The following is a 232,543-nucleotide window of genomic DNA, read 5'->3' on the forward strand; positions in this document are numbered from 1 at the left end:
ATTCCATCTTGAGACCCTGTGGTTGGGCTGGCTGTGACTGTCCCCTTAGCTTCTCCCTAGAGACGGCCACCTCAACACCAGTGATTCTCTAGAGAATCCAGTGAATGGGGAGGGCCTCCGCTCCCCGCCCCCAGGGCATGGGAATAGAGGTCGGGGCTAGGAGAAGGTAAGATTCCTCGGACCTCGGGCCACATGAGTATAGGTCTTGAGTGGGAGAATGAGAGCACCACAGGGCTGGGGCTAGGATTTTGCATAGATCTTTGGATTTTCCAGTTTGTTCCCCATAAATCAGGATGGGAAATGGAGGGGAGCCCAGGGCTAGCCCTAGAAGCCTGGGGAAGGGAAGGGTGCAGATGGATGGTCCTTGGGCCGGCGGGGGGCATTAGTTGAATCCCCAGTGCAGATTGAGTGAAGGGCTCTTAGCATTAGCCCAGCTCTTCCTAGATTGGGCAGGAACCCCTAGGCTGTAAAAGGCAGTCTCCTGTGGGATGCAGGGAACCGAGGCATCTTGGGGAGAGGAGGAGGGGGAGGGCAACTGCTGGGAAATCAGCCCCGGGCTCCCCAGGAGGGCTAATAGGGGGCAAAGACGATGGGTCCCGTGGCAGGGCGAACGGCTCCCGCTGGGGCGCGAAACAGAGCTGGGCCCAGGATCGGAGGCGGGAAGAGGGTGGCTGCCGTGGGCGCAGGCCGGAGGGCCAGGGGCCCTGGGAGGGCACAGATGGTTGCCGCAGCGGCGGGGATCGGGCTGGGCAGGAAGCGGGCTGCCAGCGTCTTGGTGAGTTGCTTCTGCAAGGCCAGTTTAGACTGCAGAGAAGAGAGGAGAGGACTCAAGTCTCTGACCCCAGGAAAATCCTGTCCCCTCCCTGGGCCCCCTCCTTGGGCTTTTTGCTGCGGGGGGGGGGGGGGGGGAAACGTGACTGTCAGGATTCCAAACCTAAATCCTCCTCCCTTCCCACCCCCAAACATTCATTCCAAAGGGCTTTCTCCACCACCTGCCTTCCTGCCTGGAGGGAGGAGAATCTTAGGATGGGCCAAGGGAGGAGGCTATGGGGAGCGGGGGTGGAGATGGTCTCCAGGAGATGCACGCCCACGCCTCGCTCTTGCCCCTGAGGTTACTACCTGGGCCCACCTCCCCGGAAATGTTTCTGAGCAGATCCCCAGACAGCCAAAAACCCAACCCCAGCTCTTTCCCTGCTCAGGCAGCCTCCAGGGGGGTGGCTTCCTTCCTGCCCCTCCTCCCAGCCCCCCGGCCGGCCCTCCCTTCCGGCCTACCCTCTCCCGGTACCCTCTCCCCTCTGGACCTGGGTCCCAGCTCTGTTGCCTGGAGACAGATACCTTGAGGATACTCACAGCCAGCGCTGCGTGCTTCTGCAGCTTGCTGTGCTGGCTGGAGGGCTTGGGGGGCTTCCCGGCCAGGCGGTCTTTGTGCCTCCTGCTGCTCAGGTGCTAATGGACAGACAGACAGACTGGGAACAAGATGAGGAACCCAAGGACCCCAAAACTACGGCTAGCTCACCCTTCCTCTACCCACAATTCACACACCTAATGCACATGGCCCTGGAGTGGCCCTGGGAAGGGGAGGTAAGAATTGGCCTTCACCTTCCAGGAGCCTCGCACCTCTTCCTCCACTGCTGCCTGCTCTGCTCTACCCACCTCCTCCCCGCAGGCTCCCGCCTCCAAGCCTGGCTCTGGGCCCACCCTCCTCACCCCTGCTCCACCCCCCCCCCCACCCCGATCCCAGCCGCACTTGCCCCACCTGCTTGAGTTGGGTCTCTGAATTGACCTGGAGCTGACAGAGAGCACAGTGGAAAGGGGGCCTGGGCCCCTGCCGGCCCCCGCGGACCCCTGTCACTCTTTTGGCCTTGTGTCCAGCTCCTCCCCGGGGCACTGCGTGGCCCCTGCCCCTGCGGGGAGCGCCCCGCTGACCTTCCACCATCCACCGGTGCTTGGCTCCTGGAGGGAGGAAAGAAGACAGCTTGCCAGCACCAAAGAGGGGCTTCAGGGGCCACGGAGACCCCCTCCAAACCAGCTCAGGTTGGCTGCCCCCTGAAGCCTCCAGGCTGCTCAGCACTGCCAGCCCCTCCAGCCATGTGAGATCTCTCTTTCCCTCCCAAAGGTCCTCCCAGCTGTTCTCATTTCATGCCAACATCCCCCAAGGAAGGCCTCGTTGCAGAGTAACAGGTCAGCTTCCCTTTGGCTCTCATCCCAACCCAGTTCCCCTGGGTCTGATCCAAGGAGAGATGGGAGGGGTGTCTCCTGTCTTCTGTGATGACCCTTCAGTTCTTGCTGCCTCAGACTTCTCTTCCCGATCCTCCCTCCTCAAGCATTACCGGGAGGACACGAAATGCCCGCCCAGCCACAGCTGAGCACAGCGCCTCTGTCACCTAGCCCTGGAGCAAAGTGCCCAGAAGCTCTAGCCTGCCCACATCTGGTGAGGGCCATCTCCTTCCCGGGACTCGAGCTGGTGGGGGGCGCACTGACCTGTGTTGTGAGCCTGAAGCTGGGAGGCGGAGTTCACGGTCACCTTACACGTGGGGCAGTAGAGGCGCCCCTTCTCGCTCCTGCCTTCCCCACTCACACCACTTTCCACAGCAGCTGCCGCCGGTTCAGACCCTGGCGCCTCTCTCCCAGGCTCTGGGGAGCAGGGTGGGCAAGAGGAAGAGGAGGAAGAGGAGGCAGCATCCAAGAGGTCTGAGTGGGCCGGCTCCCTGGGCGTGGGTTCCGGACTCAGGGGTGGCTGGAGTTTGGGACCAGGAGGAGGGGCTGCAGGAACTGCTGGGGAGATGGAAGGCATGCGGTAAGAGTGTGAGGCCCAAGATGATTCTCGAGACCACGATTTTAAGCACAGATATTCTGGGGGTGGCATGGCAGATTGGAAGGGTCCCTGGTGTAGGGATGACCAGCATTGAATTCCAGACTCCCCACCAAATCACTGGGCAGACTTGGGCCTCTTTGGGCCTCAGCTTTCCCACCTGAAATGATAAAGTTGGATCCAGTGGTCTCAGAGAACCCACCCAGCTCTGATGATCTATGGTCATTAGGGAACTGTTAAATATGTGGAAGTCACCAAAAAAATGTGCTAGAATATTCATGGAGCACTATTCATAGCAGCAGAAAACTGGAAACTATCCAAATATTTGTCAACAGGAGAATAGTGAAAAGAGTTGATGGGTCATGCATTGGAATACTACATGGCAATGAAAAAGGACAAAATACGGCTACATGCAACAACAACTTATGATGGGGTTATATCCTGATAAACCCATCGTAAGTTGAAAATATCATATAAGTTGAAAATGCAGGTACTTCCCTGGTGGTCCAGTGGTTAAGAATCCGCCTTCCAATGCAGGGGACGTGGGTTTGATCCCTGGTCAGTAAACTAAGATCCCACATGCCGCAGGGCAACTGAGCCCACGTGCCACAACTGCGCCCCGCAACAAAGAGCCCTCCCACCGCAACGAAAGATCCCGTGTGCCGCAACTAAGACACAACACAGCCAAAATCAATCGATCGATAAAAAGGAAGGAAATTTTTTTTAAAAAATGCATTTAATACACCTAACCTACTGAACATCATAGCTTGACCCAGCCTACCTTAAATGTGCTTAGAACACCTACATTAGCCTACAGTTGAGCAATATCATCTAACACAAAGCCTGTTTTATAATAAAGTGTTCAATATCTCATGTCATTTATTGACTACTGTGCTGAAAGTGAAAAACAGATTGCTTGCATGGGCACAGAATGGTTGTAAGTGTATCAGTTGTTTACCCTCCTGGGCACGTGGCTGCTGCTGACCAGCATCACAAAAGAGTATGCACCTACCGTATATCGGGGTCCCCAACCCCCAGGCCACGGATCGGATTGGTACCAGTCTGTGGCCTGTTAGGAACCGGGCTGCACAGCAGGAGGTGAAAGGCGGGTGAGCGAGTGAAGTTTCATCTGTATTTACAGCCACTCCCCATCGCTCACATCACCGCCTGAGCTCCTCCTGTCAGATCAGCGGCAGCATTAGATTCTCATAAGGAGCGCGAAGCCTACTGTGAACTGGGCATGCAGTTCTAGGAGGTTGCGTGCTCCTTAGGAGAATCTAATGCCTGATGATCTGAGGTGGAGCTGAGGCGGTGACGCTAGCACTGGGGAGTGGCTGCAAATACAGGTTATCATTAGCAGAGAGGTTTGACTGCACAGAGACCATAATAAATCAATTGCCTGCAGACTCATGTCAAAATCCTATCAGTGGGGGACTCCCCTGGTGGCGCAGTGGTTGAGAATCTGCCTGCCAATGCAGCAGACACGGGTTCGATCCCTGGCCCGGCAAGATCCCACATGCCACGGAGCAACTAAGCCCGTGGGCCACAGCTACTGAAGCCCAAGTGCCCTAGAGCCCATGCTCTGCAACAAGAGAAGCCACCGCAATGAGAAGCCTGCACACCACAACAAAGATTAGCCCCCACTAGCCGCAACTAGAGAAAGCCCATGCGTAGCAACAAAGATCCAATGCAGCCAAAAATAAATAAATAAATAAGTTTCTTAAAAAAAAAAAAAAAAGTCCTATCAGTGAGTGGCAAGTGACAATTAAGCTGCATCTTACGGAGTAGACTGGACATAAGCAACACACTTCAGGTGTCACCGTCTCCCATCACCCCCAGATGGGACCATCTAGTTGCAGGAACACAAGCTCAGGGCTCCCACTGATTCTGCATTATGGTGAGCTGTATAATTATTTAATTATGTATTACAATGTAATAATAATGGAAATAAAGTGCACAATAAACGTAACACACTTGAATCATCCTGAAACCATCCCTCCCTCCCGGGTCCGTGGGAAAATTGTCTTCCGTGAAACTGGTCCCTGGTGCCAAAAAGGTTGGGGACCACTGCCGAATATTGCTGGCCCAGAAAAGATCAAAATTCGAAATTGGAAGTCCAGTGTCTACCGAATGCATATGGCTTTCGCACCGTTGTGAAGTCAAAAAATCATAATCCGAACCACCATGAAGTCGGGGACCATCTGCATATCATTAACCAAAACCAGGTGAAATTGATCTCTGGTGAGAAAAGTCAGGCTAGTAGTTACTCTGGGGGAGGGGTGTAGGTGGTTGGATGGCATCACCCCCAAACTCATGTCCATCTGGAACCTCAGAATGTGATCTTATTTGGAAATAGGGTCTTTGCTGATGTAATTAGTTAAGACGAGATCGTACTGGACTAGGGTGGGCCCTAATCCAATGACTGGTGTCCTTATAAGAAGACCATGTGAAAGCACAGAGACACTGGGGAAAATGTGATGTGAAGTCGGAGGCAGAGATCGAAATGAGGCATCCACAAGCCAAGGAGCACCAAGGATTGCCGGCAACGACCAGAAGCTAGAAGAGCGGAATGAAACAGATTTCCCCCCACCCCCGTGGCCCCAGAAGGAACCAACCCTGCTGACACCTTGCTTCAAACTGCTGACCTCCAGAACTGTGAGAAAATACATCTCTGTTATTTTCAGCCACCCAGTTTGTGGTCATTTGTCATCACAGCCCTAGGAAGCTAACAACAAGGTAGTGACCGGGAGGGGACCCAAGGAGGGGCTTCTGGGGTGCTTGTGACACATTTCTTCATCTCAGCAGATCCAGACTGGAAAATCCGTGGTGCTCTACACATGTGACGTGTGCCTTTCCCTGCACGTATGGAATACTCCAACACAAGCAGGAATAATAATAAGCAGAAATCGCTCAACCCCTTGTCAGAAGCCAGATTTGGAGTGGGATGGGGGGAGAAAAGTTCAGGACTGACCTTTGCTCTGTGGCTCTTCAGGGGCTCCACTGGCTGGAGTCGGGGATGGGGACAGCAGCGTCCCATCCTGGGCCAGGGTTTGCGGCCTCTGCTTGCTCTTGGCGGCTTCGACAGCCTTGAGTTTTCTGGCGTGTTTGTGGCCTTTGTAGTGTGCTTCGGCCTGGTTCTGGGGAGGGGAGGGCATGGGGTCACCATTCATTGGCTGAGTCCACCTGCCCCATCCATGAGCTGGTGCTGGGCAGGGGGCAGGTCAGAGGGAGGCACGGCTCCGGCCACACAGGGGGCGCACCCTTGTCATCATCACAGCATGTGTGTGGCCCTGAGGTTTACAGAATGCATTCTCATACACGAGCTCCCAGGCAAGCAGCCACTGGCTTCAAATTCTGCCTCAGCTGCTTATTAACTGTGCATCTTTGGGCAGGTCCCGTCACCTCCCTGAGCCTCAGTTTCCTCATGCGTAAGCTCTGTGATGATAATACTGATTTCACAGAGTTGTGAGAATTAAAATGAGAACATGAATGACAAGGGCCTAGTACAAACAGTAGGTGCTCAGTGAATGTTAGTTACCAACAGGTTTATAAATGCACAAGTGGAACAGAGCAGTCCCCACACTTTCGGGAATGTGCACCTCAGATCATTCATCCCTTTGTACATTTTTTCAACAAATAGTTATTGAACATTTGCTATGTGCCAGGCACTGTGCTGGGCCCGGTATGAGGAAGATAACGGTTCCTCCCTCAGAGTGAACTCTCTCTGTCCATCACTGGCATGACTCACATAACCTGAAGGCCTGGAGGGACCCTCCAAATCTGGCCTGTCCACTAGGGGTCCCTTCTTGTTGCTCCCAAAAGTAGGAAAGACAGGCCCCCGTGGCCCCTCCCTGGACACTTTCACCAGAGCAGGGAAGGTCCGCTCTCTAGGGGCGGGTCATGGTAGAAAGCATGCGGACTATGGGGTCAGCCAGGCCCGGGTTCAAATCCCAGCTCTACTTACCAGCTGTGTGGCCTCATGCAAGTCACTTAACCTCTCTGAGGCTGAGTTTCCTCATCTGAAAAGTGGGGCTGATGATAGCACCTCTATCCATCTCACAGATGTATCATGAGAACTCATTAAGAGGACGGGCATGAACACATTCTGGAAACTCTCAGGTGCATTAAGAACTCAGCTCTGGACCGGGAGCCGATGGTGGCCCCTGGGACCCGGAGTAGGGAAGGGCAGCCTTCTCTCTGGCAGAAGGGTCCAGAACACAGGAGAGAGGCATAGGGGAGGGAAATGAAATCCCAGGGGGATGGGATGGGACGGGGCAGAGGAATCTGGAGAGAGGAGAGGATGGGATGGATAAAGGACCAGGAGCGGCTCTTCTGCAACGAAGGACAGAAAATACGGACCACAGTCCCTTTGCCACCGCTATTCCTCCAGGAAAGACCCCAGAAGCCCAGTCTCCAGCCCCCTCGCCAGCCTGTTTCCACTACTCCTTCTCACCGCTGAGTTGAACCTCAGGTGACAGATGTTACAGGAGATGAAGAGCTTCTTCTTCAGAGGGGAGGGAACCCCAAATGTGTGACTGATGACAGCTTTCTGGACCGGGTCCATCTGTGAAGCGGGTGGGAGTGCACAATAACTTTGGGGTCAGCTCAGTAAGGGCAGGGGGCGGGGGCCGGGCACTGCAAAATGCCAAAAACTAAGACTATTGAGGACGGCAGTGATCGGCCCAGAGGAGGAAATTTCCCATGTCTGTGGATATTAGACAGAGAAAAAGAAACAGCCTCTTCCCTGGCTGACTTTCTCTGTCAGCCTAGGCTTCTGCTTAGAGGCAGGGGGATGGCCAGGATGACCTCCATGACCTTGCGAAACAGAACCATGTGCTGGTGATCACACTGGCGTCTCTTGCCGCCCCTCTGGTCTCTTTTTTTCTCATTCGCAAGAATCACAACTATTGGGACAGAGAGTTGGGGGCAGGCAGAAGCAGAGAAAGGAATTTGGAATTTCCTCTCCCATAACCCAGGCTTGTGCTGGACCTGCGGGCTGGGGGAGATAAGGCTTATCAGTTCTGTCACTGTCACCGGGTCTGAGAGGGAGAGGGACAGCCATGGCCCAGGGGCGGTGGGGGGCTGGGCGGGGGCAGCAGGGGCAGCAAGTGGAAGCCAGAGGAGGGTTCCCTGAGTAGTAGGGTCGTTTCTCTGGCATATTAATTTGCATGTTTTTTTCTTTTCCTTATTTTAAATAAATTTTTTTTCTTCTATCAAACCAAGCTTTTATGTTCCCTTTTCTCAGGGGCTAGGTTGTTGGGCCCAAAGCAGAAGCTGTCTGGGCTTGCTTGTCAAGAGGAACTTTCCAAACCTTCCTGAGAGAGGAGAACAGAAGCTTTGAGAGAAAAGCATGGTTTCAGAAACTTCCCTGAGAAGAGAAAGAGGCTCTAACTCCCACAGCACCCAGGGCGGGGGCGTGCAGAGGACAGGACTTCAGAGGAGAGGGGCCTGCAGGGCCCCCAGTAGGAGGACGACAGCGGGTTGACCCCCTCTTAGGGATTATGTGCCTGAACAGTGAGCATGTCAGCAAGTGACAGCGGGGACCGAAGAACAGAGGACCCTCCCTAAATGTCTCAGGCTCCTTAGGACGTTTGTACAACCCTGGAGGGTGGGAAGGAAGGAGCTCCCAAGGGTGACTGAGACGGAATTTCCTACCATCTTGTCAGGATGGGGTGGGGCTCATCAATGATTATATTTGATTTTCCAAATTTTTTAAAAAAGGGGACGTACCTTATAGCTCATGTAGTGAAGTAAATTTCATATTTACACACATACACACATGGAAATACATGTTTCCGTGTATACAGACTAGTAGGCAGACACACAGCGCATAAGCTTACAGGCAGTTACAAATTACAGAGACAAGTAGAAAGGTACACACTGGCATGCACACCAACGGCACACATCCACAAACTTACAGTCACCCAAACCACGCAAAAACACACACTCAGAGGCCAGACACACACCAAACACATACACAGTCGACACAAAGACACAAAAAAACTCTCAGATACACAGGCACATACACTAATTACAGACAACTACCCAGGCACAAAGAGTTTATAAACACACATGCACAAACTCACACCCACGAATAACAAAGTCCTATAGAGACAAACTAAAACAGAAAGGCACACCCCAAGTGCACACAGACATACACAGATCATCCACAGACATCCCTACAGAGAAACTCAAGTAAAACCTGCAGTTCACAGGCCCCCTGGGGCCCAGCAGTAGTTGCTGGGGGAGGGGGTGATACCATCCTGGATCCCTGGCCTAAGTGGGAGCTGGGCCCCATTTCAGGAGCATCTGGTCACTCTGGTGGCCAGCTTCTGAGAGCTGGGCCCTTGCAGCCCCCCTTCCCCTCCACCCCCATGCTCGGCTGCATGCCCCCCACCCGCCAGCCCAGCCCGTACCGTGCTGAAGTTGGGGAAGAGACTGAGCGGGGTGGCGCCATTGAAGTGGAAGGCGAGCAAGTGCTTGAAGTCCAGCGGGGGCTGCAGAGGCCTGGCGGGCAGGGGCAGGGAGGCCAGCAGGGGGCTGGGGGTGCTGGAGGCCGGGCCTGCTGCAGGAGGAAGAAGGGCAGGGTCTGAAACGGGGAGCCACGGGGCTCACTCCTCCCTCCGCAGCCAGAACAAGAGGCTGATGGGCTTCTTGGGTGTAGAGAGAGAGCAGAAGCCCCTGTCTCCCTGTTCACAAAGTAGCACTGGCCGAGCCCAGGGCGATGACAGCCCATTTCTGTGCCTCTCCTCTCCACAACTGGGGAAGCAGAAGCAGGGAGTCCACAGTTCCAGGCTGCCAGCCCAGAAGGATGACTGCCAGCCCAGAAGGATGCCCACCACCCCACCCCACCCACAGGGGCAGCATAATGACCTAAATGAAGCCCAGAGGGGAGTCAGGCCAAGGGACTCAGGCCCCTGACACACACACCACCACGGAGACTGCACGATGCACTGGGTTTCCACTTTATTGCAAATTAAACCCAAACCCAGGAGGCCTGGGGAAAGGCCAGCCCCCTCCCCTCTCACTACCTACCCTGTCCAGATCCCCACGTGGTTCACAGCAAGGGCAGACAGAGGGGATAGGAAACCCACTGGAATCTGAAACGATGTGTTCCCCAGCTCTGGTGAGGCCCCAGCTGCTTCCTTCAGGAGGCAAAAAGCCCTCCGACATCCCTGCGTTGGGCCTGAGGCTGCTCCTCAGAGTCAGCCGGTCCAGCGCTGTGGTTTTACAGTCTTTGGTCTTAAAGGTCTGAGGCAGGGGCCCGGGTTCAATCCCTGGTCGGGCAACTGAGATCCCACAAGCCAAGCAGTGGGCAAGAAAAAAAAAAAATCTGTTGGGAATTCCCTGGCAGTCCGGTGGTTAGGACTCTGCGCCGAGGGCCCGGGTTCAATTCTTGGTCGAGGAACTAAAATCTAAAATCCCGGCGTGGCAAAAAATAAAAAGTCTGAGGCAAGGGCGGGGGAAGGCTAGGAACTTAGAGAGCAACCAGACTTTGAGGAAGAAAAAAACTAGAAATAAATTTAGTCCACCTGGGACTTTTTTGGACCCTGTCATTACAAAACCAAAAGAAGTCCTTTTAGATTTCGTGTATTAACACTGTGAAAGATAGGATAGATTTATTTTACATTTATAGAGGTGTATGTCGATATACACAGCCATATACAGAAAAGCCTCAGGCAGCCTACTGGTGAGGAGGGCACCACCACTTCCCTTGAACTGTTAGCTGGTGCACAGAGAGGGTGCTGTGCTGTGTGTCAAAAACAAGGGCGGTCATCTGCTCTGCAGTCACATCTGAAGAGATGTTGCTAGAAGTGAGGGCCAACAGTCAAGGACCCAGTCTCCTCTCCTTCAACCCCTGAATTGTGCAGACCCGGTCTTCCTCCCTCCAACCAATAGCCCCTCAACTTTTCTAGGACCAAAACTTAGGCTGAGTTCAGAGGGAAAGGGGTGAGCTACTCTCACCAAACTCTGGAAAGGTCAGGAGCGATATTTAGGGTGCCCCAGACCCTAGCACTTCTGCCCACTGGCCCGAGCCCCGCCCCCCCCCACCCCCCCGATCCAGCCCCTCCTCCACAGCCCATGGGGTCGGGTTAGTACTCAGCGTGGAGCACAGGAAGCACGGGGAAGGTGGGTGGGAGGCCACAGCTAGGAGGTCAGCTTGGGTGCAGCACAGTCAAGTCCGGCTTGGCCCTTAGAGAGCCTAGGGCCCCGGGCTGGCTGGACAGAGGAGAGGAGGCCGCCCTCACGTGAGCTGCGAGCCCAGGAGCCCCTCGCCCCACCCACTCTCTAGGAACTCCACCGCCAGCGCAAAGTCAAACTCGCGCAGCGGCGGCCCATCCACCGCGATCTTCACCGCGGGGCCGCCCCGGCCTTCCCCCGCCCCGCCCGGCCCCCACCACCGCAGCTCCCGGCTGCGGCCGACCTTGTCCAGGAGGCCGGCGCCCGCGGGCAGCGCCAAGGCCAGGGAGGCGAGGGCGGCGAAGTCGGGGAAGAGCTCGTGCAGTTCAGAGCGCGCGCACGCCAGCTTGGCGCACAGGGCCCGCGGGCCCAGCCGCCCCAGGCTGCACACCACGCGCTTGAAGAGCGCGAAGTCGCCCAGCGCCCGCTGGCGCACCACGGCGGGGGCGAAGGCGCGCAACAGGACGCGCAGCACCCCCTCGCCGTGCGCGCCCAGCTCCTCGGGTGCCTGCGGGTAGAGGCGGGGGTCGAAGATCGCCGCCAAGGCGGCCACGGCGTCCAGCGAGGGCCCGGGGTAGGAGTCTCGCAGCCCCCTCCGCATGGAGTCCAGGAAGGCCCCCCTCAGCCGCTCCAAGCCCTGGACCGCAGCCTCGGAGTAGCCCACCAGCTCCACACCGCGGTAGGTGCAGCGGCCACGGCCCAAGTCAGGGCTGGAGGTTGCCAGTTCCTGCAGGAAGCCCTGGAGACGCGCCCCACCTGAGCTGCGCTGCGCTTGGAGGGAGGCTGCAGCTGCCGTCACCAGCGGCTGCAGCAAGGCCAAGTCCGGCTCTTCTGGCTGCAGGACAAGGGCGAGCTTCTGCACGGAAGGCAGAGCATCCAGCAGGAGGTGGGTGAAGGCCACAAAGGTGAACTGGCGCAGGGCGAGGGCCAGTGCCCTGGTTGTAGGTGAGGCTGGGGCAGAGGCCTCCAGTGTGGGCACCAGGCAAGGCCAAGCCTCAGCCACTGCTTCCACCACAGGCAGCAGGGAGGCCCAGGGCACTGGCCGTGGTCCTGCCAAGTCAATAGCTGCAACGTCCAGTGCCGCCCGGAGCTCAGGGACCACGTGGGAACTGGGGCCACCGTGGAGGCGGAATAGGGCATCCAGCACACTTTCATATTCACCTAGGTAGGCAGGGGGCTTGGGATCTGTCCGGCCGGGGAGGCAGTGTAGCTCCATGAGCAGTGGGCAGGCGGCCTGGAGCTGCGGGCCCACGCTCCCCAGGCGGTCACTGGGGAGGCTTGAGCTGAGCCAGGCCAGCTTGGATGCAGACACGCCGAAAGCCTGCAGAATGTCCAGGAGTTGGCCAGCGGTGGCCTCGCCTTCCTGTAGCTCCACACTGCCCAGGAAGGTGGTGGCAGGCTGGCCATCGCAAGGGGACACCGAAGTGGCAAACAAGGCCAGGTTGTGGGACTCAGGCCAGTCCCGGGTCTCATCCAACACCAGGCCCACATACGGGGATGCCTTCAGGCGTTGGCAGGCCTCTGTGTGCAAGACACTGGCAATGGCCACCTGGGACAGCCAGGGAAAGAAAGGGAGGGAGGACAGAGTTAGGCTTGTCCTGAGAAGGGGAGGCAGGCAGGGTGGGGTGATAGAAAGAGCACAGGCCTGGGATCGGACTAATCCTAGCTTTGCCACTTACTGACTGTGTGACTTTGGGCAAATCATTTCACCTCGCTGTTCATCTCTGTCTCCTCAGCTCTAAAACCAGGCTAATACCTGCCCCCAAGCTCCTCAAAAGGTTGTTGTGACTCATATCTTAGTGCCCTGACTAGGGATTGAACCCGCGCCCTCAGCAGTGAAAGCGTGGAGTCCTAACCACTGCACCGCCAGGGAATTCCCATCGATGTAATTTTGTGTTGTTGTACTTATAAGCGTAAAAAATGCTTTAGGAACCATAAAGATTCTACAGCGTTTCGTGTGTGTGTGTTTTTCTACAGCATTGCCCCTGTCAGCCTTATTCCTGGGGGTCTCCCTCTGCTCTGCTGCTCAGGGATTAACTGCTAGACACGTTGACTCCCTACCGGTTACACAGGGCCCCAGCTGTGTGCTGTTTGTCATCTCTCTGAGGGATGAGATCCAACTCCCCCACTCCCTTACCAGCCCCCAGGACTCATACAGCCAGTGCCTAGGACAGAGCTGCACTATGCATGCCCCCAGGGGCCACATGGGTGATACTGACCTTGAAGTGGGCCAGGGATAAACCAAAGGGAATGGGGAAGCCCATGCCCTGCTCTCCAACTCCAGAACTTCATGCCCTGACTGCACAGGACCTAGCTTTTCAGTAGAAGTCACAAATCCACATTTTTATATGTAATCTCTTGTTTTTTTGTTGTTTTTGTTTTTGTTTATCTTGGAGACTAATTTTTCATAAAAACACTGTGAAAACCACCAAAACACATCTGTGGGCCAATCAAGCTCCCAGGCCACCAGTTTGCAACCTCTGACCTAGGTAGTGAGGGGAGCGGACCTGAGCCCCTGAGGACAGGGCCTGGTCCGGCCTCTTCACTGTTCGGCACCCAGGAGCTGGCCAGGGGCCTGGCACCTAGTACGCCCTCAGTGAAGGCTCTGATGGGCAAAGGTGTGAATGAAGTGCTTTGGCCGCTGCCCCGGGGGCCTGGCATGCTGGTGCCATGCCCAGATGGCTCGATGTTTTCCCTCCTCAATCCCTCCCCCACAGCCCTGGCTGCCACCCACCTGCATGTCCCTCACCCTCCTGGGACTGTAGTAATCGCCGTGCTCCATGCCCAGCAGCGCCTGGCACAGGTTGAACCTCTGCAGCTCGAGCAGGGCAGAGCAGCGGTCGTCAGGCACGTCCTCCTTGGCCATGCAGTACACCGTGGTCAGCACGGCCACCTTGGCCGGGTTCGCTTCCACCTTGACACCCCTGAAGCTGGGGGTGGTCGCCAGGCCCGGAAAGGTCCCTCCACCCTCAGCCTGGCCCTCAAAAGTGGGCCGGCCCCGGTTGACGGCCAGAGCCTGGCGGTGGGCCCCCGAGGTCACGTGGCGCAGCAGGGCGTGGCGCTGGAAGTTGTCGGTGCCCACAGTGAAGGCGTTCTCCGCTTTGCCGTGCTTGTTGCGCACCAGGGCCTGGCGGCACTCGAGGCAAAACATCAGCTTCCGCTCGTAGTCAAAGTCCAGCCAGGTGAACTCCTCTTTCCAGTGCTCGTTGAAGTAACGCTTGCACTTCTTATTGGAGTTGGAAGCCTCTCCGGCTGGTTTCTTCCCCGGGGGCACCATTCCTGCTCGAGGGGCAGGGCGCCCCCAACCCCCACCCAAATGCTCTTTCCCCCCCAGCCTGCCCCGCACACCGAAGCACCTCCTTTGACAAGGGGAGTCGGTGGGGAGGCAGGAGGGGGGCAGCCCGCCAGGCTAATGGGGACCATCCATCTAACTTAGCCCGGAAAGTTTATTTCCACTCCGCTGGTGGGAGACTGGAGGTGAAAGAGACAAGGGAGAGGTGTTAGGCGTCCACTGGGGGTTCACACTGCCCACAGAGGACTCCCCGGGCGAGGGGTGGACGGACCCAATGGGGAAGGGCTACTGGGAGTGGGCCATAAAGTGTTATCCAAAGTGGGTAGTGGTATGGGGGCTCCAGCCCCCTCTAAGGGTCTCCCTCTATCCAGGACAAGGCATCGATTGCTTTGACTGCTGAAGCATGTCAGAACTCAGAGCTGGAAAGACTAGCACCATCAATGCAACCACATTTTATAATCCCGAGACAGACAGTGGTTCTCAGGGCTCACGAATAACTCGTGGCTGAATCCTGGCTCCTCGCCCGAAGGATAACTGGTGCCATCAGGCCACAGTCATTTGTGTCATCAGAAGGAAGTTAGCACGAAGCTGAGCTCCCAGAGCCACAGGACTCAGGAATGGGATTTGTGTTCTCTGCAGCTCCCTTCCCTAAACACACGCATGGGCACACTCACACACACACCAGTTGTGTGGTTCTGGGAAGGGTAGCCCAGAAGCGGGGGCTGGATTCCAGACTAAAGGCAGCCAGCTGGTTGCCTCTACCTCCCTCACTCCACCACCACCCCAGGTGCGAGGCGAGGATGAGGAGTTCAGGACCCCACGGCCACGTCCAGCTGATGGCCAAGACCTGCCACCTCTGCTTCCTCATTATCTCTCACACCTGCCCCTCCTCTCCATGTTTACTGATAACAACAGCGGTAACTACCATTTACCAAGTGCAAACTGACTCAGGCCCTGTGCTAAGGATTGCGGTGACTCCATCAGGAGACCAAGATTACTCTTGCAAGTACTCTCTGAGGATGGTGTCATCCTCACTTTGGACAGGAGGAAACTGAAGCTCGGGAGCTTTAAGTGACTTGCCCAAGGTTTGCCAAGCAGTAAGTGGCTGAGGTGGAATTAGAACCCAAGTCCTCCTGACGCCACGGGCCACGCTGAGACCCTGGCCTGCACCGTCTCACCTGGATTACGCAGCGGCTTCCGCCTCTGCATTTGTTCCCCCACATTCATACCTCACGTTAACAGCCAGAGAGCAAGGCCACACACAGATCCCACTGTGTCACTGCCCTGCTTCCGCCTCTTTGGTGGTGTCCCATTGCCTAAGTCTACATACCTCACCATGAGCCGGCGAGACGCCCCCCAGCCTCTGGACACCTCCAGACCCTCCCCACTCCTGTCTGCTCAGCCAGCTCCAAAGGCTTACCATGCCCCACACACATTACTGTTATTTTTGCTCCTGCCTCCATCCCCTGTGCCTGGAACTCCCCATCCCGCCTCTTTCCCTGGCTATTTCCCATTCATTCCTGGAGAGCAGCTCAAGCATCCCCTCTGCCACCCTGATCCCCCCCCCCAACCTGGGCTGGTACCTGTCCTCTATTCTCCCATAATTCCCCGTGTATGAGTCTTTGTAACACAATATGGTGAACGCAGGGATGCTCTACGTATCTCTGTACTTGGTTCCTGGAAGGTCAAGATCACATTTGTTCATTTTTGTACCTCTAAGTCCCTGTACAGGACTGGGCACGCAGATGGCTCTCAGCAAAAGCTGGTTGTTTAAAAGAACGAAAGGATTATTTTGGCTATATGAAACAACCTCCTGTTTCTTTTTCTTTTTTAAAGATTTTTTTTGATGTGGACTATTTTCAAAGTCTTCACTGAACTTGTTACAATATTGCTTCTGTTTTGGTTTTTTGGCCGCGAGGCATGCAGGATCCCAGCTCCCCTGACCAGGGATCGAACCTGCGCCCCTTGCATTGGAAGGCGAAGTCCCAACCACTGGACCGCCAGGGAAGTCCCAACAACTTCCTGTTTCTGAGGCTGTTGGTTTAGCTGATTCTAAACTCTGAGAAAGCAGTGACTGTCTTGCCCACCTGATATTATCCCCAGCACCCCGTGTGGAACCTGGCACTTAGTAGGTAGGTAAAGTAAGGGCAGATGAGTAGAATTCCACGGGCAGCCCATTCAGTATAAGGAGAAGCACTCCATGTTGCCAGAAGTGGGTGAACCTTGCTGGTCCTCTTCCCCTGGACTCTGAGTGGCCATTGGTACAGCTCATCACACCCTCCTGAAACACACTTTTCTCTTGCCTTCCAGGACACCACATCCCCTGGTTTTCCTTGCTCCCGTCAGCCACTCCTCTGATGTCATCTCATCCTCTTCTTCCCTATCTCAAACTGTCCAAAGAGTTCAGAACCATCTCTACAGGACACTCCTCTGGGCACCACACCTTTCCATCCAACTGCCTTCCTGGCTTTTCTAAACAGATCTCTCCTGTATCTGTCCCTACAAAATATGCTCCTCTCCCAGGCTGCCCCGCTCAGGAAAATGGCCCTTTCTCCCACCCAGGTGCTCTGGCCAGAAAACTGGCCATCCAATCCCCACTCTCTTCCGCATCAGGACTTGGTCTGTCCACAGGTCCTGTTGATTCCACCTCTACGATCTACCTCTAACTCATCCCTTCTCTCCATGCCACTGCCACCATCCTTGTCCAGGCCACCATCATCTCTTGCTTGGGCTATGGCAGTTGCTTCCTGATGGCACTCTGGGTCTCCACTCTTACCCCTGTCTGGGGTCAGAGACTCTCAGTAGCCAGAGGGGGCTTTTCAAAACATACAGCTTAAAATCCCTCCACGACTGCCCATTGCTCTGAGGCCAGCGCCAGAATCCCTTTCAAGATCTACCAAATGCCCGGGCACTGCTGACCTCTCTGGGAGCCACTTGTGCCTCCCTCCCCTTCCAGCTACACTGGCCTTCCCTCAGTTCCTCCAGAGTGCCAGAGTCCCATCCCCAGAACCTCTGCACATGCTGCGCCTTCTTCTGGAATGTTCCCACCCTCCCTCCCAACACTTTGCCTAGTCCGCTTTCCCTCTGGTCTTAGCATAATGACCTCTTCAGGGGAGGCTTCTCTAATTATCCTTCCCCAGCAAGTCCCCTTATTTTCTGTCACTACCCCCTGTTTCCTCCAGCGCACTCCCCAAAGTTTACCGACCTGCTTATTTCTGTGTAGTTCTATTGCTTGCGCTCTTGCTGTCCGCCCCCCTCCCCCGGAAAATTTCCTGAGGGCAGGTAAGGTAATTTACTTGCTCCTCTCTGGACTCCAGAGAAGGGAACCACGGCTGGCCCCCAGCAGGTGCTCCACAAAATCTGAGGAGTAAATGACTCAGGAAGCACAAGCTCTCAGGCAGAGAGAGCAATGGAGTGGGCCCCTGGGCACCTTTTGGGTGGCTAAAACAGCTGCCTTTGACATCCTTTCCTCCTAAGGTCCCGTGATTCTGTGACTTTGTGCAGACCACCACCCAAAGGGTCTTAGAATGGAGAGGAGGTGCAAAGTCAAGGTGACACCCTTCTGGGTTTTTGAGAAAAGAACAGAAGAGTAGGGAGGGAGGAGGCCTGGGAAGATGGAGATTCTGAAACTGTACTGTCCAACAGGGTAGCCACCAGCCACATGTGGCTGTTTAAAATTAATCAGAATTTTATTTTATTATTATTATTTTTTAATGGCCGCACCACATGGCTTGCAGGGATCTTAGTTCCCCGACCAGGGATCGAACCCATGCCCTCGGCAGTGGAAGCGCAGAGTCCTAACCACTGGACCGCCTTGGAATTCCCCAGAATTTTAAATTTTTAAAAATTCAGTTCCTCAGCCGCACAAGCCACACTTCAAGTTCTCAATAACCATGTGTGGCTAGTGGCTATTGTACTAGATGGCCCAGATGGAGAACATATGCACCATCCCAGAAAGTTCTATTGAACAGCGCTGCTCTTAAAGACCAGGCAAAAGCCATTGACATTCTCCTACCTCAACCTGAGGGAACCGGGCTGGGTGGGGCGGGATGTAAGACGTGACTCTTGAGGGGCTCCTGGGGCGATGTGTGTTGGCCGGTGGTCCCCACTCCACCCCTGCACATAAGCCTCAAACAGTGTCTATATGGCCCCAGGATGGGGGTCCCCAGTCTCCTCCCCAGGCTTCTTTGGGTATCCTACTTTCGGGACCCCACTAAGAGGAGTCCACGCTCCTGGCAGAGTAGGGGCAGGCGCCCCCTCCCCTGGCAGCCCGGTGAGGTAGGGGCTCCCTGCACACCCCTGCCCATCCTCCCGGGGCCTGGATGCGGAGGGCTGGGGAACTTCCTCTGGGGGGCGCGTGGTGCAGGAGCTCTCCGATGGGTGCCGCCCGCGCCGTGCCGCCTCTCCCGCAGGACCCCCAGCCCCCGTGGCCGCCCCCTGCCTGGAGGTTCCTGGAGGGGGCGCCGCGCCCGGCCCCCTCCCCTCCCCGGCCCCCGCACGCACGCACTCACGGAGTCTCGGGAGCCACCATCTTGCGCGGTGGACGCTCTGGCCGCGGTCTCCTTGGGCTCCACTGAGCGACAGCAGCCACTAGCGGTAACCGGGGCGAAGAGGCGCCAACGGCGGCGCGGGCCGGGGTCGCGGGCAGGGCGGCGGCGCCCCCGGGGCTCGGCCGGCCGCGCCCACCTGCCGCCGCTCTGGCCCGGCGCACCCTTAGCCCGGCGTCGCTCTCACCCTCCCCACCGCGTGCGCTGCAGCAGGAGCAACTCAGGTTAGACCGCAGGAAGGATGCTCCCCGCCAGCGGGAGGGACAGTGGTCATTCATTCACCACAGGTATCCGTGGATTCCTAGAGGAGCTCACAGGTGAGAGCTGACTGGTGAGAGCCAAACAGGCGCAGCGCTAAGGAGGCTACACTCTGGCAAGTGCCCCGAGCGAGAGTGATGAACAAAATGCTTTGGGATCACAGAGGAGCATGCGGTCAGCTGAAGGTCATCAGCCTGGAGAGGCAATTAGGTTTCACAAAAGGGTCAGTGAGATTTTACCAGGCGAAGGGCATTTCAGCAGTGGGAACGGCAGAGCCATCGGGAACCACTGTGAAGTTCAAAGTCGAGTGCAGGTTCTCAAAGCTCAAGGTAGAACAGAGGTATGGAAGCTCTACAGTGAATGCTGGGGATTTTGATCCCGGCCTTGTGGGGAACCTCAGGAGGTGGGTGAGCTGGAAAATCATGTGGGATCTTAGTTCCCCGACCAGGGATTGAACCCAGGCCCTCGGCAGTGAAAGTGCAGCGTCTTAACTGCTGGACCACCAGGGAATTCCCAGGAAATGAGTGTTTTAATCTAATGAGTTATTTGTAACGCGGATGACAGAAATGGGGTGGGTGGGAGGAGTGACCTCTTCCTAGAACTCTCAGACGCCCAGGAGACCCTCACCCCTGTGTGGGTTTCCCTGCAGGAGGAATGTGGGTGGTACCCCAGCCTCCCAGACCTGGAGGCCTGCAGTGGAGCTCCAGTAATGACATCAAACTGAGGCCTTGTCAGCCCAGCACTTAGCCTCAGTTTCCTCACCTGTGAAGTGGGAATTACAGCCGGGTAAGGAGGAAGGGGCAGGACAGGAATGGGTCTGAGGACCAAATGAGGTGCTGGGTGTGGAGGCCGTTTGCACAGGGGGTGCAGGGCACTTGGTGACCCAGTCTCCCCTTCCGGTCAGCACAAAGTCACCCGGAAATGCCTTCCAGCCCCCACACAACTGGGTACACTCCTCTCCCACTCAAGGCTTAAGGCACACGTTGAGGTCAGGGCCTCCCCAGTGGTTGCTGGGAGCTCCCCGCAGCCCCCTTCACACAGCGCTGCTCTGAGCCGCCCACCATCTGCCTCTGACATCCACTGTGAGCCCTGGCCCCCAGGGCCGCTGGGATGACGCACGAGTCATGGCACATGCACACACACGTGTGGCCGCTTGGCTTGTGGGTACACTCAGATGAAGGGAGACACTGCAGCCCTCACCCCTGTCCCAGGATGGCACCACACAGCCTGACGGGTCTAGAATTCTGCACCCCCAAAACGGTCAGGTGTGTGTTGGGGGGTCTTCTCGGGTAGCATCTTGCAACAGAACAGCCACCCTGGCTAAGTGTCTCAGAGCAGTCCCTCCCCACCCCTGGCCAGGGGTCCACAGCCGGGACCCAGGGCTCACTGGGTGGCTGCCTCAAGAGGGTGGGTTGTTACTCTGATCAAACAGGAATAAACCAGACTAAGTGACAGAGAAAAGGCCACCCCCAGGGGTCCAACAGAGACTAGGGCAGGGGTGCAGAACAGGTGTCTCATGAAATAACATCACCCTGCCTACCATCCAAGGGAGAGAATCGGGGGAAACTACGTCCTGCTGTTTTGCCATCACTGGGAAAGATACACGCGAAAGAGCACAGGGACACACACCCTGAGGTCCACAGGCATCCACACAGATAGTGACAGGGACAGACACCAAGGCACACACTCACACACATCTCCCCATGGTGAGACCGTCTATGCACACTGGTGTGTGCACATACGGAGGTGGTACCCACGCAGAGACAGACAGATACCCCTGCTGGCCAAGGGGCGGGCACAGAGGCCACGCATGAGCATACATGAACACACAGGCAACAGCAACAAAGACACAGATCATATATACCCAGAGGGACAGACACACGAGGACACGCAGGCCCCTACAGATGCACATACAGACAATATAGAACAACAGGCATGCAGTGGCACACAACAGCACAAAGAGAGGTGCACGCACACAAAGATGCATATACGGAAACACACACACACCTTTACAAAATTAAATGCATCTCACATACACACAAGCTCATGTAGCCAAACCCAGAGTCCCCCTCCCACCCCCGCCTCGAGTCATAGGGGCAGATGGTAGGGTCCTCCCCAAGGCAGGCATGCACGCGCGCTCACACACACACACACACACACACACACACACCTCAAATAGTAAAACTGCCGTTTCTATCACAAATAAAACCAAAACTCTGTGAAGAAAGGGAGTCCAGGAGGGAGAGAGAGCCAAAGGCAGGGAATGAGAGGTTGAACCAAGACCCCCAGCTTGCTCACTCCCCGCTAGGATTAGGATTCCTCCCCACATTCTCCAGCGCCCCCAACCCACCCTGGGCTGGCCAGCACTGTGGAGGCGTTGACGCTCCAGACTCCCGCCCTCCCTGCACCTGAGGAAGACCCCCGAGCCCAGTCACAAGAGGAACTCTGCTCCCAGCCCCACGGCCTCCAGCCCTTGCCCTTGTGGAAGGGGATCCTCCAAATCCTTAAAGGGTAATGGTTGTTCCCCTCAAAAAGGACCAGGCAACCCCTGTGCGGGGAGGTGAGCCAGGAGACCACGAACAAAGCACGGGGGGCATTGATGTTGACCCCAGCGCCAGCGCGGTGGGTGGACCTCAGCGGGCGCCTGGCTCTCTCCTTCTCTGCTGCATTAACAACTGCCTCTAACCCCCCACCCCTGCTCCTCCAGGCAGCCCCTTAGAGGCAGTTGAAGGTATGATTTGATACAAGGAACCTTTGTAGCGGGCTCCTCGGATGACGCACACCTGCCCCAAAGTGCAGCAGCCTCATTCCTGCAGGCTGGACCTCCAGATTCCCGACCATTCCTGCCACCCCTGCCCCACCTTTGCTCCCGGCCAGAGTGGGGGCTCCCCCTGCCCATCCTTGAACTTGGGAGAAGGTACCAAGAGTCAGCTGGCTACTGGAGCCTCTAAACAGACAACTTTGCGGGGGGGGGGCCGACAACCGGAGGAAAAGGATAGGGCAGGGGAGAGGGGAGAGGCCCACCCTCGGCTCGAAGCCCCCTCCCCAACCCCCCAGCTCAGGTGTCCTCAGCACTCACCCAAGAGCATTCTCTGCCTTTGGAGGAACCGCTGAGCGCAGGAGTGAGTGAGGAGCAAATGAAACCCAGCCAGAGAGTGACAGAGGGAAGGGGTGGGGGAGTGGAGGGACAGGCGGGGAGGGTGCGAGGGAGGGGCTCCTGCTTCTGCTGGGAAGCCACGGTTACCGGGCCCTGTCTCCCCTCGCCAGGAAGGCGCTGCCTGTTCCCTGGTTTCCCCATCCCAACCACCGGTGGAAAGAACAGGGCACTTCTTCCCCGAAGGTATGGGGACAGGGGGAGGGTGTCAGGGGGCCTAGTGCCTCTTACACTGAAGCGAAAAGTTGACCCTGCCCACAGAGGCCTCCAGGGCAGGAGGTGCTTCCAGCCCCTTCTCTGCCTGCCAGAAAATTCTTCTTCTGAACTTTGAAGCCCTGCTTCATTCAGGGCTTGCTGCCGCAGGGGCCCCCGTTCTCCTATCTAGCCTTACTTATCCTCTGCCCCCATCCCCTTTTATTTACCTCCTTTTGCTGCAGGGGAAACCGAGGCTCAGAGAGGGGGAAGGGAGCGCAGGTGGCTTGCAGTTCAGTACCTGGACTGCCGGACCTGCTACCTGGGCAATGCCAGGAAGTGGGGAAGGGGTGTTCATCTGATCACCTAGAACTTCTGACACCCCTCATCTGCCTGCACCCTTCCCTCCCACCCATCTTTTCTCTTCTGATTTGGCTCCTTCCTCCCCCTCCTCTTCCTGAAACCCTGCGGGCTCCTAACTCACCTGAGCACCTCCTGCCGGGAGCGGGAGCGGGGTGGAGTGCGGGAGAGGAGACAGCCAAGCCACAGCTGGATCCAGTCTCGCATTCCAAGCCCGGGTCCCAGCGCTAGCCCCCCACCCCCTCAGCATCCTGTCTCCACCAGACTATAACCCATAATCTCTGGAGCAGCCAGTTCTCAAGCTGCAGAGAAGGTCTGGGGAGGGGGTGGCGGCAGCAGCCCCTGAAAACAGGTTTGTTAGGAAGAGGCTCTCGGGGGAGGGAAGGACTTGCTGGTGTGGGGAGAGGAAGGAAACTCAAGCCCAGAGCTAATTAACCCACCCAGAGACACAGACGGAACCTTTGTCTTCTGCGGGGGCAGGGATCTGAGCTAAGCCCCCTAATTTCCACCCAGACAGCCTTGCCTTTCCTGGTGGCCCCTGGGGGGAGGTGCTGATGGTCAGGTTCACATCTGTGAGGGGGTGCTGTCCAGGGAGAGTAAGGGCATCTCCATCACCTGCCACTTAAGGAGAACTGCAGGAGGCACTGGTTAGACCGCAAGAACTTCTTAGTGGCCTTGGGGGAGCCAAGGTGAAACATGCATCCAGAGGCCTCCGGATGGGTTGGGAAGGGCACTGAGGAGGAACTGGAAACCCAGGGAGATACCGAAGCCAGGGGGGGACAGGCTGGAGGGCTTCTGGGGCCTCCTGATGGGCCTGAAATTAATCCATCTGCGGGGAGTGGAGGGTGAGGAGCTCATCAAGCCAGTGACTCAGGTGTGACCCAAGCTCAAGGTCTTTGATCTCTGGAGCTCAGAATGCAGCCAGAGGCTTCTGCAGTCAAAGACTAGGAGAGGAGATGGAGGGACTGATTAGAACGAGATCTAGGAGAGGTCTGAGGGCGCAGGGCAGGGGACAGCCTCCATCTGCCACTCTGATGCCTTCCCATCCCCAAAGGCACAGGGGTGTCCGGTACAGCTGCAGCCGTCTTTGCCCTGAAATCCAATGTAGTCTGACTCCATCTCCGCTTTCTTGTCCCCCTTAGTGTCTACGCTGTGCTCCCCACCCAAGTCCCCTCTGGCCATTTCGGTAAGCCAGAGCTTAAGTCATTTTTGAAATCTCCTTCTCTCCCCTCTGGTGTCATGTTGCAATGGTGGGGGACAGGGGATGCGCCCTGAATTGGGCAGCTGGGTCAGTCCTGCCAAGAGACACGGGGAGGAACCAGTTGGATTTAGAAGGCTCCCCTCCCTGTCCCTAGCCAGCCTAAGCAGAGTGAGAGATGGCTGGCATCTCCCCATTTTTCAGTTGAGGACACCAAGGCATGGGTTCTGAGCACTTGAATTCCCTGTCCTGGGAGCTGGTCTGCCTGCGCTGGGCCATCCCTCCTCCCCATTCCTGAAACATTAAGGCTCTATCTCTCTTAATGTATGCTGCTCTCCTCAGCAGCAAGGTGGGGAGGGCATGTGAGAGACAGGATTTAGAGTCAGAGATGCTGGGATCTGAACCTGGCTGTGGCCTTAGGCCTGTTGCTTACACTCTCTGAGTTCTAGTATCTCAGTTTCTAAAGTGAGGGCTGAATGCCAATCATCTACGCCCCGGGGATGGCTGGGTGAGGAGGGAATGCTGTGCTGCTTGTGGAAGTGCTTTGCAAACAGTTCATCTCCTAAGCACATGCTCATTGGCCCTGGGGGTAGGTCACAGCTCTTTCCCCAAGGTCCAGGTCCAGGTGTCCGTCCCCCAAGCCCGGTGCTGGCCCAACATCCACACTAGAGGTTGGAGGTAGGAGGGTTGAGCCAGGAAACCTTTCTCTCTGCAGATGTTCAAGAACTACCTAAAATTGTTTAGGGGTACGTGCACGCGCGCGCCTGTGTGTGTGTGTGTGTGTGATGGTCAATAGGGTCATTGAGTTCAGCCACATTGAGGCGGAGGTTCCTGGGGCCCACACCTCCCATGGGGGGCAGGTTGGGTGAAAGATGGCTCATTCCTGAAGGATGAAAGGGTCTGCTGTGTGGGAGACAGATCAGGAGGAGGGCAGGTGGGGGAATGATCTGGAGGAGGGGCTGGGGAAGGGTGGGGTTCCTGCTGTTTCCCCATCCTGTGCTGTTTCCCCTTCCTAGGTGTTCCGGGCTGACTCACGGGGGGCAGCTGGGTGAGGCTGAGTAAGGAGGCCTCTGACGCAGGCATTGGTGAGGAAGCGCAGAGAGGGGAGAGCCGCCCCCCATGTCTCCCTCCCGCAGACGGCCTCAGGGACAGGATCCTCCAGACAGGATCCCGCCTCACTGCCTGTGACGGCCTGTCACTGTGCAAGGCGCCAGCCCCCCAGACCCCTAATCAGAGTGACAGCTCCAGGAGGCCCCCCAGAAAGGGAGCCTCAAAGGGGCATGACGGGCCGTCTCACCCCCAGCACCTCAGCGCCCTCCCAGGGAACGGGCGGCCCTCCTGGCTGCCACAGGACGGCGATCTCAGGTGTCCAGGAACAAAGCCGTGTGTTAAGGGCTCCTCACACTTTGCCTCAAGCCTCCTGAAAGTAGATGTGACTCTCTCCATTTCCGAGGGTGCCCCAGTCAGCCGTGCCCTCAGGGCTCTCTGCTCTGGTCCAGTCTCCTCGAGAGGACGTGCGCACGACTGAGGTCCCCACCTCCTCACCCCTGGGGGAAGTTGCTAGCATTGGGCTGCCTCTCCCACCCTCAGCTCCCAGAGGGCCAAGGAGACAGGCGAGTCCATGGAGGGGGGTGGTTTGCTGGGGGGTCATGACCTGAAGTAGATTCAAAGATAACCAGGCCAAGGGACTTCCCTGGCGGTCCAGTGGTTAAGACGCCGTGCTTCCAATGCAGGGGGCACGGGTTTGACCCCTGGTCAGGGAACTATGATCCCACATGCCGCTTGGTGTGGCCCAAAAAAAAAAAAAAAAAAAAAAAACCAGGCCAATGGAACACAGGTTCTCCGCTGGAGCCCCGGGCTTCCAGGGTTCCCAGAAATCTGAGGATGCAACATCCTCGCTCTAGTCACAGCCATCACCCCCCGGCCCACCATGCTCCCACAGTGCCGCTCACTCCTCTTAGCATGGCGGTGGGGAAGGTCTGGCCCCGTGGCTGTCTTTCCCTCCAGACCGTGAATGCCCGGCACTGCTCAGTACAGAATCCCGGCATCCTGCACGGGGCCAGCGCAGGGCTGGAAGGCTGGTGATGCAGGACAGGTGACTGGAGGGCCAGTGACTTAGGAGGTGTTGTTTAACAATCTCGGGGAGGGGCAGTACCAGGCATCGTGTCTCCTGGTGACCCCCCAAAACTACCCTGTACTCGGGGGATAAGGACTGTGAGAAAAGGGAAGCCAAGTGAAGGGGGACCCCGTCCCTCTGGGCAGCCTGTCTGTGGCCACCAGTGTCTGGTGCTGTGGTCCTTTTTCTCACACCCCACCTGCTCTCTCCACACTGGGATGGTGGGTGGGGGAGAGAAGGAAGGACCACTGCCCGGAAGGAAGGCCTGAAAAGCCAGAGTTAGAGGACAGCAGGGGTGGGACCAAGTCCTCTGGTCACAGGAATGGCCTTCCCCACCCCCCCCTGCCTCCCTCCCAGCACCCCCTTTCTGATAACGCAACTGTCCATCACAGCATCCCCTAAGCCAGAGTCATCCTTGGCACCTCCCTTCCCCTCGGCCCCACATCCCATCAGTCACCAAGTCCTGCAGAAAAGACCCCGGAATCTGGTTCCACCATCCTACCCCCTTCCTTCTCATGTACCCCCAAGACTTACCCTTCCCCCTCACCAGAGACCTCTAAAAACACTAACTACTCCTGCTCAAAACACTTCCGTGATGTCTGTCACCTTCAGGACAAAGGCCAGACGCCCAGCCTGGCTTTGAGGACTTTACAGGCAGCCCCTGCTCACCTCCTGCCACGCCAGCCACTTGCCCAGCCCAGCACCGTCTGCTGTTCCTGCAAAGCCATGGCCTCAGGCCTGGGTGCATTTGCTCTAGCTCAGGGGTCCCCAACCCCCGGGTTACTGACTGGTATTGGTCCGTGGCCTGTTAGGAACCAGGCCACATAGCAGGAGATGGGCGGCGGGCTAGCAAGCGAAGCTTCATCTGTATTTACAGCCGCTCCCCATTGCTCGCATTACCACCTGAGCTCCGCCTCCTGTCAGATCAGCGGCAGCGGCATTAGATTCTCATAGGAGCACGAAGCCTACTGTGAAGTGCGTGTGCGAGGGATCTAGGCTGTGGGCTCCTTATGAGAATCTAATGCATGATGATCTGAGGTGGAGCTGAGGCGGTGATGCTAGCGCAGGTGAGTGGCTGCAAATACAGATTATCATTAGCAGAGAGGTTTGACTGCACAGAGACCATAATAAATCAACTGCTTGCAGAATCATATCAAAACCCTATCAGTGAGTGGCAAGTGAAAACAAGCTCAGGGCTCCCACTGATTCTGCATTGTGGTGAGTTGTATAATTATTTCATTATATATTGCAATGTAATAATAATAGAAATAAAGTGCACAATAAGTGTAATGCACTTGAATCATTCCAAAACCATTCCCCCAGCCCCCCAGTCCGTGGAAAAATTCTCTTCCACGAAACCGGTCCCTGGTGCCAAAAAGGTTGGGGACCACTGCTCTAGCTGCTCTAGCTGTCTCCCTGCCTGGGAGACAAGATCCACCAAGATCCACCTTCAGTGTCACTTCTCTGAAGCGTTCCCTGACTTCTGTCAATTCACCTCTCCCTCCCACTTCTCAAAGGAGCCCATCCCCACATCTATGAAGCCTGCTGTTATCTTGGACAAACTTGTCTGCATGTAGTTATCTAGACAGGTCTCTCCTGACAGGCAGCTCTGTTGCCTTTTAAAAACACAAATTCCCAGACAAATGCTGTATGTTCTCACTTACATGCAGAATCTAAAAAAGCTGAACTCATAGACATAGAGAGTAGAATGGTGGTTGCCAGGGGCTGGTGGTAGGGGAAATGGGGAGATGTCGGTCAAAGGGTACAAAGTCCCAGCGGTAAGATAAATATGATCTAGGGATCTAATGCACAGCACGGTGGCTATAATTAGCAGTACTGCCTTATACGCTTGAAAGTTGTTAAGAAAGTAAATCTTAACTCTTATCTGTACACATACACTCAGAATTATGTGAGGGGATGGAGGTGTTAACTAGCCTTACCGTGGTAATCATTTCGCAATATATACATGTATCAAATCATCACACTATGCCCCTTAAATTTACATTTGTTATATGTCAGTAATATCTCAATAAAGAAAAAATACAAAAAAAAGAAAAAATACAACAAGGTCCTACTGTATAGCACAGGGAAATATACTCAGTATTCAATATTTTGTAATAACCTAAAAGGGAAAATAATCTGAAAAAGAACATATGTATATGTATATATATATCTGAATCACTGTGCTGTACCCCTGAAACTAACACAACATTGTAAATCAACTCTACTTCGATAGAAAAAAAATTAAAATAAAAATATGAATACCCCCAATCAGCAGCTTGCACATAGTAAGCTGTCTGTAAGTATTTGATGAATTAATGAATGACTTTTGAACACACTCACACACACACACTCCAGAAACATCCATACAGTTGAATATGCTCTTATTCAGAGTCACATCCTGGGGTCCAGCCCCGAGTGCTCAGGTGGGGAAGATGGTACCAGCCATTAGAGCATTCCCTACTTTGCTTATGCAGTGACCTCTGCCTGCGAGGTCCCTTCTCCTCTCACCCCTGTTCCGAAGCTCACTGCAGCCCCCCTCCTTCGGGAGGCCTTTCGTGGCACCCCCGGGTAGAATCGCCCTTTCTCCTTTGTACCCCTGGGGGCATGTCCCACGTAGCACCCACAGCACTCATCTGCTTATTTCGTGTCTGTCTCAGCCTAAAAGACAGTTTCAGTCTTGGGGGTCGGTGGGGAGGAGTAAGACTGGAACGTCTCCAGGCCCCAGCACAGCGCGGGGAACACAGAGGGCATCCCATAAACACTCACCCAAACGACAGGCAGCCCTCAAGAGGTCAGAGTGTAGCCCTCTGGCAAAGCTACCAACCTGGGCTGCAGGGTTTGTGTGCAGGGCATGCTTCTGGTGGCCGCCCCCGGGAACCAGGCAAAAGTTCCGGCCCTTCCTGCCTCTCACGCTGGGCCTGGCCTGGTTCTGAACCTGTTTCCCCTGCCGGCCAGCAGCCTGCTGTTCCTGGTCTCTCCCATGACTCCCATGTGCCTGTCAGCTGGAATCATCCTCACGAATCCATTCACCCACTTCGCCCAGAAATCTGCCTTGCAGCCAGCGGCCCTCTTGCAGCCCAACCTCTGCAGAGTCATGCCAGCCAGGGAGAGGCCGAAATCCTGGCCAGGAGTCCAGTGGCCAAAGGGAGAGGGCCTTCTCCCGCCTCTTCCCCTGACCACCTCTCAGCCCTTAGCCGGAGCGTCGTGCACTTCGCTGATCCTGGCCTTCAGAGACCAGAGCAGGAGCCCGGGACGCCCCGTAGGTGAGGCCCTTATCTGGAAAACTATCTGCCAGGGGGCTCCTGGCTGGAGAAATGCTGCTGAGGGGGCCTGGTCCTAAAAGATCCCACAGGGAGAGCCCCAGATCCAGAGGAGGCCTCAGACCTCAGGCCCTGAGAGACCCCATAGAGGGCTGTCCAGATGCAAAAAAACTTGACGGCATCTGGGGAACTTCAGACTCTAAGACCCCATTGAGGGTACCCCAGACCAAAAGACCCCACAGAGAGAGGCCACAGACCCAGAGCCCCTCACAGGGGCCCAGAACCAAATCTGTGGGAGCAGCGCCCCTCCACACTGACCTGGCCCCAGGGGCGTCTTTCCCAAGCTGAGCTGCCGCAGGCGCCTCTGGTGGGCCCGCCCCCCACAGTGCACCTGGGCCTGGGCTGCCGAGTTCAGCTGGATGTTGCAGACGTCGCAGAGGGTGTACGACGGCCGTTTTCTTTCCCGCTTGGGCTTAGGTGGTTCTGGAGGCCGAGGGGGGCACTCAGCAGCTCCAGATCCGGGGGGCTCCTTCTCACCCGGGGGAGATGGGCTCAGTGGCCGCTTCATACCTGGGCAGATCGGGAGACAAGTAAACAAAGGCGAGTGCAAGGAATACACAGAAGGAGCAAGAGGGCTTCGGGACCCAGAGATGCCTGTGCCCTGTATCCCAGCTAAAATTCCCTGGCCTTCTGAAAGCCCCAACCCAAGGATGGCAAAAGGGAGCAGAAGGGGGGCTGTTTTAAACAAAGCAGCAGTAAAATGCGGGGATATCTGGAAGAGTGTCAGAAATGGCCACACACTGGGTGGCCGACACCTGAGGGCTCAGAGCAAAGCGCTCAGAGGGACAGCGGGGGTCTCAGAAAGCAGGCGACGTGGAGGGAGAGCCAGCAGAGAGGCTAGTGGAGACACTAGCCTGGCCCAAGGCAGGCCAGGAGCTGACAGTGCTGGGACAGGCAGGCCTGTGGTGCCTGCTGGAGATGCAGGAGCTGCCCGCCAGAGGATGACTGCAGAAACCCAACCACCTCGTGCCCAGCGCCGGTGACATTCACAAACGGTGACAGTGTGTGGAGCCATCCCCACCCCTGCCCCACGTGGCTCCCGATGCCCCCTGCTGTTAGGGCAACAGTTGGTGTTTACACACACACGCACGCACGCACGCACGCACGCACGCACGTGCCGTGCTGGGCCCTGCAGAGCATGCGCATCACCACTCCAGGCCCCTCCCCTTCTCCTTTCCGACTCACTTCTCTGAACCTTTACCCCCGGACTTTTCTGCCTCCAACTGGCTCTATTCTGTCCCATGACCTTCCTCAGACTGAACTGGGTTGATTTTCACTTCCTTCCTGAATCTGTGTGCATGCTTCCTGCCTCTGCTTCAGATTGGGTATTTCCCGAGGGCAGGCCTGGTGTCCCCCTCGCCAGGACAGAGAATTCCTGAGGTCAGGGACTGTGTCTCTCGCTCAGAGTGGGGGAGCCCCAAGGCTAGGGCCTGAGTGAGGAGTGACTGAGCCCATTTCCCTTGTATGGGCTGAATTATGTCCGGTGACCCCCACCCCGCCCCCCTCCCCACAAATTCATATGTTGACGTCCTAACTCCTAGTATCTCACAATGTGATTGTATTTGGAGAGAGGGTCTTTAAAGAGGTAATTAAGTTAAGATGAGGTCATTAGGGTGGTCCCTAATGCAATATGGCTGTTGTCCTTATAAGAAGAGGAAATTTTGGGAATTCCCTGGCAGTCCAGTGGTTAGGGCTCCATGCTTTCACTGCCGAGGGCCTGGGTTCGATTCCTGGTTGGGGAATTAAGATCCCACAAGCCGTGTGGCACGGCCAAAAAAAAAAAAAAAAGAAAAGGAAATTTGGACACAGACATTTACAGAGAGAAGACCATGGGAAGACACAGGGAGAAGGCCATCTGCAAGCAAAAGAACAAGGCCTTAGAAGAAACCAACTCTGCCTACACCTTGAGCCCAAACTTCTATCCTCCAGAATTGGGAGAAAACAAATTTTTGGTATTTAAGCCACTCAGTCTGTGGTTCTTTGTTACGGCAGCCTAAGCGAACCAATACATCCTCCTAAAAGGCATTTCCTGTGTCTTTAGACTTGTGTTCATTTTGCAAATTAGACCCAGTGAAGTCAAGTGATGCCATAACGTTCCCATAAGGCCACACATCTAGTAGTGGAGCCCACATCTGAACAAAGAAAATTAATTTCTCAAGTTCACAGCCAAGAACCTTGCCTGCAGTCCCTGGACCCCACCCCCTGCTCTTAGTAAGCTGCTTGTCACTTTTGCAGGCAATGTTCCCACAAAATGGGCTGTCATGACGTGTGTGGGGACTGTGAGCGAATGGAACAGAGGGGCACAGTAATTAAGAGCACAAGCTCTGGGACTTCCCTGGTGGCGCAGTGGTTAAGAATCCACCTACCAATGCAGGGGACACAGGTTCGAGCCCTGGTCCGGGAATATCCCACATGCCACAGGGCAACTAAGCCCATACGCCACAACTACTGAGCCCGCGAGCCACAACTACTGAGCCCACGCACCACAGCTACTGAAGCCCACGCGCCTAGAGCCCGTGCTCCGCGACGAGAAGCCACTGCAATGAGAAGCCCGCGCACCGCAACAAAGAGTAGCCCCCGCTCACCACAACTAGAGAAAGCCTGCACGTAGCAACGAAGACCCAATGCAGCCAAAAATTAAAAAAAATAAAATTAAAAAAAAGAGCACGAGCTCTATATTGACCCCCACCTGGTTTCAAATCTCAGCTCTGTCACTTACTGGTTGTGTGACCTGAGCCTCAGTCCTCTCATCTGCATATCTGTAAAATGGGGATGATGAGGAACAGTTCCCAAGTCATAAGGGCACTGTGAGGATTAGACAAGCTCATCTATATAAAACGCCTCTCAGGGTCCTATAAACGTCAGCACATGGGAGTCATGGGAGAGACCAGGGGCAGCAGGCTGCTGGCCGGCAGGGGAAACAGGTTATGAACCAGGCCCAGCGTGAGAGGCAGGAAGAGCCGGAACTTCTGCCTGGTTCCTGGGGGCGGCCACCAGAAGCATGCCCTGCAGACGCCCACCTGGACAACGGGACCTGTCCCAAATAAGGAAAGGCATATGCCCTGTCCCACTCCCACCCTATACAAGGAAGGTATATGTGCCTTGACCAATCAGTAAAGGAAATTTTCACCTTGGACCATTCTTTTGTTTTCTGGCTATAAAAACTGATCAATAGCACATGTTTGGGCTCGACTCTCCCAAACTACTAGGAAGTCGGCCCGCTGTTCTGGCAGTGACCCTTCCCTCTAATAAATTCTATCTTCTTTACGTTCTGCCTTGTGTCTGCAAATTCTTTTCCAACCCTCGTTCGGACCACGACAGCATGGAACAGACTTCCTTACAGCCCTCAGAAGGAACTAACCCTGATGACACTGATTTTAGACTTCCAGCCTCCAGAACTGTGAGACAAGACATTTCTGTTGTTTAGGCCACCTGGTTTGTAGTGCTTTGTTATGGCAGCCCTAGAAAACGAATACACCATGGATCTGACCCTTGTGCAGTCCTAGGTGCCTGGTGACTTGAGGGACCCTGACACTGTGCCTGGTGGTTTGGCTGGGCTGCAGTACGAGAGGTAGCCTCCAGGTGGCGCAGGGAGCATCTAGCGGGAAGATAAGAGGTGGAACTCGGAACCCAACCCGGCAGGGCGGACCCCACACCTCCACACTCCTGAGACAACTAGGTTGCCCCTCCGAGCCATGCCAAAGTCCTGGGCACCATGGCTGGGGTCCAGGGGACAGCTCTGCCCACGGAGGGCACACTGGAAAGTCACTCCATCACCTTGTGAGATTCTACATCCTCTCACCTCTAGATGGAGGTTATCACAGCTATTCTCCTGCCTTTACAAGTCTTCCCCCACTCTCCCAGCAGGAAAGAGGAGCAGGAAGAAAGTACCAGGTACGAGTATTGGGAGGTGGGTCCAACCAGCCAGGGGGAAGAGGCTTCAGGGGAATGAGATTTTCCTGGCCATGCCCAGGAGAGCTGCCTGCTCCACCAGCAAGGGGACAGGGGTATTTTGAAATCTCAGTGCAACTTATGACAGGCAGGCCCAGGACATGGCCCAAGAGAGCAGACAAATATCTGCCATGGGGCTGATTAAACCCCTGTGATATACAGCCTCTGAGCTCACAGGGCCCTCCTGGATTCCGGGGCTAGTTGTGCCCCCGCAGCCAGGCTGCTGGGCCTGCTGCAGCCTGCCCTGCCTAACCCCGGCTTCACAGCTGTCCTCTCGGGAGCTCCACCACTCCAGCTCAGCTAAGCCTCCCAGCAAGAAAATGTAGAGGGGTGGGCAATTTTTAGGGCACACACAGGTCGGTCTAACCCCTGCTGTGGGCATCAAGAGGCCAGTACACCCCCTGCTGGCCCCTATTCAGAACCAGCATGACTCACCCTCGCTGGACCCACATTTGGATAGGACACACTGTCTTTAACAGAAGAGGAAATCGAGTCCCAGAGCAGGGGAGGGGACTTGCTTCAAAGTACATGGACAGGCAGTACAAGAACTGCTTCTGGAAGCTTCCCTGCTTCCCTCTCTACCACTCAGCTGCCCAGACCACCTCTTCTTTATCATTACACCCCTGTTTACTGAGCGCTTCCTGTGTGCCAGGCGCTTTACACACAGGATCTCTTTTAAACTTCACAACCCCATGAGGTGGGCACCATTATTGACCTATTATCCCACTTCATAGATCAGAGAACAAGCATGGAGAGGTTTCCTGGCCCTGTCCCACCTCTCCTTAAAGCCTGCCAAGTCCTGATCTGAACTGCTGGGTGGGAAGGGGGGCTACGGATACAGAGAAGGGCTTCTGGGGAGGCTCAGGGCTGCCCAGCCCCTACCTGGCAGGCAGGGAGGTGCCACACCCTGGGCAGGGAGAGTGGGGGCCAGAGCCAGAGAGGCTGGGAGGAAGGGGTGTGAAGACAGGGGGAGAATTGAACTTAACTTGGGAAAAGACCAGGTGAAAGCAGAGAAAAAGGGCATGCGTGTACCCAGGTGTCTGTCTGTCTGTGATTTACACAGGAAGCGGGTAAAGCTCCCTCTGTTCTCACCTTCCCTGAGAGATGGGTTGAGGCTGCAGCAGGGAGGGTGGGGTTGGGCCAGGGAGGGAGCCACCCATTGAAGACAGGCTCAAAGCAGCGCTGGAGAGTTGACGGAGGCCAGGGTTGCTGTCTGCCTGTCTGTCTGTGTGTCCATCCATATGGAGCTAGAGGGGGTTGGAAAGGAGCACTCAGGCAGGCCCCAGGGCCCATTTCCATCCCTTCTTCCTGGGTGACAGTGGACTTCAGGGCCCCAGGTTTCTTTTTTTCTTTTTCTTGTTTTTGGCTGCATTGGGTCTTTGTTGCTGCGCTCGGGCTTTCTCTAGTTGCGAGCGGGGGCTACTCTTCGTTGTGGTATGCGGGCTTCTCACCGCGGTGGCCTCTCTTGTTGCCGAGCACGGGCTCTAGGCGTGCGGGCTTCAGTAGTTGTGGCTCGCGGACCCCAGAGCACAGGCTCAGTAGTTGTGGCGCCCGGGCTCCGTTGCTCCGCGGCATGTGGGATCCTCCCGGACCAGGGCTCCAACCGGTGTCCCCCTGCATTGGCAGGCGGATTCTCAACCACTGCGCCACCAGAGAAGCCCCTCTTTTTTTCTTTTTAATTTATTTGGTTGTGCCGGGTCTTCGTTGCAGCACGTGGGCTCCTTAGTTGTGGCATTTGAACTCTTAGTTGTGGCATGCACGTGGGATCTAGTTCCCTGACCAGGGATTGAACCTGGGCCCCTTGCACCAGGAGCGCGGAGTCTTAACCACTGCACCACCAGGGAAGTCCCAGGGCCCCAGGTTTCAGTGGAGTCCTCGGGCGCTGCAGTGGGGTGGGATTCTCTGACTGCACTATCCAAAGAGGGGTGGATAGAAAGAACTCTGGAGGCCGTAAGTGCAGAGCGGGGAGTTGTTTCAGCCGCAGCCTGGGGAAGGGTGTCCTCGGGAAAGCGCTGCTTTTGCCAGAGGGTTAACGGGAGAGGAAGGTTCTAGGCCTGTCTCCAGCCTTTGGCAGGGCATGAAGGGCTCCCTCACCAAACCCTTAATGAGCCCAACTACACTCCGGTATTTTCCCCCAGGTCTGTCAATATCTACCCTCCAGCCTCCCTGAGCCAGGTCCTAGGCCCTGCCTCTGAGAAGGGAGCCTGGCTGACCGGCCAACCTTGGGCCAGTCCCTGCCCCTCTGGGCTTCAGTTCCCCTTCTTTAAAGAGAGAGGGTGGGGCTGGGCTAATCTCTTAGGTCCTTTGCAGGCGGGCAGTGGCAACACAGAGCAGCTGCCTCTAAGGTTGGGGTGGGAGGGGGGAAGCCAAGTTGTCTTTGTCTGTTTCAGCCGCCAGAGAAAGGTGGGGTGGGGATAGAGAAAGAACTGCCCCATGGCGAGTGTCCATTGCCTTCTGGGCACCGTATAGACAGCACCTCCGTTAACCCTCCTAACAGCCCTGTGAGGCTTTACAAATGAGGAAACTGAGGCTCACAGTCGAAAAGAGAGGCAGGTGAAAAGGGTCAGTTCTGTACCATCGTATGATGCAGGGGCAGGGGGTGCACACCGTGGTGGCCCCCATCCCCGTCACTCACAGGGTCACGAGCAGGAGTGTGGGATCGTGCCTGGAAGAAGAGAGGCCACATCCGTTCTCGTCCTGATGGAGTGTGAGCCCTCCTGGGCCTGGCTGCCCCCTCAGTGTCCCCAAGGAGCCACGACTGAGCGTTTTGGTCTCCCTTTCCTGCCACTTCTACTCTCCCAAGGCTGACACTTTGCAGGGTGAGGAAGTGCAATAACCCACCTCAGTTGTGTGGCCACCATAGAGCGGCACCCACCATGGGATGGCCCAGAGAGCTGGGGTCTCTCAAGACTCACACCCAAGACTCCCCAAAGGAGTCAGAGACCCCCACCTAGAGGAGTGGGATGGCCCGAGTGAAGGCAGCCCCGGCAACCCCCAACCCACACGTCCCTGCTTTGCCAGAACAGGAGGCCCTGGGGCTGGGCAACAGCTGGTCCAGGTGTCAGGTGCGGTGAGGTGGGGATCCATTGGGCAAACCAAGACAGCCATGTCTGTCTTCCCACCCGAAGTGATGACAGAGGAAGCCGGTCACCTCTCCCTGGGGAGACTACTGGGTGCTGGGGATTTCAAGGGGGAGCTGGCTAAGAGGTGCTGAAAGTCAACACTCCAGCTGCAAGGATGGGAGAGAGGGGGCATGGGAGGTGACGGAGAGCGATGGTCCAGAGATGAGGTCACCATCCCCCCCGACCCTCTCCTCCCCCAATCTGTCCTCACCCCCTATTGGCTGGGAGTCCCAGAGGGCCTCCTTCCCTCCTGACACCCCCAGAGATAAGGGCTGCCTCTCCTGGACACTGAGACTCCCCTGAAAGACCCTCAGGCCACCCTCAGGAAGGAAGTCCTTCTTGCGATCTAAGCTGCATCCCTCCTTGCAGGGTCCACAGTGGCAACACAGAACAGCTGCCTCTAAGGTGGGGGTGGGGGAGGGGGTATGAGCCTCAGTATCCCCTGTTCTAGCCTCTGCTGCCAGGCAAGGCCTAGGAACCTTACTTGTTGTGCAGGAGACCCTCCGCACCGCCTGCCCAGGACGCTGGCACAGCTCAGCCTCATCCACCGCCTGCTCACCCAGCACAACTCCCCATAGACTGAACAGTGGCTCCCCCAATCCGTGCTCCCCATCGTGACTGTCCCACGATGGGGAGCACTTCCCTATCAGCACTTCCAAGTTGGGGCTGAGTGAATGCGTCCTGAGAGCCAGAGGAAGGAGGGTTGAGACGTCCTAGGACTGTCTGAGAGTTGTGGGTGGGAGATAGAATCCCGCCTCCCCCTTGGACCACGAGGGCCAACCTCTGCCCCTGACCCTGACAGAGAGGAAGCATTCTGCTTGAAGGGGGAGGGGCGGGCAGGAAGGCCTCCAAAGACGTTGAATGACAGGGATGGGACCCCGGGGTGGAGAGCATACTCTTTGCACCCCTGCCCCAAAAGACAACAGATCTCCCATCCCCCACCCCTTCCATTCTATTCTATCCCAGGGGCTGATAAGGGGGTGTTGATATTTGGAGTCTCTAAACAACTTAGACGAAGAAGGTAGGTTATTTGGTCGAGCCCCCTGTCTGCAGAGAATGGTCCCCTCCTTACGATGAGAGTCTCACCGTCTCTGCCCCGTGGTCCCCAGCCTCCCTCCCCCTACCTCCTGGGAGCTGGAAGTCCTTCTGGCCATCACCCTTGTCCCCGCTCCCAACCTCTGTTTCCGGTTAAGTCGTGATTCTTGTCTCCCACCTTCCCCCAACACAAGGCGGGGCAGGGTCCTCGCCGCTGCCACCAGCCCTACAGAGACACCAAAATCGCCACCCCGCGCGCGGGCCCCCTCGGGCGCTCAGCCCCAGCGGCGCGTCGCTCCCGGATGGGGAGCCAGGAGTGCGGTCCCACGGCCCGCGCCCGCGCCTACCTGAAGGGCGCTCCCGACCGGAGCGGGGCCGCATCCAGCCGCCCGCGGCCACCCGGGGCGATCTGGATTCTCGGCTCCCAGAGGTGCGCGGCGGGTGAGTCCCGGGCCCCCGCGTCCCGGGGCAGCCGCCGAGTCTCCGGAGCCCGCCCCTGGGCGGCCCGCGGGAAGCAGGTGCCAGGAGCCGCGCCGCCCCGAACGGAGGGCAGGCGAGCAGGCTGGGAGAGGGGCTGCTCCCCTCGATGGGGCTCCCCAGGAAGGAGAGGAGGGGAGACGCAGGGGGTCTCCTGGTGGCGGGGCTGGGCCCATGGGGGAGTATCCTCCCTACCCCGGGCTGGCCAGTCCTGAGTGCTCCTCGCCTTCCGAGGAGTCCCAGAGCTTAGGGGAGGGGACCCCAAAGTGGCCACCTCCCAGTGGCCTGCTGTGACCTTCCCTACCCCTTTGTAAACCAGCCCCTCTTCTCGGGGGAAGTTCAGGGAGAAGGAGGAAGCTGACATTCATGGAGCACCTCCTGGGTGCCAGGAAGGATGGCATTCAATCCTCATAACAACTCAGCCCAGATTGGTTTGATTCCCATTTTACAGACCAGGAGATGAAAGATTGGAGATGTTAAGTAACTGGCCCAAAGTCACTCAGGAAGTGAGCACTGAAAGGGAGACTCCAGGTTGCCCCGAGGTCAGAGCATCAAACCAGGCCAGTGCGCCCGCTGGGGAAATGTCACCGGTGTGTGCGGCTGGGAGACATTTCTGATTCTTCCCAGGGAATCAGTGCACTGGGTCTGGACTGCATCAGGGCACAAGGCAGAAGTATGAAGCCAAGCAGAGGAGGGCAGGAGGCAGGGGCCAGTGGCATAACCTCCTAACAGCACCTGCCATCATTCCACTATTGGGGAGTCCCCCCAAAAGGGGATAGGAATGGCTCATGTATCTAAAGAAGATGTACCACTGCTGCTCACCCCACCTCATGCTCCGGGCAGGCTTCACGTGAAAGAGACCTTCCAGAGAGGAGGTCCCCCTGTGGGGAGCCCTGGAGATGCCGTGCCCGCTCCCTCCCAGCACTTCTTCTGCTTCTCACACCCACCAACTCACTCCTGTCTTGAGGCCTCTGCTGCTCCCTCAGCCTGGAACTGATCTTCACAGGGCTGTTTCCTTGTCCCTCAGGCCTCAACTCCAATATCACCTCCCCAGGACCCCATTTCCCCAGCCCCATTATTCTTTATCCCAGCCCCTGGTTAATTTCCCTCTTAGCACATCTCCCAGGATGTAATGCTTTTGCCTGTCTCCCTCATGGGGGCAGGGCCTTTATTTCCCAGATATTGGAAGCACCAGTGCAAAGCTTGATGCGTACCTAATAAATGCTCCACGTAAAGAGTTGTTGAATGAATGCATGAATTCATTTCCACTCGAAGAGTCAATCCACATTAAAGTGTACACTTTAAATGGGCGAATTGGGCTTCCCTGGTGGCACGGTGGTTAAGAATCCGCCTGCCAATGCAGGGGACACGGGTTCGAGCCCTGGTCCAGGAAGATCCACATGCCGCAGGGCAACTAAGCCCGTGCGCCACAACTACTGAAGCCCCCACGCCTAGAGCCCATGCTCCGCAACAAGAGAAGCCACTGCAATGAGAAGCCCGCGCACCGCAATGAAGAGTAGCCCCCGCTCACCGCAACTAGAGAAAGCCTGCGCCCAGCAACGAAGACCCAACACAGCCAAAAATAAATAAAAAAATTTTTTAAATGGGCGAATTGTAAGCTATGTGACATATCTCAATAAAGTGGTTACTCAAAAATCAATCAGTGCAGGGTGGGGCTGACAGCCATGGTCCACCACGGGTACCTCGCCATCCCCCAGCACATCCACCCTCTAACTTGATCCAGTCACATCTCTCTCCGACACAGTCCACATCCTGTGTCTGTCCATGGGGAACTGCAGTTGCTCAGACTTGGAAGGGATCTTAGCGGTCATCCTGTCCCTTTTGTAACTTGTCCCTGACAGGTTACCCTCTGGCCTCTGCTTGACTATACTGATGACCCACTCTCTCACAACACAGCCTGTTCCATTGATGGATGGTTCTCAAGGATAGAAAGCTCATCAATATGGGGTCTGAAAGTTGCTTTCCTGTAATGCTTATGCAAGGGTTCTAGAGCTGCTCTCTGGTAATGTAGAAAAAGCCCACCCCAACTTCCACAGCCTGCCGAAGACGGCTGGCAGCCTCTTCCTCAGGGGTCTCTTCTCCCAGCAAAATAGACCAATTTCCCTCAACTATTCTTTCCCTTACATGGCCACCTCCTCCAGGAAGCCCCTCCTACATGCTCCTAGGGCATCTTGTATGGGCCCTAACACTGCACTTATCATACTGTATTGAACTGTGTCCCCCAAACCCTGCCCCAGCCATCCCGCTGTGCTGAATAGGCTAGTTCTGGGCCTTTCCTCATTCCCTTCTGCTCAGTCCCTTGCATGGTGATCCAGTGACCTGAACTGCACAACTCAATAAAAATTTGTCTCCAGAGGTTTTATGACCCCACTCATATCCCTCTTAAACTTATTTAGGCTTCCAATGTCCTGCTTAGAACAGAGCAAAGGAGATAATCACCTCCCCCATCCTCCATCCTGTCCTCTATTAATGCTGCCCAGCCCTTACCTTTTCTGCCCTCCTGAGTCAGCTCTATATAGAGCTGAGGGAACCTCCCATGTCTATTTTCACGTGATATGTTGGCAAGCTCAGCCTCCCCATCTCGTTGCCCAGAGCGTGATTTCTTGAACTATGAGCACCAGACCTTTTGTTTGGGCTTGCTGGCTCTCCCGTTCTGCCCAGCCTGATGAAATCATTCAGCAGGACCACAACTGCCAGCTTAGTGCCACCACAAAGACGTGGCTTCACCTAGATACACAGGGATAACACGCCCTTGAACTCCAACCCTGCACACAAACAAAACACTGCTCTTAGCTGTGAGCCTTCTGCCTTCCAGACCCTTCCCACAGCTTTATCGATCCATTGTATCCTCCCAAATGGCCTTGAAAAGTCAGTATTCCTCTCCTCACTTTAAAGATAAGGAAAGGGAAGCTCTGAGAGGTTAGTTTACCTGCCCAAGGTCATACAGCTAGAAAGGGTTGAAGTTGAACCCCATCTGGTGGACTCTAAACTCTAGGGCCTCTTTCCTCTATGTAATGGTGCCTCTAAAGTCCTTATCCCAATACACCCGGACTTTTTTCCTATAAAGGTGGGTGAGGAGGAAGAAAACCCAGAAAACCTCTTCTTAGTCATGAGAGCTGGAGGTGCCAGGTGGTGCTGGTGCCCCCTTTCCCACCTATCACTCATCCAAGGAGGGACTCAGGCCCCTAGTTATTGCCCTCCCCCTCCAATACCACCAGAAAAATGACCCTTAGTCTAAATAAAGCTACTGAGTCTCTAGTTGGGCCACTCAGTTCTCCCTGCTGCTCAGTCTCATCCCATTATCTCTTCTTCCTCTGTTTTGTCTGTGATGAACCCCCAGCCCTAGAACAGTGCCTGGCACACCAAATGCAACCAACACACATTGCTGGCTTTGAGGAATGAACCAACTCTCACTGTGGGCACAAAAAATGGATCGGGTTCCTTGCTCTGGCTGTGTGGGCTGAGGCAAGTTACTTTCCCTCTCTGAGCTTCAGTTTCCTTATCTGTAAAACAGGACAATTAACACGTAATAGGACTTCCCTGGTGGCGCAGTGGTTAAGAATCCGCCTGCCAATGCAGGGGACACGGGTTCGAGCCCTGGTCCGGGAAGATCCCACATGCCGCGGAACAACTCAGCCCACGCGCCACAACTACTGAGCCTGCGCTCTAGAGCCCGCGCGCCACAACTACTGAAGCCCATGCGCCTAGAGCCCGTGCTCCACAACAAGAGAAGCCACCGCAATGAGAAGCCTGCACACGGCAACGAAGAGTAGCCCCCGCTCACCGCAACTAGAGAAATCCCGCACGCAGCAACAAGACCCAACGCAGCCAAAAATAAATAAATAAATTTATTAAAAAGAAATTTTTTTTTAAAAGAAAGGAAAAAAGAACACATAATAACATGGCAGAGGGTGATGTGAGATCACCCCTGCAGAGTGCCTGACATAATATGTGCCCAATTAATAAAACGGGTATCATTAATGAGGTGTTATGGTCCCTGCTTTAGAGACGGGGCACCGGGGCTCAGAGAGGTGAAGGGACTTAAGTAACACACACAAGCTGTTATCCCCAGCTTGGAAGTGGCCCATACAGAATGGGAGCCCGGTATGTCTGGCCTTAAGGCTGTGCCCTTTTCCCTGCACCACAGGGCCTTCCCTGAGTGCTCAATAAATATAATCCCTATCACAAAGATAGGAGATGGTTATACTAATCATTCTTACTAATAACACCAAGGGCCCCAGCTGAGGCAAAGCCTGTAGCAAAGGGGCTCAGGAGAGGAGCCAAAGACCCCTGCCCAGCCAGCAGCTCTTGTTCTGCTCATGGCCCCACCTGGGGTTGGGGGTGCAGAGTAATTCTAGGCCCCTGTGTTCCAGGAAGGCGGGGGAAGCCCCAACCTCAGGTGGGCCTGCCCCGTCCATCATGGGTCCTTTCCGTTCCCACTGAAAGGGCAGAATCACTAATGGCTGAGAGCCCTCCCCCCACGGGGCCAGGCTTTTGCCTCCTAAAATAGCCCAGAGCCACCATGTGCCCAGGGCGTCGCCCACTTCTTGCAAATCCCTCTGAAATTAAATCCCCATCCTGCCCCAAGCAGGATGGCACCACCTCCTGCCACTGCCGGGCTCTATGGCTGGCCGGGCTCCCCCCAGTGGAAGCCGGGACAGTTGTCCTTCACGGTGACCGAGACATAAATCCCCAACTAATGAGACAGGCGCTGGGAACACAGAACCAGACACCGTGCTAATTGGTTTACTTCTGGGCAGGCGTGATGTGGTGACAACAGCCACAGGCCTCGGTTTCCCAGCCGGGAAGATGGGGTGGGGAGATGTGATGACCTTCTGGGTCCCTGAGTTTCTGTGTCCTCTGACTGGCTTCACACCCAGACTCGCCAGCAGTTTCTTCCTAGAACATCAACTTCTTAGACGTAAAAGGGAAGGATTGGGATCCCCTGGTCCAGGTCTTGAAGTAGGGAGGCCCAAATCATGCCTACCATGATCTAAAAATACCTCTTTCCACTAAAAACAAAAACAAAACAAAACACAAAACCAAAAGTCTCAGCCACCTCAACATGCATGAGGCTGGGGGTGGAGAGGCGGGGAGGGCCCAGCACAGTCTCCCTGCTCCTCATGCATGGTCGGTAGTGGATTCTTGGACGGGCAAGAGGTCCTCAGTTTTCAGTAATCAGGATGAGATTATCACATTAAACTTTAAAAGTCTTTGCTCAAAAAGAAGCAGCAGCGTGAAGTAAGTCAGAAAGAGAAAAACAAATATCATATATTAACGCATGTATGTTGAATCTAGAAAAGTGGTACAGATGAACCGGTTTGCAAGGCAGAAATAGAGACACAGATGTAGAGAACAAATGTATAGACACCAAGGGGGGAACGTGGCGGGCGGTGGTGGTGGTAGTGTGATGAACTGGGAGGTTGGGATTGACATATATACACTAATACATATAAAATAGATAACTAATAAGAACCTGCTGTATAAAAAATAAATAAATAAAATAAAACAAACAAACGATAAAAAGAAGCAGCAGCAGCTGACACCTTCAACTCCCCCGACTTTGGCACCATCACCCTCTCCTGGAAACATGGCCAGATGAGCTCCAAATACAGATGGGCCACATGGAGGCTCCATCGCACTGGCTTACAGGCAGTGGGATGGACAGGATGACCTTTCCAGGCCTGGGCTGCTTCTGAGTTGTGGTGAGATGGAAGGGGGAGGAGCCAGGGGAGGGGATAAGTGTGTGTCTGTGAAAGTAATCTGGGGGAGTCTCATGAGAACTGGAGTAAGTTGGAATCAGGGAAACATGCATTTAAGTACAACTCTGCCACTTACTGACCTGTGACTGGGAACACGGCCCTTTTCCCCACACCTCAGTTTCCTGATCTGTGAAATGGGGATAACAATAACAATAACTAATAATAACTCCCCTAACCCAAGGCTGGCAGCTAAGAAGATTAAATAAGATAACAAATAGAAAATACCCTGCAGGCTATAAAGAGCCATTGTGATGTGAGGGGATGACATTGTTAGTTAAAGCAGGAGGGACAGTGGTAAGACTGCAGAAAGAACTTCCTCACAGCTGTGCAATGGAAACTAATGGGGCAAAAGAGAGGGAAGACACACGGGCCTGGGCAGAGCCCCCAAAACCTCACCAACGACCCCCTTTCCCAACACAGGGTGCCCTTCCCCATATCCAGACTAGACCCCTCCCCTCCTGCCTATCATCTTGCCTCACAAGGCTATCAGCCCGTCCCCAGGCTTTCCCAGCCCAGAGCTATATCCAACTTGTGTTTGTTACCAATGCAATGGAAATTATTTCAACCTCCTCACTCAGCTTGGCAAAGCTGCCTGTGTTGTGTAGGAGAGGCCAAAGCTGGAGGAGAGGAGGCTGGGAACTGGCGTGTCCACAGCAGGGGTAGCCCCCTCCCCAGAATATTCATTGCAAAAGCAGCAGTCTAGAAGGCAGTCAGCTTACTGGGGGGACTTCCCCGTACTGCCCCATGGAAGAGAAGGAAAGGCTGAGGGCCCAGGGGTCCTCACTGGGACCTTGGCTACCTTCCCTCTTACTTAAAGAGCTGCATTCAGAAGAGGCTGGGAGAGGCCCTGACTACCAGCCAGGATCAACCCTGAGGAAATTAGGATCTTTGAGTTTCCCCAACCCAGCCTTCATTTCCTGATGCTTTTATTTAGTTAGTTTGTCCAGCAGAATGCTCCCACCCCACCGGACTTTGAGGTCCTCTCCTCTTCCTCAGTATAAGTAACCGAACCTAACGCATCCTAACCTCAGAAGGATGGAGGCAGGGGGAGGCTGAGGATGACCCTGAGAATCTGGGGTCACCTGGGGCAGGAGGGAGGGAAGAGACTCCAAGCCCAGTGGCTGAGGGAGATGGTGGGGTGGCCGCGGTCCACCTTGCTGGCCAGGGAGCAGCTGCCGACCACATCAAGGAGTCTTCCTCTCAAATCAGTCGGGTGGGTGGAAGCACATGGCCGTTGCAGGCCATGAAGGAAGCCTTTCAAAACCAGCAGAGAGGTTCCAAGAAACGCCCTGGGGATGGGCTGTGTCAACATGCCCTATGCCCCCCAGGCCCTCCGCTCAGCCTCCAGGCTGCCAGGCTGCCTCCCACAGTAGAGGCTGCCAGAAGGCCTTGGCTGGGAGGCAGCTCGGGGCCCAGGACAGAGCCTGGGCTCTGGAGCCATCAGACCTTGGGCAAGTCGCTTCACCCCTCTGATCTGTAAAATGGGCACAATAGTATCTACCTTGCAGGGTTGTTGGGAAAATTAAGAGATACATATGGAGAGTGTCTCCCTTTGGGCCTGGCACAGAGTAGGGGCTCGATAAACTCAATAGACAGTCGTTGAATACCTACTATATGCCAGGCCCTCCATTCTATGCCCCGGGGATCCAGCAGTGAACAAAAGTCCTAAGGGTCCCTCATGGAGCTTGCAATCTAGGGAGATGGTCAGGTCAACAAGCAGATAAACACACAAGGTCAGGGAGAACAAGAGGCCAGGAAAAGGCCTCTCTGAGGACGGGACAGTTCAGCCCAGAGCTGGCTGATATGAGGGACAGGCCTGCTTGAGGGTCCTCAACTGTGGGTGCTCACTGGAATCACCTGGGCAGCTTTGAAAATGTTGCTGGGGCCCTTCCCCAGGAATTCTGATGAGCTTGGTCCAGGGTGCAGCCTGGGCACCAGGACTTTTCAATTCTGCCCAGGTGATTCTCATGTGCAGCCAAGGGTGAGAACCCCTCACCCTGCAGTTTTCCCAAATGGCTGGCCACTTGAACATCACCTGGGAGCTTGTTGGGCATCCTGGGCTGGGCCCCAATCCCAGGGGTTTGGATTCAGGGGCTGGAGTGAGGCTCAGCGTCTGCCTTTTTAACAAGCACCCACGTGATTCTGAAGAGCAGACAGGCCTAGAGATGTGTCTGGAAGACCAAGTTCCAGCACTGTCCTGTCCAGAGCCGCGCTGCTGCTTAGGATCAAAAGGACCCACCTCTTTGACCTCAGCCTGGGATGCCCCGCCTCCTTTCTCGGGCAGTCAAGTTCTGCGCATGCCCCTAGGCTTAACCATGAAGACTGAAGGTCCCCACCGCTGTGGGCTTGGACTCTGTTTCCCCAGCATCCTCAGCCTCTTGGCCAAATCCCTCACGCCATTCTGTTCCATGTCCATGCTTCATGTCCAACCATGTGGCTCCAAGTCTCGCACCCCACAGGTATGACTCGTCCTAGTTGAAGGAGGACCAAACCTACCCCAGCCTCTGCTGGACACAGCTGCTCCCACAACTGGGCCAAAGGTGGCAGGGTTGTGACCTGCTCCTGGAAATCCCTGCTCCACCCCCTTCTCCTGTCCTGGGTCTCTGATCCCAGGACTCCTCCCATGGAGTCTGACTTCTCTCCCTCCCACTACGCTCTTAGCCCTGCCCTAAGGGCCAGGCCCTGGGATAGGAGAGAATCCCCTTACATCCCTGCTGAAGAATCAGGTCCCCCCCACCCACCACCCCGCTCATGCTTTAGCTGCCTGGCCTAAGGGAGGCTCACCCTTTAGGGAAGCAGCATAGTACAGCCATATCCCCACACTGGGTTCAAATCCTGCCCCTGCCACTTCCCAGCTGTGGCACCTTGGCCACCTCTGTGCCACAGTTTCCCCATCTGTAAGATAAGGATAAATAGTATCTTTCTTAGAGAGTTGTTATGGGGATTAAATGAGTCAATATTTGTACAGTGTTTAGCAAACAGGTACATCGTACACTGTGTGTTTGTTAAATAATATTTAAAAATATATGATTCCACGGGCTTCCCTGATGGTGCAGTGGTTAAGAATCCGCCTGCCAATGCAGGGGACATGAGTTCGAGCCCTGGTCCGGGAAGATCCCACATGCCGCGGAGCAACTAAGCCCGTGCGCCACAACTGCTGAGCCCACGCGCCCCAACTACTGAAGCCCGTGCGCCTAGAGCCCGTGCTCCGCAACAAGAGAAGCCACCGCAACGGGAAGCCCGCGCACCACAACGAAGAGTAGCCCCCACTCGCCGCAACTAGAGAAAGCCCGCGCGCAGCAACGAAGACCCAACACGGTCAAAAAATAAATAAATTAATTAATTAATTAATTTTAAAAAAATACACGATTCCAGGAAGGTGATGCTTTAGTCAGTCAACAAAGTGGGTCCTGACGATGCGCTAGTTCTGGGAGGCTGGGATTAAGATTCCATTTTACAGGCGAGGAGACTGAGGATCAGGTCAGTTACTTCAAGCCTTCTCCCTTCAAGCACCCCAAGGCCCACCTCCCTTACTCCTCAGGCGCCTGGCCTGGCCCAGGTGGGCTCTGTGTCCCGCACCGACAGAGGCCCCTTTGTACCCCTGCCCAGGGTCACACCCAGAGCTCGGAGCCACAGACCAGACAAGCGCCTTGTGTCTGGGTCTGTTTCACGGCCAGATCTGTGGTCGCCCTGGCTGCTCCAGCCATGTGCTCTGGGCAGGTGGACCTGAGGGCCATCCCCACCCCTCCCAGCCCCCCACCCCAAGCTCAGCAGGGCATCCTTGACCCTCCCTCGCCACATTCAGCCAGGAGACAGACTGGGAGGGAGCCCCAGGGAAAACACCCTAGTTCTCCGTCTCTACCCTGTGCAAAATTCAAGTGGTCAGACCCTGGGGTGTCTGGGGCCTCAGAGGAAGGGAGGGGCAGGAGCTGAGGGTGTGAGGAATGACATGGAGGTCACTCTGGGGGAGTGGGGAGGGCCATGCTGGGATCCAGGGAGTGGGATGGGATTACCTGGCCCTTTCTACCTCCCTAATCTGCCTTCAATCTGTTCACTTCTCTTTACCACCTGGATTAGCACAATAGCCTCCTCACCAGCCTCCCTGCCTCCACTCCTCCACCTCCCACACTCCCAGTCTATTCTCCACATGGCCAGAAGAGCCTTTTTAAAAGGCAGATCTGAACTTGTCACTCTCCTGCCTAAAACCTCCAAAGGTTTCTCCTTCACTTTATTTTATTATTATTTTTTAAATATCAAATCTGATTTTTATTTTTTTAATTTATTTTTTATTTTTAAAAATTTATTTATTTATTTATTTATTTGGCTGCATTGGGTCTTCTTTGCTGCGCGTGGGCTTCTCTAGTCGTGGCGAGCGGGGGTTACTCTTCGTTGCGGAGCACAGGCTCTAGGCATGAGGGCCCCGTAGTTGTGGCTTATGGGCTCTAGAGCGCAGGCTCAGTAGTTGTGGCGCGTGGGCTGAGTTGCTCCGCGGCATGTGGGATCTTCCCGGACCAGGGCTTGAACCCGTGTCCCCTGCACTGGCAGGCGGATTCTAAACCACTGCGCCACCAGGGAACTCCCTGATTTTTATCTTATTATATTATTATTATTTTTTATTTTGGCCGCACTGTGCGGCTTGCGGGATCTCAGTTCCCCCACCAGGGATTGAACCTGGGCCATGGCAGTGAAAGCGCCGAGTCCCAACTGCTGGACCACCAGGGAAGTCCCTCCTTCACTTTAAGAGAATCCTTACGGCCTGGAAGATCTGGCCCCTACCCGTCTCCCCAAAACCCTTCTCCTCTGCAACCCACCATCCCGCCCACAGATTAACTGAGATATAAATGCAACTCTCCACCTAAGGCTATGGCTGGTAGAAGTAACACTGGTAACAGCTAGAACCAGATACAAGAAGACTCGTTATTGACTAAAGTGGACACAGGAATCCAATCTTGATCACAAATCTCTTTTTACATTTGAATCTTCCAAAATTGGAGTTTACCCAGTCACTCACGCAATGGAAGAGACTAGGGTTGGGGTCTTTGATCGTTGTGAAATTGATCAGTGAATCAAGTCTCGGCGGCAAAATCTATACAGTATTGATGCCAGTGAAAATAATTTCAGTAAAATTAAAATAGAATGGAAAAAAAAAGGAAATTTGTTTAATTGTAGAGGAAAAATGGAAAAATCTGATCAAGAGTTAAGCTGGATGAATAGAGTTCAAACTGGAAAACACTTTCTAAAAAAGTCTTCAGTGTTGGTATGTTTTGATTTAAAATGTTTGCATTCAAAACATCCTTTGGGTCAAAATGTCCAGGTCAAAATATCCTGTGCCCCTCGGATCTGTTTTCGTACCTCTCCCTGCCTTTCTTATGATACTCCAGCCACACCGGGCTCTTTCTCTCCCCGGAGCACAGCAAGCTCTCCCTCACCTCGGAGGGTCTCAGAACCTGTTCTCACTGCCTGCAGCGCTCTTTTCCTCCTGGCTCCTACCTCTCTTTCTCATGGCTGATGCTGAAATACCGTGAGAGGCCTTCCTTCCTTGCCCTCTTTAAGGTAGACGTCCTCCCTGCCTCCTCCTGTGCTCTCTTATTCCCCCTGTCTTATTCCTCCTTGAATTCCCAGGGCAGGGCCTAGCAAATTGTAACACATAGTAGGTGCTCAATAAATATTTGTTTGTTTGTTTGGTTGTGCCGCACGGCTTACAGGATCTCAGTTCCCCAACCAGGGATCGAACCCGTGCCCCCTGCAATGGAAGCGTGGATTCTTAACCACTGGACCGCCAGGGAAGTCCCAATAAATATTTGTTGAATGAATGAATGAATAAATCAGTATCACCAGGGTGAGGGGCGGGGGGATGGGTTAGGGCTTACAAAAGCCCCAGGAGAGTAAAGAGACAGGGCAAGGAAACAGTCTTCCACCTCTAACCCCCTCTTACTCATGACACCAGGTTCTAGAGAAGCCCATTTCAGCAGAAAGGAGGGGACAGTACCAGTTCTGCTTCATTTCTGCTCCTTGCCCAGCCTCCCAAGGTCCAAGCCCATGTGCCAACTGGCCAGCTGCCCCACCCCCACCCCAGCTGGGCTAGGCACCCTGCCCCACCCCCCAGGCCTGGCTCCCACATTTGGCTGATGGCCAGGCTATTTGGGGAAACTTCCTGATCCCCCCTCTGGCCTCTCTGCTCCCACACCTCATCCCACAGCCCCGGAATAGCTGTCCCCGGCCTCAACCTAGGGACAGTCTCATTCTCAATTAGCACCCAGATGGTTGCAACCATCTCTAAAAGCTTCTCGTGTCCCTCTCCCCTCAGGAAGCCGCTAACTAGGACAGCAGATCTCAGAACAAGGTCACAAGACTCGTGCCCCTACACTCCCTTCCCAGCTGGAGACACGGGTGGGGACCAGGAGTCTCCAATGCAGCCCGTGAAGATGGAGGAGGCGTGGGTGAGGGTGAGATGCAGGGAGAGCCAAGGCAGCCTGGGCTCCTTTTTGCCCACAGAGCAGTTCTGGCTCAGCCCGGGGAGGAGGCCTAGCTGTGGGGAATGAGGAAACCTGGCGTCGAGCCCAGACTCTGCCTGGATGGGGACTTCATGACCTCTCCAGGTTTCACAGGGTGGGATGTGGCAGTACAGTACACAGTACAGTACCATACAAAATCCAGGGACAGAATGGCCCTTGGAGTCTGAGGGAGATCATTCTGGGATGAATCCTGGGAAGGGCCTCAAACCCATTACAGAAATATTCCTCCGCTGAAGTCTTGTTCTACCACTGGCTCCAAGCTCAGCCAGTGAGGGTGGGTAGGCAGGTGGGAAGACTTCTCCCACATTCTGAAGACTACACCCCATGTGTTCTCTTTGGGAACCCCCAGAGAACCCAAGGGATCCAGTTCCCAACACCTTCTCAGGGTATTTCCGCCAACCCCAGGTGAGGGATGGGGGTTACAGGGTTGTGTCATAGCTCCCTCTCCTGCCCGGCCAGTGGGAGGGGGTCGCTGGCATCAGATGTAGGAACCAACAGACCTGAGATCAGGAGGGTAGAGATGTCTGGGGCCTGGGGAGGTAGGAGAGGCTGATGGGGGTGCTGTGGGAGGGCAGTGAGGGCAGCTGGAGCGTGGCAGGGCCCGGCCTGGCCTCTGGCCTGGGCATCTGAAGTGGGGAAAAAAGCACCTATGGAGTCGGTCCTCACCCCACCCAAGGAAACCTTAGTCAAATAAACAAACAGCCAACACAGCCGCTCCTGTAAGAGAAGCCAAGAAGCTGTGGCAGTGAGGAGAGGCCCCCTGAAGTGGGGAGGCTGGGGGAGAGGGCAGGGAGGCTGTTTGAACAGGCCCCGCGGCCCTGGGGCAGTTGGCAGAAATGTTTGGAACAGGGCGGGGAGCACAGTGGTGGTTTGGATCTGGAAGCTGGGGCCTGGGGTGGGTGCGTTGAGCTTGGCTGCTTCGAGGAAAAAGAAAAGCGTCAGTGGTCAGTGACGCTTATGGTCAGCGCCTCTTCTGGTCAGCGCCTCTTCTGAGGAAGACTCCTAGTCCCCAACACCTTTCCCTCGGCTCAAGGCCACAGACAAGGGGCTCCCTCCCTTGTCACTCTGAACCCCCAGCCCTGCTCCCAGGCCTATGACCCGGGGCCTTGTTGCAGAAGAAGATGCTGAATATTTCCGTCTGGAGCCAAAGCCCCCAAATTCTCAAGTTCTCAACAGAGGAGCTGGGGCAGGTGGGCCGACATCAGTCCTCCCCACAACCTGAGAGTCCTCCTCCCTCCTGGCAGCTGGAGGGGCCAGAGGTGATGGCAGTGCCTGAGGATGCTTTATCACCTTTTTCTGCACTCAGAGACACCTGGCTGTCCTGTTCCCTGGGACGCCTCATGAGAGGAAAAGAGATTGGAGAGACAGAGACCTAGACTTAGAGGCAAAGATGGGGAGAGGCAAAGACAAACAGACACAGAAAGACGAACTAGTGAGACGCCACACGATCAGAGACACAGAGCCAAGGGACAAGGAAAGATGAGGAGACATGTGTCCATGCCAGAGAGACAGACGGAAGGGCAGAGACACACACAGAAAGAGACTAAGAGAGACAGAGACAGATATACAGAGAAAAGGGGAGAGGAATAAAGAAAGACACACAGAAAAAGAGAGACTCAGAGAAGGACAGAAAATGACAGGCATAGGAGCAGGGGGAGGGCCGCCCAGAGAGCACACGGGACACAGGAACAGACAGGCATACAGGCTGAGAGGCTTCCAGAACTACACAGGGACCTGGAGACACTCGCTGCGAGCCGCGGGGTAACAGAGGGGCCGATTGTTGAGCCTGGCGGGGTTTGCGGGGAGTCCCAGGAGGGCGGCATGGCTGCCTCCTGCCCCTAACGCTGAACCCCTGCAGGCAGCTGGCCCCCAGTCACCCTCAAGTAAGCCAAGCCCTTGCCACTGGAGCTGGTGGGTCACCCAAGGTGAATGAAAAGTCACCAATAGGGGAGAGGGAATGTGAACTGTAGTGAAGGCAAAGGAGTTGGTGTAGTGCACGCGTGTCAGGACGGGTCCGCGGGGGATCTGTATCTCGGATTGCACTTGGAGTGGTGATTAGGGGTGCGCCACCGTTCAGTGACGTCTGTGGGTTAGTGTAGGCGGGCATGCTTGCCTGGGTGTGTGTCTGAATGCGAGTGTGTGTGTGTCCGGTTCAACCGAGCACTTCACAGCGCTAATGAGGCCAAGGCAGCAGGTTTGATCCTAAAGCAGCCCAATCAGGATCCGTGAGTGAGTCAGAGACGACCACAAGAAGGCCGCGCGTCTCTTGTTCTGAACAGACGGTGCGTTCAGGTGCCACAGGGCACCCAGCTACAGTCGAGACCAACGTGCCATTCCTTCCCGCTGAGGATGACCCCCACTGCCTGGCCAGCTGGCCCCCACACTCTTCCTCATCCAAAGCCCAAGATCCAAACTTAGAGGAGGACCCACATTCCAGACACATGGCCCCCTTCTTAGCTGCAGGTCCAGCGCCCTCTGAGAAGGGCAGCTGGAGAAATGGTCCAGCCCTGATCTTCCCCCAGTCTGACTTCCATCCCTCCTGCTGCTGCAGCCCCACTGAACTCCCTCCTTGCTCCTTGGGTCCAGTGAGTGCCCACACCCGCCCCACAGTCAGGAGATAAGCAACCTCTCTCCCCCTCATCCCTTCCCTCTTAAGCATCACAGGACAGTTTTTAAATGTCCCAGTTTTGGCATGGAGAATGAGGTCAGCAGGCCCAAGGGGGGACTGCTTGTCGGTGGCAGCTGACAGTCTCCATTTCACCTTGAAACTCCTTCCTGGTCCAGGTGGGCGTGTCCTAAGCCCAGTTTTACAGGGGTGCTATTGGGGGACAGAGAGAGCAGGAAGGGAATTCACCAAATAGCGGTTTCGGTCACAGATGCTGCCAGGCCCACCTCTAACATTTGCAGGGCTTGGAGCAGGAGGACAAATGCGGGCCCACCTGCCCATGTCTAAATATTTAAAAGTTATAAATCGAGCTAGTAAACTGCTAATGAAAATATGTTCTGGGAATTCCCTGGCGGTCCAGTGGCTAGGACTCAGCGCTCTCACTGCCAGGGCCCGGGTTTGATCCCTGGTTGGGGAAATAAGATCCTGCAAGCTGCGTGGTGCAGCCCAAAATCAAACCAAATAAAATAAAAAAATAAAATAAGTTCTAACCTCCCACCTTGACAAATACACTTTCATAAGGTCCTGGAAGACCAGCTTCCAATTTAGATGTCTCTGACTCCTGGGAGTTTTGCAGAACAACTCTGTATAGGGAGCGACAGCTCCACTCCCACCCTGCGCCCCGCCAGCAGCCCCCCTTCCTACTGCCAGCTCCTTTCTACACTGCAAGGGACTCATAGGCATGGAGGTCGACACCCAGCCTCAACTCACATCCTGGTTCCATCTTCATGCCCTGCAAACAGCTGTCCCTTAGCCATCTTCAGGTGTCCTTCAGGTCTAGGGGTACACACACGAGTGGCATGACCTGCCCTGAGGAGAACAGGCCCAGGGAAGAGGCTTGCATGTGCTGGGAGCAAGCCGGCGACCTTCTGGGCAGGGACCTCCGGAGTCACAGGTATGGCGCATGTGGTCGTGAAGGGGATACCCAGGCTCATCCCCTTGGCCCTGCTGACTACTCCTCACCCCACAGGGAGAGGGATGGCAAGAGGAGGGCCAGAGCAGAGACCTTGAAAGCACCCAGCCAGGGTACGGGCACCCCCTCCCTTGCCCAGGTTTAAGGGCGCTTATTAGACCCAGACTTCCCTGGCAGCCTCCAGAACTCGGACCAGGAACTGGAGCTGTCTTTCCATTGGAGGGCAGCTTGGACAATCCCCAAACAGGACTTTCAGTCATTTGTATTATTTATCTTCCTGGAAAAATTTAGTGCAGCTTGATCCCAACCTGTGGATTTCTGGATGTGGGGAGGGCAGAGAGGTGATGACAACGGGCCTTTTTTTTTTTGGTTGGGTCTCTAAGCCAGTTTGTTCCCCTGAGGCATAGCCCTCCCCAAGTGGGCTGCTGCTGGTCCCTGCCCTGTCTTCTCACCCTGGAGACAAAAAACAGGGTGACTAAGGGAGAAGGTGGTGAGGGGCCCTGGGCAGCCCAGACAGATCCAGTCAAGATCCAGGGACCAGCAGGGGCTGGGTGGGGGTGGGGGTGAAGGGCACGGCTCTCTCTGGCCAAGTTTAAAAAAGAACTTCCAACCCCACCCCTACCCCTGGCAGATCGGCTTTGCTGTCCTACACAGGAGGGGACACTTGCACTTGTTGAGCCCTCACCAGGCGCCAGGCACTGTGCTAAGCACTCTATGTGCGCATTCTCATTTAATCCTTGCAGCCACCCTATGAGGTGGGTTCTATTATTATCCCCATTTTACAGGTGGGGAAGCGAACTCATAGGTGAACTGACTCGCCCAAGGTCACACAGTAGGTAGAGGTGACAGAACCCAAGTCTAAGTGACCCCAGAGTCCCCACTCTTTCCACCATAGCACATTGCCTCCCAGAAGCAAGAAGCTGGCACAGAAGCAGAAGGGATGAAGGTCAGATATGAGAGAGAACTTCCTGACAGTGACAGTGTATGTGGTGAGAGGAGACAATGGAATGGGGAAACTAGACAGACACAGAAAGCCCCGCCACCTGAGTTGGATCTTGGTCTGTCTGTTGGCTTGTGATGATCTCTAGAAGGTCCATGGGGTCCTGGCTGGATCCAGACGGCAGCATCCCGACCTCCCTCCTTTCTGCTATCTGGGGTCCTCTGCTCTACGCTAACACAGCAGCTGGGCCCACAGTCGGACTCTCCCTTGTGGCTCAGAGCTCTAAGCAGCCCATCTGCGCTGTCAACCCAGGACCTCCTTTTCCAGGAAGCCCTCCTTGAGGTCCTAGGAGGCAGGACACCTCTCCTACAGCCCAAATCCCAACACAGAAGGTGCAAATGCACCCACGTCTACAATAACGCCCACTTCTGTGATCACCTCCCCCATCCGGCTCTGGGACATGGACGCAGAGAAGACCTATTCAGTCCCCAGGCTCTCTGGGTTCCCCAGGCCATCTGGACCAGCCCCTGCTCCCTCATCCCCTTCACCCCCACACATCTGTTTCCAGGGTGTAAAGAAATGATGCAGGTGCCCTGGGGCACACCAGAAAACCCAGGCTCCAACTCAGGGATGCAGTGTCTCTTACCGCATTTTCCCTCAGAGGCCGTTTGGGTCACCCCAGCACCCCCTAAGTGGGGGGAGGGAGTAGGGCGCTGCACTGAATGAGGCACGGGGCACTCTGAGTCAATGAGGTTCCTCACCCGGAGCCCCGCAGTCACCACCCGTAACCTGTTCTCCTCCAGAAAGCTGCGTGCCTTAGGCCCGGCTCTGTCCTTTCCCGTCCCTCACAGCCTGCCTCGGCATCGAGGAAAGCCAGCCGTGACCCTCTAAACTTCTCCAGAGTTTAGTCTCACCCGCTACCCGGATGCCCAGCATCAGTGCTTAGAGCCAATAGGGATATGCTCCCTGCCCCTTGGGGTCCCCCAGTTTTGAGGCGAGGGCACAGGACAGGTGGAAGGGGCTGCCTTGTTCTCCCGCACTGCCCTCGAGGTCCTCAGCGCGGACCAGCCTGCGTCGCTGACTTACCTGCGGGGCACAGACGAGCCCGCCGCGGCCACCTGCTCTCACCGCGCTCCGTAGCGCAGCGGCTACGCGCTTGCCGAGGCGGGGGCGGGGGCGGGGCGGAGGCGGGGCCTGGGGGAGGGGCGGCCGAGCCCCTCCCCGAGTCTCCGCCGGGAGGAGCGGGCCGGTTTATTCAGGTGGGCATAAAGGGGGGGGGGGGAGCATCCGGGCCACTAGGGAGGCTCTGGAGCTCTCGCTATTCTGAGGGCTGGGAGTTAGGATTCCTGGGTCCTGAGGACCTCATGAAATGCCCTCCTTCAGGCAGCCTTACCCAAGTGCCCTGGAGGCAGTGACTCCACATGAAGACCCCCTCACACGAAGAAGCAAGCCCGGGAACCCCTCCTCGTCTGCGTTCCCCCTTCCATCTGAGCTCAGGAAAGCTCTCCCAGCCAGGCAAGGTGGGTGCGCGATAGGACACGTCCTCTAAAGTCAGGGCCCCCCCCATCCAGGGGTCAGCTGTGTAGGGGCTCAGGCCACCGAGGGGACCTTTAGGTGCCCAGGTCATCTTTATCCTCAGTCCATCTCTCTCCCAGCAACACAGCCACACACACACACACACACACACACACACACCCCACGCCACCCCCACCCCTGCCCTCAACGCCAACTCAGGTCCCTCAGCTGTCACTGTTTAGCCCTGGAATGACAGGCATCCGGACTCCGTGCATCCAGCCACACTCAAGGCCATTGAGCTTAGCACCCCTGGGCCCCTGCCCCCCTCCCTCTGCCCCCAGTCGCTAATTTTATTGACCTGTAAAAGGCACGCTGCTGGCAGGAGATATCACAAGTGAAGGTGAAGTGGAGAGCAGAGGGGCAGAAGAAGGGGCCCCGGGAGGCAGAGATGGGACAGGAGGGAGGAGAAGGGTGACTCCTGGAGCCATGGCCAAGGAACACTGGAGAATAGCAGGAAGAGAGGCCCTAGGAAAGAGGGGTACACTCTCTGGGGGAGTGGAGGCCAAAAAGACTGGTACTGAAATGTCACCCTTCAGTCAGACAAGAGGCAGACTGAAGAAAGATGCTGGGAGAAGGGAGTGCGCATTATTTCCCATCTACCCTTAGGCAGGACCAGGGATGTAGCCAGAGGGAAGGAGGTTAGATGGCAGGAAGGACTGCCATCCTGCTCTCAAATCTCTGCCCTAGCCCCCTCCCTTCCTCTTGAAGGTGACTCCTGCCTGCTGGGCTGCTTACTACAGAAATAGCCCTTTCCCTGAAGAATCAACCTAGATCTTGCCTTTCTTTTTCTTTCTTTCTTGTTAAAACGAGAACAGAAAATTTAGGCCTTTACAACTTCTCCCACCCCCCATGCCTACCTGAGCCCTACCCCTCAAATCCTGGATCTCAGCCTCTCCTCAGCCCAGGGGAGATGACCTGGGGGTTAGGAGAGGATGGAGAGGGGGGCACTGGGGTTTGAGCCTATTATGGGGTGGAGGAGGCAGAAAGGCCTCACATTCTCAGTGGCTCTCAAATTTAGACTTTTGATGCTCTCTCCAAATCAAGGTTACATGATAGCCATAAAGAGGGGTGTTAAAAAATTTTTTTTAAAAAAGCTTTGAACATTAGCAATACAACACAGGGACTTCCCTGGTGGTCCAGTGGTTAAGAATCCGCCTTCCAATGCAGGGGACGCAGGTTTGATCTCTGGTTGGGGAACTAAGATCCCACGCGTCACGGGGCAGTTAAGCCACAACTAGAGAGAAGCCCACGTGCCACAACTAGAAAGAAACCCGCATGCTGTAACCAAGACCTGACACAGCCAAAAAATAAATAAATAAAATAAAATAAATTAATTAAAACAAAACTAACTAAAAAAAAAGAGAGAAATACAGCACAAAGCAGATTGGTGGATGGGGAAGGGGAAGAGGATTACATTGGGAACAAGGAAGTTTTGAGGGTGATGGTGATGTTCATTATCTTGACTGTGGAAGAGCATACATACGCTAAACTTATCAAACTGCACACTATAAATATGTACAGTTATGTCAATTATACCTCAACACATCTGTTTTAAAAATACCACCCATTGGGGCTTCCCTGGTGGCACAGTGGTTGAGAATCTGCCTGCAAATGCAGGGGACACGGGTTCGAGCCCTGGTCTGGGAAGATCCCACATGCCGCGGAGCAACTGGGCCCGTGAGCCACAACTACTGAGCCTGCGCGTCTGGAGCCTGTGCTCTGCAACAAGAGAGGCCACGATAGTGAGAGGCCCGCGCACCGCGATGAAGAGTGGCCCCCGCTTGCCACAACTAGAGAAAGCCCTCGCACAGAAACGAAGACCCAACCCAACACAGCCAAAAATAAATAAATAAATAAGTAAATTAATTAAAAAAAAAAAATACCACCCATTTTCTACATGAGTTCTACTTCTTTATTTTTAATTTACGGAGAATCTCAAAGAATACAAGTGGCCTTGGCAGGGAAGGAATGTTGAAGCCAAGGGAAACTGGCGATGCCTAGTACAGTGGGGCCATTTTCTGCCTCAGTTTCCCCCCACCAGCTCCATCCATTGCACACGAAGGTGTCTGTGTACGTGTAAGGGGGGTCTGGGATGAGCTGCGGCTCTCCAGCTGCTTCCTCAGTGTGGGAGTCCAGGCCAGCCTGGGTGCCCAGGGTTCCTCTGTGGCTGGTCAGCCGGGAGCCTGGAGCTGGTGACTCTGGAGGGAGGGGCTGGACCCAGGCTTTGCCCAGGAGATGGTGGCTGCTGTGGATTCTCCCGCCCCCTGAAGGCTACAGCAGGCACTGCAGGGACAAGATGGTCAGTCCAGGGAGAAGTCTGCCAGGCTCTGGGCACAGTGCTGCACGTAGTCAAAGTCAGGCACGGTGAAGGGCACGCGGGACCACTTCTTGGACTGGACCCGCCCTTGCGGTGTCTCCAGCAGCAAGCTGCGGACTTTGAGTACTGGCAGCTTCACTGACTTGTAGATCATCTGCAGACCCCAGCCCTGTGGGTGGGACAGAGATGGCCAGGTCTGCATCTCTGTCCTCAGACTGGGCTTCTCTCCTCAGGTTGGAGTTCATGAATGCTGGGCCTATGTCTCCCACCTCAGCCTGAGAGCTATCTCCCCCATCACACTGTGGGCTCCCTAAGACAGGGGTGGAACTCCTCTCCTCAGATTGGGAGCTCCTGGGGCAGGGCTGCCTCCCCCATCCCAGTGAGGGCACCTTGATGGCAGAGGCTGGGCTTCCTCCCTCAGACTGAGGACTTCTCAAGACTAGTGCTAAGGGCCACGGCCCCAGCACTTACCTCCCCACAGTTCCTGCAGCTAATGACGCCCCCAGGCCTCCAGTCCTTGAAGACTCTGTTGATGACCACAGGCTCATGGGAGATGGTGTAGTAGATCCTGGAGAAGAATGGGAGTGGCCATAGCCCTCATGGACCCCACCCCCCAACCCCAGCCCCAGATCTCATGCCCTCCTGCCTGCTGAGCCTGCGCCTGGGCCTTGGGCCTTGGGCCTTCCTGCCTGTCGAGAGGTTACACTCTGCCTGTGCTGCCTCCACGGCACCCTCTTCTGCCCAAGCTCAGGCCTCAGCACTACCCACCCGGATGACTTCAACAGCCCCCCAACAGCTCTCCCTGCCCCATCCCTCCATCCCATTCCATCCTTACTCTCAACCCCACGTCATCCTTCCACCAACTGCCAGAGTGACCCTCTACAAATGTACATCTGACCCTGACATTCCCCTGCTCAAAATCTCTCCAAGACTCCCCATTGCCTACAGGACAAAGGCTAAACTTTCAGGCCCAACCTTCAAGGTCCTCCACAGGCCAGTCTGTGTTCCTTCAGAATCTCATCCTTCACCATCTCTTCCACTCAGGTCAACCAGAATTACTCCCGTTGCATCATCCCTGCGTCTCCTCATCTCACTTTCCAACCCAGTGCATCCTTCAAGACAAGTCCTAGTTGAAATGCTACCTCCTCAAATGAGAGAACCTGTGTGAAGATCCTTGGCATAACAGGTACCTAATAAATAATGAATGGATGGAGGATGGGGAAAGGTTACCCTCTAGAGGGTGGAAGATGAGGGGATGGCTCAGGGACAACCAGCCCCTCTTGATGTCTTCAAAGTAGGTAGGACCACCTGGTTGGGGAACCAAGATCCCACATGCTGCGGGGCAATTTGGCCCAGGCGCCGTAACTACTGAGCCCATGCGCCTCAACTACAGAGCCCATGTGCCTCGACTACAGAGCCCATGTGCTGCAGCTAATGAGCCTGCGTGCCACAACTAGAGAGAAGCCCGCGCGTCACAACGAATAGCCCACACGCTGCAACAAAAGATCCCGAGTGCCGCAACTGAGACCCAATGCAGCCAAAAATAAATAAATAAATATTAAAAAACAAAAACAAAGTAGGTAGGACCAGGGGGCCAGTCTGTGGCCCCTCAGCATTTGGCATCCTGAATTCCAGCTCTTGCTCAACCACATAGTGGCTGTGGGAGCTTGGGCAAGTCACTTAGCCTCTCTGAGCCTCTGTTTCCTCACCTGTAAAGTGGGGTGATGATAAGACCTGTCTACTCAGACTACTGTGAAAATGCATACTTGGTAGTTGTTAAAATGCTCTTTAACCTTCCAAACCCTCAAAGCACTGTCTGGCTGGGAGGGATTCTCCATCTCCCATCATACCCTTCTTCTCTCCCCGCTTCCCATCCCGACAGCCCCTTGTACAGTTCTCACGAGAAGTTGGGGTTCACGTTGACGTGGTGGGTACCCTCCACCCTCCGTAGGTCACTCCCATAGCCCACGGGCACTGTGCAGTTGACACAGAGGAGCCGCACGTGCTCTGCCAGGAACTTGTGCTGGTGACTCTCCCGCTGGGCCGCCTGGGCTGCCCGCTTGACCAAGGCTGCCCGCTGCAGATCCTGGATCTGGGGTGGGAGGGGACACGGGGCATGGCTGGGGCCTGAGAGACCTGACCCCGGGAATGCTCCCAGGGGGACAAAGGGCTCCCAAAGACCTCAGATTATTAGCACCCAGAAGGGACTTCCTCAACCATCCCTGGAGTTTTTAGCAAGCAGCTCTGTGGAAAAAAATATGGGGGTGGAAAACAATGAGAGGAAGGCAAGTCTTTTTGCTGAATCTTTACTCCCTCTTTGGAGGATTTCGTGCAAAGTGGCTTCTTTTAATCTAACATGGGGCACCGTTAATAATTATGCTGGGACAACAGGAGTAAACAGGGACCGTCCTGAACAAGGCTGGACGATGGTGACCCTGCCTCAGGGGAACTGATTTAAGCTCTGGTTCTGGGCTTATTTTGTGGATGTGTCTGTTTGTTTCCCTGCTGCCTGGTTCCAGAAGGGCTGTAAGGCGGCTCTCACAGATACACAAAATATTTGGTGATGAGGATAAATTCAAAGCCCTGGATAAGGCCTGTTTCCAAGGCATTTTGGAGAACAGCCATTGCTTTCCCTGGAAGCGCCACCCCAGCCTCTACCTTTCCCTTCATTCAAATCTTCCCCAGGTGGGCCAGGCTAGCCCCCAGAGGAAGGGGGACCAGGGGAGTGCATGTGTGTGCAGTCAGAGACCTTCCAGGCAGAGTCCTCAGTCCCCTTCCCCGCAGGGTACTCAGGCTGCCCACAAACCCTGTCCTGGTACTTGGCCTGGTCCATCTCCTGCACAGCAGCCACTGCCCGTTCCATCAGAGTCTCCAGCGCCTCATTGGTCAGCTCCCGCTTCAGCGCCCGACTACCTTGGGCCGCCACAAATGAGTATACACTTTGGCTGGCCCGGGCACGGCCCCTTGCCTGGGGAAAGAGAAAACAGAGGGGCCTGAGTGGGGCTGGGGTCCCACACAGCATCCTTTGAGGGCTGTTTTGGGGAGGGATGCTTTGGGCACCTGGACCATGGAGATCTCATTGGTCAGGAGCCCATAGCGCACCACCACGTTGCACTGGGGGATGTCCAGCCCCTCCTCTGCCACACTCGTAGCCACCAGGAGGTTCAGGGTACCAGTCCGGAACTTCTGGATCACTTCTTGCTGGTCCCTCTGGGAGGAAGTGGGGGAGGAGAAAGAGGATGGTAAATGAGGTGGGTTCAGGCCTATCTTCCTGCCAGCCCAGCCTCTCCTGGTTTAGCCCTTTTACTCACAATCTTGTCCCCTTTCCCTAGGAACCCTGCGTCCCCACCTCTATCTTCAAGTAGCCCCAGGACCTTGCTCATCTTCCCAGGTACCCATCTAACCCCTGTCTCCCTTAGGAGTCCCTAAAGGTTCCTGCCCCTCTACTCTAGGAGCTCTCAGGACCTATTCTTCTCATGCAAGGGACCCCAGACCCCTGATTCCCTGTCCTGAGGACATCACTCGCCTCTCCCTGCAGATCCCCAAGCCTCTGCCTCTCTTCCCCCAGAGATCTCCAGATTGGGGGAACCTTCAACACTGGGGACCTCAGTGTCTACCTCTCCACCCCACCCCCCAGCTCTCTGCCCTCTGCCTGGAGCTAATCAGTCCCCCATTGCTCTGTGCTGAAGATTCCGTCCCCTCCCTTTCTCCACTAGGGAAGCCCCACCCTCAGCTCCTTTCCCCAGAACCCACACCTGAGTCATCTGGATCATCTGAGTGCTCTGGCTGCTGTTCCCAGCCCCAATCAACAGCTGGGGCCTGATGTCCACTGTCTGCAGGCCTGGCTGCTGCTGGAGCCAGAGCAGGAGGGAGTGAGCACTCTGGCGGGTCCGGGTGAAGATGATGCCCTGGGGGCTGTCAGGGCTCCTGAACTGCTTCTGCAGGATCTCTTCCAGCACCGCCAGTTTCGGGTTCTCTGGGCCACGAGTTGCCAGGTGGGCCAGCTCATTCCTGTGATCTGCCAGAAAAGCCCAAAACAGAGGCGCAGGACTCAGGTCTGGAGGTGGGCAAGGCATGGGTTGGGCGTGGGGGACTCGTGGGGATAAGATTACAGGAGTTGGGGGTCGGGGGGTGCCTGACGACACCTGCTCCTGCCTAATTCCCCTGAACAGCACCAAAAGCACACTTAAGGATACCCTCTGCCTGCCCAGCCTTAAGGCCGGCCAGCCTTAGGTCGGGGGCCTACAGTGTAGAATCCTTTGCTCACATACCTCATCCAGTACCCCTCTTCAAGCCAGCTACCAGGATGACCCTGAACATTTTCATGCTAATCTTTGCTCCCCAGGTCTGACTCAACTCAGGTCTCTTCAGAAAGATCCTTGCCCTCCAGCCTGTGCTGAGGCCTCGTCTAGCCTTACATTTCATCCTCTGACCACCTCACTTTCCCAGTTTAAAGGTACCACACATCCCAAACCTTCAAGGACCGTCCCAATTAAACGGTTTTTAAAAAATCTCTGTCAAAAACATGAATTAGTTTTTATATCTATGCAAACCTTCACAAATGAGGGCATATTATCTTTTGTCATATCCACGGTCTTGACTTTTGGTTAGAAAATTAGGGCCCCAGTACCCTCGTTGGCACCTTCCCCACCCACGTTGGCACCTGCGTCCTGGCTGGCCTCTGACCTTTAGTTCAGTTGCGAGCCTCACCATCAAACAGCGCCAGCAGCCAGCGCTCGGCACGCAGGATCTGGGTCTTAGTGGTGCGCTCCCTGTCGTAGAAATCCTGCAGAGTGGCCAGGGCATCCACCGCACGGACCGTGTCGTGGATGAGCAGTGCGTCGTTGTAGCGACGCAGGTGAAGCGCGTACACCCGCCGCTCCTGGAGCCCCGCCTCAGCCGCTGAGGGAGGGCAGGGTTCGCAGGGCCTGAGTGGCCACGCCCCTCCAGGGCCCACTTCCGCCTAGACTACGCGGGTGGGGGTGGGGGGGGGGGAAGGCTCCGCCCAGGATGGCCCCGCCCCGGACCGCCCCGGCCGCCTAGCCCTTCCCTAGAACGGCCCCTCTCACCATCCCGGCTCAGCTCCACCACTTGTTGCTCGTAGGTCTGCGTCCCGAAGTCCCGTCTCAACTCGGGCATCTCCAGATGGTCGTGGATTTGGTCCATGAGCAGCTTCAGCATGTCGCCAAACGGCTCCTGGACGAGAAGAGTGAGGGTGTGAGGGGCTTCCCACACACATCGGGGGAATGGGCACCCAGTGGGGACGCTGATCTCCGGGTGAAGCTGTGCCGCTACTGCCAGCACATCGGAGCTGGACAGGAGGGAGCCCCAGAGGGAGGCCGGCCGGGGTGTGAAAGGAGTCCTGGCTGGAGGCAGAGGTCGGGGTCCTGCACTCCGCTCCTGCTACGTCGGAATCCTTGACTTCTGGCCTGAGCACAGTGATGTCTAGTCCTTGTCCAGCCCTGTCATAGCAGACACCAGACAGTGTCTGCACCGCAGGAGAGAGCTTGGAACAGCCTCAGCACAAAGTGCCCCAGCTTTACGGTTTGCAAAGCGTGCCCAGGGTTTTGAGAGATGCCCACGGTGGCATCTGAGTCAAACAAAACAGCAGGCTGAGGGCATGGGCTGTATCTGCCCCATTTCACAAAAAGGGGAGATGGAGGCTGAGACAAAAGCAAACAACCTGAAACCACAGAGCTAGTGAGGGTGGAGTCAGAGCTCAACCCCAGGTGCCCTAACTTCACACCAGACCCCACCCCCTGCCACGGCCCTCCCCCCACGCACCTGGGTGCGTCTGTGGCAGAGGTCGTACTGTTTGCAGGGCTGGCGGCTGTGCTCCTGCAGCTGGGAGCGGTAGTCCTGGGGTGACATGATGCGCCACGTGTCCAGGTTGGCACAGAGCTGGGGCAACAGAGAGGGGTTCACTGGAATGGGGGGTTCTGTGGGGACAATGAGCAGAGCTTTGGGGCAGGATGGGCTGAGGCAGGGCCACTGGGAGTGGGGACGCATGTATTCAAGAAATAGCTATTGCCTTCCTTCTCTATGCCCAGTGCTGTTCTAGTTACCAGGGATACAGAGCATCTTACATTGGAGTTGGGGAGACAGATGATAAACAGGTAAAGAGTAACAGAATGAGGGACTTCCCTGGTGGTCCAGTGGTTAAGAATCCACCTTCCAATGCAGGGGACACGGGTTCGATCCCTGGCCCGGGAACTAAGATCCCACATGCCGCAGGGCAGTTAAGCCCGCACGCCACAACTACTGAGCCCGCGCGCTCTGGAGCCCATGCCCCATAACTACAGAGAAGCCTGCCCACTGCAATGAAAGATCCCGCATGCCGCAGCGAAGATCCCGTGTGCCGCAGCTAAGACCCAACGCAGCCAAATAGATAAATTTAAATTTAAATTTAAAAAAAAGAGTAACAGAGGCCACAGCAACAGTCAGCTCTACCCACCACCAGAGCCTCCCATCAAGCCTCTTAGATAGCCTCAACCACCAGAGGGCAGACAGCAGAAGCAAGAAAAACTACAATCCTGCAGCCTGTGGAACAAAAACCACATTCACAGAAAGATAGACAAGATGAAAAGGCAGAGGGCTATATACCAGATGAAGGAACAAGAAAAACCCCCAGAAAAACAACTAAATGAAGTGCAGATAGGCAACCTTCCAGGAAAAGAATTCAGAATAATGATAGTGAAGATGATCCAGGACCTCGGACAAAGAATGGAGGCAAAGATCGAGAAGATGCAAGAAATGTTTAACAAAGACCTAGAAGAATTAAAGAACACACAAACAGAGATGACCAATACAATAACTGAAATGAAAACTACACTAGAAGGAATCAATAGCAGAATAACTGAGGCAGAAGAACGGATAAGTGACCTGGAAGACAGAATGGTGGAATTCACTGCTGCGGAACAGACTAAAGAAAAAAGAATGAAAAGAAATGAAGACAGCCTAAGAGACCTCTGGGACAACATTAAACGCAACAACATTCGCATTATAGGGGCCCCAGAAGGAGAAGAGAGAGAGAAAGGACCAGAGAAAATATCTGAAGAGATTATAGTTGAAAACTTCCCTAACGTGGGAAGGGAAACAGCCACCAAGTCCAGGAAGCGCAGAGAGTCCCATACAGGATAAACCCAAGGAGAAACACGCTGAGACACATAGTAATCAAATTGGCAGAAATTAAAGACAAAGAAAAATTATTGAAAGCAGCAAGGGAAAAATGACAAATAACATACAAGGGAACTCCCATAAGGTTAACAGCTGATTTCTCAGCAGAAACTCTACAAGCCAGAAGGGAGTGGCATGATATACTTAAAAGTGATGAAAGGGAAGAACCTACAACCAAGATTACTCTACCCAGCAAGGATCTCATTTAGATTTGATGGAGAAATCAAAAGCTTTACAGACAAGCAAAAGCTAAGAGAATTCAGCACCACCAAACCAGCTCTACAACAAATGCTAAAGGAACTTCTCTAAGTGGGAAACACAAGAGAAGGAAAGGACCTACAAAAACAAACCCAAAACAATTAAGAAAATGGTCATAGGAACATACATATCGATAATTACCTTAAACGTGAATGGATTAAATGCTCCAGCCGAAAGACACAGGCTTGCTGAATGGATACAAAGACAAGACCCATATATATGCTGTCTACAACAGACCCACTTCAGACCTAGGGACACATACAGACTGAAAGTGAGGGGATGGAAAAAGATATTCCATGCAAATGGAAATCAAAAGAAAGCTGGAGTAGCTATACTCATATCAGATAAAATAGACTTTAAAATAAAGAATGTGACAAGAGACAGGGAAAGACAATACATAATGATCAAGGGATCAATCCAAGAAGAAGATATAACAACTATAAATATATATGCACCCAACATAGGAGCACCTCGATACATAAGGCAACTGCTAACAGCTATAAAAGAGGAAATCGACAGTAACACAATAATAGTGGGGAACTTTAACACCTCATTTACACCAATGGACAGATCATCCAAAATGAAAATAAATAAGGAAACAGAAGCTTTAAGTGACGCAATAGACCAGATAGATTTAATTGATATTTATAGGACATTCCTTCCAAAAACAGCAGATTACACTTTCTTCTCAAGTGCGCACGGAACATTCTCCAGGATAGATCACATCTTGGGTCACAAATCAAGCCTCAGTAAATTTAAGAAAATTGAAATCATATCAAACATCTTTTCTGACCACAATGCTATGAGATTAGAAATCAATTACAGGGAAAAAAACGTAAAAAACACAAACACATGGAGGCTAAACAATACATTACTAAATAACCAAGAGATCACTGAAGAAATCAAAGAGGAAATCAAAAAATACCTAGAGACAAATGACAATGAAAACACAATGATCCAAAACCTATGGGATGCGCAAAAGCAGTTCTAAGATGGAAGTTTATAGCTATACAAGCCTACCTAAAGAAACAAGACAAATCTCAAGTAAACAATCTAACCTTACACCTAAAGCAACTAGAGAAAGAAGAACAAACAAAACCCAAAGTTAGCAGAAGGAAAGAAATCATAAAGGTCAGAGCAGAAATAAATGAAATAGAAACAAAGAAAACAGTAGCAAAGATCAACAAACTAAAAGCTGGTTCTTTGAGAAGATAAACAAAATTGATAAGCCATTAGCCAGACGCATCAAGAAAAAGAGGGAGAGGACTCAAATCAATAAAATCAGAAATGAAAAAGGAGAAGTTACAACAGACACCGCAGAAATACAAAGCATCCTAAGAGACTACTACAAGCAACTCTAGGCCAATAAAATGGACAACCTGGAAGAAATGGACAAATTCTTAGAAAGGTATAACCTTCCAAGACTGAACCAGGAAGAAACAGAAAACATGAACAGACCAATCACAAGTAATGAAATTGAAACTGTGATTAAAAATCTTCCAACAGGGCTTCCCTGGTGGCGCAGTGGTTGAGAATCCGCCTGCCAATGCAGGGGACACGGGTTCGAGCCCTGGTCTGGGAAGATCCCACATGCCGCAGAACAACTGGGCCCGTGAACCACAATTACTGAGCCTGCGCGTCTGGAGCCTATGCTCCGCAACAAGAGAGGCTGCGATAGTGAGAGGCCCGCGCACCGCGATGAAGAGTGGCCCCCGCTCGCCGCAACTAGAGAAAGCCCTGGCACAGAAACGAAGACCCAACACAGCCCAAAATAAATAAATAAATTAATTAATTAAAAAAAAAAAAAAAAAGATAACTTCTTTAAAAAAAAAAAAAAAAAATCTTCCAACAAACAAAAGTCCAGGAACAGATGGCTTCACAGGTGAATTCTATCAAACATTTAGAGAAGAGCTAACACCCATCCTTCTCAAACTCTTCCAAAAAATTGCAGAGGAAGGAACACTCCCAATCTCATTCTATGAGGCCACCATCACCCTGATACCAAAACCAGACAAAGATACTACAAAAAAGAAAATTACAGACCAATATCACTGATGAATATAGATGCAAAAATCCTCAACAAAATACTAGCAAACAGAATCCAACAACACATTAAAAGGATCATACACCACGATCAAGTGGGATTTATCCCAGGGACGCAAGGATTCTTCAATATACGCAAATCAATCAATGTGATACACCATATTAACAAACTGAAGAATAAAAACCATATGATCATCTCCATAGATGCAGAAAAAGCTTTTGACAAAATTCATCACCAATTTATGATAAAAATTCTCCAGAAAGTGGGCATAGAGGGAACCTACCTCAACATAATAAAGGCCATATACAACAAACCCACAGCAAACATCATTCTCAACAGTGAAAAACTGAAAGCATTTCCTCTAAGATCAGGAACGAGACAAGGATGTCCACTCTCACCACTATTATTCAACATAGTTTTGGAAGTCCTAGCCATGGCAATCAGAGAAGAAAAAGAAATAAAAGGAATACAAATTGGAAAAGAAGAAGTAAAACTGTCATGACATGATCCTCATGTTTGAGGATGACATGATACTATACATAGAGATTCCTAAAGATGCCACCAGAAAACTACTAGAGCTAATTAATGAATTTGGTAAAGTTGCAGGATACAAAATTAATGCACAGAAATCTCTTGCATTCCTATACACTAATGATGAAAAATCTGAAAGAGAAATTACGGAAACACGCCCATTTACCATTGCAACAGAAAGAATAAAATACCTAGCAATAAACCTACCTAGGGAGACAAAAGACCTGTATGCAGAAAACTATAAGACACTGATGAAAGAAATTAAAGATGATACCAACAGATGGAGAGATATACCATGTTCTTGGATTGGAAGAATCAATATTGTGAAAATGACTATACTAACCAAAGCAATCTACAGATTCAATGCAATCCCTATCAAATTACCAATGGCATTTTTTACGGAACTAGAACAAATCATCTTCAAATTTGTATGGAGACACAAAAGACCCCGAATAGCCAAAGCAGTCTTGAGGGAAAAAAACGGAGCTGGAGGAATCAGACTCCCTGACTTCAGACTATACTACAAAGCTACAGTAATCAAGCCAATATGGTACTGGCACAAAAACAGAAACAGAGATCAATGGAACAAGATAGAAAGCCCAGAGATAAACCCACACACCTATGGTCAACTAATCTATGACAAAGGAGGCAAAGATATACAATGGAGAAAAGACAGTCTCTTCAATAAGTGGTGCTGAGAAAACTGGACAGCTACACGTAAAAGAATGAAAATAGAATACTCCCTAACACCATACACAAAAATAAACTCAAAATGGATTAGAGATCTAAATGTAAGACTGGACACTATAAAACTCTTAGAGGAAAACATAGGAAGAACACTCTTTGACATAAATCACAGCAAGATCTTTTTTGATCCACCTCCTAGAGTAATGAAAATAAAAACAAAAATAAACAGATGGGACCTAATGAAACTTCAAAGCTTTTGCACAGCAATGGAAACCATAAACAAGACGAAAAGACAACCCTCAGAATGAGGAAATTATTTGCAAACGAATCAACGGACAAAGGATTAATCTCCAAAATATATAAACAGCTCATTCAGCTCAATATTAAAGAAACAAACACCCCAATCCAAAAATGGGCAGAAGACCTAAATAGACATTTCTCCAAAGAAGACATACAGACGGCCACGAAGCACATGAAAAGATGCTCAACATCACTAATTATTAGAGAAATGCAAATCAAAACTACAATGAGGTATCACCTCACACCAGTTAGAATGGGCTTCATCAGAAAATCTACAAACAACAAATACTGGAGAGGGTGTGGAGAAAAGGGAACCCTCTTGCACTGTTGGTGGGAATGTAAATGGATACAGCCACTATGGAGAACAATATGGAGGTTCCTTAAAAAACTAAAAATAGAATTACCATATGACCCAGCAATCCCACTACTGGGCATATACCCAGAGAAAACCATAATTCAAAAAGACACATGTACCCGAATGTTCATTGCAGCACTATTTACAATAGCCAGGTCATGGAAGCAACCTAAATGCCCATCGACAGACGAATGGATAAAGAAGAAGTGGTACATATATACAATGGAATATTACTCAGCCATAAAAAGGAACGAAATTGAGTCATTTTTTGAGACGTGGATGGATCTAGAGACTGTCATACAGAGTGAAGTAAGTCAGAAAGAGAAAAACAAATATCGTATATTAACACATGTATGTGGAACCTTGAAAAATGGTACAGATGAACCGGGTTGCAGGGCAGAAGTTGAGACACAGATGTAGAGAACAAACGTATGGGCACCAAGGGGGGAAAACTGTGGTGGGGTGGGGATGGTGGTGTGCTGAATTGGGCGATTGGGATTGACATGTATACTGTGATTTGTATAAAAGTGATGACTGATTAAAAAAAAAATAGTAATGGTAAAAAAAAAAAAAAAGAAAAGAAAAAAAGAGTAACAGAATGAGAGAGTTTCACATAGTGTTAACTAGCTCTGAAAAAAAAAACTGGATGGTATGAAAGAGCGCAGCGGGACTTCCCCGGTGGCGCTGTGGTTAAGAATCCGCCTGCCAATGCAGGGGACACGGGATCGATCCCTGGTCCAGGAAGATCCCACGTGCCACAGAGCAACTAAGCCCATGCGCCACAACTACTGAGCCTGTGCTCTAGAGCCCACGAGCCACAACTACTGAGCCTGCGTGCCACAACTACTGAAGCCCGCGCGCCTAGAGCCCGTGCTCTGCAACAAGAGGAGCCACTGCAAAGAGAAGCCCGCGCACCGCAACGAAGAGTAGCCCTTGCTCACAGCAACTAGAGAAAGCCCATGTGCAGCAATGAAGACCCAACGCAGCCAAAAATAAATGATTAAATAAATAAATTTATTTTAAAAAAAAAAGAGCGCAGTGATGATCAGGGAAGACTCTGAAGCCGTGACATTTAAGCTGCTCCCTGAATGACAAGAAAGAGCCTGACAAGTAAAGTGCAGGGTAAAGGCATTCAGGGCAGAAGAAATGGCAAGTGCAAAGGTCCTGAGACAGGACAAGCCTGACATGCTTAAGATACAGAGAGAAGGCCAGAATAGTGGGAGTGAGGAGAAGGGTGCAGGAAATGAGGGTGGGAGGTAGGCAAGGCCTAGATCACATGGGACTTTGTAAGCCAGAGTGGACTTGGGAGATTATTCTAAGTGCGACAAGAAGTCATTCGAGGCTGGAGCTTAGGTGGCGAAGGGGCTTGAACCCTGCCTGGGGGAGTCTGGAGAGGGCTGATGGGCATGGGGTAAGGCAGGACAGGTTAGGGAGGTTTCTGGTAGGAGGGTCACAGGGGCCAAGCTGACCTGCAGGACATGGTCAATGGCCCCATCGAGCGTGGAGGCCCCGCCAGTGCCTGGCGAGGCTGTGAGACCCAGCACCTGCGGCAGCGGCTGGGTCCTCTGGAATTTAAGCTCCAGGTACCGGCTCAGGATGACGTTGTAGACGGTGTCTTTGTGCGTGTGGTGACACTCATCCACCACCAGCAGGGAGAAGGCTGGAGGCACACAAGAGAAGGTTATTACCTAAGTTTGCAAAGCCCTTCCTCCCATAAGCTGTTTCACATAGTCCCCACAACTCATCTGAGAATTCCTTCCTCCCTTCACAGCTTGCAGCTGGGCCGCAGAGAATGGGCCAGGCAGGGACGATTTACCTCCATTTTACAGATTAGTAAACTAAGGCTCAGCTGGGGGAAGGTACTTGCCCAAGATCCTGCACTCTAGCCAGGTCTGTTTCTACTGGGGTGTATGCTGGGGTTTGGTGAATGGGGAACCCCTCATCCCATGAAACGTCCCAACACCTTTACTAGAACAGGAGCCCTGGGGTTGGCAGGCAGGGGGCCTCAGGGGTGCGCCCTTTCCCCCTGCCCCCAGCCCTCACCGTTGAGCTCCACATGCTCCTCCTCCTCCAGACTGGTCAGTGCCTTCTGCAGCAGCTCAGCCGTGCAGATGAGCAGGTCATGCCTCCGGGCCACGTGGCCAAAGCCAGCTCGTGGCCCCATGTCCCCACTCAGGGTTGTAATGGTCCAGCGTCTGCCCAGCATGCTGCTGAACTCCTCACAATGCTGGGTCACCAGGTGCACCTAGGGGTGGAGAATGAGATGGGGAGAGGAAGCTAGATCAGGGCCTGGGGAATGGGGGGGGGAGCAAGGTGACCCCCAGGACATGGCTGAGTTCTGAAGTGGGTAAAAAGACAGGTGAGCTTAGAGATGGTCACAGCCGCTTTGGAGTTCTGGAGGGTCCTGAGAGGCACCCGAGGAGTTGAGACGCTGCTGGGGGGAGGGCAGGACACTCACCCTGTTGACCAATACAACCACCTTGGCTCCGTCTACAGTCTCTAGATGCCTCTTGGCCAAATAAGCAGCTGCCCTGGTCTTCCCGGAGCCCGTGGGCAGCCAAATGATGATATTCTTGCCCTCCAGGGCAGGCATGATCACCTCCCACTGGTAGGGTCGCAGCTCCATTCTGGAAATGGCAGGGAGCTCAGACCACTGGCCCTCCTGGCCCCCTCCCAGGCGCGGCACCCCTCAGAGCCACTCTCCACTCCTGGCCAGCTCAGTCTTGCCTAGGGAACTCCCTGTGCCCCGGACTCTATCCAGCTTGAGGGAGAAGGGAGCAGGGCAACGGTGGTTGGAGAAGGGGGCAGGGCAACGGTGGAACCTACCGGAAACCTGATCTGGGCAGGAGGAAAGGCTGAGTACCGCAGACCACACTTACCCCGTGCCAGCCCGGGTCTCACCTGCAGCCCTGCCGGCTTAGCCCGGAAGCTGCTGGGCTCCGCTGAGAAGGAAATGGAAACTGAAACTGAGGGGAGGAGCCAGCCCTGCAGAAATCAACCTGGGAATCTCCCTTCGCTGCCCCACAGAAAAAACTTTGTTTGCTTCAGGGGGCCAGTGGGGGTGGGGGGATACGGTGGGTGAGGGGGTAGGGAGAGGAGTGGGGGGAGGGGGAGACAAGTGCCACTGACAGCAAGGCACCCTCTCCTCCTGGGTCCTGCTAGCCCCTCCCCCAGGAGTGGAGTCTTCACCTGGACCAGGAGCAGCCAGCAGGGAGAAGTGGGGGGCTGCAGCCCAGCAGGTCCCATCGCCCCAGGGGCGCGGGACAGGCAAGAGGCTTGCTGAGAAGGGCAGCCCCAGCCTGCAGGCGGTATTGGCGGAACGGGGTCAGCCTGCTAAGGCCAGGGATTCTACTGAAGAAACAATCACACAGAGAAAAAAACCCCAAAACTTTATTATTCCCTCCAAGGGATTAATGCCAGGAAATGAATGGTCCCCACGCCCCCCACCCCTGGGGTACAAACAGAACAGTGCAGGTGAGGCATGGCCCCTCCAGTCCAGGCTGAACTTCCAACCCCTGAAGCCCCCTCACTCAAGCTAAAGTTGGCGATCCTGCCCTTGAGGAAAACAGTGACCTGGGCCAGGGCCAGGACTCCAAAACTCCATAGCTTGGGGGAGTGTGTGTGTGTGTGTGTGCGTGTGTGTGTGTGTGTGTGTGTGTGTGTGTTGGGGGGGGGGTGGTGGGGAGAAGCGGGGATCAGGACTGGGGGCCACCAGGGCTGGACAGGGCTGTTCATCCTCTGGCCACCAGCCACTCTTAGAGGGGCTGAACCCCAGACCTGAGAGACCCCTTCCCAAGGTCAGACACAATGAAGGGTGGGACAGAGCTGCAGGCTTGGGGGTGCCCCAAGGCCCTGAAAGGGCTGCAGGATCAGGGGCTGGAGGGCCCCTGGCTGGAGTGTCTCAAACTGAGGCAGACCTGGGCACAAGGGCACCCCAGAGATTAGATCAGAACCCGAGGTGGAGACATTCCAGGTTGAGGCCGAGGTCCACAGCCAGACTACTTGTCAATAAGCCCGCCCTCCTTGAGCTTGAAGTAGAAGAACTTCTCCAGGGCGCTGGCGCAGCGGCAGTACTCGCTGTCCGGGGGGTTGTACTCGCGGCAGTTGGCGATGACCCGCTGCAGGTCAGCTACAAAGAGCTTCCGGGTCACATAGTAGCGGCTGCGCAGCCTCTCTGTCATGGTCTTCAGGTCTGGGCAGCAGGAGAGAAGGGCACGTTTTTCAGAGGCTGCACGGCCCAGGGAGCCTGAGCAGGTGTGGGAGGAAGGAGTTGGAACGGAGGGTCCTCACCGATGGGGAAGCGGATGACCTCGTAGTAGTCTGGGGCCTCCGACTTCTTCACGGGCTCCATGAAGGGCCAGGCACTGGGGTGGGACTGCAGAGGAGAGCCGGGCTGAGGCCAGGCCCACTGTGCCCCCGCCCAGCTCGAGACAGCTACCCCCCACCCTGGGTCAGAAAGCCACAGCCATTGGCACAGGGACCCCCAGAAGGGAGCCTGGTCTCCCCACCTTGATCTGGGCCAGCAGGTTTTTGAGGGTCGTGTAGAGCTGGTCTGGGTCCTTCAGCTCCTTCCTGGGGCAAGAGAGGCCGAGTCTGAGGCTCCTGGGCCCTCTGCCTCCCCCTCCTCCCTCCCCTTCCTCCACACAACACTCACCCCTTCTCCTTCCCCAGCGGCTTCCAGCCCGTCTCTCCTGCAAAGTGGGGAGTCGGGAGAACACCCCTAAGAATGCCTGTCCACACCCCAAGCAGTACACCCCCTCCCCAGCCAAGACCCCTGCTCACGAATGCCGGGGACGCTCTCCACAGGGATCTGCCTCACACCCTCCTTGAAGCAACTGAGCCCGGGGTAGACCTTTCGGATCTGCGCCTGTTTGCGCTCAATCAGCTTCTTGATGATCTGAGGGAAGGAAGGGTCTGAGGGGCCAACCCAGCTCCAGGAACCACCCTCCCAGGCCACAGTCAGGCCCCCCTAATTTCCCCTAAGAGGCAGAGCAAGAGCCAAGACCCTGGCCCATCCCACTTCACATGCGCACATGCATGTACACGTGGTACACATCCACGCGTGTTCACCCTCAAGTGCACGTTCATGAAAAGCCCCACGGAGACGTGCATGTGTGTGAGTGCACACACGCACACGCACACACACCTCCTTCTGCTTCTTGATGATGTGGGACAGCTCCGTGTAGGGAATTCGAGGGTTCAGTTCACACTCCATCAGTGTCGCCCCCTCATAGTCCTTAATGTAGCCCAAGTAGCGGCTCTTGGGTACCTTGATGTCCTTGGAGAAGCCCTAGGGCGTGGAGAGTTACGACCAATCCATCGGCAAGCCTTTTCCAACCTGAATCTGTCCCTGGAATGTTTCCAGGCTGGCTAACCCCCCACCCCAACTCACCCCTAGAACCTCCCAGCTCTCCCAGCCTGCCCAGCTGCCCTAGAGAACCCTACCCTTCCCTGGAGCAGCAGGAGGGAGGCATGCAGGAGTGAAGGACTTCCCCGCAGGTGTGGGATGGGACAGGGGAGACGAAGGGACTCCCACTCCATCCACACTGAGGGTGAAACAGAATGACCCCTGTCCCCAGGCAGTGGGCAAACGGGGTGAGGTGAGGGTCACCTGCTTCTTGAAGTAGCCAATGGCGTACTCGTCGGCGTAGGTGAGGAAGTAGAGAATGTTGTGTTTGATGTGATACTCCTTCAGGTGGTTCATCAGGTGAGTCCCATAGCCCTGCAGGGGAAGGGGGCAGGGCTTTTCAGGGGGGAGGGGGCAGGACTGCAGCTAGAGAGGTCTCAGGAGGGCAGGGGAGGGAGCTGACTGGAAAGGAGGTGGGAATAGCCAGGGGATCCAAGTCAGGTAGGAGGAAAGGCGACTGGCAGAGGAAGGGGAGTTTATGGGGAGAAAAGTGAAGGATGCTGGATTTCTAAGCGCTTACTCTGGAACAGGTGTGGTGCTTGGTTCTTTACAGAGCAATCCTCAAGTTAACCCACGAAACAGCTATCGTTACCTCCATTTTACAGAAAAAAAACTGAAACTCAGCTATTTTAGGAAATGTGTCCAAGTCAGGCGGCCAGCTATGGCAGGGAGGGCCTGCATCTAAACCCAACCAGGAAGCTGTGGTCCTCAGGCGGCTAGTTCCCAGTCCCTGGGCCTCAGAATTGGAGGAGAGGGGAGGGGGAATCACAAGGGCCCCACTCATCACAATATCTGAACCCCAAAGAGACTGTCTTCCACACGTGTCAGGACCAAAGAGGCACCATGCAGATCTGGGTTATGTAAAACAGGGCAACCATGGAATTCTCTGGTAGTCCAGTGGTTAGGACTCCAAACTTTCACTGCAGAGGGCGCGGGTTTGATCCTGGTGGGGGAACTAAAATCCTGCAAGCTGCACAGCGTGGCCAAAAATAAATAAATAAAATAAAATAAAGCGGCTGCACCATTTTAAAAAGTAAATAAATAAAAACAAAACAGGACACGGGACCTGCCCAGTGGTCCAGTGGCTAAGACTCCACACTCCCAATGCAGTGGGCCCGGGTTTGATCCCTGGTCAGCGAACTAGATCCCACATGCCACAACTAAGAGTTCGCATGCCACAGTGAAGATCCCGCATGCTTCAACTAAGACCCAACAAAGCCAAATAAACAATAAATAAATATTTTTTAAAAAGAGTATTAAAAAAATAAATAAAAAATTAAAAAATAGGGCTTCCCTGATGGTGCACTGGTTAAGAATCCACCTGCCAATGCAGGGGACACGGGTTCGAGCCCTGGTCCAGGAAGATCCCACATGCCACGGAGCAACTAAGCCTGTGCGCCACAACTACTGAGCTTGCGCTCTAGAGCCCGTGAGCCACAACTACTGAGCCTGCGCACCACAACTACTGAAGCCCGTGCACCTAGAGCCCGTGCTCTGCAGTAAGGGAAGCCACCGCAATGAGAACCCCGCGCAGCACAATGCAGAGTAGCCCCCGCTCGCCGCAACTAGAGAAAGCCCGCGCGCAGCAACGAAGACCCAACACAGCCAAAAATAAAATAATTTATAAAAAATAAATAAATAAAAAAATAAAACAGGACAACCAGGGACCCTACTAGTGGGTCTACTGTGACAATTAAAGGACAGAAACCAGGACTATCACCCAGCATAGGGTGCTGTTATAAAAGTTAACTCCCCAATGTATGTGAACATTCTTGTGATGAGAGAAATACAGGTCCATTTAAAAGTGTTACTGTAAATCTGGAGAGTTCTCATCACAAAGAAAAAGCATTTTTTTCCCTACTCCTTTAATTTTGTAACTGTAAGAGATAACGGATGTTCACTAAACTTACTGTGGTCATCATTTCACGACGTATGTAAGTCAAATCATCAGGTTGTACACCTTAAACTTACACAGTCCTACATGTCAGTTACATCTCAATAAAACTAGAAAAAAACAAAATAAAAGTGTTACTGATTCTGGGGTGCCATATGTCAACAGGTGTTTCCTTAATCCAGTTATCAAAGTACAACTGCCACCTTGTGGGGGTGTGAAGAACTGTCTGGCCACTAAAAGAAGGGTTGGGGGCAGCTGTGTCACTATTGTGCTGCTCCGACCTTGTCCAGAGCAGAAGCAGGGGGTGGGATGGAGCTGGGACCAGGGGCATGGACTCACCTTGACCTGCTCGTTTGAGGTGACAGCGCAGAAAACAATCTCCGTGAAGCCCTGGGTGGGAAACATGCGGAAGCAGATCCCACCAATGACCCGCCCGTCCTTGATCAAGGCCAGAGTCTTGTGCTTCCTGAGGGGAGAAGGGTCAGGTCACAGGCCCTACCTGTCCCCCAAATGCTCCCCAGGAGCCCACAACAACCCCAGAGGCCTGAGCTGTACACAGTGCTGGGAACTAAGGAGCAAGAATCGCCCAGGGTTGGAGAAAGGGGCCTGGGGAGCAGTGGGGAGCAGTGGGGAGGCCAAGGAGGAGGTGCCCGGGTGTGGTGGCCTCGGGTTGGGCTCTCCTGGGGACGTACGGGTCGAAGACGAGGCGGGCGATGTACTCCTTGGGCATGCGTGGCAGCTGGTGGGAGAAGACGTTCTGCAGCCCTACGAGCCACAGCAACACCCGCCGGTTGGCCTTGGGTGTGAGCGAGTTGCCGATGACGTGGAACTCGATGATGCCGCGGCGCTCCTCCAGGCGGGCAGTCTCATCCCGGGCGGCGTTGGCCGACAGCAAGCTCGTCTGGGCACCAGAGGAGGGGTGTTGAGCTGGGGTCTCAGGTGGTGAGCCACCACCCCACCCCCAGCACAACTGGTCCATAAGCTGGGCTGCCCACCTCAGGCCCGAGCATGGCTGCGGGATCCGTGATGGTGAGCATGACCTCATTGACGAGCTCCATGGGGATGTCGCCCATCACACGGAGCCGTTTGGCATCCTCCAGGGTCAGGTTCTCTGGGAGCTTCCTCTTCTCGCCTGCTGAGGAAGCTGGCAAAGTCTCCCAGGGACAGCAAGAGAGGCTGGGGGAGGGGTGAATGAGGGGCAGAGGTCAGGGGTCAAGCACCCACCTGGCATGGGCTCAGCCCCTCCGGAATCCAGGCTCAAGGAGCTGTTGCTGCCCCCAGCCATGGTGGGACTGAAGATGGGGGCGCTGGGAACAACCGCAGCGCTGACTGTAGCTGACATAGAGAGAGACGAAAAAATCGGGGGATGGAGGTCAAAGGTGCTGGTGTGTCCCTCTAAGGGACCCGGGCTTTCCCACCCCCAGCTGAACCCTCCTGTACTTCCCCACTGCTGCCAATTGCAGCCCCTCCTCCACTGCGGGGCTGAGCTCAGCCAGGAGGACCAAGCAGAAAGCCTACTGTGTGTGGCACATACCCGGCCGGGGCACCAGCTGGGTTCCCTCTGAGGGCGGCATGGTGAAGCCCGACTCCCAGATTGGAGAGGTTGCCCCGTAGATCTCCTCCTCCAGCATAGACAGGAATCTGGGGGGAGGGCAGAGTCTGTCCCACAGCTCTGTCCTCCAACCGAGGGAGCAGCCTGGGCCAGACACGGGAAGGCCTGGAGGCTGCCCTCAGGGAACTGGGAGACAGAGACAGCTTCTGCCTTCAGACAAGGAAGAGGCACAGCTCCCTGTCTTCTGGGAGCCCCTCGCTGAAGGTAGGAGGACAGGATGATCCAGAACAGAGACTAGAAGCCCAGCATGCCACGGTGAACAGCACAGGGAGACAGGGTCTGAACCGAAGCCATCCTGTGCTGTGTGCCAGGCAGGGCATCCAGTCACCCTGGGCCCTCAGTATCAAAATGTGATTCCACCCTCTCCTGCCACCTCTTACTGCCACCTGGTGGCAAGAGGAGCACATGAGGGCCTGCATTAGTTGGGAAAGGCTTGAACTGGGTGGCTGTAAGCCAGGTTTAAAATGAAAAGATGGTGTGGCAGAACAGAGAAAAATCTGACAGAAAGGACTAGGACAGGGGTGGAAAACGGTTTCACCTCAAGTGTAAGCTCCTGGAGTGCTGTGGTGAGAAGGATTCTGAGCTGCGTCCACACCCCGTGGGAAACAGTTAGTCATGTCTACCAGGGGCGTGGGCAGTGTTAGCACTCGGGCCATGTACCTGTCATCCCCAGACTTAGTACATGAAAAGGCAAAGAGCTAGCAAATTATATCTGGGCCTTGGGCAAGTCTCCCAGGTAGAGACCCACATCCCAGAAGGTTCATGGAGTGACAGGAAGGACCAATCCAGGAAGCCCTCCTGGAAAAAAGGGGACCACAGGGAGGATGTGAACGCGGTGCAAGATCCTGACGGGCCAGAATAAGCCTTACTTGGGGAAGTGGGTGAGGATGAGGGTCCTCTTCTCGGGCACCAGCTTGTCCTTCTCCACCCGGAACTTCTCCAGCAGCTGTCGCCGGGTAACGGTGAAGATGGAGCGGAGAAGGCTCCGCCCAAAGACGTGAGTGGTCTCGTACCGGGGAAGGCTATCGCAGCTCTGGGGCACGTGGCAGTAACAGAGCCATCTGCAGAGCGGATGAGGAGCAGGGAGGTGGTAAATGAAAGCCCAAGCTGGGCTCACAAGCCTCCCCCATGCTGTCCCTGGCTGGACCTACCTGGTATAATTGACCTTGTAGGTAGCCACGTCCTCGGCCTGAGACCTCTGCCGAAATTGGGCAGGCGTCTCAAGCTTCCAGTAGTTAAGGCAGAGCAGGAACATCTTCGAGAGCTCAAACATTGTCTGCCGCTCCCGGGGAGCCAGATGACTAAACTTGTACTGCACAAAGTTCAGCACACCCTGAGAAGGGGAGATAGATACGGGACAAAACGGGAGGAGGTGTGAGCAGCCAGCAGGGCCTTCTTATCCAAAAGTAGGTGCTTCCTGAGGGCAGGGGGCTCTCTGGGGCTTTTGCTCTGGAGCTGTCTGTGAGGAGAAATTATACCCCCTCCCACCTCCATGCCCACCCTGAGGTTAGCCCAAAGCATCCTCCTTTCTCTGAACCTCTCCCCTGTCCTCAGCTTGGGGGGGGGATGGATAACACAGCCTCCCCACTCCTCCAAGATGCCCCCAATCCTCTTACCACCTGCCTCATCCCACCTGCTCAATATTAGGCTTCTCAAATGGGGGGCTGCCCAGGGACCCCTCCACCACGGGCCGAGTCATCTGCAGGATGCATTTCCGCAGGAGCTGGAAGAAGAGGGAGGAGTAGAGGTCAACGAATACAGAGCTGCAGACCCCCCAGCCTCCCTCCTTCACCCACGCACACTCACTTGGAAGAAGCTCACCTTGAAGAGGTAGAAATAGACCTGCTTGGTGTCCGTATCCTCCTCCTTGTGAACAGACATGAACAGATTCTCCACGTCCACCACCATCCCCAAGAGCCGGTTAATCTCATCCTCTGACACATTCTCCAGGTGGGACACGTGGTCGGCTGTAAGGATAAATGGCAGTTGGGAAAAAGGAACAGAAAAAATCAACAGGGCTTCCTGCTCCTTTTCATCGCCAGCCAAGACACACCCTCAGTCCCTCCAAGCAGCGTGACCGGCAACGAGACTGACTGCTCCTATCTGGGTGGCCTCTTGTCTCTTCTGGCTGGCAGATTTCCTTTCTCCTCCCTTGGGGCATACACATTCCCAGACCAATTCCTCCTTAAGAGGCATCTTCGGTCTTCCAGAAATGCAACTATGTGGCACTTAAGTCATCCTGTCCAAGTAGGACCCACCACCTCCACCCCCCTCACCCCCAGCTCCAAGGGCACTACCTGCCTTACCCAAGGGGTGCTCACAGCTGCGGCACAGCTCGCTAAGGTTGGCAGCTGGCTGCTGCAGGTCCATGCGGGGTGCAGTGGGGGGCTTGGGGTTTTTCCAGCCATTACACTTGCAGGTTTCATTGGCCTGGAGGCAGAAGAATCAGTCAATAACCCTGTAACCCGGGGTGAGAAGCCGTTCCCCAGCCAGACCTTTGCCCCCATTCCCACCCAAGCCCTAGGATGCCCCAAACCCCGCCCCCTCTCACCCCAGGCCCCGCCCCCACCTTGCAAGCCGAGAAGACCCCTAGCTTCTCAAGCTTCTTGGCGCGCGGCAGCCCCCGGACTTGCGCCTTCCTCTGGCTGGCGCGCTGCTGCTGGCTCAGGCCAGGTCGAGCCGGATCACCCCCGCTCCCGGTACCCCCACTTCCTACCCCGGGCCCCCCAGTCCCTGTGCTCCCGGCTGGGGCTGTAGCTGGGGCTGGGGCTGATGCCGGAGTGGGAGCCGGAGTCGGGGCCGAAGCCGGGCTGAGGGTAGGAGTCGGAGTTGGGGCGGGGGCTGGGGACTGAAGGGGACGGGGCTGCGCGGCCGGGGCCGGGGTCGAGGCCTGGGAAGGTTCCGTCATGGCCTCCCCGCAGCGGAGCGCGGCGCAGCGCGGCGCAGCGCGGCGCGGCGCTTCCAGCCCTAGGGCCGCATGGGCAACCGGCGTTCAGTGCGCAGGCGTCCCTGCCCCGGAGCATGATGGGAATTGTAGTCTTGCAGGTCGCTCCCTTTGCCTCCAGCTTCCAGGCTTTTCTGTCCTGTTTCTTGATGTCGTACAGACAAGTGAGGCCCGAGCGAGCACCCCAGATTGACTCCTCCTCACTTGTAATCTCTGTCGAAGGCTTCCAAGATAGTAAAGATTGCTGCCCTCTTGCGACAAGGAGAAGTACCCCAGAACACAGGCTTCTGTTTGGGGAATCACCTCCCAAGCCCAAGGGTGAAAATGCAGGCCTGGGGCCTGGAGTCGAGTTGGCTTCTTGCGCATCTCCCTCCTGCCCCAACCCTGGCCCTATCCCACACGTCTCGGGACACAGAGTTGCACCTAGTGTGGCGATTAAACAGCAACAGTTCTATTTCTTGACCTGTTAAGTGGTTACACGGGTGTGTTCTCTTTGCGCACTTTCCTCTGCGTACGTTATACTTCAACAAAAAGGATTTATTTTATAAGCACTGAGCGCCAGAGTAATGGCCGTGGTCAGGTAAAAGGCTCCCAAGGTGGAGATGGGGTAGAGGCAGAGGAGGGCGGAACGGCTCTCCCGCCCACACGGTGGGCACCTCCCACGTAGCGCAGGGCCCAAGTCTTCATCTTTGTGGTCCCAGAGCCCAGCTCTGAGCCTGCCACAGTAGGCCCGGGGTGGAATGACGGAAACCAGGAAGGCGCATCCACCTCCCAATCCCCATGTGTCGCAGGATTGTGCGTGGTCAGAGAAGTGCAGGACGTTCCAAGAATGGATGACCCCGCGGTCACACTGATGGCTCTGTTCAGGGGACAGTCCTCCTTCCCCCCAGGCCTGATTCTCAGAAGGGCAAGAGCCCGGCGGCTCAATCTCATCTCCGCTCCGTGCTGGTGACAGCTCCAGGGTTGGGCTCGAGCGCCACCAGCCTCTTTTGGCCTATCCGGTTGAGTCTCAGCCCCGGCGGCCGGGCCCTCTGTGACTACGGTGGGGAAGGGCCCGAGAAAGCGGCCGTATCCGAGATAAAAGCAGCAGCAGCAGCAGGGGGCGCCAGGGCGGCTGCCAACCTGACCCATGGAGGTAGGACATGTGCACAGCTGACCCCATACTCTGTGGAAGCCAACCTCGCCGGAAGCCAAGGGAGCCCCCTGAGCGGGGCGGCGTCGCGCGGGCAGGAGCGGAGCCACGCGGGGCCACGAGGGCCCCCGCTTACGGCGTCCGCCGCCCGGCCCAGCGCCAAGCGCTGCATTCGGAGCCTCGCGCCCTTCCACAGCAGTTGCTCACTCGGATGCAGCGGGTCGGTAGCAGTCTCTCCAACGGGAGCCCAGTCGGCGTCCCGATGTCCCAGCGTGGCCTTTACTGAACAGAACCAGGTGACCACCCTGCCGGTGCAGCAGCTCACGGCAGATGTGGCAGCTGTACGGGGCAACGTCCATGCGGAGGGTGGCTTCCAGATGAAGATGTATGCCCACGGCTTCACCCCTGAGGAGCTGGTGGTTCAAGTGGACGGCGGATGCCTGATGGTGACTGGCCAGCGGCAACTGGAGGGCTGTGACCCGGATGGGAGCGGCTTCCGCGTGGCGCAGAAGGTGCACCAGCAAATGTCATTACCACCGGACCTGGATCCCGCCGCCATGACTTGCTGCCTGACCCCCTCTGGCCAGCTGTGCGTCCGTGGCCAGTGCCGGGTGCTGCCTTCCCCTGAAGCCCAAACAGGACCCGCCTCGAGACTCAGGAGCAGTGGCTCTAAGAAGGGTTCCAAACTAGCCTGACCCAGTAAACCACCACCGTAGTGAGCAACACAGCTTCAGAGTCTGTGGTCGTTTCTTGGGGCTGGAGTCAGAGGGGGAGGTAGAACAAAGGTAGAGGGAGGCCAGGTGGAGGGCCCAGAGGGGCAGGAAAGGCACCTCAAGGTGGTGGTCCACGATAAATCTGGCCCCCGGGAAGCTGGGGGGAGAGTGGGCAGTGTTGTTTTACTCAGCTCAGCTCACTGCTTGGACCAGCAGCCCCAGCAGGGAGCAGCAGAGGGCCAAAAGGGCCCCAGCATCACTTGACTCCAGAACCAGCAGAGGGCCCCCCAGAGACTAGGGAGCAGACGGCTTGGCCCCAGTGTGGGGCCGCCGTCTTGGCCTTATGACCAGTCCAAGGTTCCAGAGGTCGTCGGTGTTCCTTCCTCTTCAGAGAAGAGGGTGAGAGGACCCCGTCTCTCACGAGCCTAGTACAGACTAATCAAAAAACCCCAAAGAGGTTGTTTCTGGTGTTCGGAGACCAACTATTTTCAAATACAGACTGCACATACCCCAATATAATCTGGAGGGGCTGGGGGAGAGGCAAACGCCAACACCCTCAACTTCAACCTTGGTGAGATTCAGCCCCAGCTCACTCTTAGCCCACTCCACCCAGTTAGAGCTGGTAACAGCTGGCCTCTTTCTCTTGGTTACCATGACCACCAACATCCCCTCACTTTAAACTTTTTGTTTAACAAGATTTAGAGGTTCATTTTAAATTAACTTCAAGTAAGCTAGAGAGGCTACGGTCTGATAAACTCTGCCAGAGAAAGACAAGGAAGACAAGCGGGAGGTCGATCGATCGGCTGACTATATTGACAAGATACTGATTGGTTACATGTTGAAGAAAACATACAATACAAAATACAGAAAAAGTTGGTTCCATCCCCTCCCACTACCCCCCTTACCCCCCCACCCCCAAATACTCATCATTGTGATTTGGTCAGAACAGGGCTCAGAGCCAGAGGTCAGGGTGACCAAGGACGAGGGGGAAGGGGGCTGTGGGCAATGGGTTCGTGGCTGTCACAATAATGCTGTGGTAATGCTGTGGGTTCTCTCCCAGCTGTGAGTCAGGGGGTGGGGAGGGGATGCTGCAGCCTGATGACAGCCAGCTGAGGGAAGAGCTGCCTCCCCCTTCCCTGGCCCCTAGGGCCTGCCCCATCACCCAGAACGAAGCGCACTCCAAACACAGTAAGGATATGGATGCTCTTGCTGAGCCCGCTAATCAGCAAGAGGGAAAGAAGGGTAACTGCTCCAACCCCCGCCTCCCCATACACCAGGGTGGGGGGAACAGGGGCACGTGGCTACTACCGGCAAAGGAAGAGTGGGAGAGCAGTAGAAAGGGCAGAGTGGGAAGAGCAGATCATATATATTAAAAAAGTGACTTAAGACTTAAAATTGAATTAGTATTTGTACAGAAAGGTGCAGGTGGAATAACTCACTCCGGCCTATGATCAAAATGATATGGAGAAACCATGGTGGGCCCCTCCCCCTGCCCCCCCAGTGGTGGCCCGAGTCGGTAAGTGCGATTGGTTAGAGTGGATTCCAGTCGGGTCGTCGAGGCGGAGGAGGTGGGGGCAGTGGGCAGGTAAGGGGGGCTCAGTTGCTGCAGCACTGGCTCCGGCTGGCAGGGTTGTTCTCCTGGAGGTCCACTCCTCGGTTCCGGCCCGGAGCACAAGCTGTATTCTGGGGCTCGTTCTTGGGAAGCTTCTTAGCTGTTTGGGAGACGAGGGGGAAGATAGGTGTTTGTGGGGGGGGGAACCCTAGTACTCTCCCAAGTCCACTTGGGTACCACCCAATCAGTGATAACCAACATCCTGATGGATGTGTGTTCTATGTGCCAAGTACATTTTGGGTCTTTCAGGAAACTGAGGCAAAGAGGGGTTAAATAACTTGCCCAGGACCACAGAGTTAGTAAGTGGTAGAGTGAGGATTCAAACCCACACAGGATGACTCTAGAGCCAAATGAGCCCCCCCAAAAATCCTAAGAAGTGGGTAGGGGGCTGGTGATGTACAGCTTTAGGTGGGTGGTACGCTGCAGGGTCAGGAAGTGAAGTGGTGAGACTTTGGCCCAGGCTTTAGAAACTTCTGGAGTGAGCTATCTATATCTGAGAGTCAGATGAAAAAGAAAACAATTTTATCAAAGTATCAAAAATGGTAAAAGATCTGTCGGTGAAGGGACCCCACAGACCTACTATAGAACAGCAGGCAAGCAACACACCCTGGTTGCGGGAGGGGAGCCGAGGCAACTTACCTATTGCCATGAAAATTTCATTCACGTTCATCGCAGTCTTTGCTGATGTCTCCATAAACAGCAAACTGTTGTCCTCTGCATAGGCTTGTGCTTCCTGATTTGGATGGAGGTGAGAAAGTGGGTGGGAGGGAAACACTGACAGTTGGCAGGGGCTGAGGCCCAGGATAAAAATCTTCCCTGATCACAGTGTCTTCCACACAACAGAGACAACACAGGGGTTTTCAGGCCTAAGGCGCCCCTGCTCTGAGTTCCCCACTTCACATACAGCACCTCTCAGCTCACACACGTCGGCAGAAGTTTGACTCAGGTCTCCATAGGCCCATTCTGCCTTCTTGCTCTTCAAAATCACTAGGCTAGGAAATATTTCTAGAAAGCTATCTTACAAATACACTTGCACATTTGGACAAAAGTATGTGGATGTCGACTATGGCACTATTTCCAGTCTTTTGCAATTACACGCAACCTAGAAGTCCATCGGGTGGGGAGGGGTAAAAAAGTTAAGCATATAGTATGTAAAGAAAGGGATTCATACGCTTGTGCATGTTTCCAGAAAGACAAGAAACTGCGAGGAACTTGGGGGAAGGGAGATTGAGTTTCTAGGGTCAGAGACCCAAATTACATCCTGTATACCTTCTCGTGCAGTTTAAAATCTCCTATGTGCACATATTACCCGAAAAAGTCTGTCTTTTTCACCGTTTCGTTAAAAAGCCAGCTCATAGAAAAAATTAGCTGAAGCTTCTGCTATCCACATGCACACACACCCCACCACCACTGACAGAGAAGGCGGAGTGGTGGACGGCATCCCCTTTAGGCCCAGGCTCGAGCCGTGAGGGGACAGCAAACAGAAGCTCCCCTGCTGCCGCCCAGCGCAGCCCTTCACGAAGCCCGAGCGGCCTGGGGAAGCCGAGTGGAGCTGGCTCGTCCTCCCCCCGAGCCTGGTCCGTCCCCCACCTGGAACTCCACGGCCCTCTTGCTGGCCAGGTCGGCCTTGTTGCCCGCGAGCGCGATGACGATGTTGGGGCTGGCCTGCCTCTGCAACTCCTTCACCCAGTTCTTGGCCCGTGCAAACGTATCCTGGGGAGACAGGGCCAGAGCGTCAACAGGACGGAGCAGGCATTCTGCCCAGGGCTGTTCACTGGAGAAGCTGGCGCTGGCAGAGCCGAGGTGTCTAAGATGTCACCACCCTGAAGATTCTGGCGAGACACCCCCAAACACCAGAGGAAATGTGCCCACCCCCCATTCAGGAACAAAGGGTCGAGAAGCAAGGGAAAATCTTTACTGTGTTGGTGATGTCGTAGACCACGATGGCAGCCTGGGCCCCCCGATAGTACATGGGGGCCAGGCTGTGATACCGCTCCTGTCCAGCTGTGTCCCAGATCTCAAACTTGACTGTTGTGTCGTCCAAGCAGACGGTCTGCGTGAGGAAGGCCGCTGGAAGAGGGAGGGCAGTGTTGCCAGGTGCAGAGGGGCCGAGGAGACACCCTCACGTATCTGCACTGTGCCATCCAGGCTCTGGCACTTAGAAACCCGAAGACCCCCAACCCGGCGGCCAGAGGAGCCGAGCAAGGCAGGCGGAGCGGGCGCTTCTGTGAGTCGAGGGGGCTGGGGGTTGCACTGGCTTTACAGACCCAGCCAGGCAAGAGTGGGAGGAGAAGGGAAGCCTGCTTGTACTTCAGCCATTTCAGGAGCCCTCTCTGAAGGACAGCGGCAAGGGGCAGGAAAGGGAAAGTCTAGGAGAAACCTGGCTCCAAGCACAAAAGGGTGGGCCCACGCTGCTCCTCCTCCTCCTCCCTCCGCTCAGAGAACAGGCCTAGTCCCTCCGTCTGCTCCAGCCCAGGGGCACCGCTGGCCTTCGGTGTCCTGAGGACACTCACACACGCTCAGCCACGCTGGGGAAGACTGAAGTACACGCCGTGCTACTGCCAGGCGGGGGCTGGGTGGCCGGCTTCCCACCGCCCCTGCCACCTCCAGGCACGCTGGCTAGCCGCCACCCTCGGCTTTGCCCTCGACTTTATTCCTGATTGGCTGGACCTTCAGGGAACGCAGTGACCCCATCTCTGGCCTGAGGAGGCAGGGGAACACACGGCACTTGTGCACGTGCTTCAAAGGAGTCCCGCAGCTGGGACTGGCAGGTGGGAGTCCCAGCAGAGGATCCCGACGGCTCTGTGCAGGAAGCCCGCTCTCCGTGTCAGCCCTCCCCCCTCCTCCCCCCCCCGAGGGGCCTGGGGCACCGCCTCACTTCCCCTCTCCAGCTCCTGACTCGAGTGCTGAGGAGGCAGCAGAAGACTGCTGACACGGTCTATTTTGTTTCCAGCTGCCTGGAAACCTCCTACCAACCAAGAGGGTAGAAAAAGGATGACTCAAGCCCAAGGTCGGCCCCAGCCCCTCGGGGTGTGTACTGGCACTGAGGCAGGAGGCTGAGTCCAGACCCTCACGTGCTAAATGCTGACCACTGGGAAATCAATGACGGGCTCTGAGATCAAGAAGGGGTAAAGGGCAGCTTCAGAAACACCAGCCCACTCACGAGGCCATTTCCCCGTTCTGGAACGTGGGGGAGGCCGGGGTAGATGCACTGCCTGGCAGGGGTAAGAAGAACCCTCAGAGAGGCAGACGCAGCCTCTCCCTCCCCAGGCCAGTGGAAGGGTATACCCGGGGCCACACAAAGAAATCAAGAGGTAGAACCAGGAGAGGAAGGCAGTTTTCGACTCTCAGCTAATTCCCCACTAGATGCTTGTTGGGACTCTGACATGGAGACCAGCTGCTGGGTTTGATTCCAGGGCCCAGATGAGGTGAGGTGCTGCTGTCCCAGGCATGCTTAGCCTCTGGGCAGTCAGCTTCCCTTCTCCTCAACGCCAAGGCATCTCTTCGACTTCCCTGAGGCCACCCCCTCTCCCTCGGGCCCACTCACCTCCAATTGTGCTCTCCTGGTACTCGTGGAATTGACCCTTGACAAAGCGGAGGACGAGGCTGGATTTGCCCACTGCGGACTCCCCCAGCAGGACCAGCTTAAACTGACAGATCTTGTTCCCAGCAGCTGGTCCGTTGGGTCGTGCTGCACCTCCCCGACCCGCCATGGCCCGTCCCGCTGCAGTGGTGCCGGTGAGCGTGGGGGCGGGGGCCAGCGCTGTACAAAGAGGCACTTAGTGGGGAGGGGCCTCCAACTGCAAGGGAGAAATCCGAAGTGCAGGGTTAGGCCAAAGACTGCCACCCAGTGAGCCCTTCCTAAACCACAGGTCACTGCCCTGCCCTGATGACCTGGCTGACTGCCTCCCCTCTCCCTAACCCCCTGCCCGGCTTCTCCGCAAGTTAGGACACGAGCCCTAACTAGGCTGTACCACACATCTCCTGGCCCTACGGCCGTCCGACAGTAAAGGGAAAAGTGGTCTCCCAACTCTAGGCTCACAGTTCTGAGCAAACACACTGACTTCCCATCCCCAGATATGTACATTCACATACAAATAAACACCCACAGGAGAGGAATGGGCATATGCCAGCCTGGTGACAGTTAACAGGCAACACAGGGTACCAAAAAATGGCTCAGGAGACGCTAGGATCTAGCTCAACAAACAGTGGACCTGCAGTCTGGTAGCTCAGATCACAGCCTGCCTCTGTGCAAAGCCAGAGTGGGTGGTGAGGCCAACCAGGGAACGGGGAGTCCCGCTGGGAAGCTCCTCAGACAAGGTGCTCGGCCAACCTCGTGGGCACTCAGGGACCAGGGCCTGGCCAGGTGCAAGTCGTTATCAAAAGAGCCGTTTTGTCCTGCCATCTCCGGTCTCAGTGTGAGGCTGGAATCAAAGCCTTATTTCACTCCCTCATCCTGAGCCTCTTCCCTCCAGCTCTCTCATTTTTGATGGGCCAGAAGTCTCACACACATTAAAAAACCAAACACACACAAAACCAAACACACACCACAGCCAGCGAGCTCTGCTGGCAGTCAGAACAGCTGCCAAATTTCCCTTTTAAATAGAGACCTCAGTTCCATTCTCCACTGGCAGAGGCAGGGCTGAGGGAGGACGAGGGGGAGGTGTGGGAGGGCGGAGACAAACACGGGTACCGAGACCAAGACCTGCACACCCGGCAGCTGGTGTTCCTGCACTGACATCTTAGTCACTCAGTCAGTGGTACCTTCGGAGGCGCCAACTTTTTTTTTTTAAGTTTTGGAACTGCTAAGGATGAGGAGGCTATCTCCAGAAGCCTCTAGAAGACTTATACTAAAAGGTATCAGAACGTACACAGAATGTTTGACAAACGAGCACTGTGAGTAGGTACTGTGTCCTAAACACGTTGTGCGGCATTTGAACCTAAGCTGAGAAGAAAAGGTTTGGATGAGACTGCCCTGCGCAGAATAGAGTCTATGCAGGAAGGGTCTTCGGAGCAAGACAGCCCTGACCTGCCCCTGAGCGCGGGGAGCGCGTTCCCGGACAGTCAAAGGACGGGGTGTGAATGAAGAGGGGAACGTTTGTGGGAAGCAATGGTCTGTGCTCATGCGAGAAGCAGGCACAGAGGGCTTGCTTTGTGCAACCTCAAATCGTTTCTCCACGTCCGAGTTCTCCCAGCAACTCATTTAAAAAGTGAGCTTCAGGAAGAGTGATTCACTAACCAGGAACAACAGTTTCCTTTCTGGACGTCACTAAAGGAAAAGAGGTTTGAAGCGGGGGCCACCTATTCCCCAAGAGTACAAGGAAGCAAGCATGGGGGGAGGGTGGAATCTCAATTAGTGACAAGAAATGCCAGTTTTGAAATATTTTATAGTTTAAGATGCTTTCTCTTTTCACCCTGGTCAATGATGTTGGCAAGATTCTACACCATGGCCCTTGAGGTGAGGTCTGTGCTTTTGGCTTCTTTGCTGCCTTCCTCTCTATGTTCTGGACAAACAGGGAATTCAAAGAGCGCTCACCAAATGAAATGATTTTCAGAGACAGCTAACATTTACTGAACAACTGCACAACCATTACCTCCTTTAAGCTTTAAAACCATCTCCCATTTTTCAGATAAACAGCCTGCGCTCAGGTGTTAAATGCCCTGCTCAAGGCCACCCAGCACATGGTGACAGAGCCTGGACGCCAGCCATCCTCCCGGCTGTAGGAAGAACGGTGGAGGCAACGCCCACCCTCTGTGTTTGGTTTCGGGCTGCTGGGTGAATGAGACTCTTTTTGTGGCAGCAGCTTTGCTGGCCCAGCAAGGGCTGGCTCTGGCTGACAGTCACAGTGATCTTGTAGTCCCTGTGTATTCCTGCCACCAGTGGGAGGAGTTGCCCAGGGCCAGGCCAGGCCACAGCAATGATGGGAAACCACGATGGAATTACAGGTTGGTTATTACCACGAATCCACGTGACACATAATCTTGGCCGGGCAACAGAGTGTGGCTGGGACACTGGAGAAGGAGGTATGAATGAGTGGGGTGAGGGGAACAGAGGTGAAGACTCTGATTCCAAGAAAACCAAAGCAGCTGGGGCTGAGGGCCACTGGGGTAGGAGGTAACCAGCATCTACAAGTCAAGAAAAACAGAGGTAACATCTAAGTCTCGTCCCTATCAAACCAGTGGGTTTCCATACCTGCCCAGACAGAATCTGATTTTTTAAACAAGCCAGAAGAGACAAATAACTTTCATGCAGCGGTTCTCAACCCTGTCTGCACAACAAAATCACCTGTGCAGCCAGCCCCCGGAGATCCGATGAAGGTTTGGAGAAGGGCCTGTGTCTGCATTTCTTAAGCGCTGTTAGGTGCTCCGCCTGGCGCAAACTGCCTGGTGACATGTTCTGCCTGGATGCTGGTCCTGCCTTCCACAGATACCTGAGCAGGCACACACAGCATTTTTTTTATGGCCTGTTGCCTCGTGGTTTTCCTGGACCCACTTAGTGATCACGTGAGCAGAGGTCTTGAACCTTCCCAGACAATAAAGCACAGAGGAAGTTGATTCTGCCATGAAGGGCACATGGAGACATGGAGGTGCCTCAGACAGGCAAAGGCCACACTCAGAGCCCCAGGAAGCCCTATGTCCTCCCCTCCCAAGACTGGGAAATCAGAGACGGAGCCCCTAGCAGGTGGTAAAGGTGAATTCACTGAGCTTGCCTGCTGTCTGGGGGAGGCAAGCCCACTGTTGGAATCTTTCCTCCTGAACCAGCAGCTAGAATTACCCACAGGTGCAGTCAAATGATGGAATTATAATAACCCAAAATGGCACAGTAAAAGTCTTCGTTTTTTTTTTTAATAATTTTTTGTTCTTGGCCATACCACGTGGCTTGCAGGGATCTTTGTTCCCCGACCAGGGATCGAACCCGTGACCCCTGCATTGGGAGCACGGAGCCTTAACCACTGGACCGCCAGGGAAGTCCCCAGTAAAAGCCTTCTTTCAGACCAAAATCCAATTCCCTTTAAGAGCTAAAGCTGTGGTCAAAGTTCCTTATAAGATACAGAATAGGCAAAAAATATATATATATTTTTAAAAACCAGTTTCTCCAGCACCAGGAAAAACACATGAGTGGGATGAATTTCCTCCCGGATATTTTCATGAAGCTGCTGAAATGGGTAGAGCAGCACCTCGAGGGCCCCTCCTTGCCATGACCCCCTCCGCCACGCTCCAAATCAGAAACCTGGTTTCTTCAGAGGCCACGAGAACAAGCACCACTCCCAACCTCACGTCTTCACGGGAAACGGGAGAGAATTCGAGGACGGGGGCATCCTACACCTTTCCCCACGGGGCACACGAAAGGGCAGAAGGGATCAGAGCTCCTAAACACTCTGGCCCGTGAACAGGCATAATGGGCACACACCCAGCCCATCCTGGGGCCAAGGGGGGAGAGAAAGAGGAAAGAAGAGCAGGACGCTGCTCTTCCTTGCTCTGGACACTGTAGGTCAGTGGGTTTCAAACTTTTTTCATCAGAATCACCCGGGGCGTTTAGAGAATAAGCCTGACCAACTGAATCTAGAATCTCTAGAGGTGCAGCCCAGAAATCAATGTTTTTGAAACAAGTTCCCCAGGAATTCCCTGGTGGTCCAGTGGTTAGGACTGGAAGCTTTCACTGCTGAGGGCCCGGGTTCAATCCCTGGTCAGGGAACTAAGATCCCACAAGCCGTGCAGCGCGGCCAAAAAAAATAAAATAATAAAATAAAATAATCCCCAAGTGATTCTAGGAGGCTGATTTAAGCCCAAGAGCTGCAGTTGACACAGGAAGGAGGGAGGAATGTGAGAAACAGAAAGGCACCCCCAGATGGGTACCGTGGACAATCCAGGTGGATGAGGCTGGGGACGGAGACGGGTTCTTGGCTTTATTCAACACCTGAAGCCTTCTCCAAGATGCGACATGCTGCTGGAATGTCGCCCCTCCCCCCAGCCTCCACTCGAAATGTTCACCTTTCTCTTCTCTAATCCATGAAGTCACCCACTTCATACTCTTTGTCCTTCTGGTAAAGAGTGAGCAATTCCAGCTGGTGGGTGTCTCTCGTGCTTCCTGTTTGCTTCGGAGACTTCCTCTAGCTGAAGAGTCCCGGCACAGCTTGGATAGTAAGCAGATTAACAAAACCAACCAGATTTCGTTTTGGCCAGAGGCTGGTCTGCTCTAGACTTGCTCACTCAAGGTTAGCCTGGGGCCGCCTGGGACCAGGACAGGGAGAGGAGGGGGAGGGCGTGGTGCTGAGAGCCCAGCAAGCCTGCCCAGGGCCCCTGGAGGCGGTTCTGGCCAGTGGCTCCTCAGCTACACTTTACTCTGGATAAAAGCATTCCTGAATGTTTAACACCCTGAGAGTTCGGCAAGAGGACATCAGAAGCAACCTGTTAGCTTAAAGAGAATAAATGAACAAATCAGGGGACACAGGAGAGGTAATTAGGTTCAAAAGCTAAGGTGGAAGACATTAAAACGCTCAGAACGGCAGGGGAGATGATTTACCCATAGACTCAAGAACACAGCTCGTCCTCAAAGGGGAAAACCACCACTACTGGCACCCAGGACCACAGGGCAGACTCACAGCAGGACTACGCAGGCTTCGAGCTGGTTGCAGAGACAGAGGAAAGAAGAATCTGAAGCAACACAAGCCAAGAGCCCCATGAGGTCCCCACGTTCCTTCCTAGCACAACTAGCAGTCAGGACTTGGGAGGCTGAACTGGGTTTGGTTAAAGCCTGGCTCCACCGTTTATTAGTTGAGTGACCTTGGCCAAGGCAGATGAGTGACCGCTGTCAGCTTCAGTCCCTTATCTATAAAATGGTATGTACTTAATACCAATCACACAGAGTTGTTAAATGAAACAACACATAGCGTGCATGGTACAGTACCCCCCTGAAGATGAGGTTCTAACGAACGGCATGGTTCTTATACTACTAAGAGCCTAACTAAGTAGCTTTGACTCACTGGTTGTCAAAGCGCAAAACTCCTCTTCATAATTACAGAGAAGGAGATGGAGGTGAGGTGAGGTGAGGTGACCTGCCCAGGGTCACAGCCAGGTGGTGGCAGAGCCCGAGCCCAGGACTCATAACTCCAGCAAGGCTCCACCATCAGAGATAGAAAACCCAAGAATATTAATAACGTCATCACATCCACTAAGAATAATGAGGCCACCACCTTCCGTCTATGCTTTAATAAAATATGGCTTTTAACTATGGGAAAAGGAGTTTGTATCAAATTTAAAAAACACGCTGCTGGATGGAAAAGTTCTATATCTTGACTTGGGAAGTAGATACATGGATGTCTACAAATGTAAAAATGCACTTAAGATTTGTAAGCTTCGGGACTTCCCTGGTGGCACAGTGGTTAAGAATCCACCTGCCAATGCAGGGGACACGGGTTCGAGCCCTGGTCCGGGAAGATCCCACATGCCACGGGGCAACTAAGCCCGTGAGCCACAACTACTGAGGCTGCACTCTAGAGCCTGCGAGCCACAACTACTGAAGCCTGCGCGTGCCTAGAGCCCGTGCTACACAACAAGAGAAGCCACTGCAGTGAGTAGCCCGCGTACCACAAGGAAGAGTAGCCCCCGCTCACCACAACTAGAGAAAGCCTGCACGCAGCAACAAAGACCCAACGCAGCCAAAAATAAATAAATACATTTATTAAAAAAAAAAAAAGATTTGTAAGCTTCACTGTATGTAAGTTACATGTCAATAAAAAGGTTAAAAATGCTGCTGGTATAGAATTTTGCATACAGCAATGAAAAATTAAAGCTTAGATATATAATACCAATCTAGCTCCCCTGTACATAAAATATTTTCTGTCTCAGTATAAAAAAATTCAGAGTAAAGACTGTGAAAAAGGGGCTTCCCTGGGTGGCACAGTGGTTAAGAATCCACCTGCCAATGCAGGGGACACGGGTTCGAGCCCTGGTCCGGGAAGATCCCACATGCCGTGGAGCAACTAAGCCCGTGCACCACAACTACTGAAGCCTGCGCTCTAGAGCCCGCGAACCACAACTACTGACCCCGTGTGCCGCAACCACTGAAGCCCGCGCGCCTAGAGCCTGTGCTCCGCAACAAGAGAAGCCACCGCAATGAGAAGCCCGTGCACCGCAAGAGTAGCCCCCGCTCACCGCAACTAGAGAAAGCCCATGTGCACCAACGAAGAACCAACGCAATCATTAAAAAAAAAAAAAAGACTATGAAAAAGATGATGTCTGAATTAGAAGAGGACCAAGAGAGAACAAAGACACCCAAACAAATAAGGCGCAAGATAGCAGGATTCAGCATAAACAAATGTGCCTGCTGCATACATATTAAGAATATATTTATTGTTTGTACTTAACTGTGAGCTAAAGAATTTTAAAGTTATTTAAAGCTTCATGATAGTAAAAAGAGAAGCCGACGCTTAAGTCTTTTCAGCAGGGAGAAAGAGCTTATGATGATGTGATGCTCTGCACTCCCCAACCAGTCCAGAGTGTATCTGCAGAGGGAAAAGGGGTTTAGGGGTGGAATCAAAGAGAGGGGTGTCTTCCCGTGTGACCAGGACTATGGAATTGCCACACAGAGAGCCTGTGTCTCACCTGGAGCGTGTCACAGAAGAAGCTGGGCCCTGGAAGCCAGAAGCTTAACAGTGCAGGTTGAGACTTGGGGAGAACGCTGACGGGATGTGTCGGGCCAGGGCTGTAGCCTCTTCCCACCAGTAAGTAGGGGGCTTAGGGGAGACGGCAGCAGGAGGGGAAGGGTATGCTGCCTTTACAGAGCCACAGCAAGACAACTCCCTTTCCAGGGGGAAGGGAGGGAAATCATCCCAGAGGGGGACTGAGAGTGAGAGGGGCCCCCTACCGCTGGGGCAGGCCCTTAAATCTGCCCCAGCCCGCCCAACTCCCTTAACTGGGAGAAGTTTCACTTCACTCCCCTTTCAACAGTAAGACTCTACTGGGGCTGAGTGCCTAGACTCCTGCACCACAGTGACGCCTGTGAGCATGGAGTCCACGAACTCCACCAACACCTGCAAAAGGGGCCAGTGTGCAGGGGCACCAAGAGGCTTAAACCCTGGATACACATGACCGAGTGGTCCTTGCCCGGTGTCCAGGCTGAACCTGGAGCTGTGCCAGGAGCAGCCAAGACAGAGCACAGCTGCTCCTGCAGCCCTCTCCCTTGTCGGGAAGACCGGCTGTGTCGCTCAGCATAGATGCCAGGCCGAGTTGGGTGGAAGCCACTCTTGAGGACAGACCCCCAGCCTCCGGGGGCCCTGCCCCAGCAAGAGCACCAAGAAATCCTTCTCCGATTTCCAAGCTGCTTTCTCAGCTCTCAACCACAGACGGGCTCCCTGGAGAGGCAGAGAAGCAGAGTCAGCGCTAACTTTCAGGCCCAGGATGAAAACCTCCAGTCCCTCTCTTCCTGTGCCCACGGGGAGGAAGGCTGCTGGGGGGCAGGGGCTTATCTACAGGGATCTGCTGACACAGCCTGGCCGGTGTGGCCGCCCGTACCATCTGTGGAAGGGCCCCGGGATTCAGGGGCAGCTCTAGGGTTCTCATTCACCGGCCCCGCTGGCCACAGAGGAGCCTGGCGCTTGGGTGGCGGGGTCATGGGGAAAGCCAGCCAGACAGCGGTCTGCCTACAGCTGCACCAGGCAAGGCTCGTGCTGCCTACTGATTCGAAGAGGCACCGGGGGGCTCTCGGCCCTACGAGTGCTACTCCTAAGAGCCTATCTCCCTAAGAGGGCCTGGCCTCCGGCTCAGCACACCTCAGCCAGCAAGGCTGTGGCAGACTCTCCGGCCCCATGCAGGGCAGCTCTCTAAGAAGCCTCAAGCAAAAGCCCAATTTGAAGTTTGGCACTTTCGGTGGCACAAACCCACACACGCATCCAGCTACAGGGTACGGGGTACGGGGTGCGGGGGGAATGGGACCAAGGCTGTGTGGTGGCTCACCTCCCCCCCACCGCCCCAGCTCGTCACCTGCTGATGCCAGGGAGAACACAGAGAGAGCTGGACAAGGCTCAGCTTCTTCCCTGGCCACAACCTATACCTGCCATGGCCCCAGGACGCAGCACAGGTCATGTGGAAGCCAGTCAGGACGGCTGTAGGAGACCAGCTGACCCACAAGCCTCACGATTACTCTGTTTGGGCTGTTTATGCTCATGCAGTTACTATTTCCTCAGACGGTGCTAACCAGGATCTCAACAATACAGGGCCCGTCGATCCCTCTGTCTTGGGAAGGTCTCTGCAGGGGCCAGGAGTACCAGCCTGGACAGCTGCTGCTTCTGCTGCTGCCCCAGGCCCAGAAAGACTCCAAGAACCTCTGCTTGAAAGTCAGCATCATCAGCAACACCTGTTTATCGAGCTGCTCACATCAACAACTGACACCTCTCACAAACCCTTCCTGTCTTTACAAAAAAAAAAAAAAAGTCAGTTTAAGTTACCGCCCTCTTTGTTTTGCCCTCAGCTCCTAAACACAGAGCAGAGGGCAGAGGTCATGCGTCAGAGGCAAGCAGGGGAAAAAGAGAATCAGGTATCAGATCTAGCAAAACCAAATTCCTCCTGCTCAGACACCACACACGCTATGGTCAGAGGCTGCCCAACTAACAAGAAACAAGGTCAAAGTTCCTGCTGTGGGACCTGAGGGATGATGGCTGCTCTCAGGAGCCCGGGTGCCAAAGAACAATATTTTAGGCTGATGTTTTCTTTCTCAAATTTTTTTTTTTTTCTTTCTTAAATTTTTGTTGAACAAAATGTAGAAGGGTGAAGTGAAGAAATCAGGCAATGAATGGGTCTCAACAGGTTTCGATGAATGAATCACACTTCTACTTCATAGCCCCAAATTTTCATGACTGTTGTGGGTGGCAAGAGGTTGAAGAACTTGGGGGCTTGAGGGTTGGGAATGAGAAAGTGAGAGAAACTAAGGGCATGTTGCAGATGAAACGATCATGCTACAAAATTCTCAAAGGCAGACTATGGGTTTCCCTTTAACAGCACATAACATCAAACCTGACACACAGTGGGTGTTCACAAATGTGGTGAACCGAGCCTGCGATGTAGGTACAGCCCGGTTAGGTCTGGCAAGTGAACGGGGCAGCTGAAGCCTTCAATACACATCCATCCGCCAGACGGTTTGGATCCCCTAACAGAGCCATAGCCCAGTGGAGGAGACACCTCGCCACCCCAGACAGGACCTCTTAGGTTCCTTCTACACAGGGGTGAAGAGCACGAGTGCTGGAGTCAAACTTCAGTTCAAGTCCTGGAGCCACCACCTCCTAGGGTGACTCTGTGTTGTGTCACTAAACCCATCTCCTCCCGTGTAAAATAGAGAGATTAGCACCACCCATCTCCCAGGGCTGCTGGGTAAAGGATGCACTGAAGACTCTCAGCAAAGGGCCTCGTTCAGAGCAAGATCTCGATAAATAAATGTTCGCGGCGGGGAAGTCCCTATGAAGTGGATTCCTCGAATACACGTTCAAACACTATTTATTCACGTATTGCTTTTGCTTCCAGTTTCCCTGAATCCCATTCCTCAGTGCCCCTCATTTGGAAAGAATGCTGAATAGGACAACAGCTCTAGTCTGAATATTTTTGTCCCTCTCCCAAATGCCTATGTGGAAATCCTAATCCCCACTGTGATGGTATTTGGAGGTGGGGCCTTTGGGAGGTGAGGCCATGAGGGCAGAGCCCTCATGATTGGAATTAGTGCCCTTTTAAAAGAGAATCTCAGAGTGCCCTTGCCCCTTTCATCATGTGAGGACACAGCAAGAAGTCGGCAATCTGCAACCCGGAAGAGGGCGGGCCCCCTGATCTTGGACTTCCAGCCTCCAGAACTGTGAGAAATAAATTTCCTTGTTTATAAGCCACCCAGTCTGTTGTAATTTTGTATAGCAGCCCAAACAGACTAAGACAACAACTTTCACCAGTGCCCTAGAAAAAGGAGCAGCTCACAGCTGACGTCCTATGTCCTGTCAACAACCATAACCTTGTATTCTCTGGAGACTGGCTTCCAAAGCCACAAGAATGGAGGGTGGGGATGACCACCACCAACCAAAAAAATCAACAATGAGTTAAAGCCCCTAACCAGGCAAATCAAGAACTCTTTTAAAAAAAAAAAAAAAAAAAAAAAAGCCCTACAACACAAAACATCTTAAAGCCCAAATGCCGTTCCTTCCATTTCAAAGCCTCTTTCAGGAAAGGGAAGAAGGAGTTCAGTGGTGGAGAGGGGGAGGGGACAGGACTAGGACAGCTGACAAAGACACCAGAGTTCCTTTTAAAAAACAAGGCTGCAAATGCTAGAGGTTTGGAAATTGGTGTCATTAATCACCACAGCCTTCAGAGCAGCTCGGAGAGCAATTTGATGACTAGGAGAGCAGCCAGGGTTAGAGAGGCCACCCACGCCCTCCCCCATGCCGGGGATGCTTCTGACAGAGCCACCTGAAGGGGACACACACGGAGCTATGAATAGAAGGCAAGAGGCTTGTAAACCAACTCCTGTTAAGATCCCAAGTTAGTGTTTCCAGCAGGGCTCAAGTTACACATCTTCATAAGGATGACAGTACAACGGAAGGATTTAAGCTATTCAATGATTCAGGATCACAGCTCAAAGTGACAGCCTGCCCTGAGCCTGCCTGGAGCCACAAACCCTGCATGAACCCTCCCAAAGGGGAGGTCCGTTTTTGAATGGCAGCAAAAGAACGCTGGCCCAGACCACATGGACTCGCCTACCAGACCTGGAAGGTTTAGCTGGAGAACTTAGCACCTGAAATACTGAACGATTATGTACCTCACCTTCCCAACTGGATAGTAAACTCCAGAGTAAATACCAAATCCGACCATTTTTGGATCAGTCAAAAAGCATTAGGCAGGGGTAGGAGAAGTATGCAGAAGCAACCGCCTGCCATTGGGGTCCGCTCCCAGGAGTCTCCAGGGGTGGATTTCCCAGGCGCAGCTCCACCTCACCTACCTCTGGAGGCTTCGGTGACTACAACTAACCATCAAGAGGAGAAATAACGTAACTCCAACCACAAAACTCCATATCAACGTAACTGAGAGGAAGCGTTTACTAAAAAGGGAGTGGCCTTGGAGAGCCAGCTGATTCTAGGACCAGGGCAGGAAATACACAAGGTAAGCCTGGAGCATCTTGTAGCGCCAAAAAGTAAGGAAGTGCTAACAAAAATGAAAACGGAAAAACCCCAAGATGATGAGGGTAGGTCAAAGGGAGATGAAAGAGCTCCCAATGACTGAAGCTGGAACAATTTGAACAATAAAATGAAGTAGTACTGGATTATAAACCAAAGTGTAAAATAAATGCCCACGAGTTCATAGTGACATAAATAATTGAATAAATAAATGGGGGAGGATAGACAAATCTTTCGTGTACAAGAACTCCAAGTAATTCATGTAGATACCCTGCCCTGGAGGACAGGAGCGTAACTCCCCACCCCTCAAGCGTGGGCTGCACAGAGGGACTGCCTTCCAGGGAGGACAGCACAAAAAGGGGGAGGGGAGACAGCGGAGAAGCCTGACAAACATCGCCTCAGGACTTCCCTGGTGGCGCAGTGGTTAAGAATCCATCTGCCAATGCCGGGGACACGGGTTCGAGCCCTGGTCGGGGAAGATCCCACATACCGCGGGGCAACTAAGCACGCGTGCCACAACTACTGAAGCTCACGCGCCTAGAGCCCGTGCTCCGTAACAAGAGAAGCCACCGCATTGAGAAGCCCACACACCGCAATGAAGACCCAGCGCAGTCAAAAAAAAAAAAAAAAAAAATCGCCTCCGCCGGGTGACCAAAGCTGACGCTGACAGTGGTAAGTCACGCTGATTGTACACACCCTTGATATGATGTGGTGAGAATGGCACTTTACCTCTGAGGTCTTCCTCCCACAAACCCATAGCCCCAGTGTAACCATGAGAAAAACATTAGACAAATCCCAATTGAGAAACACGCTATGAAATATCTGACCAATATTCCTCAAAACTCTCCAGGTCATCAACATCAAGGAGAGCCTAAGAAACTGTCACAGCCAAGAGGAGCCTAAGGAGACATGACTAAAGGTAAGACTAACTGAAGGTAACGTGGTGTCCTGGATGGGATCCTGGAACGGACAAAGGACGCTAGATAAAAACTAAGGAAATGTGTGGGGCTTCCCTGGTGGCGCAGTGGTTGGGAATCTGCCTGCTAGTGCAGGGGACACGGGTTCGAGCCCTGGTCTGGGAAGATCCCACATGCCGCGGAGCAACTAGGCCCGTGAGCCACAACTACTGAGCCTGCGCATCTGGAGCCTGTGCTCCGCAACGAGAGGGGCCACGATAGTGAGAGGCCCGCGCACCGCGATGAAGAGCGGCCCCTGCTTGCCACAACTAGAGAAAGCCCTTGCACAGAAACGAAGACCCAACACAGCCAAAAATAAATTAATTAATTAATTAAAAAAAAAGAATCAATGTCTGATCATTGTTTTAAAAAAAAAACAAAAAACTAAGGAAATGTGAATAAAGTATGGACTTTAGTTAATAATAATGTATCATAACTGGCTCATTAATTGCAACAAATGTACAATGTAATGTAAGATGTTAATCACAGTGGAAACCAGGTGTGGAGGTTTGGGAGAAAACTCTACTACCTTTGCAATTTTTCTGCTGGCACCCCTTTCTTAGGCCCACCCTTATTCAAGAATGAGCCTTGTGCAGATATGCAAAGGAGCACCCAGGGACCACAGCTGAGTTCACTTCCGTAGACCCTTGCCCAGCCCTGACCTGGGGTCGGTGCTGCCTCACCACACACGGCTGCGGGGGCACACTGACCAGGTACATGTATGCTGGAAGGTGGTCAGCAGACCATGGATGGCCAAAGCCATGCTGCCTTTCCTGATGAAACTGTGCCTGACACAGAGCTCTACCCTCTGGAAATTTAGTTTGTGACCTGTCTCCACCCCCTATATCGTCTGTACTGTAGCGTTCATCCTGTTTACCTGTCCGCTCTCTAATCTATGAGCAACTCTGAGGAGGATGGACGAAGAAATGGCTCGGGCTTTGGGATCGGAGGGACGTGAGCGTGAATCTCAGGTTCACCACATCTGCGTTGTGTGTGTTAGAGGAAACGGGCGGGCGTTTGCTTCAAGGGGAGGTTTGAATGTCTGCCCTTTCCTTGGACAACCACAGCCTACCATGCTGGGTGTCACGGTGGGACTGGACACAGAGATAAAACAGGACACGATCGGTGCCCCCACAGGGCTCACACACTAGACAAGAAGGCAGACAAGGAGCAACGAGAGGAAAGCACAGGGAAGAGAAGAGCCCTCAGCCTCCTTCAAGGGAGGGGAGGCTTCACAGAGGAAGTGATGTTCCCACTGCGCTTTGAGAGGAAAGCTGGGAGATGCTGCTCGCAGGCAGGAGGTGGAGAAGGGCCTTCCACGCAAAGGGAAGAGCACACAGTGAGCCCAGAGACAGGGTGAGGAGGGATCCGAGCACAGACTTTCTCCCCCTGCTCTGCCACCCACTACGGAGTCCCCACCATAACCTGGCGACTGAACGCAGTACCTTCCTCCTGGGGCTGTTGTGAGGATCAAAAGAGAGTGCCTGGCACATCGGAAGCAAAACTCAAAAAGTTTAGCTTTTATTTGGATTATTGTTCCTATATACAAGAGATGGGGATGTTTACTCTGAAAAGTAATCCTTTACAGAACCAAGCTATTAATGCAGAGAACTCCTTAAGAAATATTCCAATTCTCCCCTGCCAAGGCTCTTGAAACCACTATTACCTGGGTTGGGGGACATCCTAGTTTACAAAGTCTACCTGAATCGGTGTTTCTCAAATGGCCCCAACAAAAGTATCCCGACTCAAGTTGGGGGAGAGAAAATGCAAACTTCCAGGAATCTGGGAATCGAACCCAAAGCAGCCTGCTGCAATCAAAATATTGTCCTCAAGTTTCCTGTTTTAGCTTAAATACATGCAAACTTTGCATTCCAATCTATAACAGATCCAGGATTGTTTTGGTATAAAAATGTTGAAAACTGAATAAGACTGAAGTGCCTAGAAGATGCAAAGATCTGTGGCTCTGAGTATCCACTGGGTCTGAGAACCCCAGTGGGAGGAGCACAGTCATGGTCTTAGCGTTCTCTTCAGTAAAATGGGAATAGAACCCACAACAATTCCGTTCACCATCTATGGAACAAGACAGTATGGGAACCACCCATCATAGCACTGAGCATCACAGTGAAAACTGGTAGAAATGTTGAATCAGAATCCTAGGGATGAATTATGATGTACCTTCAAAACTCCATGGACCTTGTGATTATCTATCCTGTGCCAGGGAATGGACTAGCTTTACCCTTTGTTTCTAATTCAGCAAGATATTTTGTATCTCCATTTCACTGGAAGAAAGAGAGGCTCAGAGAGGTCAAGTAACAAGCCCAAGGCCACGCAACTGGTAAATGAGGGAGTCCAGATGACAACTCAGGCCTGGTTGACTCTAAGGCTCTCGTGCCTTCCACCCCACCACACCGCCTCTCTGTTTACCAGGCGAGGGTTAGAAGAAGAAGGGTCTTTCTAAGACGTACTTGGTTGGTGGGGCTGAATTTAAATTTCTGACCTTACTCTGTGTTTCCATGTAAATCCTAGTGAAAGCAGCACCTGGTAGACAGCCACGTTCTTCCCACTGCAAGCAGCAGGCAGCCCCAGAGGAGAATCGCGGGGGCTAAGCAGAGGCCAGCTCCACCAGTTCTCTGTGCCCTCCACCCTGCCCAGAGGGACCCCTGAGTCCACTCACTTTTACTTTCATTTTCTAGCCATCTTGACTTTCAGGTTCCCAAGAAATTAATGGCATGCAGATGTGAGCAAACTCTCAGGCCCTGAAGAGTACTGACTTGGGACTCATAACTGCCATGGTCCCCAGAGGCAGAGGAGAAAGAAGACAGGAGGGTGGGGTAGGGCTGGGGAAGAATACCGGAAGCAGAGGAGGAGTGCCACTGATGAGGAGGCTAAAGAATCTGCACCTGGGCCACTGCTTGCTCACCCGCATGTCCATTCCTTCCACAAACAGACCAAAGGAGGACCCGCTATTAGGGAAGATGAGGCACATCTAATCCCAAGACCCAGCTCTACCATTTTCTAACTGTGTGATCTAAGACAAACTACTTAAATTCCTTCAGCAGCATCTCTAAAGTGGAGATACAATTCCCACAATCTCCCAGGAACACATGTGAGGAACACATGTGAAAAGAACTTGGCAACTTTAGACTGATTTACAAAAATTAGTTGTTACCACCCTTCTATAGTATAAAGGCAGAAAAAGACCCACTGGTTGTAAGAGGCAAGCAGGAGAGGAAGGGCATCAGAGGGGAGGGGCTTCTGTCCCACACACAGCCCTCCCTCTCTGCCAAGCAGTGTCAGATCTCTGCTTGGACTCTATAATCTGTGGATGCCAGAAGTGGCCACCTAACCACTCAGGGCACTGGTGCCTTCCTGTCTCTCTGAAAGGGATAGCTTCTCCTTCAAAAGCCTGCTTTAGAATCACAGCTGGGAGATCAAGTCCAGACAAAGAAGGTCCCCTCGGACGGCTGGCCAGCCTCATCCTGGGACTCCCAAAGAGTTCCAGAAACTACAGCCCACTACTGAGGAGGTAAGTTTGGTCAGAGACCAATGGCCGGTGAGTAGGGGCACAGACTGACCAGATTAGACAAACTAGGTTGGCCATAGAAGTCTCCAACAACCCTCCAAAGAAGTCCAGAGAGAGAGAGCTTGTGATTCGACTGCTGACTCTAACAAGAAACTTTTTTTGTTGTTCCATAAAAAATGAAAGGAGTGCATCCCAGGTCTAGCTCAAAAGTTTGTAGGAGTCAGACACTGGTGATTGTCCAGAAGAGGTCAAAAAGATCTCAAGACGAAACAACTTTAAGTAGCATCCAAGGGCAGTAAAGATGGCCCAGAACACTGAAGAGCTACAGAAATTCCCAAAGATAGCATGGTCTTCCCTCCCTTCCTCCACTGTAGATAGCAAGGGTCAGTCATGGCCTCAGAGTCAGGCTGCTCTCATTAAGGTGCAGTCTCTGGCCTGTACTTTGGCCACGTAACAGAGAACCTCCCAGCTTGGTCTGAGACAGCAGCCATTTCACACACCTAAGTCCCAAGCAAGGGACAAGGATCAGATGTCAGTACGGGCTGTCTCTCAGAAAAGGTGGGGGCAAACAGCACTTTGTGGCATGTGTGGGAATTCCTTGGGCTACAAAAATTAGCACATTGAGGACCCAGAGGTGCGACTGTGATATCAAGTTAATCCTCTGCAATCTACACCTTACTTGATCAAGCCCAGAAGGGAATGGAGAGAGACCCTAGGACTAAAAGTGGTGTGACCTGTTGATCAGGGAGGTGAGCGTGTGTGTTTAGGGTGGGAAAGAGATAGCCCAGGACTCTTCAGTTCCAGACTCCTTATTTTTGGTCTTTTTCCTCTTCTCTAAGGACCAACAGACAGCAGTCCCAAGAGGAGCAGTCCCTCTGAGGCAGCCTGGAACCACTCACGGGCTCTGGGAGGACAGGGCTGAGACTCCAGCAAGGCGGGAGGAGGAGGGGAGAGAGATGATAATGAATGGGCAGATCCACCCTGATCTATGTGATCTGTAGCTAGGATTGAGCAAACCTCAGCTAAATTGTTCAGAGGCAGGAAGAGCCAGAGATACACTCAGAGAACGACACAACACAACCAGAGGACAGGGCTGGGGGCTCAGGGGGCAAGGCACGGAGAAGACAGCTCATTCCTAAAGAGTGACCCAGACTTTAAACTCTGCTGAGATCCTGGGTGGCTCTCTGGCTTGAGGAAAGAGAGGAAGTTAAGGAGTTGTGGGAGCGGTCTCAGCCAGGACCCCCCCACCCCACCCCGCCCCAGCCCCAGGAAATCAAGATAAAATTCCTCTAGGGCTGGAGCGACAACTGTTTTTGTGGGACGGGACGGGACGGGACGGGACGGGACGGGACGGGACGGGGCGGGGGGGGGGGCGGGCTGGGGACAAGAGAGGCGACAGACAACACTCCTGGCTACCTCTGAAAGAGAAGGGGGACAAGCTCCTTCACACTTGACAAAGATTCCTCCAATTCTGGGAGCAGAGGGAGAGGAACTTAGGGTCTCTCCCTCCCACAACCGGACCGGGACAGGCCAGAGGACAGCCATAGGGGTTTCCCAAGGCTCACGAAGGGCAGGGAAGGGAAGGAAAGAAGAGCTCCCCCCCGCTTTGGCTCGACGCCTGGGGAGCCCCTTAAGAGGGGGCTACGGGTCGGGGGAGGGGTCAGTATCCCCCTAAGCCAGGGTTAGGCGGGAGGAAGGGCTGCCCCGGAGAGGCTTCAACACGAACGAGACACTGGGTCCCAGGACAGGCACACTCACGGCGGCTCCGGGGCGGCGGCGTTACTTGGGGCCGGGGCTCGGACAGGCTCCGCTCCTCTCCCCCCGGCGGTGTCCCAGGCTCCGGCCTCCACTTCCGCCTTTCAGCCGCTCCGGATCCGGATCTCCACCTCCGACCCGCCCCTCAATACTCCCAGGCGACTGACAGGGCGGAGAGACCAATGGGAGGCACTCTTGGCCGACTCTCAGGCGGTCCCGGCGCGGGGTGCGGGAGAGGCGGGAGAGCGCGCGCGAAGGACGGCGGGACTTGTAGTTCGCAGCGTTGGGAGGAGCCGGTGGCCGCCTGGGACTTAGGCTTAGGGTGGAGCCGGCGGCCGGCTAGGCGGAGCCCGGCCGGGAACTCTTTAAGGCCAGGCCTGCCGACTGCGTCATCGCGGATTCCAGGCACCCCGAGGGGAGGCGTTTGGCGGAGCGTTGCAAGAGTGCAGAAGGCTGTGTGTGCAGAATTGGGAAAGGAAAAACATGGTGTGAATGAATATGCACGTAAGGCCGCGTGGACCAGCACTAAGCACTCGCTAACGCGGAGAAGCCCCTGTCCAAGCTTTCGGGCCAAGTCAGTTCTGGGAGCCCGACTGTTGGGGACATTCTGAGATGAGAAAGATGATGGAAGCGCTATAGAAAGGGCTCTCTGGAGGCTACTGGGTGGGATCACAGGGAGAGCTCTTGCTACTGCCCAGCCGTAAACCGGGACCCTCCGCCATTGGCTCAACCCCAACCTCCGCCCCTGCCCCTGCCTCTCTCCATCCCCAAACAGAACCGGCTCTTGTCTCTAATGCCAAATACTGAGCCAGACCACTTCTGCCTTGTCGCTCCCCATACATCCATAAATGCAGATTGGAACCACTTCTGTTTGTCCCCACTTTGCCCTTCCTATGGATCAGGACTATTTCTATTTTTTCTGCTCCCCTCAGTATGGATTAGGACCACTTCTGCTTCTGCCCGCCCCCGACCCCCCAACACAGACCAGCATCTCCTCTGCTTCTGCATCCCACCCCCAGGGACACTACTCGGAACCTGTATGGAATCAAAGCTCTCCCTATAGACAGCTGTGGGCCTCGTTGCTATGACACCAGCCAACACCCATCATACTCTGGAGCCTGAGCTGGAGAATCGACCTGGCAACCTGTCTGGGACAACCTGCCACAAAGCTGCCCATATCTGGTCACCAGGGTGCCTCTAACATCCATAATACCCACCCCTGCAGTGATCATCAGAGAAGTGAAAGCTAAGAAAGAAGAGAGACCTTAGGAGAGCAAAGGGGATGGGGCAGAGCGGAATTCCTAGCAGGTTCTTGGCTGGTGACAAGGGCTTCCTCCAGACCCTGCTGTACCTAGCTTGCAACAGGTAGAGGATCGGTTAATGCAGGATTGGTGGGGAGTCCCATGGGCCACCTTTCCAGGACTGGAGGTGGACCTGAGTCAGGGCCCTTCCCACATACCGTGTCTGAATCTGTGGCTTTGACCAGGTTGGGGGGAGGGTGGGTGTAATGGGCCCATAGTGACTCATTAAGGTTTCTGCCTCATCTCTGGGGCCTCTGGTGGCGTGAACATGGTGCCAAGTGGATTGATTGGTTGGCACCTTTGCCCTCCTAGAGACAGCAACAGGGCCCTGGGGTACTGTGGGGGAGTGACTATCGTGTAGGTTCCTCCAAAGCCCTGGGGCTATCAGACCAACCTCCAGAAACAGCCAGAGCCAAAAACTACAAAAATAAAGAGTTTATTTCCTATCCAAAAGTGAGCCCAGGGTGTTGGGTGGTAAAGGAGAGCTGGAGACCGGGGTGAATTTTCAAGAAGTCAGGGCCCTGAGTGAGACCATATTGGAAGGGGGAGAACAGGCGTGGCTGAGGTCTGGGGGTGGGGGAGGGGGAGGAGTGCTGCTGGGACTGTTTCAAGTTGCTGGCAGCAGAAGAGACCACTTTCAGTGTCGGCCTGCAGAGAGACAGAAACAAAGATGTTGACAGGCCCAGGCCCAGGGGTAGAAATAGACACTACTGGGCCCAAAAGGCACCCACTGGGGTAAAGGAACCTGGGAGCACACTCTAAGGCAGGGATTGCAAACTGAGATACCCATAGAGACCAGATAAAGAATTCAAATGAGGGAAGCTAGCTGGGTGTCAGGAGATGATCAAGGAATGTGGGGACTGCAAAGAAGTGGAGAGTGCAGGTCTCATCCAAAGAGGACAGTGGCCACCCAACACCAGCTGATTATTGCCAGGTGCGGCGTTGGCCCAGGGTCGCCAGATCTCCCGAATTTGTTTAGAGAAGCTGGAATATCTGGATTTCTATGTGAACTCTCCTGATTTTCAATGTGACAACTCATTCATATTTTGAAAAAAATGCTGTGAGAGTCAAAGAATACATACGTGGGGTCATCGGTTCATTTCCTATGTGAGCTGTGGGGTAAGGTGAGCCCCTCCAGCTTGGGCTGATGGTAGGAGGCCTAAGAAGTCTTGGGTTACTCAAATGTTAGCCAGGGGACTTCCCTGGTGGTCCAGTGGACTTCCCTGGTGGTCCAGTGGTTAGGACTGGGAGCTTTCACTGCTGAGGGCCCAGGGTTCGATCCCTGGTTGGGGAACTAAGGTCCCACAAGCCGCACGGCGCAGCAAAAAAAAAAAAAAAAAAAAATGCCAGCCAGGATTTCAAACCTACCCCTCTCGAAGCAACATTGCTTTCAAAGTCTCCAGCAGAGACCTGGGGGCTGGGACAAAAGACCTCATGGTATCACTAAGCTACCTCCGCACTGGAATCTGCAATCCATCCCTCTTGCTGTAGACACCAAGATCCTGCCTGCTCTTGCCTTAGTCTTCATTTCCCAGGCTGGATCTGGGGGCTTTTCCCTTCCCCTCTCTGCTCCCCCATCTCTACCTGCCTCCAGGTCCTGGGGAGAAAGCCAGACATCTCATCTGCCCAGCTCAGTGGGCACTGCGGTCCATCTCATGCCTGTTGGGTTCCACGGCCTCAGGTGGCTCCCCTCACAGAGGAGAATAGAGGAGGGTTTGGAAAAGGCAAAGGGTCAGAAGTGACCAGGCTTTGTTATAAAGGTCAGAGAATCCAGAGCCAACCAGACCATCTGGTGGCTTCTAACCCAAGGCAGGAGGCCAAGGGGCCCAGCCCCTCCCTGGATGGCAGGCGTCAGTGCCCACCCCAAACAGGCCTGGGCCCGTGGCCAGGGTCAGTGGAACGTGTCTGACCTGGACCGGAAGCTGTGCCTCATGAGGCTTGAGTTCGGAGGTAAGGCCTCTGGCACTGGGGAGGGTCCCAGAGGGTCAGGCTCTGAGGGGTAAGGGGACAGCATGGAGGGTCTCAGGTCGGGGGGGGCAGCCCCCATCTCTGCTGTCCCCACACTGGCTGGGTAGTGGACCTCAGCGAGGGTAGTATCCTGGAGGCCAGGCAGTGGTCTGGACAAACAGGGAGAGATGCATGGAGGCCTCTGAGGTGTGCAGGGAGGATCTGGGGTCCAAGCCGAGACTGCTGGGTGGCCTGGGGGACCCAGCCTGGCCTGTAGCAGGTCCATCATGTGTCGAAGCTCCTGGCTAAGCTGAGACACTTCCCGGTTGAGACGGGAGATCTGTTGAAAACACATCAAATTGTCTCCCAGGTGCCATAACAATCACCACCCTCCTAGGTGCACTCCCTTCTACAGTTTACAAAGCTCTTTCATACCCACTCTCTGCTCATGGCCACCCTGAGAAGAAGACAGGACAGGGCTTATTTTCGTCTAGATGTAAATACCCCAGCCTCTTTCCAAAAAGGATTTGGGACGACAGCTATTGCTACGCCCCGCCACACACACTTTGACAAGATGTAGAAAAAAGTGCTCAAAGAGGCCGCACAGCTGCGAAGTGACAGATGCAGGCTTACTCTCAGGTGATACATCACATGAGCTCAAGTGTCTATTCAGCGTTTTTCAAATTTCAGGGAGTACAGAATCAACTGAAAAACTTGTCAAAATGCCAATCTCTGGGCCCCACCCCAGACATTCCAGATTGGGTGAAGCCCCGGAGTCTGCATTTTAACAGGTTCTCTGGGTACTGCTGGACACCCAAGTTGGGGAACCACTGGTCTAGAAGAACCGCATGCGGAAGCAGGGCTGACCTTGAATCCTGCGGAACCGGGGCTGGCTCCGCCCCCAGCCTCAGGGCCTGCCCCAGCCCAGGTGCGCCCTGTGGGATGCCTGCTGTTTATCAGAACCCAGGCGAGCACTCCCGAGGGCTCAAGGGCTCGACCTGGCTGCTTTGTGGACGCAGCTCTGACATCCCTGAGGGGGAGGCGGAGGCACAGCCTGGGCAAACAGGATCAGGGCTCTTTCTGACCAGGATTCAGACCTGAGGGTCCAGGTCCCCTGGGGTTGAGGGCCTGCTCAGCCTCCCTGGCCTCTGCCCCACTCGTCGGGGGAGGGGGCCGGAAAGGACTGGAGCATGTGACTTGGTGGGGGGAGGGTCCCTGCAGGAGCAAATCCCATGGCGGTGGAGGGAGGAGAGGCCCTCTTTTCCGGCTGGACCACCTGAGCCAGCTGGAAGGAGGGGAAGTAGCTGTCCCTGAGTACTTACAATGTGCCAGGGACTGGGCCAGGCATGTATGCGCCCTCATCTCATCCTCACAACAACTCTGGGAAGAACGTATTGATTTCCCCATTTTCAGATGAGGAAGTTGAAGTTCAGAGTGATTGTGGGAATTGCCCAAGGTCTCCCAGCTAGTGTGAATATCCAAATTCAGGACTCTGGCTCCAAACCCTTTGAAATGCTCCTATACTGAGCACATCTCTGATCCCAAGGTTGGAGGGGAGGGGCCAGCCCCAACCCACCTCCTGGTTCAGCCTGCAGACCTTTTCCTTCACCTCCTCGGCCTCAGTGGCCACTTCCCGGCTGGGCATGGTGCCTGCAGACGGAGTGGGGAGAAGGGATGCTGGGTGAGTACAGGGAGCTCGAGTCCACAGCCTGGGCTGGGCCTTTCACTGGGCAGGCAGAGGGCAAGGGGAGAGGACGTTCTGGGGTCAGGATGCTGGGAAACCCAAGCTCTTCAGGATGGTTTCGCGGCCCTATCACTTCCCCAGCCCCTCCCCACCCCACCCCACCCCACCCCACCCCACGGAGAAGCGTGGAGCTTCTCTTTGGTGTCTGTTTTGTTTTTGTTTTTTTTTAGGCCGCACCCGTGTGGCATGCGGGATCTTAGTTCCCTGACCGGGATTGAACCCGTGGCCCCTGCATTGGAAGCGCGGAGTCTTAACCACTGGACTGCCAGGGAAGTCCCTTCTCTTCGGTGTCTGAACACAACTGCTCTCCTGGTCATACCTCTATACCTTTCACCAACCGCCTTGCTCCTCCCCTCAAACTCCTGCCCACCCTTTAAGACCCACCTCTAGTGCCCCCTCCTCTAGGAGGGAGGGTTAGAGGCTCCCTCCTCTCCCACCTCAGAGCCCTGTTCTTTGTCTCGGTCACGGCACTTAGCACCCTGTTCTGGAATCGTTTATCTGAGTACACAGGTGTCTCCCCCACTAGACCGGAAGCTCGCTAAGAGTGTGGACCAGGTCTGGGTCATCTGTGTGTTCCTAGCACAGCACCTGGCAGCTGGTAAGCCCTTACTACATGTGGGATGGATGGATGGACGGCCGACGAATGGGTGACTGTGAGTTGAAGTCCACTGCTGGCCCTTACCTGTAGGAGGCGCCTGTGAGTGAGGCCTAGGGTGCTCAGGCCTCCTGCTGAACCGGAACGTAGGGGCCTCTGCTGTGCTGCCAGAGTCCTCAATGCCATCCACTATCCTGGGACGGAGGCAGTGGTCATCAGTCCCACAGGGAGAGGGTAAGGGCCAGAGCAGAGCAGGCAGAGGGTGAAAGGGGCTGCGGTGCCAGGGAGCTGGGGAGGAGCAGCCGTCAAAGAGGAGTGGGGTTGCAAGCTGTGGTGGATGAGGAAGGGTGGGGTGGGCAGATGGGGAGGAGCACTGGTCAGAATGCTGGGGACGGAGCCCAGAGAAGGTTCTGGAAGCCAGCAGGGGTATAGGGAAGGCAGGGGAGGCTGGCGTCTCACCGGGGACTGAGGTCCGGAGGTCCAAAGGTTCCCAGTGGGGGAATGAGAAGCTGGGGGGGCTTCCAGGCAGCAGAACCCCTGGGGAGGCCATGAGGGGAGGGGCTGTGGCCCCGGCCAGCCAGGGCAGGGGAGGGGGTTGGGGACAAGGAAGGAGAGGAGACAAGGGCTGAGAATGGGGGCAGCTCCTCCCCCAGAAGGCTGACCAGGGAGCCCCGGGGCCGTGCTGGGCTGAGGTTGGGCAGCAGGAGGGACCGCCGGGGCCTGGGACCACCTCCAGGCTCGGCCCCAGCCTCAGCCTCTGTGACGGATGGCTGGGTCTTGTCTGAGGAGGAGCCCAGGCTTTCCGAGCGGGGCTGTGGGCAGAGGGGGCAGCTGATGTCACAGGGCAGTGACCAACAGGCGCCTTCAGTGAGCAGCAGCCTTCACTGGCGGTTGCTGCTCCCCACCCCCTCTCCCTTCACCCTGCAGCACAGCAGCCAAGGAAAGGTGCCCCCCACTCCCGTCTTCTCCCATGCAACCTCAACCCCACCCAGGAAGGGTGCGTTACCTGGGAGAGGCGAGGGGATCGGGAAAAGCGGCAGAGGCCCTGCAGGAACACGGGCGGGGGGGCGGGGTTCAGGCTGACTCACACCTCCCCGCTGCCCCGGTGCAGCACCTCCTAGTCCCACCCATCAGTGTCGTGGGGTTTTGTGGAATTGGGTCAGAGATACCCCCAACTCCGACTCAGAGAAATCCTGAGTGGCAACATAAGTCTGAAAAGCAGTAAAAGACCAAGGTCTAAGGTGTAAACGACAGACTTGGCCCAGAGCCTAAACCAAAACGGGCCCAGGAAACATTTGGTGAGTGGAGAAGAGGAAGCCCCAGGGGATGAGGCCCAGTCCAGAGAGGGAGGGAATTGATGGAGGAGGAGCACACGAAGCGGGGGGGGGGCGGGCCCTTTGAGGAGTCTGGAGTGAGGCGGAAGCGGGGCCAACAGGAGATGGGTCAGCAGAGTTGGAAGTAGACGTGGTGAGAGATGGTCCATGGGGTTGGATAATGGCCAATGGAGTAGGGTCAGTGGGTTGGAAGATGTTAAGCACGGAAGGGGCAATGGAAGGGGGTGGCTGGAGTTGAGAGGTGATGTTTTCAGGGTGGAAGGAATTCATGAAGCTCTCTCTGGGGCTGGGGGGTGGTCTACTTTGAAGGAGGCGACCTCGGAGGAAGTGGAGGCCATAGGGAGTCTACATACATTGGTGTCAGAGCCCTGGCGCAGGTTGAAGGTGAGGTCCCGGGGCAGGCCAGCCCTGAAGGCAGCCCCGTACTCAGGATAGAGCCTCAGGACTTCAGCCAGCCCTCGGCTGCTCAGTTGCTGCAGGCCACAGTAGGTCAGTGCCTTCACGTCGGCGCTGGTCTTCAGCACGCAGCTTGGAGCTGACCCAGGCTCCTGCCCTGCCCCAGGGATATCTGCCCCAATCAGGTCTCCTTTTCCTGTGGGTAAGAGACGGGGACAGTCAGCTGGGGCAGAGGGGCCAAGAGGATAGTAGTGGATATGAGGGATGGTCAATGTGTTTGAAGGATGGCTGAAGGGGGGGGGGGGTCAATCGATGGGACTGGCGGAAATAATGGAGTCGGCAGAAGGTCAGTGGAGAATGACTGGTGAAGTTGGGAGACAGTCAATTGGGGATGTCAGTAAAGCTAGAGAAATGATCGATGGAATTGGATGATCAATAAAGAATGGCCAGGGACTTCCCTGGTGGTCCAGTGGTAAAGAATCCGCCTTGCAATGCAGGGGACATGGGTTCGATCCCTGGTCAGGGAACTAAGATCCCACATGCCACGGGGCAACTAAGCCTGCATGCCACAACTACTGAGCTCACACGCCTCAACTAGAGCCTGCATGCTGCAAACTATAGAGCCCATGCGCCACAACTACAGAAGAGAAAACCCACACACCACAGCTAGAGAGAAGCCCGCGCGCTGCAACGAAAGATCCCACAGGCCTCAATGAAGATCCCACATGCTGCAACTAAGACCCGACGCAGCCAAAAATAAATTAAATAAATAAATAATAAATTAATTTTAAAAAATAAAGAATGGCCAGAAGGGTCAGTTAAAGGGTAGAGGTCAATGGAGTTGAGGGTCGATGGAAAAGGGTCAGTGGAGTTGGGAGATGGTGCAATGGGAAAGGATCAATTGACTTGGGGGACAGTCACTGGGGAAGGGTTGATGGGTTCAGGGATGGCCAATGGGATTAGGGGAGAGCCCAAGGGGTATGGTCTAAAGGAGATGGTGGTAGGGAGCCGGGACCAAGAGAGAGTACCCAGTCCCTAGATTCCTGGCCACTCCCAAGGCCTCTGGGGGAAGGTTTTGGGGTAGGTAGAGGGTGGTGGTGGGATCCTCACCCAGGATGGCCAGCACCATGTTGTCCCGGAGCACCTCCAGTGAGCCGGAGCAGACATAGTAGTGCGCCTGCAGGGCGTCCCCGCGGCGCAACAGGTACTCGCCCGGAGCGCAGAACGAGGTCTTGATGTGCAGGGAGAGGGCCCGCAGGCAGCCCCTGCTCGCTGCTCCAAACAGTGGCAGCTGCAGGATCTCCCGATTCAGGTGCATAGCAATGTCAGCTCTCAGCTCGTCTGGGAAGTCACGCAGTAACTGCATAAGGGGCATAAGTATTTCTGGCCATCCCCCTGAAGCTGCTACTTGAGCTCTACAGATGTGCTGAGCTGTCTCCAAGGACAGAGCTCAAGTTACCCATTTCTGACCTTCAGGAAGACTTCTGTGTGTCTCACCTCAATTTGACTTGTGTGTGGACCTCCCAACCCAAGTCCCGGGGCAGAGACTAGGTCTTCTCCTGTCTGTCCACTGCTCACGGCTACACACACTGGTCACGCACACACATCCTGGTTACTCAACCCCACGTATGCAAGGACCAGCCCTGGTGGATCAGCCTTCAACTGGAAGTCAGGAGACTAGAAATCAGCTCTGCATAAATCCCTGTGGACTTTGGGCAATCCATTTCCTCTCTCTGGGCCTCAGGATCCCCATCTGTAAAACGCAGGGTTACACTAGACCTTGAATTTTACCACTGACCTCCCAGGGGCCAAACTTAATGTTCATGGTTCGGTTCCATCCTCGTCTTATGGAGCCCCTCGGCCACTCTGGCTTGCTTACCTCTCCCTCTTGTCCCCCTTTCTTCCCCAGGCTCTTCCTCAGCTATCTTCGCACTGTCCACACTCTCCCTGTATCATGGCAACCAGCCAGGACTTCTACCGCCCTGTGAGCCCGGAGCCCTATCTCTGGGTCCAGACCTGTATTTTCAACTACCCACGGGGCAACCTCCACCTGGATCCCCCTAGGCACCACACCCTCATCATGGCCCAACCCTGGACTCTCACTTTCACCCCTAAGTCCAATCTTCCTCCTGTAATGCCTCCATCCCACCCTTGGCCAAAACCAGAAACCTGGGAATCACTTTGAGCTCCTTTCCTGCAACCAGCGCATCACTGAGTCCCAAGGCTCCTGCTCTCAGAAATACCTCCTGGGGCTTCCCTGGTGGCGCAGTGGTTGAGAATCTGCCTGCCAATGCAGGGGACACGGGTTCGAGCCCTGGTCTGGGAAGATCCCACATGCCGCGGAGCAACTGGGCCCGTGAGCCACAACTACTGAGCCTGCGCGTCTGGAGCCTGTGCTCCGCAACAAGAGAGGCCGCGACAGTGAGAGGCCCACGCACCGTGATGAAGAGTGGCCCCTGCTCGCCGCAACTAGAGAAAGCCCTCGCACAGAAATGAAGACCCAATGCAGCCAAAAATAAATAAATAAATAAATAATTTTTTTAAAAAAAAGAAAATAAACTTGTTTAAAAAAAAAAAAAGAAAGAAATACCTCCTGGATCTGCAGGCCACTCCCCAGCCTAAAAATGTGGCAGGATAAAATCTACATCCAAGGCCATCCATGAGCTGGGCCTGCCCACCTCCCCAGCCTGGTCTCTTCACTCCTCTGTCCCTCATCCCTCCACAGCGCTCACACACCCCTTCCTGAAGGCTCACTGAACTACTTCCAGTTCCCTGAACTCACCCTGCTCTTTTGCGTCAGTATTTCCAGACCTGTGTTCCTAATGCTCTTTCTGCCTGGAATGGCCTTCTGGCCCCAGGCCAATTGTCTTCTTGTCCTTCACGATGTCCCCTCTTCTGCGACACCTTCCCTGCCTCCTCTAGGCCCAGACACAGTGAGGGCCCCACTGCACCAACTCCCTCCAGTACAGTCCCATTCACAGCTTAACTATTTGTTTACCCGTCTGCCTCCCTCACCAGACTGGTGCCTTCCTGAGGGCAAGGGCTGGGGGTAATCGTTCCCCAACCCCCTGTGTCCAGCACAGAGACTGGCCGGAAGCAGGTGCTCGACAATGGTGGCTGAAGGGAGCATGGCATTAGCCGTGTGTAAAGGAAAAGGGATGTGGATTCCGGTGGGTGCGTGTGCCCTTGTGAACAGCACCTCGTCTCCCCGCACCCCATTTGCCTCCAGCCCAAACGCTGAGAGGCAGCGACCCCTTTCCCACTGCACCTCCGCGCGCCGGGTACCACCGGGAGCCCCGCGCGCTACCTCGTTGGCGTCGATGCCGCTGTTGACTGTCCACGTGGTCTGGAAGTACTCGAGCATGCGCTGCTTGAGCGGCCGGGGCAGGCGGTGCACACGGATGAAGTCCTTGAGCTCCTTCATGCGGCTGTGGTAGAGGGAGCGGCGCGAGTACATGCGCTGGATGATGGCCGTCACGTTCCCGAATACCACTGCGTGCATCAGCGCTGCGGCGCACAGCGGGCAGTCAGGGGCGGCCACCCCTCCGGCCTCCTCCGCCCGCAACGCCCCCTGCCCTGGATGGGTCGCTGGATTCCCGGGGGAGGGGCAGGTGAACCAGTGGGCTCCTGCGTGCCTAGGTGCTGGGTTGGGGCGGGGAATAGAGGGTGGTCCTGAGAGGGGTCAGACTCGATGCTCCTCTCATGCCCGCCCGCCCCATGAAGTCATGAACTTGGGCTTCCCATTCCTTTTGCAAGAGACCCTCCTGTTTGTGGCATCATCCCCCCAGGGCCGGCACATAGCAGGTGCTGAGCAAACACCTATGAATAAATGCACGAGTGTCTGGTCGTGGGTGGACACCTTGCCTTCCCTGGGCCTCAGTTTCCCCACCCGCACGCTGGGCTTAGCAGGGCCACCCCGGGGCCTTGGCAGGCCCGGCCTCACCGCCTATGAGCATCGTGCAGATGGAGAAGATCTTCTCGGCGTCAGTGTTGGCGCACACGTTGCCGAAGCCCACGCTCGTGAGGCTGCTCAGCGTGAAGTAGAGCGCAGCGATGTAGGCGCTGCGCCGCGACGGGCCACCCGCAGAGCCGTTGACATAGGGCACCTCCAGCCGCTTGCCCAGCTCGTGCAACCAGCCTAGGGGGTGGAGGGATGCAAGGAGCCCCGGCTGCGCGAGCAGTGGAGAATGGGGTTTCCTTGAGCTGCCTTCACTTGACCTTGGTCGAGTATTCACAGAGGCGAGGGGAGGTTTGCACAGGAAATGTGAGGAGCAGCCCGTGCCCGGGCCTCCCCACGGTGAAGTGGTTACCGTTGCAGTTCAAGGCTACTAACTCCCTACACGGCTGACTGTTTAGGGGCCCCTTCCAGTCCCTAATAGTTTAAGTGCTTCCTGTGTACAGCGTGCTGGAACCTGACCCAAACATGCTCCCTGAGCTGGTGGAACTTACAGTCTGGAGGGGAAAGACATGAAATAAATCATTACAGGTGGAAAGCAGCTACTAAAAAGGAAGTATGTCTTCGGAATCATAATGGGTTAGGGAGAGCCAACCCAGTTTGGTGGGGGGTATGGTTCCTGAAGGGCTCCCTTAAGACAGAGCATTTTGGTTGAGACCACAAGGATAGAAAAGTCACTTAGGAAGAAGGGAGGGAAGACAAAAGGGAGAGGATTCCAGAGAGGAAAACACGTTCAAGGCCCAAAGTGAGAAAGCAGTACATCCTGGGTGCTGGAGGGAGGCCAGGGTGGCAGCAGCACAGGGGGCCTGGGAGGAAGGGAAGTCAGGTAGGGGTAGAGAGGGCTGCAGGACCACGTACGGTGTGGACTGAGCGTGGACTTTATTTTGAGGGCGGTGGGGAGCCACCAAATGAGTCCCGTCAGGGGTCTCTGCCCAAAACACCTTCCCCACCTTCAGAGTGTTTCCCGTACTGTATTTTGATTGCCTGTCACTGGCCTTGCTCCCCTGTTATGCTGTGGGTCCCCCCAAGGCAGAGCCCATGGCTTCAAATCAGCATTCCCAAGCCTGATCCGGCAAGGAGCTCATGCATGTTTATCGGATGAGTGGAGGAATGTGGGGTAGGGGTGGGGGTCCTGGTGGAGGTGTCAGCTTGGGGGTCTGCGTGGACAGGGCAGGTGGAGGGGCGGTCAGTGAAAGCCTGGGGTCAATGGCTCACCGATGTCCCAGAGCAGCGGGTCATTGGCCTGCATCTCCCGGCGCCCGATGACATACCAGACACAGGCCATCCAGTGGGCAAGGAGCGCAAAGATGGACATGAGCAGCGTGAGAACCACGGCGCTGCACTGCGAGTACCGCTCCAGCTTCTGCAGCAGCCGTAGCAGCCGCAGCAGCCTCACTGTCTTCAGCAGGTGCACCAGCGACGTCTGCGGGAGTGAGGGCGGTGGGGGAGACTGTCAGCAGGCCCCCCACGTCCCTTGCCAGCGCCTTGCCACCAGATGCCCCGGAGCTAGGGGAAGCTGCCCCAGGAAAAGTATCCCGGCTGTGCCGAGAAGGTGAGCAGGAAATGCAGGGGGAAGAGGATAACACTGAAACTAACGATGGCTAACAGTAAGAATTACGTGTGTCAGGCACTGGGCTAAGTATTTGTAACCCTCATTAAAAAAGTATGCCTTCAGTCCAATTACCATCATCATTCCCAGTTTGCAGAGGAGTAAATTAAGGTTCAGAGAGGCTACTGACTTGCTCAAGGTCACAGACCAAGGAAATGATGGAGCTGGGACTCAAATCTGAGATGACACCAAAGTCCGTTTTGTGCTCTACTGCCTCTTAGCACCTCAGCTGGTGAAAGGGCAAGTCTGGGTCAGAGGCGGGGCAACAGACAGAAATTTCTCTGGCCCTTGCTCAAAGTCCCCAGTGTCCTAGGTACACTCAGCTGTGGACAGGGGAAGGTTTAGGGACCTCACCCCTTGTGGGTCAGCTGCAGATGAGAGGGTCACACCGAAATGCTGAGGGAAGGAGAGCAGGGATGAGGGTGCTTGGGCTGTGAGGTCTCAGCCCTTGTGGGGTTCAGTGACGGTTGATGGAGCCAGTGGCACCTAGGAAGGGTCCTGTAAACGTTAGCTAACGTTACCACTCTGACTGTTTTCGTTGTGCTCTGATTAGCCTTCCAGTCTTAGGTGATGAGCAGGTGGGGGCTTATCTTCTTGCTACTCTGGGTGGGGCAGTTTGGAGGCTAGGGCTGGGGGCTCTGGGGCAGCGTCTGGGGATCTCGGTATGAAGGCCCTTCACTGTCCTTTCAGGGGCCTCCAGCAGCATCCCCCATAGCCCTGGCCCTACACAGCTCCTGAGTCACTGCCTGCCATTTTCTCTAATTTTAGGCAAGGGAGTTGGAGAGGAGGTGGCTTTGATTCCCCCACATGGACACTCTCCAGGGCTTAGCGCCTGCCCCCAGCTTCCAGAGCTCCTGACTCCAACCTTGAGTTCTTCAAGGCTTCCCTTTGTCACCTGCCCCTGGGCCCCGCTCCCTTGGGGCCCTCCTCTCATTCTCCTTGGACCAGAATGTCTCAGGCCTGGCCGCTTCAAGTCCACAGCTCTGCCGGTGCCTACTTATCCTCCATCTTTGCTCTGCCTCGCTCCAGCCCCACATCATTGCTCCTCCTCTCCCCTCATGCCAGGCCATCCGCTCAGGTACCCTGGTTTCCCGGGAAGCAGGGTAGCGTGTTGGAAAGAATACCAGACCAGGAGTCTAGAGACCTGGTTCCAGTCTCCTGCCTGCCACTGCTAGCTGTGTGACCTTCAACAAGCCACTCAACCTCTCTGAGCCTCTGCATCTGCCTCTGAGAAAGAGAGAAACGAGAATCTGCCCTGAAGGGTTACTGTGAGGTTCATATGTGATGATGTGTGAAAGAACTTAGTAAACTGTAAAGTGGTCCTGAAAGTACCAGAGGAGGGGGGACTGCCCGGTGGGCACAAAAACCGGGGGCGGGGGGTGCACTCAGGGGAGGGGTGGGGAGCCCTGCTTGGAATGGCTGGAGCCTCAGGGCAGACACACCTACATGCACGTGTGTGGGAGCGTGCACACACGTGTACACAGCCAGGAGAAGAGGCCCACAGCCCGTTGGCGGCTAGTTAAATCCGGCTGCGTGTAGGTGGTTTCCCGCTATAGCTGAGGGTGGCAGGGAGAGGAGCACACAGGGAAACTGCTCCCCACCTCCCCACTCAGCAACCAAGGGGGTCTGGGGACACGGGGTGGGACTCCCTCTCCCTGGGCCAGAGAAGACCTAGTATCTGCCAGCTGGGTTCAGAGCTGACCACCTAGGGCGCCTCCAGGCAGTCCCCAGGGAGCTGAGAGGATGCAGGTCCTGGGACTCTCCGCCTCCAAATCCGCCCCGCAGCCTCTACCTCCCTGTCTTGGCTTACTATGCTCCCCCTAGATGCTCCCTCTTCTTGTCTCCTGCCCGCCAGGTCCTAGTCTGTCTAAGGTCTAGCTCTGCTCTCACCTGCTCCCACAGGAACCCTTCCCAGACCACCCTAGCCTCTGCCCAACTGCCATGCTTTGGCTTCCTAGGCACTGGCCAGATTTCAGCTCATTTTTGCGGGAGCCCACGTTCCAGCCTGGAACTCCAAGGTCAGCTAGCTCCGTGCCCAGCCCCCACGCAGCAATACCTTGGTCCCATCTTGCACTCCATTCAACTCTTTTGTTCCTGCTGTCCCCACCAGCTTAGCTACCGAGAAGCTGAATTCTTATCACTTTTCTCCACAGTGACCATGCCACACACAGTGCTTTGCAGACAGCTAAATGCTCATCCTTTGTTTGTTAAATAGAAATGTGAAAAGTGCCACTCATTTGGCTTCAGACCAATGCCGCCTTGGTAGCCCTACCTAGCTTTTCATTTGTCTCAGCTTCCCTCAGAGATTGTGAGCTGAGCTCCCCAAGAGCACAGACCCTCTCGGACCCTTCTCAGCTTCTAGCGCTGGGCTCTGCCCATCACAGATGCCTGACAAATATTCGCAGATGACTGAGTCTGGGACTGAGGTGGGTCCCTTAATGGGAGATGCTGTGCTGAAGTTGGGCAGCTAGGCTGCAAGGTGGGACAGGGATCACTTACCACGGTGATGTTGAAGACGTAAAGCAGGTCAAAAGGCAGAGCAGCAATAAGGTCAACAAAGAACCAGGTGGCCAGATAGTGGAGGCCAATGGAACGAGGAGCAGAGACCACTTGGCCGGACTGGGACACATAGGTGGTGCGGAAGTTCAGGATGATATCTGGGGGTGCAATAGGCTGTTACTAGGGGGCCTTGGCCAAGGGCAAGAGACTCAGAATGGAGTTGGACGCAGGAATGGGGAAGATGCATTGGGCTTCAGGCTGGTCCTTAGGGAGGAGAGGTCTAAAGGCTGAAGTCTCCAGGGGTCAGGGGTCAGGGCTCACGGACCATGAGGACTAAAAGACCCAGAAATGGGTAGGCTCTGACTGCCTGGGTCCTGCAGGCCCAGGATGGAGCGAGGCTTGGATGAGTGGGTCCCTCCAGCCCACCAGCCAGGGTACGTGGGGCAGAGCGTCTAACCGAGGATGAAGAGCATCTCCACGGCAATGTCGCTGACAAGGGTGTGTCGGGAAGTGATGGGGGTGTCGTCATCATCCGAGAAGCAGACATTGTAAGGGACAGTGACCGCAACGTAGAAGGTGGCGAGGAGGATGAGGCCGTCCCAGATGGCCTTGGGCACGCTGTAGTGGAGGAGGAGGCAGCGGGACCCCCCCACGGAGGCCACCTTGTATTCGGGCACTGATGGCTTTGGCTCAAACACGTTCTAAGGGGAGAGGGGTGGCGGTTGGGGACACTTGGGGGAAAGAGGAGCCAAGGCTGGGGGGAGGGAGAGGTAAGGAATGGGGAAGGGGAGAGTGGGCACTGCAGGCGTGACCACGAGAGGAGGTAGAACGTGCAGGAGAGGGGGTCGGGGCTGGCACCTGACACTTCCTTCCTCTGCCAACTTACTGCTCAAGCCCCCTTTTGTATCAATCATGTTTTTTTGGGGGGGGCAGGTATTTCTAAGGATTGACCTTCACCCTGCTTGAGAAGGTGATTATGACAAATCAGGCACAAGCCCTGGCTTGAGAGGTCACTAGCTTCTCCTTCAAGTTCCTCTTGGGTTCTAGGGGTGCAGCGGAGGATGAGTATACCCCAGGGATGAGGGGAGGATGGCATGGTGCACCCCATTCGCTGTAGCCATAACACACCGCACAGACGGTTAGAGACCCATGGCTTCATCAGGGTCTTAGGAGTGGTACACAGGGCTAGATGCCAGGCCCCCAGTGGGGGTTTTCTCCCTGGAACCACAGTTAGTGATTTCGTACCCCCACCTTGTGACATCATCAGAGCAGGGTAATGGCAATCACAAGGAAGCAAGGGAGATGGGGATGGAAGGAGACGTGAAGGAACATGGGATAGAGCAGAGAGCCATACATGAGAAATGGGCGGACAGAGGAAAAAGCCTCTGAAGGGAGATCAGACAGACAGAGAAACAGGGACACAGTAACAAGGGTGCCTCAGAAACATGGCTGGAAGATGCTGGGGTGGAGATAGGACTCACATTGGTTTTCATGCCTCCCTGGCCCCGGCGGCCAAAGTGGCCAGTCAGTCGGTGTAGGACAGTATGGCTCTGCCTCCTGGTGGATCGAAGTCTCGAGCTGGCTCCCCTCCTGCCAAGGGAGTTTTCTGTTGGGAAGAAGGGTACGGAGATAAGTGGGGGCACATCCCATGAGGCTGAGTAGGGAGAGGTCCTCTGTGACCTTGGGCAAGGACTTCTGAGCATTCATGCCTTCTCCCCAGTCTTGCAGTTACCATGATTACTGTCGCCGTGGCCTCCTGGGGGGCCAAGTCCTGGGCCTCCACTCTGAGTGATGTCCTTGAAGGAAAAGAGGAAAAGTACAACCTCCCCCATCTCATTCTTGATGGGCATCATGTCCAGGAGGCACCAAAAGGCTGAGCCTGTAGGTGTGGAGAGATGGAGGGAGAGGGTGAGCAGCCCATGGCATTTCTTTCTCTTTCATCCCCCTTGGTTCCTGGGCATAGTCAAAGGGCTTGGCCAAGGTTTAGTGCTGGAAAGAAGCCCAGAGATTATGTCAGCTATCTCCTTCACCTTCCTGATGGGAGAACCACGGCCCAGAGAGGGTCAGGGATGCACTCAGTGTCACACAGTCAGCTTGTGGCAGTGTGGGGACCAGCACCCAGGCTTCCACTGTGCCAAGTGGACTCTGGCTAAGGCCTGTGGTCTGGGCAGGACTGCAGGGCAGGCCAGGCCCCCTCACCATCCTTTCGGTAGAAGCAGATTTCAGCCCGGTGCTCCTGATGGCCCTCCAGGGCCTTGTGCAGCCTCTGCAGGGCTGGCTCACTGGTCTCTGGACCGTAGAGGAAACGGCAGTTGCAGGTTTTCTGCATGACCTCAGTGCGGCCGTAGCCTGTGAGCTCACAGAAGCCGTCGGAGCAGTAGACAATGGGAAAGCCCCGTGGGCCCTGTGTGTTGGCCAGCAGGAAGTTGCTGTCTGTGGGAAGAAGAGGTCAAGGTCAGGTCAAGGCCAGGAGGAGAGCTCAGCTTCCAGGTGGGCCATACCTCCCCCAAGCTGTGGTCAGAGATCCCAGAGCCAGAAGCTTCCCAGGCTCCCATGTGATTCCTGGATCCCCTTTGGGATATTCTGAAATGAGAGTAAGAAGAGATAGAGCAAAAGGACAGGGACTTAAGGGTGGGAGAATTGGGAGAGGGACTACTAGGGGGTTGGAAAAGGAAACCCAAGAGGTCATGAGGTTCATCCTCCTGCCTTCAAGCTGGTGAGCTGTCACTGTAGGAGGCAGCACAGCATGGTAAGGGCATGGGCTCCAGCACCCACCTCTGCCACTTACTGGCTGTGTAACCTTGGGCAAGTTAATGAGCTCTTCTGTGCCTCAGCTTCCTTATCTGAAAGGTGGGGGATAATATGTCTTCCTTGCATGGTTGATGTGGGAGTTACATGAGTTACCTGGGAAGAACAAATCCTGGCACACAGTAAGTGTTACACTGAGAAGGTGAAATGATGCCCCGCATTCGCCCAGCTTTCAAAGTACATCCATAGCCACTATCCTATCATCCTATTAGAGAGTGAACAGGGCAGAGATTCTGGTGATATCATGCCCATTTTATTGATAGGAAACCCAAAGGCAGAGATTATCCAAACTCACAAATCTCCTTTGTTGGGGGAGGAAGACAGTGATGGGTAGCATCCTTATTCCCTGCCTTTCAGGAAAGGTCCTCTTTTTAGCATCCTTTAGCTAATTTCAGAGGGTCTGTCCCAGTGCTCAAAGTCTGACAGGCTTGAGCAATGAAGGTGTGGCTCCAGCAACCCCAGCAACAGAACCTGAGCTGGCTCCCTCCAGCTCCAATGGGCGGGAGGCCTCAGGGGGGCTCTGTGGGCCATCTAGGGACAGTCTCAGCTGAGGGAAGGGATCTGAGACACAACCAGTCCTGGGGCGCTAGGAGGGGTGAGTGTCTGGGGGTGGAGCGGCTGATGGGGATACTGCAGGTGCCTGGGAGGCGCTGGGCCCTGGGCAAGCAGCCTCCTTCTTCCATCCCAGGCCCGTTGCCTGGGTGATGGGCGCTATGGAAACAAGGGAGGTGTGTGTGGGGGCGGGGTGGGGAGGCGGGTAGGGCCCCGGCGGCTCGGTTTCTGCCCTCAGGTACCGCTCCCCCAATCCCAGCCAGGGTGTCCCAAGGGGGGGCAAGGGGAGATCTCTCAGTACCAAAGTAGGAAAAGGGAACGGCGGGAGAAGAGGCGGGTAAGGAGGATTGTGGCTGTCCAAGGTGCTGAATCTGGAACCCAAGCTGGGATGGGGGGGATAAGCAGTTCCCTGTGTCACACAGACCGCCCCCCTCTTCCTGCCTCACCTCCCTCAGACACAGAAGCTCTACGACTCGGGGGCGCGTGACCTCAATCCAAGCTAGGTCCTGCCGAAGTCTGATCTTTTCTCTCGCTTTTTCTTCTGAGGGAAGTGGATGCCGGAGTCGTCTGGGAGTAGACCCCAGAGCGTCTGCACATTTCGTCCCACCTCCGCGTCTTGGATACCCCCTCACACGCCTCCAGCAGAGCTCAGCCCGAGAGTGGGCGGCTCCCAAGGACTCTTCTCCGCTTTGCCGCACAAAGAGCCTTTCCTGCTTCCAGTCACACAACCCCAACCTTGGCCCCCCACACACTCTTGGTCCTCGCCCGCCTCCCCTCCCAGGGCGCTCCCAGTCCTGTTCCTTTACCGCGGCTTGGCTTTGGGAGTTCCTAGACCCTCAACTCCACTCTCTCTCCGCCCCTTGGGTCTCTCTCACCATATCCAGGAGACCCGCGCCAGCGCCGAAGGAGACTTGACCCCTAGCTCGAACCCCCAGCCTCAGCCTCCGGCCCACTCACGCGTGCGGTCGAAGCGGGTGGCGATGGTGTCCAGGAAGGTGTTCTGCGGGGCCAGTAACCCCTTCATGACCGGCATGGCCTCGGGGCGCGGGCTCGAGGCGCGGCGCTGGGGGGCGTTCAGCGCGGCCGGGCCGGAGGGGGCGCGCTGCCGGCGAGGCCGGGGCGCCCCATTCGCCCGCCTGCCTCCTCCCCTCCCTCTCGGCGCCGCCGCCGCCTCTCTGCTCCGAATCCAGCGGCTCTCCGCTCGTCTCGGCGCCGCCTCGGTCCCCCCCACCTCCCGACGGGCCAGGTTCTTTCCCCCGGGCTCGGCCCGCGCCCGCCACGTGGCCCCGCACGGGGAGGGGCCACCAGAGGCACCCTCACCCCTCTCTGCTGCTCTCCTCCTGGTGGGGAGCGGCCCACGCGTGTCTCTCCCGCAGGGAATTCGGGACACGCCCACCCAGAGCCGAGGCTCCAAGAGGTGGGGCAGGGCTTGAATGACAGACACGCCCACCTTCCAGGGTGGCCACGCCCCCACGCGTGTTTCCCTGGCTGCTCCTCGTGTCTCCGCCCCTCGGTTTTCCTCGCGCACCGCCCACCCTGGGAATCTTGTTTGGTTCACAGCGCCGCCTGCTGGAGTTGGGGTATTTCGCAGCACCCCCAGCTCCCTGAGCTCCAGTGTGAGACAGCAAGTGTTAAAGAGGCTAGTTTTGCCGGTGGAGGATCTATGCGAAGGCAGGAAACTCAAATTCTAGAATGCACTACTTAACCCTCACCTGTGCCTCAGTTTGCGTAGGGCACCCTGGCGAACTGTGCCTCTAAGCTCAGCAGTGTGGATGAAAAGAGCTTTGGAGTCCACCGGGTAGAAATCCCAGCTCTGCCACTTACTTACTGTGTGACTTAGCCTCTCATTTTCATCTGTAAAATGCAGCTAATAATTTTTACCTCGTATGGTTGTGAGAATTTAATAGCATAATGCATATCTTTGGCACACAATGTGTTGGAGAGCAATTGTCTCCCTATTCTCCCTCTTCCTATCATCCTGATTTAACCCTCCTTCTCTCTGCTACCATTCAGATGGAAGAGAGGCTAGAAGCAAGCTTGGGGCTGAGAAAGATAGTTCCAAGCTGGGCAGTCAGTTTGTAAATCTCCAAAGGTGCGCTGGTGGATTTTGTTCTCCTTCTTCTCCAAAACGAAATAAGTGCAACAGCAAGAAGGACCCAGGTGAGACCAGACACAGGACTTTTTCACCATGGAAGCAGAAAATTACTGGGGCAGCTGAGTGTGGTGGCTTAGGGTGGCTGCTTGCCAGAACAAGACAGCCAAAGCCAGTGACAAAGGGAAGATGGGCTGGGGAGAGGGCAGGCCAGTGTTCCTCACCCTCACCCCGAGTCTGAGCTGGGCATTATCTGGGATGTTATATTGCTTAAAAGTGCCACATCTCTTCTTTTGAGTGTTAGTTTCTTAGGCCTGCTGTAACAAAGTACCATAAGCTGTGTGGCTTAAACAACAGAAATTTTTGGCTCAGTTCTGAAGGCTAGAAGTCCAAGATCAAGATGACTGCAGGGTTGGTTCCTTTTTAAGGCCGTGGGGGAATATTTGTTCCATGCTTGTTTTCTAGCTTCCGGTGGGTTGTTGGCATTTTTTGGCTTGTAGATGCATCACTCCACCTCTGCCTTCATGTTCACATGGGTTCTTCTTGTGTGCATTTGTGTCCAAATTCCCCCTTTATATAAGGACACATCATATTGGATTAGAGGCCCACCCTACTCCAGTTATGACCACATTTTAACTAATTACGTCCACAAAGACTCTATTTCCAAATAAGGTTACATTCTGAGGTGCTGGGGGTTAGGACTTCAACATGTAAATGGGGTGTGTGTGTGTGTGCGCACACAATTCAACCTGTACCAGGTGTGTTCGGTTAATTGCGGGAAAATCTTGCCGCATCCCCGCTTAAGAACTTCTCCTGACTCTCAGCTACCTACAGAATAAAGTGAAAAGCCTGACGACTTGTGAGGGTCTTCACAATCTGGGCTGCACAAGCCTAACCGCCTCCCCTTCAGCGCCTCACTGCTCCCCCAGACTCTCTACCCCACGCTGCAGCTCTCTGGAAGATTTATGTTGAACCTCATATTCCCTGCCTTTTCGGTAGGCGCAGCTCCCTCCTTCCCAGGCGGATTCCTCTCCTCTGCTTGCTTTTTCTCTCCTCTGCGTCTCTCCGGAAAGGCCCCGCGATACAGAATGACTGGTAGAGCACCGAGGGACGTGTCTGTCCCCATCCTCCCCTCCAAGCACGCACATATGCGGTTCTCTCCGCACCCCAGGGCCTTGCACAGTTCCTTGCTCTGGGAGTTCCCCACCCGAGAGTGTTTCTGGTTCAAAGACGCCCAAGCTGAGGTTCCCGGAGCCTCCAGGTTTTCTGGCTCTTTATAGCTAGAAAGACTCTCACGCCCCCTGGAGGGCGGGACGCGACCACACAGGGACAGAGAGCAGCCACCCTAACAGAGGCAGACTCGTCTTTATTGCCCTTTTTCTGCGGGCTGACACCGGGCGGGCTGACACAGGGGAGAGGGCAGGGCCAGGGTAGGGCCAGGACAGGACCTGAGCAAGGGCTCAGACCCCGGACCGTCCCCCGGGCGCGACAGACGAGGTGGCCTCAGCGGGACACCGGCGCCCGGGGCAGGGGCGCGGCGCTGACTCTGCGCCTGCGCGGCGGCCCATGGTCAGGATGCCGGCCGCGTGGTTGCCACTGGCCTGCAGGAGGCGCTGCAACCGGCCCTGGAGGCCCGGGGGCCCCGGCCGCCGCTTGCCCAGCGTGAGGATGCCGGCCGCGTGATTGCCCGCGCCGTGCAGTAGCTCGTAGAGGCGGCAGGAGCACGTCTTCTGACGGCAGCAGTCGGGCAGAGGCTGCGCGGCCGCCCCGGGCGACAGCAGTGCAGGCGGCAGCAACAGCAGCAGGAGCAGCAGCGTGACGGTGGCCCAGGAGACCTAGGGAGGCGGAGACCAGGCGCTGAGGGTCGCCCGCATCCAACCCCTACGCCCGGGCCCCGCACAGCTGGCTTCACGCCCCCTCCTGGCCTGTGCTCCTCCCTCGCTGTCGCTTAGCTTTCCTGCCTCTGCGCAGAGCTGTCTGAAGGGCTGTGTTGGAGAAGGGCTCGTGTCTGGCTCCTTTACCTACTCATCCTTGAAGACCTACCTAGCAGAGCATCTCCTCCAGGAAGCCCTTTGAGACCCCCTGGACAGAATGAATCCCTCTCTCCTCTGCGTACCCTTAGTCCCTTGTACCCCCATTAGAGCGCTGACCACTCCACCTGAAAACAGACATGTCTGAATCTGCCCCAGAAGTTTGTGGAAACTTAGCTCAGGGAAACAGAGGCCCTATTTATGCGCTCCTCCCCCCTCACAGTGGACCGGCAGGATCCAAGTTGTTGTCTTGTCGGCCTGCTCCCTTGCAGGGCAAACAGCTCAGTCGCTTTGGACCAGTTTCCTACCCTCTCATGGGGCACAACATCCTCACTTGTAAACTGGGTATTAAATAATTCCTACTGTGCAGGGCTTCTGGGAGGATGAAATGAGATGACAGGTGCAAACAGCACCTAATACGTAGTAAAGGCTCAATAAACATGAACTCTTAGGAGAACACGGCACAATCCAGTGTTAACCAAGGCAGATGCTCAGCCAAGGGTCCACGCCGTCCGCTGCCTCAGAACCCACATGGGAAAAGGCCAAGAGCTAGACACTTTCAACCTTTCTTCTAGCTCCCTGAGCAGGCACTCTCATTGCCCCTGGCCTAATGAGTCACCCCTCCGTCCCTGGGTCTTTACCTTTGTAGAGGGAGGATTCATGGTGTCTGGAGCTCAGAGTGGTGTAGCCGGGAAAGGTGTCGTCCGTCTGCAGTGGTCCGAATAGCCAGGAGCTTTGAGGCTGTCAACTGCAACCCGCTACCAGGGTCCTGGGGTTTATAGTGCTCTGGGGTGGCGGGGGAGAGATGGGCACTTGCGTCCACTCGGGGGCCAGACAAAGGCAAATCTAAGATTAGCCTCCTGCAGGAGGGCCGTCTCCAGGCTGGGCCCAAGGAATGGCCGCCAAGGCACTCGGAGACTGGAGGTGGATCCTTGTGCTCGTGGTCACCTCCCCGCCCCCGTCTGTCTGCCTGCTCCCTGGAGATGGGGCGGTCTCCGGGCACTAATGAGGCCAACTTGCACCTAGGAATCTGGGAGCACAAAAGAGGCCTTGCCTGGGATGCTGGTGTGGGACAGTGTGTCAGGGGAGCTGCTAATTAGGGGCAGGAAAGGAGGCAGTCGTGAGACCCACTCTCCACAGGATGTGTGTGGGGGGACAGGGCAGCCAGGCAACAGGCCTCTCCCCCCGTCCTCCTGTCACTGCTCCTGGGGCCTTCAGGCTCCAGGGCCTTCTTCCTCCACGGAAAAGCTTTCTTAGCTGGCTCTCCCTCCCCTCCGTCTCTCTTCTTCCCTCTGTCCCTTTCACCAACCTCCCAAGATGGAGAAACTTGAAAGCCAACCCTGGGCAGTGGGAGGAAAGCAGCAAAACCTGGTGAGATCCTTCAACATCCCCAGCTTCCTTCCTACCTGGCTGGGCTGCCTGGACGGGAGGGGTGGAGTCCCATCCCACCATCAGCAGGGAGAGAGCCACCGTGGGGTGAAGGACACATGCCATCTCTAGGCTGGAGTCTTATCCAGGGCACTGTCTACCGAGCACCAGTTCCGTGCCAGGTCCTGCTCTGGGCACTGGAGTGACAGTGTGCATAGGATAATAGCTCAGTTTTCAAGGAGCTCCAAAGTCCAGGTGGGGAGGTGACCCGGCAAAAGGCTAGCTCAGTGGAGAAAAGCCTCTGAAAAAGCCTTGCATGAAAAGTGGGTTTCATCAAGTAAGGTCAGGGGAGAAGGCATTCTGAAGAAGGGACAAAGACCTAGACATGACAGTGCTTAGTTCACGCGGGAAGTAAGGTGTGGTCCACAGATCTCTTCTCTTACAAGAGAGAGGTGACTGCACAAGTAAGTGAGGCCAGGGTGGGTCAAAGGGTCTTATTGGCTAAGCTGATTGGTCTTGATCTCATGGGGGCCGAGGGGCTGTGGGAGGATTTTAGCAGGAAGGAGCTGTGGGCTGGTGTGGGGACCGGGTGGGAGGGGGCAGGGGCCTGGATGTGGGGCGTGGAATCTAGAAGTGGTGATTCAGAGGCAGAATCTGAGGCTTGGCAACTGATTGGGATCAGGTGCCGAGTTACTCAGGAGGAGCTGCGGGGCTTTGGGCAAACCTCACGACCCCACGAAGCCTCAGTTTCCCCACTGGTGAGATGGACAGTTGACCCAGATGGTCTCTGGAGCTGCTTCCTGCTCTGATTCTTTATGCTTTACAGTACAGGGCCTGCCCATGGAAGTGATTTGCGGGTGTTGGGCCAGGAAGGGGACCCGTGCTAAGCCAGGGCAAGGGGAGTTGGGGAGCAGCCCCTCCGCATTTAGGTAAAGCTGGGAATGGGGAGAGGTAGGACGAGGGGCTCTGTGTCTTCTGGATTGACTTAGGCTGTGGTAGGGGTCCCCGAGGGCTCTGCGGGCCCACACACTCAGGGCCTGCCCCAGCCCGGAGGGGGAGTGTGGGGAAAGCCCCGGTGTCCAGAGCTGAAGCTGGGAGGGGAGCCCAGGCTGCAGCAGCACCAGAGCGAATGCGACCACTGGTTTCCCCAAAAGCAGACCCCAAGCCACGATTCTGGGTGCAAGAGGTTTATTTGGGCGGTGATCCAAGAAAGCACATAAGGGAGTAGGGACAGGAGGGACAGAAGGAAAACCAAGAAGAACTTTGTTAATGAGAGGGTTACCGCTGTGGGCAACTGGTGGTGACCCTCGGAGGGAGACAACCCAGAATACACTCCAGAGTTGTCCCACTGAGGGACGATGAAGCTGAGGTCTGTGATCACCAACTCCTGTTCCTTGCCGCCTGAGGGTCACTCCTGAGAGCATTAACTCCCAACACTTCCAGCCTGCCTGGTGCACGGGCTGAGAGACACAGGCACTGTCAGCGTGGGCTGGAACCCCAGGGTCCTCCAGGGTGGGCCGGGGTGCTCCAGATGGGGCGCTGCTGGTGTCTGCTCTATCCCTGAAGTCAACTCCTCGGAACTGAAAGACTAGGTCGGGCCTCCCTAAGGCCCAGCAGCTCTGATGGGCAGCCGTCAGCTGACACTCGAAGACCCTGGCCAAGGGCTCCCCATCCAGAGGGGCCCCAGAGGAAAGAGCGAGGCAGCCCGTGACGGTGAACAGGGCAGTGGGCAGGCCTCAGCTCAGGACACCACCCTCCTCTGCAGGTACTGGGCCAGGTACCTGTGCTTGAGGACCCGGGGCATCTCAGGAGGGAAGGGGGCTGAGGGGCAGGCAGCGAGGGCTGCCCGCAGTTCTCTGAAGGCCCCCCACCCCACCAGGTGGACTTGGGCAGGGCCCACACTGCCCCGGAACCGCAGGGACTTGTAGCGAGCGGAGGCTTCCTGAAGGCAGTGGTCAAGCTGGAAACAGAACGGCCTGCGTGAGGCTGGTGTGGGGCTGGGTGGCGTGTGGTGAGGCACGCACGGCTGTGTCCAGGGAATGCGTGGGTAGGAGTTTCGTGTGTATACGTGTGTGTCTGTGGGACTCATCCCTCCCTTCCCAGAGCCCCAGGGAGGTTTCTCCTCCCCACACCCCTCCTCCCCATCCCTCCCCTGTGCCCACAGCACCTGGGGGCGTGCAGAGTGAAAGGGACATGCAGTCATATCTTGTCCCTGTCTCGTGTACCTTGTCTCGATTTTCCTCCGACAAGTTCCTTAGCCCCTTCAGTGCCACAAACACCTCATAGTGGGGAGCAGAACCCTCGGAGGAATCTGTAGGCAAACCCCCCACCGTGGACACGTGCTTTTGTGAACAGGGCAGCATCCAAAGCCGAAGCCTACTGCCCCCACCTGTTCTTCCCCACTCCGAGGTTCACAGCGGGGAGGAAAGGAGTTTCTTGGCAGGGAATGGGGTAAATGGAGAGAAAATGGGTAGAGGCGGCAGGAGGGATGGGAGTTAGGTATGGGGAAGGACTTTTGTTAGGAGCAGCAAAGCAGGCTGACTCTTTTCTCTTTCCTAGAGATCTCCCAGCAGGGTGGGTATGGGTTGGGGGACAGTCAAGCCAAGGACGGGAGGCAGGAGCCAGTGGAGAAGCTTACCCAGAATGCTGCTCTCCACACAACCATGGTCCAACAGCCTGGCCCCTGGCCACTGCCCCACCGCCCGGCCCAAGGCCTCAGAGAACACGTCCTCACCAGTGTCTTCGCCTCGAACACTCAGGGTCTGGCCCAGCCTGGGGAGGAGGAAGCAGGAGGAAGAGGAACCCAGGGCACAAGGATGATCTCTCAGCCACCCAGGGGGTCACTTACCTGCAGATGAACCTGACGACCGGACACTGATTGTAGGCACCAACCACCTGGACCACGTCACCCAGGCGGCACCTGATAGAGTAGAAGTCGGGGTGAGGTCAGGCCCAAAGGCCCATTAGCTCATGCCCCTGGCTTTCAGCAGGGTTCCAGAGGGCCTGAAGTGGCCTGGGGGTGGGCAGCCAGGTGGTCACCTGGTGAGGCTGGTGTGGTCGGTCAGCACCAGTTCGTACTCCTTGCCCTTCTGGGCTTCGGCCAGTAGGACGGTGGGGGCAGCCTCTTCCCGGGTTCCTTCCTTGAGTGGGAGCAGCTCAATAAAGGGGCCTCCAGGGGGCAGAAGGTACAGGCCATGGGGCTGCTCTGGCCACAGACTCAGGCCCAACGCCCCTGTGGGGAGCAAGCGGCTTCTTCATCTGGTGGTACCATTGCTTTCTGCTGGGCAATAGCCCCTCACCCTGGATCCCAGTCCCCAATCCTCTGAACATCGATCCCACTGCTGCCCTCCCACTCCACCCTTCCTGGCTCTCCCAGGCTCAGCCCTCTGCCTCTAAGGTCTTAACTGGGAAGAGGCGGTGGTTCTGGAGGTGATGGACCTGGGGTTAAATGCTGGTGTGGTGTAAATTTGTGTGTCTCTTAACCTCTATGAGCCTCAGTTTTTTCATCTGTAAAACGGAGCGGCTGGTGTTGGGGAGGATTAGATGAGATGATTATATAGGGCTTGCTACTTGGCAGCTAGCTGTGTGACCCCTGCCCCCTGCCCTCACCTCACTACCCTTGAGTCTTGCTGACCTCCAGAGGCAGCATAAGCAGGTGAGAAGAAGGCTAGCCCTTGGCACCACAAGGCCCTCAGGGCAGCCACAGCCTCGGCCTGGCCTCCTGCATCCAGAGTCACCACCACCTGAAGCTTTGGCCAGAGCCGAAGGGCCAGTCCTCGGGGTCCCTGCTCCAGGGCCTCCCGCAGCTCAGCTGCCCGTCTGGGGAGAGATGCTCCTGGGTTCCCAGCCGCTATTGCCTCAGCCAGCTCTTTGCCATCGGCCTCCAGGCCCAAGAAGACGTCTAGGAGCTCGACCGCCGTCCCAGCTTCCAGAGCCCGCAGCCCCGGGGACCTCAGTGCCTCCAGCAGCAGGGCCCTAGGGTCCTTGGTTCCAGCAGGGCCCAACTGGCCCAGGGCATGCCAAGGCCAGGGGAGGGGGTAGGGCCAAGGGGAGGAAGGGGTCACACGGGCTGTGCCTTCTGGAACCAGCACTTCTGGGCAGGTCTTCTTTAGGGCTGCCAGACCAAGCAAGGTGGCCTGGAGGGAGACAAGAGACAGTGTTGTTGGCCCTGGGCCTGAGCCAGACCCTGAGGACCCAGGTTTTCTGTTTGTTTGTTTCCCATCCTGATGGGAGGGTTTGGCTGCAGTTAGGGGTCTCTGGTGGGGTTAGGCTCCAGCCTTCCCAGTTTACCTGCAGAGAGGCCTCCCCACGGTACTGGTTTGAGGTAGGGGGCAAGAGCTGCCCTCCACTTTCTTCCTCCTGGAGCTGACTGGCCTTGGTCAGAGGGAGATGATTCCGGAAGATGCCTATATCTGTAGCCCCAAAGACATCATAAAATCCTCGTGAAGCCACAGAGTTTCCCAAGAGTTTCAGGTAAGACTGGTGAGGCCCTCGAGGAAGGAACCCAGAATGGGCCTGGGGGAAGAGGGGCTGTCAGGGCTCAGGATGGGAAAATTCATCTTGAACAATCTCGGGCCTGGGTAGGGTCTCTGGGTCAGGTCCCTCTGTGTTGGCAGTAGAAGGGGGAAGGGAGGTCTTCAGGTTCTGGAATCTGACTGTCCTCTGGGGTTTCTTTCTCTTTGGGGCCACCTCCCCAGATCCTGGGAAACACACCTGTGCTCCCCCTGAGGGGACAGCGGGGACTCTGGGCTCCCTGCAGACACCGCCTCAGGGCCCGCTGCTGGCTCTGGCCCGCGTGCAGCGTGCTCTGCGCTAGGCTCTTCCGCTGCCAGGCGGCTGCCCAGCACAGGGCCCCCCATGCCACACGGTGCTGGAGACGGACCAGCCAGGACAGCCCGGCATCCTGGGACGGCCGCCGCCGCCAGAGCACGGCCAGCGGCAGCAGCAGGAAGAACAGCAGGAGGAACAGCACCATCTCCAAGCAGCTCCTGGCAGGAGGAAGGCCTCCAAGTACTGGCACTGGGGGCAGGGGGGAAAACCCACTTCCTCCCCCCCACTCTCCCCGCCAAGTTAAACCTGTCAGGCAGGTGATGCGGGGGAGAGAACGTCAAGGCTTTGGGGCCACACTGACCTGAGTTTGGATCCTGGCTCTGCCCCTTGTTAGCTGTCTGGCCCTGGGTAACTCAGCCAGCTGCTCTGAGCTCCGTTCCCTTCCCCAGTCTGTAAAATGGGAATAATAATACCCCTCAGGAAGTGCAGGAAAGGCATGGCACGGTGCCTGGCACACAGCAGGTACTTAACGGATGGCATGTCTGGCCCACTCCCGAGGGGCTCTGCTTTGTCCAGGATTCACCCTGTCCCAGCATCCTGTCCCCGCCCCAAGCCCACATGCACCTGTCACAGCCCACCTGTGCCTCTGCCTGGCACCCAGGGCCCCCTCAGCGCTCCCGTACAGCCTCAGTACACAGCCGGCCAGAAGGATGGAGCCACAGCTTTAAAGGGCTGGGCCTGAACCAGGAAATCCGGCCACTGGGCCTGAGGGAGGAGCTGGGGGGGGGGGCTCTTAAAGGGGCAGGTTGCCTAAGGGCCGCTGTGCTGGGAGCTGGCCCAAGCTGGCAGGTGGAGGGAAGTTAGGGCCAGAGTATCGTGGTCCTCAGACTCGTATCAGCTTGAGCCGGGAGTGGGGTGCACCCCATCCTGGAGCAGGTGAAAACTTGAGAACTGTTAAAAAGCAAAAATTTTTTCCAATCCAGAATTGGTCTCCACAAAGGTAGTAGAGGAAGAAAATACTTTTGTTATTGAATAAGCGTCAAAAGCAGAGTGTGACGCATCACAGGCAATCTGCTGGGACTGCAGACAGAAGAGAATCTCACTCCCTTTTAAAGCCAGAGCCAGGCAGACACAACCCATTAACTCCTGTTCTCAAGATAACTACCTGGTAATTGAGGTCACCACCTGTGTTAGCTTATTGGCTTCATCCCAAGGAAACACAAACTTCTCCCATCCTTATGGCAGGAGGTAGTTTTGCGACTGGGAATAAGGTGCCCAATGGAGCTTGGCTCCCCCATCCTACTGAAAAGCTTGAGAAGCTGTGCTCAGAATGAGATTCTTCTGCTGTCCGTGGTTAAGCCCTCTCTCCACCTGTGCCCTTGACCCAGGCTTTCAGACACTGAAAACTTTCCCTTCACCCTCACCTGCCTCTCCGTCTTGCAGTCTCTCTTCTTCTCACAGCTGAGCTCCTAAAGTATACAATTCAGTGGTCTCTAGTATATTCATAGGTATGTGCAACACCAACAGTCAACTTTATAACATTTTCATCACCACAGAAGCAATCCCAGGCCCTTTAGCTATCACCTCCCAATCCCTTCCCACCTCCCCGCCCCCAGCCCTAAGCAACCACAAATCTACTGTCTCTATAGATACATTTGCCTCTTCTGGACATTTCATTGTAAATGGAATCATATAACATGTGGTCTTTTGAGTCTGGCTTCTTTCACTTAGCATGTTTTCAAGGTTCTTCCATGTGGTACTGTGTACCAGTAGTTCATTCCTTTTTATCGCCAAATAATGTTTCATCGTATGGATGTATCACATTTATTTATCCATTCATTGGTTGATGGACACTTGGGTCATTTCCACTCTTTGGCTATTATGTAAAATGCTGTTATGAATGTTTGTACAAGTTTTTCTGTGGACATATATTTTCTTGCATAAAAATGGAAGGCAAGGGATTCACTGCGTTCCATGGAGTGGAATGTCGGGGTCGTGTAGTAACGGTTTAACTGTTTAAGGAACTGCTAAATTGGTTTCCAAAGTGGCGTCACCATTTTACATTCCCACCACCAGGATATGAGGGTTCTAGTTTCTCTGCATCCTTGTCAACACTTGTTATTATCTGACCTTTTGATTATAGTCATCTTAGTGGGGTATGAAGTGATCTGAGTCAGTTTTTGCATTTTCCTGATGACCAATGATGTCGAGCATCTTTTCATGTGTTTATTGGCCATCTGTATACTTTTTTGGAGAAACGTCTTTTCAGCTTCTTTACCCATTTTTTAATTGGACTACTTGTCTTTTTATTATTAAGTTGTAAGAGTTCTTTACATATTTTACATACAAGTCACCTATCAGATATATATGATTTGCAAATATTTTCTCCCATCTTTTGTGTTATCTTTTCATTTTCTTGATAGTGTCCTTTGAAGCACAAAATTTTTAGTTCTGATGAAGTCCAACCACCTATTTTTTCTTTTGCCGTTTGTGCTTTCGGTGTTGTATCTAAGAATTCATTGTCAAATCCAAGGTCATGAAGATTTACCCTTATGTTTTCTTCCAATAGTTTTATAATCTTAGCTCTTACATTTAGGTCTCTGATCCATGTTTTTTGATCTATTTTTTATTGTGGTAAAACATACATGAGTTACCATTTTAACCATATTTAGGTATCCACTTCAGTGGCATTAGGTACATTCACATTGTTGTGCAATCATCACCATCACGTCTCTCCAAAATTTTTCATCTTTCCAAACTGAAACTCTGTACTCATTAAACAATAACTCCCCATTCCTCGGCAACCGCCATCCTATTTTCTGTCTTTATGAATTTGACTACTCTAGGTGCCTAAGGGGAATATTACAGTATTTGTCCTTTTGTGTCTGTCTTATTTCACCTAGCATAATGTCTTCAAGATTCATCCGCGTTGTAGCATGTGTCAGAATTTCCTTCCTTTTTAAGGAAAGAAATATACGTTGTGTGTATATACCACATTTATCCATTCATTCATTGATGGACTTTTCTGTTTTTACCTTTTGGCGATTACGAATAATGCTGCTATGAACACGGGTGTACAAATATCTGTTTGAATCCCTGCTTTTAGTTCTTTTGGGTATATTCCCAGAAGGGGAAGTGCTAGATCATATGGTAATTCATATGTTTAATTTTTTGAGGAACCACCATACTGTTTTCACAGCAGCTGCACTATTTTACATGCCTGCCTTCAATGTACAAGTGTTCCAATTTTTCCACATCCCCTACCACAGTTGCTGTTTTCTGTTTTGTTTTGTTTTTTTTTAAACCTTTGACATGGGTCAATAAGGCTGCCTTTAAAAAATATATTTATTTATTTGATTTATTTTCTTAATTTTTTTGGCTGTGTCGGGTCTTAGTTGCAGCACGCGGGATCTTTCGTTGCAGCACGTGGGCTTCTCTCTAGTTGTGGCGTGCGGGTTTTCTCTCTCTACTTGTGGCCCACGGGCTCCAGGGCGCGTGGGCTCTGTAGTTTGCGGCACGCGGGCTCTCTCATGGAGATGCAGGCTTAGTTGCCCCGCAGCATGTGGGATCTTAGTTTCCCGACCAGGAATCAAACCCGTGCCCCTGAACTGGAAGGTGGATTCTTTACCACTGTACCACCAGGGAAGTCCCTGTTTTTGTTTGTTATAATAGCCGACCTGATGGGTGAGAAGTGGTATCTCACTGTGGTTTTGATTTGCACTTTCCTTACGATTGAGCGTCTTTTCCTGTGCTTGCTGTCCACCTGTATATCTTCTTTGGAAAAATGTCTATTCATGTCATGTTCCCATTTAAAATTTGTTGTTGTTGTTGAGGAGTTCTTTATATATTCTGGCTATTAACCCCCATCAGACATACGATTTGCAAATATTTTCTCCCATTCTGTGGGTTGCTTTTTCACTCTGTTAATAGTGTCTTTTTTTTTTAATTAATTAATTTATTTTTTATATTTATTTTTGGCTGTGTTGGGTCCTCGTTTCTGTGCGAGGGCTTTCTCCAGTTGCGGCAAGTTGGGGCCCCTCTTCATCGCGGTGCGCGGGCCTCTCACTATCGCAGCCTCTCTTGTTGCGGAGCACAGGCTCCAGACGCGCAGGCTCGGTAGTTGTGGCTCACGGGCCTAGTTGCTCCGCGGCATGTGGGATCCTCCTAGACCAGGGCTCGAACCCGTGTCCCCTGCATTGGCAGGCAGATTCTCAACCACTGCGCCACCAGGGAAGCCCAATAGTGTCTTTTGAAGCATAAAAGTTTTTCTATTTTTTATTTTTTTGGCTGCACCATGGCACGGCTTGCAGGACCTTAGTTCCCCAACCAGGGATTGAACCTGGGCCCCTGCAATGAAAGCACTGAGTCCTAACCACTGGACCACCAGGGAATTCCCAAAAGTTTATTTTGATGAAGTCCAATTTATCTTCTGCTCCCTATGCTTCTGGTGTCTTGGCCAAGAAATCATTGCCAGATCCCACCTCATGAAGCTCTCTGTTTTCTCCTTAGAGTTTTATATAGCTTTAGCTCTTACGTTTAGATGTTTGATCCATTTTTAATTTTTGTACGTGATGTAAGGTAAGGTTCCAAATTCATTCTTTCACTTGTGGCTATCCAGTAGTCCCAGCACTATTTGTTGAAAAGACTATTCTTTTCCCATTAAATGGTCTTGGCACCCTTGTCAAAAATTTGTTGATCATAGACACATTGGTTTCTTTCTAGACTCTGAATTCTATTCCACTTATCTATAGGTCTATCCTTATGACAGTACCACACTTTGTTGATTACTGTTTCTTTGTAGTAAGTTTTGAAATTGGTAAGTGTGACTACTTCATTTTTCTTTTTCATTTCATTATGTAGGACTGTACTGTCTAATTTCCAAATATTTGTGAATTTTCCAGGGCTTCTGATGAAGCTGCTCGACACCATTAGTCATCAGGGAAATGCAAATTAAAACTGACTCAAGTCATGTCACACTCCACTAGGATGGCTATAATCAAAAGGTCAGAAAATAACAAGTGTTGGCAGGAATGTAGAGAAATCAGAACCCTCATGTAAAATGGTGCAGCCACCTTGGAAACCAGTTTAGCAATTCCTTGTTTCTTGTCCAGGTAAACCAGTTTCCTTGTTTAGTGAGTGGCAGGATTATGTTAGTGACTCTTATCTGCTCCCCACTGCCCACCCACACACACAGTGTGAAGCCTCTGATATTGCTACTTAGGGGGGAGTTATGCCCACAGTCACCCTAGCAGGACAGTGATTTGCACAGATCTCTCCTTGTCTCTTTCCCTGACCACACCCAGCTGTTAAACTACACTAGTTGTTGGCTGATTGCTATATTTTTCAACAATGCCCTGGGGAATAAATGGCTCCACAAATTGATCTAATCAAATTCAGGCTTCTTTGAAGGGATAGTTTCAAAGGTCAGTATTTGAGATTTGTTCTGACCCTGAGAGAGTTCCTCCCAGCTGTATCTTTACCCATTTATTTTCTTTTCTTCCTTCCTTCCTTCCTCCCTCCCTTCCTTCCTTTCCTCTTTTCTTTTTAAATTTATTTAATTTTTTGGTTGCGTTGGGTCTTAGTTGTGGCACTTGGGATCTTCGTTGAGGCATGTGGGATCTTCCGTTGCAGCGCGTGGGCTCTTCGTTGTGGCGTGCGGGTTTTCTCTCTCTAGTTGTGGCGCAGGCTCCAGGGCGCGTGGGCTCTGTAGTTTGTGGCATGCGGGCTCTCTCGTTGAGGCGGGGGAGCTCTGTAGTTGTGACGCGTGGGCTTAGTTGCCCTGCGGCATGTGGGATGTTAGTTTCCCCACCAGGGATCGAACCTGCGTCCCCTGCATTGGAAGGCGGATTCTTTACCACTGGACCACCAGGGAAGTCCCTCTTTCCCCATTTCTAGCAAACTAGCCAGTCCAGTTTAGCCTATGTCTCCAATGAAGCTGTGAGTCTCCTGCCAATTGCCTTTCATCACAACCTTCAGTTTTTGAGAGCACATTTAAGCTTGAACTTTACTTGCAGATGAAATCACTTCCCTCTGTTTTACAGCCTGCCTCTTCCTCTGGGGCAAAACCCTACCCCTCAACATTGGTCACTAAGTCTACAAGTTGTGCCTCAAGGCCACTGCTGTGGTACCCTAGTCTAGACCCTCATCTCCTCTGACCCGGACTGTTGAAATAGCCTCCTAGCTGTTCCCTGACTTCATGTTTTTCCTCCCTTCAATCCATCCTACACACGGTCACCGTATTCTTTCTTAAAATGAACATCTGATCATTCCCTTGCTTAAAAGGTTTCATCACTTACCATCACGCTCAGGTGAGTTAAACTTTCACCCAGCACACTAGGCCTCATCACCTACCACGGTCCTTTTCAAAGTATGGTCCTTGCACTAACATCACCTGGGAACTTGTTAGAAATGCAAATTCTTGGGCTCTACCCTAGACCTACTGACTCAGAAACTCTGGGGTGGGGCCCAGCAATCTGTGCTTTAACAAGTCCTCCAGGAGACTCTGATGCTCACTGGAGTTGAGACCCACACGTTACCCTTTACTTCACCCACATCCTTCTTTCCTACTTCTCCAGGCCTCTCCCTGGGCTAGTGCCTCTGGCTGAATGCCTTTTCCTTTCTTAACCCCATTTGTCCTTTTTGTTGTTGTTGTTCTTTTTTTTTAAATGGCTGCACCTCACGGCCTGCAGGATCCTAGTTCCCCCGACCAGGGATCGAACCTGTGCCCCCTGCAGTGGAAGCACGGAGTCCTAACCACTGGACCGCCAGGGAAGTCCCCCTATTTGTTCTTTAAGAGTCAGCTCAGCTGTTCGGTGCCCTTCCTGTCTGTTCTTTTGCATCTGATAATGGCCTTGGGATAGGTTTAAGGCAGCAGGAGCCAATATCCTATCATAATTGGTTGTGTTAGCTGTCTTTCCCAGCTTTTTGGTTGCGTTGGGTCTCAGTTGCGGCACGCGGGATCTTCGTTGAGGCATGTGGGATCTTCTGTTGCAGCGTGTGGGCTCTTCATTGTGGCGTGTGGGTTTTCTCTCTCTAGTTGTGGCGCGGGCTCCAGGGCGCATGGATTCCCAGATTGCAATCCTCTTGAGGGCAGGAATCATTTCTCATCCCACACACAAGCCTGGCTCAGGGCAGGCACTCTAAATGTGCTGAATTTTAAGGATGAACTTTCTAACAGGAATAGGAGATAAAAGACTATCATTCTAATTTTCAAAACCTCATGTGAACAGGAAGGTAAGAAATGCCCCCATTTGCCATCAAAGCTGGTGACACACACACTCTGAGGCAGCCAATGCCCAACTAGTTCCTCTTTTCAGAGTCACACTGATGATTTCAAATTTTTTGCTATGAAAGCCACTCTATCTCACCACCTGACGGAAAAAAATAAAAACAGGACTCAATATTGTCCATTTAGAGGAAGTATTTATTGTAACATAAAATACACAGTCTTGTGACTGCCCCAAATTGTACACAATACTTTTTTGGTGCCTATATACTAACCTGCCTCAACACTAAAATCTGTATCTGAAATAATTTCACGAAGTTTTATAAAGAAAAATTATAAAAAGTATGTTTCCATTTTAAGTTATATTCACTTTTAGTCTCCCTCCCACCCCCTACAAAGCCCTGCACATACCACACATTGAAACATTTTGATGACGTGCATGTGTGTGTCTGGGAGCGAGTGAGAGGCTGAGGCCGTCAAGACGTGCCGTCACCTCTCCTTGTGGTTTGCAGAACAGGGAGAAGAGGGAAGATATATGCAGATAGCGAGCGCACCTTTCAGTCAAAAATCTCTCCCATCTACAGGCATAGCCTCAGGAGAACGGAGGACAGCTCAGCCACTGGACGTGCGCGGGAACCCCAGGCTCGGGGCAGCCACTCTCGTGGGAACCCGTCCCCCCAACCGCAGCGCTAACTATGCAGTGAGAGCTCTGCCCTCGGCACGCCTGCGGCTAGGCCCACTGCTCATCTGAAAGTGGGTCAATCCCTGCCCCCCAGGGCTGCTGCGACAACCAGGGCCGGCACTCAGGGTGCCGGGTGTCGGGCACGAGAGGTCTCTTTGAGTCCAGGAGCAGCCAGGCTTCCTTTCTACCTTTCCCCAACACTCCCATCCTCAGGGGGGATTTTAATCAAATCTTGAGGGGACGTAAGGGGCTTCGCAGCATCCTGCGTCGGTGCTGGCATCCATGGAGGGGTCAGCCTGCTCCTCAGAGGCAGAGACGGTCTACTGCCCGGCACAGAAAAATAAATCAGTGTATGAAACCAAGCTAGGGCAAAGAGCAGCTTGTAAAAAGTCCTCTTTCAATAAATAATTTACTACAGAGGAATATTTTCCTTTAACGTCAAAACACTGATAAATTCAGAAGTTATTTTTCTAAAAAAAATATGTTTATTTACTCACATGTATAAAAATAATGTTTTTAGGGCCATTCTCTCCTGGGTGTGGTCAGGCCCTTCTTTTGGAGGGGGGCTGGGGGTGACCTCACGGGCCTAACCCCAAAGTTATACCTGCTTCCCCCTCTTCCCACCTGCCTGCCATGGCCCATTCCTTCCTTCTGGTGTAAAGCCACGGAAGAAACTTTGGATAAAGTTATGCCGAGGATTTTTGGTTTTGCTTTGTTTTTGCAAAGCAAACTTCTCAGCAAACTCGCTGACTGCATTTCCCCAAATTACCAATGCCGATACCCAGCACCCTGCACCAGGGTGGCAACGCACTGGTCCTGGGTTCAGCCCACATTCCTGCCACCCACTCCCCAAGACATTGTGTGCGAACAGTGAAGGGAAAAGAGGTGACCTGCGTCTCAATGGCACAGGACCTGACGCAGGAAGAAAGAATTCGGATGTCAAATTAGGGTGGGAAGGGAAAAACAAGTCCCAATTTGGAAACAAAAACACCATTCAACCTTTGCAAAAAGCCGTTATCAATAAGCCTTTGGAAAGCCTCGCTTGTGCCTCTACCAGCACAGAGGAAGGACAGGCAGACTGGACGGCCACTCCCGGGTAACAAGACAACGTTCTCAGCGCCTGCGAGCCGGGGCTGGGCAGTCCACTCTGGCCACGACACAAAGGACATCAACACTGTAAGCTCTAGTTATGTGACTCTCTTTTCTTTCCTCTACTTCATCAAACGTGTCTGCACATGTGTACGCACATAGGGACTAAGCGGCAACTCCATGGGGGCTGGGAGTCAGCGGGAGAGGCAGAGGACATTTAGATGGGTTACGGGTTATTTAAAAAGCCACTACCCATCAGAAAACCCACGTCTTCCCTTGCCCCAGCGATTACTGTTATGTCCCCCCTTCTCCCATCCCTACCGAGGAAAACGGGGATTGGGGGACAGGGAAGGAGGGAGGACTGGTTTTCTTTGTGAAAAGGCAGCTTCTACGTTTCAGAAGGAAAGTGGAGACAATCATGTTTATATATCAGTGGCTTGGCAGACACAGTGACAAAGATTCACCAGACACGAGGTGCTTTCACCTCCCTCTGTCCTTCTCTCACTTGAACAGCCACATGTCAAAGTCCAGCCACCCTCAAAACACATGGCCAAGTTCCAGGGTTCATGGAACTAACTGCCTTTCTGCACAAGGTTAAAACAACCACAGCCTCTGTTTGTGGCCCCAGTGCTGCAGCTAAACTCCGGACAGCAAGGGGAAGAAACAGCCCAACGTGCAATCTCACACACACACACACCCACACACTCACATTCCCTTCACTGGTGCCACCATGCACAGAAACACTAAAGTCACAACTAGTATTAACACTTCACATTATGAGTATTGTTTCCAAAGAGAAGCGATTCATGGAATTAAAACATCCACAAAAGTAACTCCTCTGGCGAGGATGAAGAAGCTGGAGGTGGCCACGGGGGGTCACGACTGTGCATGGGGGATCCACTGACTGTCCATAGGTCGGCCTAAGAGCTCCTCCACGCGCCGTGCCACGTCCATCGTGTCGTCCAGATCAAAGTCCCCATCGTTGTCAATGACAGGGTCAGGGCTTGGGAGGGAAAGAGGAGAGGTTTAGGGAAGGGAAAGGTTGCCAGAGGCCAGTGAGGGGCAGCAGAGACCACCCCGCACCCCACCAGGTGAGCGGCTCAAGACCGACCACCTGTACCCTCGGCCCAGGCCTCGCGGGAAAGCAGCACTCTGACCTGAACCCTGGGGCAGAGTCCTTTGCTAGCTGGTTGGACAGAGTGACTCGGACTAAAATACCCAGTCTACCTGCCCCCAACACTGGTTGCCCGCACACACCTAAACCCCACCTGGTCCTTATACAGAGCCAGAAAAATCTCCACTTTAAGAGAGGGGAGCAGGTGACATTTGCCCAACCCCACTCTGAACTACCAACATCTACTGGTTGAATCTCTCCCTCCCACCTGGGCATGTGCCAGAGGCCGGCCTGGCCTGGGTGGTCTCAGACCTAGAGGAGCTCTGGATTCCTTGCCCACCAGCCCTCTGGGTGCCCAGCCTGAGGCCAAGTGCCCAGTTCCTCCCCACGGAGCCCCAGGAGAACACAACCTACTTCTGCGGGTACATGTTATAATGAGCCTGGGGGCACACGGCTGGGGAGGGGGCCTGGTCCATGTAGGTGGCGCTGCCCCCGGCAGAGTCCGCAGAGGCGCTCACAAACCTGCGAGAGGAAGCAGAGCATAGCCTTAGCGGGGAGGGGCTCACGGGCCATCTTCACGTCTTTTTCAGGTGCAGAAGGACAGAGTGCCCACTGAGCCTGGGGCTCTGGCCGCAGGAGCGGGGCCCCGGGTATCGACACCCTGGTGACCAAGCCCAGTTCCCTCCCCAGGAGGGGTGGCGGGTGAGGGGTTAGGAGAGCCAGGTGGGGGGGTGAGAGGAGAAGACAGGCAGCAGGAGACCAGAGCTGGACCCGGGACACTTACTCAGGGACCACTTGCTTGATCTGTGGCTTCACGTATCCGTCCACTGCTTTAGCTGCCGAGGGGGAAGAGTGATGAAAACCAAAGTTCTCAAATGAAATGAAAATGCAGTCTCCCTTAAGAATCCCATCTTCTCTTAGGATGAGACACAACTGCCTCATTTTATCTTAGGATCCAGTATAAGCACATCTTTTAATCCGTTAGGAAGACCCGGTAGAGGAGAAGCCTCAATACTGACACCACAAGGTAAGACAGCTTCCAAGTTGGCTTGGATGTGTTAATTAATTCTTCAAACCACAGGAAAGATATACTTCAATACGAATCTAAATCAAACATTAACTGCATACTAACTGTAAAAAGAAAACATATCTTAAAAAGTTTAAAGTCGCAGACGCAGAAAGACAGGGGACAAAACGAGGACCAACAGGAGGAGGCTGCAACAGGACAAATTCTCAGTCAAATAAGGAAGAACGCCGTCATCACCGGAACTCCCCGAAACAGTCTCGGGAAGAACTGATTTCTTCATCACTGGAGGTTTTCACGTGGAAGGTGTACCAACACTTGCTAGGGGTCATGCGGAAAAATCTAAGCATTAGAGAGGAATTAATTTGACTTGAGGATCCCGGGAGTTACTCTAGTTCTGAGCTTCTACCCTTTTAGGAAAGGGAATGTCACTCTGTCAGGTGTCTGCGTGCCCTTTTCGTGGGGCTTCTGCACTCGGGGGTAATCTGATGGTCATGCCTCCCAGTGGGTACTGTCTATGCTGTGTGGCTGGTTGAAAAGAATGCTGCTGCTGTGTCTCACTCTCCACAGCAAACCCACTGGGACGTGGCAGGCTAGGGATAACCTAGCAGATCAGCTAGAGTTACCTTTTCAAAAGGCTGATTATGGAAATCCAGCTAAGTAGGTAGTAGGAATGTGATGGTCTGAAGTCGGTGAATGAAGTCTTGTTTCCTGGGTGTGTAAATATGGAAATAAGTATAAGCTTAACTATATCAGACAATGAAGATTCCGCTGAGGTCAGAAGGATGACTCAGCCCAAGAGAATGAACTGCTCCGTGGGTCACACATTGCTTGTTATCCTGACCTGCTTCTACTGGGGCTTCGAATGTCAGGAGCTGCCTTTTCATAATATCTCATGCTTTTTTTTTTTTTTTTTTAATATCTCATGCTTTTTGTGCTTTATGGTCTACAGAGAATTTTCCAGAATGGCAGAAAAGATTAAAAAAAAACAAAGAAATGCTGTAAAAATAGGATTGAAAAATCTAGATTAGTTGTGCTAACAAAAAGAAGCAGTGGTAGGTTTAATCCAAAATACCACATAAGTCTACAAATATTTTGGCTTATTTCCCCACCTAGAAATATATCCAGGTGGGAAGGCATGATACAAAAAGCAGAATCTATAAAGGAAAAAGGTCAATAGATTGGGCTATATAGAAAATACAAGTCTTTTCACTTCAGCAAGATAAAACCTAAATGTTGAAAGAACAATGACACACTGAGAAAAATCTCTGCTATAATAATAAAAGCTTTATTTACTATATAAAAAAACACTTGCATATTATTAAGAAAAAAAGGAACTCCAAAAGAAAAATGAGCAAGGAATAGGAACGTGCTTCACAGAAAAAATACAAATGGCCAACAATGTGGAGGTTAAGAAGTACAGGCTAGACTGAGTTCAAACCCTGGCTTGGCCTCGTCCTAGCTGTGATATCACTGGCGATTTATTTCACTCCTCTGTGCCTGAGCTCCTCAAATGTAACATGGGGATGGTAACAGTGCCTACTTCACAGACCTGTTTTGAGGATTAAATGAGAAACTATGTGAAATGTGCAGTATCTGGTATGCAAGTAAGCATTCAACAAATGTTAGCTGCTATTATTATTCTATTTATTATTGTTATTATTATCTTTATATGAAAAGATGTTTCGACCTTACCTAGAATCAAAGAAGTGAAAATAAAAACTAAGATTATCATTTTTATGCCTATCAGACTGGCAAACACGAAACTGCTGAAGAGACACTATCACCGGCAGGAGGAGGATGGAGAAGCAGATACTCAAACAGACGTCTGTGGGAGTGAAAACGGATTCCACTTTCTGGAGGGCAACTCTGGACAGATGTGTCCAAGTGCTTGAAAAGTATATACCCCTTGACACAAATTCTACCTTAGGGATTTGTCCTAAGGAAACAGTAGAACAAGATGCATGTACCAGGTTATCTCAATATTAACCAAAAAAAAACTGTGAATAACTTAAATTTGAAGTATCTTAAATAACCAACATAGGATCACCATACAATGGAATTCTATGCAATTGTTAAAATGATGCTGTAAGTTTATATTTACTAACCTGTAACTCTGCCTGTGATATATTTTTAAGTGAAAGAATAATCAGGTCACAAGTGACGACGTATGGTATGACCCAAACCTGACATGATCTGGTCCCTCCCACTGCTCTGCCCTCATGTCCCACCATTTCGCCCCTGCTCAACCAGCTCCAGCCTCCCGGGTCCTCATGAGGTGTTTTTTTTAAAAAAATAAATTTATTTATTTAATTTATTTATTTTTGGCTGTGTTGGGTCTTCGCTGTTGCGCACGGGCTTCTCTAGTTGCGGCGAGTGGGGGCTACTCTTCGTTGGGTGCACGTGCTTCTTTTTTTAAAATTAATTAATTAATTCAGTCATTTTTGTCTGAGTTGGGTCTTCATTGCTGCGCATGGGCTTTCTCTAGTTGCGGCGAGTGGGGGCTCCTCTTTGTTGCGGTGCGCAGGCTTCTCATCGCGGTGGCTTCTCTTGTTGCGGAGCACGGGCTCTAGGCGCGCGGGCTTCAGTAGTTGTGGCACACGGGCTCAATAGCTGTGGCTCGCGGGCTCTAGAGGGCAAGCTCAGTAGTTGTGGCGTACGGGCTTAGTTGCTCCGTGGCATGTGGGATCTTCCTGGACCAGGGCTCAAACCTGTGTTCCCTGCACCAGCAGGCGGATTCTTAACCACTGCACCACCAGGGAAGTCCTATGCGTGCTTCTTATTGCGGTGGCTTCTCTTGTTGCAGCGCACGGGCTCTAGGCGCACGGGCTTCAATAGTTGTGGCACACGGGCTCGGTAGTTGCGGCTCGCGGGCTCTAGAGGGCAAGCTCAGTAGTTGTGGCGTACGGGCTTAGTTGCTCCGTGGCATGTGGGATCTTCCCGGACCAGGGCTCAAACCTGTGCTCCCTGTACCAGCAGGCGGGTTCTTAACCACTGCGCCACCAGGGAAGCCCCCTCGTGAGGTTTTCTAAACATGCCAACCTCACTCCCACCTCAGGGTTTCTGCTCTTGTTCTCTCGGCCTAGAATGTTCTCTCTAGACCTATGTGTGGCTTCCTCACTTCATTCAGGGCTACTCTGATGTCACCTCCTCAGGGGAGCCTTCCCTGATCACTCGAGTGAAGTGCTGTGCCACCCCCCCTCCCGTCACTTCTCTATCCCTTCACCTTATTTGTTTTCATACTGTCCATCACTAGATACATTTATTTGTTTACCTGTTTATTGTCTTCCTTCTGCTATTAGATTGCAACCCCACACAGGAAGTGCTTAATAAGCCTCTGGTGACTGAGTGACAGAATACATATCTACGTCGACTGGAAGAACATTCACTAAATTGTTTACGTTGATGAGATAAGAAATGTTGTGTGATATTTATTTTCTTTTCTATACTTTTCTGGAAATTTTACAATAAATAACGTAATACTTTTATTCTCAGAAAACAATAAAACCATCTCTGTTTTGAAAAACAAAATTTTACCTTCCTAATTTTGTTTGATCTAAGCTTGTATTAAAAGCAATTTATTCCCTTCAATTTGATATTTAGGGTTGGCGGCTGATGTGTTTTTTGTATAACTGAAGAAAATAGCCCAGGATTTACATCTGCCCTGGATAAAGCTCAAACAGCAACAACTGAGTGTTAACTGCGTAGATTTTCATGCCAGACAGACTGACACACACAGACACACACGTACACCTAAAACAAAACCAAAATCACAACGAAACCAAATCAGAATGCGAACATTGTTACCAGTGGCAGGCTCGCAGGGAACTGGGGTGTAATATTTGGAGTACACGTCATCTTTTGGCCGGTCAGGAAACACGTAGATAAGGTAACTCAGGTCTCCCAAGCGGTCAGCCAGGGACCGGATGGAGAAGTCTCTGGTGGTAAAAGGCATCAGATTCCAAAACATTCTTTCCTCTAGATGAAAAAACAGAATAATCATAGTCTAAATATGATTTCTGAACAGGAAATCTTAAAACCCAAATATACTACAAATAAAGCTCTCCATTAAAACTGTCCCAATAAAAATCTCCATTTAAAAATTACCATAGGTTGTAGATTAAGTAGTTTTTAAAAAATTTATATATTTTTTATTTATTTATTTTTGGCTGTATTGGGTCTTTGTTGCTGCATGCGGGCTTTCTCTAGTTGCGGCAAGCGGGGTCTATTCTTCACTGTGGTGAGCGGGCTTCTCATTGCGGTGGCTTCTCTTGTTGTGGAGCACGGGCTCTAGGCACGCGGGCTTCAGCAGTTGTGGCCTGTGGGCTCTAGAGCACAGGCTCAGTAGTTGTGGCGCACGGGCTTAGTTGCTCCGTGGCATGTGGGATCTTCCCGGACCAGGGCTCGAACCCGTGTCCCCTGCATTGGCAGGTGGATTCTTAACCACTGTGCCAGCAGGGAAGCCCGATTAAGTAGTTTTTAAAAGTCATGGGTAGATAAGCAGGTAACGCATACACCACTTTCCTAGAGATCTAATGATCTCAGGTAGTTTCCAGTTCAAACAGTATTCTGTCCCTCCCTAGAAGAAACTTCTTGCTGACTCCAGTCCCTGATTCCCTGTACAAAAGTATGTAAAAGAGATAGGAAGTGTGTCCATAGCCAGAGGGTGCATGAGAGTTATTAAAAACTATTAAAATCTTTAAGTCACAAAAAACTAGCAAGCTACTCTTGTCTTACCGTGGGGGTCAGAGGAAAGAACTAACATTCTTGGATGGAAATGATCAATGGCAGTATCCTTATGTTAGGATAAAGGAATAATGAAAATAGCATATTATTTCCACGCTAACGACTCCAAACAACAGAGTAATTCTTTACTGAAGTAAGCTCAAGGTTGAGTAATAAGAAGGCAAACATTTCAAAAGGGAAGCAGCTGAGATTTTGGACAGGATACTGCATCACATGTAGCCATGTCGGGTTGTACATCTGTGTTTCTCAAAATTAGTAATTGTGTTTCCCATAATAAGATTTTACACAAGCTGCAGCTGTGTCATGGTTATACATTTCTGCTTCCCATAATTAGTACTCGCGCCCAGGAATAATAAGTACTCAATAAATGGTTAAAGTAATTTTGCAACAAAAGCACCCAACCAGAGCCAAGATAGGTCTGAAAAAGGGAGGGGCACTCACGAGAATCAAACTTCCAAGCAATGGTGATGCCACCGATTTCAGAGTCACTGAACCTCAGCAGGAAGGTCCCGTCAGGCTTGTTAATGAGTAGGTCGTGGGCCTGTTGCTTGTTCACGAAACCCAAGATAGCCCTGGATCACAAAGGCCAAAGGAGTAGAAGCAGAGTGTGATGTTTTAATGCCAGAAAAAAAGACCTTGCTGCTCTACTGCTGACTTAACAAATGACGATTCTCACCCATCATTCCAATGAGGCTTGAGATGTTTTTTTAACACTTCCATCACACCGTCAAACCACTGCCAGAAAGTGTAATTCCGTCCTGGTAAATTCTCCTGGTTGGAGATACAACAATGAACACAAGAGGGCAAAAGTAACACTTGGGATATTATTACCTGTATATACTTTAACTGGAAAAATTAAATGGAAAACAACATCTACATTGTCAGAATCATACAAATATACACGCCTACCTGAGTTTGACCAAATGGCCCTACAACCCAAAAACAGAATAGAGGGGAGAAGACGGAAGAAGGGGAAAACACCACAGAGCAATTACCGACACCCCGTGGACCCTGGCTACACATACTTTCCCCTATATCTAGGCTGACTCGTCCTTTGCTGGTTTTGACGTGTGGTCTGTGACCAGCAACAGCAGCATCACCTGGGAGCTTCCGAGAAACCTGTAAATCTGAACGGGATTAGATCACACCACGAGGCCACGGAGAACACTCCATCATACGGGTGTTGCCAGCAATTATCAGCAAAATGCAGTGATCTGATTCCGGTGGAAGGCAGGAGCCGTACTGCAATGGCAAAGACAGTCCACCTAGGCCTCCTGCTTCCCTATCAAACCTCCTCTGACCACCAGTGAACCTGTTAGCCAGCTGGTTAGCACATGACCATTTAAAAGAGTTCCACTCAGAGACTGTGAGATCTCTGAAGTAGGGCACGTAGGGTGGGGGTGGGGGCGTAAGCAAAGACACGAAAGTTCAGTTTATAATCAGAGATGTGACAGGTGACATCTGAACTACCAGATGCTAGAGGCAAAGTTTCCTTCATCAGCATCCTCTTTTGCGGGCTGAGGGTCCCACGGGAGCCTGACTTTGCATTACACATCAAGGAACATCAGAGTCAAGGGGACAGAGCCATGGAATTTTCATCATCACGAAAGCCTTACTTCTCATGAGTTACACTGCCGTTTGCTTTGCTGTTTCCTTTACAAAGGAAGAATATGCACTAGCCGCATGCAAGGCCCAATTTGCTGATATAGTCAAACATAATTTTCTACATAAAAAAGTATATGGTTGTCCATCTATTCAGAAGCTTCCTACTACCACGGGCACGTCGTATTAGAGACGTGAGGAATGAGGGCCGAGGGCAGGGAGACTCCTGAGGGATCTGGTTTGCAGGGGCCGATCTAACTGCAGAGGGTGGCGTCCCTCACCCTGTTGAACTGGGACCAGGACACGGACATGCCGTTGTAGTCCTCGAGGTGGCTGCTACCGCTGTTGAACAGCTTCTGCGCCAGGAACACGAGGTTCTCCTTGGTCAGGCCCCGGTTGCTCTGCACTTCGGCCTTGAATTTCATGTTGAGCGCCTCGCACAGCTGCGGCCACAGGACTTTGTCAGGCACCGCAAACGGCACCCTGCCCTGGTGGGGAGAGAAGCCAGAACCTTAGGAGAAAACAGTTGCATGATTTATTCCCTCAACCTGCAAAAGAAAAACACTGATGGCTGGATGGAGTTACAAACACTTGTCTGGCTGAGCCTGAGGATAAACTCAACCTTCCTTGGGGTATGCAGTTCTGCGAAATTCGGAAGGTTCCATTTTACCACCTTCACACACAACTCAGAAGGTAACCTCGAGCTATCTGTGGTGTCCTGTAAATGGGCTGCTGGACGTACAGTGCAATCCTACTTTCTTTTTTTTTTTTTAATCATTCTCTCCTCCCTTATTTATTTTGAATTTTATTTATTTTTATTTACAGCAGGTTCTTATTAGTTATCTATTTTATACATATTAGTGTATATATGTCAATCCCAATCTCCCAATTCATCCCACCACCACCCTCCCCCACCACTTACCCCCCGTGGTGTCCATACGTTTGTTCTCTACATCTGTGTCTCTATTTCTGCCCAATCCTACTTTCTAACAGCCACGAAAACAAAACATGACCAAGGTCTGGCTCTGACATTCAAAGGGAGTCAAAATCTACAAGACTGGTTCTCTAGGAACAGAGAGAGAATGTGTGTATGTGTCCATAAGCATGTACACAAGTGTCATCCTTGCCCTTGACCCCTTCTGCCAAGAACTCTAGCTCAAAGTGAAATAACTTAATATATATACATATATTCATATATATATATATATATCTGAATCACTTTGCTGTACACCAGAAACTAACACAGCATTGTAAATCGACTATACTTCAATAAAAAAATTAAAAGTAAATAAATAAACAGCATAAGATGTACACTAGTCATTAACGTAACTAAAAATGTTAAAAATGCTTACTTATTTAGACAAGACACTTTAGGAATGACATATCACAGGAGATGCCAGAGTTACATGAGGAGTGAGATCTGTGGATGCACAGGGAGGGAAATGAGAGCAGACGTGGCAGTCCTATCCAGGAGGCTTATATTTTTTTAATTTTTATTTTTTCCTTGTCTTTTGATTTTCATTCATTCATTCTTTCCTATATATATACACACACACATTTCTATACAAATATTTATTTGTTTGTTTGTTTGTTTAAATGTCTAGTCAGTCAGTGAATCAGTTGTCTTCCTGTTCCAATTGATTGTTCATCCCAAATCCTCTTTTGGATCAAGTCTTCAAGCTCCTTAGGCAGATATTTTTTAAAAGGAGCCTCAAACACAGGGTTTGTAGCACAAGCATCGTAGAATTTCTGCTGAGAATCTCACCCTTACAGCAAAAATATTGTTCTCTAAAGAGGCCTGTTGAAAATGCCAAGTTGTACTCTTCACATTAGAGCCACATTAGAGAAGGACATACTTTTATGTCCCAAATAACAAGTATAACCTTTTATCATGCTTTTGTGGACTAATCTCTACTGGAAATATGCCAACACATGGAACTCTGCCTACTAAAATGTTTTGAAAATGATCAAGCAGCACATGAGTGGTAACCAGATAGCACTTGGGTGCGTAAATCCACAGAATCATATTTATTTCTTTACACAAAGCATCTCATTCTTCATGAGACTTGGGATGAATCACAGAATCTAAAATTTGGAAAGGACATTAAATCTCACCCTCAGTCATGGGAGGGAAGACGACAGGAAGCAACTTCTAAGCTAAGTGACTTCCTGAGAGGTACAACCTCTAAAAGAAACCTGGGAGTCCCAAATTCCATTCATGGTTTCACCCACAATTTAAAATACTATTTACAGAGTACTGACTATGTGACAAGCATTCTGTGTATCACCTAAATGAATCTTCCAAACAACACTCTGGAGCGTTATTCTCCCTGTGTTGCAGACACTTATGGAAATTTAGGCTCAGAGAGGTCAAGTGAATTTCCTGTTGTCACAGGGTGAGGAAATGGTGGAGCTTGAATTGAAACCCCGGCCTTTCTTCAAGCCCCTGCTCATTCTACTTTCCACATACTCTCCATTCTGCCTCCCACTAAGGATAACAGCATTTTTCTTCTATGCCTTTTGGTGGGGATAAAGAGACTTGAAAGAGATTCATGACACCAGTATCAAAATCTTGAGACCCACAGGCCCAAGGAATACACTCACAGGCTCTGCAAAAGCGTTGTCCCAGAGAACAGTGGCCGTCGCATTGTTGTCCTGGCTGCCGTGAACAATCACCACCACCGGGAGGGACAGGGTCTGAAAAAGACATAGGAGCAGGGCTGAGCTCCTGCAGCCACACGCTCTGCCCTCCTCTCCTTTTTTTCTATCACAACACGTTTATTCTCTCTACAAGTTTCAGTAAATGTCACCCTTGAATACAGAATAGGAAGGGCTCCAGGAATAATAAGACTTTGCACATTGGCACAGTCTTAGAAATTTTAGATATTTTTAAAAGAGATATTTCTGTGTGACATTTTGGTATTTAGGTATTTCTTAGATATTTCTGAAGGATGGAGTAAGTTTCTCAAAGCTAGAGACTAAGAGAGAAAAGAGAAGAAGAATGGAGACATTTCTGGGGAAAAAGAGCAAGTAACAAATGTCTAAAATTACTACAACTGTACTCAAATCCATCCTGAGTGATGTTTCTCTTGGTTCGCTTCTACCTATACCTCCAGCTATTTCATTTCGTTATTATTTGTTCATGTCTTAAGAGAATCTAAGAGATAGAGTCCTAAGGATGAGGTCTCCTCACTGTCTGTTCATCAATAATCACAAGAAGATACACCTGAAACTAACACAACATTGTAAATCAACTATACTCCAATACAAAATAAAAATTAAATTAAAAAAATTATCACAAGAAGATACTCTGTGATCAAAACAATTCTTTTGGGATATAAAGTACACACACACACACACACACACACACACCTTGACTTGAAAAACCAGCTCATTTCCACCAACACTGAACTGTGATTCAAACAGGATTGTAAATTTTTCTTCTGTCACCGACTCCGCTCCACGACGGTCAGACCTCTTAATTCGTTTCAGGGACTGAAAAGGAGAAAAATAGAGGATAAAGCCCTCAAACAGCTAGGGAAAATTCGTTCATCCTCTTCTCCCATCCTCACCATGTTCCTGAAGTGGGCGCTGAGGGTGCCCGTGGCCTGGTGATACTCCATCACACAGCAGTTGTTCAAGATCTCTCCGCTGTAATCACTGCAAATCAGACAGACTCAACTTTAAACCCATACAGGGTCTCACCACACACAAGGTAGAAAACATATTGGGGGTAGGAGGAAATAAAGAAGGCTGTCAAAAAACTTAAGTCATTTAAGAGGAGATAGGGGTTCGGCTGTATAATCTATCTAAGAAATAAATGTACATAAAACACATAAAAAGTTTCCTTTAGACATATCCCTCCTGAATCATAGCTTCTTCACAGAAGGACCCCCTTACTCCTTCTCTGAGAGCTGGAAAAGGACAGAGAGCTAATGGGGCTCCTACAAAGGAATGCCCAGGCCTAGAAACTTCCTAGAAGGTGGGATCACTTTCCTCCTATTTCGAGGGCAACATACTTGCGGGTGTTCTCGTTCTTGAGCAGCGACTTGGCCTGCTGCTCACTGATGATGGTGGCCTTCACCTGGGGGGGGTTCATGTGCACGTTCAGCTTCCCACCCACCAGCAGGCGCACGGTGGCTGCGAACTTGGTCTGGGTCTTCAGGACCTGAGGGGGCTGCTTCTCGATGATGAACGTGCTGCGGGGACACAAGTGACCAGGTGATGCCTCAGGGGACAGCGCTCCGGTCCCTCCCTCCGCGTGGGGAGGCCGCCTTGCGCGGGGCACAGCAGGCGAAGGAAGGGCTTGTGGCACAGCCCCCGGTCCCTGGGGGGCCACTGCGAGTCGGGGGAGCTGGCAGGAGGGGAGGCAGGAGATGAACTCAACAGCTGAAACGGGCTGCAGGGAACAAGCCCATATAGTGTCCACGACAGAGACTGGGCAAGGTCAACAGCAAGAGGCCACAGCAACAGGCGACAGAGGGGGGTGGGATGAGGGTGTGAGGCAGAGACGGAAGGGTTGAAGCCAGAGCTCTGTCTGTAAAGACCCTGCTGCCCGCGACCCAGGCCAACCGGATGGGGCCTGGGCGTGGCCGAGAGGCCGCAATCACCTGGTCACCAGGGCTGAGATGATGTCTGTGATGGTGGCGTTGACCTCAGCCAGCATCTCCTCCACGGGGCCGGGGATGGGCAGCTGCTGGCAGAGGTGCTCAGCTCTGCGGATCTGCTGCCGGTTCTGCCAGATGATCTCCGCCAACTTCTCACACCTGCACAGGAGCCCCGAGGCCAAAGGGAAGGACAAAGCCTTCACCCCCTTCCTCCAGGCCAGAAGCCAGAAGGCTCCCAGGCTGGGGAGAAGGCCCAGACCCAGCTCCACCCCCGGGAAGGCTCGGCGCCTTAGCCGCCTGGCCTGTCCACCGAGCAGAGCACAGCTGCCCTGCCTTCCAGAAACACAAAGAAACACACAGGAGGAGCGACCCTGACTTGGGTCCAACCAGCCTGAGCGTCACTCTGCACCCCTGGCCCCACCCCACTCCCTCAACCAGGGACGCCCCTCCCGGGGGAGGTGGCACAGGACGGGGGGGGGGGGGGGGGCACCAAAGTCTGCATCAGGAACCAGACCACTGGTGAGATAAGACCTGTGCCCCGACAGAGGGAGCCGGCTGCTCACGTAAACACAGGAGCAGAGCAGCAGCCGGTGGCACCACGCTGAGCCCCTGCCGCCCCCGCCCGGCCCCCCACGCCCATTACCAGGATTGTAGCACGTCCAGGCTGCCCTCGGGGGGCCCTCCGTTCCCCGCCAGCTGCTGCCGCCGCTTCCACTGGATCAGCTCGTCATCCAGAATGATGGTCTGCTGCTTCCGCAGCAGCTGCAGGGTCTTCTGGTGCTTCTCGGCCAGCTCCTGAGGGGCGGGCGGCGGGTGAGCGGCCCTTCTGGGCTCTCAGAACAGCCCCGCAGGGCCTCCCCTCACCCCTGGCCGACCCGCTCTGCCCTGCGTGCCCACACAGGGAGGAAGGCTCTGGCCTCCTGCTCTGCTGGGTCCCGCGCTCCTCCTGGCTCTCTCCCTCCCCTCAGGTCCCCGGGACGGCTCAGCTCCCGGTGTCACCTCCACGCCCGGGAGGGGAGGGACGCAGAGCCCACTCACCACGCGGTACTGCTGCAGCGTCTGGGCCTCGCGCTGCAGCCAGGCCTCCAGGGACACCTGCTTCTGCTGGAGGGCCGTCTCCCGGCTCAGACGCTCCTGGGGGTTCAGCTGGGCCAGCTGGGCAAACTGAGCTGGAGGAGGGGACAGGACACCCGCGACCATGACCTCCCCGGGTCCAGCAGGGAGCCCGGCAGAACTGCACTCACCTGTTCTGGAGGCAAAACCCTGGAGGGGACACAGCTGACAAGTGGCCAGTCAGGGTTCCACAGCCATGGCGCCCAAAGATGAGTGGACTCCGCCCCCTGGCCCCCCGACTCTGAGCTCCCCTTGGGGAGTGGGGAGACGGAAGCTTGGGGTACAGCTGAGGAGGAGCCAGTCCATGGCCTCCCTGCCCACCCAGCCCTCCTCTCCCCACGCGGGGTCCGGCTTAGAGCCACCCTGCCTGGTCTGAAGTGTGTCCTCGCCGTTTAAAAGGTGGGTGAACTCGGGCAAATCACCTCACTCTCCTATGCCTCAGCTTCCCCAGGTGTAAAATGGGACAATCACGGCACCTGCCTCAGTGGCTGCCGTGACGTTAAATAAGCAATGATACAGAAAATTCTCAGGAAGCTGCCTGGCACCATCAGCTCCAGGTGAGAGTCAGTCCTCATGGTTAATGGGTTACAGGACAGGATTAAAGGCTGATGGAGCAGCTCTCAGCCCCAGCCTCACAGGACAAAGCCTCATCAGGAAGGCCCTGCTCCGCGGGGCTGAGCGCAGCAGCCTCTCCTCGGGGAAGGGGGTGTTTCTCCAGGGGCTGAAGGGGCCGAACGTGTTTGTCCAGGTTGGGTCACTGTGAGCTCAGCAGACCAACCGGAAGAGGGAGAGAGAGAGAGTGTCCAGGGCCAATGGGGACACGAAAGCAGCAAGATTCTCAAGAGAGGGAGGCAGCTTCTCTCCACACCAGCAGTCAGGCATCTCATCGATGGCAGGAATAAGGTAACGAGGCCTCACTGACGTCGTTTTCAAAAAATCTGTTATATAATACTTAAGACCTAGGCAAGTATTGATAGAAAGGATGATATAAGGAACACCTGTGTATCAAGAAGCCAGCTTAAGAAAGTGAACATTTCCACAGTTAAGCACCTGTACACCCTCCCCTGCCGGCATCTCCATCCCTCCCTCCACAGGCAATCACCATCCTAGATGCTGGCGTTCCTACCCCCACCAATAGGCTTTTGGAACGTCCCACGGTCCTTACTGGGGCTGAGTCAAGAAGATGAGAGCGTCAGTCAGCAGGTCTTGACCAAGTTCCTGGCAGGCCTCTGAGGGCCATGTCACACTGACCGAGGCCCTGCCCTATGGACGCGCAAAAGCAACTAAGGACACACTAAAGCAACCCTAGACAGCCAGGAAAGCCTAGAACTAGAAGAGAACTTAGAAATATGGCTCTAACATGACTGCGGGGGACTGAGCAGGTAAGGAACATAGCAGAATAATCTGGAGAGCCACCTCGGAATCCTGCCACCCACAGGGAGGTGGTGGGGATCCCAACGCCAGGCCCAGCCTCCTTATGCAAGTGACCCACTTAGCTCTCTCCTGGCAAATTGGAGAAGCTTCTGGGAAGGATGCCTGGAGACTTGAGGCAACTGTCTGCTCCACTGGAGGGAGCTGAGGCTTCCCTTGCACAGACAGATCAGTAGTCTGTGCTTCTGATGGGTGCACTTGATAAATGAGACTGAACTGACATTGCACGGTGGGGACAAACCCAAAGCAGAATCGAAACCCAACCTCACAAATAGGAAACAGAAAACCCCAGAATAGGATCATCAGTACTGTCAACCAGTCAATGGCCTTGGGTAGAAATAACAGCCTGAAATGTCCTGTTCCCTAATCTAGCAGGAGGGCCTTCCTTTCTTTCGGGTCAGTCTGGGATGGATTCAGATCTGAAGAAGAGCTGCTAGAATTATCCCCCCAACATTTACTCAACACCTGCTACGATTCAGGCAATGTGCTAGTCTCAGGGTACAGAGATAAAAGACATAGTTCCTTCTCAACAAATTTATATTCTACTGGGGAGGACAGAGTTAATAAATAGTATTAATACAGTTCTAAAACGGAGCCCACAGGCACGGTAGTAGAGGAGCACCTGGTATGTGTATGCATGTGTATTTTCATGGCTGGTTGGTTGAGCTAAAGCTTCTCTGAGATTTTGAACTGGGCATGCAACCAGGGAGAGGAAACTACAGGTACACCTCGTTTTACTGTGCTGCAATATATTGCACTTCACAGATACTGCACTTTTTTTTTTTTTAAATAAATTGAAGGCTTTTAGCAACCCCGTGTCAAGCAAGTCTATTGGTTGCGATTTTTCCAACAGCATTTGCTCGTTTCTTGTCTCTGTGTCACATTTTGGTAATCCTCGCAATATTTCAAACTTTTTCATTATTGCTATATTTGTGGTGGTGATCTGTGATGGTGATCTGTGATACTACTACTACAGCTTGCTGAAGGCTCAGATGGTTAGCATTTTTTAGCAATAAAATATTTTTAAACTAAGGTATGTACATTTTTTTTAGACATAATGCTATTGCACACTCAAAAGACTACAGTGTAGAATAAACGTAACTTTTATATGAACTGGGAAACCAAAAAATTCATGTGACTTGCTTTACTGCAATATTCACTTTATTTTAGTGGTATGGAATCAAACCCTTGGCATCTCCAAAGCATGCCTGTATTAAAGTCACCCTGCCAAATTCTATAAGGTCAATAGGGGTCGCTCGTGGGGCTGCACACCCTCCAGACCGAATTCTGAAATTCTCTGTACCCAACTACCAGCAGGATTTACCCCAGGCAGGGGAGCCCTTGTCTATAAGGGCTAACTGAGATGCACTAGTTGCTCTGCCCCAGGACGGCCTCTCTGAATAACCACACAGAACAATATTAAAAGGCTGTAAAACACAGCCCCCGTGGCCCTAATACCCTCCCTGCTTAGAAAGTTTAACATTTCAATAAAGCATCACTTACAAAATGTCTGCCACATAAAGTACTGTCTGATACTGTTTCCTTAGTCCCTGTGCTCCTTCCCACAAGAGGAAATGTCTTCCCTCACAGCCCAGGAGCTCCTTGGATATGGGTAGCCAGAGTGAGACCCCAAGCTCTCCAAGGGCCAGCGCCTGTCTTCTCCCCTTCCAAAGCGTCAGCCTCCTGCACTGCCTTCAATGCAAATGATTCTCTGCTACTCCAGAGAGAGGTAAATGCTTCTAAATGGAGAACTGGTTCTCTTCCAACCCGACCAGCTTCTCTCTAGTCCTCATTCCCGTCCCCCAGACACATGCTGCCCTCCTACACCAGCCTCACCCTGGATCCTCAGGCTCTCTTGATACTGGATGATGAAGTACTCTTGAGTCTGCTGCAGCTTCTTCAGCTCATTCTCTGTGTCTTGCGTGACCAGTCGCAGCTCCTCAAATGTCTGGTTGATCTGAAGGTGTTTCTGGGACATGGCATCAGCGAGACTTCCAGCCGGAGAATTACCCTGGAGACAGATCAGGGAGAAAGTGTGGGCAGCAGTGAGCTGGGCAGGAGGATGGGAGAAAGCCTTAGGCCATAGACCCAAGGAAAGGGCAATGCTCGCATTATAACTGGGCTGAGATGCCAAAAGCTAAACTTTCAGTCAGAGAATTGCAAGTGTTGTTTGTGAGAGTTGGGGTAGAGTGGGAAAAGAGGAGCAATAGGAGACCTGGCAGACTATGGCATCTTCATAAAGTACTGCAGAAAGCTTCTGACCTCCACCAGAGTATCCCACATAGGGTCCATCTGGGTTCTCTTTGGAGAGACTAGAACTCAACATGTCCCAGGAGTTACCTGGGTTTTCCTACTAATAATGATGACCCCTCACTTCACAGTCATTCACTGACCCAATGCCACCTGTGCTAGGTGCTGGGGACACAGTGGGGGACAAGGCTGTGGAAACACACATCATCTGTGTCCTCCCGCAAGACCTTCTTGTGACTGAGGGAAGAGGGTGAACCACTCACAGGCGGTGTCTTGGAGACCCCAAATGAAGTGACAGGGGAGGCATTCACAAGGGCTTTGTGGATCCAGCCACTGAACTGCCCTGGTTGGATCTATTTCTTCCACACCTGGTTGCGGGGTTGGGAGGTGAGCAGAGGCTGTTCTTAAGTAATCTCACCTGAGTATAAGCATGCCTCTCCTCAAATACAACTCAGTTGGGGTAAAATTATTTTGCACTTGTTCACATTGCTTTGTGGCTGCGATCTCATCAAGGTTACAAGTCAGTTAAGATCAGAGACCAGTCTTCTATTTCCTCTGGGCTTCTAAGGACAGTGCTCTGTTTATAGTGACACCAACAGATGCACACTGAGTCATCTTGACAAAGCTGGGTCCAGAAAGAGCTGGGCAAGAAAGGACATCCCAATGCCTCTCCCCAAACCCATGGACACTCACATTGTTGGCTTCTCGGACCAGCCTCTGTTCATTGTACAGAATATGGCGGATGCAGCGGACCAGCTCCATGGGGCAGCGGTCATACGTGTTCTGAAAGAATCCAAGAGCAAACATTACTTTGTTCCACTCCATGCTATGGGGCCAAACCTCACCCGAGAGCAGGGGTCCAGATCTTATGATGGAGACTCCTAGTGTCACAATGGTATAATCATGAGAAAAGCTGCTCCTCCAATGCCAACGGGGACAAGAAAAGCACATTGTGGGAAACCCAATCACAGGAAGAAGGTAAAATTATTCTATTTCTTGCATCTTAATTTGCTTAAAGTAAGGGCACCATGCTTGGAAACAGAATACATTTTAAAGAGGCCATATTAGAGAAGAAACTGGACACCACCTTGACTGGGCAATCAAAATTACTACCACCAATGAGGATAAGATGGACATTGTACGCCTCTGGATGTGATACCCTGAGAAAGACACAACACTACTTATTTAGAATTCTGATCAGGGGTGTGTAACCTGAATCTGATCATGAGGAAACTTCACACAAACCCCAAGTAAGGTCCATTTTATATTTAAAAAATAGAGGAGCTGAATTATTTTAAAATGTCAATGTAATGAAGGACAAAGAAAGACTGACAAATGGTTCCATATGAAAGGAGATTAAAGAGACATGACAACTAGATGCAATATGTGATCTTGAACAGCATCCTGGGCTGGAGGGGAAAAAAATGCCCTAAACGACATCAGTAAGTCAGTGGACAAAATGGAAATAAAGGTATAAGATTACCTAAAAGTGTTGTATTGACGTTACATTTCCAGAAGTTGATAACTGTACTATAACTACATAAGAGAAGATGCATATTCTTAGAAAACGCACACTAGAGTACTTAGGGACAAAGGGACGTGACGTATGTAACTTACTCTCAAGCAATGAAAATATGTGTGTGTGTGTATGCGCGTGAGCGCAGAGGGCGAATACAGTAAAGCACATGTTAACGACAGGTGAGTCTGAGCGTAGGTAGGGGTTCTTAGTATCAATCTCATAATTGTCTATACATTTGAAATTATTTTCAAATAAAAAGTTTAAAAAAGGCAGCTACAACCACAAAGCCAAACAATAAGAACTTTATACATGTCACATGTGACTCAACAACCTTGGGTTAAAGAAGAAAAAGAAAATCTCTGAATGAAGGAAGAGCCCCTGCAGGGAAGAGAATGAAGTGTGGCCTGGTGCTCACATCCACCTGGAGCTGCGTGGCCTGGAGCTCATGCCCACCTGGAGCCTCGAGGCCCCAAGATCACACCCACCTGGAGCTGCGTGGCGTAGTGCCCCAGCTTGATCTTCAGTAAGAACCCATCTTCCCCCACTTGGTGCTCTGCCTTCTTCTGCAGCTCCTGCACCAGGCCCTCCAGGAGCTGGGTGGCCTTAATGTTCTCCTGTGGATTATCAAGATCTATTGAGTCCCTAGGGGAAAGAAATTACATACATATGTATACATACATGCACACAGCCTGTATAAATGCAGCCTCAACGCATCACACCTTTTCTTTGGCTAAAGTAATTTCTTTATAATGCTCACCGCAAATTTTAGGAAACAGTCCAATTCAAATTGACTACATACCTACATTAACCTATTCCTAATCCACTAATTACCTAAGTGGGATGTATAGTATATTTTCTTTTCTTATTTCTTTGCAATGTACTGCTCTTTCTCCTACTGACTTGCTCTGGTGCTTATGCTATTTGCTTCTAGGAATGAAGGGAAAAGGAAAGTGCTTTGTGTACTCTGAAGGAAATAGGGACTCTGATAATTTCCTATTTATAGTTACCCCCTCATGGGTGTAAGGGGGCACAGGGTCAAGAATGCTCTATGTGTTTTTTCCAGCCTCGACTTGTTCTACGTCTTGCTAAATTCACATAGAGTATTTCTTAAGTAAAGACAGGTGGGTCAACATTTATCATTATTTCTAAGAAGCCCTAGAAATGGGATATTAAGACAGAAGATGCCTACAAGTATTTACACAAGTCAAACATTTACATCAATAGTTGCAGATTTGGGACATGTAGGCAACGTTAACTCCTCCAATGAACCACAGAAATCACTCTACGGGCTTCGTATAAATTCAGAGCCACTTAACTGTTGACAGGGGTTGGGTGGTCTCCCTCCCTCCCTTTCTTCCCCCACTCTTCCCCTCATCCTTGACTCTCTTTCTTTTTTTAACAACTTAGGCAACAATTGCTATTGGGCAGTACTAAATTACTTAACTCAGCTCACTGAAGAAAACAAACAGCTGTAAGGTTGAAATAACATTCATTACTGCTGGTGGGTCTGGAGCCAAACAAGAGATCTGGTGATAGCTAAGCAGCTCTGTCATCTCTACACAGCCCTGAAGTCATTAGCAACTAATTTCTAATGGGGGCACAAACAGGTGTGCCAAAACACTGACACATTACTTCATCAAATAATATGCTCGAATCTGCACTTTTGAGAAGGCAGTGGAGAAAGCCAAATTTCAAATATGTGTGTGCTATGTACTAAATATGTCTGAATAAAAGCCTGGAAGGAATGAAGGCAGCCCTGCACCTCTGTTTCGACTGGCAATAATGCTCCACTCTTAAGAAGAGACAGTCTCTGAGCACAACTCATGGAAATCAAGTACTACTGGTTCTCGTAGTTCAAAACTTAACTCTCTGCCATATCTATCTATCTATCTATCTATCTATCTATCTATCTATATCTAGATATATATATATATATAGACTTTCTTAGTTTAAACATGAAGAACTGAAGATGTTTTAATTAAAATCTTTATATTTTTAAAACCAAAACCGAATAAAATCCAGGTTTTCCTTGATATCAACATAAGTCTCTTAACATTCGTTCAGTAAGAAGACTGCATGGGAAATTTACTAAATGAAATTTTAGATCAACAGAAACTTCCTACTAATGTTTTTCTGAACTCTCCAAATCTTTAATAGAAAATGAAAATGAAATGGAAAAGCACTAAACAAGGTACAGTTGACAATGCTCATATTTAGCTCCTTTTTTTCTCAATTACATGAGGCTGAGTTTTGTTTTTTTTTTTAATTGCCTAGAAAATTGCCCTCCTTTGGTGCTCTCCAGCTTTTGAACAGAAATTTGCTACTAACACACAACTGCAATTATTCCGAGGCAACATTACCGACAGGTTTACAGCTCGCCTCAAATAGTAACATAAAGGCTGGTTTCTCCAGGGCTCTGTCAATGAGGACCCCTGCTCTCCTGGCCATGACGGTGGAGGCCTGAAGTATCTGATCAATACGACAGATCAGATTGAGACTGGTAACCAACCAACACGTGCCCAGGCCCTGAGCAGAACAGCAGACAGCCTGCTGCCTGGTGTGCAATAACGCTGTTGATTAAAAAGCTCTGTTGTCAGTCTACTGCACTGTACTAATTCTGAAAGAATTTAAAAACAATTTTCCCCCTGGGTATATAAACAGTAATTTGGGAAATAAGAAAAATAAACATGGTTGTTAAATCTGCGACTAAGACGTAATTATTGTTAACATTTTGGTGTATTGTCTTTTACTCTTTACCTATATATATATATATATATATATATAAAACATATAAATTTGAAAATACCATAGTCACCATTGTTAAACTTGTTAACAATACACTTTATTAAGCTGTATGCATATGCATACCTTATCTGCCCCATTAAACACTAAATTCTTTGTGGACAAGGGCTTCAACGTTTTCTATGAACCCTACTAACTACAACACTGCTAGGCACTCAAAACATATTTGTTAACTGTTTTTTATTAGCAGCAATATTCTAATGCTTTTAGCCAGAATTTACTATTAAAGGAAACAAATCTTATTTTTAAAAATCCCAATAGTTATTCCATCTTCTTAAACTTTAAGATGGAATTAAATACCTTTTCATGGGTCACATAATTTTCTTTATAAATGTACAACTTTTAGAGCATTCACTATGTTATCTCTCCAATCAAACTTCAATATGGGGCTTCCCTGGTGGCACAGTAGTTAAGAATCCGCTTGCCAGTGCAGGGGACGTGGGTTCGAGCCCTGGTCCGGGAAGATCCCACATGCTGCAGAGCAACTAATCCCGTGCGCCACAACTACTGAGCCCGAGTGCCACAACTACCGAAGCCCGTGAGCCTAGAGCCCGTGCTCCGCAACAAGAGAAGCCACTGCAATGAGAAGCCCACGCGCTGCAATGAAGAGTAGCCCCCGCTCCCCGCAAATAGAGAAAGCCCATGCGCAGCAACGAAGACCCAACGCAGCCAAAAATAAACAGATAAAATAAATGAATTTATATATATAAAAAAAAACTTCAATATGCTTGTGCTTCACAAAATATGATGGAAAAAACTTTGTTCACTTACCAAGCTTGGCTTTCAATCCACTGGGATAAGTAATGCCGCACCTCAATGGGGAAATGTTGACCATACAATGCTTGCATCTGATGAAGGGCATCTCCTTGGAGCTGCTGGGCTTGTATCCACACAGCCATGGTTTACAATCTGTTAAACAATCAGTGGTTTGGGTGAGCTTTTTTTCTTCCCGTTCTAAATCCATTAGAGTAAATACTCGATTATAAAGGCCAGAGATAAATGCATTTAAGCCCTTTTTGATAGACTAAAGATCAGTATTCTTGAACTGAATTTTAGCTTCAAAATGTTTTCAGAATTCAGTGTGGCCATGGAAAGGTATATAACTGGGTCTATGAAGCTCTAACTATAAAATGTATTGAAGTCCTATAAGCAAAAGTACAAATCCAGCATTAAGGGAAGAACTGCCTATAGCTTTGATATCACAGACATGTTCTTTCTTTTACATGTGTTCCAAACTTGAAGCAACAGCAAGCAGCATTTCAACAGTAATGATAAATATGCAGCACAGGGATTTTGTAAAAAATCACTTGTTTTAGATTTGGTATTCTGACTTTTAAGAAATGCAGTAAACATATTGCCATTTTAAAAAAGGCCCAGTAAAAGAAAATATAATATCTAAAGTACGGATGGAACCCTATGTATTATCACTATTTACCTGAGCAGTAATTGTTTGCACATAAAGGGCACAGATTTATTTGGAAAAATAACCCCAAGGTTCCCCTTCTGATTTACTGCTTAGGAATTTACAGAGCAATGTTCTGTTAAAATTATAGCATTTAAAAATCTTTCAGACATAAAAACAACACATTCCAGCTAAGAGTTAGAAGCAAGAACCATTATATTGCAATGGTGGGTAGGTTTTTAAAACACACCGTTGCTTTCAGAAAAACGGTTTTATAAAACTACCACGATGCCTTCTCAGACTCACCTAAGAATTTTTTTTAAAATTTATTTAATTTATTATTTTTTAAATTTTTGGCTGTGTTGGGTCTTTGTTGCTGCACGCGGGCTTTCTCTAGTTGCAGTGAGCGGGGGCTACTCTTCCTTGCGGTGCGCGGGCTTCTCACTGCGGTGGCCTCTCCTGTTGTGGAGCACGGGCTCTAGGCACGCGGGCTTCAGTAGTTGTGGCTCGCGGGCTCTAGAGCACAGGCTCAGTAGCTGTGGCGCACGGGCTTAGTTGCCCCGCGGCACGTGGGATCTTCCCGGACCAGGGCTCGAACCCGTGTCCCCTGCATTGGCAGGCGGATTCTTAACCACTGCACCACCAGGGAAGCCCTCACCTAAGAATTTTTAATTCATTTGGCAGAAACTCTCTGGGATTAACCAGATTGTGACAGCAACAGTACTTTCATGTACACAAAGGGGACTAAAACGGAATCTGGCTCTAACACCGTGGAAGTGGAAATTCCACATTATTCCATAGTGTGGAATTTGGTATAAGCAGGGATATCTTGAATCCCATCCAAAACTATCTGGCTACTGATTTGCACGATTCTCCTAAGAACTGTGTTATAGTCAGGGTACGGTGAATTAGACCTTGATTTTGTTGAATACCAGAGACCACGCAAGTGTGTTAGGAAACAAAAATCCCTTCTCTGTTAGTTGTAGTTGTCTGATCGCATAACACAGAGCTATTTATGGGACAAGTTAGTTAGCCAACAATGAGGTGTGGGGTGGGTGCCAGTTACCTATTTTAGATTTGTGCAATGCTGTAGAACACTTGAGCAGTGTACAATTTACGGCTTTTGAGCATTAAGGCTGGGATCACTGTAAGATCACCCAGGACATCAAATTTCATGGCTGAGGGTTTACTAGGAGAAAGACTGGGATAAAAGAGCTCTCTCCAGAAGTAATCCCACATTACAATCAAATATATGGAAGACATTTAATTGTACAATATAATTTCTAATCAAATGACTCATATCACATCCCAAGATTTTGGAAAATTGGAAGAGATACCAAAGCATGTTTTTTGGACAAAAGGTAAAGGGATGGATGGGATGGATGAAGGTGCTTTGGCAAGAATGATCAAGGAATGAAGAAAAGAATTCAGGTAGTATTAATCTCTTTTAGTGGTAAGGAATTGGAAAGAAGCAGGACCTCGCCACAGCTCTCGTAATGAATATGTGAATGATACCAACAGACACAAAAATTATCTTGCATCCTGCATTCATTAACCGAATTGACCCAAGAGACAGAAGGAAGACTGTGGGAAAATGTTTATCTTCAAAGAGACTCCTCAGTCTACCCAAATAAAATAGTATTCTGTTCACTCCCTATCATCTCAGTCTGCTTTATTTTTCTTGGTATCATTTATCACTTCCTGATATTTATCACATATTTGTTTAATGACTTCCCACTAGGGTGAAATCACCACGAACACAATGACTTTGTTTTGTTTTCTGCTCTTTCTCTTGGCCTAAAACGGTGCCCAGCACATAAGCATTCAGTAAATTTTTTGTTGTTGCATAAATAAATGTGTATACACAATTTAGTCAAATCTATCAGCTCTTTTCAAAGTCATCATGGAACAAGATATCAGTATGAAATACCAAGTCAAGAAAATGATACAGATTTTATAATTTGGGTGAGTCAATGGTCTATCTGTCCCTTAATCACATATGGCACGATTTGTAATTTAAAAATAATTAACTAATTAATTTTTGGCTGCATTGGGTCTTCGTTGCTACGTGCGGGCTTTTAGTTGCAGCGAGCGGGGGCTACTCTTCGTTGCAGTACGCAGGCTTCTCATTGCAGTGGCTTCTCTTGTTGCAGAGCATGGGCTTCAGTAGTTGTGGCGCATGGGCTCAGCAGTTGTGGCACATAGGCTCAGTAGTTGTGGCTCACAGGTTCTAGAGAGCAGGCTCAGTAGTCGTGGTGCACGGACTCAGTTGCTCCGCAGCATGTGGGATCTTCCCAGACCAGGGCTTGAACCTGTGTCCCCTGCACTGGCAGGCGGATTCTTAACCACTGCGCCACCAGGGAAGCCCACAATTTGTAATTTTCCCTTTTAGTTTTTGTTAATTTGTTTTTGTCTGTTTCCCCACTGAATAAGAACAGTAAGTGAGGGAGCACGTTTATTCACCACTGTATCTCCAGTACCTATTATGGTGGCATGCCATGTAAGTATAACTTTATACTTAAATGTTGGCTGAGTGAATAAATACACACCAAATATTTGGCAAATATTTCATATGTCCTGCTGTCTGAGCATAATTCCAGGAGTCTATTATTGTTTTAAGAAAGAAATACTACGGTGATATGCCACATAGGTAGGAGTATTATATAAACGTCACACTGTTTTGTCAAGTTTTATATTAGTTCTTAGTTTTTATAAAAGAGTAGAATGCTAAGCTCTTAGAAGTTTTCAGAATATTTTTTATGGTTCTAAATATGAACATGCCATAATAGTTATTTTCTAAAATGTCATTTGAAGGGTAATAGCGGGTAAATATAAGGTGGTAACCACCTTATTTTGATAAATACAGTATAATTTCACTACAAAAAATGCTTTGATAGAGCTGGAAAGTAGATTTTGCCTACCAATGGTCAAAAATGTAAAATCAAAATACACTGAACAGTACAGAATCATTTTTATTTGACTTTTAAACTAAGAGTTATATACACATGGAATACGAGATGACCTACTGAGATTATCATGCAACGATTTAAAATATGCAGTTTAGAAAAAAACTACTTCCCCCCACCGACTGTATCAATAAAACCTAGAATCTAAGTAGTGCTTTTCTTCATACACGTCAAAACTTCACACGTGTCCTACACACATTATTAGGCAAAGCCTACACCTGGTATCCGCTGACTCCCTGTCCTTTCCCACTAGTACTCATCCAGCCACCCCACACATGCAGTGAACCCGTGTCTGTCCTCAGTACCCGCTCTCTTCTGCTTATTTACGGGCACCTCCATCTTCAATGCGTGATGTTCTGACAAGGGAAGTGGTTTGTATCTTTGGTAAATCATCACAGGGGCTTCTCTAAAGACTGGGAAATGGATTCACAATCTTATTTTTAGCCAAAGATGAGAACTATTTGAGCTTTGTTAGTTGCATTCTTACTGTTCGTAAGCATTCCAAACAACCCCAAACAACCTTGGACGTAGAACCTTGTACTTTCTGAAAGCATAAGGTATCTACATTGACCTCATATATCTGGATATATCCTAGGAGTCCCAAATAAAGCAGACCTCAGGCACTTGAAAAAAAGGGTTTCAAAGTCTAATAGCTCATAATGTTACAGGTTTATTGAAAACCGCAGAAATGAGTACCTGTTAAATAAATGATATGAGTGGGTGAGATTTAATGATAATTTTGTCCCAATAATAAATACCTTTTTATTAGATGCTTTCCCTTTTAGAAGTAAAATATAAACCTTTGTTAAAAAAAAAAAAAAACTCACTCTCTCTGAAGACTTCTAGAACGTTGTGGCTAAAGTAATGCTATCGTTAACCTGTCAAGGAGGAGATGCAGAGGACAGGACAACACAAGGTTCCCAAAGCATACCTGCCACCTGCAAGAATGAATTCTAGTTTGCGGTGGGAGTAGGGGGTTTCAAACGTGTACACGGATTTGGTCTGCTGGATTCATGTATATAATTTAAAGCATTTTATAATTCCTATTCTCCATCCCATCACCACTGCCAAAGACTCTAAACTGGGGTTCAAGTTCTGGAGATAATGGCAAACTCACCTAAACAGAGTTCTACAAAATATTTAACCTCTTAAACCTCTCTGGGCCTCAGTTTATTTGTAAAATGGGAATAATAATTCTTATGTCTCTCAGGGGGTTGCTATAAGAATGAGTTAACATGGGTAAATGCTTAAAATGGTGCCTGGCTCATAGTAAATGCTCAATCTTATTCTGACTTTTTAAAAAATATATATTTTTAATTTTTTTGGCCGCACAGTGCAGCTTGTGGGATCTTAGTTCCCCAACCAGGGACTGAACGCCAGGCTCTCAGCAGTGAGAGTGTGGAGTTCTAACCACTGGACCACCAAGGAATTCCCTAACTTTTACAACCTTAAACTGACAAAGGTGGTTTCCTTCTCCCCACCTCCAATTTTAACTCACTTCAATTAAGTACCTTCCCAAAGTCAATCTTCCACAAAGAGCTCTTGCTATCTTTCTCCTTAACCAATATCCTGCACATAAACTTTACCTTCCTGTTAAAAGTTGGTATTCCCATTTCTTAATCAATTTCACTGGCACCAGGACCCCCACAGGTGAGACCTGATGGAGGCTGGTGGAAAGGCACTGGGAGGACTGTTCCCTCACCTCTGAACGAGGGAATTAAGGACTGTGAAGGGTGGTGTAAGGAGAGCAAGGCTGCCATAAGTATACTAAACCCCAAAAAACACATCCATTCTGATGTGCTCTCTGGTAGCCAGGAGCTAAGCCTTTTCCTATTCTTTCCAAGGATGCACCTGACTCCAACTAATTCAAGTATGAATTATTAGCAACAAATATTTTGATTCATCTAATAAATTCCAGAAATAAGAATGAAAACTGATTTAAAATAACATTTATTAGTGTTATTATCCACCATCCAGATTTATCATTTAATGTCATTTACTATCATTTACTGAACACTTGTATTATTTTATAACAATGAGTACTTTTATGAGTCTACCATTTAACCCCCACAAAAATCCTACGAGGTAGCCCTATTATTATTCCCACTTTATAGATGAGGAAATTGAGGCTCAGCAAATTAAACAGGATTGTAAAATGGTGTAACAATTTTGGAAAATCATCTGAAGGTTCTTCAAAAGGTTAAACATGGAGTTACTATATGACCCAACAGTTCCATGCCTAGGTATATGCTTAAGAGAATTGAAAACATATGTCCACAAAAACCTGTACACAAATCTTCGTAGCAGTATTATTCATAATAGCCAAAAGTTAGAAACAACCCAAATGTCCATCAATGGATGAATGGATAATATGGACATGAATGGAAAAATAAAATAGATTAAATGGAATATTATTTAGCCTTAAAAAAGGCATGAAGTACTGATACATGCTACAATATGGATAAACCTTGAAAACATGATGCTAAGTGAAAGAAGCCAGATATAAAAGGCCACATATTGTAAATTCCATTTATAGGACATGCCCAGAATAGGCATAGGCAAACCCACAGAAACAAAGCAGACAGGTGGTTGCCAAGGGCTAGGGGATGGGCAGTGACTTTTAATGGGTATGGGTTTCTTTTGGGGGTAAAATATTTGCCCCAGGTCCCACACTGCTGAGGGGTACCATCTGGGCTGGATCTGGGCAGCCTGGCCCCAGTCTGTACTCTACACTGCACCATGCTGCCTTTGTCTTGAGGACTTGTGGTGGTAGTTTGTCATATTATGTTTTGTACTTTTCTGCATGTTTGTTATATTTCATAACTTAAAGAAAGAAAATGAATAAGAAATTAGAATCAGAAACCTAATATTGCAGGGCTCTGATTTGGGCAAAGGCTTGGGCTGGTTGGCAGATGAAACAGAAGATGTATAAACAATGCTTCTGATCTGAAAAGAAATCTGATCTGGCAAGGAACCAGGATTCAAAACTGTTAATCGTATCAGCACCATTTAATGACTAAAGGACTTTGGATGGAATATAAAGAGCAAGTTCTCTGGCTGTGTTTTCTGCTTTACTGTCAATACATCTCTTCAGTGGTGGTGATCACCTAGCAGTAGGAAATTGGAGGGACAGAAAAATATTAAATAGTAGCAATAAAGGATTCAGATTCTGCTCATATTAAAATTGGCCTAACATCAAGTAAGGTTAGAGTAAAACTATCCCATCTAGAAGTAGGTCAACACTGGAGCCATCTGCTCTTTAAAAAAAAATTTCTAAACACTACTTTATAAGCCATCAGGAAGGCAATTCTCTAATAAAATCAGATTATTAAACAGATGGGAAGCGAACAGAAAGAATAAAAGTATTTGGCTCACAAAGAAACAAACAAGGAAAAATCTGCCAGGCAACATAGAGATGATAATATTCTGGAAAGACAATCAGTCATAAATCTTTACATCACAGCAAAATCATTACATATTACGTTGGGAAAAAGGAAGCGAGAGGGAGAAGGGGAAGGTCTCCCTCATGCCATACTGGCCCACAGCTTGAATGCGTGTGCATTATCATTATCTCTGTGTTGAAATCTATTAAGCAACTTGAACAACCCACTTGAGAAGAAGCTACATCAATAACATTTTTCAGAGAACGAAAAACATTTACTGTAGCCCACAAACAATGACCATCTGCATTACAGAAAAGTAAGAAATGATCTGAGGCTGCCATGTAGCCCCATGTCAGCCTCGTAATTTCAAATGAGGGGTTTTTATTTTTTAATTTTTAAAATTTTTTTATTTTTTAGTCCGTGCCTCGTGGCATGCAGCATCTTAGTTCCTTGACCAGGGATCGAACCCGAGTCCCCTGCCGTGGACGCGTGGAGTCTTAACCATTGGATCGCCAGGGAAGTCCCTCTAATGAAGGTTTTTTTTTCTTTTTTAAAGTTGAATCTATCTATCTATCTATCTATCTATCTATTTATTTATTTATTTATGGCTGTGTTGGGTCTTCGTTTCTGTGCGAGGGCTTTCTCTAGTTGCGGCAAGTGGGGGCCACTCTTCATCGCGGTGCGCGGGCCTCTCACTATCGCGGCCTATCTTGTTGCGGAGCACAGGCTCCAGACGCGCAGGCTCAGCAACTGTGGCTCACAGGCCTAGTTGCTCCGCGGCATGTGGGATCTTCCCAGACCAGGGCTCGAACCCGTGTCCCCTGCATCGGCAGGCAGATTCTCAACCACTGCGCCACCAGGGAAGCCCCTAATGAAGGTTTATATCTGTACCCATTTATACTGTTAAGACCAACTCATCTTAGACTGTGTCTCTCAAAAAGGTCGAATCCCACAGTTCAGGAAATAGAAATTCCTCAGCTATTACAATATACTGAGTTTCTGTACCATTTAGATGAAAGATAATCCCTTCCCTTCTGTTCTGAAGTTTTGATTAAAAGGCAATTTATTAATAAATCCACACACGTTCCTATTATTTTCCTCATTAGAGTTCACAGCCTCCCTCTTATCACTGAGAAATACAGTATTAAATTTCCACCTAGCAAAATTTGCTTTGAAGAGCACCTAGCACTAGGTCAACTCCTAGGGACAACAGTTAGACAGTATTAAACACAATAGTGAGAAACTAGAAATAACCTATATGTCCAAAATAAGAGACTGGTTAAACTATAACATATTAATCTGATGGAATACTGTGCAATAGTTAAATGAAATATAAAGGCTATGTTGAAATATAAGGCCACAGATATTTTCTAAAAGTATAAATAAAGGAATATTAAATGAAAAGTGTACACAGTATGTATGCTAGAGGACACATACCAGAGAAAGGTCAGAGAGAATTATAAACAGCTGTTACATTTAGGTGAAGGAGTTTTGGTACAATTTTTTGTAAAGTTTTTTTATTTATTAAATTTTGTTTAAAATGTAAAACCTGGGGCTTCCCTGGTGGCGCAGTGGTTGAGAATCTGCCTGCCAGTGCAGGGGACACGGGTTCGAGCCCTGGCCTGGGAAGATCCCACATGCCGCGGAGCAGCTGGGCCCGTGAGCCACAATTACTGAGCCTGCGCGTCTGGAGCCTGTGCTCCGCAACAAGAGAGGCCGCGATAGTGAGAGGCCCGCGCACCGCGATGAAGAGTGGCCCCCGCTTGCCGCAACTACAGAAAGCCCTCGCACAGAAACGAAGACCCAACACAACCATAAATAAATAAATAAACAAATACTTTTAAAAAAAATGTAAAACTTAAAATATAAATTTAATAATCATGGGCAATTGGCACTGCTCACTGATCCACAGGAATAAAGCATAAAGGGACATGCAAAAGACATAGGAAGAAATATTTCCCATCATGACAGTATCCAGCTTATGGCACAAATTAGGTAGTCTTGATTTAAGTAGGGCATGAGATACCTATACATTTCTTAAAAAAGAAGTGCAGTTCGGGACTTCCCTGGTGGTCCAGTGGGCAAGACTCTGTGCTCCCAGTGCAGGGGGCCCGGGTTTGATCCTTGGTCGGGGAACTAGATCCCACATGCATGCCACAACTAAAGATCCCGCATGCCGCAACTAAACACGCGGCAACGAAGATCCTGCACGCTGCAACTAAGACCCGGTGCAGCCAAAATAAACAAACAAACAAACAAATAAAAGAAACTATAAATGTTTAAAAAAAAGAGAAAGAAATGCAATTCTATTACCTTCAAATACATAACAACAATGTTTTCAAGTAGTGGTTCAAGACTATTAATAGCTAAGATTAATTTGTAATTTTGACATCTATTTATATTTTATTTAAATCCTTTACAATGTCTTGCACTCAATAACTGTTCATGTTATTTTTTTGTTTAATAAACCCTTCTTTTAGAAGTCATATAAAAGTAAGTGGCACAAAAATATATTTTGAAGTATTTTTTTGAAGTCCAGAAGAAACAAAAAGGTGTTTATGTGGAGAGTACATAAAAAAGGATTAACAAAACTTTGGTAATTTTTGAACTTGAGTGATGAATCTATGGAAATTCATTATACACTATTCTTATTTTGTGAGTGTTTGAAAATGTTCATACCGAAAAGTTGAGAATACCAAAAATTAAAAAAGGTAAACTAGAACTTAGACCAGGTTGAAGATTAGTGATCTCAGAGGGAGCAGACTTTGAATCTGGGAGGTTTTCTTGTGATTTCTGAAAAAAACATGGAAAATAGAGAAGACAAAAAAGAATATTTGAGAAAGTCATATTTCAAGGGAAGAAATAATACATACTTATTAGATTCATGTTTGGCTCTTTTTCATCTCTGACATGACTAAGCAACGGTCCCTGCAAACTTGTTCCGATAGTAAATAGAATAAAATACACAGAAAACCACTCCCAGCAGTGCAAGAATTCCTTTTTATTTTTATTTTATTTATTTATTTTAAAGAATTCCTTTTTAAAAACTCTATTTCCCTTACACTTAATGACACACCTGGACACAACTGGCCTAGATGAAGGCCCTTGATAGTTCAAGGGTAACAATTCAAGGCCTCTAGAAGGACACAGTTACAAAATCAGCTCCCAGAAAGCCTTAGCCATCCGTTCTTAACTTTGCTCCTACTCAAAGGCCAACAGAACTGGGGGGAAATCTTCCTGTTTTGTTGATATCCACTTATTTTGTGCCAGAACCTATACCTAAAGCCAAAGCAAGGTTTGTACTCTCAGGAAGGTTGAACGAATCAGGCCAGGTTCCAAGAACAGAAAAGAAGCACTACAGGGCCACCTTGCTAAGGAAAGACTTTAGATAATTCTCCCAAGGTTACTCTCTACACATTTTATGTACATCAACACTAACGCTCACCCAACAATCTTTACTATTAACAGTAAATCTAGGAAAGAGACCAATAATACATTGGAAAAGCATGCCTATAAACTGAACTCAAACTAAATGCAGAAGAATACGGTATTTTGCCCCCTTTTCAGGTAGCTGTGTTCTCTGCACTCACCAATAATCACAATCAACTTCACTTTTGCTTACAGACACTTACTTGAATATAAATCCTTTTGAAAAACAAAATAAAAAATGAACCTAAATATGTTTTGGTTAAAATAATGGAAGACTAAAATCTTTTCTTTTAAGAGAGAAATGGCTCACCAGCTAGTTTCTTTGCCTGCTCACTGGATGATATTCCAATTTGGAAGCCCAACTGTAGCTTTCTGAAGAAAATGCCAATGTGTGGGGTATAATACTCACTGTATCTAAGTAAAACAACTCCTGCAGAAAAGGTGGGTCCAACAATGGGTAGCAGGTGCGGTAAGAAGTTAATTCTAGGGCTTCCCTGGTGGCGCAGTGGTTGAGAGTCTGCCTGCTAAGGCAGGGGACACGGGTTTGAGCCCTGGTCTGGGAGGATCCCCCATGCCGCGGAGCAACTAGGCCCATGAGCCACAATTACTGAGCCTGCGCGTCTGGAGCCTGTGCTCTGCAACAAGAGAGGCCACGATAGTGAGAGGCCCGCGCACCGCGATGAAGAGTGGCCCCCGCTTGCTGCAACTAGAGAAGGCCCTCGCACAGAAACGGAGACCCAACACAGCCATAAATAAATAAATAAATGAATGAATAAAATTAAAAAAAAAAAAAGAAGTTAATTCTAATTCTGAGATGAAATGACATTTAAATAAGAGCTCATGTCTTGGAAAATAAAAATGTTTGGCCTCTCAGGAAAAAAAGGTGATCTAGTAAAAGAAATAATACTGATATTAGGACATTCAACATTAAGATTAATTAAAATTGCACACAAAGTAATTGTCCATAGCATTAACACTGGGACTTGGCAAGAAAATACAATTAGTTTTGCTTAAACAAACTACTTTTTCTGGAAACGGATACTCTCTCACTATATATCTACTGGGATATCTACACACAACTTAGCTCCGTGAACGCGAGTGCATGTTCCTACAACACACTGCACTGAAAGACTCCCACCTCTTAACTAACAGCTTATGCCCCAAGACACCAGCCAGGATAACGACAGAACCCTTCTGTGTATACGTTCTTTCACAGGCTGCACTGTTACAGGAAGAAGCAAAGAGCAGCGATTTCCTTCCAAAAGGTCAGCTGCCACAGACAGACCAAACAGAAAGCAGTTAATTCTTGCCAACTTCCCCTCCTGCTTCTGTAGCTAGAACGCAATAGCATTCGGTTTCCAGTAAAGCTCCAAAGAAAAACAAAGCAAATGTGAGACCCAGAACCTATGTAATGTAGTGTCTCACTTGACTAAATTAAAGACAATAAGATCACATGGAGCTACACTCTTTAAACAGCAGTGGAACTCTTAAGAACTACCAAATTTAATGTGGACTTAAACATGAGGAAAAGGACAGGATTGGAACCATCCTAGCCTTTATACTATTGCTCCAGAAGTCTCCACCTAAAAATAAAGTGGCATTTTGGCTATAATAAATATGGCAACATATAAGGTCCCTAGTTGACTGATATAAAAATAAATCTTTAGCTTTCTTCTTCTCAAACTAAAGTCAAATCACCTGTCCAACATGCTAAGGCACTGGCCAGGCTCAATGCTGACAATCAGTAAAAGCACATATACAAGGGATATATATTTTCTTAGATTAGACATGGTTTAAAGACTGTACAGCTAATAACAAAAAGGGCAAGAAGACAGAAAATATGATATTAAATCTTCTTTAGGTAGTAACCCTGAATAGTTGTGGAACAATACTGAAGACTCCTAACCCCCAAAGAAACACCACCGCATTCTCACGTAGACTTCTTTAAATTAAGTGAGCATCTATGCATTTAATCTTCCCAGAGGCAACAAAATTAGATCTTTTGAGTTTAAAAGTGGAGAGGGAAGGAAAAACAAAAACTTTTTGTTTCCTCAACCAGATAGGTTCCTGGCTTAGCTATCTATGTGCAACTTACAAGAAAATGTGATGGGTCCTTCAGAAGGGCTCCTACAAGCATGTCATAGGGCTCTATGTGGTTTCTAACTCGTTAGTTTCAGGTTGTGGTGGCAACAGAGACACAAGGCTTTTTGTGAGACAAAGTCTTGTAAAGATTCTAGGCTTTGATGATGGAGGGTATGTAACCCCACTCTGAGAATACCTCCTTTGAAATGAAGACAGTTTGGGTTTCAAGGAAAAACTTATCAGTTTGTTATATATGCTAAATTAACTACTGCTACCCACACCAGAAACTGTTTCATGTTGGAAACAAAACAAACTATTAAATTTCTAAGCCTTTCCTACACTTAATCACCAAATGTTAAATAACAGCAAAGGAATTAGCACGGGAAAGGAGAAAAAGGGAGTACTAGCAGCAGTAGTAATAGTAATAATAGTAACAGTAGTAACAATAAACATTCAAGGAACTCTTACTACGTCATGGACTGTTGCCTGCATGTTATATGTACCCTCATTTAATCCTCATGACAACCCTATGAGGCAGTAGGATTATTATCCCCATTCTATATAAGAGGAAGCAGGCTTGAGAGTTAGAAAATTTGCCCAAAGTCCTGTGGCAAGTAAGTGAAGGAGCTGGGAATAGCACCAGGCTGCCCATTTCCAGCGCTCATACTCTCAACCCCTGTGCTTTATTTATTAAAAACCTCACCTAACCGAATGAGTTTTTCCTGACCATGATACCTGTGGTTTAAGACTGCTTTATAATAAAAGCTACAAAGTAAATTAACAACGTGCAACTCACAGATACCAAAAATTATTTGACAATCCAAAAATGTTTTAAATGGGACACCCTTCCCTAAAGGTCAGAGAACATCAAGATGACAAACCTTCAAACACAACCAAAGGAAGCCATATTAGGGGTTTGGTTATTCACCTTCACTCTTCTCAATCAATCAGAAATCAGCTAAAAGCTTTAGATTATAAAAGGGAGTGGGAGGAGAAAAACGAGAATCGTTCTGGGGGTGGGTGATTTTCCAGTGAGGCCCAGACCTAGATCCTGACCACTTGTGTTCAGAATTAACACTGTGACACTTCCTATGAGAAGGGAGTGGTTACGTTTGTTATATTTGTTCCCAAATTCCTTACTGGGTTTCCATTAGATACATTATTATCTACCACCAATATTTATCAGAGATCATTCTAAACTCAGGTTTTCTGCTGGCAGAAAACATTTCTCATTAAAGGGACAATATCACTAATACAAATGTGAAAACAACTTGTGAACTATTCTAGTGGGTAAGATAGGATAGTAAAAGATACTGAAGTCAGTTATCTTGATAACTGTTCACATGATACCAATAACTAAACATCAAGTTACCTGATGCTGATGTGAATATGAAGTTAGAGAGAAGATATAAATGATAAATTCCTGTGATAATTGACTAACACTAATATGACAAATGTAGAAATAACTATGTTACTCTGCACAGTGCCCATTAAATATGAGTGGACTGTTAGGAGATCATTTGGGTTTACCAAGCCATGCCACTGAGAGGTACTCTGATGGGGAAGACGACGTCTGAATTTAAGTGTTGTCCAACATGTCATGGGGAAATCTGGGGCAGGGACACCTGGCAATTCCGTGGTCCTATGAAAGGTGCCGCATACAATCTTTAAAACATTTGGCTAAAAAAAAAAAAAAATCAACACAATACTTGTATCCTATGTTTTTTATCATCTTGATCATCCAATTTTAACAAAGATGGAATTCTTTACCTCTCTAGAATTAGAATTTATCCTCCATTCTGGGCGTAAGAACCAAAGCATTTCTGATTTAGCTGTTGCTCAACTACTAGACTGGAAGTTATACCAGGGAAGGAACCATGTCTCATTCATTTTGATTTCCTCGGCATAGGTACATGGTAGCTAGTCAATAACTGTGTGTTAAATTAAATATAATTTGGGTAGACCTCCATGTTACAAAAAGAACCTAAATTGGGGGAAATGAATGGTAAGTCAGTTATTTCCTTCAAGATGTTATTTTTAACACTGCGGAGGTCATTAACTTGAATCCTTATTACAGGAATCATGGGACTGAATCACACTTTATAGAAACTGTGACGGAGGTTTTGACTCATCATTGGTGCTAATCAAGGTAAATACAAATTACAAGCTGTACCGCTCCATAAACATCGTGACAAGTTTGTAAAACAGAGCTGACACCTCCTTGCAGCAATTTCAAAGAGGAGAATTACATGACATGTGATGATGCTGATATGAGCTGAAATTCCAAAGAAAGCATCTTCTTTATGCAAACTAAACTGTTTCTTTCCCTTAATTATGTCTCAAGAAAGAAGTTGAGTATAAACAGGAAGCACAACGTATACCAACAATTCACTCCTTCAGTTACCATGCATACTACCAAATACAATCCAGAGTGATTTACTATTGTGCCAAAACAAGACGATGAGTTTCTATACCCAGAATGTTGATTAACGTTAGAAGGATGACTCAGGACTAATTGCATCGGTCTGATAGACACTGAACCTACGTTTTATCTCCTGAGAGTTCTTCAACTACAGGACCAAATGCCAACTCAGGAAGATATTTCAGCAAATATAACCACCTTTGACTACAGACTATTTTTTAATTCAAGATGTATTTCCATGTAGCAAAGTAAATTTAGCAAATGAAAATATAGCCTTGAATTGCTATGGATGGCCCCTACCCCTGCCAAAAATGACAAGCTGCTCACTCGAAAGCTGTCACTAATTAGCAGCTGCTGCTGTAAAGAAAATCAAAGTAAGTGCCAATAAAAGCATATGGAACTGAAAGAGGACCCTATGGCAAGGAATGGGAAATGCAAGAATCTATTTGTGACTGGAAAGCTTTATAAATACCGGTGATCTAAATCTGGGAGAAGTGGGGCAAGGCAGTAATGGCAATCTATGTCCATTCATATTTAAGCAGGAAGGACTGGAAGATTCTCCTAATGTTCTGAAATTCAGAAATCCCAGGGTCCTGAGGTTACTTGAATTCCATCACAACCATTTCCACCTCTGCAACAGGAGCCAATCTTGGCTTTGGATAATTTTTCATTGTCAATACTTCTGTCTCAAAAGACAACCCTCAGAATGGGAGAAAATATTTGCAAACGAAGCAACTGACAAAAGATTAATCTCCAAAATATACAAGCAGCTCATGCAGCTCAATATCAAAAAAACAAACAACCCAATCCAAAAATGGGTAGAAGACCTAAATAGACATTTCTCCAAAGAAGATATACAGATTGCCAACAAACACACGAAAGGATGCTCAATATCACTAATCATTAGAGAAATGCAAGTCAAAACTACAATGAGGTATCACCTCACACCAGTCAGAATGGCCATCATCAAAAAAATTTGCAAACAATAAATGCTGGAGAGGGTGTGGAGAAAAGGGAACCCTCCTGCACTGTTGGTGGGAATGTAAATTGATACAGCCACTATGGAGAACAGTATGGAGGTTCCTTAAAGAATTAAAAACAGAATTACCATACGCCCCAGCAATCCCACTACTGGGCATATATCCAGAGAAAACCATCATTCAGAAAGAGTCATGTACCAAAATGTTCATTGCAGCTCTATTTACAATAGCCAGGACATGGAAGCAACCTAAGTGTCCATCGACAGATGAATGGATAAAGAAGATGTGGCACATATATACAATGGAATATTACTCAGCCATAAAAAGAAATGAAATTGAGTTATTTGTAGTGAGGTGGATGGACCTAGAGTCTGTCATACAGAATGAAGTAAGTCAGAAAGAGAAAGACAAATACCATATGCTAACACATATATATGGAATCTAAAAAAAAAAAAAAAAAAAGGTTCTGATGAACCTAGGGGCAGGACAAGAATAAAGACACAGACGTAGAGAATGGACTTGAGGACACGGGGAGGGGGAAAGGTAAGCTGGGATGAAGTGAGAGAGTGGCATGGACATATATACACTACCAAATGTAAAATAGATAGCTAGTGGGAAGCAGCTGCATAACACAGGGAGATCAGCTCGGTGCTTTGCGACCACTTAAAGGGGTGGGATAAGGAGGGTGGGAGGGAGACGCAAGAGGGAGGGGATATGGGGATATATGTGTGCATATAGCTGATTCACTTCGTTATACAGCAGAAACTAACACAACATTGTAAAGCAATTATACTCCAATAAAGATGTTAAAAAAAAAATTTACAAAAAAAACACCCCAAAACTTCTGTCTCTGGCATACTAACACCTGCATTTGTAGACATCATAAAAACTGAATTTAAAAAGTACCTTTCGTATTCTCATGGCTTTGGCTCAAAGTCTTATGATTCTGAATCTAATTGTTGACCCTCCATTTTACAGGTTGAGAAATGGAATAAGGGAAGGCAGAAATGATCTGCCCAGTGCAAATGAGCAGGGGATACAGTGGGAGAACCAACCCTATGTTCAATGTTTTGTTTAAGAGGCTCTAAAATAGTCCATGGATTACGAGTCTGCTTGAAATTTCAATTGCACAGGTTACTTTTTAAATCATCCTTCAAGGTGCTCCCTCTCTCTTCCTCTTTGCTTCTTTACCAATTAGATCTCCCAGCATATTTCTTTTTCCTCAACAAGTTAGTTTCCATCCTTTAAAAAAAATAAAGAGTTAGTTCTCTTACTCTCTTTTTCCCCGTCCCTCCAAGTAGATTGATAGAGAGCTACAACTATTTTACTTATACTTGGACCCTAGGGTCAGGTTGTCTCTGTGCAACTACTCAGGAAAATGAGAATGAAAAAGAAAGGAAGAAAGAGATGGAAGGAGGGATGACAGACTAGAAGGGAAGGAAAGGGATGGAGAGAGGGAGGGAGGAAGATATAATGAGAATAGAAAGAGAGAAAAGAAATGAGTAGGAGCATGTAATTTCCTAATGAAGCTGCAATCGAAACCTTTCACGTAGCTATTGTCCTTGTGTAGAGTTTGTCTTCATGCCTGTATGAACAATTACAACAATGTGCCAGTAATTGTCCAGTTCATAATCAGGCTATAAGAAGGAGAACAATTTGCTTTATGAAACATGGAGAAAGACTAATCTCTGATATTATTGTCAGTGCAGGTTTATCAGCAAGACTTGGAGGAGATAAGCCTACAGACATACAGATTAGGAATCACATTTTCAAAGCTTTAATAACCCCCTAGTGGCATGCAACAAGCTGCTGAATTAACTTGTCTTTGGACACTTACTGTGTATGCATCACTTGCTAGATCTAGGTACAAAAAGAAAAACTAAAAAAAATGGGGGAAAGAAAAATTGCCAAGTCTCCAAGCAAAGGGGCCATATTAAAAAAAAAAAAAGGGCTTCCCTGGCGGCGCAACAGTTCAGAGTCCGTCTGCCGCAGAGCAGCTGGGCCTGTGCGCCACAGCTACTGAGCCTGTGCTCCGGAGACATGAGCCACAACTCCTGAAGCCTGGGCGCCTAGAGTTGCAACAGGAGAGGCCACTGCAATGAGAGGCCCGCGACCGCAACGAGGAGTGGTCCCCGCTCGCCGCAACTCGAGAAAGCCCACGCGCAGCAACAAAGACCCAACGCAGCCAAAGATAAATAAATAAAATAAATAATACTAAAATTAAAAAAAAAAAGAATAAGCCAGAAACAAAGGGCCAAATATTATATGATTCCACTTATATGAAGTACCTAGAGTAGTCAAACTTATAGAGAGAGAAAGTAGAATGGTGGTAACCAGAGTCTGGGGGAGAGTGGGGATGGGGAGTTATTGTTTAACAGGCACCATTTTGATGTGGGATGACATTAAGTAATGTCACTGAACTGTACACTTTAAAATGGTTAAAATGGTAACACAAACACAATTTTTTTAAATGGGGAAAAAAAGCCAGTTCCTGCCTAGTAAACTCAAATTTCTTCCATCCTTAACTCCAAAATCCAAAGGAAACAAAGAGAATTGGTTTTCCCCTCTCTTTTCTTTCTTCCACAGTAAAAGGTAGACGTTCAGCCCTACTGAGGGTTGAAGTGGTCTCTGGAGACACCCTCTATGTTGAGATTAAAGGGAAACAGATGGAATTAAGGTACCTTCAACATCAACCAATCTTTATTATCAGAGATGAGGATCTTCCTGCCATAAACAAAAGTAAGTGCATCGACCCACTCATAGAAACAATACATATTTATTTAACAAATACTTGTTGAGGACCTGTTACATGCCAGGTTCTGTTCTAGCTCCTGAGGATATAGCAGTGAACAAAACAGATGTGCCTTATATGGAACTTAGATGCTAGTACCTGATATGAAATACTTTAAAGTTTAAATAAATACAGACTATGCTATACTTTCTATTTTTTGCTTTTAATTTTTTTTTTTTTCCCTGTTGTGGGAGAAGGACACCATACCTGACTAACATAGAATCTTACAAGTAAACAGCAGAGTCTGTGCATTCAAACCAATATTTGGAAAAAAGTTTTAAAAGCATCTCAACAATATCAGACTAACAAGGGTGATGACTGGCTTTTGTGAAAGGCTTGGCAATGTGAAAGAAATTTCTGATAAAGCCAGGACATCTGTTCATCCCTGATGGAAGTCGATCATCTTTATGGAGCTATATAGTACGTGCAAAACAATGCGGGTCTAATCAAGGATTCCACCGTTAAGGTCATTTCAGTGCGGTATTAGCCCAGCTTTTTCCCAGGAGACATAGTTTTATATAGAGGATAACTTTCATGCTTGTCACAATCAAATCAAATCATTTATCTCTCAGAGATGATTTGCAGATTCAATTTCCACAATGTACTAAAAATATAGAGCATAGAGTTTAAAATTTATAATAGGACTCAGGTTTCTCCCCACCAATGCATAGCAGCACAAGGTGGCAGATGGCTTGCAAATGTTTAGTTTCTTCTTTTTCCCATGGGATAAAATATAGGTCAAATTCTACTAAAATAAATACCATCACAGTGAAAACCTAGGTATAACAAAAATATTTTGAAATACTTGACTGTTTCTCAACTCAACAAAACAATCTTTTGTTTAATGTAATGAATATAATGAATTTTAAGACAAAAGAGTCAGATTTCCCCTTGGAGCACAACGGTTTTTATATACGCTCTTAAATTTTCACCTTTAAGGAAATATTTTAAATATTCTAAATTAGGCTGTCATATTATATTTGGAAAAAAGGAACTTTTCCTTTATGGAAATAATTCTCAATTTTATTGAGGAGTAATTTACAATCAGTAAACTATACCAGGATGTGTTAAGTTACAATTAACCTACCTTGGACACCATATTAAAACAAAGGGGCCCCTAAAGGCTAGCTGGGAGTAAAAGCTACTAAGTGCTTTATTTAACATTAAAAAGCCAACTGAATTTGGCTCAGATGTCTGCCAATATTCAAAGCAGCACAGGAGTTCTATCCATTTCTTCAAAGGTTCCTTCTAGAACCAGGGATCTAAAAAGACATTTAAGATAAACTAAGTAGTTTATGGTGGTTCAATGTTAAGACTCCGCGCTCGCAATGCAGGGGGCCCAGCTTCAATCTCTGGTCAGGGAACTAGATCCCACATGCCGCAACTAAAGATCCCACATGCTGCAACTAAAGGAGCCTGCATGCCGCAACTAAAAATATCACGCATGCAGCAACGAAGATCTTGTATGCCGCAACTAAGACCCGGCACAGCCAAATAAATAAATAAATAAAAGATAAACTAAGTAGGAAGGCCTGACAATCGGAGGGTTGAGTTGGCCTTCTGAAGCTGTTGGTTCAGTCTTCCACATAAAGGTGGAGTTACCATCGCCCCACGATGATGACTAAATATTGCTCCCCTCCGTAAAGTATCTCCTAAGATTAAACTAACATTAGAGGGGAAATCTCTTTTGAAAGGAAAAATTTCGTCTGTAACTAGATCTCAAATTTCAAGAATCAACTTTATGTACAACATGAAAATGAATAGTAACTAAGACCAAAAGACGAATATGATTCTTTATCAGGCAAACTCAGTTTCAAAAACAACATACACCCCACCCCCCCCAAAAAAAAAACTCTGCCTAAAAGCGATTTTGATAGTTCAGTTATACCTAAAACACTATGGGTTGTTTTAGTTCCAGAGTTGTAAGCAAGGTCGTATAGATGACGAGAGACAATTTAGGCTGATGCATCAAAGTTCAACACTCAGACGCCTGCACCTTCTGTAATAAAACAACAGGCAGCTGCCAACCTCTTCCCCGCACCTTCTTCCTGGTCACCTTACAAATGGAATCATAATCCAAAATGCATTTGCATTATTTGTTGTTTGGGACACACAACATTGTCTCACAGAAACAAAGTTATAAAGAGATGAAAAATTCCTAGGTAAGCCCCCAAACCCCAGTTGATCTACAATCCTACAAAACCTAATTACCCTTTATAATTTTGTTTCTGAAGGAAAAGAAGTTAGAACGTCTAGTCAGGGATACCATTAGTAACAAAGTAATCCCTCTACTCCTGCCCATCCCAGCTCCTACAAAGCACTAACAGCTCTCCTACTCCCAACAAAAGAAAGGGCCTCCAAGGATGTGGACAATGCTTCAACCGGCCTCAGTGCAGCAGTTTCCAAAAAAAAGCGGAGTCTGTGTACATCTGTGTGCATTTTGGGATTGGGGTCTGGTGGGAAGCTTTAGGGGTATCATCTTCTTTCAGGTAAGGAAAGCTTCTGATTCCTTGTAGAGCAGTTCCCAGAGGGCAAGAGATCCTACCTGTATTTGAGCTATATGTAAACTAGATGTTAAAAGTAGGAGACAGTCTGTATTTTATTTTACTTCTTTAGAAGCCCTGTAACGGCACTGTCCAATAGGATAGCTATAAGCCACATGTGCTATTACTGGGCACTTGAAATGTGGCTAGTGTGACTGAGGAACTAAATTTTTATTTCATTTTAATCACCTTAAATGTAAACTTAAAATTGATGCTCAATTTGGTTACTGGAAAACTTTCAAGTACGTTTGGAACAACCTGGGTATGTGAATCTACTTTACCAACTAAAAGTTTTATGAAAACTGAACACTTCATGTATTTCTGGTAAAAATTTTGCATCTAAATTGAGATATGCTGTGTGTGTAAAACACACCAGATTTTGAAGACTCAGCAGCAAAAAAGGAATGTAAAATGTTTCCTAAGTTTATATATTGATTACATGTTGAAATGGTAATATTTTGGATATACTGGGTTAAAGAAAATATATTATTAAAATTGATTTCACCTGTTTCTTTTTACCTTTTTTAAAGGTTACTTCTAGAAAATTACATTTATACTGGACAAGCTGCTTGTCTATAACATAAATATTTCACATATTCCTCTATAACTTTTACAGTCTTCTAGTTCGTATGTGTCTTATCTGTAACAATTATAACTTTCCTTCTATGCTTTGCTTAGAAGAAAAAATATTGAAAGCAATTCTAAGCTTTTAAATTAAAATATTTAAAATATATAGTTTTACTACACTTACTGAAATGTTAGAATGCAATTACACTATTTGAGTTGAAAGCATACAGCATATTGTTTTTAAAAATTACTATTCTGTTACATAATCTCTATAGAAAGATATGTTTAAGAAGACTAAATCTAGTGATTCTTTAATGGAACTACCGGTGATTATCCACCATCTGTTCAAAGAATGTGAAATTCATTTTGAGTCATATTAAGATCCTATCCCAGTGCATATTTCAAAGGAAGTCCATGTGAATTCTCACCTCTCTGATTTATTCTCTGAAAAAATTTTAGTGATCCAAATAAACAATAGAGCCATACTGATCTATGGAAAAGGACAGACAAGAAGCAGATCTGAACATATATGAGGACTTAGTATACATTAAGATGGACTTTCCTATCAGTGGGGAAAAGAGGGAGCTGGTGGGAAGTGGTGGATTTTTTTTGGATAACTGGTGAGCCACTTGAAATTGATTTAGGTTGAAACTGTTAATACCTGTGAAACATTTAGCTCAGTGCTGGCACACAGTGAGTGATCAATAAATAATATTGTTATTTTCAGGAAAACTAATAAAGCTACATTCCCACCTCACTTCTTACACAGAAACAGATTTTAGATGGATTGAGAGACAATGAAAAAAAAAAAAATTAGAACCATAACATATTCTGAAAGAAAATACAAATGAAAATTTTATAATCTTTGGTCGGTATGATTTTTGTAAGTATGTCTTAATAGCCAGATCAGAGAAGAAAAGATTATTAAATTAGATTACATAAGAATTTAACATTTTTGTACTGCAAAAAAATACTATACAAAGTTGAAAGTCAAAAAAAGGAAAAAAACAGAGAAAATTACTTGTAACATGTAAGACAGAAAGATCTCTGAGGAAAACTCAAGCATATATAATAAAAAAACAGGCCAATTATATAAAGAGGCAAATCACAAAGAGGAAACAAAATGGCCAGCAAACTTGTGAAGCACTGCTAGAAATCAAAGAAACACAAACAAATATGAGAGACTAGCAAAGATAGAAAGGTTGCCAACACTTACTAATGGCAGATGTGGGAAAATGGCCATTCCCTTCATGCACTAGTTATTGGTGGGCATGTAGACTGGGATAGTCTTTTTGGAAGGCAGTTTGGCACTATCTATGCAAATGACTCAGCAACTCCACTTCTACAACTTAATATTAAGGAGATGGTCTGGTAAATGTGAAAAAAATCCACTCAGCCTAAGGATCTATACTACCATGTTATTTACAGAAGTGAAAAAGTGGAAACAACTATCAATTATTAATGGATTAACTAAATTACAGTAGGGTTATACAATGGAATACACACCTTAAAAATGCTGAAGTAAATTGGTAAAATGTTGAAGTAAATTTATTCGTTCCCTGGGGAAACAAGTCCTTTCTGAGTCCCCAGGTAACAAAATAAGAGGTTTGTTTTAACAGTACATTTGGATTATTTGTTATTTCTTCTCCATACTCCCTCATCTCCATTATCTGTGTTAACGGAGAGATGGTTGTTTACAGTAGAGGTTTGTAACCTGAGTCCACGAACCTCTTGAAATGTATGCAGATTTTTATGTGTATGCATATTTTACTGGGAAGAGAGTCAATGGTTTCATTAGTGCCTCAAAAGGTCTCCTAGCCCACAAATGGTTAAGAACCACTGGTGTATATAATTTAATGGGTCAAGTTGTTGTCTAACTGCCTTAAAAAGCGCATTAGCTCACTAGTCAGTAAATATTTACTTAGTATTTACTAAGTCTTTCCTTGATTGGTAGACCAATTACCATAAAATTTTGGAATAAATTTCTTTACTCACTTTGGAAGTATTTTTAAACACACACACACACACACACACACGCTCACAATCCCCAAAAGCCCTCTAGCAGCTAAGAGACAAAAAGCGAATTAGAGAGCTTCAAACAAAATTATAATGTTAACTTTTAAGAGAAATAATCATTTTTTACAGTCATTTGAATCTTACATACATTTGAGCTCCTTTACTGAGATCATTTTAAGATTTATGGACTTAGAAAAAGACTTACTTTTGTGAGGACAGCCAAGTTCTCAAACTCAAATAAAGGCTAGATAGAACACTATCAAGTAACTAGTTCTAAATGAAGAAAGCAATAAATCATTTCACATATTAATTTTAAAATATTCTATAATTTACTGATGCCATATTATGAAATATGTAATGCTAAATTTGAGGTCCCAGTTTATATAATTTTTAAAATATCTCATGGTTTGGTGAAGATGATTCAGATACATAAGGGAAGAAGGGGATTATTCTAACTGGTAACAATAATATCATAGTGATAAAATAGATTACAGGGAAAATCAGCAACTATAAATGAACTGACACCAAAGGAAAACATAATTTTGGATTAAATGAGATTATCACATTTTCAGGAGGCAGAGGAGGTAAGAAGTGATAAGCAAAAAAGAATAATAAAATCAACAGGATTTATTTATGAAGGCATATTGGGCAATATACGTTTATAGTTTTATCTTTAATACACAAAAATAATTATCTTCAAAAAATAATCATCATCAGACATCCTTGGTGGTCCAATGGTTAAGACTCTGAGCTTCCACTGCAGGGGGCGTGGGTTCAATCCCTGGTCAGGGAACTAAGATTCCACATGCTGCTCGGCCAAAAAGATAAAATAAAAACTTCTGTTTAAAAAATAAATAAATAAATAAAATAATAATAATAATTATCTTCATGAATTGGAATTAACTACTTATGGATTTAGGATTAAAAAACACCAAAAGGTACTATATGATCTCTTTTATGTTTTAGTATTCTCAAAACTGACTTAAAATAAAATTCTGTTATGGGAAATTCCATTACAATAAATTACAAGGCACAATCTAAGTTAAGGTAGATTTTTGCTGAGTTGAATTTTACATAAAATATGTAGGTGTTCTGCTGGGCTCAAAAATACATATTTTTTTTAAGATTGTAATTTTATTTGTTGCAAAATAATAAGACCTACAGAGCTATGTACCACAATTCTCCTAAAACATCAACTTGTAATTTATTTTCATTTTTCTTCCTTAAACTCCTTAAAATGTTAAAGTGCTTTTGAAACTAGATTTAGTTACAAAGAAACGATTTAATTTGAATTTAATTAAGGCAAAACACAGTCTCTTGTATTAGCAATGACATATACCCGAAAGAAAGTGTCTTTCACCAGAGATTTACTTTACCAGATATTCCCAAATGAATGTCATAATAAACACAGAGAAGTCATTAAGCATGACTAATGGAATTACAAGAAAAAGAAATCTATAAACCTAGCAACCTTTGTAGGTATCATCATGAATGAGAAAGCAGTATAAAAGCAAATGTGGAGGGACTTCCCTGGTGGCTCAGTGGTGAAGAATCCACCTGCCAATGCAGGGGATACGGGTTTGATCCCTGGTCTGGGAAGATCGCACATGCTGCAGAACAACTAAGCCCATGCGCCACAACTACTGACTCTGCATGCCACAACTACTGAAGCCCGCGCGCCTACAGCCTATGCTCCGCAACAGGAGAAGCCACCGCAATGAGAAGCCTGCGCACCACGATGAAGAGTAGACCCCGCTTGCAGCAACTAGAGAAAGCCCGCACGCAGCAATGAAGACCCAACGCAGCCAAAAATAAATAAATACATAAATAAATACATAAATAAAGCAAATGCAGAAAATATATTGAAATAATAACAATGTTCAGGGTTGCAAGAAGTTAAATGAGACCATTTCTTTTTCAAAAGTTGAAAAAAACAAACACACACCTTCAATATGAAATGAATGGTAACCTAGCAGAGCACATACACAAGTAAAATAATATAATTTCTTTATTATATTTATAAACAGTATAATTTTCCATCAGCTTACATATAAAAATATGAAACATTCCACCAAATATAGGAAATAACTCAGTCCTCAAGTTATTTTAACTCTGAAAACATTAAACACAATTTAAATGATTTTAATACCGTTCATCAAAAAAAGATGTCATATAATCATACCAAATAAGTATATCATGCCAAATATTTAACATAAACATCACAAACTACTTGTTTTTCTGCTCCTAAAAAGGAAACACTAACTGAAAACAAAAAGAGGTTTCTCATTCTGAGATAAATCAATATACAAAAGCCATTTAAAAAATAACTTTTTCCCCAGCTTTATTGAGATATAGTTGACATATAACATTGTATAAGTTTAAGATGCAGATGTAATGATTTGATATAAGTATATATTGTGAAATGATTACCTCAATAAGGTTAGTTAACACATCCATCGACTCACACAGTTACAATTTGCGTTTGGTGAGAACTTTTAAGATCTACTCTCTTGGCAACTTAAAATATACAATATATCAATAGTACTGTTAACTATAGTCACCATGCTGTAAATTACATCCCCCAAACTTATTCATCTTAATAACTGGAAATCTGTACCATTTAACCACCCTCATCCATTTCCCCACTGTCCTCCCCTGGCAACCACCAATCTGCTCAGTTTCTAGGAGTTGGGTTTTTTTAGATTCCACATGTGAGTGAGGTCATACAGTATTGTCTTTTTCTGTCTGACTTATTTCACTTAGCATAAGGCCCTCAAGGTTCATCCACGTTCTCACAATGGACTTCCTTCCTTTTATGGCTGAATAATATTCCATGTGATCTCTCTCACATTTTCTTTATCCATTCATTAAAAATAACTTTTTTCTTGATTATAAAAGTATTTCCTATTCATTATTACCTATTTATTATAGAAAAATGGGAAGAAACTAGAAAGTGCGCACATCCATCCATCCATCCAGAATCCCACAACCCAGAAGAAGTCTTTTTTTAATGCCTATTCTTAATGCTTATATGTACATATATATTTCTTTTATGAGTTACTTCATAAAAGCTACTATTTTTATATTTGTCCTGTTCAAATTTACCAATGTAACTGGAATGTAATGTTCAGTTCTGTCCCAACTAGACCTCTCACACTTGGATAATAAAAATTCAAAACCATAAATTTTGATGTCACGTTTCTGGAACAAAATTTCAAATGTGCGCTTAAGGTAATAAGTTATCCTAAGGACCCATTCCTTTAAAATTATGTGTTTTGCTCTGGTATTGCAAAATAAAAGGATTATGCTTCATGGCCAACTCAGCATGTTCACCGCAGCCATGTCGTTCAGGAAGCCAAATATTTTCTATTTTGTTTTGATACCTTCAATGGTTAAGGAGGAAGGCCGATCTCTATACACATTACAATGCATTTAGTATTTTTACTTGATATTTAAATTCACTGCAAGATAAACTCATCTTTAAAATATGCCCACATTCAGGGTTTCCATATATCGTTACACAATTGAAAAATTAACAACAAAAGAACAAGGAATATTTGCACTGCATCCCTATGTATTAGACCTTCCATACCTTTTGGAATAAGACTCTACAAAGTCCATTTCTCGCTATCATTCTTTCTCACTTTCTACCAGAAACAGATCACAAATCCTAAAAACATAAATCCGTAGGCTGAAGTGACTGTTTCATTTTGTAAAGAGCTATATATTTCTGTAGATACACAGTTTGCTACTTTATTCAAGCCTAAAAGAGGACCAAAAGATTTTGAGAAACATGCAACAAAAGGAAAAATAGAATTAGCATTATTTCTGAGAGAATATTTTACCTAGTTTAAACCATTAATGAATATATTGTAGAATGCTATGTTACGAAGCTGATAAACCCCAATTTTTAGTACTTTAACAGATTAAGTGCTGAACAGTTTTTCTTTCTTTCTTTCTTCTTCTTTCTCTACAATGATATTTTAAAGTATAGTTTATCTAAAACATTTCCCCAGGTTTGGATTTTTAAAAATCCCACTCTTTACAAAAACATAGCGATGTGCTACCAGCTATAGGCTCTGAATTTTAGACAATACAAAATATTTTTTCACAAACTTTCTAATTGACTCTCACCTAAAGGCTGGAAACTCCCACTGAAGGCTTTTTAAACTCATCAGACATATATTAAAAAACAAAAAAAAACACCTTTAATTGTAGGATCTCAGTGACACAAACATAAGGAAATTCTGAGTTATAGATACTTCACATTAAGCTTTTTCCACTGACATTGTAACTTTTGTCAACATTCAAAGAAAATTCAACTCTGGTCAAAGGTGACAGTTTGACAACCCTGGAAGCTAACATCCTCTGTTTATTTGAGCAAGTTCATACTCTCTGCTCAGGAAATTGAAGGTTTTTTCATCCCTGACTTGATCTCTCAAATTCAAATCACTGCACTTTAGGGTTGTGAATTCTGTCTCCAAGACTTAACTTCACAATCCACCTCTAAGAAAAGTGCTGATAGAAAACAAGCATCAGATATGAAAAGGAATACATTTCTGAGACTAGTTTCTAATGGTCTTTCCACGGCTCTAAACACACAATAAATTCAGTTGCCTTAAAAATTATCCCGCCAAATTAAAATTCTTAAGTCCTTCTAGCTCAAAAATCACAATTACTAGCTTTAAAACAAGAACAGGACCATAAACCCCTTCAAAATAAAGTTGTAAATAAAACGTGCTGGGGCTTCCCTGGTGGCGCAGTGGTTGAGAGTCTGCCTGCCAATGCAGGGGACACCGGTTCGAGCCCTGGTCTGGGACGATCCCACATGCCGCGGAGCGACTGGGCCCGTGAGCCACAATTGCCGAGCCTGCGCGTCTGGAGCCTGTGCTCCGCAACAGGAGAGGCCGCGATAGTGAGAGGCCCGCGCACCGCGATGAAGAGTGGCCCCCACTTGCCGCAACTAGAGAGAGCCCTCGCACAGAAAACGAAGACCCAACACAGCCATAGATAAATAAATAAATAAATAAATAAATAAATTTTTAAAACTGTGCTGGATACTTGCATTCTCAGTCAACAACCATGCACGTCTCAAACCACCCTGGCAAAGAAGATCCTTTTGTTTATAAACAGAAGCCAAAGGGACAGCTTATAGCCCTTCTCCTGTGATGTACATGGTAACGCCAGTAGAAGGACAACAAAGGACAACTTATAGTTAAAATTAAAACTTTCTCAGGACTTCCCAGGTGGCGCAGTGGTTAAGAATCCGCCTGCCAATGCAGGGGACACGGGTTCCAGCCCTGGTCCGGGAAGATCCCACATGCCGCGGAGCAACTAAGCCCATACGCCACAACTACTGAGTCTGAGCTCTAGAACCCGCGAGCCACAACTACTGAGCCTGCATGCCACAACGACTGAAGCCCGCGCGCCTAGAGCCCATGCTCCGCAACAAGAGAAGCCACCGCAATGAGAAGCCTGCACACCGCAACAGAGTAGCTCTCACTTGCCACAACTAGAGAAAGCCTGTGTGCAGCAATTAAGACCCAACACAGCCAAAAATAATAAAATAATTTAAAAAATAAAGTTTAAAAAAATTTTTTTTAATTAAGACTTTCTCTGTTTTAATATAATTTCCATCAGGAATATATAAGTTGGAAAAACACCTATCATCACCTTCATAAACTTCAAAAAAATTCCAAATATACATTTAAAAATTTCTATTAAAAAAACACAAGAGTCCATTTTGGAACACAAATAAAGAACTATAAGCCTTAAAGAAATCAAATGTCTCACTGCAAAGTTGCAGTTGCCTGCTCTCCTTCGCAGTGCAGTGGGTAGCAATGCAGCCTGTGGAATCAGCTCGGCCTGGGTCTGGATCCAGCCCTGCCATTAGCAGCAATGTGACCTTGGACAAATTACTTAACTTCTCTGTGGCCACTTCTTCATCTTTCAACTGAGGATAATACCCACCTCTCTGAGGACCATGAGTTAAAACATGGCAAGAGCTTATAACAGTGTCTGCTTGGCACACTGTAAGTGAATGATGTTAGGTATTATTTTTCTTCTCTTTCTACTTTTAGGTTTGGGGCATAATTTGAAGTACTTTTAAATTAATTTTCTGATCACTTTTTGAAAGATGGCATAATAATTATTATATAAATAATTAGTACACCTTCCCAGACGAGCTTACAGTAAGTAGAGCTATAGCCCAGTGTGGTAAATAGTTTTTTATACAAATCATGGATGTGACTGTTACTGGTAGCTTTGGCTTGATTTCCCATATGCAAAAAAAATCCCCTACTAGGAAAAAACAAGCAGTATTAGAGAAAACTTGAGTTTGTCCTGTTATCATTGCAGGGTAAAGCCAAAGTCACTTTTACTAGTCTGATGGGCATTGAAAATATTAGTCACCAAGTTAATCCCAACAAATAACAATAATTGATTGGCTCATTGATGTATTTCCCCTTGTCTTCCCCAATCTTTCTCTAACTAGTCAGAAAGGGAAGTTTTCATATCTTCTGAGAATCTCATTACTGCTCTCAAACCATACTCTATATCTTAGTATAATTAAAAAAATGAGTCAGCATAAGCACCTCAAAAAACTAGCAGTGAATAGAATATGGAGATATTTCTCTTCATAACAGAAATCTGGAAACGAATTTTTTAAAGAGTTAATCAGAGTGCCAAGGGCAATGGAGGAACAAATGGAGAATGACTGTTAGATTTTGCAAGGTAGCTTCCAAAAGATAAATGTTCTTTATCAATCAATATATGGATTTTTCATCTTAATAGTACTACAATACATGAGAAATGGAGATAATTATTATAAATAAACTCAATGAAAAAAAATCCAGTATATGACAAATTATAACTTCTCCTTTCTTGACTATGGGGTGGGGGGCGGAATGGGAGGTCAAGATGCGCTACATATTAACCTCATTTGCAAACTGCATTACTATGCAACATGCTAACGCAGTACTGCCTTTAGTGATGTGATCCAAAAGAAAATTTAGGAGAGAGAAACTGCCCCTACACTGCAAACATGTTTGAATGCCAATTTAATCAGGAGTCTATTTAGTCCTTACACTTCTTAGAATAAAGTTAGCTGAAGGCTAGGAAAAGGCCACTTGCTTCAATCACTGAAAAAATACTATACGTACTCCTTTCAAGGATATTCTTCTCCGCAATGCTCCAAATAACTCATACTCCAACATTTGTATTAAAAGGGACCTACCACGTAAAAATTATCCAGGAGGGTCAAGGAAGAGTTTTATGGGGCAATCCCTCTTGAAAGCACTGACATTCAAAGCTACACGTAACACGTTTTCACTCTACCTTAGTGCTATGCATTTTCTAGGTACCTGGGAGGAAAACAGAAAGCAGCAGCCCCATTTTTCTGTTAATTGCACCTTTGTTGGGATAGTTGTTAAGATTCCTTCCAAGGCAGCTAAACCTTGAAGGGAGCTGGGAAGATTTGGGATGTCTTGCCTTTCCAATTGGGTACTGAGTAGAGCTGTCATGAAGCAGTACAATGGGTCAAAGACAAACCACATGGCATCTGATGCTCGTCTTTATATGTTTAAGATAAAAATGTGACACCACGAGAAGGTTAACATGTGGACCTAATTTTGAAAATACAAACAGGAAGCACCCCCACCCCAATATTACCATTTAAAAAAAAAAAGGAAACCAAACTTCAAAGATACCTTCCAAGGAAGTCACGGGTGTGACCAAACTAACAAAAGTAATAAAACGTCATCTAAAACCCTGAAACCACCAAAAGTGAGGGTCTCCTTCAACTAAAAGTTGAACACGTGTAAATTACTCCTCTCTTTGATTAGTAAAAATAGAATAGACTTAGATATGTAAAGTCCTCTCCAAACTGGCTTAGGTTTTTTAATAAGTAAAGGATCATCACTAATAAGAAAACACTCAATGTAAACAGGCTACTTAAAATAAAGACATGACAATTAACAGAACGCAATTAAAAAATTTAATCACTGTGATGCTCACAATTTAAGTGTACAAGAAACTGTCTGATCAATGGAAACTAGATTTTTAAATTTGACTTTCTTATTCCTAGAAATAAGCATAAAACTGTTGTGTTTCCAACACTGCAGGGGAAAAAAATACTTCTGATTTTAGAACGGTTCTATTAACAAAGCTCAGATTTAAAGAAAAATCTTTTCCTTTAAACACCACACAAAACTGGGGACAGTGATACTTTCGAACAAACTTTTAAACATTATTTTTATTAAGAAGTGCCAGAGTCAACGTATTTTGATAGTTTATCATGCAGTAAAAGGATATTCTTCTGAAGAGCTCAGTAACCTAGAAATGTCATAACTTTTTAAAAGAATAAGTTTCAAATGCTCAAAACACATTAATAAAAAACAGGAGGTTTTCTGCTTCCTTTTGTAGGAATAATGTGGTAATCTACACTGTAACAGAAGGGAGGAAATATGTGTCACTGGTAGTCCAGAAATCTGTGAATACTTCATGAGATACATACATGTTTGTAGGGCACTAGAAGAGTTAAGCTTCCTCTGATTCTGCCTTCAACCTGCAATCTAATCTTGAGCATATTATTTACCTATTTATAACACCTTGCTTTTATGACTACCTGTATTACCTACACAAAAATAAGCCAAATGAACCACCACAAGCACATTTATAAACATATACTTAACACAAACCACAAATAATTTCAATATAATTTGAAATAATTTTAACATAACAATATAACTTGAAACAAATGGACATAAGTACCCAAAGAGCAACAAATGATGCTTTTTACTAGTCCTGATGTGGTTTTTGCATATGTAAATAAAATTTTTAAAAAATCAATTGAGAGCAAGAAAATGAAGATGAAACGAGAAGTTGGGGCACAATAGGAAGTGCTGACCAAAATATACATGTTGTAACACTCCAAACAAGGATAACACTTTTTCCCCCTTCCATCATATATATCATGAAGTACCCATTTAAGAAACACAGACACCTTAAATTTCTTAACACAATCCATACTAATAGCCTGTGGGCAAAAATGTGAATCCTGACTAGTGAGAAGGGGGGGATAATTTATTTAGTTGGGTATACAGCAAAGATTTTGTGCAGTTTAGCTCCAAGTTATGCAATAACCAAACTGCTTGTGACAGAAATCAACTCTTGTGTTTTTTTCTGATGTTTTGCTTTTTTAAAAAAGATCTCTCCATTCCTTCCCTGTGTCTCAACCAGATGCTTGAAATTTTCATCTTCCAACGGCTACAGAAAACAAGTAACCTACTAGATAACACTTACCTGACCAAAGGTGTGGTGCTGTTTTGGTTAGACCAACAGACATCGCAAACTGTCACATAATAAATTTTCTTAAAATCGGCAGCCCCCTTTTCCCATTTACACTATCAATTCTAACTGTGATCTTCCAAGAGATGGAAATTGGTACCAAAACAAACAAAAAAACCCCAAAGCCTTGAAATAAAGTCAATCAATAGAATTCCACCATTTGATACTATCAGAACTGATCTAATGTTCCTAGTGTTATGAAATTAGAAAAAGATGACTGGCACACTAAATAAAATACATCCTCTTCTAAGAACTATAGTCAATGAACATGAACAATGTAACCAACATAATATAAACAAATAAACAATAACAGAAAAATGTTGAGGAAAGAGGCAAAGTTATATTATTTGAACGATAACAAAATTGAGATAATATACTCAACAGCTGAAAGCTTATTATGGCCCAGGCGGCTATCCAAGCCCTTTGGAAACCTAAGATACAAGCGGATGATAAACACCATTTGAAGACTGAAAAAAAGACCTAAGCTCAGTTTAATAATTTGGTGACACACTAGCCCTTTCAAGGGGCATTCCCCGAGGACATTCCAGAGGCAATTTATGGAACTGTGTTTAGGCAAATATCTACTGCTTCTCTGTGCTTCGGGAAGAGCACTAATCTGAGAGTCTTCAGACCGACATTTCAGTTTCTAAATAGCCGAGTGAACGGAGCAGGCCAATCGCTCCGCCTATCTGGCCTCAGTTTCCTCATTTGTACAATAAAAGAATGTAGCATTACCGCCGCGGTCCTTTCCAGCTCTAACATTCTACGACCCACTCTGAGCACTATTTATTTGATACGACGGTGTCACATACAATGACAGGATCAGAGGGGTCAAGAAGAAAAAGATCTGGCATGGCTCTTGGGAAAGAGAGGATCGCTATCTCTTTTTGCCCTTAAAGTTCTTGTGGTTCTCATTAAGCCCCTCTTCCTAAAAGCTGGCGCTTGTTTTTCTTCTTCGCCTTTTCCATCACTGCTGGCTACAAGTGTCTGCAAACGCCTCTTGCTCCACACAAGTTCTTTCCTCTTTGATCTGCCTGACCATCTTGCCAGATTCCTTTAGCCTCAGACCAGCTTTGGTGACACAACGACTCCCCTTCCGACGCTGCGTATGTACCCCCAACACCAGGAGCACTTTTTAACTCTTCATCCCTGGCTAGAAAAAAAGAACGCACTGCGTCCACAGCCACACGCACAAGCCGGGGCCTGGCGGGTCCTGATGAGGGATTCTGCACCCCCGAGCCTGATCGAAACGTTCGTATTTGTTGTCTGGACTCCTTATAAGGCGCTGTTCCTTGAAGCTTGGCTAAAACCCCCCACCCCACCGGGCACCACCGGTCTCATCCCACCCCCAGGAGTCGCAGATACCTCCTTTGAAAAAGGGAGAAAAGCGAGGAGCCGGCGGGCGCTATTCCGAACTGCAACACGAAGGTGTGAGGGGGCCGACGGCAGCCCACCCCGACACACGCGCACGCACGGTCTCTGCCCTCTACCCCTTCCGGCCCGCCGCAGCCTCAGCACGACGCCCCTCGCCCGCCCCCAGCCTTCGCCCCCCGTGGCCCCCCTCACCCAGCGGCGCGGTCCCCGCGCCCGTCCTCCCGGCCCAGGGAGCGATGGCGGCGGCGCAGCGCGGCCCTGCCGGGCCCTGGGCGGCCGGGGCGCGGGGCCCCGCCCGGGCCGGCTCCCCGGCCTCCCTCCGCGGGCCCCGAGCTCCGGGCTGGCCCCGCAGCTCCTACCTCGCTTGGCCCCTCAGGCGCCAGCGGCTGCCTCCCGTCCGCTCTCTGGCTCGCCCGCCCGCTCGCTCCCTCCCTCGGCCGGGCCGCCGCGCTTAGTCGCCTGCGCTCGGTCCAGCCCAGGGTGACGGCTCCGGCCGCCGACTCTCCTCTCGCCCGGGCCCACGGGGGCGCGCGCGCCGCTCGCGCGAGGAGGCCCGGCCGCGCGCGTCGTCCGCAGCCTCGAGCGCGCCCCGCGCCAGCGCGCGCCGCTTCCTGGTTCCGCCCGGCGCGCGCTCGCGAGCCCCGTGGTCCCTCGGCCCCCACCCCGCGGCCACCCTGGAGAGGCCCGGAACCCCCTCAGCGCGCTCTGGGGGACCGGCGCCGCGCGCAGCCCCTCTTCGCGCAGCGGGGGCGGCTTGGCCGCTTGGCTCCCGGGCCGGGTCCGCGGGCCGCGAGCACATGCTGCTTTGTTTGGGTGGGGTCTGCTGGCCCGACTGTTGTGGTCTTGTTGATTGGCACACCCCTCTGTGGCCCGCCCACCTCCCTTCGCCCGGGCTGAGGTCCGCGTTTCGGGTCCAGTCCCTCCCAGGCTGAGGTCAGAAGTCCATCGCTGCCCCATCAATAATTGTCCCGGGTTTGCTCCCTGGAGGGCGTTTCAGCCTGGGCTCCTGCCGCTTACCACACGGAAGAGCAAGAGGAAAGCCTGAAGGGACGCAGCAGGAGTTTACAACTGGCCCTTGCCGAGTAGATCCATCCACTGTTCCAGAGTGAATCTATGGGGGACAGGGGGGTCTGAGACCATTTCCCTCTCGGGGGAATCTTGCTAGCTCCCACCACTGGAGCTACGGGAGGGACTATCTCCTCTATCCAGAGAAAGAAGAATAAGCAGGACCAGCTCTGAAGGACCCAGAAGAAAGGGAGTCTCTGAGAGCCTTTTCCATGTAATGGGGAGGGGGTGCAGTGTCTGAGAAGGCAGCCTGAGTCACCCACTCTCCTCTCGCTACATCTCTGGAGCTGGCCAATGGTTTCCCTGGCAACCCTCCAAGGGCCAGCACCAAAGCAAGACATGTCAGATCTCCAGAAACCCAGTTGCAGGGGCAAAAGAAGAAGGACCCCACAGATGCACACAAAGCGTCCCTTCCCTACAATCTGAAAATCTTCCTGTCCAGAGATGACCAAGATCTGCAAGTCCTCATGTTCTCCCATAATCCTCCTTTAGCAGCTCTTCCCAGCAGCCTTCCCTTCACCTCCAAAATAACACCAGCCACAAAGATCTTTGTGTCTGCAGCTGATCACAAACTCTTTCTCCCCCACCCAGGCTACTGCTTTTATCCCACATTCTGAGCCAACACCTGGCACGGTGCTTTGCACAGAGTAGGTACCGGGAGCTTGGAGGCCAGAGCAGGAGGACAGGCTGGGGCAGGAAGCTGGACGGAAGCACCAGCCCTGAGCTCTCTGGCAACCCCTCTGACAGTTACTGCCCAGGAGGTTTCAACACTTAGGCACACCACATTTCTCTTTCTTGTAAACTTTCATACCTGCACACATGCCGTTCCTTCTGCCTGGAATGTCCTCCTGCCACTCAGCGTCTGCCCTTCGGTGACGCTTGCTCCAGGCAGTACGAACCTCGCCCTCCCTGTTTCCAACCACACGTTTATGCCCCTATTATGGCACCTCTCGTGCTGAAGGACAATTTCTTGTTTACATGTCTCTCTACCCCCAGTGGCACACAATATCCCATTCACCTTTAAATGCTCCCACCCAGTGCCCAGCCCAGAGCAGACACTCAATAAATATTTGAAGAACAAACCCTACACTCTAGGAATAGAAATGGAAACCAGGAGGACTGCATAGTAATTAAAAGCACAGAATCTAGAACCATACTCACGGTCAGCTCCTTGAGCCATGCAACCTGGAGCAAGCTTTTTGCCTTGATTTCCTCATTGTAATATAGTGACATTAATAGGACCTACCTCAGAGCACTGTTGTGAGAATTAAGTGAGTTAGTACATGTAAAGTGCTTCGAATGCTGTAAAGCACTATAGGGCTGTTAATTATTATTATTGTTTTTAGTAACAGCTAAGATTTACACCCCTCTTCCTAAGACTGGTCAGGTCTAGGACTCAATCCAGTTGCCTTGGCTGCTGGTCATCAGTGGCAGCAGGGTGTGAGTCTGAATGCTGGGAGGGCGGGGCAGGTACGTCTCATAGCACATCTGTGACTGACCACTAGGCACCCAGCTAGATCTGGCTGGCTGCGTACATAGACACCAAGGACAGAATGTTCTGGTGACTATCTCCACAGAACAGGAATGTTGTCAACCTGGGAGTGGAAGGCCCATCCAACACCTACCTCTCCCTACTTCCAGTTCACATGAGGTGAGACCCTACCTGGGTCTCCTGGCTCTCCCAGGGCCTCAGGGACATAGTCCCCTAAGTTGAGGGGACACCAGACTGAGACGTGACACAGAAGGAGTCCTAGAAAGAAAGAAACTGAATGGGAAGGTAGGATCCAGAAAGACCCTACAGAGAGCCCACATGGGAAGCTGCCAGAGACATCGTTGCAAATGCAGAGATGTCCACTGGTCAGAGAGTTGGGGTCATCTCTTAGCCCACCCTGGCCTGACGCATGAGAGAGAGAGGCTTGAGGGAGAGCCTGGAAGTCTGGTGGGCAGCCGTGTCCAGGCATCCCTTCTACTCTGCACCAGGGGCTGACCCCAGCCTCCTCTCCTTGCTCGCATGCAACGGCACGTGGCTTCCGCAGAGAAGCCCCCATGCTTCCCATCCTCCCTCAGCCCTGCCCAGCCACAGGCAGATCATGAGGCTATTTTCTGGAAAGGTAGTTGAAATCACAACCATGATCCCCTCTAGCCAGAGACCCACACTCATGTGGCTTCTCTCTCCAGAACTCTCTGTACCTCGGGAATCAGATTGGTCCCGACCACACAGCAGCCACAAAAGGACACCTGTGGGAACTTTCCTTCTTCCATAGGGGGGTGCTTCCTCCCTATTAAGTCAATACAGGCCCCTGGAGCCTCGGGCACTCAGCAGACAGGAAGCAGAGACATCTCCAAGGCCCCGGAATGGAGGTTTGTCATAGCCAGTGGTTCATGGGGGCTCTGTCAGTACCAGGGCTTACTTCTGCCAGAGCACAGGCAGAGAAAAGAGCCAAGTTTTACAATGGTATCTGGTTCCAAATCCCAGCTCTGCCAATTTAGCTGCTGTGTGACCTGAGTCAAAGTACTACACCTCTCTGAGGGCCTCAGTTTCCCTCATGTGTAACTCATAGAAGGTATAAGTTATGTTTGTAAACGTATAGACTCTTTCTGGGAGTACACACAAGCCTGTAGTAACTGTAGTTACCCTTGTGGAAGGGACCTGAGGAACAGGAAAGGAGAGAGACTAACTATTCACCGTATATCCTTTTAAATCTTCTGAGTTTTGTCTCATGTCCTATGCTACCTATTAAAACATTGGGAACATGAACATTTTTTCAAAGTAAAAAGTAGAGAGATAGTGTTTGTGAAAGCATCATGCCTGGCTTGTGCAAGGCACTTGATAAATGAGTATTCTCTTTCTTTTCCGCAGCCAGCTTGCTGGGCTAGGAGGGAGCTGGCAGGGGGTGCGGTGGTTGGTGTGTGGGATGTGGGTGATGGATGTGAAGGTCCTTGCAGACCTGGAGATTCTTTCGCACTCCCTGTCTTGCTCCTGTGTGCCTCACCTGTCTGGGCTCCCTTCCAGCCAGAGTTAAAGGGAGGGCTCTCTGGAAAGCCCAAGGCACCCCCCCCAATCCCCGCCTCCTGGGACGGGGTCATCATGCCCTTTCCATCCAGAGTCCTGGGGCAATGCTGTAGCATCCAGAGAGGGTGGGGCTGACAAATACGAGGGAGCAGAGTGTCACTCCAGCCAGTAATTTCCTGGCTTCCCGGGTGGGTTAAGAACTCAAAAGTCAGCCCAGCACCAGGCAAAGATGAGGCTACTGCTGCCATGGGTGGGAAAGCAGGTCAGTAGGACCAGAGCCGGCAGAGGCCAGGGCAGCAGAGGAGAGAGCCTTCTGGGTGCTGTGAGTCAGGATGTGTGAAAGGGAAACAGGGGTCTGCACTAGAGAAAGGGAACCCCTGAGCTGTCAGAGCTTGGGGAAGCCCTGTGCTGTTTTAGGGACCTTCATTAATCCAGCAGTATTTATGAAGCCACTACGACAAACCAAGCAGTAAGACACAGCCCTTTAGGCAACTAGTTAGAGCCATAAGAAGAGGCCAAGCAATACAGGATTGAGGAGCTCCAGGAGGGCAGAGGAGAAAATACCTAGCTCTACTGGCTAAGGTCCCTGAGCAACTACTTACTATGTGCTCGGCTCTGTGAGTGAATCTTCACAGCAATCCGAGGAGGTGAGTCTTGCTGTCCTTCTTTTACAAAACAGGCCAGTCAGCTCAGAGAGGCAGACTCATGTGCCTGGAGTCACACAGCAGAGCCAGGTCTGCCTTTCAAAGAAGTAAAGTAGTTTCAGGTCACACAGCTGCTAAGTTGGCAAAGCTGGGATTCGGAACGAGATCTAACTCAGCTCTTTTTGCTGCCCACAATCTGGCAGAATCCAGCCCTGGCACCGACAGAGCCCCCTCTGATCCACTGGCTGTGACAAACCTCCATTCTGAGGCCCTTCCTATCCGTTGAGTGTCTGATGCCCAAAGCCTCTGTGTTTTCCCCTCTGCCACGCTGACCCTATGAAAGATGAGGAAGATGTTACCACATGGCTAAGGGAGGAATGGCCTTCCAGGTAGAGGCAATGGAGGCAGCAAAGGCTTGGAGTTGAGAGAGGTCAGTGCACTGGGGGAACCGCATGGCTGAAGCACAGAGTGAAGGGAAGGCTGGTGTTTGGGGTCCATCACAGCAGCAAATGAAGACCAGGCCAGTAGCCAATAAAGAGGGGATGGGGCATTGGCCCAGTCTTCGTTTTGACTTCATATCCCCCACTGGCTTCTGGGGCTGGGGAGCTGATTTTGGAGGCTGGGAGCAGGCAGGGAAGATGTGGGTGGGTTCGTGCCTGCAATAAACTGGAACAATGGGAAACTGGGCTGGAGAGCAAGGAACCTCCTCAGGTCATAACAAAGAAAAGTGGCAGAGTGATGGGGGATGGGGGGGAAGGAGATGCACAACCCCTCTCTCACATAACACCCAGAGGGCTTGAGGTCCATACTGGGCAGGCTAAGACACAAAAGATTTCTTGTTGGGCTGGAAGGAGGAGAAAGTAGCTCAGCGGGAAGAGGGGCCTGGTAGTTACTGGGGATGAGGATGGGAGCCAGACCTGATCCAGGGCTGCTCAGGACAGCCAACAGGCCTATCACCTGCCCAGCTCAGTGCTCGTGGCCCGTCCCTCCTCTGTCCCGGGCCTACCCCTGCCGCCAGGAAGATGGACTCCTCTCTGCCTTCCTTACTAGGGAACGTGTGCTCAGCCCAGACATTTCACCCCCTCCTCTCCCTGTCCTGCAAGCTTCTCTCCCAAGGCAGGTGGACAGGGCAGCTGGGCAAAGGAAGGCCGGCTCTCCCCCTCCCACTCACCGGGTCAGTCCCGCACCCCTCCCTTCACTCTGTTCCCAGAAACACAGGACAGTCGCTATGCCTCAGGCTGAAAGGCCTCGTGTTCCCTTGGTGACTTCACTGTAAGTTGACTTCCCTGAAGAGTGGTAGAGGACAGGGGACGGGGCAGGAAGGGGGGACAGGCTGCCCCAGGACCCGCATTCCCGCCGAATTCCTCACGGCGCATGTACACCCTCCCTAGGTACCACTCTGTCTTCAGGGACAGGAACGGGCAGCATTTCCATAGGGAGGTACCAGGGTGAGGAGATTCCGGGAGAGGCAGGGACACTGGCCTCGGAGGTGCGGTATGTGCTGGGCATAGGCCTGTGGTCCCCCCTTCCAGGAGCCTTAAGTGTGGGGGCTGGAGAGAGGTGGATGGTCCCCACAGAGGCAGGGCGGGGGTGAAACAGCATGCTTAAGAGCCCACGGGCTTCAGCTTTGGCCGTTCCCGCTCTGCTGGGGCGCGGAGATACTTCCTGGAACACCTCTAGCTTTCTTGGGAAGGTTCTTCACCCCCCCGTCTCCCCTCTGACTCCCACACAACAGGAACTCTCCTTGAAGAAGGGACTTGGAGCAGAGGAGACAAAGGCATCTCTGTACCATCTCCCCTCGCCCCCAGGGACGGTTAGGTCAAGGTGACCTCAATCCGTTCTCCCCAAGGTAGGGGCATCAGCAGGGCCTCATTCACGGCTAACCTGGTCTCCAAGGGCCAGAAACAGGACTTGGGATCATTGTTCCCTTCCTGTGTAACTCAAACCCACCTCTGTGTAACACACAGGTCACACTGCCTCATTCAACAGAGCAGGGGCAGGGACCAGCGTAGCGATGGAGGCGCCACGCTTGGTGCCACAAAACAACCATGCGCTAGAGTGAAGACTACGGTGTGCGCTCAGGGTAGGGAAAATTACAAAAGGTTGTACGGAGATCCTGCCCACAGAGCCGGGCAACTTGGATCCTGGTGCCAGCTGTGCATTTACTGGCCAGACTGCTGTGGACAGGACTCTTTCCTGGACTAATCAAAGGGGAAAATTCTGGTTCTGCCTACCTTCAAGGTTGTTGCAAAGATCAATTGAGTTGAAGAGTTCAACCACGTTTGTACGTGAATACGCCATGATTCGGTTCAAGATGTGTGCACAGAGTGTGAACTACAGACTAGCCTAGGGATTATTATGATTCCTATTAAAATGCAGCCAGTCTTCTTTTGGGGAATGTCTTCCTGTGAGAATTTTTTTTAATCCTTCTTCATTCCCCATGTAATGCTGTGACTTGGAATTGGGGATGAGGGGCAGTTAGGGGTGGCAGCCTGGGACCCCAGCTCAGTCTAGACGCGAGGAGGTTTCTGATCTTCCTGAAGCCCCCATTCTCTACGCCTCAGTTTTCTCCTCTATAGTCTGGGCCCGTAAAACCACCAGGGTGCTTTGCTTTGTGGTGGGAAATAGCAGAGACCAAACCAGGGGACTGAAAGCAAAAAGAAACCCCAAATTTGACAGTTCCGGGTAGTTGCGTTATCCGGAGCCCTAACCACAGTCACCTCTGCCCCCAGCCTAACTCTGACACCCTTCCCTCCTCCACTCTCTTGGTTGGCCTTTGCCCATCCTGGGAAAGCTCCAAAGCTCCTCCCCTCCCACTGCATCTCAAAAGGAGAACAGAGGCACAATGAAATGGAGAGCAACCCAGGCAGCATCAAACAGAGACCCAGACAGAGACTTAGAGAGAAAGAATCAAAAGGAGAATCAAAAAGCAAGAGGAAGAAACATGCAACAAAGGACACCCGAATTCAGGGCCTCACAGAGAGGCCAAACGGGGAGAGATTCAGAGGTGCAGGGAAACAGCTGTCGCCATTGGACACAAGGGGAAGAGGGGGGCATGTGAGAGCTCTGAAGGCACCGGGGCACACCCTTTTAGGCCAATCCCTCCAGTTTTGTTCACGGGCACCCCAATGCTAGCTTTTTTTTAGGACCCAGGAGGACCCACCCCCCTAGCCAAGCCCAGTCCCATCCAGCCAGATGTTTGGTGCGTGGGGCTGCCAGATGGAGCAGCAGGCCCCAGCAGGCCCTGGGGAGGAGGCTGGAGAGGCGACTGCCAGGAAGGGGGCAGGCAGGGCCCCCACTCTGAAGCTGGCATCCCCATCCCACCCTTTCCAGATGCCCAGATGCGGTTGCATGGCAAGGGTGGTCCTCTGCCTTCCAGACGTGGCTCAGAGGACTTGGAAACTCAAGGAATCTGCTCCCACTGACTGACTTAGCCACCTGCTCACAGTGAGAGGCTGGAGGGCACAGGTGCCACATCGGGCCCACCCACCGTGTCCTTGTGACACTGACCGGGTCACTTTCCCTCTCCAGCCTCTGTTTCCCCATTTGTAAAATCATCTTTACGGTTTTTTTCCAGCTCTGACACTTGGCTGTCACTCCAGGTGAGCCCCTAGCTGTGTGTCAGACCCTCCCCTGCCAGATCTGTTGCACAGAGTAGAGGAAGGAAAGAGGGAGAGGCATTGTGCTTCCTCCTCCCTAGAGCAAGTTTTCCCCAATCCCTTGAACCCCTTTACAGTGTTCAATTCCTTTCCTTGTGATCCTGCCAACTGAGACTGTGACCACACATGGAAGTGTGTCGGGGGTGGGGAGGGGAGACAATCCAGCTTCTGCAGCTTTAAACTTCGGGTTTTCTCTGAACTAAAAGAATGAAAGTGGGGAAGTAGTGAGTGGTAAGAAGATGGGGGGGGGCACATGGAGGGGGGGAAGGAATGGAGAGAAAAGGGCAGATCCAAGAAGGAATTAGGGCGGGCGGGAGGGAGAGGAGAATGACAGCCCCCAGTACATGAGGTCTCGGCCCAGCCGGCCGTGAGTGGGCTGCCAGACTGGCCCCTCCCTTGGTGCTGCCAATACCAGCTGCCAGGCACAGGGGCGGCCCCAGAGGAGAGGGAAGCTGGGTAAAGGGAATGGAAGGCTTCCAGGGCAGCCTTGCCCAACTCCACAGGCCCCACAGGGGGACTCTCAGGGAGGGGGCTGGGAGCCAGGCAAGGCTCAGGGAGGGTGTTCCCTGCTCTGTCAAGGCATATAGGCAGTCCTGAGCTTGTGAGGATTCAAGACACCCCTCCCTGGACTTTCCGAAGATAGGACCAGCCTCAGATGTGACTGGGCTGGGGTGAGTGGAGAGGCAGGATCATGTATGGACCATAGTCTGCAGACTAGGCCCTGTGCCCACTGTGGGACCCTACGCAAGCCCCCTCCCCTCTCTGGACTCCATTTCTTATCTGCATAATTTCAGGGGGTTGAAACATTTGCCTGCCAGGGTTCTTTCTTTTTTCTACTGCAGCCGAGGGTGCACAGTGGTGGGAGTGATGGAAGGAGGGGCGGTGGGGCCCCCTGGGTGAGCTGCCTTCTCTGGAATCCCCAGTCTTTCCCCTCAATACGCTTTGTCTCTGAGATTACAAAAGCTGTGTCCCCAACCCACACAAACACACACGCACACACACACACACACACATACACACACACACATATTAAACTTTTTAAATCTAGAGACTCAAAAGATGACAAACGCCAGGGCTGGAAGGCTGGTCCAACCCTTCCCTCCTCCCTTTTTACAGATGAGAAAACTGAGGCCCTGCTTTGGGATTTCCGGAGCCCGGGATTTCCCAGCCCTCCCACCCTCATCCTCCAGCCACTCCTGCGCCTCTTGCTCAGCACGGTCCGCGGCAGCTCCGCGGGGCCGCCGGCGAGGGCTGGCTGGGACTCCCGGGTGACCCGGCCGTCGGGGCAGCCCCTGTGCTCGGCGCCGCCCCGCCTCGCTGCCTGGGGTCCGGCCGCGGCCGCCGCCGCCGTGCACTCGCCGGGGAGCCAGCCACCGAGGGCGGAGGCAGGGAGGGAGCGACCGAGGCTGGGAGGGGTGTTGGCGAGAGCTCGCGCGCTGTGTATGGTCTATCAGAGGCAGCTGACCTTTGAGGAGGAAATCGCTGCTCTCGGCTCCTTCCTGTAGTAACAGCCGCCGCCACCGCCTCCGCCGCCGCCAGGAGCCCGGGCCGGGAGCGAGCGTCAGCCCCGTAGCCGGACGGCTCTGCGCGACCAGGTGGGTGGCCCGGCCGCGCGTCCCCGGCGGCGCGCGCCCACAGGGGGCCCCTGGCTGCTGCCCCGGCCCCCTCACCGCGGGACCCGGAGCCCGACGGCCGGAGGGGTGCAGGGGACGGTCCCCGGGACCGAGAGGGAGTTTCGGCGCAGCGCGCAGCGCGGACGAGAGACGAGGGACGCGGGACGCTGATGGAGGGAGGGAGCCGAGGGTGGACGCCATCATCGCCGGCAGAGGGCAGGGGGCGCTGTCGGACTGGACAGTGGGAGACCTCGGGGCACAGCTGGGGGGACGCAGCCCAAGAGAGGGAGAGTCTGTCTCCCCAGCCCTCTCTCCTTAACCCCAGCCACGTGCTTACGGTGACAGAGCCGGCCAGTGGGAACCGTCGGTGGCGTTGCCCAAACTTTGGGCTGGAATATCCCCCGTTCCCAGAAATGGGGACTCGCGGTTCGAAGCAGGGTGGGGGGATTCTTGCAGCCCTCCCGAGAGGGCCCGTGGGCCTCCGCCATCAAGTTTCTCTTTCAGTTTCTAGCTGTTCCCCCCCCCCCCCACCCGGGGAAGCCCCGGTGGGGCGAGGGGAGAGGAAGAGGGGGAGGGCACCTGACTTTCGGGAGCACCTCCCCAAGCCTCAGCGGGTTCCTCGCTGGAGGGAAGGGCGGCCTTCCCCTCCTCACCCTTTCTCTTCCCGAACAGGGAAGGGTGTCTGTGGGAGGGGAGGGGCCGGGCCTGACCGCGGTCCAGGGATGGGTGGGCATGGCAGGGCCAGGGGCAGGCCCAGCGCTCGCCTCTAACAAGGAGGCTCCTCTTCAGCCCTCTGCTCGCGCTAGGTGAACGGACATGGCGGGCTGGATCCAGGCCCAGCAGCTGCAGGGAGATGCGCTTCGCCAGATGCAGGTGCTGTATGGGCAACACTTCCCCATCGAGGTCCGGCATTACCTAGCGCAGTGGATCGAGAGCCAGCCGTGGTAAGCGCTCCCGCCTGGTGCCATCCAGGCCCCTCGGCCTTTAGGTCTCCTCTTTGTGGTTTGGTGAGATCCTGGTCCTGTCTGTCCCGCTCTGTGCAGAAGGGGCGGTGTCCTTGGGAAAGGGGAACAGGGAAATGGGAGTCTGGGAGAGGAGAGGGAATGTTTCTAGACTCCGATGCCTGTGGAGCTGCCGGGAACAAGTCTTGTGGGCACGAGCCTTGGATTTCCACGTCCCCCTTGGTGCCTGACCTCCATGCCCAAGGAGGCGCCATAGTAGGCTTCTCTCTCCTGCCCTGCCCCAAGGGATGCCATCGACCTGGACAATCCCCAGGACCGACCCCAGGCCACCCAGCTCCTGGAGGGCCTGGTGCAGGAGCTGCAGAAGAAGGCGGAGCACCAAGTGGGGGAAGATGGGTTCTTACTGAAGATCAAGCTGGGGCATTACGCCACGCAGCTCCAGGTGGGTATGAGCTTGGGGCCACGAAGCTCCAGGTGGACGTGAGCTCCGGGCCATCTGCAGGGTGCAGTGTCCGCCTTCTCTTTCCAGCACCAGAACCCCTGGTTTTTTTCCTGGTTTGGCCACTGACTCACCGTATGACCCTGAGCTTATCGGCAACTTTTCTGTGCTTCAATTTCCCCCACCCCCTCTTTCTAAATCAGACCTGTCAGATTCCCCTTAGCATATTACAAAGCAAGAGGTGGGGCGTGTTTGTCCCCAAGAGAAGGGGGATGGGTGAAACTGCATTCTGGGCAGATCAAGCAGAAGGGATGGGGGTAGAGCAAGTCAAGATTCTGTTGTCAGAGAAAGGAATACTGACAGATTCTAGAAATGAGGCAACGAGGCAACCAGACATCCCTCTTGGGGCTCTTTTAAAGGCTTTTCAAAGAGCTGCTGAAGTGGCGTGCCAGAGGAGCAGAGTTGTCCTGGAGCCTTGAATTAAGGTTTTAGATGTAAGGTGTAGCTCCTCCTTCACCTGAGGATGCGGGGGGAAGGAATATAGGGGAGAGAGGAAGTTTTTGTGGCAGCAGGAAAGGGGTGAGGGTGGTAATCATAGTTGAGCATTTGTTAGAACTCACTTGAATTTTTAGAGAGCCCTTCTTAAATACAAGCAGCAGGGTGCCAGAAAAATAAAAAGTCCATCCCAGAAGAGGCAGGAAACACGAGAAACTTGGTGGGAAGAGGGAAGCAAAATAGGAACCCAGGGCCAGGACTATAGTGGAAGTACCTTGACCTTGGCATTAGATGCCCTGGGTCTTGAGTCATCTGCTCACTCACTTGTTTGCCTCTGGACAAGTACTTAATCTCTCTGAGCATCAGTTTTCTCATCTGTGAAATGAGGCTAACAGTTTCTGCTTATGTCATAGGGTTTCTATGATGCACAAGTCAAAGGAGATGGCAGATTGGAAGTGCTTTGTAAACTGTTTCTAATGCACTGCAAACCACATATGAAGATCTGCGAGGGGAAATCAAGTCAAGGAGAGATAGAGGTTCTGGTGACAGTTCCTGAGGCTTCCCAGGGGAAGCTGAGGCAGGGGCTGGAGGAGAGGAAGGGGTGGGCGTGGCACTGCAGTGGTCATGGTGGGAGCAGAGGTTGGCCACTGGCAGCTGCTGTTGGATTCTTTCAGAACACGTATGACCGCTGCCCCATGGAATTGGTGCGCTGCATCCGCCATATTCTGTACAATGAACAAAGGCTGGTCCGAGAAGCCAACAATGTGAGTGTCCCATGGGTTTGGGGAGAGGTTATGGGAAGTCCTTCTACCTGCTTTTATATGTTTTATAAACACTGGCATGAGAAAGCACCAAAGAAATAAAAGACATGGGCAAGTGTGAGAGGCAGTATCACATGCAGGTGTAGACTGACACCCGCACCCCACTCCCCGGCTTCAGTCCCTGGCTCTACTACTTACTAGCTGTGTGACTTGAGCAAGTTACTTAACCTCTCTGAGCCTCTGTTGTTTTCTATTATAAATGAGGACAGTCATAGTATCTACCCTGTAGGGTTATTGTGAGATACTATGTGGGCAAAGGATAGACAAACACAAATGAAACAGAAAAGGAAGCCCTAAAAACACACATACACATCAGGAGATGCAATCTATGTCAGAGATGGCATGACAAATCACCAGGGAAAAGATTTGTCATTCAATAAATGGGGCTGGAGACAAAAGAAGAAATATCCTCTGGTGTGGTCTATGAGGGGAAACAGAGCCGAGGTCTATGTCAGAAGAAGTAACCCGGCAAGCTCAGAGAAGCGAGGCCTAGCGAGGCAGAGCAGGCACTCGTCCCCCATGTTCTGAAATCATAAAGGCGTCAGACATTGCCTGGACAATGGTACAAATGGTATATTATCTGCAATAAAGCAAAATGAATTTCATAAAATGATATCCCATAGGTAAAGACCACAGACTAGTGCCTGGAGCGAAGTCATATTTATTATTTACTTGTGGTGGACACTGATTTCAAGAATTTGAGAGTTCATTCAGTAAACATTTATTGAGGTCTTGCTGTGCATCTGACACTGGACTAGGAGGGGAAAAACAGATAAAGTCCTGGTCTCCACCTAAAGGGAATTCAGGCGATGATAGATTCTTTAGATGTCAGCTGAGTGCTAAGCGGGCCTATTTGGAAAAAGGATCCAACTCAGACTGGAGCAGGCTGGCTGGTGGAGGGGAGGGTGTCCTGAGGAAAAGGATGCCCGAACTATAGTGGGGAAAGAGGGAGGAAGGAGGCAGGATGAGTTTTCTAGTCAAAAATAACAGCAGTATATGTGAGGGCAGGAAGGCATGAGCCACCTTATGACATTCGAAGAACTGTAAGTGTTCAGTGCTACTGGGGAGAAGGGAGCCAACTGGGCAGAAGCCAGGTCACAGAGGGTCAACTGGTACAACTCTTGACTTGGTGCAATTACAGAGCTATCTGTAAATGTACAAATGAGTTCGGCTCCAATTAAGAAATACATGCCTACGACGCAGGTTCTGTCATGGTTGGGGGGAAATAATCGTTCTCCCAGTCATCAAGCTGTTCTTCAACACCTCTGATGTCCTGGGCCTTGGGGATTTTGTGGTGCACAAGACAGACAAGGTCCTAGCCCTTCGGGAGTTCACATCCTAGTGCAGGGAGGCAGACAAGAAAGAACACGCAGGCTTCCCTGGTGGCGCGGTGGTTAAGAATCCGCCTGCCAATGCAGGGGACACGGGTTCGAGCCCTGGTCCGGGAAGATCCCACATGCCGCGGAGCAACTAAGCCCGTGTGCCACACTACTGAGCCTGCGCTCTAGAGCCTGTGCTCTGCAACAAGAGAAGCCACGACAATGAGAAGCCCGCACACCGCAAGGAAGAGTAGCCCCCCCGCTTGCCTCAACTAGAGAAAGCCCATGAGCAGCAAGGAAGAGTAGCCCCCCCGCTTGCCTCAACTAGAGAAAGCCCATGAGCAGCAACGAAGATCCAACACAGCCAAAAATAAAAACAAATTAATAAATAAATTTTAAAAAAGAAAGAAAGAACACGCAAGAACAAGACACCTTCAGTAAGGGAGGTCCTATTTTAAATTGGCTCATCAGAGAGGGTCACTCTGAAAAGGTGCCAGTGGAAGTGCCAGCAGGAAGGTTTGGTGCCAGAATGTTCCAGGGTGATGGAACAACAAATACAAAAGCCCTGAGGCAGGAACACGCTTATGTATTCAGGAACAGAAAGTAGCTGGTGTGCTTGAGCAGCAGTGGCGGCTAGGGCCGTGGAGGGTGTGAAAGGAGTTTGGATTTTATTCTGAGAGCAGGTCATTGGAAAGGCCCTGAAGACTTGGTTGAAGGACTAGATCTGACCAGGTTAGTTAAATGGCTGGATCCGCAAAGCCCTTGTGGATGCCTCCCCTGTCACTTCATTTGGGGTCTCCAGGATGCCACCTGTGAGCTGTTCACACTTTTCCCTCAGTCACAAGAAGGTCTTGAGGGAGGGCACAGATGATGTGTGTTCACAGAGCCTTGTCCCCCACTGTGTCCCCAGCACCTAGCACAGGTGGCATCGTGGCAGCGGGTCAGCGAATGACTACGAAGTGAGGGGTCATCATCATTAGTAGGAAAACCCAGGTAACTCCTGGGACATGTTGAGTTCTAGTCTCTCCAGAGAGAACTCAGATGGACCCTGTGTGGGATACTCTGGTGGAGGTTAGAACTGCAATAGAAGTTTCTTCCATGCTTTATGAAGATGCCATAGTCTGCCAGGTCACCTGTTTCTCTTCCTCTTCCTTTACCCTCTCCACCCCCATTCTGGAAAATGACTCTCCTTCTGACTCAAAGTACCCTTCCTTCTTATTCTAGATCTGGCATTTGGGGTCTGTAGTATTGGCGTTCCCCAGGGCCTGAGGTTTTCCCCCATCCTCACTGCCCAGCTTACTGCTGCCCACACTCTCCCCTGATATGTCTCCAGGGTAGTTCTTCTTCTGGCATCCTGGTTGATGCCATGTCCCAGAAACACCTTCAGATCAACCAGACACTTGAGGAGCTGCGACTGGTCACACAGGACACAGAGAATGAGCTGAAGAAGCTGCAGCAGACTCAAGAGTACTTCATCATCCAATATCAAGAGAGCCTGAGGATCCAGGGTGAGGCTGGTGTAGGAGGGCAGCGTGTGTCTGGAGGACGGGAGTGAGACCACTTTGTGAACTCCTGCAGGGTTGGGGCTAGATCCACGTCTGTCTCCCCAGAACCTTATCCAAAGCTTGGGAGGAGTAACGCTCCCAGTGATGGAGCCCCTGCTATGGGCCAGGCTCCAGGCTAAACCCTTTGCATGCATTATTCACTACAACCTTTACAACAGCCCTAAAAAATAGGTAGTTGTATTATTCCTGTTTTGCAGATGATAAAACTGATGTTCAAAAAGAACACGTAATTTGGCCTGGGTTTCTTTTTTTTTCTTTAAATTTATTTATTTTATTTATTTATTTTTGGTTGCATTGGGTCTTCGTTGCTGTGCACGGGCTTTTCTCTAGTTGCAGAGAGCGGGGGCTACTCTTCGTTGTGGAGCACGGGCTCTAGGTGCACAGGCTTCAGTAGTTGTGGCGCACAGGCTTCAGTAGTTGTGGCACGTGGGCTCTAGAGCGCAAGCTCAGTAGTTGTGGCGCGTGGGCTTAGTTGCTCCGCGGCATGTGGGATCTTCCCGGACCAGGGCTCGAACCCGTGTCCCCCGCATTGGCAGGCGGATTCTTAACCACTGCGCCACCAGGGAAGCCCTGGCCTGGGTTTCTTGCAAGTTGCAGAACTGGATCTTAACTAGAGATATGTCATAAAATCACGATTATTTAACCAATATTCAGTGAATATCTGAATGAATGAATCAATGAATGAATGAATATGGACAAAGTGTTCCCCAGTCAAAGGGAGGACTTAGGTTGAGAGTCCCCTGGTTGAACCAGGCTGGGGAGAGGTGGAACTCCAGGAATGCCCCTTTTTGAGCCTAATAGGAGGTAAAGATGGGAGGAGGAGGTGACAGTGGAAAATTCTCCTGTCTCCTAGGTCTATAATTTGCTAGTGGCTGCCATGGTAAGGGTGTAGGGAAAGAAAAATTAACTCAGAAGAACTTCACCCCAGGTACACTTTTAAGAGTCTTGAAATGTGGCTCATCTTCCTTCACTTCAAATTGACCCCAGAGCTGTACCACCCCATCCTAGTGAGAACAAGAAGTATCAAACTCCCTTTTCCTTTGCTCTTCTATTTCTGGTGTCTTAAGGTAGAACCTTAGGTCATTGATTTTGGACTTTTCTTCTTTTCTAATGTATATATTCAGAGCTATCAATTTCCCTCTCATCAGTGCTTTAGCTGCATCTCATCATTTTGGATACGCTGTATACTCATTATCATTCAATTTGAAATATTATCTAATTTCTCTTCTGATTAATTATTTTACCCATATACTATTTAGAAGTATATTGTTTAATTTCGAAATATTTTGTGTTTTTCTAGATGTCATATCATTATTGATTTCATTTTCATTTCACTGTTGAATTCCACTGTTGTCAGAGAGCATACTCTGTATGATCTCTTCTTGTAAATTTATTGTTCTATGCCCCAGCATATGCTCTATGTTGGTGAATGTATTTTGTGGACTTGAATGTATGTTCTGAAGTTGTTTTATTTTAAAATAGCAATAATAAATTCAATAATGTTAACATATATAACATAATATATAATGTTAACGTAATAAAGTTAAAAAAACCCACACCAAATTTAGTGAGTAGAGTGGCATTGCTTTACATTTTTACAAATCTCTTTAATGTTAGGCTTAATAGGAGATAGCTGGAGCTGGATTTCAATCTGTTGTAACATCACATATCTTGTAACCTCTAGAAAACTCTGCTGTATGCTTATAAGTGAATAAGAGAAGAAAAGGTAAATAAGGTCCTATGACTTTATGAAAATAGTTCTGGCTTGGTGGACCTCCTATAAGGGTCTTAGGAACCCTTCAGGGATCCCTGGTTCACACTTTGAGAATCAGTGATATATCTTTATTGATTTTTTTGCCTAATTGTTCTATCAGATGCTGAAAGAGAGGTATCAAAATCTCCTAGAGTATCGTGTAATTTTCCAATTATTTATGTAAATATTTCTTTTATGTATTTTTGAAGCTTTGTTATTAGATGCATATGCATTTAGAATTATTATGTCATTCTGATTGATTGACACCTTAATACTTATGGAATATCTTTCTTGATCTCTGGTAACACTCTTTGCCTTGAAGTCTACTTTATCAGATATTAGTATTACTGCTCCAGCCTTCTTATTCTATTTTTAAATAGAAACATATTTTTATCCATGCTTTTTAAAATTTGAAATGTAGACAGCATATAGTTGAGTCCAGCTTTTTAATTTATTCTGACAATCTTTGCTTTTAATTAAGGTGTTTAGTCCATTAATATTTAATGTAATAGCAATTGAGGTCCACATGTTAATATTTATTTTGTTTTGTCCCTTTTCAGTATTTGTTCCTCTGTTCTTCCTTTTAACTCTTTAAATTTCTTAAGATTCTGATTCTATTTTAATTTAACTATTTAAGCTTTCCTCCTACCTTGCCCTGTCAGTGTTTTCTGTACCCTGAGACTAGCACATTGCCTGAATCGTAGCAGGTGTTGAGTAAATGTTGGGGGGATAATTCTAGCAGCTCTTCTTCAGATCTGAATCCATCCCAGACTGACCCGAAAGAAAGGAAGGCCCTCCTGCTAGATTAGGGAACAGGACATTTCAGGCTGTTATTTCTACCCAAGGCCGTTGACTGGTTGACAGTATTGATGATCCTATTCTGGGGTTTTCTGTTTCCTATTTGTGAGGTTGGGTTTCGATCCTGGTTTGGGTTTGTCCCCACCGTGCAATGTCAGTTCAGTCTCATTTATCAAGTGCACCCATCAGAAGCACAGACTACTGATCTGTCTGTGCAAGGGAAGCCTCAGCTCCCTCCAGTGGAGCAGACAGTTGCCTCAAGTCTCCTGGCGTCCTTCCCAGAAGCTTCTCCAGTTTGCCAGGAGAGAGCTAAGTGGGTCACTTGCATAAGGAGGCTGGGCCTGGTGTTGGGATCCCCGCCACCTCCCTGTGGGTGGCAGGATTCCGAGGTGGCTCTCCAGATTATTCTGCTATGTTCCTTACCTGCTCAGTCCCCCGCAGTCATGTTAGAGCCATATTTCTAAGTTCTCTTCTAGTTCTAGGCTTTCCTGGCTGTCTAGGGTTGCTTTAGTGTGTCCTTAGTTGCTTTTGCGCGTCCATAGGGCAGGGCCTCGGTCAGTGTGACATGGCCCTCAGAGGCCTGCCAGGAACTTGACCAAGACCTGCTGACTGACGCTCTCATCTTCTTGACTCAGCCCCAGTAAGGACCGTGGGACGTTCCAAAAGCCTATTGGTGGGGGTAGGAACGCCAGCATCTAGGATGGTGATTGCCTGTGGAGGGAGGGATGGAGATGCCGGCAGGGGAGGGTGTACAGGTGCTTAACTGTGGAAATGTTCACTTTCTTAAGCTGGCTTCTTGATACACAGGTGTTCCTTGTATCATCCTTTCTATCAATACTTGCCTAGGTCTTAAGTATTATATAACAGATTTTTTGAAAAGGACGTCAGTGAGGCCTCGTTACCTTATTCCTGCCATCGATGAGATGCCTGACTGCTGGTGTGGAGAGAAGCTGCCTCCCTCTCTTGAGAATCTTGCTGCTTTCGTGTCCCCATTGGCCCTGGACACTCTCTCTCTCTCTCCCTCTTCTGGTTGGTCTGCTGAGCTCACAGTGACCCAACCTGGACAAACACGTTCGGCCCCTTCAGCCCCTGGAGAAACACCCCCTTCCCCGAGGAGAGGCTGCTGCGCTCAGCCCCGCGGAGCAGGGCCTTCCTGATGAGGCTTTGTCCTGTGAGGCTGGGGCTGAGAGCTGCTCCATCAGCCTTTAATCCTGTCCTGTAACCCATTAACCATGAGGACTGACTCTCACCTGGAGCTGATGGTGCCAGGCAGCTTCCTGAGAATTTTCTGTATCATTGCTTATTTAACGTCACGGCAGCCACTGAGGCAGGTGCCGTGATTGTCCCATTTTACACCTGGGGAAGCTGAGGCATAGGAGAGTGAGGTGATTTGCCCGAGTTCACCCACCTTTTAAACGGCGAGGACACACTTCAGACCAGGCAGGGTGGCTCTAAGCCGGACCCCGCATGGGGAGAGGAGGGCTGGGTGGGCAGGGAGGCCATGGACTGGCTCCTCCTCAGCTGTACCCCAAGCTTCCGTCTCCCCACTCCCCAAGGGGAGCTCAGAGTCGGGGGGCCAGGGGGCGGAGTCCACTCATCTTTGGGCGCCATGGCTGTGGAACCCTGACTGGCCACTTGTCAGCTGTGTCCCCTCCAGGGTTTTGCCTCCAGAACAGGTGAGTGCAGTTCTGCCGGGCTCCCTGCTGGACCCGGGGAGGTCATGGTCGCGGGTGTCCTGTCCCCTCCTCCAGCTCAGTTTGCCCAGCTGGCCCAGCTGAACCCCCAGGAGCGTCTGAGCCGGGAGACGGCCCTCCAGCAGAAGCAGGTGTCCCTGGAGGCCTGGCTGCAGCGCGAGGCCCAGACGCTGCAGCAGTACCGCGTGGTGAGTGGGCTCTGCGTCCCTCCCCTCCCGGGCGTGGAGGTGACACCGGGAGCCGAGCCGTCCCGGGGACCTGAGGGGAGGGAGAGAGCCAGGAGGAGCGCGGGACCCAGCAGAGCAGGAGGCCAGAGCCTTCCTCCCTGTGTGGGCACGCAGGGCAGAGCGGGTCGGCCAGGGGTGAGGGGAGGCCCTGCGGGGCTGTTCTGAGAGCCCAGAAGGGCCGCTCACCCGCCGCCCGCCCCTCAGGAGCTGGCCGAGAAGCACCAGAAGACCCTGCAGCTGCTGCGGAAGCAGCAGACCATCATTCTGGATGACGAGCTGATCCAGTGGAAGCGGCGGCAGCAGCTGGCGGGGAACGGAGGGCCCCCCGAGGGCAGCCTGGACGTGCTACAATCCTGGTAACGGGCGTGGGGGGCCGGGCGGGGGCGGCAGGGGCTCAGCGTGGTGCCACCGGCTGCTGCTCTGCTCCTGTGTTTACGTGAGCAGCCGGCTCCCTCTGTCGGGGCACAGGTCTTATCTCACCAGTGGTCTGGTTCCTGATGCAGACTTTGGTGCCCCCCCCCCCCCCGTCCTGTGCCACCTCCCCCGGGAGGGGCGTCCCTGGTTGAGGGAGTGGGGTGGGGCCAGGGGTGCAGAGTGACGCTCAGGCTGGTTGGACCCAAGTCAGGGTCGCTCCTCCTGTGTGTTTCTTTGTGTTTCTGGAAGGCAGGGCAGCTGTGCTCTGCTCGGTGGACAGGCCAGGCGGCTAAGGCGCCGAGCCTTCCCGGGGGTGGAGCTGGGTCTGGGCCTTCTCCCCAGCCTGGGAGCCTTCTGGCTTCTGGCCTGGAGGAAGGGGGTGAAGGCTTTGTCCTTCCCTTTGGCCTCGGGGCTCCTGTGCAGGTGTGAGAAGTTGGCGGAGATCATCTGGCAGAACCGGCAGCAGATCCGCAGAGCTGAGCACCTCTGCCAGCAGCTGCCCATCCCCGGCCCCGTGGAGGAGATGCTGGCTGAGGTCAACGCCACCATCACAGACATCATCTCAGCCCTGGTGACCAGGTGATTGCGGCCTCTCGGCCACGCCCAGGCCCCATCCGGTTGGCCTGGGTCGCGGGCAGCAGGGTCTTTACAGACAGAGCTCTGGCTTCAACCCTTCCGTCTCTGCCTCACACCCTCATCCCACCCCCCTCTGTCGCCTGTTGCTGTGGCCTCTTGCTGTTGACCTTGCCCAGTCTCTGTCGTGGACACTATATGGGCTTGTTCCCTGCAGCCCGTTTCAGCTGTTGAGTTCATCTCCTGCCTCCCCTCCTGCCAGCTCCCCCGACTCGCAGTGGCCCCCCAGGGACCGGGGGCTGTGCCACAAGCCCTTCCTTCGCCTGCTGTGCCCCGCGCAAGGCGGCCTCCCCACGCGGAGGGAGGGACCGGAGCGCTGTCCCCTGAGGCATCACCTGGTCACTTGTGTCCCCGCAGCACGTTCATCATCGAGAAGCAGCCCCCTCAGGTCCTGAAGACCCAGACCAAGTTCGCAGCCACCGTGCGCCTGCTGGTGGGTGGGAAGCTGAACGTGCACATGAACCCCCCCCAGGTGAAGGCCACCATCATCAGTGAGCAGCAGGCCAAGTCGCTGCTCAAGAACGAGAACACCCGCAAGTACGTTGCCCTGCTCCCATCTGCCCCTCCCTCAGCTCAGCCTCTATTCTACAGCAGGCGTCCTGGGTGATGGGGACAGCATGGCCTCCCTCCCTGAAACCCTTTGTCCTGCATTGCGATGTGGTCCCATGTCGCTCCAGTTCACCCTGTCTGTCCTGGCGTACCCTTCGCACGCATAGTAAATCAACAAGGATCTCGCTGCTGGGTGTCCCAGGACCTGTGCTGAGCGCTGAGACACAGCTGTGATCCGCATAGAACTTGGCTCTGTCCCCGCCCAACCTCGAGACAGAAAATTAAAATAAAGCAATATCACAGCGCCTGCAGTACATGGGTAGTCAAGGAGGGCCTTTCTGAGGATATATTTGAGCGGAGACCTGAATGAGAAGGTCAGGAGTGTTTGGGGAGATAGGAAGGGCAAGTACAGAAGTCCCGAGGCAGGCACTGAGCGTACGTGTTCAGCAAACAGACAAGGCAGTGGGCTCGCTTGTCCTGAGTGAGGCCAGGGAGGTGGGCAGGGGTTGATCTCGGGAATCTTTGTAGGCTGTGGTCATGATTTTTATCTCAAGTGCGCTAGAAACTGCCGAAGGCCCCCACATCTAGCTTAAATTTATTTATTTATTTATTCATTCATTCATTTATTTATTTATTGGCTGCGTTGGGTCTTTGTTGCTGCCCACGGGCTTTCTCTAGTCGCGGCGAGTGGGGGCTACTCTTCGCTGCGGTGCGCGGGCCTCTCATTGTGGTGGCTTCTCTTTGCTGCGGGGCACAGGCTCTAGGCACGTGGGCTTCAGTAGTCGTGGCACGCAGGCTCAGTAGTTGTGGCTCGCGGGCTCAGTAGTCCCCACATCAATCTTGATACCCAAGGAATTTTAATGATAGAGACGCAGGCCCCACCCTTGGAGACTTTGCTCAGGTGCTCTCAGGTTGATGAGAAAGTGAGCCCAGGGACACTCGGAGAAAGGCTCTCAGGGGAGGGGCAGGGGCTGCTGGCAGGGCTTTCTGGAGAAGTCTGGGCCCAGGGTGCAGACAGGATGGTGCTTCTGGCCCGGGCCCAGTGGAGATGGGTTCCCCTCTGCTTCGCAGTGAGTGCAGCGGAGAGATCTTGAACAACTGTTGTGTGATGGAGTATCACCAGGCCACAGGCACCCTCAGCGCCCACTTCAGGAACATGGTGAGGACAGGGCCCCCGCCCATGGAGGGAGGCCCGCCCGGAGCCGAGTCCTCGAGTCCTCGTAACCAGCGGCTTTCTCCTCCTTCCCCTCTGACCTCCCGCCCTGCAGTCGCTAAAGAGGATCAAGCGCGCTGACCGGCGAGGCGCAGAGTCGGTGACGGAGGAGAAGTTCACGGTCCTGTTTGAGTCTCAGTTCAGTGTTGGCAGCAATGAGCTTGTGTTCCAGGTGAAGGTGAGACCCGGCTCCCCTGTCCCCTTGCAGGCCGCCCGGCTGGCTTGGGAAAGCCAGAGACTTGAATCCTCACACAGGCTCAGTCCAGTTACCCCGATGCTCTCAGAAAACCTAATTTCACTCTGCTGGTGCCCATTTGCGAGGTTATAATCTGGCACCAGCCCGCAGAATTTAGGCAATGGGCCAAGAAGAACTATGTTGTGTTTTTTGTTTGTTTTTGGTTTGGTTTTCCTGGGAGGGGCTTGAGGAATGAGGGTTGGGAGTCTCCCCCAAGAGGAGGGCAAGACGGTGGTCATATGCCCTCACCCCTCATTCCCTGGATTCCCGTAGACCCTGTCCCTTCCTGTGGTTGTCATCGTTCACGGCAGCCAGGACCACAATGCTACTGCCACCGTGCTGTGGGACAATGCCTTTGCTGAGCCAGTGAGTCCCCATGAGACCCTCACCTCGGCCCCTCGGAGTTTCCCAGGGTCAGCCCCAACCCCAGGGCCCCTGCTGAGTGGTCTTCCCCAACCCTAGGGCCAGACCAGAGGTCAGGGGGCAGCTGGTGTGAACACCCTGCCCTCGGCACGTCCTAGGCTCTGTCTGGGCTCCGGGTCACAGGACTGGGGTCTCCTAGGTCTGTGAGCGTGGTCTTGGGGCTCTGGTCCCTGATCTCTCTCCCCAGGGTCCTGGTCTGGGTCTCCATCCCTGTATGCCCACCCCTCTGCCCCTGCCCCCAGCCTTTCTTTCCCTTGCATTTTTGTCTCCTTTTCTGGATCTTTCTCAGTCCCCTCTACCTCTTGGTATCTGTATCTGTGTGTGTGTAAATATCTCCTACTCCCTCAATCTGCCTTTTTTTCCTTTCTTCTCTCCCCACCAGGGCAGGGTGCCGTTTGCGGTGCCTGACAAAGTCCTGTGGCCGCAGCTGTGCGAGGCGCTCAACATGAAATTCAAGGCCGAAGTGCAGAGCAACCGGGGCCTGACCAAGGAGAACCTCGTGTTCCTGGCGCAGAAGCTGTTCAACAGCGGTAGCAGCCACCTCGAGGACTACAACGGCATGTCCGTGTCCTGGTCCCAGTTCAACAGGGTGAGGGACGCCACCCGCTGCCTGCCTGGGACCACCCTGCCACCCTTCCCCCACCTCACACACAGGTTAATGCCCCTGGTCAGTGGCCCGCCTCTACCCCCATCCCCCCTCTTCTACAACCAGGAGAGACAGGGGTTAGTACCCCAAGGAATGCAGGCAGCCGTGAGAGCCGAAGCAGGACGATGGAAGGAACCCGGAGCTGGGAGTCAGGGTCCCTGGATTCTAGTCTTCAATGTGTTAACTAATTTGCCAGGCCCCTTCCCTCCTCTGTGCTGCGCTTTTCCCATCTGTAAAGCGAAGGGGTTGGGAAGGAATGACTTTGGAGGTCTCATCCAGCTTGGACAATTCTTTGCACCTCCGCCCCCCACCCCGTGGGATTGTCCCAGACCCTTGTGTCTGCGAGGCAAGAGGCGAGTGTACTCTCTGGTTCCCTAGGATATGAGCAGGGGCTGTGGCAGTTTGCTGGAGTGTGGGGCAAGTCGGATGAGGAACTGGGAGAAGGTCTGGGTGAGGACAAGAGGGCACTGAGTGTTCCCTGAACCACCCGTGACGACGGGGGCACAAGCCCTGACTTGGGGTTTCCTGGGGGCTCTCAGGAGAACTTGCCAGGCTGGAACTACACCTTCTGGCAGTGGTTTGATGGGGTCATGGAGGTGCTGAAGAAACATCACAAGCCCCATTGGAATGACGGGTGAGGAAGGGGGTCTGGGAGGTCATGGGCTCAGGGGACAGTGGCTGCTGCCAGCAGTGACACTGTATGCTTGATGCACCCAGGGCCATCCTAGGTTTTGTGAATAAGCAACAGGCCCATGACCTGCTCATCAACAAGCCCGACGGCACCTTCTTGTTGCGCTTTAGCGACTCAGAAATAGGGGGCATCACCATTGCCTGGAAGTTTGACTCTCGTGAGTTCCCTACATGCCCACACTCTAGCCCCAGTGGCCCTGTCTTCCATTTCCTTGTTCCCTATTCTCCATCAGGCCTGCATCCTTAGAAGGTATCCAGTGGGAAAGATGGGAACTGAGCTTGGAGGGTGGGAGGAGTGTTGCTCAGAAGCACATTCCCTCTCTGTTGTTTTCCACTTGGGAGAACCTAAAATCATCGGCCTCCTGGACTCCAGAACTGCCGGGCGAGTCCTTCTCTGCCCTGACCCAGCCTTGTTGGTATCTGCTCGCCCGTGGTCATTTCCTTGCCCTATGCCGAGAAGCACAGGGGTGGGGCTGCCAGTGCAGGCTAGTAAAAGCCCTGATGTCTCTGCAAGCCTGCCCCGAAGCCCCACAGCTCTGATCTTCCTCCCGAGGGCGGTGGGTTGTCGGAATGAGCTTGGCCTTTTCACAGCTGACCGTAACCTGTGGAATCTGAAGCCGTTCACCACGCGGGATTTCTCCATCCGGTCCCTGGCCGACCGGCTGGGGGACCTGAGCTATCTCATCTACGTGTTTCCCGACCGGCCCAAAGATGAGGTCTTCTCCAAGTACTATACTCCTGTGCTCGGTGCGTCCTGCCCAGATACTCCCGGGGCTAGGCAGTGGGGACGCCCCAAGAAGAGCCGAGGGGCCGTTTCCCCAGTGGGTGTTTGTCCGTGGGATGGTGAAAGGCACGTGGAGAGGATTTCAGGGCTCACAACTGAAGAAAGGGAAAGCAAAACCTCTGACCCAGCTTCCTTCCCTGCAAAGCAAAACACTGAGTGGGACTCACTTCTATGCCCTTGGAGGAAGAGGCTGCAGTGCTGGGGGAGGAGCCATAATGCAAACCCACAGATAATGCATGACTCCCATCTTGATCCGCTGCCCTCGCCACTCTCCACCCTCAAACCTACCCTCAAGTTGAGTGTAGGAAGCAAAATGACAGGTTTTTCCTCTTCAACCTGTCCCCAGTCCATTGGTTGGGTTGGTTCCTTGGTGTTGATTCTGTTTCTTTGGCAGGGGTGGGGGTGAGGAGAGAGAGAGCAAACAGGCCAGAAAAGGAAGCAGGAGAAGGGATGAGACTGAAGCCAGGGCCTGGGTGGTGTTTATTGTCAGCGGGTGTTTATTGGGAGTCTGGGGGAAATTTCATCCCTGCTGAGGCCCCATGGCAATTGGGGGGAGGCAGACTGCATAGGTGGGTTTCCACTCCCCTGGGAGCTCCCAGAGACTTCGGTTCTCATCACCGTTCCCCCCCCCCGCCCTCGGCAGCTAAAGCAGTGGACGGATACGTGAAGCCACAGATCAAGCAAGTGGTCCCTGAGTAAGTGTCCCGGGTCCAGCTCTGGTCTCCTGCTGCCTCTCTTCTCCTCTCACCCCCCTACCTGGCTCTCCTCACCCCTCACCGCCACCCCTCCTGGGGAGGGAACTGGGCTTGGTCACCAGGGCGTCGGTACCCAGGGCCCCGCTCCTGCAGTCAGAGCCCCAGGCTCAGCGGGCACTCTGTCCTTCCGCAGCTGAAAAAGACACGAAGATGGCCCCTGAGCCCATCCTCACTAAGGCTGTGCTCTGCTTCCTCTCGCAGGTTTGTGAGCGCCTCTGCGGACTCTGCCGGGGGCAGCGCCACCTACATGGACCAGGCCCCCTCCCCAGCCGTGTGCCCCCAGGCTCATTATAACATGTACCCACAGAAGTAGGTTGTGTTCTCCTGGGGCTCTGTGGGGAGGAACTGGGCACTTGGCCTCAGGCTGGGCACCCGGAGGGCTGGTGGGCAAGGAATCCAGAGCTCCTCTAGGTCTGAGACCACCCAGGCCAGGCTGGGCTCTGGCACATGCCCAGGTGCAGGGTGGGTGAGATCAGCCAATGAAAAGCATAGAGCATTTTGAAACTACACGTAGCAGTGTCCTTGCTCTGGTGCTGACTAGCTGTGTGACCTTGGGGAGATTATTGAGCCTCTCTGATGCTCAGTCTCCTCATCTGTAAAATGGAGGCAAAGAGACCTACCACGTGGGACTGGGGTCAGGATTAAGTGAGAGAGTGCAGGTAGAGCATTTAGCACAGATGAGACTTATAAGGGCTTGATACAGCGTGGCTATGGATGGGGTAGTTGTTCTTAGGAGTTGTGTGGGAACAGGGTATCAGTTGCTCCTCTCTGGAGTTCCCAGAGAAGAGAATTAATTCTCTTTCGAGCTGTGGGTGGCCTGCTGCCGTGGGACGACCACAGGCTTGGGAGTCACAAAGACCGGAATTCCAATCCTGACTCCACCTGCCAACCAGGTGGACCTGAACAAGTTTCCTAACATGATTGAGTCTCAGTTTCCTCCTCTATAAAGTGGAGTAAATACCTGCCTTATGGGTGGCTGTGAGGATGGGTGTAACGTGGTTGAAAGGCCCAGGCCTTCATAGGTGCTCAGTGAATGGTGCCCGGGGTTTCATGGGCAGCTCATTCACCCAACTACCTCATTCCCCTGAGATCACTCGATGAGGCTGTGAGCGGTGACACTAGAACTGGGGTGTCTCCCAACAAGCCAGTGACTGACTTATTCAACTTGGGGTGTGGGAGTCTAGCCAGAGTGGGTCCTGCTCCCATGAGACTCTGGTCTGAGTGGGGAGCAGGCTGGAAGCTGTCCCCCAGGAGCCTGGGGCTGTGAGGCATGCCAGCTCCCTCTGACGTCCCTCTCTCTCTACCAGCCCTGACCCCGTCCTCGACCAGGATGGAGAATTCGACCTGGATGAGACCATGGATGTGGCCCGGCACGTGGAGGAACTCTTACGCCGCCCTATGGACAGTCTGGACCCCCGCCTCTCCCCGCCTACTGGTCTCTTCACCTCTGCCAGAGGCTCGCTCTCGTGAATGTTTGTTTGAACCCTGCACTTCTCTTTGGAAACGTGCAGGGTTCATATTCATTGTGATGTTGTTTCTGTATCGCTGTGCATATTGATGCCTTTGCAGGCAGCACGTGTCCACATGCATATGCGCACGTTTGTGTATGAGGTGTGCCTGCCTCGCCTTTGCAGTCCTAGGTATGTGGCTGCCTTTTTCTTCAGATGGAGGCATTCCAAGAGCCCACTGGGTCTGTCTCTTGTGGAAGAGACTGAGCTGCTTCTGTAGTTGCAGGTACGCCAGGCAGGCAAACCTATTCTTCTTGCCAGAGCCTTTGTCTGCTCAGTAGCTATTTGAATGGAATTATTCAAGAAGGGAAAGGAGACAGGTAATGTCTCTAAGCTCAAGTTTTACTCCTGAATTAGATGCTTTGCCCCCCAAGTGTGTGTGTGTGCATATATATACGTGCATCTGCTCTCGTACAGAGCAACGTACATGTTGGTCTCTTGGTTCTTCCCCTCAGGATGGAGGCTGGAAGAATCAAGAGACCAGTTTTGAGTGATATTTTATACTTTTATCTAATGACTATGGACTCCAGGCTTTTTGTGAACTGAGAGCTTATCTAGGCCATCCGCGGTCACGTCCCTAACACGGCAGAAATGGGTCTTTTGCATTGGGCCTGTCAGAGCTGCTCTGAGGATGGAGTTTCTTGGCCTCTTGGTCCCCAGCCAGGGGGCTCCAGCTTCAAGTGTATAATGCTGCTGCCCACATTCCTGCTCTTTCCACCCCATATCCCCTTCCCTCCGTCTGGCCCCAGCCTTCTTTCCTCGCCTCTCTGTCTGCAACCTTGCTTACTTATGGAAGAGGTGGGGGTGGGGGGGGGACTGGTCTAGGATGTGGTGAACAGGAGGCCCAGGACTTGCAGTGTTGATACCCTAACCCCTCCTGGAAAAACCCTGCAGCAAGAGGCAGCATCAGGGGCTTGCAGCTCGCCTGTGGAGTTTGGAGGGAGGGGTAAAAGCTGATCGAGGCCCACTCTGCTGGGAGGTAGAACCTGGAATAGGCCTCATCACAGCTGCATGACTGGCTGTGGTCTGCGAAGGCGTTGCCCCCAGCCTCACACGCTCCTCCCTCTGAAGCTGCCACACGCAGCCAGGGGCAGCTGACAGTGGAAGGAGTCCCAGAGGGAGTCCCAGGTTGAAACATCTCTCCAGGAAGGTGGGGACGGGAAGCAGGAGGCTTTTGTTCTTTGTACAAAGGCTACACATTTGTGTAAACGGTGTTTTTGAATAAAATATTTTTTTTCATAAATTTGCTGGAATGGCTCCTGGGTCATGGGGACCGCTAGAGTCGTTTTGTTCCTCTCCTCCCACGTAGCTGGTGCTGTAAGGTGTAGCTTGAAGTTGCCAGTCTGCTCCCATTTCTGTGGTTTTAAGGGTGCCATCCCCACCCCAGTACTTTCAGTGCCTCTCAGAAGACTAGAGAACTTGAGGTCTTGGGAAAAGATGGGGCAGGAATTACCGGGGGCGGGGGAGAACTTTGGTCCCTGCCTCTCCTTAGCAGCTGCTGCTATAAGCAGTCTCCAAGGTGGCAGCTGAGGGCCAGCGCCCAGACCATTCTCAACCCCTCCGGATGGAAGATGGGGGGGAAGCTGCAGGAGCCTCACAACGGTCCTTCCCCCCCTGGCCTCTTCCCAGAGACCAGCAGGTGGCACCATCCCCCTGTCCCTGCGTTTTCAAACGGTCGGCCTGAGCCTGGGAGGGAGGCTGGGGCGAGAGGACAGTCTCCGCATTTGGCCCCATTGGCATCGGGAATCCAGGGGCTGTCGCCGAGGGCCGGGGCGGGGAACAAGAGCCTATGACAAGGTTTCTTCAGGGCTCAAAGCGAGGGAAGAGGGGCTCGCAGCCCGCCGGGAGAGGCGCAGGGGCCCGGCGCGGGGCTGCCAGGGGTGGGCGGGAGGGGAGGCAGCCGCCGAGCCGGGAGCGCGCTAATCTGGAGCTGCATCTCTGCAGGGGGAGGCGGCGCGTAACTCCCGCACCCGCTCGTCTCCATGGTGTTCGGCGCGGGGGCGGGGGGGGGGGGGGGGAGCCAGGCGAGTGGGCGCCTCGGTCTGTGAATTATCACCACCCACGGCCCGGGGCCCGCAGCCGAGGCCCGTTAAGTGTTGACGATCGTCCCCACGGAGCAAACTGAAGAGGAAGTGATAATGGAGCCAACTGTGGAAGGGGAGGCCTGGGGGTGGGAGTGTCTGCGCCCCAACCCCCCTTAGGTAGCTTATCTGACCCCAGACAGGACACCGCGGCTTGCGAAGGCCCCGGGAGGGAGGGCGGAGGGAGGCAGGAAGAGGGAGCGGGAAGGCCTCCACTCGGCCGCCTCCGTGCGGGAGGAGTGGGACCCCTGGCTCCTCCAGGTCCCCCTGAGC

General features: G+C 51.3%; 11 protein-coding genes across 23 annotated transcripts; 2 read left to right on the forward strand and 9 right to left on the reverse strand.

The window, feature by feature from the left end:
* Positions 1 to 570: 570 nt before the first annotated feature.
* On the reverse strand, positions 571 to 29,941 carry ZNF385C (zinc finger protein 385C). 6 transcript variants are annotated; one of them, XM_068530514.1, is made up of 8 exons: positions 29,692 to 29,941; positions 9,229 to 9,374; positions 7,266 to 7,376; positions 5,784 to 5,949; positions 2,482 to 2,772; positions 1,757 to 1,953; positions 1,336 to 1,446; positions 571 to 804 (listed from the first exon to the last, which is right to left on the reverse strand). In XM_068530514.1, exons 1-8 carry the CDS (start codon positions 29,939 to 29,941, stop codon positions 571 to 573), a joined length of 1,506 nt encoding a protein of 501 aa, XP_068386615.1. The 6 variants fall into 6 exon arrangements, with proteins under 6 accessions (XP_068386615.1, XP_068386617.1, XP_068386616.1 ...); XM_068530516.1 differs by having other exon boundaries at positions 5,784 to 5,943; positions 9,229 to 9,377; XM_068530515.1 differs by having other exon boundaries at positions 1,351 to 1,446; positions 9,229 to 9,377.
* C20H17orf113 (chromosome 20 C17orf113 homolog) lies at positions 11,058 to 14,270 on the reverse strand. The gene is made up of 2 exons (XM_068530511.1): positions 13,728 to 14,270; positions 11,058 to 12,542 (listed from the first exon to the last, which is right to left on the reverse strand). Exons 1-2 carry the CDS (start codon positions 14,268 to 14,270, stop codon positions 11,058 to 11,060), a joined length of 2,028 nt encoding a protein of 675 aa, XP_068386612.1.
* Positions 29,942 to 58,325: 28,384 nt separating the features above from the next.
* DHX58 (DExH-box helicase 58) lies at positions 58,326 to 73,032 on the reverse strand. Its single transcript, XM_068531212.1, has 13 exons — positions 72,957 to 73,032; positions 72,536 to 72,704; positions 72,121 to 72,322; positions 71,547 to 71,737; positions 64,511 to 64,627; positions 63,796 to 63,922; positions 63,437 to 63,628; positions 62,482 to 62,744; positions 61,787 to 61,936; positions 61,533 to 61,694; positions 60,628 to 60,818; positions 59,198 to 59,294; positions 58,326 to 58,895 (listed from the first exon to the last, which is right to left on the reverse strand). Exons 2-13 carry the CDS (start codon positions 72,701 to 72,703, stop codon positions 58,710 to 58,712), a joined length of 2,046 nt encoding a protein of 681 aa, XP_068387313.1. The 5' UTR covers position 72,704; positions 72,957 to 73,032; the 3' UTR covers positions 58,326 to 58,709.
* Positions 73,033 to 73,464: 432 nt separating this feature from the next.
* KAT2A (lysine acetyltransferase 2A) lies at positions 73,465 to 81,983 on the reverse strand. 2 transcript variants are annotated; one of them, XM_068531236.1, is made up of 18 exons: positions 81,560 to 81,983; positions 81,297 to 81,420; positions 80,812 to 80,957; positions 80,624 to 80,713; positions 80,142 to 80,323; positions 79,860 to 80,051; positions 78,913 to 79,019; positions 78,603 to 78,713; positions 78,374 to 78,510; positions 78,071 to 78,279; positions 77,718 to 77,844; positions 75,689 to 75,799; positions 75,224 to 75,367; positions 74,860 to 74,974; positions 74,732 to 74,768; positions 74,586 to 74,649; positions 74,368 to 74,452; positions 73,465 to 74,269 (listed from the first exon to the last, which is right to left on the reverse strand). In XM_068531236.1, exons 1-18 carry the CDS (start codon positions 81,896 to 81,898, stop codon positions 74,076 to 74,078), a joined length of 2,514 nt encoding a protein of 837 aa, XP_068387337.1. In that variant the 5' UTR covers positions 81,899 to 81,983; the 3' UTR covers positions 73,465 to 74,075. The 2 variants fall into 2 exon arrangements, with proteins under 2 accessions (XP_068387337.1, XP_068387336.1); XM_068531235.1 differs by having other exon boundaries at positions 78,374 to 78,513.
* A 1,294-nt stretch (positions 81,984 to 83,277) lies between these two features.
* Positions 83,278 to 83,761, forward strand: HSPB9 (heat shock protein family B (small) member 9). The gene is given in 2 exon segments (XM_068531749.1): positions 83,278 to 83,319; positions 83,321 to 83,761. Coding segments are annotated over 2 exon segments (483 nt in total).
* Positions 83,762 to 84,570: 809 nt separating this feature from the next.
* RAB5C (RAB5C, member RAS oncogene family) lies at positions 84,571 to 106,886 on the reverse strand. The gene is made up of 6 exons (XM_068530856.1): positions 106,772 to 106,886; positions 88,939 to 89,191; positions 87,310 to 87,461; positions 86,982 to 87,104; positions 86,031 to 86,124; positions 84,571 to 85,491 (listed from the first exon to the last, which is right to left on the reverse strand). Exons 2-6 carry the CDS (start codon positions 89,102 to 89,104, stop codon positions 85,376 to 85,378), a joined length of 651 nt encoding a protein of 216 aa, XP_068386957.1. The 5' UTR covers positions 89,105 to 89,191; positions 106,772 to 106,886; the 3' UTR covers positions 84,571 to 85,375.
* A 3,074-nt stretch (positions 106,887 to 109,960) lies between these two features.
* KCNH4 (potassium voltage-gated channel subfamily H member 4) lies at positions 109,961 to 126,541 on the reverse strand. Its single transcript, XM_068530870.1, has 16 exons — positions 126,466 to 126,541; positions 124,348 to 124,581; positions 123,881 to 124,027; positions 123,630 to 123,754; positions 122,606 to 122,849; positions 122,149 to 122,306; positions 119,256 to 119,463; positions 118,029 to 118,223; positions 117,393 to 117,592; positions 115,196 to 115,445; positions 114,043 to 114,281; positions 113,362 to 113,400; positions 112,815 to 113,167; positions 112,443 to 112,549; positions 111,593 to 111,666; positions 109,961 to 110,356 (listed from the first exon to the last, which is right to left on the reverse strand). Exons 1-16 carry the CDS (start codon positions 126,539 to 126,541, stop codon positions 109,961 to 109,963), a joined length of 3,045 nt encoding a protein of 1,014 aa, XP_068386971.1.
* A 2,519-nt stretch (positions 126,542 to 129,060) lies between these two features.
* Positions 129,061 to 130,292, reverse strand: HCRT (hypocretin neuropeptide precursor). The gene is made up of 2 exons (XM_068531574.1): positions 130,272 to 130,292; positions 129,061 to 129,435 (listed from the first exon to the last, which is right to left on the reverse strand). The coding sequence occupies exons 1-2, from the start codon at positions 130,290 to 130,292 to the stop codon at positions 129,061 to 129,063; spliced, it is 396 nt and encodes a 131-aa protein (XP_068387675.1).
* A 1,877-nt stretch (positions 130,293 to 132,169) lies between these two features.
* On the reverse strand, positions 132,170 to 136,499 carry GHDC (GH3 domain containing). The gene is made up of 10 exons (XM_068531292.1): positions 136,407 to 136,499; positions 136,130 to 136,218; positions 135,712 to 135,986; positions 135,289 to 135,410; positions 134,633 to 135,134; positions 134,038 to 134,230; positions 133,847 to 133,918; positions 133,637 to 133,770; positions 133,224 to 133,309; positions 132,170 to 132,958 (listed from the first exon to the last, which is right to left on the reverse strand). Exons 3-10 carry the CDS (start codon positions 135,971 to 135,973, stop codon positions 132,740 to 132,742), a joined length of 1,590 nt encoding a protein of 529 aa, XP_068387393.1. The 5' UTR covers positions 135,974 to 135,986; positions 136,130 to 136,218; positions 136,407 to 136,499; the 3' UTR covers positions 132,170 to 132,739.
* A 6,671-nt stretch (positions 136,500 to 143,170) lies between these two features.
* On the reverse strand, positions 143,171 to 202,806 carry STAT5B (signal transducer and activator of transcription 5B). 4 transcript variants are annotated; one of them, XM_068529517.1, is made up of 19 exons: positions 202,632 to 202,805; positions 167,744 to 167,881; positions 164,656 to 164,812; positions 163,345 to 163,434; positions 162,238 to 162,412; positions 158,896 to 159,026; positions 158,501 to 158,652; positions 157,861 to 158,016; positions 157,270 to 157,449; positions 156,823 to 156,910; positions 156,623 to 156,745; positions 155,855 to 155,947; positions 153,532 to 153,738; positions 152,325 to 152,419; positions 152,090 to 152,220; positions 150,710 to 150,880; positions 146,663 to 146,714; positions 146,293 to 146,400; positions 143,171 to 145,767 (listed from the first exon to the last, which is right to left on the reverse strand). In XM_068529517.1, the coding sequence occupies exons 2-19, from the start codon at positions 167,869 to 167,871 to the stop codon at positions 145,641 to 145,643; spliced, it is 2,364 nt and encodes a 787-aa protein (XP_068385618.1). In that variant the 5' UTR covers positions 167,872 to 167,881; positions 202,632 to 202,805; the 3' UTR covers positions 143,171 to 145,640. The 4 variants fall into 4 exon arrangements, with proteins under 4 accessions (XP_068385618.1, XP_068385621.1, XP_068385619.1 ...); XM_068529520.1 differs by lacking the exon at positions 202,632 to 202,805 and having other exon boundaries at positions 164,656 to 164,784; positions 167,744 to 167,840; XM_068529518.1 differs by lacking the exons at positions 143,171 to 145,767; positions 146,293 to 146,400; positions 146,663 to 146,714 and adding an exon at positions 146,722 to 147,613 and having other exon boundaries at positions 202,632 to 202,806.
* Positions 202,807 to 212,044: 9,238 nt separating this feature from the next.
* Positions 212,045 to 231,432, forward strand: LOC137754348 (signal transducer and activator of transcription 5A). Of its 4 annotated transcripts, none has more exons than XM_068529925.1 (19): positions 212,048 to 212,248; positions 213,073 to 213,210; positions 213,514 to 213,670; positions 214,837 to 214,926; positions 217,636 to 217,810; positions 222,170 to 222,300; positions 222,544 to 222,695; positions 223,177 to 223,332; positions 223,744 to 223,923; positions 225,007 to 225,094; positions 225,204 to 225,326; positions 225,657 to 225,749; positions 226,189 to 226,395; positions 226,992 to 227,086; positions 227,170 to 227,300; positions 227,734 to 227,889; positions 228,570 to 228,621; positions 228,883 to 228,990; positions 229,989 to 231,432. In XM_068529925.1, exons 2-19 carry the CDS (start codon positions 213,083 to 213,085, stop codon positions 230,149 to 230,151), a joined length of 2,385 nt encoding a protein of 794 aa, XP_068386026.1. In that variant the 5' UTR covers positions 212,048 to 212,248; positions 213,073 to 213,082; the 3' UTR covers positions 230,152 to 231,432. The 4 variants fall into 4 exon arrangements, with proteins under 4 accessions (XP_068386027.1, XP_068386026.1, XP_068386025.1 ...); XM_068529924.1 differs by having other exon boundaries at positions 212,049 to 212,248; positions 213,056 to 213,210; XM_068529927.1 differs by lacking the exons at positions 227,734 to 227,889; positions 228,570 to 228,621; positions 228,883 to 228,990; positions 229,989 to 231,432 and having other exon boundaries at positions 212,049 to 212,248; positions 213,056 to 213,210; positions 227,170 to 227,720.
* Positions 231,433 to 232,543: the final 1,111 nt, after the last annotated feature.

The sequence above is a fragment of the Eschrichtius robustus genome, chromosome 20 (genome assembly GCF_028021215.1).
Source record: "Eschrichtius robustus isolate mEscRob2 chromosome 20, mEscRob2.pri, whole genome shotgun sequence".
Taxonomy (NCBI): domain Eukaryota; kingdom Metazoa; phylum Chordata; class Mammalia; order Artiodactyla; family Eschrichtiidae; genus Eschrichtius; species Eschrichtius robustus.

Bases quoted from the DNA above. Each gene is read 5' to 3' on its own strand.
- C20H17orf113 (XM_068530511.1), bottom strand. From the start codon at position 14,270: ATGGTGCCCCCGGGGAAGAAACCAGCCGGAGAGGCTTCCAACTCCAAT. The intron at 12,543-13,727 runs GTGGGTGGCAGC...TGGCTGTCCCAG, and splicing joins GGAGGGTGAGGGACATGCAG to GTGGCCATTGCCAGTGTCTT.
- ZNF385C (XM_068530512.1), bottom strand. From the start codon at position 29,941: ATGAAGCGGCCACTGAGCCCATCTCCCCCGGGTGAGAAGGAGCCCCCC. The intron at 2,776-5,783 runs GTCAGTCCTGAA...CCATCTCCCCAG, and splicing joins TGAAGAGCCACAGAGCAAAG to CAGTTCCTGCAGCCCCTCCT. The intron at 1,447-1,756 runs GTGGGGCAAGTG...TCTGTCCATTAG, and splicing joins CAGAGACCCAACTCAAGCAG to CACCTGAGCAGCAGGAGGCA.
- DHX58 (XM_068531212.1), bottom strand. From the start codon at position 72,703: ATGGAGCTGCGACCCTACCAGTGGGAGGTGATCATGCCTGCCCTGGAG. The intron at 61,695-61,786 runs GTGCCCAAAGCA...CTCTTTCCCCAG, and splicing joins ATGAGATCTCCATGGTCCAG to GCAAGGGGCCGTGCCCGGGC. The intron at 58,896-59,197 runs GTAAGTGCTGGG...TCCCACCCACAG, and splicing joins GCTGCAGGAACTGTGGGGAG to GGCTGGGGTCTGCAGATGAT.
- KAT2A (XM_068531235.1), bottom strand. From the start codon at position 81,898: ATGACGGAACCTTCCCAGGCCTCGACCCCGGCCCCGGCCGCGCAGCCC. The intron at 80,324-80,623 runs GTGGGATGAGGC...TCCCCTTCTCAG, and splicing joins AGAAGCCTAATATTGAGCAG to GGTGTGCTGAACTTTGTGCA. The intron at 78,514-78,602 runs GTGGGTGCTTGA...CAGCTTCCTCAG, and splicing joins AGGGGCTGAGCCCATGCCAG to CAGGCGAGAAGAGGAAGCTC.
- RAB5C (XM_068530856.1), bottom strand. From the start codon at position 89,104: ATGGCGGGTCGGGGAGGTGCAGCACGACCCAACGGACCAGCTGCTGGG. The intron at 87,105-87,309 runs GTAAAGATTTTC...CTGTCTCCCCAG, and splicing joins TCTACGACATCACCAACACA to GATACGTTTGCACGGGCCAA. The intron at 85,492-86,030 runs GTAAGTTGCCTC...TCTCCCAAACAG, and splicing joins TGAAATTTTCATGGCAATAG to CTAAGAAGCTTCCCAAGAAC.
- KCNH4 (XM_068530870.1), bottom strand. From the start codon at position 126,541: ATGCCGGTCATGAAGGGGTTACTGGCCCCGCAGAACACCTTCCTGGAC. The intron at 113,168-113,361 runs GTAACGCACCCT...CTCTGCCCACAG, and splicing joins GATCCCCTCGCCTCTCCCAG to CCCCGCTCGGAAAGCCTGGG. The intron at 110,357-111,592 runs GTGGGTTGGGGC...TGTTTTCAACAG, and splicing joins TCTGCAGGCTGAACCAGGAG to ATCTCCCGTCTCAACCGGGA.
- HCRT (XM_068531574.1), bottom strand. From the start codon at position 130,292: ATGAATCCTCCCTCTACAAAG. The intron at 129,436-130,271 runs GTAAAGACCCAG...CCGCCTCCCTAG, and splicing joins TGAATCCTCCCTCTACAAAG to GTCTCCTGGGCCACCGTCAC.
- GHDC (XM_068531292.1), bottom strand. From the start codon at position 135,973: ATGGTGCTGTTCCTCCTGCTGTTCTTCCTGCTGCTGCCGCTGGCCGTG. The intron at 135,135-135,288 runs GTAAACTGGGAA...GTCTCCCTCCAG, and splicing joins GTGGGGAGGCCTCTCTGCAG to GCCACCTTGCTTGGTCTGGC. The intron at 132,959-133,223 runs GTACACGAGACA...TTCTGTTTCCAG, and splicing joins CGGAGGAAAATCGAGACAAG to CTTGACCACTGCCTTCAGGA.
- STAT5B (XM_068529517.1), bottom strand. From the start codon at position 167,871: ATGGCTGTGTGGATACAAGCCCAGCAGCTCCAAGGAGATGCCCTTCAT. The intron at 159,027-162,237 runs GTGAGGCTGGTG...CCCCTCCTCCAG, and splicing joins AGAGAGCCTGAGGATCCAGG to CTCAGTTTGCCCAGCTGGCC. The intron at 153,739-155,854 runs GTGAGTGTATTC...TCTCCCCACCAG, and splicing joins ACAACGCTTTTGCAGAGCCT to GGCAGGGTGCCGTTTGCGGT.
- LOC137754348 (XM_068529925.1), top strand. From the start codon at position 213,083: ATGGCGGGCTGGATCCAGGCCCAGCAGCTGCAGGGAGATGCGCTTCGC. The intron at 222,301-222,543 runs GTGAGTGGGCTC...CCCGCCCCTCAG, and splicing joins CGCTGCAGCAGTACCGCGTG to GAGCTGGCCGAGAAGCACCA. The intron at 225,095-225,203 runs GTGAGGACAGGG...CCCGCCCTGCAG, and splicing joins GCGCCCACTTCAGGAACATG to TCGCTAAAGAGGATCAAGCG.